The following is a 287,972-nucleotide window of genomic DNA, read 5'->3' as shown; positions in this document are numbered from 1 at the left end:
GGGAGAAATGGGAATAACAAGCCTTACTCTCAGCTCCTATAGTCCCTGAGCAGCATTTCCCTGAAGTTCTCCAGGAGAGGGTTACATTCTGGATGCCTCGCCTTTGTCTTACAGCACCTGCTGGCTATTATCAGAGATGGAATAACAAGGTTTCTTAGGGTTTAGCTTCACACACTTTGCTTGTTCTCACCTGACAGCACTGCCATGGCAATGTGCACTGAGAGCCCGAGATGGAGGAGGAGGCAGGGCCAGGAGATATTTCATCTTTTACTCTGCAATGAAAAGAGAAATCCAATTCATGGACCTGGTCTGTTATCTCTTCCCAAAATAATGATGAAGTGCAGCGAGGCACTCCACGTGGCTCTGCCTGCTGATGGCTGCACTCACTGGGAAGTTGTCCAATACCAAGCAAAAGGCCTTAAATCAGCACCTGTGGCTGAGTTCTGGAGCAGAACTATGTAATTTGTTTGCCTGGAGGCCCGTGGGGTGAGCTGGGCACGCTGCTGTATCAGCCTGGCTTCTCCAGCATGAAGACCTGAGGAGTCACACATTTTCTTCGGTATTCCAGGAGACCCCTCGCCCTGGGCATTCCCACTGCAGTCATGTGCCAGGAGGGTGGGCTGCCCATACAAAAGGGAATCAAGTGGGAAACATGGCATCAGAAAAAAAGGATGTTGAAAACCCTGTGTTGGCAGCATTTCACCAGTTTAGTGCAGACAAGCTCTTTGGTTTGATGCTGCCCACTGCTCTTGATACCAACTGGGGGGACCATGCCTGAGTTTGGCTGGCTGAGCCCATTTTTCTTCAGAGCTTGCTGGGCCTTGTAGTATGGCACTTAGCACTTTTTCTCTGTCTCACTGAGAGTGCTTGGATTGTGTGGTCACTTTTAGCACACATTCAGGCTCTTAGCAGCTGTAGGACACAAGCTGTAGCACATGTAAGGAGATTGGGTAATGTGACCTTTTGTTTGTGCCAGGGTATGGGCATGAGTTCAGAGATACAGAAATTACCTTGGACCTTTCTTCCCTCCCTTGTTCTATTTACAACCTGAGTGTATTTAGGGTATAGGCAAATGAATCAAAACTGACTTAGACTTTATTTAGCACTGTAGTTGCAGTTCTTACTTTAACCCTGTTAAATATTTTCTTGAAAGATTGATTTCCTTTGGCTCATTTGTTGATCATTTCACATGAGAAGTATCCAGGAATTTTATTGATTTTTTTTTTTACTGATTTGCCTCTAGAGTTAATTTTATGAACTGGTTCTTCAAAGTAGTAGGTGGACAGTCAGTATTGCAACGCAGCTGATACATAAAGGTGCATCCCTGGTGTTATAAAATGCTGTGAGGAATCAATCAACCAGTACCTGCCATGTGTGAGCTCAACATGCTCATTAAACAGCCTTTTCATGCCTTTTCTTTCATAGGAAATGATGGAATATGAAAGTAAACAAAGCAGTAATATATTTAGGAAGTGTATATCACCTTTCACCTCAAGATTTACAGGTGTTTTATAAACTACTAAGACTCAAACCTAGCAGGGTGTTATTGTAGTGAGTGTTGAGACATCCTACTTCACCCTGAGCTGAAAATAGTCTTGAGCATGCTAATAAGTTTCTATTATACATTTCCCTATGGTCAGTGTTAACAGGGCTTGAGATATTATGACTAGGATGGGCAGTCCAATATTAAAGTCAAAGTAAAAATTGTTGTGGTTTACAAAGACAACAAAAGTAGTTTCTTTTTCAAATGCCTCTAAGGAAAATAAGGGTTTCGGGGGTTTTTTATTAATACAAATGTTTATTTACCTAGCAAAGGAAAGAATCCCCTTCCTAAAATCCCAATTTTAAATCAAGCTCCAAAGCTCATCATTTGAATGTTTTCATTGTTTAATTTGCTTAAATTTATGGGGGAGAAGCTTTTTTTTTTCTTTTTTTTTTTTAAGCAAAAGTGTTCACATCATTGTGTGATTTCACAAGGTCTAGTTTTAAATAAAATATCAGATATTAAGAGTTTTATGAAAAAATTATAAGATGTAGCAAAAATTACAAGAGAAATATTTATTGAACCTAAACCAAATCTTCTTCATTGTTTTCTTCATGGATCAATAGGAGTTTTAAAGCAATATGAAGTGTTATAAAACAACATTAGTGGAGGGGTAGGGAAGGTAATACAAAATTCTTGCATAGAAAAGAACAAAACCAGGAGCATTTTAAATTTCTGGATGGGATGTGACACTAACTATGTTGTCAAGAGCAAAGGTGTTGTGAATAAGTTTTAAGGAAAGTTTGCATTTCTAGTCTTACTGTAAGCAAGGCTTTAGTATGTCTAACCTTGCTATAGATATCTCATCCCAATGGCACTGAACTCCAACACCTGAAAATATGAATAAGGTCATAGAATGATGGTTTTTTTCAGTATCTGTTGGTAAACACAGAAGGAGCATGCAACTCTGTCAGAAAAGGTTTTTGAAGTGCCTTTAATAATCACATGGCATCCTTTAGGATTTTATCCAGGCCCAGGTCATTACAGCCCAGTACTTGCTGGATTCATCACAAACTATGATAACCCAGCAAACATACTAATGGGTTTTATTAATGGATTTAGTACAGAATTATTAGACACTGTTCTCATATACATGATGGGCTTTTCACCCACTTAGACAAGGATATATGCTTTTTATTAATTTGCTGCATGAAAACCATAGCTCTTCTACCCTTATAAGCCCTTGAGGTTTTTAGGTAGCCAAGGACTTTTTGTATTCTAGTTTGATGTGTTTTTCTGGCTTGGTCTATCTAATCATGCTACTATTCTTCCTTTCCTGTTACACAGCAGAAAGATCAAGGAATGAGTTTCAAAACAATAAAAGGTCCCTTCTCTCTCTTGATTCAGCAACAGAAGTGGACAGCTTGAAAAACCTGGAGGCTGATGCCTGTTATTTTATTTTCTGCTTTTTGTTCAGCTGGGAATATTTTTCTTATGCTACTTGGCCAAACAAGGATGGTCCCCCAGTATTCAATACTTGCCTACTTTATCTGCAGGCATAAAGGCAGCTTCAAGGTTGTGGTTTTGAAGCCCACACTTTATTGCCCATGACGTGACTCATCCTCAAAGATTACAAAAGCCACACTCACTGAAATTATTTGTGCCACCTTTCCTCTTTCTGTAGCATTGCTGGGACAAGTCTTGTGCACACAACCATGGCCAGCACCACAGGCTGGTGCCCAGGGCAGTTGGGTGTGCAGCACTGACCATAACTCTAATGGAATGAACTGTTTAAACCTGCACTGAGGCTTTCAAGTTTGTTAGGAATCTTTAATATGTGTGTGAGGTGACACAGACAGAAATATCTTTTATTTTATTAGAGGCCTCCATTCAATAGTTCCTCTTCCATCTGACTTGGTGGCAGATCTTCATGGTGCTGGGTGACAGAGACGTGGTGCAACCTTCTCCCTGTCATAGACAGGTGATAGAACTCTTGATTCAGCTCTGAAATGCCTGTATTTTTCATATGGAAATGAATGAACCCAGCCACCGCATTCCTGTTGGTAAAGGTTGGCTGAACCTTTTACCTCTAAAGAAGAATCCTGGTAGCCAATGATACAAGGAACAGCTGAAGAGATCCAGTGGTTGAACACTGCAAGGGGCAGTCCCAGTGCACTGCCCTACAAGCAAACTCTGTCTTTATAATTATAGCAGAATCATATTCATTTCTTAAAATGCTTCTCTTGGCACATGCTTGTGTTCCAGCCTGGGAATCCACCAGCTGTATGGTAACGTCCTGATGGATTTAGCTCTGTCTGTACCTTGAGGAAGGTTCACCATGAGTAGCACAAGGAGCTTGAAGGAGCACACCAGGAATAACCCTCCTTAGTCACAGCCACCCAGCTTGAAGGAGAGTGGGAGTCTGTCCTGAGAGGGATGGAGGACAGAGGGGCTTCAGGCAGCCTCCCATTATGAGCTGTGGGTTTAGCATTATTTCTAGAGCAGATGCAATTTATTCTTTCAGTTGGTACGTGGACATTTGCTTTCTGCTTAAGTCAGGTATATTCCTCAAGCAGATATGTAGAGCTATTGTTCTAAAGCTACTTCGTCACTTTTCCTTGCACAGACAAAACAGACAGGAACAAAATATGCCTGGATGTTTTGGTAGATACATTTTTGAGGAATGCTGTGGAAACTTAAGGTAGCTGTCAGGAAAACACACCAGCTATGGGCTGCCTACAAAATCTCTGCATTTTTGACTCTTTTATTGATATATTTGGTTTTTTACCACAGATATTGATTCTGTCAAAGTTCTGATTTCAACCAGGCTGCATGTGGGAGAAAGGTGAGGTCTGAGCAGATGGCTGACATGAAATGAACAGCAAAGAACTGCACAGCTGTAGGAAGTCCAGCACATTCTGCAATGCTGCAAGTCTACATGTAATACAGATGCCAAAGCAATCAGTCTTGAGGGACACACAAACATTTAGGAATAGATGTCGAGTATACAGCCTAAAGACTGAAATCCTTGATCCTATGAATAGAAATGCTTTATCAAAATTTCCATAGATTGGACTTCTTGTTCCCCTCATAATACAGCAATATTGACAGCATATGTTGGGGGAATATGTAGAAATCCAAATTTTACTTGTTTCTGTAGAGAAGCTTTCTGCAGATAAATAGACCAGATCTCCCAAGGCATGGGGCTTGATTATTTAAAATTACTGAACAGGAGCTAGGAAAAGATGAGACAATTGTCTTGATAACAGCAGTACCTGCAAGCAGAATAGAGTGAAAGCAGTTGTGCAATCAACAGATTTCTAGTTTATAGTTTCAGGTCACAGGTTAATCAATACCTAAAAGGACATTGAAGGAAACCATTTTTCAGGGCAAATAATTCATGAAAACCCTGGGGATGGCTCTTCAACTTCTGGATCCTCCAGAGATGGCTTTTCAGAGATGGAGGACCAGCCTTCATGCACTGAATGGGGTGAAGCTGACCTGATAGTTCCTTGCTTGCTGTATATCCTACCTAAATGCCTGATGAAAAAAAGGATTAAAAATGGTGTGTGCTCACCATGAGAATGTGTTGTGGCTGGCATCTAGCTTGAGTGGCTCCATCCCAGCAATGTAGTACCCCTCTGTGCTTCTGGGCAGGAGGAGAGAGAGCACAGCTTATGGTATCCTGCTTTTATGTCTCTATACAGCACACCACCTGATTTCAATCATGAGTGAAATATTCCCTTCACTGAACCAAAGTTATCCCAGCAGTTGTCGACTTTGAAAAATATTTTGAAACCAAAAAGATGAAATGTACCAAATGAGTGCAGAATTTTCTTATTAAGTTGAAAATAAAGTTGTTCTTGGATTATCTGGCAGTGTTAAATCCTAACAGTAATTTTCCTGGCCTGAAATGTTTCTTCCCAGTTTATCTAGGTCACAGAAAAAGCTAATCCAATATTGCAGCCATGAGTACTCTGCCTGGGTGGATTAATGGACTGAACTGAGCTTCCAACTCTTCCCCCATATTTTGCGTCAAAGACCTTAGTCAGTAATTATTAATATTATTGGCCTACATTCTTGTCACATACATGCTTGTGTCTGTATGCATGTATATATTTATATATATGTATGTATGTATGTATAATTTTTTTCCAGTAAAATTAGCTTCTTTTTAGCCTGGTGAAAAGCTTTTTTTTTGATGTTTTCATTCACAGGCAGACAGCTGGATCACAGGCCATCACAGAGAACTAAGGCTCCTGGGCTGAGCACAGCACTCTCTGTCTCTACATTTCAGCCTGATAGGCAGCAAAGCACTTCCTCCATGCCAAGCTTTTAAAAGTCAGGCAGAGAGATTTGGGGCTGAAAATCTGGATGGCAGCTTTAACACCCTTTAGGTTCTGCAGTCTTAGGGGCTGGCACAACGTTAAGCCTGTTGGCCTAGGGAGAGCTGGGGAACTGGAAATGTTTCAGTGCTGACCACAAGTATAATAAGTGAGGCCTTCTCTGTCCTTTCCTTCTGCTGTTTCCCACCACTATTCTTGCTTTTTTTCCGACAGAAAAATGGGCTGATCTGCTTTGCTTGCCAAAGCAGTGGTCAGAGTGTTCCAGGACGTGAGCATATGCCATATGAGCATTTCAAACAGCTGCTCTGGATGGAATAGAGGATTCCTTAGGATGGAACCAGCCACACAGCTAATATTAAGCTTTCATTTTCATTAGTGCTGTAAGGGAAAGGCTACAGTGCTCTGTAGGGACACAGTGGCCAAACTTTACAGATGCCATTTAGTAACAATGAAGAAGGAGGTCAATTACCAAGTGCTGATCTTTGTGAGAGTTCACCTTCTCACATACTGAAGCTTCAACAGTGGAGGAGGCACGGGAACAATTTCCATGTCTCCTTGACTCTGACAATTATTTTCCTTCTGGAGAGCCTACATATACCATGAAGTTTTCAATAGGGACTGGGGAGAAGCTAAACAGAGGAATTTGGATAATACTGGATGTTTTAGCAGGGTGTCAAATTGCTTGATTTTTGGGTCATTCACTTTGGAAGGTATTTACACTAGTTGTTTATGTATTTTAAAGGACTGAACAATTAAGTGCAGTCTTTGTGACACAGAAATAATATCAGGTTTAATTTGATAAGGAAACTGGTGTTTTCTAGCACTTTTATGCACCAGGGACATTGTGTAGGTACATTGAAAGTATGTTGAAATATAATATTAATGACTGTTGTGGCTCACAATTAATAAATAAACAAACACTCAAATGTCTGTAAATAGGAAGATGATTTATTGTGAGATCAAAAGGCCTATGAAGAGCTTTGATATAGTTCTTGTATGAAAGAATCACCATTATCAAATGCATGTTTGGCTGCTGCTGTTTAGGGCAGCTAAGTTTTCACAATCTGGATGGAGAATTAATGCATTTTTCAATGTTACTCATAGTTTTCATCACCAGACAGAACCATGCTTTGTCTGCTCTTGGGAGTGCAGCCTAAACGTCCTAATAAATACACTTTCTTGTAAACTGGACAGATTTTGGTCACTTGAAATACAGAGGGAAACACCTAACAACTTCTTCAGACTCCTTTGCTTTATCTTTATTTTTTGATCTTGTTTTGGAGTGACCTTGGTAATAACAAGTAAGTTAGGAGACAGAATTTTTTAAGCCTTATGTCAAATATGGCAAAGTTTATGGAACTGCATTTCTGTCTGTTTGTCAGTGAGTTACTTCCTCCAAATACTTATGAAATCCACCTTTTTCATCATGTTTGACAAAGATAAGGAGCCTGAAATTTAGTAAGTGCCAGTAAGTTTTAGAGAGGTAGAGAAGAGAGAAATCAGTCAGTCTCACCTCGGCAATAAAGTTGTCTGTGAGAGCTCCTTGGTTATGTGCTTGGTTTGACTCACCAGCTTTCTGCAAGAGCAAGGGCATGGGGCAGCAGGAGTGTGCTGCCTAGGGCTTCTCTTCTGGTAGTTTTGGTTTTCTTCACCCCTGGAACAAATTGAAAAATTATGTTTCTGTCTTGTATTCTGGATGAGCACGGCCAGCTCCAAAGAAGTTCCTTGTGCATGGAAGGTTCTGTTGAGGTGGGATACATCAATCCTCTACAGGACCCAGCTAAGGGGTAACCTGTCCAACAAGCAAGTGATGTTCCAGAATAATTCCCTGGTGACACAGGTTGGTTTTGTTGGCTATCCCAAGCTTCTGTTGGCATCATTCTGCTCACAGGTTGACAATTTAGTATGACTTGAACAGTAACACAAGTGAGCTGGACTCATGGACACATCTGTGACAGCCCTGCCTCCCTGATAACAAATGTGGTCATCACCCTTAGTCTGTGAGACACTGGGCTACACTGAGCACCTGCTTTCTCTCCATTCACCTTTCTAGGCCTTTCTTCCATAAGCACAAGGGCCCCCCTTTACCCCAGGATGCTGTAAGCCCCAAAAAGGTCACAAAAAAAGGGAAAGTATCAAAAAGGACCAAGAAATGGTGTTTAAGTATCTCCAAAGCAGTTTAATATCTCTTTTGTCCATATTTTTCTCTCTAAAGTTTGCAGGCTGTCAGGTTTCCAAAATGTGTCCATGCAAAGGAGTTTGGGTGCCACAGCTGCAGTTGTCATCCTGTAATTCAACTGAGTCTGGTCTGGTTTAGGGTACCGGAGGTCACCTCCCAGGGTGACTTGTAGAAAAGGAGCTGTGTGTTCCCTTGCTCCTTTGATCATCCTCCAGGCCCAGAAGTTTTTCTTCAAGAACTAAGGGAAGTCAGAAAAAAGTCCTCTGTTTCCCAGATCTTCACTGGAAAAGGGCAGCCTTCTCCTCCCTGTTTATTCTCAGCCTTACATGTTCAAAGACACAGCCTAAGTTCACATAAAAAGCTCATGCTTTTTCCCTGGGAGAATGGGGAGGAAGGATCAAACAGAGCTCTTCCGTGACACTGGGCTCTCTCTCTCCTTCACTGTAGTCTGAGTCAACTTCTATTCCAAATTTTCTGTCCCAGTATCATGGCACAGTGATATTAAAATAGTTGTGTTAGAACTTTACAGGGCAGACAGCTCAGGTCGGGAGATTTGCAGCAGTGTTATGAAGCTGAAGCATTTTGATTTCACTTATAATGCCTTTCCAAGGGTGAGTTTAGCAAAGCTATATTCCTTCCCTACCTTCATATTTCCTAATGGAATGTGCAACCTGCAATTAGGACCCACCATAATTGTGGCCCATATCCATCAGGTCCATGGATGTGCTGCAAATAACACCACCAGCATGGGGAAGTTGCAAGTCAGCAAAGCTATTTCCAGGAAAAGAAATTTCCCCTTGCTCTTCTGCCCTCTCAAACTATCCTCCCCAGAGCTCCTTTGAGTGGGGTGGCAGAGCACTGGGGCAGCCAGCCAGAAATGCTGTCAGCTCTGCAGCTCTGCCCTCTGCCAAAAACAAATCAGGAAACCTGCAGTGAGTTCAGGAGCTCAGAGCTGACATGGAGGGCTGAAAGGACTTTGCAAAGCAGAGATTAATTTCTGGCAAAGGATGTCTGACATTCATGAGCTATTAAAGCTTTTGGATATAAAAAGCACTGGCCTGTTTTATTAAGGATGAGCCCAGCTAGATGGCTTGCTTTGCTGTGGGAACTGAAATGCTGCTGCTTGCTGAAGCCATGAGTCAGTTTTATAACTCTGCTTAATTGCCATTTCTTTGCTTGCACTCTTCACTGCATGTGCTTGGGTCAGAGCTGAGTGACATGAACTGGCATTTGTTCCACATCTGGATCCTGTCACTAGAAATGAAGATATTTTTAGCCTGAGTTGAACCATTGCTATTCTTAGATTTTTGGCTGGAGCTTCTGCTGTATTCTCCCTTCTTCTCCATCTTATATCTCCTGAAGGTTTTTTTGCTTTCTTTCTCCCAAAGCTCACTAATGAGGATAGTGGGAATATATCACTGCTAATAGAGGAGGATGTCTTGGGACTGCTCTGAATTTTAAAAGACAAGAAGAATAATGTGCAAGCCTTTCTGTAAGAAACCATCATCACTGAATTACTGGGGGGATGTGTTACTCTTAAAATCTGTCCCCAGATTTTTATCTTACAGGTAGGGTCTAGTCTTGACTTGCTTGGAGTAGGAAAAACATAAAGGTAAGCTAGATATAGATCCTAACTTAAATGATGAAAAATGAAACACAGGAGAAGATAAATTATCAGAGATCCCTGAATGCATCTGCACCACCACCAAACCCAGCTCTTCTCAGCTGGGAGTGACGTCTTTGCCCTGTGCCTACAATTATTCTTGCTCCCATTTTGCCCACCATTGTGCAGCCTTCTGAGAGAGCTGGTAGTTTGAGATTGTGCTGTAGGGGAAAACAAATAAACTGATAACACCTTTTATTTCCCATTTTTTTTAGAAGCAGATATATTAAATTCATGCCAAAGTTGTTATTTAAGTCTTTTTTTTAGTGATAAGGTGTTAGGCATCCTCTAAATTGTCTGATTTAAATTAGTTGGGGGGGGAGATAATTTTACTGTAACTGGTTATAATAATATGTACTAATAAAGTTGATAATAATAAAAATAATATACACTACTCAGGCATTAATAGAACAGGATTTTTCTTGAGATATTGCCATGCCATGAAGCTGCCAGCTGGGGTCCATCCCCTGTGTGTTATGGAAGCCAAACACTAAAAAGGAAGCACGTGGGTGCTGTGCTGAGTTTTCAATGCAGAGGCACAACAGCTCCTTCCTTGTAGCAGCTCAGCTCAGTGGCTGTCTCTGAGCTGGTGGTCACTCAGGCTGGAAGGCAAGGAGAGAGTTCAGCCAACCCAGCTTGCCACTCCCTCCTCCCACAGGGCATTTGGAGCCTGGTGGATAATGATGCAGATCCTCATAAGGAAGGAATTGAGCAGCACGGTGACCCTTAGAGCTGCCTGTTTCCTACACTCTGTCCATCCATCAGGAGATACACCTGCCCTTACCAGGAGCTCTGAGCAGCTTGTATTGGCAGCTACAGCTGCAGGAATAGCAACATACCCAGATAAACATCTCCTTTCTCTAGCTTCCCCAGTTTATGTTCAGCTGAAATGCAGTGGAGTTCAGTCCTTCCCTGTGCCTAGGATAGGATTTTCCACAAAATCCTCAGAAGAGAAATGGGGAAATTATCCTAAATTAATTTTCCTTCAGAAATTAGGAACCAAAGAGTTTGCTGAAGACACAGGTGTGTGTGAGTATTTTGGTCTATGTAGAAGAGTTTTCAGAGCATGATAAAGAATCAGAAGACTGAATATGAGAGATGGTCTCTCTTGGGCTCACAGGAGGCTGTCTGGGAGCCCCTTATGGCTTCTTCAGCCTCTGCATCTGCAGGCCCATGTCTGTCAAGGCTGCAGATTGCACAGGCCAGCAGAGGTGCTTTGCTGTGCACAGGCTGTAACAGTCTGTAGGGCTTTATCCTGATCCTCACAAGCAGCTCTGGGGCAGCTGTCTCCAACCCAATGAACCTCCATGCAAGGGCTCCAGAGTGTGCTGGGTGTGGGTCACTCCAGCTCCAGCAGCACCCCATACATCACCCATCCTCTCAGAGCATCCTCTCCTCTGAGCACAGGTCTTCCCTTGACTTGTTTCAATCTGACAGTCAGATTGAAATTGTTCTTCATAGGGAAATGATGAAAAATAACGCCCCAAAAGCAGTCCAAGATACCAGTCTTGCTTTCCAAAAGGCTGTTACAAGCAGAAAAAATGAGAACAGACCTGTTACTGACAGTCATGTGCTTTTGAATGTCTACGTTTGCAAAATTCAAGAGTCAGAATAACTAGATTAACAAGGACATAGTTTTAAGCAGTATGCCTGCCTGTGTGTATATGTAGCTGTATGCATGCTTGTCTTCAGGTTTCTAAAATGGAAAAGTAGCAGAAAATAAGAAAAATCTTACAAGGTTTTGGGTTTACAACCTGGCAAATGCAGATACTTTTCTTCACATTTCTGCTTCTTTTATCCTAAATAGACTTTTATTCCTTTATACTGTAATGGAAGTCTATAATCTTACCAGCTACCTGGACCAGAGAGGAAAGCACATTTGCTGCCATTCCTTATCAAATCCCAGTGGCAGAGTATGGAAGTAGACTGCTTCTTGTGCCACAGCAGTCCTTTCAAACAAACTCTTTCAGGAGGAGACCACAACAGTGCATTACATGAAATTGCTTTCAAGGTAGGAAGAACAAGATGTGCAGCCAAACCAGTGTGCTGCTAAACATAACAATGGATTTGATGCTGTGGGGTCACCTGACATACAATTACAATAACATAACAGTGCATCACTGCTTCATTAACTGGCCAGCCTGAAAGACAAATGTAGCTGTAAGACAGCTGAAGACAGCTAGCTGCTCTGTAAGACGGCTACACAAAAATAGATCACTTAATTTCTTTTTAATGCGTCTAAAATTATAAAGAGCTGAGCTTCAGGAGGGAGTTTCAGTTCCATTTCTCACACCCTACCCCAATCAGCTGTAGTACTTCTGTGTGTAAAGATTAATGCAAGTTTGGGATTTTCAGCTGGTGTTTGATTATTCAGCCACTTACTCAAGAAAGCAGCTGGGGAGTTGAGAGAAGCCTGAGGGCATTTGGGACTGAGCTGTGACCTGACAGATTTCAGATGCTTACACACAAATGCATCATCTTAATGTGGGCCTTGGTTTGATAGGGCAGGGAGAGCAGGCTTCTCCCAGAGCTGCAGCATGGGAATAACAGGAGAGGCAGTTTCCATGCTGAGTCGGTGCTGAGCTAACCCTGCACACAGCTGGAGAAAGCAGGTTTCATGAGTTCTCTCACAAACTTTGTTTCCACATAGAAAAACAACAGAAAAAATTCAGCCAGTGTTGAAGAGAAAATAAATCTTTATACTGCTATTGTCTATGCTCCGTCCTTCCACAGAACCCACTGGGAAAGCAACAGCCTTCTGTAAGTGTCACACGTCTCGGTATGAGGAGCCTTGGGTGGCCCTGGGTGGCCCTGTCTTGGATCTCTGACCTCCCCAGTGATCTGATGACCACATTAAACACCAGCAGGGACACACCAGCTCCTGGTCCTTCTCTAGTCACACAGCAAGCCCTGGCTGGTGACCTTGAAAGGTCACCAGGTCCAACCAGGTAGCCTTGTCTATGCTCCGTCCTTCCACAGAACCCACTGGGAAAGCAACAGCCTTCTGTAAGTGTCACACGTCTCGGTATGAGGAGCCTTGGGTGGCCCTGGGTGGCCCTGTCTTGGATCTCTGACCTCCCCAGTGATCTGATGACCACATTAAACACCAGCAGGGACACACCAGCTCCTGGTCCTTGAAAGGTCACCAGGTCCAATCAGGTAGCTTTGATGAATTATGCAGCCCCTGGCCTCAGCACAGCTTGAAACCCCTCAGTGCTGGGGCTCCACCACACCCCTGCAGAGGCTGTGATCATTCTCACTGTAAAAAATGTCTTTGTTACATGGAGATGAAACTTATTCTTGTGCAACTTGTACCTGCTGACCTCCTCTCCTTGGGGTGCCTTTGTTGAAGACACTCCCATCCTTTCTGTAGCTTTCCTTTAACTATTCAAACAGTCTGATGAGTCTCTCTGAAGACTGAGCTATCTCTTCTTCAGAATGAAAAGAGCTATCTCCTTCCATATTCCTCCACAGGGCAGGTTCTCCAGCCCTTTGAACAGCTCTGTGGCCCTCCTTTGGACCCTATCCAGATTGTTCATGTCTTTTTTGAATTATAGGAACCAGAACTGGACATGATAGATGATCTCCAAGCACAGATTCATCTTTAACTATTGTCCTTGCTTTTGTTGTTATCCCTTTTATGACATTATCACCCATGTACAGCTTTTCATACGCATGAACTGCAAATGAAGATGAGAATTTGAAAAACAGTCAACTTGAAGGAGTTTTGAAAGTTTGCAGAATCTGGGAAGTATTCAGTACATAAGAAAGTTTAGGTGAAAGGTTATTGTTCTCAGCTGTGAAATGACACTTCAGAATTAGAGCTGTAATGGCTGCAATTTTCATCTTAATGTGTAGCTTTAAAAGATGCACATAAACATTTGCTTATAGTCAGCGTTAAGTAGAAACTTCTGAAGCAGCTTCAGGGTGGTCTTAATAGTGCTTAAAAATACACTCATCTCCATTGCAGCACAAGAAGGGTGAGTTACTTGTGACAAAGCTAGAGAAAGCACAGAAATCCATTTTGAACTTGTCAAATAGCTGAATTATAACCATCTTTTTCATAAGAAGTTAGGATTTGAAAATGTTCCTGAGAAAATATTTTTAGCTGGTGTGTCTTGAATGTATTGACAAAGATCCTGTTTACGATAAAAGGGCAGAATCATGCACTTAATGAAAATACATGAATTTGGAAAAGATAATTTCTGTCCTCCAGTCAGTTCCACAATATTTTTGGTGCTGCAGTATCTTGTTGTAAAGCATTTCAGTAAGGTTGAATGTCAGGTTCAGTGCTTGTCTCTTTCTTTAATACATAATTTGGTGTTTCAGTGCTGAGACTTTCTCTAATTAAAAGTTATTTATGTGGCATAGAAAGCTTGTTCACCAGATTTTTTAAAAATAGATAAATTATTTCAATCACTTGCAACTTTGGCAATTAGTTAGCATGCAAATTGAGATGATCCTCGGACTACAAATTCCCTGCTTTTCCTTCCAACTCTTCTCTGGCTTTCCCTAGATCTTTTAATCATCAGATTGTGCAGACAACCCTCTTGTGCTTGTACCTCTGCCTCTTTCTTATTTCAGGCTTTGAGGTTTTTTTTCCTGGTATTCTCCTGAAATCTGATGTCACAGTGCTGTGGTGGTGCTGGAGGTACCAGTGCAGCAAATAAACACCAAGTGAGGTTTTCTCCAGCAATACAGACTGATTAAACATGTTTGCCTCTAATACTGTGGAATGTGGAATACTGTGTGTGGATCAGGTCACCCTGTCTACCAAAAATAGAGAACAACTTGAAACAGAACTGAGAAAGGCAACAAGGATGATCACACTGCTTTAGGAGGAAAGGCTTTAAAAGGGACTTCTAAAAGGGACTTTAAAAGGGACTTTCTGGAATGGAAACAAGAGTGGATGTGACAAAAGAGGAAAGGCTTCATTCCTTCTTACAATCTGTGCCACAGGTAGAACCCAGCTAAATTTCTAGGTCATAGGTTTATAACAAACAAGAGAACACACTGGTTAATAGGAAGTGCAACTTCACAGTTGGACCTCTTAAAGGAGGTCAAAAGTAAAAACAGGCTCTGAAAGGGAACAGATAAACTAACACAGTAATGAACTGTGAGCAGGTATTAGAAATGGTTATCTGGGTGAAGCTTCTGTCTAAGACATCATCAAAGCACCATTTAAAAACATTTACATTATTTCAGGATGGTTAATTTGGACTCGTCTCACTCTGGCTCTGAAGACTGAACACCCACCAGCAGTGGGAGTGCTTGGGGTGCTCCAGGAGCACAACTCAGATTTTATTACAGCTGAAAAGCTCAGATCCTCTCCAGTATCACTTGGGGACACAGACTGAAGCACAATAAGACAATCAAGAAATTTTTTTCTGAAGTGCTTAAATGTGAACTGCAACACAAGTGAAAGCTCACCACTCTAGAGTCATGGACAAAGCACCATGACTTCAGTGGATTCATTTTCTTTAGAAGGGAAGGATGGAAGAAAAATTATCTCCCCACATTAGTATTCAGATGGCATAAATGCATAAAATGCACTAAGTGCACCTAAATATAGGAAGTGGCCTAAACATACAGTAACACTGTGGAGCACCCACAGAGGTGCTCATAATGACCATGTGGAAAATGGCCTTTGAGTGAAAAATTATTTTCACCCTTACGGGTGAAAAATGGGTTTGGCTTTTAAGGCTGTCACCAAAGTTTCAAATTTTGTACCTGCAGGACCTGCTTTCATGGTATATGTCTCTCTCTCTTCCTTATCCAACAGCAGAAATTTGAAGGGTCACATGCAAACATTCACTGATTAACAATTGACTGAAGATTAGTTCCAGGCTTAGAAATCCCCTTCTTTTAAAACAACACAGCACATAAAAGCTTCCTTGCTTTGATACACTGAAAAGGAGAAAGAAAACAAAGGAATTTTGAGATTCTGAAATTTGATCCTCTTTGATATGAAGATATTGCTGCTGTTCACAGGTAGTTTACCCAACACATTCTTGGAGCATTTAAAAAAAGTGTTTGTATTTTAAATGCAGAATATATGTAGGAAAACATGTTTTCCTCAGCTGACTGGCTCCTAATGCCATAGTGACAATGTAGGAAAAAGCTAGACATTTTTCCTGCTTTGTGAATTCTGTTTTTCTGGGTTTTTAGTGGGTTGCGGCGACATTACTTGATGAACAGTTATTTCTGTCTGAGCATCACTCTTTTTCTACTGAGGGTAAATTGCAGTTTGAGATATCAAGAATCTGTTGATTCTTCTGATGTTGAACCTTATAGTGTTGATCCTGGTTTCCAATTGATGTTATTTAGGAAATTTTATTTATTGTGTATTTATAATAATATCACCCCTTTTTCTGTTTTTAAAAGTCTCTCCTCCATGATAGAAGAAATTGAAAATACAGCCAGAACACAACGTACAGGCTTAAGCAGCAGAAAGCAAGGAAAGAGATGTTAAAATATTTATATAAAGTCTTGGAAGAGTTATACCAGGGACTGATTTTTTTTTTTTTTGGCCAGAACAAAGATTTTTTAAAATGCATCCATTCACTTCCACCTCACTTGGGAATGTTCTTGGCAATATGCATTTCTAGGAAACATGAACCCTTACAGGAGTCTCACTGGATTTGCTCCTAATTTGCTGAGCAGTTAACATGAGAATGATATGCAAGTAGCAAGCTAGCACTATTCAGTTGATTACTATACATAATTTTAAAATTAAATTGATAGTGTTTCTATAGAAATGTTAGAAAGTGGGAGCAACATATGAACAGCTAGATTAAAAATAATCAAAGAAAAACATCTTAAGCTTCAGAATAATAATTTAAGCACCCAGCTTCTTGTAATAAAATGGTAAATAAAAGTAAATGAGAACAGACCACAAGGCAGACTTGCAAGATTCCAGTCTGCTTCTTAGTGAGCAATCAGTCAAAAAAGCATATTAAAGATTGCTGATGAGAAGCAGTATTCAGAATAACTGGTTTGCCAAAATTATTTCTGTTCTGTACTCTTGTGAAAACTAATAACAAATGTTATTGTAGCCAGGAAGGAGGGAGAGAATCAGCATTAATTCCATGGGGAAAAAGCTGTTTAGAACCACAGGTCGTGTCAGTTCACTTCAGCCTCTGAGGGTGAGTAAATCTATTTCGTTTTTTCAGCTTTTTCACAGAGACAGATCAATTCAAAGCTTAGCACATATCCCAGATGATTTCTGTAACAGCTCCTTCAAAGCACCAAGTACTTCTGGAGGTTCTTATTAATTTCTTTTATGAGCACTACCAGGGAAACAACTCACTCACAACATTCTCACTGCTATTTTTCAGGTGGGTGGCAGTGCCAAAGGCAGGGGAAGGACTCAGACACACAATCCACTCACTGTTTCAGCAGATCCATGGTCCTTTTTCTCACTTTGGAGACTCTGGCAAATGTGATTCAATTGGATTTTCTTTGATCCTGACTCAGACACCAACTCTTTGGGGACTGTTTCAGCAGAATAGCTATGTTGAAAAGACGTATCGTTACACATAATGAACCAAAGGCAAAATTGTTCAGCAGCCTATTAATGCTGGAAATAATTCTTCAGGTAAATTCATCAACTGGTCACAACAGTAATGCTCTTTTCAGTCTGCCTGGTGGGTCACTGATGGAACAACAGCCAATATTTTTGCAAGCCTTTTCTGCACCTTTTGGTAGTACTGCTGGGTGGGAAGGGCCAGAGGCAGCAGCCCAGCCTTGCAGGAGTTTCACTGCTCTTGGTGGTCTTGTAGACATCAGTGAAAGCTGCATGCCTTAGATCCTTGAAAATGTGTGTCCTGGCTTTTTGCAGCAAGAATCTATATAGTTTCAGTTGAATTAAATTAAAAATACATGTCTAATTATATCCCTTCCTTTCTGTTTTCCCATCTGTGCAAGTCACATGCACACCCTTTAATGCCTTTTTGGTTGTGAAGTCCCATGGTAAAAGTCAAGTAGATTGATTCCACCACTGGAGAGATGGAGGGAGGAATCCAGCCTGACCTATCTGGCCTCTGTGCTGCCCCTTAGCTGCTCATCCATCCTCCATTCTCATCCTGTAAACATGTTCAGAAGTCCAAATGAGAAATATGGTTGGGAAAACCAGGATATGTTTTCATGAGTGATTGATGGAAATGCTTTGCCTAAACAATCCATTCAGAAGAGCTGGTTGTTTTCTGAGTCATGCTGGCTGCTGAGATGTATAAAGAACTTCAAACTATTAATTACTGAAGAATCAGTCAAACTGAGAATTGAAGTTCCCGCAAGAGAGACAGCAAAGAGAAAATGATAAAGGAACTGCATGTCCCCTGTTGGTACATGTGTTTGAAAGGAAGATGTAAAAGGGTTTTATATTAAGAATAACACAAAATTTTCATCATTTCATGTCTGATCAGAGAGACTGCTCCAGCTCTTGGCAATTTGATTCTTTTGTCATCTGAGTACATTCAGCCCTACAAATACAAAAAATTGGCCCAAACAGAGGCAACATGCAGAGTGACCCTGTCTTTCTACCATTTTGGCTTTATGTAGGAGAAAGGGCCTTTTTCTAAACTGTCAGCATGATATTGTAATTAATTGTCTGAATGACTGTATCCTCTGCTGGACATTCAACATTTCTAAGAAGGAACTGAGAGAAATAATTTTACCGTGATTAAAGGATTCTGAGATGTTGTTGAACATCCACTCCCACAGTTACTACAGTAACTTGTCAGGCAGACCCTAAACAAAGACTTAATTGTTGTTGACTAACTCAAAGGTTTTTGAACATCCATATGGGATGAACTTTTTCCATGCTGAAAAAGTGACTGCAAAAAGGAGGCAACTCATCATTCAAAATGCAGTGTATGTAATTCATCCATGTGAAACCATGTGCCTCTGCCAATGAATCCAGCATCCTGCACCTCTAACCTGAAGCACAGGCATACTTTTGAGCTCTGTGAAACATTTCTATGTATCTGTTTCTAAAATACCACAAGGATTGACCATGAAGGTTCATGAGACAGTTTTATCTGTCTCAGTAAGAGTTTTTTTGGAAACCTCATTGCCTATAAGTCTCTTGTTTTGCTAGTACAGGATAGCTGGGAATGTAGTGTACCCACCACAGGCCATTAATTTAATAAGTTTCTCCCGAACAAAACCCAATAGAATTTTTTTAAATAAAGCAATAATATTGTTAAAATCATCATTCCATGTGATTTCATAGCAGCCATAAAACATAGTGCTAAAGTTTAAAACTCTGGTTATAGTTTCACATTTCTTGGGAAATGTATATCATCACATCCTAGGTTGATAAAACTCTAATCCTTGTTGTTGATGAGTTTTGGAGTGCTATAAACATTTCATTTCCTGATAGTCTACAATTGGTTGTTGTCATGGTTTATGTAATGTGGGTGAAATGCAGGAAGAAAGGAATGTAACATTAGCATATTTAAATTAATTTACCTTTTGTTTCCACTCATATTTTTATCACTGGTGAATCATATCTAATAGTCCAAAACAATACTCTCACTGTGTTGATCTGAGTCCTGAACAGAAAAGTGATAACAAAGTGGCTGAAGACATTAGAAAAAGCCAAAGGGGAATGATATACCAAAAGCAAGTAAAATTTTCAGTTTGTTTTCAGTTATTATCCAGAAAGATATCTGAAATGACTGACTAGTTCTACATCCCATCTTCTGGTGGCTGTTTTCATATATCCCTAGTTCCTGACTTGGATGGTTGTATTTGACACAGAGCAAGCTCTTGGCCTTTTGTGCTTGCAGTAAAACTTAAAAATTAATGTCATGACTCAAATATCAGACAGAATGTAAATTAAAAAGATATTTTTTCCCTAGAAGTCATAACTTAAAGACGTCGTTTCTGGATATGGTTCTTTGTTTTTGGTTTTGTTTGGTTCTTTTTTTTAACTTTTGTGACTAGCATTCAGAAAGATGGTCCCAAAGTGTTAATATGGAAATGGTTTGGATGAGAGCTCTTTATCCAGAGACCAGTGTATGCAGTGGTTATAAGCTCTGATCAATTTTTCATTCTGTGAAAAATTAATCTTGCTGCCTAGAAAGGACCACAGAGTGCACTGCTGGTGGTGCCAAATCCTCTCCTCCCAGTCTTGGGGCAGCGCTGGAGTGCTGCTGCAGACAGCCCATGGGGTGAGACTGTCACTGAAGCTGTTCTGCATCCTGTCTGTGATCACACGTCCTGCTGCATCCCAGCTGAGGAGGACTCATAAACAGGCAGACAGTAGGGATACATCAGGGCCTGGGAAGACACTTGTTCCTTTTTTCTTACCTAATATTTTGGCAGAAGAAGAGCTCTGTGTCAGTTTACAGCCTCGTTTGTTTCCAAAGTGAAATCTAACCCCTTCAAAATTATGAAACCACCTGTTTGTCCAAAGGCTGCCTGGGACATTTTTGTATAAATGGCAGCCTCTTAGTGAAATAAGGCAGGGCACAGCAACGTGAGGGGCTGCAAAGCCCCCCATGAATGATGACAAGAAGGAGATGATTTGCTCCTGACACTGGCATGGCACACATGAGCTCAGTGCAGCTCTTTTTAGAGCCTGTGGAAGGACAAGTGTTTGTGGAAGTGATCTACTCGGGGAGCCTGGGGTAACACAACCAATAGAGATGGGGGAAACAGGGGACCAGGTGGAAATTCATCAGAAGTTCACCCCTTCTGCTGCCACCACACAGCACAGAGGGAAAATCCTCAGCACCAAAAAATCTGATCTTCCAAATTGCTTGCTCCTGCAGTTGTTGGTAATATGGGCCATTAAATGGCCTCAAATGTCTTTCTTTTTAAAACCACATCAGCTCCCAGCTGTATGTAAGACCCAATGACCATAAAGATTTTAGTACCTTCTTAGCACCTTTTTTCCCCATCTGTAAACCAAAATTAGTAACACTAAGCCTAACAGAAGATGTTGTGGGGCTAAATGAACTTCTGGCTCCCATCAAAGGATACAGTTTAGGGCCACTGCCTTTGATAATGCTATGCTTATACTCTTCACTAGATTTATCCCACTGGCTGTTTTATCTGATCTCTTTGTATTGTAGATGTTAGATAGAAAATAAATGGAAAAATATTTGCAGGCTGAAGAGTAAAGCCATTATCAATTTTGCCAACTACTGAACAAACAAGAAAGTGATAAACCCCCAAAAGATTATTTAGAAAACAATAACAAAAGCTAATGGGATTATTTTCACTTGCCATCTAGTTTTTATTCTTTAAATGCACAGATATTAAATCCAGCAAAGACTGTTAAATAATTCATTATGACAGTCTGATTGGAAGGAGCTTAGACTTCCTCCTTTGGACTCTTGGATGAGACCTAAGAGCATGTGTTTGAGGAAAACAAGCCTTCCAGAAACACAGCTTGTCCTGTGGAGATTTCCAGAGAGGCAGAAGAGTTTCAGGTCCACACTAAGGTTTGGAAGAGCTTACAGGTAAATATGAGATTTTTTCATTGCTAAATATGATCCACCTCAGCATCAGGGACTTTCAGAAAAATATGCTGCAAAGACATGAGAGTTGTCAGCCAGAGGAATTTTAAACAACTGATGCTCACTTCTGTGTTGCTTGTGAAGTATTAAGCAGGTGTTTGCACCTCTAGTCTCATGAAAACTTTCCAATTTTTGCTCCTGACCATTCACACAAATGCTCTCTCTGACAGGGAGTGTACAACTCAGACATTTTTCTTGGAGTAATACCAAGAATTCATTCCCTGCCAATGTCAAGCCCTGTGTCAAAGCAAATTGGTTTTATTTTTTCCTTTTTAATGAAAATAATTGTTTTCAACAAGAGATGTGTATGACAGATGAATAAAACAGGTTTTGAGACCACATAAAAGATATATCCTAACAGAAATGAAAAATGCACCTATAAATTATATAACTTGGGACATTTTGGTACAGGTGGAAAAGATAATGGGCCATGACTCTTCTGCCCCATTCCCACCTCTGGTACACCTGCAGCATAAAGGCAGTGGGGCCATCCAGCTTGCAAGTGCTTTGCCACAGAAAGGCTCCCTTCAAATCAGAGGTCTGATTTGGAGGCAATGTCATGACTCCTCTTTCTGATTCTCAACTCTGATCTGTTTTTGAGAGCTAACCAAGTATCACTTCATGGTTTACTGTGGCTGGTTGAAGACAGCTGTGTGAGCAGAACAACTTTTTCCAGCACTTGGGAGCAGAGAAGTACCTGCAGAGTTTCTCCCTCTGGATTGGATGACTGCATGATTTTGGTGTCAGATTTTGGGCAGGGACCAGAATGGCACATAACAGATATTAGGTCCCATGCAAACAGAACAAAAAGACAGCATTGGATGGAGAGGTCATTGTTAATACTGTCTTGTTTTGCTCTTTGTGGTCAGTGCTGCAGACTGCAAACACATCTGTGTGAGGAACTCGCTTCAGCTGCTGCTGAAACTACATTTTCTGTTATTTTCATATTTAGTTGTCTGGCTTAGACCACACACAAAGTGTGCTATGACATGACATATAGCTGTTGCTGCTGATTGATCTTTGGTTTACCAATACCACAGAATTTCTCCCCAACTTCCTTCAGCTGATTTATAGTGTGAAAGAACAGCTGAAGGACTATTCTCATTGGGAAATGAATTCTCATCTCATTGTTCAAGTAGATTTTCAAGATGATAGTCCTGTGTTTCCTCCACATCCTGCAAGGACAGGAATGGCTCTTTTTTTTCAAATATGTGTATTTGTCTCTGGCCAAGCCATCCATTAAGGATCCACATGGCCCTGCAACCAATCCGCACCTGTGCTAGATGTAGATTTTTAAATGGGTCTTCTATGTTAAGCTGTATAATTGATAATGTGGTGATGAGACAGAAAAACAATGAAAATAAATGTAAGCCTTTTTAGGAATCTATGTTCCTTAGAGACTTAGCCTAGTTTTCTGAATGCAGAGTAAACTGTTTCTGTCTGTAGATACAGAAAAGAATTGCCACATACACAGATGATTGTTGTAGGTGAAGGCTGGATTTTTCAGAATGACTGGCTCAAATAGCAGCCAAAGAGTGGAGATGGAGGAACAAATCACCTCTGGTCTGTTGAACTGTCTGAGTTACTACACTGCAAAGTAAAGGGGAGATAGTAGGTCAAAATTCAGTGGAAGACAATACCAACTTCAGGGACCAGGTAGAAAAGCTTGTCCCATTACTTTCTGACTGATAACACACAGTTATTAATAGCCAAGTTTACTAAGGTTTGTCAAAATCACTTTGGATGTCCACAGAACATGCTTGAATTTTGATCTGGTAGTCAATGAAGACAGACCTGTGGGGAGTAATTCTGCTTATTTAAACACCATTGTGAACAGAAAAAACCTGAATATTAAGTATTTCTAGGCTACTTTTCAGACATCTGTGGGTGTCTATATGATGCAGTCCCTGTGGAGATATGGATACATAGAGGCCAGTATTTGGTCAGAAGAGTCCTGGCTGTTGATCCTCCCAGTTAAAACTCCTTAACACATTATGTATCTGGACCACTGCTTAGGACCATTTCAGATAATCTGATCCCCATAAAATAAGAAATGATTGAGTGATTTTTCAAACACCTTTCCAAAGACTGGAGATATGAACACAAGTGTGCACCAGAAATCCCACAACCTCAAAATTCCAGATTTAAGTCTATAAACTATTACCACAAATTCATGCTGATTTTCATCACTATCCTTTATTATGTTGGAAAGTACTTAGACAAAAAAAGTAATTTAGCTCTGAAATTTAGTAATCATGCTCTGAAATTGAATTAAATTACTTGAGAACTTTAAAGCTTTTCTTTAAGTTGAACTCTTCTTCCAGATTATGCACATTAGTTTGCCGTTTGGAAACATGCACAACATAGCCCTAACTTCAATGCACAACCAATCCAGTCAGGTGCATGGGCTGTATATTTTCTTGTGCAAGTGGGATGTGATCTTGTAACCACTGAATGTAAACAAAAATATTTATTAACTCTGATATGGAGGACCATGATCATGGGTACCTGTGAGCGTGACTTTAGGTTTTTCCCTACCACTATCGCTCAGCTTCTAATAATTGCAGGACATAACCACACCAATTTCCCACTCTAGAAGTTCCAGTCAATTGGTGTGAAAGATATTCCTTTCATCAATGGAATAAGGTGGCAAGAAAACAGACTACACATTGAAGTTTAGGTTTTTGAATCATGTCAGGAGAATTCATACAGTTTGGACACACTGTTGTAGATCACTGTTGCCTTCCCCTCCCAACCTGTGTACAGAAGGGACAGGTATTTAAAAGATTTCAGGAAACTGTTATAATTAAATGACTGAATTGAGAGGATTTCCCCATCCTCTTTGCCCCCATGCTGCTCCTCCTGTCTCGGGGACTGTGAGAGCTAGCAAACACCAGCCCCTTCCTCGCCCAGGCAGCATGTTTCAGAGGTTCCTGGTATTTGCAGGCTTCAGGCAGTTCCATCTGACATGGGAAAAAAGGACTTAAGCACTGACATCAGTGGAGGATGGAGTCCCACAGAGCTAGCCTGACTCTCTTTGTTCCCCTCCTGCTGCTCCCGTTGGATTTGATCTGTGCACTCCTCTCTGTGCAAGCAGAAAGCAGTGAATGCCCAAGTGTCCTTGAGCATTTCCCAACACATTGCACAGCCTTGTGTCCGTGCAAGCTGGGAGCTACGTGACCTCCACACGCTTTGGGAGAACATTTGATACTGCCCACTGGCCTCAGTGGCATAGCAAGTGCTGCCAATTTGTGATCAAAGAGTATGCTGAGCTTCCTGGGAGCAGTGGGGTGAGGTGGAGTGCCAAGGGGGTTGTTCTTCTCCACCCACCTTGGTGCAGGTAATGTGGTGATGGGAACCACCAAGGGAACCACACAGCTGATGTGTGACAGTCTCCAGAAAATCCTTTGAGGATGGGGAACTCCAGTCACAGAGGCTGGGCTATTGTTCACTGGCCTCTAAGAAAACCCAAATCAAACAATTATACAGTAAATACATGTCATCTTCTAGATGGATATGTCATCTTCCTGTGGGCTCTGGGGCTGGGTTTGGCTTGCCATGAAGACAAGGATGCCCAATGCTTTTGGGAAGCCAAGACCCTTGTACACAAATTGGAGCTTTAGAGCTTTTTCCAAGATATATTAGGTCTTTAATATGCAAAACATAACCCATGTCTCGGATGATGAAATGGGTTGAGCAGCTGGCAAGAAAGTCTTCTCTTAAGGACTATTAGAGCAGGAACATTTAGATACATAAAGGCCATTGAGTAAAGGCCAAAAAAAGCTCATCCCCTGACAAGTTGCTGCCTAATTCTGCTACAATTTTTGTCTCTCTGAGCCATGCTTCTAGACTCTGAGCATTGCTCATGCACTGAACACTAGAGACTTGGTGTCTTATTTTACTGCTGCAAAATTGGATTGATTTGGTACTAAAATTACTGGGGTGGTTGTGGACCTGCACAGCAACTGGACCCTGCAGGAGTGTGGGACCAGGCTATGTGTATTCTGGGGACACTGGCAGCCAGGTTGTGCCCAGGTGGCCAAGAGGGCCGATGGCACCTGGCCTTTGTCTGCAATAGTGTGGCCAGCAGGAGCAGGGCAGTCCCCTGTCCTTGGCACTGGTGAGGTGACACCTCAAGTTCTGTGTTCAGTTCTGGACACCTCGCTATAAGGAGGACACTGAGGTACTGGAGCATGTCCAAAAAGGGCAACAAACCTGGGGAAGGATCAAGGGGAAGTCTAACGAGGAACAGCTGAGGGATCTGGGGTTTTTTGCCTGGATAAAAGGAGGGTCAGGGAGACCTTATCAATCTCTTCAACTACCTGAAAGGAGGCTGTATGGAAGTGGAAGTTGGCCTCTCCTCCCAGGAAAGAGGTGACAAGACTAGAGGAAATGGCCAAAAGTTGTGCCAGGGGAGTTTTAGGTTGGATATTTTAAAATTTCCTTCACTGAAAAGGTTGTCAAGTATTATACAGGGTGCCCAGGGAGGTGGCTGGGTCACCATCCCTTGAATTGTTAAAAAAACCACGTGGATGTAGCACTTGGGGATGTGGTTTAGTGGTGAGCAAGACACTATTAGGCTAATGTTTGGCTTTGATGAGCTTAAAGTTATTTTCCAACATAAATATTCTATGGTCTTGGTGTTGAAACAGGTCAGAAAATACTATTATCAATCCAATTCCTATCTTTAGGTGTATTCTTGCTTTTTCACAGAGTGACATGCTTCTGTATCTAATGTTATAGAATTGTGCAGGACACATTTTATGATAATTTTTTTACCCTTATAATTGCCTAAAAGACTAAACTATCAGTAGGGTTAAGCAAATTTTCCTTTAAGCAGAGACTGAGCTGAAATGAGAGACTGAAAAGGATTTGAATGCTGTCGTGAACATTAAGTTCCTTCTTCTGTTCTTTATTTAGATTATAGGTAAGCATGTAGCCAGATAGATGATTAAAGATACAGAAATCATAGACTTTGGGGAAATGAAGGATTAGGGCTTGGTTTGACCTGAACTCATGCGACAAATTCCCTTTCAACGTTTATTATTGTCTTGCACACTGGGATTAGGCTGTGCTGAACACTGAGGAAAAAAAAACCCAAACCCAACAACACAAAACTAAACAAAATCCCTGCTGGTATGACTTTACCATCTACATGCAAATGATGCTGTGCACAGACCACATGCAGGCTCTGTCCTGCCTGTGTTTAGAGTTGAGGTTTTGGTCGTGACCCTTTTACCCTCAGATTTTCAGCTGGATTCCCACAGTTATTGTTTCTCACCACATTTGTAGAATCATAGGGAAATTCAGTGGCAGAGGTTCTTGATTCTGAAAAGTGGGCCCCAAATGTGTGATTATATGGGATGCATCAGAAAGGAATTATATTAAAACCAGGTTTAAAATGTCTTAAACAAAAAGGAGGTAGTTTCAAAAGAGATATGTACACTGCAATTATACATAGCCCTTGAAATCTCATTACACTCCACTTTTTGTGTGCTGTGTGAGGAAATCTGCAGCAGAGCACAGTGTCCTGTCCTGGCTGAATGCTCAGTCTGATCCTGGCTGACTGAACCCTCACTCACTCAGAGGAAACATGCATAATAATTAAGAAAAATCAAATTACTAAAACATTTCAGATGTGAAACAAATCAGTTGTTGACTTGTGCTAAAAATACTTTCCTGGTTAACCCAGACATAGGACCACGAGATCCTGGATCATGCATGTGCCCCACAGGGCCTAGGGTCATGGGAATGAATGAGCAGTAATGCTCAAATGCCCTTTTCCCAGTGTATTAGGGAGCATGGCTGGAGGTATAAATCACTGTGAAAGCCACCTGCATTTGCAAGGTGACTAGCACAATGAACAGCTGTGCTTTTTTCCACTATTAAGTCAAACACAATTACAAACTACAGTAATCAAATATGAAGATAATGTTTAAAATAAGAACAATGGTAGGAAGAGGAAAGAAAATAGGAAGCAGAAAAATCCTGTGTGCTCTGTAGCCTGAAGGAAGGGAAAAGGAACTGGGACATATTTCTGGATTTTGTTCCTTCATGTCAGTTCCACACAGCATGTGCTGTGGAGGAACCAGAGAAAGACATAAAATAGCAACAAGACCACAACGTATGAGGAAACGTAATCCACAGTCCAGAGCAGGCTAGAACTGGAAAGTGTGACTGGGAGGGGTGTCAGTGGCTGTGGCAATTCCTTACAGAGAGGAATTCAGCCAGTTTAAAAATAGAAGTTGTCAGGCAAAACAGAAAGTCCTGGAGACAAGCAGGTGGCTGCAGCAGATTTTTGTTTGAAATGATAAGGTGGAGGAAAATCACCATCCTCATCCAACCTTTCTGTTTCCTGAGATTGAGAAGAAGCCAGGAAAGCTCACGGAAATCTCTTGCCTTCCCACTGAACACCCCTTTTAATGGAAAAATTAAGATAATGTGCAATATGAAGTATTGCTTCTTCTCCAGTTCATGTATTGAGGTTCTCTTGGCTCCCACAGTTTGCAAGGTCACTTAGAGGCCAGATACTCTTCCAAATGTAAAATGTAATTTACTGCCTGTGTCAAAGGTTTTTTTTAGTTTCTCCAGGGCTCTGAAACACTCATCCTCATCCCTGCTGGCACTTGGAGACAGCTGCCTCTGGCAAGGAAGGAAGGGATCTATTCCTAAAGTAACCAGATTATGTCAGAAATGGGCGCAGGCAGAAGCAGACATAGAACAGCCAGAGCAATCTATCAGTGATTCCCAGGGGCTCTTGGCACACAGCCTTGACACACTCTGTGCAGGAATTTATCATCAGTGTAACCAAATAAAGCTCCATGCACTGCAAGAAGAACAAAGCATTTTCATTGATTAGATGCTACATGCAAACCAATAAACATACTGTCAAAGTACATTCTTTAGCAGATAATTAATTTTTAAAAGAGTGGACATTGGTTTTTGTGTCAAAAGTACCTCTGCTGTACAGGGAAGGATACATCATCCTACGTTTGGATGACAATAGTGCTTGTTTCCCTATCTGAGCTCCTGACCTGCCAATGGAAAGAAAAAGTAGGCAGTTTTAAATATGATTTATATAGTGTGTTTTAGACTTTAGAGTGCCATAATGGACAGTTATAACCACTGTTAGGAAAAGCCAGGTGAATGTCTGACATACTGTTCTCCACATCTGGTCCCATGGAAAGGAGTAGTTTAACCCAAGAGACCTTGCACTGCCCAGTAACTATAACCCCCTGCCCCATGCTGGTTTATTTCACCTGCAATGTTCTACAGTCACCTGGGGCAACATCCCTGATCTGACTGAGCTAGCAATGGGAGGATTATGACCCCTGCCTTTCGGGCAGCAGTGCCTGAACCAGGTCTCTTTTCTGGACTGTTGTTGCATCTTTGTATTTTCAGGCATGCCTGAACACTCCACATTTCACTCCCCAAACAGCAACAGGGGCTGCCAGAGCTGTACTTTGCAGAGTATCACCAGGAGGACAGGCAGTCTAGTCTTCTCCTGTTCCTTTTTCTGTTCCACTGAAAAAGGTATTGACAGCAGTATATGAGCCTACAATGTTCTGAGGCATAGATAAGTTCCCCCCAAATCTTTTGGTTTTCAGCTGCATACCCTAATATACTCTGATATGTAGGTGACTCTAATTTCCACTTGGTTTCTTCTGTAGATCTACCCTGCTCTCTTTGTCTTTCTCCTGAAGCTTCTTGCCATTCTGTTATTTATTTTTCCACAAAATGTGTTCATTTTGCAAATTTATAACTGTTCAAGGACGGTATGAAAGGCATGCAGTAGGCCTGAAATCAGTCTGGGTAGGACATTTCCAATTAATTTCTATCCTTTGAGTTCCTCAGAAATGGTAGTTTCCACCATTGGGAAACTCTAGCATTTCTGACCTGTATTCCAAACTGAAAAAACCCAAACCAAGGAAATCTGAAATCTTATACTAGTACAGGCATTTTCACCTGTGTCTGTGTGATAAGAAATTAAGAGAGAAGTTTGAATTCTGCAAAACAAATAATTTTCAAAGGAAAAATGTTAGTCATGATATTTTCAGCTACAGCTAAATGAAGTCTATCTTTTATTCAGATCTAAATTTCTTCCCTAAATTCCCTTGGCAGGATACTGGCTTAAGAGAGATTATTTTGCCAGCATGCTGTTCTGCAGCATTTTCCAATTTTGCTCAAATAGCTTTTCCCCAGATAGCCCATGGGTAGGTGGTCTAAACAGGAGCATATATATTGTGACTGCCTTGCCAATTTCAAATAAAGTTCAAGTTAATTTGCTATTGCAGTGTCTATCTGGCAAATGACTTCTAGTCATAATCTATGATGCTGCCTTCTGTGTTTGTGCAATTAAAAGGAGATGATCAATCTTAAAAATGTCACACTGTAATGCCAGTAATGACCTTGTGTGCACATTCAGGGGGGATGAACACTCTCCCTGTGTTTCCTCTTAGGGTAAAGGTGTCTTTGCTCTTGTTACTGACTTTTCTGTGGCAAAGGCAGGAAATGTTAGATATATCTCTGGTGTAAACCAATGCACCTCATAAAGAGACAGATTTGATTAAGGGATTTTGAAGAGGTTTTCTCCAACTGATAGCAAATATGGATATGAAGTCTCAAAAGTGCAAGACAGGATACAAAGGGATTTTTCTCAGTGCATCTGTTAGAGAAGGTAATATATGTGCACACATTTCCATACTCAGGATGCAGAAGGGAGGGGGGGTGTAAAGATCCGGTTATTAAAATTGTCACTGATATGCTTCTGCCCTGATCAAGGTGCAAATGAGACCATATGCCCAATTCAATAGTATGGATTGTATTTAACAGTAAATGTGCGTGTGTGAGAGAGAGAGAGAGAGGAACAAATAGAAAAAGGGAGTGAGGAAAAGAGAAAGAGAGTGAAGGAGAGACAGATTAAGTAGAAAATATCACCACTCCCTGGATCATGACAGTGCCCTGTTGATCCTCTTCTGGTCTTCTTGGTGCTGGGTGTCCTGCTAAACACAGAGTTCAGTGGATTAATCTGTGTTCAGACTGGGTGGGAATACCCAGGTACCTCACCTTGTTAGGGGGAAATTTGGAACTGTCTCTTGCAAGAGACTCTGGATCTGTTGCATCATTTGGCATCGCATGTAGCCCTCTGGATTGAGTCTGAGAGCTCTTTGGGGGTCTGTGATGGTTTATGACACTTTCTCAGCTGCCTCTCATATAAATGTCCTGTGTCTATGGGGCCTTCCCATGGTGGGGGGTTTTACAATGGAGACAGTTTGTGTAAGGCACAATGGGTGTTCATGCCCTCTGATCAGAGGTTACACCACACACCAAAACACTTTCCTTCTCCCTCCCTGCTTGGGGGGCAGTGTCTGCAAACCTGGCACCAGCAAATGAGTCTATGAGCTGTGGCCCCTCCCAGACAGAACCCAGCAGGGCTGATTGTCAGGACAGCTGCTGGGTTTGGCTTTCCTTGTGGATAAATCCTTTCCTTAGACCTGGGGTGGTTTGACTCACACTCCAGGTCCTATCAGGAGGTGTTTCTGAGTGGGGAGGGGGCTTTGGTGGTCACAGCTTCTTTACCAATGTTTAAGCTGATTACCATAACATTTCAGTCTCCCACAGGGGGTTTTATATTGTGGGCACTAGAACAAGAACTTCTTCAGTATCTTCTGTGTCCTACCAGAGGCAGAGCACTGCCAAGCAAGCCAGTCCCATGGGGACTGTTCAGCCATCACCTCACTTCACCTCTGTCCTGGCCTTCTAATATTTCCTCTATGAGCAGCAGCTGCATGTCAGGGTAAGCTCTGTTCAGGACAAGGCTTGACTGGCACCTTCCTCCCACACCATCCTGCAGAGGGATTTCACTGGCAAAAGATCTTTGACCTTTTCTCCTTTTCCCTTACTTTCTTTCTCAGTCTGCTTACTGTAAGTTCAGTCCTAAGGAAAGAAAAATGTCATTGTGACACCTGTAAGTGAAATGAATAATGGTAACTCCTTTTGTGTGAGATTTTTGTGCTTCTCAAAACACGCCAGCAAAGTCTGTAAGTTGGCATCTCATTTTTCTTTGGCAAGGGTCTCTGAGGCAGAAGGGCAAAACAAGGACTGTAGGGCAGTATCTGTGCCAGTCTTTAGACACTGGCTAGGAAAGGAATAGAATTGCATAGAACAGAACAGAATGGAGCATATTTTGGTTGGAAGGGACCTACAAGAATCATCTAGCCCAACTGCCTAACCAATCCAAGGGCTGACCAAGTTAAACCTTTTGTTAAGGGCATTATCCAAATGCCTGACAGGTTTGGGGCATTTACCACTCCTCCAGGAAGCCTGTTCCAGTGTTTGGTCACTCTATTGGTACAGAAATGCAGAGTCTAAACCTCTCCTGGTGCCCCCTTGAGCTATTCCCACTTGCTATCACTGGATCTCAGGGTGAGGAGTCCAGCCCTCTCACCCTGCCCTCCTCAGGAAGCTCTAGCAATGATGGTGCTCAGCTGCCTCTTCTCCAAACTAGACAAGCCCAGAGTCCATTGCCACTCCTGACAGGACATGTCACAGGATGTGCCTTCCAGCCTTGTTACCAGCTTTGTTGTCCTTCTCTGAACACTCTGAAAGACTTTGACTTCCTTCTTAATTGTTGGGGCCAAGAGCTGCACAGCGTGCTCAGGGTGAGGCCACACTAAGAGCATCAACAGAGGGATAATCATCACTTTAGATGTCTCCATTTGAACTTGACACCTTAGCTTCCCTTTCCAGGTAGCAGGCAGAAGCAGACTGATTCACTGTTCCTGTGGTAGATGAGATGAACAGCACCCATTCCTCCTTATTGATCACAAAGGTAATGCAGTGATGACAAGCCTGGCAGCAGATGTCAATGCTTTAGAAACTGATGTGCAGTGAGCTGCATTTTCTTCATTGTGATAAATGTCACATTATCTGGCATTACTTTTGATACACCATCAAGACTACCTGCTGCCCTGTGATTAATGTCGTGTTCAGACTCAGCTCCAAGGTACAGATGAGACTGATGTTCTTTGGTCTGGGGTGTAACTTCTCGGTCTTATCTAATGTCTTTGGCAAACTTTGTGATTGAGAAGTTACCCAAGGAAGGGTCCTGCAAAGGACATTTGCCAACCAAACTTGTGTAAAAGAGTGAGAAAACAAGATGAAAGGAATACTTTTTGGTTTTGATATCACTCAGAATTAGAGCTTCCGAACCAGTTAGCCTTGATTAAGGCAGATAAACAGAAAAACAGAACAAGCGAACTTTGTAGTGTTGTAACTTCTGACAGCTCAGTCCTTCCTACCCATCACATTCCAGTGTACATCTCTAAAGAGACACAGTTTTTCCAAGTGTGGGCCATTGCCAATCCCAGGTAAAAATTGCCCTGATCTGAATTACCACAGATTATCAAATTTACTCAGTGTTAGCTGCTTCACCAGAATGTTTTGGAAAACAGCATTTGTAGGACTGGAATTTTGCAGAGCCAAGATCTCTAGGTAGTAAGGAAATGTCATATTTCTTTTCACTGTATTTTCAGTTTTACAGTCTTGCATGATAAACATAAAACAAATCATTTCTCGCTCGTTAATCTTCCAGTAGAGAAGACCCAAGCCATATCTCCAGAGTAAACAGTGTAAAAAGAGTTGCATAAGATTGTGAGACACCTTGTCTCATCACAGCCAGCTGCCTTTGGCTGGGAGAAATTACAGTCATTCTGCCTTTGCCTGGTCAGCCATGGGATATACATCTTCTTGAAGCAGTTACTCTCAAATCCCATTTGAGTCCCTTGTGATAGTCACAGTACCACAGAAACCATTTATCAACGCCTTAAAGGGCCATGTTGATTTAATTATGAGAAACGGGAAGATAAAATATTATCTTTTTCTTCCTATTAAAGAAATCCCAAATCTCAGATTTAATTTTAATGGAGGGGGAGGGAGGGGTGTGTTTAAAGAATCATATCCATTTGGCTAAATTCATTATTGAGATTAAAAGCTCTGACATAATCAAGCAGGAAAGATGAAATCGTACTGGGAAGCAAATACTGTATTTGGAAATCAAGACACTTATTTGCATATAAGCCACTAGAGAAAGATTAAGGACAGATGACTTCTTGATCATCAGTTCAGTTTTTCTCTTGTCAAGTCTTACAGAGATGCCAGCTTTGCAGGCCAGGTCAAAAAATCCCTGAAACAATGAACTGAAGTGTAAAGAAGGATTATGTTTGGTTTTTGTATCAATCTTGTGATTCTCTGTGCAGGACAGAATCAGCTCTCCCTGAGCCGTGCTGGGCTTGAAATCAGTTAAGTGTGTAAGCACAATTTCTGGGTATTCCAATGTCAACTTTAGATGAGCTCATACTTAAATTCATATCTGAATGTGAAAACAAACAAATATACAAGCAAAAATACAACAACAAAAAATATTGAGAGGAAGTACAAAGCCCAGAGGAAAATAATTTTTATGTCTTTGTCTGAAAGTCCATGTGCTGAGTGTTCCCATGGACCAACATTAACTTACAAGGCACATAAGCCTCTCTTAGCAGGAGTAGCTCAGATCTGACAGAGCTGCTCTCTCATCTCACAGTGCTCATGAACTGACTCAGCTGTATTACAGGATCATGCTTGCTCTTCATAAAAACACAAGCAGAACAAGCAGTTTTACAGTTCAGGCTTTGCTTCTTGTCTAAAGGTCTAGCTGATTGATTGAATGGATTCCTTTGTTATCCAGAGAGGTGACTTTGCTAGACTTTAACTGCTGGCCAAATGTGGAAGGAAAGACCAAGCATGGACCTGGAAAAAACTGAGATAACTGTACTGGCTATTTTCAGAAACAGGTTTCTGGAAAGATGGACATGCCTTAAAGTTCTGGGTCCTGAGTTGAATCCTCCAGAGGAGTCTTTGGGGAGACATGTGCTGACTTCAGCAGCAGCTGAACTGTGCCTAATTTCCCCAATGAATTCTGATGGAGTATCTAACTTAACTGGCGCCTCATTTTATATATATTAGCCTGTAATAATTTAAAAATGGATATGATGAGAATATGAAGGAAAACAGAGATATTCTATGCTGTTACATTCACTTCCTGTGTCCCTGTACAGAGGGGAGATTGCCTAGACAAACCAGTGTGTGTGGGCATGTTGGTCAGTCAGCACAGGAATAGGTGCCCACAAAGATGGAAAATCTCTGTCCTTGGAGATTTCCAAAACTCAGCTATGCAAGGTGCTGAGAATCCTTATCTAATTTTGAATATATCCATGCTTAGAGCAGGAAGCTGGACTAGATCACTTCCAGAGGACCCTTCCAAGATAAAAGTGCCCAAATCAGGAGACTGTATAAAACTGCTGAGAAGTTTGAAAATGCAGTAGGAATAGAAGAAGCCTACCTGATGTTCTGAAAAGAAACAAAGAGGGGAAAGTTAAAACCCCAAAACTTACAAACCTACCATCCTTCTTTTGAATTGTTCAATTGCCCATAGTAATAATTGAAATCAGTAATCTTTTCCTCTCATTGTGTGCCTTACTGCTACAGTACAGAACAGATTTTCCTTTTTGCAGCCCTACAGTTTCCTGGTTTGCTCTTGTGTCCCACTCTTATACATCCTTGTGGTATCTGTTCACTACCACAAGAAAACACGTTGCAAGAAGTCACATCTATTGCCACTTTCTGCAGTCCCTGAGTTTCATGAATTTGAATTCTTAGTGCAACGTTTTCACAGAGTGACACCTTCCTGTGTACTCCAACCCAAATTCTTGAGTCTATTTTGTGCCTTCCTACTCCTTTAGGAGGCTCAAGGTAGGCTGCCATGTAGATGTCAGATCTTCCACAGCTCAGCCCATCACCCAGCCTCTCAGATGTTACATTTCCCTGCCTCTGAGGTTTTACAAATCTACTCACAGGGCCCTGCAGTGCCTGCTTTGGGTTAGAGGTCCACAAAGCTGCGGGTAAGAGACTCACACTGTGTTTGCCTTGAACAGGCTTTATAAAAACCTACTGGCACCTTCTGCTTGCTATTGGACCACGAGACAAAAACCATAAATGTTCTCTCTCCAAAAAGTATTGTAAATGTAGGGAATATCACCAGAAAGGGGCAGTGGGACACAAGAGTGCTGCCCAGAAAGGAGGCAGGATACCTAAGTAGGTGACCTGGAGGGAAATAGAGGATAAAGTCCTGTCTGTGCCTCCTGACCCACCATCATTCATAAACCCCCATCTTTTTTAGGAAATATGTAGATTCAAGGCTGAAACTTCCTAAAAGATGCTCAGAAGGGCAAAGCTGAGCATGATCACATTTGAATCTTTAAAGATTTGGTGGTATTTACACCCTTCAGCTGGACAGCCTCTGTTCTGGAGTGGCCAGGCTCCCTGTGGCTGCAGCATGTCCCCGGGGGCAGCAGGGTGCCCAGAGATGAGGAGCAGTGCCTGATCTCTGTGCACCAGATCCCCACGGTTCAGGGACCAGCACAAGGCACTCAGGTGTGCACAGAGCAGACCCAGGGTGGCCAAGAAGTCTGTGCCCTGCCAATGGCTCCTTCTGTACAGCACTTCTCATGAGCTGCTCTCCAAACACAGCCAGAGAACAGGAAAGCACATTTCGTTTCACAGTGGGTTTGTTGTTTTTTTTTTTTAATGGAGATTTATAAATATATTTAATTTTGTGACTGTGAAATAAAGACGTTATTTCAGCCAGGATACTGGAGGAGGAAAAAAAGAAAACCAAATTCAGGTGGGAGCATGAATCATATTATTTTCATAAAATTCCAATACCTGTGTGGAGAGGAGATAGCTGGAAACTCTATTAAGTACAAATTTTCTACCCTAAGGTTCAAATCTGTCTAGAGAGAACAGAAAAAAAATAGGAATTGTGTTGGATTTGCAAGTGGAAAAATTGTTGTGTAGTTTTATTTTTCACATAGAAAAATTAAAAGCAAGGAAGAACAAGTCAGAAACCCCCAAGTGAACTAACTTTGGCTTGGGTAGAGGGAGGCAGCTGACCAAAATCACCAGAAAACCAGTGACAGAGCTGGGACTGGACAGTGGACCTCCCACATGCACCTATTCTGCCTCCCATATGACTCTCCTTCATCAGTCCTCTTCCTTGTATACAAAACATTTTATCTGGTTATTCATTTCTAGAGCACTTTTTGTCTTCCATAACACTTGTTCTAAATTAGGTGTGAGCTCTAGATGAGATAATATGTGTATTGTGCCCCTGCACAAGGAAGGAAAGCTGCTTATGCAGTCTTGCTTTCACAATCCACGTTTTCCAGACATACAACTTTCTCTTTTTCCTAGGATAGTCCGCCTTTTTTCTCTGCTCCCTTTTTGAACAGTTCATTGCCTTTCACCTGAACTTTTGAACTTTTGCTGATTTCCTTCCTTCCATCTTCAAAAGCAGAGGAAAAGAAGAAAAAAAAAAAAAGAAGAGGTAGACATTTTTAATAATTGAATTTTCTGGCCGAAGACTGCGATGCTGCAAACTCAGAGTAAAAAGTAAATTTCCCAAATTTCAGCATCTGAAGGAATGACAGATGTTGCTCACTGAAAGAAATTGTATATAAGAACCTTTGTGCTGTGAAGGAGGATTTATTGCCATTCTGTCCCTGCTGAATCTTCATTGCTGGAAAATTGGGAGCTCCTTAGTCCATGGTGATACATGAGGGATTCATTTGGCCTTTCCTGCTCCTTTCTGGTGCTGTGGGCAGTGGGTGTTGTGTGACTCAGCCTGGAGCCCACGGTGGGGCTGGGCTGGGGCTTGCTCCCTGTCCTGCAGGGTGGCCCCTCCTGCCCACCTGCAGGGAAGGACCAAACCTCCTCTTCCCACGAGCTCACATGACAAGGGCACAAAGATATCAGCATTGAAACCCCATGAAATGGGCTGGAAGAGGAGCAAGGAGGAAGATGAAGGAGGGAAAAGTTTAGCTCTAGAGTTGAGCATTTCTCCAAGTAGTGCCTGAGAAAACACAAGGGCACCATTCTTATTTACATTTGTGGGATATGATTCATGGATCACAATGAGAGTTGAGGGTTGAGCTCAGGACTAAGGCTGGAGAGACTGAGCCAGTGCTGGAGTCCTGGTTCTGGGATAGTGTGTGCCACCAGTTCCCTTCATGGACTTCACTGAGTCATCTATTAACTCTTCTGTGCTGGGTCACTCCCAGGGCTTGCTTAATGCAATATCATACTTTTTTTCTTAAAAATCCTTTGTGCCTAACCCTTTAAATGTGAATTAATATGTAGCTATATCCATTTAATATCCACTTACAATTTTCCTCTAGAAAACATAATATCAATTTCAAAACTAGTATATTAATTAATATAATTAATTTCTTCCACTAATAGAAACCAGTTTCTCTTACACATGTCTTCTGTTCCAGCCTTGGAATATTTTCATGCTGCATTGACATGGATAAAAAGCCTGTAGCACTCTGTAGAAAAGGTGGGAAAATATTAATCTTATTAAATCAAAGAATACATTAAAACAGAAACTGTTCAAAAAAGCTTCACTGCCTATGGTAGGTCAAGGTACAGCCTCTCACAGTGGAATGCTGGTGTCATTTTACTGACTTTATTAGAAATAAAAAGAACTGAGTGAAATTTTAAATGGATTCAAAAATCTTTCACCAATGAATTCCAACTCCAGAATTGCACTTAATTAAGTCCTTAATTTTTTTTCATTTGCCACTCTCTAGATAGCTGAATCACTGCCCTTTTTTGCACCAGAAGAGGGATCATGGAGTAATTTATAACAATAATCAATCTTCTGCCCAGCCTGTCACAAGTAATCCACCACCAGCAGAAGTGGGAGGTTGAGTTTGCACTGGAGACAGTCTTTGGGGGATGCTGTAATGTGGTACATTTTTTGTCTGATCTACAAAGTTCACTCAATAATTGCTATCTGACCTGAGGTCAGGATAAGACATAGAATTTAGATGACATGCCAATAAGTCATGTCTGCCCTTTTCTTGATCTTTGAAGCTCTCTCTGAGTGAAGGTTTTTTCCTTATTATCTCCTCTGCTCAGATTCTGCATATAATAGTCCGTAATGTCACTCTGCATATAATGATGTGTTGGAGTAAAAAAGACGTAGAAGTTTCCTGATACAATCAGACATGTTCCACTCTCCAGTGTATTGTGCACTCCCAAAGTACCTTTCAACTGCAAAGCTTCAAGAACAGCCTTATAGATCCACTGGGATTAACAGTGGAGAAAATAAATTTATTTCTTTGACCATTTTGTTCCTTCTCCACGGCTGGCTGCAGTGCATGGCTAAGAAACAGGGACAACAGAGCAAGTGACTGGATCTGCCTGACTCCCCCACCTTTCCCCAAGCAATTCAGCCCAGCAGGTCACACCAGAATAATTATTAAAATTATTAAGGTGACTTTTGCAGTTAGACTACGTGGCCCCTGAGGTTACCCTGCTGCTGTGTTCAGCGGGAATGAGATCTCAGCTGATGCATTTGGATACATTCAGAATCAATGAGTCAGAAACAATAAAAAAGTCTTGAAATATGTCAGGTTTCTATGAGGGAGAAAGGAGTAATACCCACTTTCCTCCCAGGATGGGTAGGATAAGAACCAATCAAGGAAAGTGAAAGAAATCACATCTTGGAAAGCAGAAAACACTTTCTGTGAGAACAATAGATGTTCTACTACCTACTCACCTGCTCTGAAGACGGGATCCTTCTAATCCCAAAATTTAAAATTTGCTTTATAGGCACTTGTAAGTTTGCTTAATTGTAACTGTTCAAGATAAAACTTCCCAGCCTGGGAAATCTCCCTTGGCCTGCTTGAGCTTTAACGAAACTTTCAGCCCAAGTTGCAACAAGATTTTTTGTTCTACCACTTCTCTTGGCTCCATTGCTAAGTTGGACTGGAAGGATTTGGTTTGGGAAAACTGCAGTCTTTGCTCTTCCCAGTAATCCAATCCAACTTTAAAAAAGCTACTTTAAAAAAACCACAAACCTCAGTACATACCCAACAGAATTTGTATTTTTGGTTATCAAATAAAAAACATTGCATTCAGTGGGGCTGAGCTGAGGCTAGGGGGCTAGGGAAATCAAGATCAGCCCCTAAGAGCTCTTCAAATAAGTGATGTTTCAGCAGGTGCTGAAGGAGTTCCTTCTATCGGTACTTTAAACAGAATGTGAAAGGCTCACAAGGTCTTTAATGACTTACATGTGGCTTTTTTGCCCTTGTAAACGAAGTGAAAAAGTGATGCAAGTGCAGCTACATCTCCAATAATTGGTATAGAACTTTTCTCAGGCCCTTATCTCTGCTTACTTCAAACAATCTTCTTGAATTTGGAAACTGAGATGAAGCACAAACCTTTGCCATTGATTTGATGTCAGTCTGCCAGGATCACTTTTCCAGCTGCTCCTATTGCCAGAGTGCTGTAGAAAGCTTCTGCACCTTGCCCTGTCTGAGGGGAGAGGGGCATTCAGATCCTGTCAGCCTTTCTGAACAGAATCTGCTCCCTGCTGCCATTCATGGAGCCAGCATCCAGCTTCTGAGCTGGATTCATGATGAAATGGGCATTTTTTCAATCAAACAGCTATTTGCAACACAGTTTAATTATTCAGTTATTAGCTTTAATAATAGTAATTCGCAGATTGTAACTCAGCCTCTGAAGTCTCTGCAATGAAATTCCTGTTATTGAAGAATAGCAATGCCCTGAACTCCTGGTAGGAATGAAGGGAATATCTGCAACAGAACAGGTGTGAAAATGTGACAATGATATCACCATTTGAAGAGAAATAAAGAGATACCTGATACTATCCAAAAGAGATTGCTGGAAAAGTGCTGTGATGATAACAGGATAATGGTATTTTTCCTTGGGGAAATAGACAGGTGAGACAATTCCTACTTTCTTTGTGTTATCTCAGATGGGTCATGCCCAAACATTGGCTGAGATGAAGCAGCACAGCCCATGTGGGGAGAGAGAGATACCTGCTGGGGCACTTGTGCTGGGCCTGGGGAATGATCTCACAGGATCAAAACACAGAAAATAAATTCTGTAGGAGGAAAACCACAAGTGTTTTGAGGAGTGCCTTGCATAAAACTTTTCATTCCCTCAGGCAAGAGAGGCATGTGCCAAGAGCAGACAATAAGAGAAGGGTGCTGGAGCTGTAAGCTGTCCCTCAGCTGCTGGAGAGGAGCTTCTCTCTGGGAGCTGGCCCTGAGGAAAACTGCCCAGTGAGCTGCCTTTGAAGCTCTGCAGGAGGCACAGCCTCGCTTGTCCTGGCTGGCAGGTCCCAGTGGTACTGCCTGTGCACATCCCCAGGTCCCCTGATGCACAGGCTTCTCACTTTCCCAAGACTTCTCACAAGGCAAGGCAGGGATGGGAGCATGACAGGTTTAGTTCAGCCAAACCACATTAAGGTAGCTGCACTTCCAGTAGGGGAAAAGATTACAGAAGAGAAAGGCAGAAGAAATGAACCCAAACTCAGTCAAATGAACCCAACCTCAGATCCTATCTGTGCAGAAACCTTCCTCCCTGGTGGTTGCTGAGATGCCTGAGGCTCAGAGCAGAAAAGAGTTCAGGCATTGACACTCTTCCTGAGTGCTGCTATTCAGTGTGGAACCCTAAAGGGGTTTGAACTCCGAGGTCTTAGCCCTGACCAAACACCTTCTGTCCCTGCTGTGGTGGCTGTGGCTGAACTCCTCTTGCTGTTTTTTTGTGTGACGGGCCCCCTTTCCAGCTGCATTTGAATTCTGCTTTCTGGTTCTTGCCTGTGGCTGGAAGGCAGCATTGGTGGCTCAGACTGTTGTTATATTGGACCATCTGCTCTAACAAAAGACAGGCTCCAAAATACATTATTGGAGAGATAATGTGCAAATGTATCAGGAGCTCTCTTGTCCTCCTAGGCAGCCCTGCAGTTCTAGAGCCTTCTTAGGCTGAGGCTTTCCTTTTGAATTCCTGACTCACACTTTGTAAGATGAATTTATTGTACTGACTCCATGGGAAACCCCTGGCCCTGCTGAGCTTTATCTCTCTGCAGGGACTGAGAGCTACATCACTAGTGCAGAGGATGGAGTTGTCCAAAGTGCTCATTTCCACACCTGCCCACACACCTCTCACAGAGGGCCTGCTGGGAAGTCAATATCTATTTATTTATTGTGTTGTGGAGTACAGAGCAAGCAGCTGAAAGGTTTTTCATTACCTTGCTCATTACAAGAGACCAAGCTTTTTCCTTGATTTAAATAACTATGAGGGCACACTTTCTGAGTGCCTCAAACTCTTTGAAGGGTTTTACCACTTCCCTGACTGTGACAGTGTGCTTCCCTCTCCTCCTTTTCCTTCTTATGCAATAGCCACTGGTGGTTGTTATGAAGGCCACGTCTGGCTTAGAGAGAACAACAAACTAATTAAGGGCCATAAATCTTGTTCAACAGCCAAGGACTAGTTGAGCATGTGCCAACCTAAAATAGAGCAGGTGTGTACATATGACTAAGTCAATCACCCTAGCCCATAAACAGCAGGCAGCCCAGGGTCCATTGGATTCTCCTGCAGGGCAGCAGCTGCATGAGACCATCTCCCCTTGTGCAGGGATGCCTCTCAAGGTTACACCTCGAGGCTGACAGATGCCTGCATGCTAAACTTTGAAATTGCACCTAAGGGACATAAAGCATTTATTATGCCATATAACCCTGTAGATATAAATGGTTGACTGAGTCTGGGACTCAGCTTGGATCTGCACCTACACCCCTATCTCACAACCACAGAGGTTTGATTGGTAGGGGTATTGAAACAGCTTGTTCTGGGTCAGTGCTGCTGCACAATCTGAATTCAGGAGCTCTCTCTCCACTGGCACTCTGAATTACTCTGCTGTGTACTGTTTGTTCCTTCTTCCAGCACTGAAGTGGTCGTGACTAGTAGAGTTCAATTCTGCAGCCAATGACTGCTAAAATGCTTTGTGACATCTCCTGCCCCATCTCAGTATGTCCCAGAAGGTGTTGTTGGCAGCCAGAGCTCACATCCAGGCTTGGATAAGCATCTGCAGATCTCCTGGTGAGGATGGGCTGGTGATGTCCTTGCATCAGGTGCTGCAGGAGGGGTGGTGGGGTGAGCACAGGCAGCTGACTGTGCTGCTCTGCTCTGCTCCAGTGCTGCCCCACCTTACCTGTGCTAAAGGGACATCTCATGGGAGCCCTGCCCTCATGTCCCCAGGGTGATGCCTCTCCATGCCACCCACTGCTTCGGATCTGCACCCTGAGAACCTGATGGGAGAAACTGATCTCCAGGGCTGCAGTCACTCTGCAGGAGTTTAGAGAAGGTTTGTTTTTTCCAGAGAGGTTTCTTGAGGGCTTTTTTTTTTTTCCCAGCCCTCATGTTGAGTCCTGCACTACAAAAGTCTGGAAATGTGGAATACTGGAGCTACTTACAGCTTTTTTATAGCAGAGCATTTGATCACAGTGGCTCTCTCTTTTCTGTGTGTTCTGTTTCCTCCAACATATAAAACTGTGAGAAGCACATATATTTGATGAGAACCAGCAGAGGATTTCTTCCAAAGCCTTCAGCAGCAAAGTCACTTTCAGTCTGCTGACTGTTTGAAATCTAGCAGTCTCAAGCCTCACACACACCAGGAACATACCAGGATCACTCCCTTTCTGTTCAGCAAGAGCAGTACTGCTTTCCTGTGTGATGCTTTGGCACAAAGTCATTTCAGTTTAATGTTTAAGCTGTGCCAGGGATGATTGACCCCACAAACCACATTGTCTGTTAATTAGTTAATTGAGCATGAATGCTGTGGCATTCCAATGTTTCAGGGGCTCTTTTCTGATGGTGGGTCTCATTATCAGGGCTTTGCAAGGCGTGAGCAGGATGCATTGCAGCTGCACACAGTTCAGCAGATGCCTTGCAAATGCACACATGCCCCACTTGGTTTGCTTCCTTTTCAGTGAAGTATGCTAAGTAAAACCATCTCACAAGGGTTCTTGAATAAAAGACCTTATTGCCCTGTGATAAAAGGTATTTTGATGGATTAAAAACAAGCACATCACAGTCATGCACATTCATATATCAAGAGCCTGGTAAAAGCTCTGAGTTTTTGTAATTATAAGCAGTGCAATCACAGAGCTGTCCCATATGAAGTACTTGCCAGCTGCCCCAGGTTAAAAGAACATTTTTTGTTGACAAATTTGCCTTGATCTCTCAAAAGCACTGACCCCCCCACCCCATACTGCCTGCTTTTCTAATACTGGGATCATAACTTATCTTATTCAGTTACAAGGGAATGCCAGTGCCAGTGGTTTTGGATCAACCATAGCCTTTGAAAATCTTGTAAAATATAGTGAACTGCCTACAGACCCATAGAGCTGAGACAAGACCAGGTCCTGTGGGATTGAGCTGTTGCTGTCAGATACTGACCCTGATGGCTGAGGAGCCCTGGCATCATCAGAGCCTGTCCTCAAACACATCCCACAGGGCAGCCTGCTCCAGATGATCAGCCTGCTCCTGTTGGGATCAAGCTGCTCTGAAACTGAAGGTAGCAGGATCAGCTGTGAAATTTGGAGCTGGATCCTCCTTTGCACTTCTGCTGCAGGTTGGAGCTGGGTTCCAGGTCTGGGTCTGATTTGTGCTGCCAAACCTGCTCATAAAATGCATTTTCTGAAACGAAACTTCACTTTTCCCCAAGCAGGCAAGTGTCCCAGTCCCAAGGACTGCAGAGATGTGAACCACCTGATTTTATATTTTAATTTACAGCCAATACTTGAAGAAAGTCAATAACAGGCTCAGTAATTAACATGCTGTGGGTACTTGACCTCACAGGAAGCAATGATGAGCACAGATAAACCAAGTGTGTGTCTGCTTTTCATTGCTTGTGGAAGAAGAGCTTGTTCCATCTGTATTTAAAATGAAAGAAGAATGCAAGAGGTTGCTTTCTTCCAAAGAGGGAATGACTTATCTGCTCCTGCAGGAGTGGGAACAGGTGGCACAAGGGAGAAGAAACAGGAGTTTTAGAAGGCCACTTGGCAATGGTGAGTGTTTAATTTTAGTAGTGAGTGAGAGCTGATTTGGAAACCTTGTCTTGTGATCAGGGACTGCAGGAAAAACTTTGTGCCCTTGAAGGATGTAGAGGAGAGGTCTGAAGGCCAGGAGTTAATTACCCAAAGGTAATTAACAGGTAGGATTCACATCACAGCCCCATTGGATGGGTTCAATTAGCAAAGCAAGGTGTGATCAGCAGGGCTTGTTAAATATTGCAGCCATTACAAGACCAGACTCAGACAGAGAGCTGATATTTCTCTCACAAGGTGTCAGTTCCCCAACCTGCCTGAGAGTCCTCAGGATGCTCATGGGGACTCATGAGGAACTTCCTTGCAGGGTAACAAAATGAATGGGAGTAAATTCAAAGGCAAACCTATCATTTTATTGCGAAGCTAATGAAATGTAAGTGATTGCAGGAACCAGGGTTTAGTTTTGTGTGCAGCAAGATCATTTTCTTCCCATGAATAAATTAGCATATTTGAATAATAAACAAGTGGAACAACCTTTCAAGCATTTATCAGACCTCTTTTATTCTGTATCTAAAAAAGGTTTTGTGTGTGGCATAAGCAATGGACTGCCTGGGGTCTGACACAGACTGAGATGCCACAGGGAATTAAATCAGCACCCCAGTGACCACAGGGGCAGGAGATCTATAGGTGCAACTTTCCTCTTTGGCTCCAATGGGAAGGCCACCTTGGAAAACCTAGCACCTGCTAGGAAATAATTTGCCCTACATAGTCATGAAAGGCTTTGGCAAGGGGGAGTTCAGCTACACAAGATCTCACACTCTGGAGTGTGTTTATGGTACAGGCCCCCAAAGACTGATGGAAGAACTCAGCTGCTGCTGGGTGGGCAGATGAGTCTGATGGCTTATAGTCCAGACAGAGACACTAAAACCAAGTTCTCATCAGTCTCTGCTTCCCTTTCCATCAATCCAGCTGACTTCGCAAACCACTAAATGGAAATGGAACCACTAAAGCTGATCTATAAAATTTCAGCTGCCAAACTAAATATATTGTGTGGGAGAGTGAGGATTTTGGAGAAAATGATGCTTTGGCTCTTGACCTGAGGGTCTGTAGGGTCTCTACAGTCACTTAATTTTAGAGAACTGTAATAGGATTTGAACTACAAATATAGTTCTTTCCAAACTTTCACTTTTTATCAGCCTGCACAGTCTTTGGTTTTACAAACTAAAAAGGCCCTGGCCAGAACCTGTGGAGACAGTAGAAAACATTAAGCCTTTCCATCTTTCCCCATCACAGATGTTATTAAAAAAAAAACAAATATACTGATAAAGCATCCCAGCTTCACTTTCCAGGTGGAAAGGTCTTCCCTGTCCAAAACTCCAACAACAATTTTTACAGCACATGTGTTGGTTCCACACTGCAAAGGTCTGTGGTGGGCATGTCTTTCAAGGGCACATCTGTCACCAGTGGTAGATGTTGAGCCAGGATCACACAGACAGCACTGGTTATTCAATTCTCTTAAGGTTCTGTCAAGGCACTGGGAGGGAGAATCAGAATGCCTAGCTTTGAAACCCATCCTCCATACTGTCACATTTTAAATCCCCAGTCCATGAGTGCTCCTCACAAATAGCTACTGCAGCTCCTTGTGCCAAGAACAGGAAGACCTGGCCATGGTACATCAAAATCCAGTTTCCAGAGCCATGTGCAAATCCACTTTATGGTCATAGATGCTGATGGAATATCTTTGTGAGCTGCATACCATCAGCATTCAGTCAAAGCAGAGCTTGGGACATGCAAACTATTTCCAAATAAAGACAACAAAGGGGAAGAAATGCACTGAGCAGAACAAATCCTCCTAAAGTGTTGCTCTTATTATCACTCTTTTCTTAATATATTGACTTTTCTGTACTGTCTTCACCCCAGTTGTGTTCCACACACTAAAACAGCCTTTGAAGCTGCTCTGCTGTAGCAGTTTTGCACAAGTTGTGTGCATCCATCTGCATGGTGGGTCCCAGCCCCAGAGAGCCGTCGGTGAAAGGCAAAGCTGCTCTCCTGGGTGAAACTATTCACACACCAAGAGCCAAGAGCATATTGACAGTGTTAAGAGGCTTTTGGAAAGTGTTTTGTTAAGTGCTTTGTGGAGGTTTTATTGCTATGGCTAATTAAAAGTTCATCACAAGCACTAAATGCAGCCAATGTTTATTTGCTGTACGGTCATATTGACAGGCCAGTGCTTTGTCAGTATATTAGAGCTGTGTGCTGGTTTCTGGAGAGGATTAACTATTGCTTATCTGTCAGGGAAAAGAAACATCACTAACAAATAAGTAAACAAATAAATCCTTGCTTTGGCTCTTATGTTGTATGAACCTTTGCATTTGGCTCTTTTCCTAATATTTTTCTAAAATCTGGCATTAACCTGCAGTGCAAAGCTAAACAGCATGTGCCAGCATGCTTTGGGCACAACAAACCTATCTGGATTTTCTTGTGCCTGAAGTATGTCCCTCGGCCCAGCAGGAGCTTGCAGCTGTAAGCACTGCTCATGGGTGCAAGATGCCTTGATCCAGGATGAAGGGTGGAGAGGCAGCTTCGAAAGGAGGCTGCAGGACCAGCTGTACCCACTCAGGCTGGAGGTAGAAAAGTGGGTGAAGGATGCCTCTGAGGTGTGGTGTCACAGAGTAGCTAACTGCTCTGGTTCAGGGATTGAGGATACAGAGACCCTCAATGGATGAGAACTTCAGAGAATGACAAAGAACTAAAGGAAAAGGAATGCACTGGAAGGGGGTGATGGCAGTACAACTATACTGTTTGAACATCCCACTTAGTAGTGTGGATATCTGACAGGTTTCTGGTCTGTATTTTTTACATCATTTTGTATATATCTTACTGTATTTCCCAATCTGCAGCGATTGTCTATTTTGCCCACTAGTGGGCATATTTCTGTTTGTGCCTATCTTAAAAGACAATTGGGAAAGAAATCTTACAGTCCCTGTTGAAATCACCTCCAGGTCTGCTGTGTTTTCAGTATCTGAATGGTGAGGGAAAAGCAGGCTGCACATGACATGTAAATGGGAGGTGATTTCCCTCCCCTGTGTCAGTCTCCCCTCCACTCCAGCTTCTGGGGCAGCAGCTGCTTGCAGTGCACTTGCAGCTTTCCAGCTGCTCTCTGACAGGAGCCAGCTGCTTGGAAAAGAGCTCCAGCCACCCCTGCAGCAAAGGAGGAGGCACTGCTGGGAGCAGTGCTCTCTTGTGCTGGTGGGTCAAGCACAGCCCTCCTGAGGAGCTGCTGTATGAAAAAGGTGTGAGCCGTGATGGGCAGGTGGCTCTGGAAGGACAGGGTGTTGGAATTAGCCAGGTAATGAACTGTCAGTGTCACCACAGAGAGTTCAGCCAGGGCCACTCTCCAGTCAGAGGGAGGGAAGGAACATCCCTAAACCTTTCTGGCTTGTTCCTAATGAAGGAGGCCTCTGTTTCTGATGCGGAGTTCTGGAGCCACGGCAGAGACATCCAGGAAGCAGACACAGATTTCTGCTAATCGACGTAGCTCTGATTAGTCTTCATAGCTGCTTGCAGAAGTGCTTGAAACTCTTCCAGAGGCTGTCTGGAGGAGTTTTATAAATTATCCTTTCTCCATAGAAAATACATGAACATTTATTTGTTTGCTATTGAGACAGATTAATTAGAAAATGGAAAGAAGAGGTGACTGTCATATTCCAAATGTCTGGGAGGCTGGAACCAGGTCTTGGGTTAAGCTCTTCCCCAGTCACAAATAACTGATAAAAAAAGTATAAATTAGTCTGGAAGTAGACAGTGCTCTGCACTTTGGAGCTGATGGCAAGCAGGATATTCAGCCAAGATGATAAAAATCCCTTTGGAGCTGGCAGCTGGGACACAGAGCAATGAGGAGCTCTGCCTGGCAACCAAAAACCCTTCTGTGACTAAAATATGAAGGAAGCAAATTCTTATATCACCTTGTCTAGGGCTTTCTTTCTTCCAAATATAAAAGTAATTTTAACATAGTCATTAGTCACTATGAGACCAATCTGCGGGGTCCAGTGCAGTCTGCAGACTGGGAGCAAGGCACAGAACATTCTGCAAAAATCAGGACAGAGCAGACCACAGTCCATGGCAGCAAGAACAAACAAGCAGAGTAAGGACAGATGAATGCAACAGCTGCCATGCAGCATCAGGACCTCTGACCTGACACAATGGAAAAAAATTCAGATTCATTGCCTTTTTGGCTATCACAACATACTCCAGTCATTAATAATTGTCTCTCATCTTTTGCACCAGAATAAAACTCTTATTGGAGCTTTTAAATTGCATTTCAAAAATTCATGGTATGATGAAATATATCAGGATAAACAACATTTTGTTTTTTGTTTAATTCAGGTTCAGTTTCAAAATAGCACAAAATTGAAAAACGTGGTTTCACAGGAATATGTCATATATGGTGTGTGAGCGGAGACTGCACCAGACAATGGCCTGGTGCAGAGGGATATGAGATGAAGAGGGACTCAAGGGTGATCAACACCTTTTCACATCATTGTCTTGCTACATTCAGCTGGGGCAGATTTAACCATCTAATTGTGTTTTAATTTCTTGGTGAAAATAATAGCTTCTAAAGGAAAATATAACAGAAAAACTCACCCACTGCAGTCTAGCCACATGTCTAGTTGCAATATACTCACTCACATTGAGTGAGTAACTAAATCATCTGGATAATTTAGTTATATTTATTATATATTTAGAAGTTGAAATTTAGAAGGAAAGTGGAGTCACAATCTGCTGGACGGAGTAGGGATGAGACGCTTTCAGCTTGCCTTTTGCCATCTGCCTCTGTCATCAATGGGATAGGGAAGAGGCACTTCCAGAGCAAATTGTCCCATCCAAAATCCTCTGAAATGCTTTTCAAAGGTGAGATATCTTGTCTGTGGAAGTTTTACTCATATTCATTTTCCAGACTAATGCAATTACCAGTGTTTTAGGCCAGAGAACAGAGGCTCCTTGCACAGCCTTAGCAGGCCAGGTACAAGCAGTACCAAACAAGCTTCCCTTATAAGTGGCTTCTGAGAATGATCAAGCTGCCTGCTTTTCTATTCCTGCACCCTGAGCTTGGCAGAATTATCAGCATTTAAAGGATCTCTTTGTGTTGCCTTTTGATACTTTGAAATGTGCAAAGGGTGCTCACACTTTGTGTGAGGGGTGCGTGACGGAAAGCATTTTCACAAAGGTTGTCTTTAGGACACATCCAACTAAGGCTGACACTGGAGGAGATTTGGATAGCTATTTCAAATTCACAACCACTCATCTGAGGGCCAAGTGGAATCACTGAGTTATCAAGCCTTGCCTTGTGCATGACACAGGTGGCAAAAATTTATGTATTCTTAAGCAGGATGAGGATTTTCACACTGACAACAGTGTAAGGTTTTATTCCTTGTTTTCTTTAATACTCCATGGTTTGTTCTGTTCTGCAGTCCATCTCTTTTCCATTGCTCTTTGCCTTAGCTTTTCAAGCAGCAGGATTTTCCCTGTCCCCTGTCCTCTACAAGGATCATTTGTTACCACAGTGCCCATAGACAAGTCTTCATCTTCCTGATCCCTCTTCTCCAGAGATCACTAGCACATTCAATTTGCAGCTGGAAAAAGTTCTTTCAGTCTCTGCTACTACATCCCTGTCATTGGCACTTAGCTCATTTATGAGTGTGTGAGATGTTTTTGTAGAGCACAGCATTTTTACTGAGAGGTGCAGGATAAATTCTACATGACACCAAATGAGACAATTTAAACTCAGAGTTCTTTTAATAATACCTTTAATCTAAAAATAATCATGCCATTATAAGGTTATTGAAAAAAAAAGTTAAAAGAATTAATTACAAAACTATGCAAAGACTCTATTATACATATATCTTTATGTAAAGATTTTGACCTTCACATTTAATCATACATCTGTAATAATAACATTCGACTGAGAAATTAATTTCTGCATAGCATTGAAGAATTTACTCTTAAATTCAGTTTTAGGTGCATAACAACACTTTCAATAATAATGTCAATAAAGCTGCAGTAGTAATGATGTACATCATTAATGTACATTAACGTACATGAATGATAAAGTACCTTGAGGATGGGTCTGAATGAGCATTCAAAGAAGACATTCCAATATTCTGAGAGCTCCACTTTCTGATGAAAATAGTTACTTTTATTTTTACAAGGAATGAGATGTGTTTAAAGTTAATTAATACTTTTTGCCTGACTTATTTTTAGCTTTTAGTTTCCTTATTTGATTGGCTACAATGAGAGCCATGATCTACCCTTTTCCTATAACTATCCTTTCACTAATTGCACCTGGCAGTGTGTAGATAAAGAGAACCAGGAAGATAACGAGAATGAGCAGAATTATACCAATGATGATGTACTTCTTGTAATTCCTCCAGATCAGGTGATACAAACATTTGAAAGGGTTTACAAACCAAGAGAAGGAGGTGTCTGGTCGGCTAAAGGGGAAGAAAGAAAAAGAAAATCTTTTTTTAAGGCAGATCCATCTCTTTCCAAAGTTATCCCACAGCAAAATATATATTTGAGACTAAAAAGGACCTTTATCTCCTTGGAACCCACTACAGGGATTAGAGGGAATGTCCACCCATGCTCACAAGCTGTTGGGTCACTTTTCCTCCACCCATTCCTGAACCAAGCTCCACACACAACTTGTAATGAAATTCCAGCTCACACATCATAAATACTTCAACTTATGTCATGATATAGGGTTCAAAATTGAAAACAAGATTATGATAAACCCTAAAGAAGAAATGCAGGCATCATAAACTTTAGTACAAAAGTTTTCTAGTAATTTCAAGGAATTTAGCACCACAAAAGTGGTAATGAGCCATGCAAAAAGCACAGTGATAGTCATAATGCCATAATAATCAGAGCCAGCTCAGGCAGGGTATGTGGCCCAAAATGGTGTTTTTTTCAGAAGGAAATTTAACACAGGCCTTGTGAAAACAGGAAATGATGAAATGAAGCCCAGATGGTTTGCCTGTGTACATGAAGAGCCACCTTCTTCCAGTGGAGAATATCTGCATCCCACAATCCAAGCTTTTTCCAAATGTTGCCCCATGTTTTGTTCTCCTCCATACCCAGAAATTTCTTCCCACTGTACAACAAAGCTGACTGCACACAGAGAGGAAAGCAATGTTCTATTTAGGGAAAAACTTGGCCTGGTCTCTCCTCTGCCATGATACCTTGACTGGGAGGGCACTGTGCTGCTGCTCCAGCAGCCCTACCCAGGCAGCATCTCCCAGCTTTTTCAGTGGGATGACCTGATGAATGCAGTGGTGTTGGGCAACACTAACACCTGCAAAACCTGGGCAGGTTGTCTTTCTCATCCAATGTCACTGTAATGGTGCAGATGGGGCAGAAATAAGGAGAATGAAATGAACTGAGGGTCACAAAAAGCTGTGGCCATGTCTCACTCCAGAAAGATGTTCCAGGAATTTAAGCAATGTCTTAATTATCTAGTAAAACTCAGCATTAAGCCAGTGGAAGTGAATGCCAATGTGACAGAAAGTCTTTTTATGAAAGACTGGGCTTTTTATTGAGGTGGAAATTATTCAGAAATAAATCATCAGATTAGCCCTCCAGGATAAAAAGAATTATAAAAAAACTGGGCACCCTGAAGATTAAAACTACTTGAGTAACAATACCCTTAGTCTGCATGAGTACTTTTCCAACTGCTTGAGTACTTTTCATAACCTTTAAAGGCTGGGGAAAAAAAAAAAAAAGAAAAAAAAAAGGAAGCCAGAGTCTTGCTTATTTAATTTGTTACCTTTGCAATGTAGTCAGTAGAACTCATTACCAGTTATAGAAGTGTATTTATGATAATAGACTGCATCTGGAAAGGCATCATGCCTTGATCAGCAGAACTGAAGAGATGAATAACCTCATAGGGCTTTGGCCAGCAGGAAATTACACTCATTGAATCTTATTCTTTGTTTGCATGTTTCTCTCTCTAGTTCACAGACATTTAATCTTTGTACACCTTTCTCTGGCACATCATAGAGTCGGCTACTATCTATAGCTCCTAGAAAATAATTTTTTCTTTTGAAATTATTTTTCTTATTAATTAAAAAGAATAATTTCCAAAAAAAATCTGAAAATTTCTCTGCTTCTCTGGGTGTTCTTACATGATGAGCAAAAAAAAAATAGAGTGAATGTACAGTACTGGCATAGAGATCTGGAGGTCCTGAGAAAAGAGGTCCTTGAGATCCACTCCTTCCTGAAGAGAACCTATTTGAAGGGTAGAATCAATTATTTTTTATGGCCCAGCTGACTGTGGCTACTCTGCATGTATGAACCACATATTGCATGATCTGGGGGCACTGAGCTGGTAAACTTTAATTTAAACTTTAATAAAATGAGGTATGCTATGCCTTCAACTTTCAACTAGTTTATTTTCTTTCCAGTGAGTGAGTGTCTAGCTAAAATAATTTTTACTATTCAGATGCTGATATTGCTTTAGTAATTTTAGGATTTATTCTGCTGAACTTTAAAGCTTAGGTGCTCAGTCTGATCCTTCATGGGCTGTCTGCATGGGGAGAGGAAGGATCTTCAGGAGGCCAGGTCATCTCTTTCCCCAGCTCGTATCTCAGGATATGTGTGCTAAGGAAATGGGACAAGTCCTCCACCTTACCATGAGCAGCTACAAAAGGAGCCTGAATGTTTTGCTTCTGAGACGGGTATGGCAAATGACACCATCCCCACCCTAGCTTGGATTTAATTGAGGCATACATCTCAGTTGAGAGTAGAATTATGTTGAGGTATATGTTGGCTGTGTATTCACACCACAAAAACCACTGATCACTCAGTGCAAGATCTGGAGGGAGACTCTGGTTTTGTGGCTTCTGGGTCAAAACACTCCCAGGCTGTGCAGCAGAGAAGAGGCCACCAGGCTGGTGACAACTTTTTGGCCCAGCAGCGCATCTGCAGATAAAATGCCCTTGAGCTGAAAACACAGGGAGCCCTAAGCAGCCATGGGTGCATGGGCTGGGTCTCAAAAAGTGAGAGGAAAATAAGACAGTGCCTTGTGCATCCTGTTGACAACCTTTTGGACATGTAATCCTTCTATTCCACTTAAAACTCCCTCTTAAAACTTCCTATGCTGATTGATTTCCACCACATGTATTTCAGAGCTATCCCAGCCCTCTCTCCTCTGAAAGAGGTTTCCACTACTGGGAATCTTTCAAGCAAACACCTGTCAGGCAAAGCTCATCCTGCCTTTGGGTGAAGGTGTTGGGTGAAGTGATGGATTAAAGTCTTTCCAAGGCTAGTTTTAAACTATGCTCTGATACCTCTGATCTGACAATTCCTTTATGCTGCTTTCTCCTTTCTCATGTTTATCCTGAGATGTATCTCAGACCAACAAAATTTAACAGAATGTGTAATCATCACCATTATGAATAGCAATTGAATTTTAGAAGCTTTGGTAGCAGGAAATATAACATCAATTTCTCACACTCATTTTTTATCCAGCTCATAAAAAAACCTGCTCAAGTGTTTTAGTAGAACAAAGCACTTGAGCCAAAATAGATTAAAAGTACTTTTTTCCTGAATGCAAAAAACTCAGCTGATACTTTTTAAATGTGACAAATACTGAAAGATAAATTGCTCCTTCTAGATCATTTGCCTTTTTTTAAACACTCCCAATGTCCTCATTAAAAAATCTTATGATGAAAAATAAGCATCTTCATTCTCTGAGTACGAAGAACAATAAAATTAGAGATGGAAGTTACATCCTTCACGTGTCTAAAGAAGGGAAATGATGCTGGTGAAAGGTCTGAGCACAAGTCTTGTGAGAAGCAGCTGAGGGAACTAGAGTTGTTCATCCTGGAGAAAAAGAAGGCTTCAGAGGAGACCTTACTGCTCTTTACACCACCTGAAAGGAGGCTGTAGCCAGGTGGGAATTGGTCTCTTCTTCCAAGTAACAAATGACAGGATGAGAGGAAATAAACTCAAGTTGCTTCAAGGAGGGTTTAGATTGTGTATTGGTGAAAAATTTACTGACCAAAAGGGCTGTCAAGCATTGGAACAGGCTTCCCAGGGCAGTGGGGGAGTCACCACTCCTGGAGATACTTAAAAGGTGTGGAGATGTCATGCTTAGAAACATGAGTTAACAATGGACTTGGAAGTGCTGGATTAATGATTGGACTCAATGATTTTAAAGCTAATTTCTAGCATAAACGATTCTATTATTACTATAATAAATATAATCCATCTGATCTTTATAGCTAACCAAACTGAGATGTTGACTCTATGTGTAAGCTATGATGATTTAAGATGTTGTCATGTACCAGGTCAGCTATGGAATGAGCTCATGTGTGAATTGCAGCTGAGGACAAATGCACAGCAATGCAATTTATTTGGGCTTCCAGAGGAAGCCATTTCAGCAAACCTGAAGGTGCTGCCAGCAGCAGTGCCAACCATCAGGCATTGCACAAGCTGCACAATTTCTTGCTGAAGGCTGCAGCAGGAAAGAGAAGGAAATCCAGGAGACCGGAGAGGAGGTGTTCCACAAGGAGGTCAGGTGGTTGCCCTTCCCCATCTCCTGCTGAATGCCCCTGCCCCAGCATGTTTAATGAGTATGCTCCCACTTACTTGGGCTTTTCCAAGGGCTCAGGCTCCTTTCGAGCTTTGCCCACTGGATTCTTCTCAGCTTCTTCTGCTGTGACCAAATGAAACTCAGCTTCCACCTTGCCCTGGATCAGAGAGAGAATATGTAAGCATCCAGTCCTGGTTATTATCACTAACTCACAGCAGGATTTGTCTTGTGGAGAAATTACGGAACCAGTTGAGGGCAAAAGAAATTGATTAAGGAAAATAAGAGAGTCTTTTCAGCTGAAGAGAAAGCACATAGGAAAACCCAGGCACAAATTGCTGACTTATGCTCAAGGACTGTAGGAAAGAGAGGTCATTTTCTTCCAGACTCACAAATACATTTTCTGCTTCTTAAATTATCATGCAATTCATCTGAAAAAACAGATGAATTTCTATCTGTCACACAATCCTGGCAGAGCTGAATTTCTGAGCTGGAAGCTGTGCTGCTGACATGGACCAGATGTAACCCATCAGCAGGGGGACATTCAGCCACTCACAAGTGCTGGAGCCATTGAGCTGTGGGGTCTCAGCTCACAAAAGGAAGATGGAATTTAAAGAGTCCCGTTACAATTCCGAGTGGATAAATCAAATCAGCTTTATAGAATCTGTGATGGATGAAAGACAGACAAATGACTTTACATATATTTGTGATTTTCCTACCCTATACCTTTGTGGATGGTGTTAATCTGAAGTGTTGATCTATGCCCACTGGCTGTGACTCAGCACAGAACAGGGCTGAAAGAAGGATGCCAATAAAGTTATAAATGTGGAAGAGATCAAAGTGGACTGGGAGAAAGGGAATTAATTGTACTAGAGTTGAGAATAGGGAAGTAAATCTGACGCTGTGACTCAGCACAGAACAGGGCTGAAAGAAGGATGCCAATAAAGTTATAAATGTGGAAGAGGGAGAGATCAAAGTGGACTGGCAGAAAGGGAATTAATTGTACTAGACTTGAAAATAGGGAAGTAAATCTGATATTTGGAAGTGGAGTTCATTCACTAAATCCATGGAAAGTCCACAGTCAGTTTCAAGCTGAATAAGGCAATGAACTTGAGGATGGCACTTTTCATTAAAACATTCTTTTTGCTGGAATATACAGAAATGTGAAGGAATGGTGAGCTTTAGGAAAACCCTTGGAGAATCAATGAAAGTCTAGAGACAGGGGCAGAGACCCCTAAAAAAGGACCAAAGCAGGTGAATTTATAGAGGGCTATACTACTGGAAATGAGTAGCTGGTAGCTCTTGGTCCATGTCCCACTAGAGAACTGAAGGCACCTGAAAAGGCACTTTAGTACTCAGTTACCTGGGTTCTTCTGAACCAAATATCTGGAGAACCATTAAAGCATTTGGAGGAATCTTGTGGGTTGTCAGTGGTGGTTGTTCAAAATCCAAAATTAGCACATTAGTCACAGAGAAAAGCTGTTCATCTGTAGTGAGCTGCTTACCGTGAGCTCCCCAGCCTTGATGAAAGGCCACCAGCCTCTGACGCGCTTCTGCTGAAATATGGAGATCTTGTTTTCCTCACTTGCAGCCACAACTGTGCCTAAGTCACAGCTCTTGGCTGTCTTTGCTGCCCGAGGGAACCCATTCAGGTCCAACTCAAGAGTGCCTGGAGAAAGAAATAATTTGACAACACTCAGCGACCAGACAGACACAAAGACTTAAATAGCAGCTTCCAGATGAGACCCATGGAGGAATTTAGCAGCTGAGGATCTCTCTGTACTGCCAGTCATTCATTTGTATTGCCCTGGCATTCTCATCTGGTTCCTAATTTTTGGCTTTACAAGAAATGTGTAAGTTTTCAGTGTGGTGTTTCAGAAAGAAAAAAGCAAAAGCTGGAGCTCAGACACTACTTTGTGCATACCTCTGCAAAACATGGGTCTGGTGAGACCTCAGATGGAGTTCAGGCACATCCATTGCATACTTACCCAAGAAATCATCTGAAGAGAGTCTTTCAAAATCCCACACCTGAAGCACCAGCTCAGCAGGTATTTTGCGTTCTGTCTTTTCTAAGGAAAATATGTTTTCTCTTTTAGTAACCACCATTTGTTTCTCTGCTGGGAGGTAGTGGAACGGGAACACAAAGCGCCAGTTGAAGTTGCCCTCTCCTGTCAAGGAATTGTAATGGACATCTGTCTCCTGTTTGTCCTCTTCCAGGCCCTTTATCCACCTACAGCAAGCACACAGTGGAAAGCATTGCTGTCACCAGGGGATCTTGAAATGTAATTGTTATTTGGTTTCAGGCCTGACCATTTACTAATTCCTCCCTAACCAGTAAGAGACAGCACAGTGTTCAGCATGGTGGCAGGCAACAACAGCCATGGCTTGGGATATCTTGGGACACAGGCTGCTGTAATGACCAGTGGTGATCAAAAGCTGAGAATGAGAACATGGATTTTATTTCAATCAGATCCCAAAGTACCACTTGGCCAGTACCAGTTTGCTATTGGCCAGGACACCTCTCTTCTTTGGGACAGGCAGTGGTGACAGCATCACTCGTTTATCCAGCACTAATCACCCTGTATTGATATTTTGTCACATTAATAAATTCTGTGTCACTGTCTCAAGACTGTGATCAGTGCTCAGTATTAGAGCCAAAATTTTTTGCAGTTCCTGTTTGCAGCCATAACCATGGTGTTTATATAGCTGGAGAAGTCTCTCTTTGGTTTTTTGTGCATTCCTCTTACTTTCTGCTACAGTGTGCACAGTATCAGATGTGCTGTGGTACAAAGGACAACACTTTCTTAAACATAATTTTCTCATCTGAAGAGAGGTAATGACCCAGCTAGGTGTGTTTTAGTTCTGTAGATGATTTATCACACCTTGAATAAAGATTAGCACTTTGTGCTGTATCCAAAGAGCAGCTTTTCCCCTGCAACCCCAATATTTCAAAAAGGAATTGTGAAAAATGGTAACAACCTGAAACGTGGCACTGCCTCAAGTACAAATCCATGCCTGGTGACAAATACAGTGCCACATGCACTGTTTGAACATAATGAGATTTGTGTCTTCATCATTAAGGCACAGAAGGAAAAAGTTTCCCACTCCTGGCTTCTCTGTCAGACCACTCTGGCACTGATGGCGATGTTCTCATCACACAGCTCAGCACAAAGGCTGGCCTCCTATTTAATTCCTCAAATTTGTGTTCTCAAAGCTACTCTGCTACTGCTCTGAACACACAATTCATATTGGCATATTAAGCTTACTCTCTAGGAGTGCAAAAATGGCAAGAAATCTAAGATCAGTCTGGCACCTGAGATTTTCAGTACTTTGTACTACCACTTATGCCCATAATTTCCTCCCAGACCTCCCTGGTACTCTTTTCTCTGATTATCTGCATCCATGTAAGCTCTAACAGTTCAAGATCTGTAAGTGTTTGATCCCTCTGTGCTAAACAGTGAGCTTGGTGCTTGTTGTGTGCCATCTCTGCCTGAGTAGGAATTAATGATTAGTGTAATTTTAGTTACTTGATGTTCAGAGGAAATAAAACAGGGCAAAAAGGGAGCAGTATCCCATATGGGTGAGTAATTTTGGCAGGCATTTAGTGCAAAGCGCAAAGGTCACTGAGTAGCTCATCAAATATTCTCACAACATAATTTTTTCCTCTGATTTTTTGAATGAAATATTGCATGTTATTTTGAAGTGTGAAGAACTTACCCTTTTACATAGATATCACTTGATTTTTGCCCCGTAAAGATATTTTCATCTTCTAGAATTACATCCTCTGTATTCCAGATTATTACCCTCAATTCATATCTGAAAAAGAAAAAAAGGATTGTGTGTAAAGCCCTGGTCAGGCACTAATGCCAGCCTCTATAGAATCATGTTTTTTATAAAGTGAGAATATTGTGTTTGTGCATCAGTCTCAGGCCTCTTCTGTTTACAAGAGTCTGGTGATAGAGTGGGGATGCAGGTTCCCCTCAGCTCATGGACTATAATGGACAACAACAGGGTCACTGCCAGCTTTGGAGGGATGGAAAATTCCTTGCTTTTTTTATGTCTGTTCATTTTCAACTTTTTTTTCACAAAAATACTGCAGTGGAACAAGGCAAAGTTGATCTGATCCAGCTTTGGAGGGATGGAAAATTCCTTGCTTTTTATATGTCTGTTCATTTTCAACTTTTTTTCACAAAAATACTGCAGGGGAACAAGGCAAAGTTGATTTGAAAAACTTCATCAGAGCTGTGTCCAAAACAGTGATCAGCTTGCTAATAAAGAACAGCTCCCTCAGAGGTGCTTTTTAGAAGAAATGCCTAAAAACATTGCATTTTGTGCAATCTAAGGCATTAAAGGGGAAGAGGACTGCTTGGAGAGATTTGCATTTAAGCATGTACAATCATCTTTAGAAATAACAGTAAAAGGAATTAGAATTTCTCCATCCTTTCCATTTCCTATATGCAAACATTTATGGTGGTCATCCAAATCTCTTGAAACTTGAGCTGATATACAGATATTGCAGGTGACATAAAAATTTAATACTGAAAAATTTAGGTTTTCCTTAAGTCATTGTATGAACTGCAAAATACATTAAAAAGACAAACTATGTTTGATAACACCAACATAAAATTTCCCTGATATGACATATTTTGTCTTGGAAATAGCCTCAATGTCAGGGTGTGGAACAATTTTCTTCAGAAGTTACCAGATACTCTACATCATGGAGCTCCATGAGAACAAAGCCTCTGCAATAACCAAAGAAATTTGAATCTGCAATGCCCCACATGAGTCTTGTTCAATCAAAGATCATCAATAAGAGGTGTTTTCACAAAGTGTTTGAAATTTTCCAGAGGCTGGAGCCTGTTTTGCTGCAGCAAAAATGCATTCATCACCAAGATGTGTAATTTGTGTCTACATGTACTGGGTTTTTTCCTCGTAATTAATGTTCAACAGTATTTTTCCCTGCTACAGTATACTACAAAAATGGCAACAACAATTTGGTTTTGTGGACTTGATTAGTTTTAAATCTTTTTGGATTGGAAAATGCTTGTTGTTGAGGAGTTTTATAGAAGGTTCTAGTTGGAAAGAAGTAATTGCTATACAGATTTTCTGTTTGTCAAATCAAATAATGTAGGAATAGTACCTGATGATGTTTCAGATGTGAAATTCTTAGGAAAGGCCTTGATAAAATACAGGATGGGCTCCTCAGAGAATTCTGTTTCTCATTTTAGTGTTTTCTTTACAACACTCAATTAGCTTGAACAACTATGTGCAGTATTGCATGTAAAGAACCATAAGGAAATGGGAGAAGGCTATTCCAAAGAGATCTCTTCTATCTGTTGCTGCTTTATGTGTTTCTTGATCTTATCCTTGGACAAATTTCTGGAAATCCGATACTGTAGTGCTATTGCAGCAGATTAAAGCGCTCAACCAGGGTCAAGGAAGTTATCTCAGTGAAAAAGCTAGTGAAACCAGAATTAATCCTTGCAGCCCAACAAGCAGATGATAACATCAGAATTACTTGCTCTAGCACCTGGAATCTCTTTATTATAAAGGATAAAGGGATAAAGGATAAAAAAGGATATCTTTGTAAGAAGCGTGTGATAGCTCTTGCTGAAAAATCACCAACAGTTCTTAGGGTTGTTTAATGGAGGAAACCAAACTAGATGCTCCCCTTTGACTTGAAGTCTTGTGAACCTAAGAAAACTTTCCTCAGGACTGGAGAGGTTTGTTTTAGTAGTTCATTTTCTATTTATTTCCAGACACTTAAGAAAGACTCAGTCTTTGAAGAGTTGTTGCCACTGTGGTGGGAGGAAAGCACAGAGTATTACCCTTTGGGTTTTCTTGGTGAAATGTCCACGGGGGGTCCTGGCAGAGGCATATCATTAGGAAACATGTCAACCCACATCTGTACACGACCCTTGAAAACAAAGAGATAAACATCCCTGTCAACCTATTTCACAGAGGATTTAAAAGGCTTTCAATGTAGTTCTGACATCCAAAAACACCTCTTCCTCTACAAGTACCAACCAGGTCAATATCCTGTAACTATGGTTAATTGAGGAATTTTGTATACAATATCTTTGTGCACATATTCTTTCAATCTTTCAGGTATTTGGTGGTGTTGAAATAGAGCTCAAACACTGTCAGCTTCAAGGTAAAATCCATGCAAAACCAGTGTGTGATGAACGGAAAAAAAGGTGAACAAAGGTTTAGATACAAGCAGAGGTTTTTTTAACTTAATAAAGTGTCCTGGCTTTAATAAAGTAAAGCATTTAAAAGAATAAAAATTTGCAGTTACACCTGGTGTGATTACTGTGTATTTGGGTAAGTGGCTCTGTACACACATGGGAGTCAATTTCCAGGTTAACACTGTGCAAGTCTCATGTTTGGTGCAGCACTGGAGTGCTGGCTCCATGTTTGCAGTTACAAATAAAAACCATAATAACTGGAGGGAATAAAAACTGCTCCTGGGTCTACCATCACCAGCACCTCTGAGCTGCTCTACCTGTTCCATGCCTGGCTTATCCTTATGGTAGAGAGGCCGAGTCTCAATGTGCTCTGGGACCAGTTTGTAGCCAGCTCCAGGGATTTCTTCCCAGGCACGTAAAACCTTTAAGGAGAGATGTTCGTATGATTCAACTGGCTCCTCTACAGGAAAGAGTAAAACAAAAAGAACAATGAGAGCTGAATTATAATATTGAACCCCTTGGTAACATGTTTCATTAGTTATTAGAGGTACTCATTAAAAATTTGCTTGAGTTAAGAGGAAGGTTTTATGCATTCCAGCTAAATAAAGAAGGGCCTTAAAATACTTCTAATTTGCATAAGTAAGGGAACCCATTGGGTTAATTAGAAGATTAGCACTCAGGCACCAGTTTTCCTGTAAAGTACAGCAAATCATTCCACTGTTACAGAATCTGTTGTTAACAGGAAGATGGAAGAAACTGTCAGTTATTCTTTTGGCAGAAAATTGCAAATTTTTAAAGCCTGTGAAAGACAAGGAGACTTGGATCTGACAAAGCTGACAGTAAATAGGCACTAGAAGTTAGCTATGCCTCCTTTTACTTTGTAATGGCAACAGCAAAGACCTTAGAGAATTTAATCACACCTCAGAGGAAGAGCGTTGAAGTCCATGGGCAAGAACATTTCCCCTCCTCACCCTTTCACCTTGGCCACTGGAAAGGAAAACCAGAGAATGCCAGAGAATGGCACCTCAAGGAAGAACCAGTGCTAATACTGAAAGTAGTGTGGATGTTAGAAAGCAGAGAAAGCCCTTTGAGGTCTTTCCTCCCTTTTTGTGTGGGCTCCACACAAAAGGAGCCCAGACTTTTGACAAGTGATATCTTCTAGATTAGAAGTCCCTAAGTGAGAAGAAGGTTAAGATTTATTTGTGTCAACAAATTGTTATCGTTTTTCCTACGCATGTTGCTATGTCTGAATTACTGATTGTTGGCAAAAGACTCATTTGGAATTTAAACAGTAGGTATTAAACCCTCCCTAACAGCTCAGAGAGTGAGGAAGGATGATCTTGTGATTATGAATCTTGGTTCCCTCTTGTGCACCAACATCTAATTTTAGCCAGGTTTAGCAAGATCTCTGGCTTCTATTCAGTCAGGCAGCCTCAGTAACAATGACTCAGATTATCCTACAGTATCCAAAATCTTGTATCCTCTCAAAGAAACCTTTCTAAAGGTTTTTTTTAATGTTTTTAATTTTATTTTATTTTTTTTTTTACCCCTGAAGATACATATTTCTTCCCATTGGCTACAGGTGATCCTAGACTACCTGGGAGTAGTGGACAGGTAGTTGGAGTAGGTGATTATTGTAGGTCTGTTCCAACCAGACTATTCTTATCCCATCCTATCCTATCCTATCCTATCCAACTTCTTTGTTCCTAGAGCAAAGTTAAATTTTTCCTTCCCTTGCAAGTTAAAGCTGGATGGATAATTATATTTTTTTCCACCTGTACAGTGGAAATGGGACCACTTCCCCTTTTCAGTATGCCTCTAGAGCTCAAATCTGTGGCCTTTGCTAGTTTTACAGATCCAAATTATGGCCACCACAGAAATCTATCAGGAAATAAGGACCCAGATGTACTTGTCAGAACAGCAATCTGGATAGAAATTATGTAAAGCCCACATGCAATAAACTAATTCTGTACAATATGAAAAACTTGTGTACATGAGTCTTTTGGTCTTTGCCATCTGGTTCTATATTTCCTTGCTTCTGATTTCCATCATCTCATCTGACACTGGTTTGTCTGAAGCTCACTTTAGTGAACCAGAATTTTGATTGAGACATCCTGTTGCTGGTAATCACACTCAGTCATCTGCTAGTGAGGAAAACAAACAGCAATATTGGAGTAAAAAATCTTTCAGGCCAAGAAACCAAAAATGGATCAACTCTTCTCCCTTCAACAGTGCTTCTTTGGCAGCCTCCCACTCAAGGTGTGAGCTGTATTTTGTAGTTGCTAAGAAGAATGTGTCAAAGACAAACCAACACTGATAAGGGACTGGAGGTTTTCTTACACTGCCACAGTGTCCACCACTGTCTCTGAGACCAGCTCCTTTCACTCCCCATGAAAGGCTCCATCCTCACATCTATTTTCCTTATTCTAAATACAAGACTGAGTCATAGAATGGTTTGGGTTCGAAGGAGTGTTCAAAGAAAATTTTGTTCATGCCCCCTGCCATGGCCAGGGCACCTTTCACTGATGGCTCTGTCCCACTCCACCCCAATGTGATATGGACACTGGAGGTCCCAGTTGCTTTGACTCTTTTTAACCTGGGAACTCTGACAGTAAGTTACACCCTGCCATCTGGATTCATGGACCCCACAGATACCTGGATTTACAGAGTGCTATGTCAGTGCTTCGGAAGGGGAATCAGAGTGGCAGTAACCAAGAGGAGGAAAAAAACAACACACAGGAAGGACAAGTAGGTAAGATAGTATGGGCTAATAAGTGGCCTGGAATACAACTATGGTCAGAAATTGACCTTGAGTAACTCCCTTCAAAACAGTATTTCTCTTCCCTCTACTTCTCACTTCTTGAGTCTGTCTATTGCAGTGTTTTAATTTAAACAGAGAATACATTCTTTGAAAGGCACTTCCTGACTTCCCATGCTTTGATATTTTGTGGGGAAGGATTTCAGAGCATGCACAGACCAACACTAAGGCAGAAGACATGTTCCAAGAGGGTCCCCCACACTCCAAACAATCTTGGACATCCCATCCTTGGGATCGGGTAGGAGCTAGTCCAAGGTGTTTCCCAACAGCCATCACGAGGATGTCAAGTCATCAGCAGCAACTGTTTCACTCTACAGATTCTTTGCAATTAAGCTACAGCAAAGACACAGCTTCCTTGCCAGAGTTACATGAGTGTTTAAGAGCAGACACAGGTTCCAGTAATCCGTCTTGGGAGTTCACAGCACAACAGGGCTCCAGCCACACCTTGGCAGGCTCCTGGTACTGCTACAATGCAAAGGAAGGATGCTGAACTACTTTGTTACCATTCTCATCTTCCGTGAAGACTGTCTGTCCCTTGAAGATTTTGGTTCCTACTTGTATCTCTCCTGGCCTCATGAAGGGTCCACTTAATCTGTAGTCCTTGCACAGCTTAGTGAGGATCTCGCTCGGCTTGGTTGCATCTCGCCATGCATTGTATCCTTCTCTGCAAGGAGGGGACAGAGTGAAGAAAATGGGTGAGGTTTTCCTTCAGAATAGTGCACTGACAGATCAAGAATTTCAAAGCAGAGATTCGCTTTGTGGTCAGTCACCCTGACGCCATCTCAAACTTTTCCTTTGTCCAGCACGGCTTCTTACTTAAAACACTGCCTCTTTCTGCTCAGGTCCTTGGAGATCAATCACTCCTTTCTCTTAAAACACAGGAGAAGCTGAGGCAGGCTTAGATAAAGTCATAGCATGGGCGTAGCATGGGCATGCCTCCCAGGAGGAAAAGGAGCAGAGCTTGTTCCCTGCTGTACCTAAAGATTTGAGTTTACATGTTCTGCCTCCATTCAAGGAAATAATTCTGCAGCTCCCAGATGCAAAGGACAAGTTCAGGTTATCTGACATGTAATAAGTACATGAAGAAATATCTCACACTGGAGATTGAGCTGGCAAGGGAAGCTTTGGGGTTTGGTCAGTGTTCCTGATTGCTTTTTGACATTGTACACCCTTGGTGTGTAGAAAAAATGACAAAAGATCATGGAAGAGCCCCAGGCACACATCTCCCAGGTTAGTGCCCGACTCCAGGGCAGCTGAGTCATTTTAGGTTGATTTTCTCTGCATTAATTATTTTTTATGTGCAACATCCTTGTGAGTGCAGCTGTCTGGCAGGGACCAGAAGCTCAGCCTCACTGCTCCACCCCATCACAGAGGTCATGTCAGGAGCCTCTGCTCCTGCTGCCCCCAGTCCCACCAGCCTTGCTGCAATCACTCCAGCTGCAGCTGAATAGTAGAGAGCAAAGTAGAGCCTTGGCATAATTTCTCTGAGATATTTTTCCTATTTGCCCTTTATGCCTGTTCAAAGGCAGTTTTTCAAGCAGGTATGTTGTAAACATCAGCTGTTTACTATCTAAAATACTTCTTGAACCAACAGTGGTGTTAATTTAAAAATATCCATTCCCCACTGAGGCTGGCAGCGACCCAAAGCCACCACTAAGCTCTTTGGTGAGTTTTAATTAAAATACACTCTGTGACACTTCTATACTGGAGAAAGCACAATATCTGGAACACATCTGTAATTTCTCCTTCAAGTCAAATCACTCACTGTGAGCTCTGCTGCTGCCTGAAGAAGTACTTACATTTCATATTGACTCTGTAAACCACAGGTGGCTCGGTGTCTGCTGTAGAAGCGATTTTCCAAATCAATTTTAGTCTCTCCAATAAGATCATCTGTCCCAATGAAGTCATGGTCATAGATCAAGACTGTGAGCAAGGAATCCTTGGGGAATGTAGCTTGGATTTCAAATGATCTACAGGAAAAATTGAGACCTACATGAAGTCAAATCACTTTTGAAACCTCAAAGGAGAGGCTAATTAATGCCGTGCAAACTGTGTGAGTGGTGCCTCTTCTAATAAACAGTGGGCTTTTTTAGTAGTGCTTTTCCCTTCAATTAAATACATGAACATGCTGGAAACACAAAGTGCAAAAGTATATTCTTTCCCTGCTTTCCTAGCACCCTGTGAACAGTCCTAAGATTGTTCCTACAATCCTGAATCCAGTAATACTAATACAGCTGTACGTAAGGGTTCTCACACATTTTTCAGAACCCCCAAAAGGGACATCTAAGTATTTTCTGTTTTCTTGCAAAAGATGCAGGTTAAATATTGAATATAGGAATCTGGGGGCACCCAACAAAATGATCAGGCAAAAGTTTTAAATAAATCTCAAAAAAGCAAAGAACTCCCTTTTCACTCAGTGCATTTTTCAGGAGTCAGTTGAGATGTGATGGGAAGTCGAAAATATAAACGTGATTGTAAAAGGGATTTTACAAATTAGTGAAGGACAGGACATCCTGATCACAACACTGGCTCCAGATTTCTCCAAAGCACAGAAAAAACTGAGCTTTGTCTCCTGAAGGATGAGTTTTCTACTCTTCCTTCTGTTCTAGGGTTCTTCTGGTCCAAAATAGGATCATTTTTCTGTCTTAATGTTCTTCCACCCTGATTTAAAATATTTTCAACCTTCTGAAAATAGAGAAATTTACGGGAAAAAAAAATCACAGCTATTAGCATTGAGACTATACATAACTCTAAAGCACTGATAACACAAACTGGATCTTTATTGACAGCTTGCCCCTGGCTCCCCCATTCAGAAGGCTGTCTGAATTAAAAAAACTCCTATGTCCTAGAATTATGATATTTATTTAGTACTCTATTCAATCTGAAACAGCAACAAAGATTGTGTAATCACACTTTACTGTTCTGATATTTATTTTGCTTTAAACTTAATGGAGAAATTTACGGGAAAAAAAAAATCACAGCTATTAGCATTGAGACTATACATAACTCTAAAGCACTGATAACACAAACTGGATCTTTATTGACAGCTTGCCCCTGGCTCCCCCATTCAGAAGGCTGTCTGAATTCAAAAAACTCCTATGTCCTAGAATTATGATATTTATTTAGTACTCTATTCAATCTGAAACAGCAACAAAGATTGTGTAATCACATTTTACTGTGATTAATTATTGTATTAATTTTTACAGACAATTATCATTTGTTGCCTCATTTCCTCTCACACATCATTTTGCAAAACCTCTCACAGATTGCATTACTTGATCTGTTTTGGTGGGTATGAAAACAAAATATTTTATTATCATACAGTGTGACACCAATTCCCAACATTTTAACCATCAGAATTACAAAACATCCAAACAGGCAGAAATCAGCATATAGCAAACACTTAATAACAGCAACAGTGGTAGCAAGAGATAAAGCACAAATTACACTGAATACAAAAATAAGTCATCACTGACCTTCCAAATATCGGGTTTAGCTGCTTGGGGATGTAGTTTTCCCTGTCTTTAATTTCTGTGTTGCCCAGCCTCAGCACAATGTAGGGATCTGACTTTCCATCTGGATCAGCTGGGCTGAGGTTAAACGCCTTTTAAGAAGAAAAAAAGTGTCCTCAAGAAGTTTGCTTAAATACAGCAGGGTCCCTACACATGCCTATGGTTTTCCTGTCCAGTCCTGGGTGTTCTGGAAGTTCAGGGGCTTTGCCTGACTCATGCAATGTAAAATTTGGCCTGTGGTTTTGTAGGCTACAACAAAAAGATGATCTGGAGAGTTTGCCAAGCTGGAAATGTTGTTCCATCACTAACATAGAAAAAGCTGAGCAGGAGAGGCAATGCTAAGGAAGAAGCTGGGTGCACAAGTGCAGGTAGGATTCAGGAAAGATTTACCCACAAATATTGTTCCAGATCATTGAACAGTGCAAACCATCTCTTTATAGAATCACAGAATTGTTAAGGTTGGAAAAGACCTCTACGTCTTTATATTCATTCAGGAAGTAAAATTATCTCTTTATGTCTTATTGCCACAGTCCCTCTGCATGCCATCTTTCTGTCTTCGATTATTTGCAACTTTCTTGTTTCTCTGAAACACCAGTTTCTTCTACCCATTTTACCTCTCACACCATTGTCTCTCATCTTGTGCTCTGTATTTCTACCTTAATCTACCCCAAATTTATTCACATGTGGGCTGAAAGTTCTGCTATTCACAGGCCCTCAAAAATGCACTACCATTTCCCTCTTACTGAGGTTTTGTTTAAATGTGTGTAATTTTTAACAGCTCTATTCATTAAAACTGGCTGCATTTGCATATTGTGGCTGAAATGGGTTATCTGTACTATGTTAGGATCCAGAGCTTTTAATTTCAACAAGTAGAGTGATTCTCCAGTGTTGCAGAAATCTCCAGATTTCTTGTGAGGAATACATATAAAACATTTTCAACTCTGAGCACACATTTTTACAGTATGAAATGCGGTCTGAAACATGACCAGAAAAAAGCCCAAATCCCATGGATGACGATTTTCAGAAGCTTCACTGCAAAGACACTTTAAACTGAGTTGAAAAGAAAAATCCAAATTACTTCAAGGTTAAAAGAGCATCTGTCTACTTACTGCCACGATATAAACCCTGATGAGCACTTTGACAGGGTGGTTTGGGGGGATCCCTTGCAGGATGTGGGGCTGCCCTCCATCCAGCAAGCTGCCATCCTCAGGACTTGGGTAAATGCAGAAGGAGCCCTGGAAATACATTGACTTTTATCTCCCTTGAAAACAGATCAAGTGCAATAAAAAAACAACCCTTTGAATGAAAAAACCATTACTCATGTAACTTATTTTGTGGTAGCCCTCAAAGGGAACCCAAACTGCATTGAAATAAACATCACCTTATGTCTTTTCTCTACAATGTGGTACTATTATATCTAGATATTTACAAGGAGTACCTCTGTGCCTATAGACCATTTTAAACTAATACCTGTAGGTGTTCCAAATCCAGTTTTCTTATCATTAACATTTTAAAAATAATATTTTGACCATAACTGTATATTGGCAAATTAATAATTCCATTAAGTTTCATAAGAGTGTGAGAGGAATCCAACTGTGTTTTTGCAGCTCAAATGGATCAATATTGACTCATGTTGCTGAGTAGCTCACACTGCCTGAAAGCAACTAACAACAGTTCTGTCATTTGGACAGAAATCTGCATTGCAAGCTAATTAAGATATCAATGAGTTTAATCAGTTCCTTTAAACTACAAACAAATCCTAATAACATTGCTCAGGCTTTGAACTTTTCAGATTGCCTGATGGAGCCCTGGATGAGGCTGCAGCTGTGAGGGCCTACACCTAAATTACACAAAATTACATGTAAGGTTCTGTAACTGATAGTGTAGAAACCAAGCTGCATTAGTGAAATTTGGACTACATAATATCTCTTCTTCCATTTCTCTAATTTCAAACTCCTTGCAATTCCTTATTTCAAAACAGGAGTGAACACCTGGTGCTGGATGATGCTTTTTTCTATCAGATAATGGGAAAGGAAAAAACTTGACTCTAGAAATAATAAAACTAATTCTATTTACAACAGACTAGCAATATTTATTTCTTTCATCCCTGGCATACCTGATATATGTATTAAAACCTAAAATCTCTAAATTATTGCCCATTTAATTAACATTAAGGCTTACCTTAAATTTTCCTATTATTCTGTCTTCAGCGTCAGCATGAACTTCATCATTAGATTTTCCTCTTAAGAGCTGGAAAGTTTTCACCCAGTCCTCAAAGTTATTAAATTCACTCTCCAAGTCTCCTTCATAAATCTTTGAAAATAAAAGAATGCTAACATTTTGTGGTGCAGTGAGTATATTTATAGCAACTTTTTTATTAAAGAATGAATAGAAATGAATTTTGACCCAAAATTCAGACTTTAATAAAAACCAAGGTTTTGCAAAATCCTTGAGGAAAAGAGTTAATTCCCTGTTTAAAACAGGACCAATTTTGTCCTCAACCAAAGGCTTTCCCCAGCTACTAAAATGACACATTAATGTAGCAGCTGAAAGTGAATCTGGAGGGGCCAAAATGAACATTTTTAGCCACTGCTGTGAGTGAAAAATTGTGTATGTGCTGCTCTTTGCTTCTGTTTCCTTGCTGCATTGTGCCTTTGTTGACTTGACCTATTCTATCGTGTTAATGTGATAAAATTTGAGTGCAAAGCACACAATAATAAAGTGCTGTGGGGACAGAGCTTTAGGGTAGCTCAAAAGACCAAATAATTTTTCAAAGAACATGTTTTTTCAATACTCTCCCCCAGTAATTTATCAAGCATGAAATAGAAGGGCCTATACTACTGCAATCTCTTAAAAATGGAAACAGCAGTTTCAAATTCCCATTTATTCAGCCACAATCTAATCTAAACTGTCTTAATCTTTTCAAACCTCTCATCTCTCCAGACATTTTGCACAGCCCATATAGCTTTCTTTAAATTCCCTCTATCATTAAACAACCAAATCTAATGTGAGCTGAGTATTATTTCCCAACAGGAAGGATGCACTAGCCATCACAGTAATGCTTTCCACCTCTTTTTTCAGACATTCCTAATAGGCTGCAATATTTTTAACATGAAGTTTGGGATTTCCAACTGCAGTATTTTACATGCAAACAACAAAACTGAATTTCACTGAAGTTTCTCTGGGTTTGTCTACACCAATAAATTCTATGTCTAAGACCAAGTGGGCCACACTGTGGTCTCCTCTGTGTCCCTTGTGCTGAAGGGCATTATCACTATAATTTAGTGTCTTTTATTCATTTTAAAGTGTCTGAAATATATGTAAGGAGGGTTTGCCAAACTCAGCTGTGATGTCAAACTTTGGAGACACAGTGAACAACAGCCTTAACTCAGCCTTATTTTTCTCTTACCTGCAGTGTTGCTAGGTTTGGAGTTTCCTTCTGTATCCTTTTCAGTGTCTTATCCTTCTTCTTTTTGTCTGGCTCATCCTCTATGATCAGTGCTATGTGGTCAGAAGTCTGCTTATCTGCAGAAATTTAATGACATCATGTATGTTTCAATAAGCAAAGCACATAAAAGCTTCAGAAAAGGATGCAAAATACATTTTATAAAGAGTTCTTCTTGCTCTTTCTCTGTTTATTCCTCTACTGCCAGCCATAGGGATCCTCTCTTTTACCACTGGTCCTCCCAGGCAGAGAGGTGGCAATGTATGCTTTCTGTGGCTGCCAGTCTTCATAAAGAACTTTCTGGACCAAGTGTGAAGGTGTCCTGCATGGCCCCCTCCCTGATGGCCACCTCCCAGACCACCCTTTTCCTCCCTCTCTGACTCCTCCCCAATGCAAATAAACAGGGTTTATCAGCTTTCACATAAAAATTAAGATTTATTTAAAACTGAAAGCTGTTGTTTAGGCTGACAACTACTTCAGATATCAGGATGACCCAAGTTCTTCTCTGCTTAAAGATGTCACAAAATAGGGTGTATTTCACCTGATGAAAACTTGGAAGTATGAGAAATGGGAAGAGTACGCCAGACTAAAGTCAGATCCCAAACACTGAGGGGATTTCCCAACAAAAAGAGGGTGAGCCCCCAAAAGTTACACTGAGATGGTTCAGTTCTTTGGCTGAAATCTGGATTTTGAGTTCACTTTACTTTCATTTTTTTTAGTAGTTCGTGTGTGTTTAACAGCACTAAATATTTAGAGATACACATTTTATGTCAGAGATGTCTTATATGTATAATGCTTATCATCACAGGTGAAAATTTGCAACAAAAATGATCAGAAGAGAATTTATAATTTATTTGAATGACAGGAAATTCATGTTAAGCCAACCCTGACTGTGAAGTTTTAACATATCCATCATCTGATCAGCTGTAGAGGAAAGAGCCCAGTACACCAACAGTATTCTGTTACCAGACATTAATTGTTGCCAGCAAAATAGTAGAGAAGTGACACTAGAGACAGTATTGGAGCAAAACATTAGAAAAATGCAAATAATTTACTTACTGTCTTCAGGTTTTCCTTCACTGGGAAAAATTCCTTTTGCCTTTCAAAAGAAAAACATGATCATGATGGACAAACTCCTCATTATGAGTGTAATACCGAAAAGGAATCATTCAGCAGTATATCTACTTTTACAACACTGCTCATCTGTGAGAATTTTGGGCATGCTGGGTGACTCACCTTTTGCATTTTGAGCACAGAAGCATAGTATTTTGACCACCAGTCAATAACATTTTCAGCTGATTCATCTGCAATGGCTCTTTTTCTCCTCTTTGTTGACCGTCGAATGGATTTTTTAATGTCCTACCAAATGATGACAAAAGCACTAGAACTGGTTAAAACTAATCACCTGACTCATGACATTAAGCATTAACAGCTGTATACACAGAAAATTTCAGCTTCTAAGAGTGTAAATAAAATGCAATATGAATTCCCATCTCTGTCCTTTATTCCAAGACACTTCATTGTGATCATCATATTTTAAAGCCATCTCTGTATTTTCTACTGACTATGCCATGACTTTAAACATTGGAGACATTGCCACAGGAGCAACCCAGACAACAGGCAAATAATGATAATAAATAGATAATAAATAAACAGACAATAAATAGATAATAAATAAACAGATAATGAATGATGATATTTCAAGGGATGCAAACATCCAGATACAAATTGGCTTTTCCCACTTGAATTTGCAAGAATTTAAAGAATTTATCAGTGGAAGTAATGAAATTCTGTGGGGTCAAAGCTGCATTGTTATTTACTTCTGAGGGTCAGTAAGATAGTGTGGGTGTAAACATCAATACCCAAAATCTCTAAACCTGGGACCAACAGGTTACCACTTCTTAAGGAAGGGCTGAAGTCTGCAAGACTGCAGGAGGGAGTTAGCTGGTAGTTTCAGCTGTACCCACCTTCTGTTTCTTCTGTTTCCCTGGCTCAGGGGCAGAGTGCTCTGGCTCAGTGGCAGGAAGTGCTGTGAGGGATGGCTCTGGCTCTACCACTGTCCATTTACCCTGCTCCACCTCAGCATAGATGTCATCAGCTAAAAATGCTTCTTCTTGGGATAGCTCAGCAGGCTGGGATGATTCAGGGGAAGCTGAAATTGAAACTTTGCAAGTTAGGTAAGATTTTGCAGAAATACTGTCCTTGCATTTGATGATCATCAAATAATAATGCGATTAAGGGTTTGATCCTATGCTCAACACAATAAAGCACACTTCTAAGTGTAAACCTCTAAGAAGGTCCTTTATCCTTTTATTTGGGGTCAGAATTGAACACTTACCTTCCTCAGTTTCTGCAATGTATACTCTGTTAGGTGCAGCTTGAAGACCTAATGGGGTTTTACATAGGAATTGCTTAAGACAGTTGATGGTATGTGTTCCAACAAGAGTACTCCTCCCAAAGGCTCTCCAGTCAACCACACAGATGCTTAATGGTGGATGCAAGAGTTCATTTTCAGGCAGCTCCTGGTGCAGGGGACAGACAGCAGCATTGCTGAGAGAATTGCTAGAGCATGTAGGACACGTATAGAATATTTCTCATGCACAGAAATAGGGCTTCTGCTCTTCCCTCCTTCCCTCCCTCCTTTCTCCTCCTTAGCAATTAATATATTCATAATGCAAAATGCATTCAGCATAGGCAATAAGATTTTGGGTTTCTGCAAAATCTAGAGAAAGCTCTGTTCTTTAAAGTACAGAGTAGACTGTACAGACCATGCTGCTGGGATGAATCCCATGCTCTCATATTGAAGCATCTCTTTTTAGAACAAAGTAGGAGAATCAGGAGTGTTCAGGGGGATAAAATGCAGTGTTGGAAGTTGTGAGTCCTAATTCCACTGCTGCTTTGTTTAAGGCTATATGCCCTATCTGCCTCAGTTTGCCCAACAACAAGATGTGGACCCTGTGTGGTTACATGCTTATAGAAGGAACTACCAAGAGGAAAACAGCTCTTAGGACAGTACAATAGGAGCTAAAAATACTGTAGGAACTGTACTTCAGTACCCATGTTATAGTTTTGATATGCTTTTCTCAATAGCAGATTGAACAGACAGTTTAATTCTGCTGGTGACTGATTCTGAAAGTGCAGCTCTCATAACCCAACCAACAGGTGGTACAATACTTTGCAGTTCATAAAAGCAGGTGTGACAATGTAAGAAGGTCCTGAGCTCGAAAGAAATGATCAGTCCCCTTAATAGCCCAGTAACACACAAACGAAAGTTGTAAGAATGGAAAGAAACAAAGGAAATTGAACACTACCCAGCAAAACTGGAAAGGAGGAGGAAAAATACTAAATATATTTCTGTTAGCTACCCACATGTTCCAACCTATCAGTGAAAATCTGATTACAACACATTTTCTTATCTACTTGGGACTTAACATGAAAAACATAATCTTCTTTTATCATATGATTGTAGCAGAAGTCTTTTAAAGCTTTTCAAAACAGTAGCTTTTGCACAAGAACTGACATCCCTTACTATTTAATCAAGACAGAACAAATTATTTGACAAGAAAGGAAGATAATGGGTAATTAACACCTTGTCTGACTAGAGAAGAGACAGGCAAGGAGCAGCATGCTGTACACACCACTTCAAACCAGTCTGCAAGGCCAGTGAAATTGGGATTTTTCTTGTAGCTCTGTATGACAGAGGATTTGACTCCTTTCCCTGCACACTCGATGAGAACCTGAGGCCGATCTACGGAGAGGAGCTGGACCTTCTTCAGCTCTCGAACCCCCCAGAACAGGACCTGTGGTGTGTGGAGAGAAACAGAGAGAAACTGTGAGCCTGCAAAAACCCTGGCCTGGCATGGGCAAATGGGCTGATGAGGTGTGTGAAGGCTGCAGAATGAACAACCCTGGCCTGGCATGGGCAAATGGGCTGATGAGGAGGTGTGTGAAGGCTGCAGAATGAACGGCAGGGAACAGTGAGGCTGGGCAGCATCAGGCACTGCAATGATAGGAAAAGCTGCCACTTTTCCCAGCTTTCTAATATAAGGCTACTTTGGACAAATTTTACAAGAGAGAAGGACAGGGAAGGTGTAGACATTTGTCAGGCAGAAGGCACCATTTGGCTGAGGTCAGGGACCCATAAAAACCTGTGAGACAAATAGCTGGTGCCAAACTTGAGCTCAGTGATGCCATTTGCAAGGGGAAGCTCTCCGTCTCCTGTGGACACTTCCTTGGCTGCACAGAGTGTGGATCCACCAGCAATGCTCTGCCACAGGAGAAGTACCAGCAGGTCAGGATTGAAACACAGCTCCACTGTTCCCTCAGTGGAAGCACAGCCTTGCATGACCTCATATGCTATTTCCATGTGAATCATATTGATCAAGATTGTCAAATCATCAGTTACTGGTGCAGCTCAGCAAGAGAATAAAAGGAGATGAGGTTAGGAAAGGGAAATAGTCAAAGTATCTCACCTCCACTCTGTATTTGCTTAAAACAGGCCGTATGTTAGCTGGGACTGGGTAAATCTGGCCAATATCTGGTGGATCCAGTGGGGGAAGTCTGTCTGGATCTGACTCAGGAATCTGAAAAATGAAGCAGTTTTAACTCAGGCTGGTTTTTGGATGAATAAAACCAATATTGGAAATATCTGTTGATAATGGCACATAGAACACTCCAATTCAATCAATTTTATAAGACAAGCTGCAGAGCAGAACAGTTGTGCTGTGAAAGGAATGTGGCTTGAAATGCCCTCTCAAGTTGTGATGCTAAAACACATGGCAGAAAAAGTATTCAAGGGATTTGGTTTATGTGTCTTTCTGAAAAAAAAAAAAGGTCCTTTTTCCTAGTAGGACATAGTTTGCCCTAAAGACATGCACGTAGTGAAGCATGGTAATTCTACTTACTAAAAAAGGAAAGAATGGCAATTCTATTTAACAAAAATCCTGAGCAAAACTGCTTAGAAGACTTCCACAGGAAGATTCTAGATGTGATTCTAGTTAAAAAGAGCTAGAACAGACAGTGCCCATCAGCAAAAACACACATTTGCTGGAGAGACAATATTCTCCACCTGCTATGGAATAGTGTTTCTGCATTACTGCATGCTCTCATCACCTGAGAACTTCCAAACCACCTCTCCAACATTAGGGCTGAGTCTTCTCTGTGCAGCCAATAAACTCTTGTGGCACTTCTGTTCTTTGTGTGTGATTGCACATGAACCTGCCCCATGTTCAGGAGCATATTTGATGTACATGACTGCCGTGTTCCTGCTGGGTGGGAGGAGAGCACACTCCAGTGCAGCTCTGAGGCGTGACCATCTCTGCCTCTTGCTGTGCTCCAAGCTTTGGAGCACCTTCTGTGACAAAGCTCATTGGCTTCATATCCCAACACCTTCCTTATTTTTAAGTGTGTATTTATGACCTTCTGATTCCATAACAGGACAGATCTGAAGCCTGGCCTGATTTAGAAAATTCCTACATAAAACAATGGAAGCCAGCACATGATGATGATGATGATGATTCCTGTCAGAAGCTCAGGCTGTGGCAGAAGGGAACAACCTAGAGGCAGAGCTCTTCTCACCTTTCACTTGAAGCATGGTACCTAAGGAGTACTGAGTAGGCAGCTTCTGGAAAAAGAAGCACAACTTCTGGAGTGCAGCAGTGTTCCTAAGCTAACTTGTCACTACTGAGAGGTGAAGCAGGTGAGATACAGCTCTCAAAGGGTCTGTGAAGTTGAACTCTTCTGCTTCATTTAACCAGGCCATCTGTCTGTGTACAGCTGTGTGGGAGTCTAATTACTATAAGGGAGAAAGGATGTGTTCCTTGGTACCTTGTAAGTGGAGGAAGAGATGGGTGGAACACGTAATATCTAGAACAGCACCTGCAGCAGAGGTAAGTATTCACATAATTACCAGCAATAACTCACATAATTAGCAGCAATAATTCACGTGCACATGTCATCTACATTTTATCAGTAAAAATCCAAAGCAATTAATTTAATAATTGCACAGAAGAAGAGGTGAAAAATTATCTACTGCTCAAATAACAGTAGAGTGAAATACCTGCATGAAGGTTTACAAAGAGACTTTGCTTTTTTGATTAAAAAAATGAATAAACCCTGAGCTCATTCTGAGCAAAACCAGGACTCTCAGTATCCATTAGTCTGTATTTTTTCAGTGTACTCTTTCTCTGAATGCCAGGATGCTTAATTGTAAGATTAATTTTTATCCCTTCAGCAAGACACAACATTCATTTTGAAAGGAGAAAGGAGCATTAACTTCTTCACAACACTCTTCAGCTGAACCAAGCAGTACCTGCAGATCAGAGTTATGGAGAATGGTATGTCATAGGAAAAGTTATGGGGTCAGAATGAGAATGAATCAGGGATGAGAGAGTTTTTTCTTTCCTTCCTCAACCAGAGCACCATCAGGCATCTCCTGATGTTGGAAAAAACCAGCAGCGTATCAGCTCTTGGAATGCTTTGAGGCCAGGCAGTTTCATTTCAAGAAAAGAAATGAGATCTTGAAATCAGAGAACAAAGTATAACAAACGCTATGGAAAGGAGATTGAATAAAATAAAATGCAATTAAAATAAATAAAGGAAATTTGGAAAAGTAGTGAACACAACAAAAGAATTGGGATAAAAGGAGGTGCACTGAAAAGAACCAAAAGAGGCCAAATCATACTCACTGGAATCCTGAAATGAGGGAACAAAGTGAAACAAAGAGAGAAGAGAAGAAATTGGTAAAATGAAATGCTTGGGGGGAAAAAAAAAACCACAAAAAAGAAGAAAAAAAAAAAGAGAGAGAGAAAATTATGAAACAAAGTGCAAAGTGCAGGAAAATGGACCAAACCTTGCCAAATGGGTACTCACTGAAATGGCAAGATTTCATTTTCTTTCATGAAATGAAGTTGCCAACTTTCTAGAGAAATCTTAGGAATATATTTGAATATATCCCCTAAATGGTGTTGCTTCTTTATCCCAAAAGATAGTAAAAGAAAATATAATATATAACTTTTTTGTTCACCACGAAGTGGAATCTCAGAAAGGTTCTCTTGCACCTCTATAATTCCTTAGACTTAAATCACTGAAAATGTGGGACTAAGACTGGACCCAGCCACACTCAAGCTCCTCTCTGAGAAGGAATTTTAAAAGCAAGAGGATCTTTGTGCACCTTGTTCTTTATCCCAAAAGATAGTAAAAGAAAATATAATATATAACTTTTTTGTTCACCACAAAGTGGAATCTCAGAAAGGTTCTCTCACACCTCTATACTTCCTTAGACTTAAATCACTGAAAATGTGGGACTAAGACTGGACCCAGCCACGCTCAAGCTCCTCTCTGATAAGGAGTTTTAAAAGCAAGAGGATCTTTCTGCACCTTGTGACTCAACAGGAGGGCTTCTGTAATGAACTTTGTCTGAAGCTCTCACTCTCCCCTGTGATGCCACCATAAGGAGGAAAGATTCCATGTGGTGTTATATTTCTGGCTTACACCAAAGACATAAATAGCTATCATGATTAGAAGCTTGTTTTATCCATAAAACATGTTATGACATTCCAAATTTTTTCCCATTTCAAATTTCAGAATAAATTTTCGTAGGTTTTCAGCAGATGGAAGTTACCCATAACTGGTGGCTCTACAAATTTCAGTAAAATTGCCTAGAATGCCAGCATGATAGATCCCAGTACTGCATCTGCCAGGATGAAATTTTCCTTTTGTCTTGCAGCTGGAAACCCTGTAATGTTTCTTTTGATGTAGCCTCCCTTATCCAATCCTTATTATTCACCATTTCATTTTCCTAAGAGTGAAAGCAGTATTGGGAGCTTCAAGGCTGGTAGTCAGCGCCATGTGCTACTCCAAACAGCAGGTCATTGCAATTGCAGTGGGATCTTCACAGTTTCTCAGAGTTTAGGGCAGAGCAAGTGACAGGCAAAGGAGGCTTACAGCCTGTGAAGGGCTGGCAGTCGTGTGTGTGGGCAGTGGCCCCTGACAAGATGGAAGGGGTAACAGGATTTGCGTGGGGACTACGAGGCCCAATGGCTCATAGTTCCTATTAATTCAAGATGGTCATGGATCTTGATGCCATGACAGCTTTTGTGAGCCCCAAGGTGTAAAACTGTAATTGTTCTTTTGTCTTGCAGCTGGAAACCATGTAATGTTTCTTTTGATGTAGTAGGGGTATCTAAAAACTCAGCCTCCCTTATCCAATCCTTATTATTCACCATTTCATTTTCCTAAGAATGAAAGCAGTATTAGGAGCTTCAAGGCTGGTAGTCAGGGCCATGTGCTACTGCAAACAGCAGGTCATTGCAATGGCAGTGGGATTTTCACAGTTTCACAGAATTTAGGGCAGAGCAAGTGACAGGCAAACTATTTACAGCAGTGTTCAAGGGACCTGGGGGCAAGATGCTTCTGATTTCTGTAACCTGGTCTTGGGAGCGAGATTCACTCGGGGAAAATAAAAGGCCACATCTTTGCAAGGCCATGTAGTGAATCTCAGGGCTGTTCACAGATGTTAAACTGCAAACCACAGAATCACTGAGCTCTATTCAGCAAGGTGAACCATTTAAAGCCTATCCAGTGACTCAGCTTTGCTTTCATGCTTGCAGTAGGATGTAAAAGCCCAGGTTTTTAGTGAGAAGAGTTCTGAGTTTACCACTGCATCATCATCATAGAGCTCGATGACAACCTCCGGTGGAAACTGGGCAATCTCCTCTTTGTCACCATGGAGCACAACGTTGTTGAAAAGCAGTGTCTGGTTCCAGGTGGGGGACAGTGTCTGAGGAATGATCTAATGGAAGAGAGGAATTGTTTAATGAGCTGTTTGGTTGAGTACCCTTCATAGGACATGCTCCTCTGCTGGTGACCTCCTTTTCCACAGCCTGAGCAATGCCATGTCTGGGACACCACGTTTTTCAGCAGCTCCTCCCAGCCAGGAGAATATAAATCTTTTGCTGTGAGGCTCGTACGTTCACACTCTCCATTTGCCTCACAAATCCCTAAAAGCATATCAATACTTGACAACCAGTCTGTGTAGACAAACTTCAGTATTAAAGTTAGAGGAAAGCTGGTTGGTTTAGGAAAGCAGGCACGTGCCAAGTGTTATTAAAATAAAGCTTTTGCCCTAACTGAGGCCAGTTTTCACTTCTTCAGGGCACATTTTTTAAATCTTATTTTTCGTTCTGTGTAATGACACTTAACACTTTATGAAAAAGAAAGAAGATATTTTGATTAATCACTCTTAGGAAATCAGAAGTTTTTAATTTGTTGTAATTTGAATTAGGCAGATGCTTATAGCATTTCATCAGAGAGAATGTTTCAACTGTCTAGGCAGAAAATGTATTTAACAAAGATAACAGTTAAAGAAGAAAATCGTGCCAACTGCAAAATTACTCATAACCTGCTATCGTTCTTTTGAATGGAAATAAGGTTCTTTACCATTTATTGGCTCTTAGCTGAAACTCTTATGAAAACACGCAAGTTATCAGCTGCAATATTTTATTCAGGCAGTGAATAAACTTCTGTGCTCTGTGCCTATAAACACCTATTTTTCTGGACCAAATTATACTTTCCAGAATCTGGTGGATGTAGACACTAATTTAATTGGATTCATTCACCATCTTCTATTAGAAGTTAAAATCACATTACAGGAAAAAAAACAATTAATAACCCTGAGGCAAAAGTAGCCCAAGCAGACATTTACTATTTAGAGAAAGGTCTTTATTTTTGCTCCCTTTGGCACATGCAACAGAACTTGCTTTGTAACAGAATAAAATGTCAGAGGAATATTAGAATTAATTAAATTAAAACGGTCTGCTGTGAAGTTTAAGGGGCGGATTGGATGGGAGGGTTAAATATTTTTTCTGAAGCAAGACTGTATTTGGTGTGAAGCAAGACCGCATTTGGCTCAGCAAATTCTGTTTGTGGCATGACTGTCATAATTCCTGATCAATTTAAACTCCAGGGTAGTTGTAAAGGGCTCAGGACCTTTGAAAGTAAGTCTCCATGTTCTGTGAGGAACCATCCTCCTGCTCACTTGCCCAGGCTGTAGTTCAATCCTTCCTGCTGAAACTCTGTAGAAGTTTCCACATCTCTCTAGAGGCCCCACAGGAGCCCATTTGATCCCTGGAGTTTCCTGAGGGAGATGGGAAACCATTCCCTGCTGGGCATATTTTAGCAGCCTTTAAGTCTCCCACCTCTCTGTTTTCAGCTCATTTCCATTTTAAGGCTCTACCAGTGTGCTTTTGCCACATTCCATGGCAAAGGGTTGTCCTGGCTCACGGAAAGGTCCTCACTCTGCTCAGTGACTGAATGCACAGGTTAGAGGAAAAGAGAATGAGGGTTCATCCTTATACCCACATTTATACCTAGCAATGACAACAGTCCAAATTCAAAACACAGAAATAAAGATGTGAAGAAAGGTACACTTGCTAAAATTCCCAGTGGTCCCAGAGAATCTGATATCTGAGCTAAAATAAACTAGTACTGCTGCACCTCTTATTAGAGTAGTGGGTAACATGCAAACTTTTGCCTGCTTACAGTGAACTTTCAGGGTCTGCTCTTTTAACAGCAAGCATCTAACTTTTCCTGCTAGGTACCTCCTTGCAAAACCAAGATTTTCTCTGTTTCATACCTTATTTGTTACAGAAGACAAAAAAAAAGCCAACAAAACAAAACGAAAATAAAAAAAAAATACCCAAAAAACCTCCAACAACAACAACAAAAAAAGAGTTTTCAGTCACCAAAAGAGGCTCGGGGATTTACCTTTGTGGTCTGGCAGCGTGATGTGAAAGTAACCTTTGCAAAAGGATCAGAAAGTCCAGTGCTGTCAGCGGCAATGAGCCCCCTGGCCTGATACATGTGGGCCCTCAGCTGGAAGAGGTGCAGGGCTGCATCAGGGCAGAGAAAACAGCAACATCAGCTCCGTGGAAACAGAGCAGCACTTGTGCAGGAGGGGAAGAGTCATCAGCTGCTCTCCAAGCAGGATCTGACAAGGGGAGCTGTTGCTAGTGCTGTCTCACTAAAGAAGCACCTGAGACACTCAGAAGTTGTGCAGCACATCTGAATTCATTTAAAATCAGTTATGTAGGTCTCTACTGCAGGGCTATTAAGTGCCAATTTTTATTGGCCAATTTTTAATGTCTGCCATCACTCTTATCTACTAGGTGTTCTATGCATCATCAGGAGAGCTGAGGGATGCTCCCTCTACAAGGAGACAGATTCATGGGATGGGGAGCATAAATTGCAATACAAGTTCCTTCTTTCCCTGACATCTACAAAGTGTCAGTGGCAGAATGACGACTTGGCAATGAAGCCAGCCTTTTCTGATGAAGAAACAAATCCATTATAATCTTAATACTGTTACTTTATACAAGGGTTGTGCCACACTGAACTAGATCTTTTGGGGCCATTTCCCTTAATTGTTAATAGGGAGAAGAAAGAGTGCCTTACTTTTATACAGCAGGCAAGCAGATGAGGGCAGTGCACTGTGCCCTGAGTTGGTGTTAGATGGTAGTTCAATCTCATATCCTACAGGCAAATTCTCCATGGCACTGTGGGCATAGCTGCTAGGTCCAAGCCATAGGTAGATGTCCACCTTTGCTTGCACAGTCCAGCCCAGAGGGCGCTTGCCTGGGAGCTGAAGAAAAAATCCAATGTAACCAACAAGCTCAAGAGAGCCTTGAGGGCTCAGGAGGGCTGGGTGTTGAGTCTTACCAAGCCAGAGTCAAATAAAGCATTCTCTGAGCTGATATACTGATAAATGGCATTTCTTCACAGTGAGTGGCCTCAAAACTCATTTATCACAAGAAACTTCTGGATTCTTAGGGAAGGAATCAGTAGTTTGCCCAACTAACAGTCTATGTAAATTGCATACTGCCTAACATGCACAGGTTTGTACAGATTATCTTACAGCTGCACACATATAAGTGCTATTTTATCCCCTTCTTTGTCCAGACTTCAGCCCACTTTCCATTCCATGCAGTTTTGCTGGTATCCAGTAGTTAGTTCCATGTATTACTAAAAATATTATGCTATTGGACAGGTCAGAAAACAAAATGTTACTAGTCTTGACCTTTTTCTTACTTCCCACTTCATTTATATCTGCTAAGTTCAGAGTTTAGGTATTGTCTGTCCCTAAGGTAATTCTTGATACTGAAGGGCCTGGATAGTTAATTGCAGAATATTTTATTTCATGCAGGCAAATAGTACTTTGCTTAGCAAGTACCTTGGCAAGTATCTCTGGGTCTTAGATGTTTTTATCTGCTCTTTAGCTCTGTTTTATGGGAGCATTCTCAGAAGTCCAAGGTGAAAACCCACTAAAAACTCGTTATGTTGTCTGGAGTATTTGGGTTTTTCGTGATGGACACAGAAACAATTACATTGCACAATATTCCACTCTAGGTACTACTGGTCACACTGCCTCTGTAGGCTTATACCCACTAGGGCTTTCCTTTATCACGAATATTCCCATAACAGTATTTTGGACATATAATCTGCAAACTTCAGCATGTTTTAAATAGAAAGTATAAATAATTCCTGTATTACGCTGAATACCTAGGTTTCCTCACTGAGTTGCTGAGTGCTGCTCTCTCACCAGTCTCCTCACAGGCTTTCATGTGCTCCATTTGGATATTTTTGTCAGCAAAGAGGCTGTACCTTTTCTATATGTTTATGTATACAGCCATTGATGAACAATGTTCTATACTTGCCATAACAAGTAGTGAGGAAATTAATTACTCATACATCAAAAGCCTGGCAATGATAGAGTGATTAAAAAATTACAAGCATAAATGTAGGAAGCAAATATTAATAAATGGTGGATACAAATATTTTTACATTACAAAGATTAATCTGTAAAATACTATCACTGGAAGAAATCTGAATACCAAATGCTCCGCAGGCATTACTTGTGTTTGCAGTGTGCCACAGACTTACTTTCAGGAAATGAGTTTTAATCTTCCCACAGTCCTTGCCTCTCTGCTCTTTTGCTGGGGAGTAGAGTATGGTTTTTGCTGGGACTCTTGCATATGCAACTCTTTTGTTGTTGCTGATCATCCAGATGAACACGTCAGGCACTGTATTCTGTGGCTGTTAAATGAGGCATATTGAACTAAAACTGAATTCTTTCTATGAGCCACCACCATCATATTTTTGTTGAAACACTATTACTAAGAGTAAGAGCTGATGCCCTCATGGCTCCTGTGGAATGGCAGATATGCCTCTGAATTAAATGAGGCTGTCACTTCATGCTCTGCAGTCCATACCTCAATTTCTAATTACAGCTGAAGGTAAAGAGCTTTATAGAGTGATTCAGGATTACTTCATAAGTAATTTAAGGAGAAACTAAAATTAAGAATCTGAGTATGGCTCTGTCCCAGCAAATAACTTAACCACAGACCATGGAAGGAACTACCATGGAAATACCACCAATTTCATCTATACCAGCAAACTAAAAAGGATCCGGACCAAGCTCAAACACTGGCATATAATCATCTTTTCTGCTTATGACAATGCTCAGTGAGACTGCCTTGCCCTCTCCCAGATAATGTTCCCCAAACAAACCTCCAGTGTGGTTTGAAAAAGACCAGCCAAGGGGCTGTTCCCTGAAGGAACTGTAAGCAGGGTCACTCTGTTTTAGGAAGGAAGAGAATTTTTTTGTAGGATGCAAACCATGCCACTGTGCCACTTGCTCTCTGTGCCAGGGAATAGCCATGGCCCTCTTTGGTTTGCTAGCACAGGCAGCTCTCAGAGGCACAGCTTTCCAGTGGCTGGACTTTTGCCCAAACAAATATATAAAATTTTCTGTTATTCTCAGGCTAAATGATATAGGCATCCCAAGCTCATATCAGTACAAATCCATTCAGGTGTCCATACAAGTGGTGACACTTCATATCAGAAAGCTGGCTGCTTCAAGCCACCAGGTATGGGATGACCTTATTAAAAATATATGTATCTGTGGTGCATCTTCTCCATACCACACAGCCCAATATTTTCTACCCTGGTTTGATAACAGCTGAATTTAATTTAATGCTAAAGAGAATAAGGTCCAGATATCTGAAGGAGAACTCTTTGGATAACCAAGTCAGAAGTTATAATTCACATGAGATTATGAAAATCAATTTTTTCTGAATTCTCTGTGGCTTACCTCATCAACCAAGAATCGGATTTTATCTATAAAGCTCTGAGTCTCACGAATCATTTCATCCACTGACATCTTCTTTTTCTGCTGCTGAATGATTCCCTTAGCATCACTGGACATTGCTTCCTGCAGTGAGGAAAGACAATATATACTTTTCATCTGTTATCAAGTAGTCTGAAGTGGAAGAGAAACAGTCTTTGATTCAAGTTGAAAAGAGAAGATGGGAGACACTTTGTTCAATGTTTCTTTGTCACAACAGAAACAAATCAACTTTTTGGAACTGGACAATATAAAAACTGAATGTCCCCCATTTTGTCTTTGTATGCTGCATGTATGGAAGTCCCAAAAAACATGTGATTGTCACCTGGAATTACTGGACCTTGATCCAGACAAAAGGCTCAATCTTTTGTGCTACAAAAGTAACACTACAAGTAACAAACAGTAAAAAAAGGTAATAAATATTCCGATGACCTCCGCCCAGTTTGGTTTCTTCTCACTGGTTCCCTGGAGGAGATTACTAGGTCCAGTAAGGTCCTCCTCCTAAGGTCCTTACAAAGGCTAGACTTCACTAGTCTTGAAATTCAGCACCACCACAGTAGTGAGACACCTGACAGCAGTGTAAATTTGGTGCTTTTCCCCTCAACTCAGCATCATTCCATTTAAGATGCATGGACAGGAAAAATAATCTCATTATTATAATGCCTTATTGGTATTTAAAAACAACATCTTCATTTTAGTGTATCTGACGACTTTATTAAGCACAGTGGGATTTATTGAAATAAATGCTCATGGATACTATATTCATATGTATTACAAAGTATTCCCATATGATGCAATCAAATAGAAAATAAAATAGGAAAAACAACCCCAAAAAACAGTGTGCATTTAGGAATCATCATTGCATCAATGCTTACAGGAAAAGAACAGCACGTACCAGCTCTTGCTTGAACAGCATGAGCCTCTTTTTGTCCAAAGCAGTGCAGTTCAACCCTTTGGGCTTCTTTTCAGCAATGACCATGAATGCCCTAGGACACAGGAATAACAGGGGTTTTAAATCTGTTGGTTTTTTTAATGTGAGAATACTAATGTGCTAAAATACATTGGAATGTTCTGTGTCTGCTGCAGCACATGAACCAGAAGACAAAGGTGCTGAAAATCTCTAAAACATTATGTACCTATAAGATTAAAGGCAAAAAGTCCAAAACCTCTGCACCACACTTCCCAGAAATGGATTAATAGTATCTAGAAATAAGGGTTTATATCTCTTTTGAGCCCAGTTGTGTAATTTGATACAGAGTCCACTGGATCTATACCAATATGTGGCATCCTTTTTTTTATATTAACTGTGGTTGGTTTTTTTTACAGTGTATCTATCACACACTTTATTAAATCCTACTTATCACCTATACAATGTATTCTTAGGGTTCTGAAAGCCAAAACAATATGACAATGATTGGCAGTCATCTATTGTCAATACTGAATATGGAAAATAGCAATAAATATTTTCTCTGTCTAAATAGAAACTGCAATTTGGGAAGGTCTTTGCTTTTACAGCAAAATAAATAAAATATATAGCTCAGTAAGTTTACTGTATTTTTTTAAAATTATCATCACTTTAGTTGTCTAGCCTTTAATTTGTAGCCAATATTAAATTTAATTTTCTGCATGCATCTAGTAAAGGTTATTACCTGCTTTGATTGATAAAACCATTTAGGGTCTTCTTCATTTTCTCCTCAGCTGCAGTCTCTGAAACCTTGATCAAGTCCTTTACTTGCTCTAATGATTCTTCCTATGAAAAACGCATGAGAAAGCCATTATGCACAGGAGGGCACTTTGTCATTCTGTTGGTGTTACAGTGCCATTTATGACTAGCAAGAATGAGGGAGGTGATTTTGTGGCCTGACAGAAAGAACCTTTGATATATCACTATACTTGAAGTGCACTATACTTGAAGAGAAAAGACTCCAGCAGCATGATATATTTTGACCTTTTCCCAGTCTTCCCAATTACTTGTCCAAGCTATTACTGCTTGGAGCAACTTTGTGTTCTTAGTTCTTTGAGGAAGATCAATAATTTGGAAACATTATCCACTAGGTAGGAGAAAAAAAATAGTTCTTTCTTCTTGGTTATGTTTCTAATCCTGCTGCTTAACTTTAGCAAGTTGCTGGACTTAGCATCTTAAAATTCAGTGGTCACTTGAATCCATATGTGAGGTCCATCACAAAACCTACTGTTATCCATGGGGAATGGAGTCTGTTGTTGAAAGCTAAAATAAATATCTGGATTTTCAGTAAGGCCTGTGGGTGTTGGGGTGCACTGACAAACATTATCTCTCCACATTCGTATATTCAGATGTTTAATATTCAGATACCTGAGTTTAAAATGTTTGGTTGTAAGTAATTTTCTTCTCCTGATACAACCTTGCATAAGTATGACTTCGGTGCTGTTCCTCGTGAGATATATATAGATAAATGAGGGATGAACCAGACTCTTAATCCGAGAGCCCCACATTAAAATATTCAACATTAGGAGTCACTTAAAAAAACCCCAACAAACAACAAAACCTACTTTCTTGAGACTGTTGATAGTCAACTTTAAACAAAGGTAGAATGAAACCATCATTATGGGAAAACACAGTGACTGGGACATCAGAGTGACTGCCCATGAGATGACATGCCATTCTGTCTCTGTCAATGTTTTAGGAAAACTAAGAGCAAATATTGTCCTTTTAGGAGTGCCCAGTATAAGGAGTGCCTTATATAAATATAAGGCAAGAAGACATTAGAGGATGAGCCATAGGAGACAAAATTACTCTGAATCTCATAATTTAATTATTTGAATATTTTTCAAAGAATAAAACATTGTTGAGGAAAGAAAGCAGACCTAAGGCCAAAAATAATTGTTGTGGTCAGGAATACTTGAGCAGCTCTAATAGTTCAAAGCAATTTGGGGGAAATAAAAAGGAAAGGGTTTATATCAACTGCTTTCTCACAAAATGAACAACATGAAATGCAGCTGGGGGAAATTTTGAAGGTCTGATTTGGGAAGTGTGGCCTCTCACTGCTATAGTTGGCTGAATACACGAGTCTGGGAGGATGGTTGTCACCTACCAGGTGATCTGCCATTTTCTCAAGAGTGTTGGAAGAGTACAGCCGAAATGTCTGGTTGCCCCAGTAGCTCTTTATGCAGATACATGGCTTCCTCTCATCATATGGCAGGTACTGGTAGTTCCTGTGGAAACAAGGTAGGGAGCAGATCATGAAGGTGACAGAGCAGGTCAAAGGGACACAGAGCAAAGAAAAGTTGTTTGGTGCTCTCACATCATAGAAACTGTAGGCACAATAGGATGTGTTCTCATGTGCTAGCAAGTAAACCCTGGGAAGGGCAAACGCAAACATCAATTATGCTACTAGTTAGATCCTTGAAGAGAAACAATTTGATGTCAGTGGATCTCATTTCAGTGCTTTCCAGGGTGGGAGAAAAGCCAAACAAAAAGGCATGCAGGGAAGCTCTGAAATACTATTAATGGTGAAAAAAGGAACAAAGATTAATATCTGATCACATCTTCAAAAGCAATGGTTCCACGCATTGCACAGTGGGAGAGCCATGGCAGTCTCAACACCACACTCCTTTAACAAGATGATCTTTTTCAGAGTTTGTGGAGACTGACATTCCCTGTCAGAAACTGATCTGCAAGGCCTGCTTAGTAAAAGCAATACCAAGCTCATAATAACTCAGTGATAAAATGCATCCACTGCTCTCTCTTCTCACACTTTTGATCTTAAGTCCAAGGTGTCATATTGACTCTTGTATCTCTGCTTTCTTTGTGTGTTCAGCTGCATGAGTGATTTGCACTGAAAAAAATGAGCAGGAGGCCAGCATACCCAGAGTCTCTGAGACCTCCACAAAGCTGATGTTTTGATTAGATCTGCAGTAGGTACCATGCCAAGTCCATGTACCTGATAAGCGCATTGTCCTTCTTTATATAAATACTAGAGCCTTATGAAACTTCATTGCTCAGCCACACTGGATTTAGAGGTCTCCTCATTTTCCATACCAATGGTGGGACAGTGGAGAACTTTTTAATGTGTATGAACATTTGCAAACCACTTCATGTTCCTCTGGCCATGGTTCTAATGGCCTCAGATCGTCTCTGTGATTTCAGATAGAACTGGCCACGTGTTAGATCACCAATCCAAGACCATGGAAACCAAATCACTTTTTGCTCTTGAGTGTCATATCAATGACTCCAAACTTCCACACATCCCAAAGAGGTTTATGTGTGATTTTTTTTCCATTTAAAAAGATAAGTGTCTTCCCTATAAGGTCATTTTACTGCGCTATGTGATATCAATATTGAATTTTCCACTTACTTTCTCCTCAATAACCTACAACAAGGTGAGGATTACCCATTGAATTTTGTGCACAGCAGAACTACACAGGCCTTGGGTGTCATTAATTCTGGTGCTTTCAGAGAAGAGAAAATCAATTCAACCATCTCTCAGGGCCTGAACTTCTTAACCTGAAATTCATAGAGCTTATGAATTTTCATTGGATTTACTAAGAAGAGTATATATAGCTGTGAAAAAATTCACATGTAAAACTGAAAATTCATGTATATTATTCTCATTATTACAATTTTGAGGAATTGCTTTTTCAGGTTTAGCTTATCCTTAGTTTAAGTTTTGACATAAGTGTGGAAAACTCCTGGGAGTTTCATGGTGTCTGCTTTAGAAGTCTTATTGCTCTGTCTGTTCCTTTAGTTAGTTAGTGGTTTTAATCTCCAAAATATACTCTTCTTTTTGTTTTCCATTGTTCATTTATGAATCTGAAATGCAGTTTATCTAAAGTACTGGATATCCCATTAAGTGCTTATTAATACTAAAAATATCCAGTGGTGAGACCACCAAGACATCATTATGAGAAGACTGAAAAACTCATTAATTGATATCTGTGGCTGACCAAACTGTTTTAAATACCACAGGAGGAAATAAAAGATGCAGCATTCTACATAAATTTGAGGAAATGGGATCTTTAATGAGAGAAAACTTTATTAATACTGGAGCAAGTCAAGAAGCAAATAGCTGATTTGAAGAGTGATTCATTCTGTTACAATGGTTCTTTAAATCTAAATTCTTGTTAAGGGAAAATGAAAAAATCCCAGCTTCTCTCAGGGAAGATAATAACCCTCTGCATGCACCCAAATTTGCAGTTCTATCACGCACTGATAGAAAGTGCTTTTCTCCTCTCTTTTTTTACTTGTTGCAAAACCAGAATTTTTTACCATGATATTTTTATTCTCGTTTTCTTTCACTAACTCCTATTTTATCTAAGTGAGCCATTGGTTGCAGAAAAGAATGAAAGTGCTTTTTAAATTTAGACACATCCAGAAACCAAACAGATCCAGGTCAATATTTTCCTCCCGTCCTTATATCTGTAGGCTGCTTGGCCTTCTAAAGGAAGAAGTGCCATCTAGTCTTGGCAGTCACCAGTATTGGGGATTGTTCTACCTACCAAAGCAACAAAGAAAGTATTTCTTTTTATTATTTTATTTCTTTTATTCACTTTTCAAATGAATTAAACCTTTACAATTCTGTTTATAAACAAGGTTATTTAGAAGAACTGTTCTGCATGTTTTCATCCATTGCTTTAGAAGTCTTATTTTCTTTTCTCAAAGCCTATTTCCTCCTACCTCAGTTATTACATGCTATTTAAGTCTGTATCTGTAATTATTAGCTCTAGAAAGTGTTCTGGGAAGGTGACTTTGCCTTGACCAGATTTCAATGTTTCACATGTGACATTGTGCTTCTGGAGCTGGACACTGGCTGGGTGTTACTTGTGATCACGGTGTGGGACCCTAAACCAGGGATGGCACTGAAGAAGTTGCATTTTGCTGTAGCTTTCCAATGTACAGCTGATGTAACACACAACACTTTCAGAAAGGATTCAAGAGCCCATGAGGCCAGGATTAGATGCATATAAAATAGCTCAGAGCCTGTTCACTTCAGTGAAGACAAAAAAATTTACTGTTGTGAAAGATGCAGTTGAGGACCTGAAAGCCTCCATTTCACACAAATTTTTTAATGCTGCCTGGGTTCATCCATGAGTCCCACAGGATAATAAAATAAGAACCAGAGTCCTACATGATGAGGTTTTGAAACACAGATCCTCACCTGTTCCCCCCTGTGATCAGGGGTTTCTCAGGGGGTGTGGTAGATACCAGGGGTATTCCAAGGTCCTGAGAAATGTCATCTTCACCCTCATGCAGAAGGCTTTCTTCTGCTTCTCCATTATGGGTCTTCTTTTTCCCTCCAGCTCCTGCTGACACTCCATCAGTACTACTTCCAAAGTTACCTAGAGACCCAGGGTTACAGAAGTTGGTAAACATGAATGAGATTTTAAAAAGAGAAAATGGCCAGTCATAGCTGTGGAAAATCTTTGTCCCCTCTGGTTCATTCTGTTTTGACCACACCACAGTTTATAAAGGTTGTGACAGGTTATGTTTGTCTCTGGAATGTCAGGCTCTAGAACAGTGCTTCCTTGCCTGTCCCATGTGACATATACCTAGCATATCACATTGCTTGTGATGTGAGTCTCTGATTGCTGGCACCCAGGACCTTCAGCTTGTGGTAAAGAAATATAGAAACCAAAACAATACTGCTGTTGATATTTCTATACTCAGGAGCCCTGATATGGGATTAATTCACACAGAAAATATCTTCTTCATAACATATGGAGGATCATTTCAAAGTTTGATCTCAAAAGTGATAAACTCTTTTTCAGACAAGTAAATTTTGCACATTAGGGTTGCAGAGTTAGTAATAACAATGCTTTGAGACCTCAGCTTCAAGCCTAATGCCAGACAGCTCTGCTAATGATACAATCATCTTCCCTAAAAGGATTTTGCCTTAAAGGGCAATTATCAGCTCTGGGAAAGAGGTACATCCATCAAACTGATAATTACAGATTTTAAAAGAGACAGACAGAAAACATTCCCTGCAGGAAAAGAATGTGCTGAATCACCCCATATGACATCCTGATCTGGTTTTTGGTTCAGCCTTTCGTGTAAATAATGACAATTGGCCAAGTTTGGGTCCAAATTTCAGCTACACAGATGGCTAAGAGATGTTCAGGTCCAGAATTCAGGGCCAGATTCATCTTTAGTATTAATTCTGACAAGAATCACTATAATTCCTTGCCCAATGATTTAAATGAGTTTCTTGTCATTCTCAGCTCAGCTTCTTGCTAAGCTTCAGCAGGAGTCAGCATCACTCATTGATTCCCCTGTTTTTCACAGCATCTCTCCCTGCACACATAGCCCCCCTTTAGCTGAGCACAATCATGGACATGAGCACAACGCCTGGAAGTGCCACTGTGCACGAGGACCCTTGGTGGGTCTGGTGTGGAGAGAATCAAATCCCTGCAAGGGAAATGAGACCAATTCAAGCTTCACTCTTAAGAGAAAGTTCTTCTGCTTTGAAAATGTTCATGAAAATATCTTCATTTCCCCTTTGTCTGCTTCAAGGGATAATTTTGCTCCACAATGAGGAGCTCATGGAGTATGGTCCTGCTTTCCCCTGAAAGAGGAAAGGACTTACCAGGAGGATGTTAGAACAAGGTGGTGCCTACAACTTGAGTCTTGGCAGTAGCTCACCCCCTGCCACACTCACGGACCCACAGGTAACTCACTGGGGTTGGCCAAGACAATGGATGGGGATCATCCCCCACAAAGGGCTCCCTCACAGCCAGGAACTTATCAAAATGGACATCACAGAATGAACTGTGCCTGAAGTCAATTATCTGAGTTTGATATCCCAAGTGATTAAAAGGGTTAATGCTGGTAAGTTGCTGTATATATTGGGGGAGAGGATTTGCATTAAGACAGGGCATTTGAGGAGTGAGACAGATAGGCATCAGTATGTTCAGCTTGACTTTCATCCAGAGAAATTATAATCAGGGTTAACTCAAATAGAAGCTCTACTCTGAAGCTGATTCCTGAGCCCTGAGACACATCAGTCAGTAACACCTATCATTCCCTTGCTCCTGAGGCTGCCTCTCTCCTTTGGATAAGACTTGTAACACACTCACCAACAGAAACTTCAAAGGTTATTGGCCTGTCCCCAAACTTCCTATCAATCATTGTGGTTTCAAAAAATGTCCCAAAGAGAAGGAATTCTTCAATTTTTTCTTCATAGATCTGTTGGAAGAAGGAGGAAAATGTTGGCATTTATTTTATCTTCTACTATTTTTACAGCATAAAGAAGTGCAGCGGTCTTTTGTTGAGTTTTAAGGCTCTGTTGGGCTCTGTTTACACCTATTGGAGACTCAGCATCTGCTTGTCCCTGGCACAGACTCTCAGTCAAGGAGGGCCAGCTAACATTTCTGATGCTCTTGGATCATTAACAAAAAAAGGTTTTAACCCCAAGCCAAGACTAAGTTCAAAGGAGATATATTTCATGGTTTGAGTTCTCCCGAAACCCCAACTGTTGTGCTTTTCCTGTCCAAATCTTTCTCATTTCACAACACCTGCAAACTGAGGCCCATTAGGCAAGGTCAGCCCTAATTCTTCTGCAATGTGAGGGAGGCAATGAATAAAACATCAGCTCTACATGAATATTTGTTTCCCTGACTTCTGCAAAGTAGGAACAGTTTTTGACACAGCCCATGATCTTTTCATTTTGAAAAACCTGTGTTATACACAGCAAAATATCATAGGTCTTCAGTGAAAGGATTAGCAACATCATATATCAAAGTCAGCAGCTCAGATTGCAGCTCCAGAGTAACTTTAGCTTTTTATACTTGTCCAGATGAAACCCTAATAAAGCCAAGGCTCAGAGACTATGACACATGCATCTATCTCCCATTATAAAGAAAACAAATTTTAATATCTTCTTGCTGTCAGAATAGGTCAATAAAGTTGTGCTGTGGGTATGGAGAATTTGCCGCTGTTGTCTCAGAGGCTCTATGAGACATTTTTTGCATTATTGGTAATGTCTCCAGTTCCTTCTTTTCCTTTCAAAGAGTGGTAATACAATTACTGTCTACTGGAGCACAAACTATTGCTGAATGTCAAAACTAAAAGAATATCAAGCATTACTGTATCATGCTATTCCTTTTATGTATTCTTTATTTGAAACTGAGAAACAGCAGCTGGAAATGAATTCTTATTATTACTATTAATTTTTATTGGTGGGTGTTACAGCAGGGTTTATTTCCCTGCTGTATTTTTATTTAGCCAGGCCTAAGAATAGTGTCTGAGCTACTCATAATAATGGATTTCTTGCATATAAAGGAAAATTTATATGAAAATAAGTGTCTTTAATGTCATCTCTATTAGTCTTCAGAGAAGAACTGAGACACAGAGGTAATTTACAACTATGTGAGTAAATAAAACAACAGCAGAGCACAAGTTCACCCAACTGGCTAGCAATTACCAATGCTCACACACTCATTGACCCACCCCAGCCAGCCCTCAGGCCAGAAATGCCAAGGTCAAGGAAGGGCACTTCTCAAGGCTAGGCCTCAAAAGCAAAGAACAATTGCTCCTCTTCTAGTTACTTGTAGAGATGGAGTGGAAAGACCAAGAATCAGAGCTAATAAAGGACAAAAATATCTTAAGAAGTGAGCTGGAACTCCCACTACAAAAGACAGAATTTTGATCAATGACATAGAATCACAGAATCATCAAGACTGAAAAAGACCTCCGAGATCATTAAGTCCAAATTTGACTGAATGTGCCCATTAAACTATGTCACAAAACACCACATCTATTCATTTTTTGAACATTTCCTGTAATGGTGACTCCACCACTTCCCTGGGAAACCTGTTCCAAAGCTTAACCACTTTCTCAGTGAACACATTTTTCCTGATATTCAACCTGAACCTCCCCTGGTACAACTCATGGCCATTTCTCCTTGTCCTATTTCTAGTTGACTGGGAGAGGAGGCCAACCCCCCACCCCTCTCACCACAATCTTCTGTCAGGTAGTTGTAGTAGATATAGTGAATTAGGAGGAAAATTGGTTATGAGAATATTTTTTCCTATTTATTGTGTAAAAATAAATAAGCTTGCATACACAGTAATTGCTGCTGCTCCCAGAGAGTGATGTGGTGGAGCTGAGAATTAAAGCTCAAACATTGGCTCAGCTCCAAAGCTCACACACCCTGCCACAACTGCCCAACCTTCTCAAAGCACCACAGTGCAGATTTTCCCATGATGTAATCCTATACAACAGCTGGAATTAGGCAAACAACATCAGTTAACACTGGTTGAAACTGAGCACATGATTTTCAGCTCTTCATCTAAAGGGATTATCAACCTAACACTAGCACCACACTGGCAATGCAGTAGTAAAGGAAGAGACTAAATCAGGCTAGAATGTATCTGTCTCTCTGCATTTGCACAGATTTTATGTCAAAGATTCTCTATTGACTTTGATTACAACTCCAGATTTTCTTGAATGAATGCAGGAATCAGGCTTTGTAATTCCCAGCTGTCCACACAGGTTCTCTGTCCATTAGCAGATACTATGGCAGATAAGTTTCTAGTAGGAACTTGTGGATGCAGCTAGTGCAAAAAGATTTATATGACAGGAGACTAAATTTTATGAACACCAAATCCTACTTGAGAGGTTTTTGAGTTACAGGTACATATTAATATTCCATTTGTGATATATTATTGTGGGGAGGTCCCAGGACTGTGAAAGCATGGAGAAAATGTAGGGAGCACAAACAGCAGTATTATATGGCCTGACCCCAAATACACACACCAGTGCCATGCTTGGAGGTTGAGAGATACATGACAACCAATCTCTTCATAGCATACTGACCTCTAAAGGTACATCAAATGGCTCAACTTCCACTTCAGTTGAGTTCATCTTGTCTGAAGGAGAAGCTGACTTTCGGTCCTCTCCTGCTTTGTCAGTTTTGTCTTTTCCTTTGAGTGCTTTATCTTTAGATGACAATTTTATATCCTTGATAATGCTTGAAAACTTCGACTCACGAGCTCCTCCTGAAAGTATCTCCACAGCAATCTCAAGGAAGAGACGTCCTCTGAAGGAGACCCCTTCTCCAAAACCTTCATTAAGCTCCTGGTGGTCATCAATGAGGCTGTGGTTCCTGGGTGAGCCATAGAGATTGATCCAGGCAGGCCCAAAGGTAGGCAAAAACCCTGGAGATAAAGTACCTTTTGTGGCTTTTCTGTTGGGTATTCGTGTGTTCTCCTCATTGTCTGCTCCAAGAAATCTTGCCTCTAATGCCCCAAAAGCCAAACCTGGACCCATTTCTGGGCAGTGGGGAATTACTTCACAGAGAGCACTGCTTTGCAGGGCAATTCTTAGACACCAAGGGACCTCTGCCAATACCCAAACAACTCTGCTGGGTTGGAACTCTTTCTCAGAAGACGATGGGCAGGAGGACTATTGCATCTCTTGAAAAAAGAGCTTGCTGCTGCAGACTAAAGACTGGGACATGATGGGAGAGGATAGAGGCTTTCTCCTGTAAGTCAAACTGTTTCAACTCTGTGTCACTCAATTTATATAAATTTTTCTTTTATTTTCTGATTAAGGACTGAGATACACATTTGAATTGGCAGGTTTAAGGAGTTACTGTGCCTTCACTGAGCTGTGATAACTGACCATGTTCCACATACAGGTCACACAAGATAAATAAGACTATACAGGTAGCTCAAACATCAGTGAAAAGACTACAGATAGAGAGTCTCCCCTCAAACAGAGCATAACACACTAGTCCATGGTGCCTCCCTGGGCTGTGATAGCACCCATCTGAGCCTTACCTAAACACTTTGCTTCCAGTGGGTAGATCCAAAACACAAGCCTGCCCTGCCTTTGATTTTTAGTGATTTTCAGTTTGTGGCTTTATTGCTTAATAGAAACTCACATGAACTATAAACTTACATCTGTCATTCCCAGTGGATTAGACTATTGCCACAGCCACACAGATGGTAACAAATTATGCAGTAGCCCTTTAACGAGAACAACAATGTCAGACCCTCCATGCATGAACACAATGAAATATAATGTGAAATTAAGCAACAGAAGGTGTCTCAGAACCAACTCTTGAACTCTTGACAACCCTAAATTAGGATTAGCCAGAGAAATAAATGTGAAATTAAGCAACAGAAGGTGTCTCAGAACGAACTCTTGAACTCTTGACAAGATTAGCCAGTGGCAAGATCCCATGCAAGTAGGTTTTACCTTAAGGTTATATCCTGGAACAGACATTTTCCCCTTTACCTTTGTCACCATCTTGTTCATTTGATATTTTCTTCAAATCAATGAAGTGGGTGGCTAAGGCCACATCGTTCATGCTGCCTTCATCCCAGACCTGGATTTTGACTCTTCGACAGAGCGGAGGGAACATTTCTTTGAAGATAATCTGCTCATGCCACACAGGATCTGCACAGTTCTTTTGCACTGTTGTCCGGCCCTGAAATTAAAGTCCAGTGAATTTAATTCCAGAGGGACTGAACTCTGGAGAGTGGCAATGAGTACAGCAGAAATTGCACTTAGCAGCACCTCTCTGGCCATTTTTAAAGCACAAATATGCTATCTTGAAAGTACTTTGGCCTTTCTATTAGCTTCTTCATTTTGCACTCCATATCTAATAAAAGACCACAGTATGGCTAAAGAATTCACACATGCACATAGCAGAGCCTGGAATAAAATCTAATACTTCAGGGCCCTTGTCCACAAAATGCATCTGTAAAGCCAGACTTTGGCATTTCTGCTACAAACTGCACACCTTCAAATGTGTTTTGAAATATCTGAGTAGTGGTGATGCAGCATAGTTTTTCTCATAAAAGACTGAATTCATTACAGATTCCAGGCTGTGTGTACCAATGGGATTACCTTAAATGAGGCAATTTATCTAGCATCAAATATGATTATTGTGGTTCATGTTCTGGGCAAATGCCTGTGTGGAAGAGGGGTAGGTCCTGGAGCTATTCCTCCAAACAAGAGATGGCAGGACTGTGTCACAGTCTGTACAGTCACTGGCTGTGGCTGTTTTCACATTAAGTAAAAGAACTGAGTCAGAAAACCCACCAAACCTCTCTACAAAACCATATTTTGCACACCAGTGTGCAAACTCACATCAGTGACCCATTTTTGTCTTCTTCAGCCCTCTATTGAACCTGAAGGTGTTCCATGCATTTGCCTGTTTTAAACCACAGTAGTACTTTGCAATTTGCATTCATGGCTGAACATGCAATCAGCACCAAGAGCCTCATTCCCATGCCTGAAACATCTAAAAAGGACTATCTGGAGCTGTCCATAAGGCTTCCTTGCATACAGAAAGCATTGCTGGCTTAAAATAGTTTCCATTTTGATCCTTTCTTTATTTACGCTGATAATCAAGACAGGCTCTCTGACACAGGGTTTCATGGTGTGCCCCAGGAGAAGCAGGCCTTGCACCTCCTCTGCATTCCTCTTCCACCAGAGTCAGAAGCTTCTCTAAGCAGTAATCTGTCACAGCATGTTTGATGCTGAAGTTGCCCTAGGAGCAATGAAGCCAGGCAACACTGCCAGCCTGCTAAAATGCTTACTCTACACAGGAAAGCTGAGAGGGTCCTGAATTTCAGCTGAGTAATTCAGAAATCAATACATAGCCCTAAAACCCTGATTGAACCACACTCACTGATTTCAGCCCTGCTCCCTTATTTCACTCAAGGGAGACCAGAACATAGCTCTTACCTAATACCATGCTGAGTAAATCACTGTCTTGTAACTCAGTGTTTTAGTAACAGTGCTACAGAATTCTCTTTTCCTTCCTGCTGCCTGCCTCTAACCTACTGCTGTGAGCCTGATATTAGATCTGCTGGCATTAAGTGTGTCCATGACTTTATTTCTGCATAATTTAAGAACGGAACATTTTCTGATGACCAAGATACATGTTTTACCTAATTTATGTAACTGTAAGGTAAGGACATCAGCATAATCACCTGCCTGTAGCACAGGTAATAGGAAATAAGGCCTACTTTTGTGATCAAGAGGATCCCAATTACCATTTGACCTGCAAACATGACCACCACATAGGGATCCACAAGGTCCTTACTGTCGCCTACGAATGCTTTGGTGACATTGGCCATGATGCTAGAGTTCATCTTTGGAAGTCCTTCTGCTTTGTAAATTCTCACATAAAATCTGGCCCATGGTCTTTCAGACGGAAAGCCTTTGGGGATCAAGAGATTCCTGAAAGGAAAAGAGAAGCTGTGTTCTTAAAAATGAAAACTTGGGACAATGAAGTGATATTTTTCCAACAGCACTGTGATCTTCGGTTAGCATGCACCTGAGAAGACACAAAAAGGTATATGAATTTGCTTTTTCATCTGATCCAAAAAAAAAATCTTTTCACCACAAAAAGATGGACAATGAAGTGATATTTTTCCAACAGCACTGTGATCTTCGGTTAGCATGCACCTGAGAAGACACAAAAAGGTATATGAATTTGCTTTTTCATCTGATCAAAAAAAAAAAAAAATCTTTTCACCACAAAAAAATAATATGGCATTACTCAGCAAACTTTTCTATGTGATATAGAATCTGGTCCAGTCAGATATCGTTCTCCGAACCTTGTTCAGTAAATTCTGAATATTTTCAAGGACAGAGATTTCCCACTATCTTTGGGCCCCTGTTTCGTTTGACCATGTCCATGGTAAAAAACAATCTGTTCTGAAATGTCATTGCTCTTACCTGCCTCTAAAGCCTCTCATCCTTCTACTGAAAAGAGCCACTCATCTGAAAAGAGCCTGTCTCTTCCCTCCTCATGTATAATGCCCCTTTGAGTGCTCTCCTTTAGGCTCAGAAAACCAACAGCCACCACTTTTCCCCATAGACCATGTGCTTTATCAGCTTGGTGACTTTCCACAGACTTGATCCAGGATCTCAGTACTGGCCAGAAACATTGCTTCAGTAAAATTTAAAGTATGCTGGTAGCATATTTACCACCTTGAACTTCTGTATTTTATAAGGAGAATGATAACACGCTTGAGTTTATCTAAGGCTGTGGAAATATCCATACACTCATGTTTGAGAGTGGAGAAGGAAAGACTTTCCTCAATTTTTTTCTTCTTGCTTCACTGCTTTAGGAAATCATTCATTGGTTTCAGATCAATGAATCTTCTGTCAGGGGTAATTTGGAACTTAGCCAACAGGACTTGGTCAATTCTATCAGCTGCAGAAAAGCAACCCTAATGTGCCCTTCAATTTAGATGAGAGGATTGTAAAAACTCTCTTTGAGCATGTGAGAACAACCAGGTGTACAGTGTCATCCTGCTATTAACCCTGAGTTAACAAGGAAAGGACTGAAATGAGGGCAGAGACTTATTGAGGCACCTAGTAAGGAAGAAATCAGCTAAAAAAATAACAAACCAAACAAATTATTGCAGTACTTTTCAATCTGTTCCTCAGCATCAGCTGTTTTCTGTGTAGCTTGTATTGCATCACCTTTCCCCATCACAGTGAGGTCACACTTCAGGTACCCTTTGGCTCCTGTCCTAATGTCAGCAGGGTCTGTGAGAAGTGCCCACTTGTCACAAAACTGATGACCTGTAAGAAGGACAAGCTTAAACACTCAAATAGAGGATATAAAAACATCCAAGTATTTTTCTCTTCATTCACAGAAAAGGTACATCAAACAAAGTTTGTGCTGCCAGGAGGATTGTGCTGAAATTTACTTGTTTACCAGATACTTCTAAAGGGTCCAAAATATTTTGTGATCAAGAAGGCAAGCAAAGGATTGATGCAGAGCTTGTCAGAAACAAGCTCATTTTCATCATTGTTTACTGAGATCAATGACTAAAGACCAGTGGAAGCCTGGGTGAGATTTTAGCAGTTGAACTAAGGCTGAGTCTTTTTGAGGAAAGGCCACCTCTTTGATGAACTGTCTGAAGATCTCAGAACTCCAGCAGCAAAACCCTTGCTGGGTGCTGTGGCCACTGTAACGTTGGCAGACAGCTGAGAAAGGGAAGGAGAGTGGACAGCCATCAGAGGAAAAAGGATGAGCCAGAAGCACGTTCAGCTCCATCTTTCAAGGAGAAAAATATTCAAGACTATTCACCCACAACAGTCCTTGTTGTAACCGTGTTTCAACAACCCCACCAAGAAAGGTCCTAAGATCTCATATTAAGTCATTGGACATCACCTTGGGTGGGTAAAGGAGTGGGAAGGACAGACCACAGATTACCAGGGATATGAGCTCAAGAACAGCCCTCAGACAGCACCCTCCTGTTAAAGTGTGAACAGGAGATACAGGACAGAATTCACACAGCCTGAGCATGGACATAGACTGCTCATTTCAGATAGGCCATTCCTCTCTGACTCTTACAGGAACCCTGCAGAGAGGGTGGCCCAAATGACTCTACACTTTTGCTATAACTGTGTGACATCTACAGCAAGTGGTCTAAATATGTTCTTTCCCAAAGAGGAAGAAGAGACCATGTCCTTGAGTATATGGAAGAGAAAAAATTACGTTTCATGGATGGTTGTAAAAACACCAAAAGAGAGGTAGGTCATCTTCTCTTAGGTTCAAATGTCAGAAAGCATTGAACAGCTCTGAAGATGACAAGTCAAGTGGATCCATGGCCACCTCTTTGTCATCTTCTCTCTCCTGTTATGGCCTGCTTCTCCTCTTGTCTTGTGCTGTCCTCACCATTCCTTCCACTCTTCATCCTGGTCTCCCTCCCTCCATTCTTTCTACCCCAACACACTTGAAAGAGCTTTGGATGCTCTGTAACAAATGAGTGCAGCTGGGTTTTGCGGAATATTCAGCTGCCCACTCTGACCACTTAAAGAAATGCCATCCTTGAAAAGTGCTACCCACCAATGGGCAGATTGCCAAGGTGTTTTCAGTGTAGAACTTCTTTCCAACAGTTTGGATGTTACTCTGCTATCCAAATAGGAAAACAACTCTTCCAAAAGCTTTAAGTTGGTGTAAACCACAATCACCTGAGTAGAACAGCACATCTCCCTCCCCTCTCCTTCCCTGCCTGAAAAGCAGACAAAAAGGGCAGAAAATTACTCACCTGGCTGAATGTACACCGTCCCCAGATCCACTTTAAAGGAGCCTATCAGCACACTCCCAATCAGTTTATTGTGCATAACCTGTTAGAAAAAGCTGATTAAAGAATGTCACTCTCTCTCTTCACAGCCTAGGAAAGAGCATCCCAAGATCACATTTGGTTTTGAGGCAATAAGCAGCCACATCCAGCACCACCCAAAACTGGGGGCACATAGCCACAACAGACACAGCCAGCATTTCAAATATGTTTTTTACCCAACATTGTGCCAATTTAGAAAACAATATAATTGCATCTGAGTGGAATCACACAGGTTCATCCCAGGTCCCTGGGATAAAGTGCAGGAATTAGACCAAGATTAGAGCACCTGCTCCTTCAGAGCAGGTGCAGTTATATTACTTATCCTGGCAGGTTTAGCTAAATCATAATGAATATAAACACACGGGACCTAACTGGTTTCACTTTATGCTGCAGAAATCCTATCACTGTGCAATAGCTGAATTACCATAAAAACAGAGTATGCTCAGAGGAGAAAGAATGTGTTTCTTGGCAACATTTAATGTACACACAAACCAAGAGACTCAATTCTAAACTAACCCCCCACGATATTAATGAAATCAGACAAGTGATATAGATGTAAATTAGATGGCAAGCAGGCCCCAGTGAGTCTGTCTCTGTATTCTTCCTGCTAAGTAATGAATTTAATTTAATTTAATTCAAATTTAATTAATAATTTTCAATTGCCATGATTCCCAGACCTATGTATTTCTATGTCATTTTCAAATACTTGCATGTTGTTCACTTTATAGATAAGACAGAGGCTTCATCTAAAGGAAGATTTGTTCTAGAGCTGTATTTCTCAAAAAATGTGTCTCACTTGGTTTCAGAATAGCTTAAAAAGTTGAAACCTATCCCTTGGTTGTGGAAAAGCCTCTGAAAGAGGCCAAATTTTTCTGGAACACCTTGCCCAAATTGCAAAGAGAAACTAAGCTCTTTCAAGTCTACAGAAGTTAAATCTAAATATTGGAAATAAACAATCAGGTCTGCAACAGCATTTCAGGAGTCTGGAACCCATCATATTCTCTCTTTGGACCTACATATTGTAGATAAGAATATTTCAGGATAGGAAGACTTCTTTTGTCTTAGAAGCAATTTTGCACTGGATTGGTCGTGTGACTTTATTTTCTGCACTTTTCAAGGACAGTAGACATACATTTCCAAGATAACTGACACCTTCATCAAGATTCACCAGAAAATTCAAGAAGTTTCTAATTGCAATATAATGTTCTTCCCTGTTAAGGGCCTCTCGTCTCCCCCGGGAGATAGAGAGAGAGAGAGAGCCAGTGCCTGTTCTGCCTTGAGATTCGATATCATGGACTGGCAGCATGGCCAGAAGGAGAAATGGGGGATGTGGCAAGAGAAGGTGCCCGGCTGCTGTGGAAGTTCTGGGCAGACAGAGGCGAAGATTTTAACCCCTTTCTAGAATAATGAGAACCTTACAAATACTGATCCTCCTGAATCTGAATGAAGAGAGATGAAGCAGTGGGCAAGTGTCATGAAAGTGAGTACAAGTGAGAGATGTTAAAAGAGGTGAGAAGAATCCTAGGTGGGAGGAGATGATGGAGTGACCTTGAGCTGGATTCTTTCTTGTATGGCCATGGACAGACCCATGTTTTTCCTGTGACACAGAGACTGCATTTAGGGGGAGGCAATGCCTTGGAGCCAAAGAGAGTGCAGTGAAGCAGTGGCAAGAACAGAGACACCTGAGGAGGGTGTGGGATGTCCTCTGTCTCCTTGGAGAGGAAGATCTCTGATCACGAGGCCCCTCGGCCCCAGGGGGTGAAATCTGGAGGGGACTGGTGTCCCGAAGTTGAGAGACTGCTGCTTTTGTTGGAACTGGGCGGGGCATCCTTAAAAAGGGAACCCTAAAAGCAGTTCCGGTCCATGTGCAGTGGTGAGAGCACTGGACATGGGGGGGAGGAAGTCACGAGGGCCGATAAAAAGCAGTCCTGGTCCATGTGCAGTGGTGAGAGCACTGGACATGGAAGGAAGAAGTGCTTCCATGAGGGCAAATGTTCTCCAGGCGGTGCCACGAGTGACGTGGAAAACCAAGAGGTTTCAACTGTGTTTCTGGGGGAAGCCTATGGTGCAAGGGGGGACTCCTCTCCTCCTGATGGACTTGAGAGTTGATTATTTGAGGGGTGATGATGGACTCAAAAGTGGATTATCTGAGAGATGGTGACAGTGTGGAAATCTGTGGTGTTATTTCATGCTGTGGAGGAAAAGGGGGAGGAGGAAGAATGTATTTGGAGGGTTTTCGTTCTTAGTTTTGTGTCTGTTCCTTTTACATGTTATAGTTAATAAAGTTTGTTTCCTTTATTCCTAAGTTGGAGCCTGCTTTGCTCTGTTCCTGATCACATCTCACAGAACCCACTAGGGAAAGCGTATTTTCAGGGGGGAACTGGCATTGTGCCAGGGTCAATCCATGACAGGGCCTATGGCCACTGTGACCTAGGGAACACACTCAGCTGTCCTTGATGATTCCTCACTTCAACATGGAAGTGGTTTCTAGAGCTGAAAAAATCAAGCATGGTCAAAGGAGCGGTTTTACTTTACTATTAAGACCACTGTGACCTAGGGAACACACTCAGCTGTCCTTGATGATTCCTCACTTCAACATGGAAGTGGTTTCTAGAGCTGAAAAATCAAGCGTGGCCAAAGGAGCAGTTTTACTTTACTATTAAGCTGAAAAATTAAATAACCTTCATGTGGAAAATGAGTTAGTGTGAAGTTAGTGCTGCGTGCACAAGTGCTGCTTTTCCTCAATCCCTGGTGCTGTCAGGTCCCATCATAGCACTGGACCTTCCCCCCTATGAGGCTGGACTAGAGCACACACAGGGCTGGGAAGTAGCCTTGAAATCTGTAGGGTTTCTCCCTGAAGCCAGGCAATATTACAGCTTTGGAAGAAGTACGTGGGAATGCCCAAATCAGCAGATCCTGCTAGGAGAGATTAAAGGGGGAAGAAGGATGCAGCCTTTCTGTAAGGAAAAAAAAACCCACAAGCTTCTTTAAGACTCAAAAACAAGGTGAGAGTACGAGGTGAGTCCAAAGTGATGCCCTCTCACTGCTCTTTGCTCATTTCCTCTCCATGACAGCTGTTCAGAGAGTGTTAGATGTTAAACGTGTAAAACTCACTTCTCTGTCCCTGAGATTTGCTTTGTGAAATGTAAATGCTCCTGTTCCACTGAAACGATGCAGGTTTCCACTCCCTGCAGTGCATGTTGCTTTTAATGCTGAGGCAGTAACTCACTGCTTCTATCAAACACTCTACATCTTTTCTCATCTTATTTTTTTTTTCCAAGTGTATTTTTCTTCTAATGCAACAAAGCAAGTGAGCGTGAACTTTATAGCAAACACCTCTTGTCTTCTCTGAGGGGGAGCATCACATCCACATCATATCTAATTAAAGATTTGTGTCTTTTCACACTTGACTGTAGAGGACTGTAGAGTTTTTCTGAATGAGAACAAACACGCATAGTGTTACACTGAGGAATATTTCAGTAAGGGAGATACAGGTTTAGCACACAAGGGTCACCTTAGTTTTACTATGGTATTACTACCAGTTTGCTGAAATGTACAGGAAGACAATAATGAAGAAAAAATCTAGTAATTAACAGGTACTTTGAAACTGAATGTCTCATTTTTCTCTCAAATGCAGGGTTTGAATACAGCTACACTAACTACTAAACTGATAGACAAGGACACTAACCTATTTTGTTTTCCTTGAGTTTCCATATGCAGATAAGTTCATAATAGAGGCTGCCAATCTTTGTTTCTTCTTAAGATTCCTGCTAAGCAAGTGCTGTGAAACTTTCCATCCCTCAGGGTTTCCTTCACTCCCAGCACACATATTTCCTCTCTTTGTTTCTATTTCCCTGAGAGATTGCCTTCTCCAAAACTGTGTTGCAAGGTAATGAATCTCTGTTTTCAGTAGCATACATGAACACTGCCCAAGGTTAGTTTATTGTTGTTGCTGAGCTTTTCCCTAAAGTCATTTTTACTTAGAAGATCTTTAATTTCTTAGTGTAGCACCTTCATCAGCTATAAATAAAATGTTTGCTGAGCCAGATGAAACTGGGCAGATATACAGCAGATAATGGTGACGTTTTCCCACACCCCTATTGCAGTCAGAAGAAAGCCGGCACTTTCCCCTCCACCACTGGATATATGGAATCTTTATCAAAGGAATGTGATATTGGAAAGATTTGCCATATCTCAGAGAAAAACAGCTGTACATCCCCAACAGCATCAGCAGCACACAGGAGCTGGTGCCTTGGCAGTGTGCTGGTACACGAACCATGTCTGAAACACCTGTGGGGCCTCAGGCTGTGATATGTCACAGCTGTGAGGTAATATCTACTCCCATGCCATTGTCAGCCTGTAGTAAATTCTGTCCTCACAGATGGGAATAGATCTACAGATACCTTATGTAGTTATGAACTTCATGTGTGTGAGCTCTGAGTGTGATACAGTGGATGTTAATGGAACTTTAGGATTCCAACTGTCAGTTTACTCCCAGCACTGAAAACCTAGTTGTCCAGTTGTTCAGGTGTAAATGAACACATTTTATTCTGGAGCTGGGAAAAGTCACTCTATTAGCAGCTCAGAAAAGGAAGTAGACAGTGATGTGTCCTATAGCTCCTGAGCACTGCTTGTTTCTGTCAAGCTCAACCAGCACAGATTTTTCCCGGTGTACATTACTGAAATGGACAAAACACTTCAGAGAAAAATAACTTTTCCTGGAGCAACAACACACTGTTTATTTGCCAGAGAAATCTCTGACAAAATGGATGAACTTTTAACAAATCAGGAGTTCATGAATGGCACAGCTGTTGAAGTTTCCAAATAATACAAATACAGCACTGTCCAGAGTTTCATGAGATCTCTAACTCCTTAGAAGATTTGCTATATGTGGTGATGAGTTTTGGACAAGATAATTAACATGGCTCCATAGACTTGGCCTTCCAAGTTGCACATCATTATTTAATGTCCAAGCCCAAGAGCATATGTGTCTTCCATCAGGACTGTTCTGAGGTGTCACAGAAACTAGATCATTTAGGTTGGAAAAGATCTTTAAGATAGAGCCCAATCATTAACCCAGCATTGCCAAATCCACCACTAAACCATGTCCCCAGCTGCTACATCCACATGCTTTTTAAATCCCTCTGGGGATGGTGATTCCACCACTTTGCTGGGCAGTCTATTCCAATGCCTCTCTACCCCTTCAGTGAAGAAATTTTCCTAATATCCAGTCTGAATTTCTCCTGGTCCAACTTGAGGCCATTTCCTCTTGGAATGTCCTGTCACTTGTTACGCGGGAGAAGAGACCAAGCCACACCTGTCTCTAACCTTCTTTCAGGTATTTGTAGAGAGCAATAAGGCCCCCCTGTAGTTTTACTGGGACTTGAGTTGCAGTGAGTAGTGGAAGCAGCACTGAACTCTTGGAGAGCACTCCCAAGCTAATAGCAACCAACCAGTGACACTCAGGCAGCCTGAGAGCCCTTGCTGAGGAAAAGTGCCTGCATCAGTTTAGCTTCATTTAGTTAGAAACAGTTATATCTGATGTAAATAAGAAGTTTCAACTTAGTCATTTGAATCCAGTGGCAGGTTGAAAATTAGATGCATGAAGACAGTGAGAAGAGAGACCTAAGCTGAATTTTCTCATTCTTCCTTGCAGCTTGCTGCACCAGCACTGAGTGTCCCTGAAAATGCAGACTAAATCTTCCCTTTGGATACATTCCTTCAAATTTCTGCCAGCTGACTCCTTCTCTATCCTCTTTCCTATATTTCATGGTGACTTTCTACCACTCTTGGTATTAAATTTTTTTCTTTTAAACTACATTAAGAATCATTTAGAGTTGAAGTGACACAAAAACAATGGCCTTTACTCACTGTGCTAAGCTTTCCTAGGTACTTACAGAGATGTTGATTATTTTGTCAAACAGCAGCACCTGTGGTCCAACGAAATCGAACACGAAGTACTGTGGGAAGAGGGGACAGCAGATGAGAACCATCCCTGGGCAGGCAGACAGTGCTGTCAGCTGCATGGCTCAGCATTTTTTGTTAGTGCACAGAACCCTGGTGAGATGCTGGGGGTGCAGGGGGACAGTGGTGGACAAAGCAAAATTCTTTCCTTGCCTCTGATATATTTCTGCCATGGCCCAGACTTGTTTTCTACTTTATTCCTTGCATGGCTGCACAAGACTTGCTTCACAAATGCCCATGGGCCTCAGTCTGCATCAAAAAGTATTGTCAAAAGAGACAGGAGGGACAAGGAAACCCAAAGGACCTGTTGGTTTTGGGGATTGTTTTGGTGCCATTTGTCACCAATTGGAACAAACATATGTCAAGGGAAGACTGGAACCATGAAATAGTAGAAAAGGGAGTGGAAGTGTGTGGGGTGGTGCAGTATAGACAATGCTCCTGAATGGATGATTTTAAAAACTGCAGCAGCAGTGGCAGTAAAGCAGAATATGCAGGAGAGGGTGGGGAACAGGTTGGACAGACCTTGAGAAGAGAAAGAGCAAACAGATCTAAAACCCAAGGGAGCTATTGCTGGTGCTTTGTCTCCTGGAGACATCCCTGCTCAGACGTGGAAGTGCTGTAAATTTAATTCATCCCCTTATAAGCTACCAAATGGCGGAGTCCACCCAGAACCATTGAAGAAAATGTCTTTTTTAAGAGAAAGCACCTACTTCATTGTAGAAAGGGGCATTTGTGCCTTCCTTTACTGTTGTTTGCTTCTTCTCATCACCTATCTCGATGATCACCACAGGGTCGATGTTCTCACCCACCAGCTGCCTGGCCTCGATGATGGTGATGGCAATCTGTGGGCCACAAGGACACCATGGATCCTGAGCTCAGGTCCAGAATGCCTGAGAAATTCACAGTCACATAGGGGCTGTCACCCCCTGCTCACCTGGTAGTTCTGGGATTTCATCTCCTCTTCATGAATTCTGGTCACCAGCTTTGCCCTGTTTAAATGTCAGAAGAAGTCATTAGACATCTCTAGGCAAGAGCTGGTACTTGTACACACATTAGAAAGACTTCTCAACAGTAAACAAGTATTATTTATGGCAGACAGCTTTGTTGTGAACTGTTAGGCTTGATTTCATCAACAGAGACCATCTCTGTCTTTCTCATATACTTTTTGATAGGAAAATGTTTTGCATCCACACAAAGCAGCGCAGCTACCTATCATGGCAGTGATTTCACTTGTTGATCCCATCAAGCTTGACTCCATTCGTCTCCTGACTGCATTCCTCTCCTGTATGAAAAGCACAACTACGCAAGCTCTGTGGTATAGACATTGCTGTTCCCTTTGGCTTGTTTTTGTTTAGAACTCCTTAGCACAGTTGAGGCACACCCAGTATCCATTTCAACCTCTCCCTGCACTGGATAGCATCTGCGATATCACTGAGCTGACAAGTGCATTCCACTCTGTCATGTGGGAGAGCAGGAGTAAAGGGATCACTGCTGTCAGCAAAGGGATTTTCTGTCAGATGTTTTGTTCAAGGATAATGCCCTTCCTGGGAAACAGGGATCTGGAAAAGATGTTTAGGGGGATGTTTGGTAAGATACATGAAGGAGCACCTTTTCCTATTTGTGCTTAAGGATCCAAAAGCACTGGATAGAGCATCACTGTTCATTAGGTCTTCCTCTACCTCTTCCTGTCTTCCAAGAGTGTCGTGGAGAAAATTTGCAATCTCATCATGACCACCTGATGAAGAAAACAGACAATGTCTAATTTCCAGTAACAAAAAGCTCACTTGGAGAAGAGCAGTGAATTTATCATCATGAACTGAATATTTTATTTATTTGGGTGTCCCAGTTAGAGATACTCTCGTGGTCTGTATCTGTATCTACACCAGCAGCTCCCCTCCTGTGCAAAATCATTTCCCATATCCATGTGGCTGTAGCCACTCTCCTCACCCTGTGTGCACTCACAAGAGGCACACACACACTAGTGAGTAAATCTGCCACCTTTATTGAGCCAGCCCATCCAGCCATCACAGCCTATGCAGCCTGTGTATTTATGGTTTCTAAAAGAAGCAGAACTTCCAGAGGAATTACACACTTGTAGTAAATTATCTATCTGTAAAGTAGAAAAAAAAAACCCTCAAAAATATGCCATCTCTCTATGTTAAGGGGCAGGCTGCCATTTTTAGTTTATTGTACCAGATAGACCAGTATGAACTCACAGAATCTGAACATGACCTTCATGAAACAGTTAATGCAAAAAGATGTTTCATCTCTGTTTATTTTGGAGTGGTAAGGAGTTTACTGCCTGGTTTATCAATGCTAAGCCTTGAGACACAATTCAAATGAGTTCACATGAAATCAGATCTAATATAATCCCCCACCACCTGCTCATCCTTGTTGAAATATTGATTTATGAGGCTTACCCAATGCGTCTTTGTTTGCAATAGTCAGCCCTTTCTCGCCTTTTTTCTTCTTCTTCAGCTTCATGCCAGCAAACAGCCCCTTTCTGAAAAAGTAGAGAAAATTGATCAGTACAGTATTTTCAAACCTTTCTCTGTACTGGATTCTAATTTAACTCGAGGAGCTGTTAATAGGGAGTTTTAATTTCCAAGACAGATCATTATATTCTGAATTTCCTTTTATCGACAGCAAACGAGAGAAAACTCTGACTTTTTGCTTCATCTAATGTAGTTTCTTTTTAAAATTTGGCCATGTACAGGCAAACATAATGTGACAAGAACCAAAACTTCTGTTCAAACCAAGATGGCAAGATGCAAAGAAAGAAAATCAAAGATAAGTTTCCAATCTACTGACTTCTCACACATGTAGCTCATTCTTTATGCCTGTGACAAGACCAGAGATAAAAGGCAGATTAGAGGATCCAGAACAAAAGCAGTTTTCCACTGAATTGAGATAAAGTTATTTGTGTAAATACCTTGGTCAGAACACCCACTACACACACCCATGGTATCAGTGGCACATACAGCACATAATTTAGGTAGTTCTCACTCCCCTTCAGCAGCAAAGTAATGAACAAGCCTGAACAAGGGCTGCTCCTCTAGCTGTGTTAGAGAGGTGTTTCTGCCTAGCATCAGCTTTCCAAGAAAATAAATATGCCACATGTTTCAGAGAGAGAAACAATCTATGCTGCTTGAGAACTTTGTGCTATTAACAGTACTGACAAACCAAGTGGTGAGAGGCAAACACAAAGGATTTTATATAACAGCAGCGTTTTTCAGGTTCTTTGTTGGCCACAAGCATGCAGTGACAAACATTCAGCAAATTTTCTTCCCCCTGTCATCAGAGGATTTATTTGCCTAAATTATTGTAGGTATAAAAATTTACCTGCAGAAGCACATAGTCCAAAGAGCCAAAACAAGCAGGTATCTACAAGCTGAGTAAATCTGATAGTGACCAGTGCTCAAACATCTGAAATCATCTGCAAATTCAAGCTGTGGAGGAAAAGATACTGCAAACTGGAAAGGGAAGTTGGTAATGTTTAAAGGTTGTATTCAGAGCAAGCAAATTAAGTTTACTGGCCAGCCCAAGAGGAATGTCAGCAATGTAGGGATACAATAGCAGAAAATGCATGACTTTATGCCAAAGAATCCTAAAATCTGATCAGTATGAGTGGAAATGTAGCACTGAGACACAAACAGGCCTCAAGCAAAGCAAGAGTCAGAGGGTGACTGCAGGAAATGGCCATTAATAAAGCCTGATGTGTTAACTGGGCTGTATTCTATGATTCTTATATTTACATAACACTTGAAATTGCTTAAAGACAGACCTGCAGAAGGTGCCACAGGGTAACAGAAAGAGAACTAGCCAGGCTTGGTGCCAAGAGCAAAATCCATCTTTGAAGTAAACCAGATTTCAGTCTCAGGTTTTTATTCTATCAGAGGTTTGGGGACAAATGGCATCAGGCTGCATCTGAGCTCTCCTGCACCCCTGACCCCAGAGGTTACCTTAGCCAAGATAACCATGCAGAGATATGTCCCTGACCCCTGTCCCCTGACTCCAGAGGAAGATAACCATGCAGAGATGTGTCCCTTGACAGCACAAACAGGCAGCAAGCACAGGTCACTTGCAGGGCTCAGCTATGGGGACAAAGTGGTTTGTTCAGCTGGAGGGCAGGGTGACTTTCTCTGTACATGGGATTTGCCAAAGAGAATCTTCTCTGTAAGGGTCTAAAATAAGTAAATAAAATCTTCAGGGAACTGAATGACTCAATCTTTCACAACAGGCTCCTTCACTTTGATATATAAACCACTAGTCAGCCAGTGCCAGTGTGCACACCTGTAGGAATGGGCCCCTTGTTGACAAAGTAACCAAATTATCCTTTGTCTCCTTAAAAAGGAAAAAAGCCCAGAAGTTTCTTTCCTCAATTTGGTAAAAAGACACCTCACTGGACCTTTAGGACTTCACCTCAAACCTAGGGCTGCCAATTCGACAGAAGCCAAAAAGTCCTGCCTAGGTAATTCACTAAAAAAAGAAGAGAACAAAGGAAATCATTGCTTTTGTGAAGTAAAAGAGCAAAAATCTCTCGCCCCTAGCTTGAGTTTTCTCTGTAAGAGCTTTGTTATTTTGCCTTTTATTAAAACTCTTCTGTTTCCAACACTACCTCAGATGCCATAGTGCTGATTTTATGCCATTCCAGGTAGCAGAGCTGTCTCAGGTGTGATAGGTTTCTCTGAGAGCTCATAAGGCCTGGCTCTCAGAGAAAACCCATCACACACCCTAATCCTGTGCACACGGGTAGCATCCACACTGCTTAATTTAACCAGCTAGGCTTCCTGAAAGTGTTCTGTGGATATGATTTTTGTGGTAGACAGTTTGTTCTCACAGAGGGAATAAAAAAATTAACCTTTCTTCAGATTTCCACAAACTATTTTCCCCTACAGTTTTGACATAAATTTAATCAACTGTTGAAAACTTGAAAATTATTCCATCCCTTCTTCCCCAAGATAGTGTAAATTTTAACAAGAGAAAGTTCAGACCTTCTACTCAGTTATACCAGATTTGAGAATGACACCAAAGTTATCCATACCAATCTGTATCCCTAAGCCAGGCATAAAACTTTGTGCCACCTCTAGGTAAACCCCAAAGATATAGTGAGGAAAGGTCTCCCATATTCCCCCAGGACCTCCTGGCTATCAGTGAGGCACAAACATGGGAAATCAGGAGCGACTTGGGGTGCAGAAAAACTCATTCACCTGTCATGGACATGTGGGAAGGTTGGGGATTGTTAGTGTTGAGGTATTACTCACAAACTTCAGTGAAGATTTAACCCCCACATGCTACATAATGCACAAATAGAGGTTTTGCTCCTCACTGAATCCTACAAGCTAATTTGAGATAGAATAAAGCAATTCCATGCCCAAAGAGAAGGCAGATGAAAGAATTCTTATAGGCTACAAAGAGGTTTCCTGTCTTAAGTGCTTTGATTAGAAGCAATTAAAAATCAGCCATCTCAGCTAATCAAGAACATTTCTTAGTTCAAAGAGGACTGAATGTCCCAGCTCCTTTCACATGGGGATTGTAAAAAAATCTGAAGTTAGGGGAACTTTTTCTTTTCTGCATATGCACAGTACAATATAGACCTTATTTATGACTGTGATTCATTAAGGCTTTCCTGATATAAATAGTAAATAAGAGTGGGACATCAACCATACCACAGCATTTGCCTGTACTCAGACCATGTTGAATTTGCACCTCTGTAAACACAAGAGTTCATTTCCTGTTACTGGTGTCACAGGTCCACTGGGTCTCTGAATTAATTTTCATACCTTGAAAAAAAGACTCACAAATTTCATTCTCCTCTTGTCAAGGTTCATTCATGGCAGCGTCCAGCTTTCTAAAAATTGCTTTCATGTTCTTTCTTTTCATCTAAGCTGTCCCATCATCACAGAGGCTCTGTGATCACTTCTTGCACACCATAATGTTCTCTTAGATCCAATAATTGCAATTTGCAGTCTAATTTAAAGGAAAGTTGGCAAAAAAAATCCACTTCAGAGCTGTCAGCATGAGAGTTCAAATGACCTCACTAATACTGAACCTCAGAGTTCCTCCACATTGTTTAAATGCATCTTTTCAGAAGTCTGTGTGCTTGAGGAGTTGTTTCAAGAGGAGACTGGCTTCCTGCTTTGGGAATGGTTACAAGCCATCCAGAGACACGCAGGCACTTGCAGGGTGCAGGTTATCTACCTCACTCTAGGCTCTCACTGTGGGGTGGCAGAAAACACTCCTCCATCACTTATGAAGTTGAAAGAATAAACTGGGCCATTTAAACACAGGCATGTGCAGCTTGGGGAGGCACCTTCTGTCCCTTCCTCAGAGCCCCCGCTCCGTGCAGTTTTCCAGAACTTGGTCAGACAAAACCCAGACTTGGGCTTGGCTACATTAAGACCAAGATATTTGTCAAGTTTCATTTTTGTAGCCTTGAGATGCCCTTCCCTTGTGCTGGTGTGTGAGCTGTGCTCCTGGAGGGCAGAGAGGAAAGAAACCAGGGGGTGAGAGCTGGACACACAGAGGACAGACAGAGATACAAAGCCTGTTTTATCCAGCACATCCCCCAAGACCATCCAGTTCTCACATGGACAGGCTGAATCCTTATTGGAGCAGCTGCCCTGTTTTTTCCCTCAAGTCCCTTCCTCCCTGGAAGCAGCAGTCTTAGCAAACCTTTTGGAACCATCAAAATTATTTAGTTCAGTGATGACCAAAGGTTTGTGCACCTCAGCTTTGAGCCAGCTCCAGTGCCTCAAGACTCTAAGCCAGTGGTTGCCTTGGCTCAGGGAGCAGAAACTGAAGCAAGAAGAAAAAAAACCTTGTGCCTTTCTACACATGAACATAAAATTTGGTAGGTGAGGTTTTATCTTTGGATTTTGTTATTTGCATTTTCTAAGATGTCTTGGTGGGCTTTTACTCAGCTCCTTCAAATTTCACTTCTTTCAGTGTAAGTTCATTTTCAAGAGAGTCTTTCAGTATATCAAACAACACAGCACTAGGTGAATAATTATCTGCACGTGAGTAGTTCTAATTTACATGAAATAAACACAAGTTCTCTAAGTTATAAACATGTTACTTCTTTTCATTTCTAATGAAAAAGAAAAGAAATAACAAACCTGAAATGTAGGAATGACTCTTGGCTCATTTTAACACTCCCACAATATATACTAGTCAAGGAAATTATCTCATAACTTCAATCCCTTTTTCCAAAGAATAAAATATAATTACAATACAAAGATATGGCTTCAAAATGAAAAGTCTAATAAATCTTAAACAGTCACATAACCACAGCTGGTTAATTCACAATCATTTTTTATTAAAATATTATATCACTTGTGATAATAAATTTATTGCACTATATTTAATTATCAAGGAAGGCCAAATAAAATAAATTCTGTGATCTTGGACATATGTCAAGCAAACAAATCTTAATGAGTGGCTAAAATGTATTCATTTCATGCCTTCTTTTCTCAGGATTATAGAAGTTAAAGGAAAACTTGACAATTAATTCATTTAATTCACTGTTTCCCAGTGCAGGGTTGCTTTGTTCAATATACTGTCAGATCTTTCATCCTGCTTCAGCAAAGAACCTCCCTTTATCCCCAAATTCATTTTTTCTGGTGTGGTTCTTTCAAAGCTTGGAGCTTTTACAAGCTGCCTTAACTTGTTTACACTTTTCCTGATTTCCCCCTGGTTCTGCTTTTTTGACAGGTCCAAGGATTTGCAATAGGTAAACTTCAGCTCTTCAAGAAGGTGAATACAGAATTCTGTATGACAAGCTGCAATTTAAAAACCAGCTGTGGCAGCTACAGGTAACAGTTTTGCATCTTGGGGTTTTTCATATCTATGTGACACCGTGACTTTATGTGTCCAGACTATTAATATCTCCTCTGTAAGAAAAGAAAATTGTAAGTTAATAATACAGTGGTGAAGATTAGCTACACATTGGGTCTGTGCTTTCAAGAACAGGCTCTAAAATAGCTATTCAGGAGAAATTCTGATGTCTTTGTGGATATTTCTGTGTAAAACTCCTGTTTCTTGCACTGCAGCAGTCAAAACCTGAAATCAGCCATTAGAAAGGATAAGAAATTAAATAAAAATGTGACAGGGAACCTCTTATGCCACTAAATTACTGCATTTTGGCTACAGCTTCCTGCTTTGTCTTCCCATCTCAAAAGGAACCTAAAACTGAGCAATGCAGAGAAAACAATGTGAAGTGTGATCAAAAGAGGGTCCTGGCAGAGTCTATTTAGCCTGAGAAAGAGATGATAGCTTGAGCTTTTCTGGTGGAGCAGTGAGGTAAAAATAATGAAGCATGCCTGAGAATGCTGAACTGGCTACCAAACAATAGAAGATGGTCCTAGAGTCACCCTGGTGGTCTCTGGATTAGCAGCTCAGTGTGCAGCATCAGTTAAAAGCGTCCACACTGTGCAGGGTGTTGTCAGAAAGAAAGGAGTGAGTGTCAGCTTGCCTTTAAAGCACTGGTGAACCTGCACAAGGTCATTGCACAGGATCACAGAATAAATCAGTTTAACATCTCACATTCTGTGTGCAGCTTTGGTCTCCATATCTCAAATAAGGCAACAGGGTTAGAGTAGGCACAGAAAAAAAGGTGGGAAAAGTCATTTTATAACAGGCTGAAACAGCTGTAACTCTTCATTTGGAGAGGAGATGACTGAGTGGCACTAGGATGAAATTTTATAAATTTAAACTGGCAAATAGGATGAAAGCAGAGCTGCTTCTTTCACAGCATAACACACAACACTTGATGAAATAAGACTGAAAATACTAAAAGGACTGGATGGGGATATACCCATTAACACTCATGATAAAAATGTTCTGAATGCTAAGGAGAATGGAACACAGAAAGTGCCCAGGCTCATGTGCTCTCCCTGAATATCCCATCCTTTTCTCACTGCTGGAGAAGAACACATTGCCAGATGGATATGGGCTCTGACCTCATAGAATGTTTCTCCTGTTCTGGTCATTCCCTGATCATAAATACCAAATCCATGCATGGCTGGGTCACCTGGCATGGATTTGAGTCAGGTATGGGTTCATTATCATGTTTTTGTCTGAATGATCAAAGCATTCATACATAAGCTTTTGCCAAAATTGTACCTAATCCAGCATAAAGCCAGATAGTGAAAAAACAAATCCATTCTTGGAGCACACTTGAGCAGGAAGATGAATTCATTCCCAGTTATCAGTCTCATGTGATCCCCATGTCTTTGAGAGGCATCTGGGTTTACTATATTGTTTAACCACACCTGAAGTGTTCTTTGGAAGTGAGCTATAAAATAATGAGTGACATGGAAAAATGGATAGAGAAGGAGAGTCTCAGTTTCACTCCCCAGATCACAAAACCACAGTGCTCGATGACATTATCAGGCAACAATTTTAAAACAAATGAGGGTGCGAACAAATGAGGTATTCTTCAGTGAGACACATAAATCACACATTTCAAAGAAGGTTGTTGAGTTAGAGAATTCAAGGACATTCAGGCACATTTATGGAGTTTGTGGGCAGAGGGTCTGATATCCATCCAGCTCATAAACTAAGTGTATGAAACTGCTGAGAGCCTTGCTCATACCAATTTCACAAACTGTACTTCCAGTTATCTACCTTTGGCCCTTCTTGGCAGGCAGAAACTATATTGACACAGTTGCTTCTATGTTTTTTCAGTAATTTCATTTAAAAAAAAATATTTTCCTAGATGCAGAAGAAGAAACACCAGGTCTACTGATATGCACTCTGAGCAATCTATAATTTGAACTTTTGAATTGTCACAATTCTGCCACAAATGATCTAAAACTCCAAACTCTGAGGCTTCAGGAAGAGCAGTACCAGAGCACAGTATCTCTGCAAACACTGGCCATCTACCCTGGCACATAAAGCCTCCATTCTTCCAAACGCTGTCCCTCCTGCAGAAAACCAATGAGTTTTTATTGACACATTCAGCATCCTTATGCACTATGAGTCATGACAACAAGGAAGCCACATCCTGAACAGATGCAAATTAATGGTTATATTCAACAACTTTTCACATGTCAATACACAAGAGCTGGGTAACAGATCTACTAAACACTAACACAGACCTACAAAATAAAGAATGCAGTTGTTACATGCAGAGAGGTCCTTTATTTTGTTCCCGCACCTCTTAGAGTTCTTTATTCCCTCTACAGGGATCTTGACCCCTCACCTGCTGAATTGTGAAAGACTTCCCATGACTTTGTGCTGTCAGAAATTATTAAAGACAGCACAAGGCATTATGGACTAGATTTTGCCAGGAATAATAATCACACCCCCCAGGAGCAGCTAAAACAAGCATTAAAGGACTTGTTGATTTTCTTTTCCTTCAAGAAAAAGTCTTCAGTTACAATTAACTGAATTTAATTTAAACCTTGGAAGAATTTCCTGAGGGTATTAGACATACCTGTGGGACCGAGGTACCACTGTTGAGGGCTCCATCCTGCTGTTTTTCTTTCAGTCTCTACCTTTTACATTGTGAACAGGCATTCTGAGCTTATAGAACCAATTAGGCTGGAAAAGACCTCTAAGACCATCAAGTTCAACTATTAACCTGAGACTTCGAAATTCACCACTAAACCCTGAGTGCCACATATGCAAATCTTTTAAATACTCCAGGGATGATGACTCAGCCACTTTCCTGGGCAGCCTCTTTCATTGCTTGATAACCCTTTCAGTGAAGAAATTTTTTAAAATATCCAATCTAAAACCTCCCCGGTCACATTTGAGGCTGTGTCCTCTTGCTCTATTTGCATTTAAGTTTGCTTCTTGCTGGTAGCAAATGTGGTGCCTGGTTAGTCAATCTGGTAAACACTGAACAAGAACAAAGATTTATCTCAGTGCAAACATTAACTCCTCTTGCTCTGCAGAGATCTGCAGGAGCCAGTCTGTTGTGGAAGCCATGTACTGCTCTTGAACAACAGCTGTGACCTAAAAGGCCAGCAGGTTTACCACACCCACCAAGACACCTTGAAAAGTTTAGATTTCAGACAGTCTTAACAACCACTCTCTGAAAAACAGGCCTATCTAAAGTATTCTTGTATTTGCACTTGTTGGTTTTTTAATAAGGACATAATTTCTTTTTCTCTGTTTTCTTTTTCCACCTATACTTGCCTAACTTCTCTCTATAGCAGCTCAATGTACAAGGCTCTGGATTGGGGTTCCTCCTTCTAGTCCTCTAACGTCCCCAACTCAAAGGCTTAAAATCTGTTATTCTTAGTTAATAAACCATTATATTAGTCACAGCTCCTGTCTCCAGCCTTGTAAGTACATCTGCTTTCTTGACATTTCCTCTTGGACATCAGTCCTTGCTGAGAACAAATTCCAGAGGCACAAGACCACTTTTGTTCTGCACTTCCCAAAGACAGTTTTCACATTGTTCTTAACCTTTTCTGATGGGATCTGACCTTTAAAGAGGACACTCTGTTACTGTGAGGAGAACATCTTGTTAAGGACACCTTTGGAATTAAACATTTGAACCCCAACAGAAGGATTCATTATTCCCAAAATACATCATTAAGGTCCCTGCAGTGATGAAGTACCCATAGCACATGAGGTATCAGTAATTCTGCTGACACAAAAAATGCAAAGAAATTAAACTACAATAGGCAGCTTAACCCAAGCCATCAACCAGGGTCAAAATTCTCTAACCTTTTGTTTCTTTCAGTGGAATTTGGGGAGATGGCTGCCTCTGAAAGTCAGGCTTATTTGCTCTTCTGTTGAAGAAGATTCCAGTCTAGCTGTCCAGAAGCTGCCCTGCCTTTCACCAGCATGCATCACACTCTTGTTTAAGTGACTGCTCTACTCAAAGGAGAAATAGTAATTAAATCAGATATCTCATATGCTCCTGTATCTTTAAAAAGCATGTGCAAAATTCCCTTTTCTCCACTGGAGCAGAAAATTAATGCTTTTTTTTTTTTTCATTAATCCTTCTGAATTTTGCAATTAGCCCTGAGTTCTTGTGCTGGCTTTTACTGAGGACACTCTTCTTCAGTTCCTTTTCTTACTTTTTCTCATCTATCTTGTCTTTCCCACATTTGGGCAATGATGTGCCTATGCCACAGACAGACACTGTTGCTTTACCTATCTACTTCCCTTAACAGGCTCATTAACTTTCCCTTTAGAAAGCATGAGCTACAGGAAGGAAGGAATTGGAACAGGGATAAGAGCAGATAACAGCACACCCAGTCCAGGCAGACTGGGCTGACAGCATGGTGTGCTCCTCTGGGACACCCCACACAGCACAGCCATTCCAAAGCACTTCACCAAAGTATGGTTTTAATGCACCTAGTTTTTAATGCACCTAGATGAAATCCTAAACACCAGGAGAGGTCAGGGAGCCCTTTCAGTGGAGGGGTTGCTCACAGGCTGCCAAAATTAAAAAAAAAAAAATTCTCTCTCTCTTGGATTGAGAAATGATTAATGAGCTGCACAGAATGGTTTCACTGCCCTGTCCTAGAAATTGCAACCAAGTATGCAGAACTGGCAGCTCTGCAGGAGAAAACTGTCAGGGAGAGAGTCCTGGGCACCCAAGCACACTCAGTGGATGATCAGTTTTGTTCACCAACATCTTGTCAGGCAACCAAACTCTGCTTACCTCTCCAGAGAGCTTCTCTGGCAGGCTGTAAGCCCCCTTACACCATCCAGGTCTCAAACATTTTGTTTTCTGAATGGGGAAATCTTCCCATAAGACCTGAAATAATCCAATATCATCCCCTTTGGTCAGCTGGACATGGTGGCTCTGCATTGAGGACTCAATTAGCATTGAGTGGCAAAAGCTGAGGTGATCATTCAGCTTCTGTTCTTTTCTTTTCTTTTTTCTTTAAAGGAGAGAGTAGAGAGTAAGATTGTCTTGGCTGCTTCATTTTCTATAGGAAATGTTTTCAGACTTATGAAGTTTGACAGTTAAGATTCAGTGTGTAAAGAGGTGTAAATCAGCCTTCAGGCCATATGGGATGCCTGCCTTGAGCTGCCAACAGGGTTTTTTTAAGTGGATGTAAACATGTACACTGCTCCTCAGTCTATGTGCCTCCAGACTGGCAAGGCTGGCAAGAAATCTCACAGATTGTTTTATAACTGAGCACTGTAACACCAAGGAAAGGCTGTGAGGGTGGCATCTCCTGTTCTTGTTGCTGTAAGGACCACATTCCAGGTGCCACTTCAGCCCATGTTTTCTGAAGTTTATGTTTCCAGATCTGCTATGCAGCAAGTAGGGCAGAAGCAGTCTCCATGTGTGTATCTATACATACTCTGAAATCAAGCCATGTTTGCAGAGCACATGGGGCAATGAAGAGCCTTCTTCCAGGAACTACCCTTTCCATTTATTACTACTCACCAGAAAAGCCATGGGTGCCATGTAGAAGCTAGACATTAAATTAGTGAAATCAGACCATGAGATCCTTCCTATCTGTATGACCACAGTACTGACAATTCCATTCCTCTCACCCTTTGCTAGTGAAACTAAAAACTCCTCAAGGAGTTTTCATCAGAGACTTTCAGAGACTCTGTGAGACTCTCTGAGACTTTCTGTGACCATACCCTGACCCAAACACATTGGGGTGCTGGTCTTCACCTGCTATTGTATCAAAGACAGTGAAACACATCACCATAATAACCCTGGTGATTGCTGTGGCACACAGTAAATGCTGAGTGAGGGGCACTGTCCCTATGGCTGGGAGAGCAGGCTTCAGGGTGGTGGTAGCCAAAAGTGAAACTTTCATCACCAGATGGTTAACAGCATCCTATTAAAATTTGTGGAAGACAAAGGGGGCAGTTTCCAGCTGTGGTGTTCATACAGGAAAGCAGCAGCAAAGAGCCCTGCAGGAACTCTGCCTTCACCAGCTGCCCATCCCAGATCACAAAACACATCACAAATCACTGCCTGAGGGGGAACACTTTCCTGAGCCTTGCCCCTTTTCTCCCCTCCCTTAGTAAATCCAACCTCAGCAGTACTTGTTAAAATAATAGTTTTCCCACCATGCTCAAAGTTCAGATTTGCATCTCCCCCTCTCACCCAGCAGGAACAGCCCTGCACCAGCTGTGAGCCTCAACTCACCAGCCAGGCAGCACAGGACAGTAGTCCCTCTGCCTGATGGATTGCTCTGTGCCACAGGAACAGAAGGACCGAAAGTTCTGGCATGCTCATTTTATGAATCTGAGGTTGAACAGAAACTCCCTTGTATTTACAGAGTAGGTGTTTCTCTGAGCTGCCTGATAAAGCAAGGTGGGGGCTGTGCCCAGCACCAAGTTGTAGGATACTTGGCAACTCAGGAGTGTCAATAAATAGAAAGTTTACATAAGGGGAGGTTTTCAATAAGTCAGTGTGTTGAAAAAGTGACTCAGGCCCTCTCATGTCATAAAAAAAGTAGACCAGACCTGGGCTAAGTCCAGCCTCTAGTGGAAGACCAGGGATGAGAAGAAAGTCAAGATACACAGTCTGTTTCCAGCCTCATTCTTGCCATATCAATAAAGCTGTGTAGCTTTTAGTGGTCTCTTCAGTTGATGGATTTAAAAGGTTTACCTGTCCTGTGGGAAGAGCATCAGACTTCAGTGGTGTGAAAAGTGCTCTGATCAAACCATGGCGTTTATAGAGATGGCTGGTACATCTGAGGACAAAATGGTTCCTCCCAACTACCCCGGGCTCTTAGTGATCCACATGTTTACATGTTTTGTGTTTGGTTTCTTTAATGGGTGCAGAATATTGCTCTCAATCACCTTTGCGACCCTGAGAGACCTGGTGCCCTTTGTTCCCCTGAGACAGGTAGTAGATGCCCCATCTCTACATTCAAGGACAGGCTGGAAAGGTGCCTGAGCAGCCAGATTTAGTTCAAGGTGTCCCTGCCTATGGGAGGGCATTGGGAGCAGGTGACCATTAAAGATTTCCAAACCGTTCTGTGGTTCCAGATGGGACCAAACTGGGAGTGTTGCTGCCAAATGCAAGCAGCTATAAACAGTGACTTCATTTTGTGGCAAGTCAGAGAACAGGAAGCATAAATTGTCTTCTGACAATTGTATGCTTTGAGGGAGTCCTCAAAGCATAGGAACAACCTCTTTTGGAGGAAGTGATACTTGCTTAGAAAAAGACATTAAACAGGCTGTCCACTCAGCAAGTGTATATTGGTCTGTTCTCTCAGTGACAGGGTAGCCCTATAAATGGGATTTCTCTAATTTTTCAGGGAAGAATACAGATGTCAAAAACAATACAGAATCATCTAACTAATGATCCAGCTGAAAAGAAATGAAAAGGTTTAATAGAGCCAAGTATAAAGAGCAGAATTTGGCTTTTATAAGTGATGCTGCAAAGCTGGCCAAGGGCCAAGAGTAGTGCAGATGTGGAAGTGGCTGTACAGGGCCACAGCAAGAGCATTTCCCCAGTGCTTCCTACAGCTTTGGGGAGCAGGTTTCAAAGTGGTCTCTCAGGGATGGAGAGTCAGAACCAGCTGACCACTGCAAGACCTGGCTGGTGTGGGACAATGCTGTTGGATTACCCTCAGTGAGTGGATTTCTTCCTGAATATTGGACAGATTGATGCTTTGATGTAAAGGAAAACATCTCACACTTGAAAAATATAATATGTGCTTGTGGAAGTGAAGTATTACATTCAGTGCCCTGCCCAGGGGAACCTCAGTGTTCTGATACCATCCCTAACTCAATCTTTTAGCACTTGCTTTACTAAAAATTTTTATTTCAGGGAGATAAAGGCATACAAAAGGGTGGAGGGAGTACTACTCAAGAGCCCTGAATTGTAATCCCAGCTTTGCTCAAGGCAAGTGAGCAGCTGCTAGAAGGTCTCTGTGCCCCTGCTTCTCCTTCCACCTCCCTGCTTGTACAGCAGGTGTTGCAGCATGGCTCAGGCAGCACAAAGTGACTCAGACCCCACTAATGCCTTTGGTTCTACTCCTGCAGGCATAAAAACTACTGTATCTGCAGAAGTAATGAAGCATCAGTGACAGACTTAGGCTGTGTTGATCTGCAAAAGAAACCTGCTCAGCAGCCAAGTCACAGAGCAGTCTCAGTGCCAGGTCAGCCAGGAGGGGTCTGTAGTCTGCCTACAGCCAGTGATGATGCCTGATTTAATGCCCTGGGAGGGTTAAAACAAGCCTGGGGCAGGAGCTGTTCCTGAGCAAGCCTTGTTCTGTGAAGCCAGGCAGACAAGCATCCCTTGCTGAGCCATTTCTCACAGGCAGTGGCTCAACCCTTCCCAGGCCATGCCAGATCTCAGTATTCAGCCCAGACTTTGCAGCTCAGCTGTGCAACCTACCTCTCCCCAGGGGGCTTTTTATTCTACAAAGCTCACAATATGCCTACTCTTTGACTTTCCAAAGTCCATTAGGAAGATTTGTCAGCAAATTATTGTGGAGCTAGAAAAGGAGAGGAATCACAAATCCCACCTGGGTGCACTTGGCCCACAATATGCTTTGGATGTTGTCAATCCCAAGCCAGAGGTTAGTCTCTTGTGTGAGTTAAATCACAGTGGTTTAATTCCTCTCCCTCCCTTACATTCCTGGTTATAGAAGGCTGCCTGGGCCATGGATATGAAAACACACTTCTGGCTGCCCTATTTTGTACCAAACACTGTCAGTGCCAACAGCAGCACTGTGAGCTCTCACATGCTCTGATGGGCAAACAAGGCTCTGCCCTCTGCCCAGTACAGCTATCAGAACTCATGAGCAAAAAACACAGCCCACCAATGTAGCTCCAAGACTTCTGTCTGGGTCATCACCCTCCAGTGATGACACAAGATATACTGTGAATGTCAATTAAACAGTAACATCTGCAAAGATGCTTCTGCTTTATCAGATTTTCTGCACTGGAATGTAACCATCGTCTGGTGAGCAGGGAAGTGTTAATCCCAAATAAATCCTTTCTGACACAGGAACAAAACCAGATGGTTTGCTGAGGGAAGTGGTCAGGATCTCAGTTTATTCCACACACACAGTGGGATTCTCTTCCAAGCAGACATGAAGTTCAAACACTGCTCAGGAGGACAAGAAGGTTGGTTTCTATAAACAAAAAGCTGTGAGCACAAAGCAGCTCTGAAGTCGCTACACCTGGCACAGAGCTGCTTTTTCATTCCAGCCTCAGAAAGGAATGTCACCTTACCAAGACAAGTACAGACACCCAGTAGCAGGGGTCCTGGTGGGCAAATGTGGAGGGTAAGGGATGTACATTGCCCTCCCAGAGTTTTACCAAAAGCTACTGACAATTCTTGAGCGCATAATACAGTTCTCTATTTACGAATGCCTATGTGTGAGATTAAAGTTATGATTTTTACATTGTCCACAGACTGACAATACTTTTTCACTTCCTGTGTCCCTGTGATCCCCCACTGCCACCATTAGATCTCTTTTCTTTTTAGATTTCTTCCTAAAATATAAATCTGTTTTTGTTGTCCCTACTTCAGTTCCAGTCCAAAAAAATGAAAAGACCATCACTGACTAATGTAAAAGATGCTCCTAGATGAAGAGGTAAGCAGCTTGTTAATCTGACATTTCTTGAAACAGGATGAGTATGTCACTTATCTTAAAGTGCAAAGGGCTATTCTTTCTGGCTCAGTGGAGCTATAAAATGCTAGAGTTTACCAGTCACATGTTCCAGAATAACCTCCTGTTCTGCAAAACTTTCAAATTAATCTTCAGTATGAATTTAAGAGAATTATCTTCATAACAGACATATCTTTTGAAAACCAGAAGGGTGAATGCTGCCTTCAGCATTTCTATAGATATCAAGTTTAAAGGGAGTATTTTATGGAATAGCTGCTGCAGTAATTGTGCTCTGGTCCAGACAGCAAGGTGATTTTCACTATGGATAGCCTGTGCCCTGCCAGGCCAAATAAACTCCTTTATTCTCCAGTCCTGAACAAGTCATGAGAGAGAAAAACAACAACACCTTGAACAATTACTTATGGAGCATGAGGATAATTTTAGAAGGGTGAATGCTGCCTTCAGCATTTCTATAGATATCAAGTTTAAAGGGAGTATTTTATGGAATAGCTGCTGCAGTAATTGTGCTCTGGTCCAGACAGCAAGGTGATTTTCACTATGGATAGCCTGTGCCCTGCCAGGCCAAATAAACTGCTTTATTCTCCAGTCCTGAACAAGTCAGGAGAGAGACAGAAAAACAACCACACCTTGAACAATTACTTATGGAACATGAGGATAATTGCCTGTGGAAATCCCAGGGAGCCTTCAAAGGCTATGAGTGGGACACAGGACTGCCACCACCCAGCACCAAGTGACCCTCTGGAAGTGCTGATCAGTGCCACACTACACGTATGTTCTGGGTTACCCTGGCAGGCAGCTAAACCCCACACAGCCATTCACTCACTGCCCCTCAGTGGAGTGGGGGAGAGAACAGGAAAAAAAAGGGAATACTCTTTCGTTGAGATAAAGAAGTTTAATAGGACAAGAAGAGGAAGAAATAAACAATAATGATGATAATGATAATGTCAATGATAATGTGATTGTGATTGTTATTGTTATATACAGAACAAATGATGCACAATGCAGTTTGCTCACCACTCACTGACTGCTGCCCAGCCAGTCCCTGAGCAGCAGGTCAATTCCCCCTGCAGGTCAATTCCTGACCTGCAGTCAATTCCCCCAGTATATTGTTCAGCATGATGCCATATGGTTTGGAATATCCCTTGGATCAGCTGGGGTCAGCTGTCCCATATGTGTCCACTCACAACTTTTTGTGCACCGCCAGACTCCTCACTGGCAGGGCAGTGTGAGAAGCTGAAAAGTCCTTGACAGAGTGTAAGTACTTCTCAAGAACAACTAAATCAGTGTGTTACCAACATTATTCTCAATCCTAAATCCTAATCTTGCAACATTGTACCAGCTACTAACTGTATCCCAGCTGAAACCAATACTATGTGCTTCACGCTGATGCTGTAAAATGCCTTTAAACTGGACTAGAAATGGGTCTTGTCTGATGCTGCAGCAACTCACTTTCCATTTGCTACCAGAAAATCCAAACTTGTAAAAAGAAAGTGTGTAACCAGTCCAGACTTTCCACAAAATCACCCTTTAAATCAAAGACAGTTTTATATTTTAAAGGACAGGGCCTGAAAGGTCTGGACAAATATCTTCTCTCTCACCTTTTACCATAGCCATCAATATAACATTGTTTATCAATTTTACTCCTTTGTTTCACTGTTGCTAGAGAGAAGCTGCTCAAATAAAGGCTGTATAAAATGTCTAGAACATTACTAATGCCTACAGTAATATCTTTATGTCAATATTCCTGTCTCATCAATGTCCTTGAGAGCATCCACCCTTCACAGGGTGGAGCTCAAAGGGGTTTGCTGTTTGGGGTATGAATCACACTTTATCAAAAATAAGCACATTTGGTTGAACCAAGTTCTTTTGGTTATTGCAGTATTTACCAAGATGTTTGGAAGCAGCCAATTTACTGCAATTGTCACAAGTCTTGTTAGTGTCCGAGACGGAAATGGCTGGCAAAAATATCTGTCCATGTTGTCTATCAAGGAGCCTGTCTCCACATAAAAATTGATCCCCTTGTGAGGAATCAGGTCTGCATCAAATTTCATTCATATTTTACCAGGACGATTGAATAAAGAAGAAAGGCAAACAAACATGAAAGAAGATACAGATTATTATATGAAGAAAGATTGCTGGAGGAATTACTAATATGGCCCTTTGTATATAAACATACAGAGGAATAATTAATCTTCTATTCACAGAATCACAGAGTAGTAGATCAGTTTGGGTTGAAAGGGAACTTTGAAAATTATTCAGCCCAACCCCTCCACTACAGACAGGGACATTTTTCACCAGATCAGGTTTCTCCAAGCCCTGTCCAACCTGGTCTTGAGCACTTCCCAGGCTGGAGTATCTACAGCTCCTCTGGACAACCTGCTCCACTGTCTCACTGCCCTCATCTAAAGGATTCTTACTTATGTCCAACTTAAATCTACTGACTTTCAGTTTAAAACCATGGCCTCTTGTCCACTCTTGTCCAGCCACTACAGGCCCTGGTAAAAAGTCTTTCTCTGTTTTTCTGTAAGTGCCCTCTGTACATTGAGAGGCTGCAATAAGGTCTCCCTTGACCTTTCTCTTCTCCAGGCTGAATAATCTCAACTCTCTCAGCTTTTCATCACAGGAATGGTGCCCCAGCCCCCCATCATTGTCATGGCCTCCTCTGGACCCTCTCCAAGAGTATTTTTTATGGTGAAGACTTCAGAGCTGGACACGGTGGGGGCAGGGGACTCCAGGAGGGCTCTCACAAAAGCACAGGGGAAAAATCAGCTGCTGGCCATGTTTCTTTTGATGCAGCCCAGGGCATGCTTGGCTTTCTGGACTGCAAGTGCACATTGCCAGCTCATGTCCAATATTTCACCAACCAGGATCCCTAAGTCTTTCTCCTCTGGGCTGCTCTCAACCAACTCATTCTGCAGTTCTGATATTGGGGATTACTCCAGTCCATGCACAGGACCTTGCACTTGGCCTTGCTGAACTTCATGAAGTTCACACAGCCCCACTCCCCAAGCCTGCCCCTCTGGATTACATCCCTTCCCTCAAGTGACTCACCTGCATCTAGGTGCTGTCTGCAAACTTTCTGAGGGTATTTGTATGACTCAAAGAGGAAAGCATTATATCACTGAAGTAATTTTCCATATCCACTATTTCAAAACCTTTTCATCTCTAGCACAACTGCTTTGCTTTTCCTTGTGCTGAAGTCCTTAACAGAGCTGCTGAGCTGTAGTGAACAGGAATAAAGCTCAAAACTAAAAATAAAGACCCCCACTATGTTCACCATTGCTGGGGTTGAGGGAGGGAACCAGGGTTTGATCCCAGTGCATCTTAGCAGGCAGGATCCTCCCAGCATACCAGTGGAGACAGACAGGCTTTTCCAGAGAGCATTTAGCCACAAAGGTTTATGTGGTGCTGTGTGAATTGTTTCAAGGAGAAACAATTCCCTCAAGGACATCAAGCAGCCTGGATAAAACATAATACCTAAAATTAATCCAAATAATCCCACCCAGCCTCCTCTTGTCTTTATTCTGTGACAAGCCATTTTGTTAACTTTAAAGGTATTCCAACTGCTTTCTTCTCTGATGGAGATATCCCTTGTATGCAGGATCAGTTCCATAGATTATTAAATTAATTGGACTCCAAAATCACACACACACACACACACACATATATATATATATCAGCAGAAAAAATACATTTCAGCAGAAGAAATTGAAAAATTGATATCAATCTTACCAGAGCTAATGTTAGTTTAGTTTTAGGTAGATATTCTTAGAGTGTTTCAATGAAGCAAACCATTACAGCAAAACATGACTTTCTCTTTACACACAAAAAAACCTTGTATAGTTGTCCTAGAATTTAGGGTGAGGCACAAATTAAAATTTGTCACTATGTTAAATTTATTTAATCACTGCCATTTATTTGCTAGCTATACAAACTATATAAAATTCTAAGGCAAATTCTCTAGGAACTTTGGCCAAGCTTTGGTCTCAGTTCCACATCTCTGAGTCTGTAGAGATGCGATTAAATCCATTAAAAAGATTTGGGTTTGTTTTCATAGAGCCAAGGCAAAATTTGTTTTCTAGATCCACATTCAGCTCTACTGCAAAAGAAGGTAGAAACAAGAATATACACTACAAGCAGGATATCCTATTTAAATAATCTTACTGTTAACAGAAATACAAAAACATATTAATAAACATGGATATATGTATATATATATATTTGCATATGCTTCAAGACATAAACATCCACTGTGTTTGTGGGTGTTATTCCTCTGTTCTCTTTCAGCAAAAAGCCAGTAACCTTTCCTTATGAAAAACAAGCACTTAAAAACTAGAGCTAATACCCAGCTCATGAATTAGATCAATTTCATGAAAGTAAGATTATTTCCAGCTGCTGCAACTGAGCATTAAAAGATTTAAGTGCCATATTTTGCCTTTAGATGCATCCTATTGCAATGAAAAGACATTCTCAATGGATAAACTGATGCATATATGTATCTACCTACATATCTACCTACGAAACACAGCAATGCTGTTTCTGAGTATTTCTGAAGAAAATCACAGAATCACAGAATTACAGGCAGAGATACCAGTTATGTTAAGCCAAGTGATGCAGACACAGAAACTCTTCTACGTTCAAGCCCCACAGCCCTGGACCAAGGTGCTCCAAGGGATTTCTGTTTTCTTAACTTGCACTGCTGGTCAATGCACAGCAAGTGTGAACCAGAGTGATCCCGAGAACACTAAAATTCTAGAAAACAGTGGACAAGAAAGACCTAGGGATGCGAGAAAATACGCTTGCCAGAGACATTCATGTCCTCTCATCTACAGCTCAGTAGAATACATGATCTTCCCTTGAAGACTTTCAAGAAAAAAAAATAATAGTATGAAACTTTCTGACTTAAATAAAATCCTCATGCAAACACCTTAATATTGAAATTCTAGGTCTCTATGTATTCCTACACCTTATTTTTTCTAACTGCAGATGTCTTACATTTTCAAGAAGAGACATTACCTGGGCTTTTTTCCTTCCATCTCCTACACCTTCCTGTTGTCTGATGTCAAAGCTGGCCTTCAGCAGCTCATCCCACACATGCCAGACACTCTGGTCTTCTTCCTTTGGCTGCCATAGGGATTCTGCCTGTGTTATGATTAACCCACTGAGAGATCTGCCACAGCAGGGTGAGGCTGTTTAAACACTGAATTATGATGGTTATTGTAGATAAGGTTTCCCAAAGCACTGAAGTGTACAAGTGTTGTTAGCTGCTTACTGAAGCCTAGCAAAAGTCTGTGGTTTTGTCTCATAGTGCTCCTTTACAGAGACACTTTTTCCTCCTCCTGCCATGCAACTGCAGTTGGGTAGGATAAGCTCCTGGCTCAGCCAGTGTTCTGGCTCATAAAACAGCTCCAGGGGCACAACAGTCTGATGTTCTGGGGTGCAATGATGTAAAAATGGAGTATACTGGGGGTTATTTTGGGTTATGAGGTATATATCTTTTCACAGGGCTTCACGTGGTCCAGGTATTTGCTGCACTAACATAACTTCTGCTCCTTCTCTGCATGCATAGAGCCTCTCTCCAGATTTACCAGCCCAGACTTTTCTCTCTAGTGTACAAATATTCCAACAAAATCAACAGAATCTTGGGAGTTTTAACTCCAAGATATCAGAGACTGGTAAAGTGGATAGGCACAAGAGCTATTTTGTTTAGTTTAGGTTTTCCCAGGGTTCAGACTTACTGCTCCCTGTATGTCCCAGATATAATAAAACAAACAAACATACATCTCAATTATGAGGACAGCCCAGCATTAGAACAACCTGCTCAGAGAGTCTGTGTGATCTCTGTCCTGGCAGATTTTCACATCCTGCCTGGACCAAGCCCTGAGCACCTGGTCACTCTTCTCTGAGCAGGAGGTTGAACTGGAGCCCGCCCACAGGCCCCTGCTCAGTTCTCCTGTGATCCCACCCTATGATCCTATATTCTGGGGATGGTATGTGCAGGCATATCAGGATTTACAACATGGGTTGAGGACAAAATCTACCCCCTGAAGAGATATTGGTCATATACCTTCTCTGGATTTCAGCTTATGCAGCTGCTGTATGGGAATCATTCTAGTTTCTTATTTCCCTGGGGCATTTGCAGGCATACTATAACATTTTAAAATTATTCATATGGCAAAGGATGTTCTACAGTCTCACAGCAATACAACCAATGCAATATTTCCATTAGTCCTTGAAGAGATACAAGTGTAGACTTTGGGACAAAGCACAGCCACAGTTTAGGCAATGTCTTTCTTAACCTAATTAAACTAACAACATCAACCTGCTGCCCAAATACACAGGGTGTTAACTAGCTCATCATTTCATGTCTCATATAAAACACATATGAACATACTGCGTTCCATGGTTCTGCAAAAGTAAACATCTCCCATGTATTAAAACATGCACGAAAGGAATAAAGAAACTTCTGTAATTAATAAAATTAGCAGAAAAAGAGAGGACCTGTCTCACTGAGCAGTCACTGCATGTGTAGTCATTTTGCTGCTCAGTGCAGTAGTTTGGCAATTCATGTCTAAGTGTTGCCAAAGACTGGTATTAAGGAGTAAATGAGGAAGAAAAGACTGATTATTTGGCAAGAGGAATGTCTTACACCATGAAGGTTAATTCATGTCTCTCCAAACAGGAACTTCTCTCTATCTTAGTTAAAAATAGATTATGATAGAGGAAAACACTAAAGGTTTCAACCTTTGTTAGTATTTTCTTAATTGACTTTTTAGGGCTTATGTCTGTTTTAGCACTTTTCTATCATACATTTGCTCTGAGTGCTAAGGACAACTCACAGGGACACATTCATACCCTGTAGTGTAACATTTACCTTTGATGGATTTTCATATAGCAATCTGAGTCAATTTAACAGCTCTTTGTGCTGGGAAGGGATGAGGGCATTATTCCCATTTACCAGTCCCCTTTTTGCTGTCAACCATCTTTCTGATGCATATGTTACACCAGCTATAGCAACACTCCTCTGAGACTGTTTATCCACCAGAAAGAAGTGGACAATTTGGAACTGTTTTCCAGGAGGAACCAGAGAGTCTGGAGCCAGGAGGAAAGGAGGGAGAGCCATCATGCAGTTGGGAACAGGAGAAAGGACAGCAGGGAAGACAGAGCCATCAGGGTGGCTCAGAACCAGATGAAATCACAATCTTAAACATTTTTTTCTCCACTCACATGTTCCCTTGTGCAGCCTATGAAAGTGTCAGGTAAGCAGTTTCTTAATTTCTTTACCCAATTTTTTGTTTATCCTGACAAAGTAGTTCTAGCAGCTTTCTGAGGAAGGCTGTAGGTATGTTTAGGTGAATGCTCATCAGAACAGCAACTGGAAAGAGGAGAGGACCCAGACTCTGAAATAAGGAAGCAAAGAAAGCAGTGCAGCTCAACAGGGGCAGCCAGTGCCATCTGTGGTGCTTCAGGACATCCTGTTTGGTCTCCCTTCCCTGCTCCAGACACAGGTAGGTGTCATGGATCCTGTGTTATACTTACCAGCCCTTGTGGGTGACTGGCCTCCATGGCCTCTCTAATGGCACAAGATGCCTGTGTCCCTACAGTTCCAATTTGGCTGTGATACAGCACTTTAGGAGGACCTAGTGTGACCCACGAGTTTTTGGTAGGTAATGCTACAGGGCTCAGTTTTGAAAATTGAGTGAAATGAAACAAAAGATGGAAACTCCATTTTTTGGAAAGTCATTCCAAGCTATTCTGGGTGATCTCATCAGTCAGCTCCCACATTCAAGAAAATTCTTCTTTTATGGTGCAGAGCTCTTTCACTTCATAACTGGGCATTTTTCTGGGGCACTGTTAGTTCAGTGGATATTATAGCTGCCACTGGTCATTACCTTACAGAATTGATGTAGTTTCCTTCACATTTAGGATACTGACCTGTTATAAGATGGGAGAATCATCTCTCATGTTGACAGACATCCATTCACTGTCCTCAATTCAGCACTCCAGCCTATTTCTAATGTGCCTGTGCAGAGAAGGCCAGCAGAGCTGTGCCTCACTGCTCAGCATGAACTGGAGAGGGCCTTTTTGAGGTCAAATAACATTAATCTCACCTTAGGTATTGTTATTTCTCTAATTTCCTGAAAGATGCCAGTCTCTTGGCTCTGTGGGAGACCAATGATGGCTCTGCTGCACAGGGGACACAGGGGGAGTTACTCTGAATTAATATTTAAAGTGGACAAATTCAACTGCATTCTTCTCTGTGTAGAGACACATGCTCAGAACTACCATGACAGCAATTGAATTTGGTTTCCTTAAGTTTGGAAATTAAATGAATGAATGTGAAATGAGGCACGCTTCAGTGCCCTGGAGGGGTCACACAGGAGCCCAGTGAGGTCTGTCTGATCTGCTCAAACACCATGGGGGCAGAGGAGGCTGAAGAACATAACTGTGACCTGAAAAGCAGTGACTGTTGTCTGCAGGAAGGAAGAGAAAAATTGTGTCAATACTGGGCTTTTAGTCTGCTGCTATCTTAGGGATAACACACCCTCACAGAAATAACAGGGTATCTTGTAGCACAGTCTTTGCAATGAGAAATAATGATTGACACCATTGGAAATCCACAATGGGGCTCCTGCTGTCCTCAGACAGTGGGATTTGGGTTGGTGTTAATTGACACTAATAACTCAATAATAACATATTAACCTTTTTCCCCCCAACATCTAGCCAATGATTAAACATGGAAAAATGTGCTGTGTTTCAGTAGTGGGGGGAAAGATGAAAGCAGGTCTGTCTGAACTCACCTCCAGCAATGTACAGCTATTTGGAGGGACTCCATGGCTGAGGGATTACATAAACCTGGGCACCTTCCTGCTTCCCAGGCAGCTGTCTTCCAGAAACACTGTGACTCAGAAATGTTTACCCACCGATATCCCAAACCCCTGACAAGGCAATTTGGTTGAGAGTTTAGCTGAGAGCAGCCACAAGGTGTGGCTTGTTCCCATTATATGGTATCATTATTAGTTTGAACAGTGCCATTATACCTGCTAGGGAGGGTTTGGGTAATGCAATGTAGGGCATTAAAATGCTGAGGAGAATAAGTCTGGGTAAAGCACATTTCTAGACAGAAATGGGAAAACAGGCAATGAGGAAAAGGGCTCCACCCAGGCAGATGCAAAGCTGGCAGAGTTTCTTCTACACTTCAGAAAGAAAGGGGAAAGAAGAAAGAAAGGGGAAAGAAAGGGGGGAGCAAGGGAGAAAGAGAAGAGAGAAAGAAAAGAGAGAAAGAAAGAAAGAAAGAAAGAAAGAAAGAAAGAAAGAAAGAAAGAAAGAAAGAAAGAAAGAAAGAAAGAAAGAAAGAAAGAAAGAGTCCCTTTTGTGGATGAAGCATCCATCATTTCTTCACTTTGTGACAAAAATGATTATGCCACTCTAAACACCTGGTTTTACATTCTGAGTCTAACATTCTATGCAGTTTTCCCAAAAGAAGACAATAGAAGTTGTCAGGAAACGGAGGAGAGTGACTGAGGTCACCAAGGGCATGGAGTGCCTTCCAAATTACAGCTTGGACACTGATGTTTGAAAAAGACAAATGAGTGGGATACATTAGGGCTTCTAAAATCATTAGTGGAATGGCAAGATGAGCAGGAAACACTTGCTACAGTTTATCACTGAAGAAGTGTTTTGCATAAGACACATAGCTACAGTGTGGAACAGATGAAGCCATTCAGCTGCTGCTTAGCACATGACCATGTAACATTGAGATACCAGAAGAAATTAAGGGTAAAGCATTCAGAGAACAGAGCACAACGTTCTCAAATAGAGTCAGTTTTTAAAGAATGGGGTTTTTTTTAAATTCACAATTAATAGATCATCATCTTTGGCTTCTCTAGAAGTTCATGCTTCTTGGAAAAATTTGCTGAGTTTTCATAAATAAATTCAGTCCTGAAAAGATGGTTATTGATATAGAAGAATTGGAATAGACATCATGCACAGCTACTACAAAAACATTTTCCATGCTCTGAAATGGAAGAAGAGTTCTCATGTGAATTAACTACACCTGCCATAAAAGTTTGATGGCCCCTTTCTCTCTGCTTTCAGAACAGGAGCCCCCTGAGGCACACAGATAAAATTTTATGCTGCCTAACTAAAGCTGGTGTGAAGTCTGGAGCAGCCCATCCCTGGCCAACCACAGCCTGGGCAAAGCATCAGCCTGTGACATCCTCTTCTGAAGCAGATTGTGCTAGAAGTTGCTCAGGCATGGAGATCCAAGCCTTCCCTGCTTTTCTCTGAATTAGTAGAGACAGCAGCAAGAGGAATATCTGCTGGAAAATGGAGGCAGGACACACTCCTGAGAAACCATGATAAGGGGGGCCAAACCCCCCAGAGATGGATTTTCTTAGTCTGTAGCAGCTGAACTGGGAGGAGGCTCTCTTTCATTTCACTTCATTTATCAGCTTATCCCATCTTAAAACAATCCATTTCCCCTCTTACCCACTAATCTAATAAAAAAGCTGCAAAGCTAAGACAGTCAGGCACAAGCCAACTCTAACATAAAAGGAGGAACTTGAACCTGCTGTCAGATTTCTTACTTTTCTTCTGCTGTTTCCTCTCCTTGTTCCTCTGAGAAAGGAGTTGTGCTGGAAGTCTCACAGTTTTCTAAGTCATAATCCACCTGATGTGGATGATAGAGAAAAGATTCATCTCTCCTAACTCCACATGTCTGCAGACTAAATGTTGATGTGTGAAATAATCACCTAGAACCTCTTGGTCAGTGGAAATAAAGAAACATTTTGAGACTTAGCTGACCTAACACATTCTAGGGAGCTCATGCAGGTGTGGACATCCTGCAAGGGAACCCCCTGAGTTCTTCTGTCAAGTTCAGACTTAACATTCAGCCTTGGCTGGAATAAAAGGGTGGAATAAAAGCCTCAAAGTCCTTCCCAGTCATGTGGTACTGAGATTACATTCAAAGGCATAGAAGACATAGCTAATAATTGACATGAAGGGAGTAGCTCCTGCTCCCCCTCAAGCTCAAAACATCAGGCCACCCTGGTCTGACTGCCAGCAAGGTTCCCACACCATATTATCTGGCACTTCCCAGGAACTCTGCAATGTTTGATTCTGGTGTCAAGTAGAAAGGACATGACACAAATACACACCAGACTGACCTGTCCTGCAGTGTGACCATTGACACCTTATCCTCCTGCTCCACAGGCAAAGCTTCAGCCATGTCCTTAATTTAGTCTTACATAAGAAAATCCAAAGCAACTGAAAAAGGCTTGTACCTGGATTCCCCAATGCTTTAAATGAGCACTTCCTACTGAAGGTAACGTACAAAGAGACATCTCTGCTTCATATGCATCCATTTCTCACTTTTATATATAGTATGAAGAGACTGGAACTTATTTTGCCCATGTGAATAAAATAAAATTCTCCTCATTTATATACTTACAACTTCCCCTGCAGCTCAGTTATAGATGTTTTAGGTTTCCTCTGTGAAACAATCTATATAAAGCATTCAAATTGTTGTGTGTTCACAACTGTAATTAAAAACATGGTAAAGTTGGTTTGCTTCCTTCCTCAGATATGTTGCTCTAGAAAAGGGAAAGAAAAATTTTTAATATATGCACTTCTTAGTATTTCATACAGATATGTTCTGTCGGTTTATTTAATCCACAACAAGCTTATTAATTTAAATTGAATCTGAAATCCTGCGGGTGACTATTTCATGCCCATATGTCAGCAGATGTCTGTTTTGGGGTTGTTTTTTTTCACTTCAACAGAAACAACTTTATACAGAATTTTTTAACCAGTGTCCATAATTCAAATCCCACCTCTAGGCAAGCTTCCAAGCCTCAATGGCTTGGTCATATGTATGAGGATTTGTTCTGTGCTTTAAAACCTCACACAGCACTACCTACAGCAATCTTCCATTCCCCTTTCCAAAATGTATCATGTTACTGTCCTCTGCTGATCCTAAACTTAATTTTCTACAAGTTACTTTAAAGCCAACGTTGTCCATGTAATTATCTGTACTTTCCCCCCTTCTGCAAGACAAGGTAGTTACTGCATCTGTAACATCACATGCTTCTTTATTTGTTTAGCCCTTGTTGTATGGCACAGGCTTGATAAGGCAAAGAGAGCCATACCTTTGAAATGCTTTTCACTTGGGTGTGATTCAAACCAAGCCTCTAATTCTATCCCATGATTTTTTTTATTTCCCAATATATGCATTAAACAGATTTAATTTCTTCTATAGGCACTTGTGAGACATTCACTTCTCCTTGTAAAGTCAGATTGACATTAATTCTGATTTTACCAGCTTTGTATTTTTTTTCTCTTTGTGCTTAGCTATGGAGAATAGTTATTGCCAATGCTTTGCACAGCTTCCCCCTTACTCTTCTAACCTCAGCTTTGTGAGCATTGCATAGAGAATGCATTTTTATCAATTTATGGACACCTGCCCACAAATTTCCATAATAGGGCTGGGGTTTCTAAGCACATCCACTGCTAATGGATTTGGAATTGCTTCGTGTATTTTATCTGCATTGCTTTGCCTTCAAAATACTAGTGTATAATTTGTAAAGCAGTTTTCATATCATCTCCTTATTTAATTTTCTTCTGTGATGGCTCAAACCAGGATGAGACCAGAATGGTGATGTCTTCATAGGGCTCTGCTTCAAAGCTGCATGCAGGTCCTAAACAAGAGTTCACAGCAGCAGTAAGTCTCAGTCTCTCTTCCTGAATCCTTGCAGACCAGCTCCAGAAACCAAACCTCCAGAGGGCCAGCTGCAGAGAGGGACTCTCTGAAGAGCAGCCTCTACTACAAGCACTGCAGTCCCTAAAATGCCCAGTCATCCAAACACTGTAATTTAGAGCCCCAAAAATATTTCCCAATACTGTTGATAAAGACTTTTCATGTGTGGCCCCACTTACCAATATAATGTGCCACTGTCCCCCTCATTTGATTTTATAAGGAAAAGACCTCACCATGAAGAGCTCTGCCCAGGTACTGGCTGTCCTGGGCCAGGAAATACCGACTTTGCCTCTTGCGCATCTCTCCAAACAAGCTTTCCAAAAGTTAACACAACTTTTGGGCATGGCACACACCCTCACAAATAGCCACACTGGCACTTCTGAATATCTAATAACCTGGCCATGATTTAGGCATCCCAGATGGTGTTCAGCTCTCATTAGGTCTTGCAAACCAATTGGCCAATACTAGCTTGAGTTAAAGAGAATGATGAACAAATGCCACATTTTCTGATACCAAAGGAACAAGTTGGAAACATTTTTTTACCTAGTGGGTAGGACACAAGGTCATTACATGGACAGGATCAATGCCACACATTTTTCATAACTATTTCCATGACTGGGTTTATCTTAACTTTGTAATTATTTCTCATTTTAGTCTCCTTTTGCATTTTCTTTTGGGTTTGGGTTTGGATTTGGGCTTTTTTTAAATAGCCTGAGCTGTTGGAATAATAACACCCCAAAATCTCAGCCTTTTCTTAAATACTTCTCTCCACCTCCAGTATGATTTCGCTGCAAAACAAAACCCATCCACATGTCCAAACCACCAAAACCACTTACAGATTGAGAAATCAAGGAATAACTCCAAATCTTATCTGTTGTGGGAGTCCATTCCAGGTGATCTGCAGTTTTTAATGTTCCCACATGTCAAACAAATCAGTCCTAAGACTGATCAGAGACTATGACATAATTATCGTAAAATTTTCAGACATAGTAGGTATCAAAAGGTAGGCCAGGTAGAAATATAAAATGGGGCTATAACATGGAATTCTGCCAAGTTGTTTGGTGTGTCAACACCCCTGTACACTGTGTGTTGTGACACGGGTGAGTCAATATTGAACAGGGAGCCAAATTTGAGGAAGTATCTTGTTATTTCAGTGCCACTGATATGACAATTTTCCTCGTGCTTTTGTCAAATGTATATTTACACAGTCAGGATTTCAGGCGCAAATTGAGAATGGAATATGCAAAACCAGGATGGGGGTTTCTGTGACTCTGAGAACTCACTTTCCTTATCAGGGCACAGAGGAGATGGCAGGGTTGGCAAACATCAGAGTCGCCCTTGTGGATCTCACAAGCCTTGCCCCTGGTGGGTACCTCCTGGCTCCATGTTTGCCCTCATACCTTTTTCCTTGGTCACACAAACCTCTTTCTCAGAAAGATGCTGCTGTTGGCCAAATACAAGCATTTTACATCTCCCTGAACAGCCTCAGCAACTGCTAAGTGCTTGAGAGTGTCTGAGTTTTAGCAAGAGTGGCAACTCCTTAAAGACCCTGCTCAAAATTTGGGTGCCACCATCTTAACATCCATTCAGACCTATAGGGAGGAATAGTTCCTGCCCCCCAAAAATTAAAAACCTGAGCAAACAGGGGCCACTTCAGTAAGTGTACTGCCATATAAACAGACTCTAAGGATGGCCTTCTCTTTATTGACTTTGTTTTTCATATCACTTTCATATCACTCAAGTATAAAACTGATTGACAAAATGACAATCTGGGAAATAAATGAGCTCAAGAGAACAGGAGGTGGGTACGGTCACACAGATTGAGCTCTGAGCACCCAGCTCCCACTTTAGAGAAAGAATCAGGCAGCCCAGAGCTCTGTAGTGAGATGCTGAAGAAATCAGCATCATTAGAAATGCCAGAGCATCAGTGTGCCCCCAAGGCAGGAACTTCAGCAGGGCCCTGCTGAAGCCCTTGGAGGTGCCAGCAAGGGACAATGAACCCAGGCTGTGATCCATGGATGGTGGGACCAACAGGGCAGAGACGGCCCCTTTGCTTTGCACTACCCAAAACCTGCCCCAGGGGACCCTGAGGCTTAACAGGGATAATTGTAATAACCAGAGTGTTCATTCACACCCTGCATGATTTTGTTCTCTCAGCTGGTGATGGTGATCTTTAATCACCTCAACAGAGCTGGCTGAAATGTGGGCCCAAGTTCTTTTTGTGGCAGTATCTTCTCCCTTCTGAGAGTTCAAAGAATGGACAAAAGCATTTTGGTCCTAGGACCTTAACTAAAGTCCCAGGGCTTTAATTAAGAGTTTTAAACCCAAACCAAAGGTTAAAAGGAACTTGAATATGGATACACATCCCTCTCCAAACACCAAGTACACAGTTGGATTGTAGGATGAAGTGATTTCACAGTGCAAGTTTGGCATCTTCATTAAGATCACTGCCTCATTTTACTGTAAAAATACAGTAAAAATGAAAAGTAAAAGGTAAAAGCAGATTATGGTTTTTATACAAACCACTTCTATGCTCATTTTATATCACTCTATGAGATGTTCAAGCCAAAGTTCCAGTGATCTCCACCTGACAGAGACAGGAAAAGGTGATTGCTGCCTCAAATCATCCATGACCCAGCAAAGAACAAACTGTATGAGAGATGAGGCATCTCCCTAAGCTCCCTGTGATTTGACTCATTGTTTATTGGGAGGGTTTGATCTGTAAATGGGAGGAAATATGTCTCCATTAAATTGTCTTCCCACACCAAACACATGCTGCAAAAATTATAGCCCTGGTTAAACAAGGAGGCACACAAAAAGCTGCATTGCTTCGTGACAGTTATTCTGCAGAAAATGTAGTGAGGGATAATATTTGATATTCTGAACTGCCATAAGTCATATCAGAAATGCCCAGTTACTGAACACAGTAAAACTGCCAGGATCAACACAAAAACAGCCCAACCTCCTCACAACACCAGCTCTGGTGAGTAAGGCACAAAAGACAAATACTTACCTTCCTCATTTGGAAAAACATTTCTTTGTCTGTAAAAGGATAGCTTTATTTTAAACAGGAAAAATCCACCACACTGGGGACCTGAATGCCAGATAAAATAAGCATCTAGGAATATAAATAAGAAAATGCAGAGAGAGAGGAGATAAGCTCTTTTGTCATTCATCTCAATAAATGTGAATTAAAATTTTTTTTCAAGACATTTAATTCCGTTTTGTGAAAGGTACTGTGTTGGCTGATAAGCCACACTTTTCAATATGAATTTAGATATTATTATAATTTAAAGATAACATAAATTTCAGATGTAATAAAATTTAATTACTACAAAACAAATCCAAGTAACACTGTGAAACTGTGAAAATTGGAAAAGCAACTCTGTCACCTGCAATATAAATTACACCAGATTTGAGCACATGCATCTTTTGCTTTTTTTGCAAAATCTCTGTAAAACACAGGCCTGGATTGCTCTCATACTACAGGGGTAGTTTATCAAACCACTTATACCAGGAAATGGGAATATTTAAGAAATTTATAGCTGCACCCAAAAGCCTGGTTCTTCTCTATGTGGTTCTTTTTAAAATAACTAGATGAGCCTTCATGAAAAGAACTGTGCACCTAGAAACACTTATATTTACACACATAAAAAATCTGCAATTTTTTAAAGATGGAGAAAATTTAACAAAATGAACTTCAGATGGAACTGGTTTGGGTGAAAATGACTGCAGATGGAATAGAGGAAAATTCAGGATCTGTGAGATTCCTCTGAAAAGAGCCACTTGCAGGAATTTCTGAGTGCAAAAATGAACAACTGCATTTAGGAGTCGTAGACCTGCAGACCTCTGTATCTGTAGGAGTCTCAGCAAGAAAGTCTGCAGGGAAAACACTAGAGTTTATTTTAACTCCTCTGCTTTCTCCACAACTAGCCTGGTTTATGAAAGATTTAGCAAAGCTCATTTAACTGCCATTACGTTTTCACCAAAACACAGAAGTGAAGAGAAGAAAGCTTAATGCTTTTTTGCAAAGGATAACCAAAATCCTTTGTCACTTAATTTCTTTCTTTCCTGGAAAAGAATGACCCCTTGGCAAGCAGAGCCTGAAGCCCTCCTGCTCTCTCCCTTTCCCCACAAAAGCTGCAGCAGTAAAACTCTTGGAGATTTGGATCTTGGAACTCGGATTTCTTGGAGATCCATTTCCACCACAGCTACGGAAACTCAGCTGCAGCATCAGCAACACACAGAGCTCTGACCTCAAGCTGCAAATCATGTCATATCTGTGTCTGTTCATTATATAGATATTGATATAGAAGATACAGCTATAGATATAGATAGATATAGTCAGGAGCCAAATATCCACTTCTCAGAGGCTGGGTAAAGCCATTTACCAGTCATAGAATTGTTTGGGTTGGAAGGGAACTTATAGATCATTTAATTTCAGCTCCCTGCCATTGGCAGTGGTATCTTCCACTAGAAGAGGTTGCTCAAAGCCCCATCCAGTCTGGCCTTGAACACTTCCAGGGATGGGGCAGCCGTAACTTCCTCTGGACAATCTTTTCCAGTGTCTCACAGTAAACACAAAACATGAGTCTTGGTCTCTCCTGACCTCGTTCTTCTGCATTACATAAAGAATCTCCTGTACTGATGTGCCACAGGGAGGGGCTGTGTGAGCCAGGGCACCCATGGCACAGCCTGCAGCTGCTCCCTGCCCTCAGCTGTGCTGGGTCTGGGTGGGGGCTCGGGGCCAGCAGACAAACACCTTCTCCAAATAGACTAAAATATAAAATACAAAATAAAATATAAAATATATATAAAATATAAAATATATAAAATATAAACCAGAACTCAGATCTCTGCCAAACCCATGCCTCAGGCTCTGGGCTGCTGCAGGATCACCCACCCTGGGGCAGCCCAGGGAGGCAGCAGAGCACACGATGGCAGCCAGGGGCTGAGAGCAGAGCAAATGCAAGACTTTGAGGGACGGTGTCAATGTTTTCTATTTTATTTTCATGTTAGCTATCCTCAAAACCAGTTTGCCTGTAAGAACAATAAACCCATCTTTATTTTTTTCTGATAGCAGTTCCCATGTTGCTGGAGCTTTCCCACTGCACAATTCTAGTTCTCCATTAGCACAATTCTGCAGATATATTTAACTTCAGGCTGTTCCCATAAAGCAAACCCCTGGCTTGGAAAGCCTTGAGCCATTGCCTGCCCACTTCTCTTTCCACACTTACTTCAGCCTCTGTTACCTGGTCTCTTGTGGTTTTAAAAGCTGCAGCAGATTTATAAGACAAATTCAGGCTTGAATCTTGGCGGTAGATGCCTGAATAACTCAGGACTGCAAAGGTCCCTATAGATACAGGTCAGAGGAGCTGAAGCCAGACCTTGTACTTCTGTTATCTGTCTGCTTATACTGCATTGACTGCAGCAACAAATTCGACAATATTTGTGGGGGGAGGGGGTTTATCCTAATTCAAGAATACAGTGGTAATAAAATTCCCATTTTGGCTGACAGCGGGATAAAACTACTTCAGCCGGCACTAGGGACCAGTATGTGGATCTTGGTAGTGTCCCTGCCAGTGGCAGAGGTCTGGAACTAGATGATCTTTAAGATCCTTTCCAACCCAAACCACTCTGTGATCTGACAATTTCAAACCATCCCATCATTTTGTCCTCTAACTTGCAATGACAAATCCTTAATGTCAACAACAGCAGTACAAGGCACATTCCCAAAAACATCTAATTTAACCAAATATTTGCCAGAAAGGCAGGACATGATGCATTTTGTGAGTCTGTTTAGAAATACTCTCTGCCAAAGAGCCATGCCAAGGTACACAAAGTCAGCTGTATTGAAACTACCCAGTGTAGGAATTTGTGTGGCATTTTCAGAACTAATCTGGTCCATTGAAAGCCAAGACACTTTGGACACTTCACCTCTTTTACTGTCACAGATCAGATTAGGTGGGTTGCTCCTGGTGAACTATTGTGGCTTTGGAGGGTTTCAGCAATCTTGCATTTGGCACAAGTAGGAGATAAACAAGTTTTTCACTTCACTCCATTTTAATGATATACATCTCTGGTCTGTTCCTCTGAACAAAAGGAACTTTTGACCACCACAATGTCATCCATAACAGTGATATGATGTTGAAGCTGATGAGTCAATCCTGAGAGGCTCGTGGGGACCACGGTAATTAGGACATCCCTTCACTTCTGTCCTTCTATTTTTATCCAGCTCTTCACTTCTTCTTCTGAAATACTATTGTTTCAGGTATTAGCCACACAGACACAGCACTGCTGCTCAGCAAACCAAGAAAAGTGAGGATTAAACAGAGTTAAAATCTCTTTGTCCTTTACAGCTCTCCAATTGTTTCAGGTATTAGCCACACAGACACAGCACTGCTGCTCAGCAAGCTAAGTGAGGCATTAAACAGAGTTAAAACCTCTTTGTCCTTTACAGCTCTCCAGCAGATAAACCTATTAACTTAGTTACAGCCTCGCTGCAGCACTTTGCCAACCACAGGGTACACACAGCAGCCTCCCAGCTGTCTCCTGTTGTGCTGTTGACCAAAAGGAGAGGAGCAGTTTGGTTCTGCTGGTGAAGTGAAGAATATTACCTTGGTCAGTTTGGAATTTAATCAAACACCTGTTTTACCATGGTTTTGTTGGTATGGATTTTTTTTCCCAAAAATTAAACATAGGCAAAATATCTCACAATGGCATACATTTAGATTAAATCTGTAAATAGTTCAACAAAAGAAGCCTGTTCTATTTGAATTTTTTCAACAGGCAAACTATTTGTCAAGTAAATTCATTTAAATAGAGTGTCTCAGCTCTAGTCTGCAGTTTTAACTTGTTTGTTTGCATCAGGAAATAAATGGGGTGACCCTTCAGCCTGAAGTTTTAAAAACTACAATGGTTCTTTCAGGGATGATCATAAACCATCATAAACCATAACATCCCTCTGTAAATACATACTTTGATATTAGTGTAAGCATTTTTCCCTTTCTTACATAAAAATTCTTCATAAATTTTCTGTTTATTTGTGATTTATACCTGATGCATGCAAAGATCAAATCCATTTCTCTAGAAAATACCACTTATCTCTATTCTTTGAAGCGAGTGATAGAAACAAATTAGAGCTTGGTGCAGGCATGAATCTTTCTGCCATCCTATTCCTTGCACAGAACTGCAGATTGGTTTGCAAATTTTTTAATCAAGTGAGTGTGAAATCTCAAGATAAATTTGAGCAGCAGAACGTAGACAATTAATTTTTTTGTCCTACAGTCTGTGTTCATCCCAAGGAAGAGCTGCCAAAAGCCAGGCCTGTGGAGGACACCTGGGAGAGGTGTGCAGCACAGCAGAAGATATGTAGGGCATGGCTGCTGGATCTCTTCCTCAATATCTGGCCAAGACACTGCAAAAACTGTTCCAGTCTTCAGAATTTGAGATGACAGACTGCAGAAGTGGAATTCCAGCTATTTCAGAATAAATAAAATATGATCAAAGGAAGACCTTCAAGTGAGTTTTGTTTCCCAGGGCTCACAGCACACTGAAATGAAACTTCTGATACTCCTAAGCACAAACTGTCCACTGAATTTGTCCTAATTTTTTTTCAGCCATAAATCCCAAGGTATGGATTTTTACAGAGAGGAATCACAGTTAAAACATAAACCAAATAATGCATGTTTGTGATGCTGTCCCATCCACTGCTCTTTCTCACCCAAGGATGCTAAAAAAACCCCAAAGGGCATCAAAGACAACACTAGCAAGAGGCCACAAACATCTTGGCCAATAAAATATTTCTGTGTTTTGCTCCAAAACCCACCAGGGAAGTTGGTTCTCCCTTGGCTTTGCCCAAGGCAGGCAGCAGCCCAGGCTCACTGCAGATTTGTTGCTGTTTGTGGCAAGTGGGGGCTGAACAGAGCTCAAAGCAAGAGCAAAAAAATAGCTCACAGCATCCTCCTTAGAGGAATACCCAAAACAGGACATTTTATCTTACAGAGGAGAGTCTCAGTTCCTGCCTGTACAGGAGAAGAGAAAGAACAGCCCTATCCCAGCAGGAAATCCTCCTTACTGCCTCCTCTGTTCCCTGCCAGACACCCACCCTGCCATGCCCTACACATCACTGCTGATTGTGGTAATTTCTGGGGTCCCCAGGATGAAGGAGGAATGATTGAATCTGACTCCATATTCTTAGAAGGCTGATTTATTATTATTCTATTCTATTCTATTCTATTCTATTCTATTCTATTCTATTCTATTCTATTCATTATTTTATGCTATACTAAACTATACTAGAGAATAGAGAAAGTGTACAGACAGAAGGCTTTACAAGAATGATAATGAAAACTCATGACTGCTTCCAGAGTCCTGACACAGCTGGACTGTCATTGGTCACTAAATTAAAACAATTCACATGAAACCAATCAAACAATGACCAGTTGGTAAACAATCTCCAGACCACATTCCAAAGCATCAAAACGGGAGAAGCAATCAGATAATTATTGTTTTCATTCTTCTCGGAGGCTTCTCAACTTCCCAGGAGAAGAAATCCTGGTGAAGGGATTTTTCAGAAAATATGACAGTGACAGCTGATGGCACTGGGAAGATGCATGCCTTCCTCTCTGGCCATGGCATGAAACACCCTCCACCAGCCTGGCAGCCCAGGGTGGGGATGTTTTACTTACAGTTTCCCACGCTGAGCTCTCAGTGGCAGCACAGCACAGCCACAGCTCAGCTCTCATGGCGAGTGGGCTTTAGCAGAGCCATCGTGGTAGATTTCCTTCCAACATCACCACTCAAGACACAACGTGCACATAGTTAAATACACTCAGAAAACCTGAAAATGGCCTTTCTCACCTCAACACTCGGTGGCAGCAAATATAAAAGTATCACTGTTGCCAACAGACCATCGACTGCAACTCAGGTTCACAAACATATTTCTGGGTTTTCAGCACCGAGTATCTGCTTCAAACACATAAGAAAGCACAGTTTGCAATCGCAAATCAATAAATTTCTAAAGATTGAAAAGTTTGTGTCTAACTTAAAAATATTATTTGGATTTTTTACATTTAAAATTTTCTTTGTTCAAAATACAAAAACTGCATTATTCTATTAATATTCGTCTCAGGTACTTTCCTTTTTGGAAAAATTGAGTGTCACGCTCAAATGATCTATAAAACTAAGAACAGCTCTTCCAGAGTCTAATTCAGTGTCTTTTCAACCTTTTCAGAACAGATAACTAAAATCCATTTACAGAAATCCCAGCACCCTCTACAAATCTTGAATACTTTGTAGAGAGCTACAACACCAGCATCAGGGCAGCAGTTGTTAGGCAGGGATTAAATGCCAGGGAAGACAGTCACTGAAATAAAACTCTTTTAGCAGGCAAATACTAAACCTGCAATCCTTTCTGCATTACATTCTCAGAGGTGTAACTCCATCCAGAGCTGCTAAAACAACTAATACCAGTTAATGTTCCTGTGCATAAAATAGACATACAAGCCACACTAAGTCCCTGTCTGCAACAGTCTAATAGGTTTTAAAGATATAAATTGTTATAGTATGATCATGCTTCATACATATTTGGGTTGAGTTTTATTCCCCATTAGTCTTCCACCAGGATGGTCTGATAAAAATATCAAGTTGAATGCTGGGCACCTGGTTCACAAAATCACACTAGGAAGTTAAAAAAATTATGGTGAAAATTAAATATTAAATATGACAGTAAAATGCCATGAAGCTCAGCTGACATCTGCAGACACTATGGCAAACTTTCAAAATACTGTTCATCAATGCAGCCTCAGTCCCATATTCAGACAAGAGTTTCAGATCTGCTTTGTGCTTTGAGCATTCACACAGCTCTTCATCCTGGACAGCCTCAGGTCAGTTTTGTAATCTCCTTGCTACCTTCCTGAGTGCTTCCAACCAAATCAATACAAAAGCTCAAAGGGTTGACCTGCCATTTTAGGAATATCACACAGAAATATTTGCAAATTTTCACTTGTTTCTTGCAAGCATAATGACACATTTCATGCCATTACAGTCCCACTTGGTCAAATGCCCACTTGTGTATTTTGCTGCTGAACTGTAATAAATTGTTATAATAATAATTTTAATTGACTGTGCAAAGTATTTAAAGAATTTGTGAGATAAAGTTCTGGGGAATGTGGGGAAGAAAAGGCTACCTTCAAAAGTTAGTTCTCCTTTTCTTAAAATAATTTGTATTCTTTGAAGTTAGAAAAGAAGGATCTGGACTGTGAATTGATGTTTTATAGTCTTTGCTGTTTGCAATATAATTAACTGCTTTTTATTGTTGAAAATTTCAGAAAGTTGTCTTGCAGCATAATTGGAGCCACGGATAAAAAGGACTTTACTGTTTCTTCCTGGAGCCACATAACTGTGCTTGATTCTCATCTTTGTCTTTTAGAAAACCTACTTTTTGCCCATGATGTGAGCATATAGTGCTGATTTTACAGTCAAAGACAAAAATCCCTTAGCATAAAGGGTTTGGTTTTTTTTTAATATTTTAAACTTTTCTTCAGGTTGGGAAGATTGATGTTGGCTGGACATGTAAATGCTGCATGTGTGATAATGTGTGGAACAACGACAATTTTAGACAATTTTAGTCACTTCATGAGAATCATCTGCCTTGAAATGAGGCAGAACCTAGAACAGAAAGTTGTGCTTTTTCCACTGTGTTACCAGATTTAACTTCATGAGAATCATCTGCCTTGAAATGATTTTGATTTTAATCAGGTCCAATCTATTCATTAACACCTCTTTTTTCTTTGCTCTTCAGTATTTCAATAGAGGAGTTTAAATCAGTTTATCAAGTGGGACAAAGATGATTTTTTGCTGCGAGTTCATAGACTTGAGATCTCTCCCTTACCAGCATCAGATGGAATCAGACAACGTGGATCCCTTGCGGGGGTCTCTGGCGGGGTGATAAGGTAGGAGGCTTTTCTGCATTTTCACACACAGACCCACCTGAGAGAATTTCCTCCTGAAGCACTTGGCAGGGCGACACATCAGAGAAGGAAAGAAGGCACAGAAGAAAGGAGCACATGGGTGGCACTGTATACTCACACTGCACAGATACACACACAGCTTCCCTAGCAGCTTTCCAGGGCTATCCATTATTAGACTGCCAGGTTTCAGTAGCAGCAGGCAACATTACATGGGAGCTCTTCACACTGAAGACAAGGCTGTGTCTGCCATGCAGAGTGCAGAACAATCTTCCAGCAGCTTTCTGGGCAAGTAAAGTTAAAAGTTCAGCCAAGTCTGCAAACCTACAGCAAATTCATTCCTTTGAGGCTTGGTGCTTTTTAGACACAGCCCAGCACAGAGGCAGAGCAAAGCTTGAACCCCTCCTGACTCCTCTCCCTCCGTTCACCCACAGCTGAGCTCCTGCTGACTCAAGCCCTGGCAAGAGCTCTGGCAGCAGTCCAGGGAGGGGGTAAGTTGAGGGGAAAAGGTCTCCATCAATTCTAGAACAGCAACTCTGTTCTGCAGGTACCATGCAAACATCACAACATCAGCTGGAAGATCTCTCTGACCTTGTTATAACTCCTTAAAAATGCCACCTTTGTGGGTGAAGCATTTTTTTAAACTATTAATAAGAAGGTATATATTGCTTATAGCAAAGTCACTGGTGGCCTCACTATTTTTATTTAAAAATAGAAAGGCACAATGCAGTAATCATCTTCTGTTCTACTTAGAGCAAAGATAAGCCTGCAGCAAAATTACTTGGTACACAGCATTCTTCTGTAACTTTTGGAGCTGGGAATCTATTTCTAAATATTAATAAGATATCCTAAACCACAGAAGACCTTCACCCATTTTCATTTGGTTTAAGTATCCTTTCCTTCCCTCAAAACTGTAATCCCTGTCCTGAGCCTGCTCCCCATTCACAGACAGCCTCACAGAGCCCTGAGACCCCAAGCACACGTGCAACACACACCAGCACAATGAGTTAACTGAGGGTGTCTGTGCTGCTGCAATAATAAAGCCCAGAACTGCTAATGTGACTAAATACACTGAAATTAATCCTTCCCCAGCCTGACTTGTGCCTCAGCAATACAGAGGAACTGTTGGCAGATAGGGACAACCTTTTCCCACAACTGTAATTAGCATGATGGCTTCATAATTACATGGGAATTTAGATGTGTTTGGAGAAGGAGATAAAAAGCCTGCTGGGATCCTGGTGATGGTACTTGTTACCTGCAGAAATGTTAGCACGTGGATCAGAGCTGGGCACAGACAGCTACAGGCAGGGCTATGAAATTCCAGAGCATGCTTCCTGTTCTGTACCTGTGAGACTGGGGACAACCCAAGGACAGACATTAACAAGCTCCTCCAATTTCTAAATATCCAAAGCCAACGATTTGGTTCTTTTCTTTCATGCCAATGTAGCTCACCATTAACATGACAGAGATGCAGAAAAATGGGGGTGATGAATGGTATCTAGAGCACCAAGATTTCTGCATTCCCTTCCACAATCATAACTGGGGTGTACAGGGACCCATTACAGAGCATTGCAGCTCAGGGTGGCAAAATGAGGAAGCACTGGCAAAGGGCTGTGCTTGCTGGTTGCATCCAGAGAGTTGGGATGGTTTATCAGTCAGGCAGCACAAAAGCAGCTGAACAACAGGATGCCAGATCACTGCAGGCACAGGCTGGCTGTCCCTCACAGAATCAGTGGGTTGGAAGAAACCTTCAAGATCATCTAGTCCGACCCATGCTCAAACACCTCAACTAAACCATGGCACCAAGTGCCACATCCAATCTCTTTAAACACATCCAGGGATGGTGACACCACCAACTCCCTGGGCAGACCATTTTAGTACTTTATCACGCTTTCCATAAAAAACTTTCTCCTAATATCCAACCTATATTTCCCTTGACACAGCTTGAGACTGTGTCCTCTCATTCTCTCAGTTGCTGTCTGGAGAAAGAGACCAAATCCCACCTCACTACATCCACATTTCATGAAATTGTAGAGAATGAAAATGTCACATCTGAGTCTCCTTTTCTCCAGGCTAATGTTTCCAAAGGCAGCACCACAACTTCCCCCTATCCACTGCATGAAAAAGTAAATCCACACTGGGGACAACATTTTCATTTTTCCGCAGAGCAACAAAGGAATCTAATTCACCCTCAGTATAAAACACAAGAGACAGTCATCCACATCTCGGCAGGCTAAAATTGCACAATGTTCACCAAATGCACATTTTAAACATTCTGTCAAGGTAAAATGTCTCAAAACTACAATTGCATTAAAGTGCTGGTATAATTCAAGAAAGCATTGTCCTGGGGCTGACTTTTGAAGCCAGAAGACCATTAGACATCTGGTTACAGGACCATAGCAAGGAGATGACAGACATAAATCCAAACAGTGAAACATTTAAATATAAATCACAACTATTCTCAGAAACACGGTTCCAAAAGAAAAAGAAAAAAATTAGCAACTTGAGTGACTACCAGAAAATGGACAAGGATTATATGATGTGCAGTGCAACGAAACAAAACATGCCAAATATAAGTGCTCAGATGCTCCAAAGGCAAGGCAAAAGTCGAGGAGGAAGACACAACATGGAGGGGAAGATATGACAGCCATGGCATGGATACTGGAAAAAAAAAATCTTCGCCAAACTCAAAGCCATCGAAAGGCGTGGGACGCTGTCAAGTGCTGGGACTTGGTCCAAAGATTGCCCAGTTGATTCCCATAGAAATCGCAAGATTTCGTTTCCATTCCTTTGAAATTTCATTTTGGGAAGCATCCCGTATTTCCTTACGACAGTGTCTCATGCCTTTTGAGGGGATTGAGCTTGACAAAGATTTTTTTTTCCCAGTATCTATGCCATGGCTCTCATATCTTCCCCTGCAAGATGTGTACTCCTCGTTGACTTTTTGCCCTGCCTTTGCAGCATCTGTGAGCTTAATTTTGGCATCTTTTGGTCCTTTGCACTGCACATCATATAATGCTGGTCCATTTTCTAGTAGTCACTACATTTTCAAAAAAAATTTTTTTTTTCTTTCAGCAACCATGCCATGGCTCTCATATCTTCCCCTCCAAGTTGCATCTTCCTCCTCCACTTTGTGCCATCATTTTGCAGCATCTGTGAACTTAGATTTGGTACCTTTTGGTACCTTGCACTGCATCACATTTCCACCCACACCATTTTCTTGTAGTCACTCAATATCCTAAATTTCTGGTTTTGGGGATTTTTTTTCAGGGGCATTTCATTTGATCATGTCTCCTTTCCAGAGCCTTTGTAAGCATTTCTTTTCAGGGGCGCAAGATTTCAACGGGAATCCATTGGGCAATCTTTGGACCAAGTCCCAGCACTTAACAGCATCCCATGCCTTTTGAAGGGATTGAGCTTGGTGAAGATTTTTTTTTTTTCTTCAGTAACCATGGAATGGCTCTCATGTCTTCCCCTCCAAGATGTGTATTCGTCCTCAACTTAGAGAAAGATGAGAGATGAAATAAGCAAGCGTGAAGAAAGTTGGAAGAAGCAAGAAAAATCTTAAGTAGAAGAGATGATAGAGTGGCCTTGGGCTAGACTCTTTCTTGTACAGCCATGGACAGACCCGTGTTTTTTCTCCTGTAACTCAGAGACTGCATTTAGGGGGAAGCAACACCTGGGAGTCAAGAGTGAAGCAACGGCATGAAGAGAAATGGTTGAGGAGGGTGTGAGATGCCCTCTCTTTCTGTAGAGAAGAAGATCTCTGTTCATGAAGCCACAGCATCTGTGACCTTACACTTGGCATTTTTTCTTTGCATCTCATGTAATCGTACCCAATTTCCTTCAAGTCGCTTAATTTGTAAAATTATTTTTTCGGCGGGAGAAGTCACGAGGGCCGATGTTCTCTGGGTGGGGCCATGAGTGACATGGAAGCACAGGAGGTTTTAATTGTGCTTCTGGGGGAAGCCTATGAGGCAAGGGAGGACTCCTCTCTCTCCCTAATAGATCTGAGAGTTGATTATTTGAGGGGTGGTGAATCTGCAGAGAAAAGGGAAGGGGGAGGAAGAATGTATTTAGAAGGTTTTCATTCTTAGCTTTATATGTGTTCCTTTCTAGATCTGTAATGAATAAACTGTTGTGTTTTTCCCTCCATCCCCGAATGGGAACCTACTTTGTTCTATTCCCAAGTCACATCTCACAGCAACCATTTTAAAAATATACCCTTCATAGGAGCCCTGGCATTGTGCCAGAGTCAAACCATGACAGAGGAGAAGATATGAGAGCCACGGCATGGTTGCTGAAGAAAAAAAAATTGCAAATTTAGTGACATCAAGAAAATGGACAAGAATTACATGAGTTACAGTGCAAAGATCCAAAAGATGACAGAACAAAGCTCACAGGCCAGAAGCGGGGGATGTGGCGAGAGAAGGTGCCCGGCAGCTGTGGGAGTCCTGGGCAGACAGAAGGGAAGATTTTAACCCCTTTGTAGTGTAGAATAATAAAAACCTTACAAATACTGAATCCTCCTGAATCAGAATGAGGAGAGAAAGATGAGAGATGAAATAAGCAAGCGTGAAGAAAGTTGGAAGAAGCAAGAAAAATCTTAAGTAGAAGAGATGATAGAGTGGCCTTGGGCAAAAAGTGCCAATTTAGTGACTATAATTAAATAGTCCAGTATTTTGTGCCATGCAGTGCAAAGGACCAAATGATTCTAAAACTAAGCTCCCAGAGTGTGCAAAGGCAGGGCAAAAAATCGAGGCAAGAGACACAACTTGGAGGGGAAGATATGGGATCCTTGTGGGGATATATATTAATTCCTCTGGGAGATCAATGAAACTCAAGAGGAAACCTTTCCATCTCCCTGCTATGTGCACATGTCAGGTGTTAGAGAAGTGAAGACATTAAACTGGCTCAGTGGAGCTGGCAGAAAAATCCAAAACCCCCTGGAAATATTCCCAAGTGGGTCATTATCTCCAATTTTACTTCTGTGTCGTACACCATTCGCTCCTTCCTCTTTTAAAAATTTTTTTAATAAAAGGTAATAAAAACTGAAGGAACAGGAGCACAAACATTCTACTTCTCTACCCTTGCCCTTCTCAAGCTCAAAGGTCACCTGTGACCATGCTATCCATGAAGCCATTGCCTTCAGACTCTGGATGCTTTCCGTTTCAGGCTCTCCATTGCTTTGACTCACAACAAGGTGAGTCCAGAAGCTGAAATCTCATTCTTAATGATCCCTTAAATCAGGCTGAAATCAGCTGAACTGGGCCAGTCTCATAGAGCTGGGTCTCCACTGAGCAGCTTTGTAGAGTGAGCAAATTTCAGGGTGTCCAACCTCTGCAGAGCTCCCTAGGGCAGACATTTACTGAGGAACACAGGATGGGAGGCAGGAAGAGGTGGTTGCATCCCATATCTCAATACACTTCAATAAGTTTATCTGCAAAAGTCCAAACTAGTTTGGAGGTAGGAGCCTGGTTTTGCAAAATCTTTTTCTCTTTTTTTCCTAAGCCAAGCCTGACCCTGAAGGATAGCTACAGTCTTTACCATACATGTATGAGATTAAAAACATCCTTGAGAGGTAAGCTCATCTGATAACTTCTTTGAAGAACTTGAACACTTTCTGTCATTTTTCCCTTCATTTGCAGGTAAAGTTGGATAGGCAGTTTGACAAAGGAAAATTTAAGCATTTGAAACCTGTAAGAAGACATGAGGTCAGAGGAAGGGGCAGGCAATGCTCCAGTAGAGCAACCAGTGGCTCAGGTATGGCAGTGTAACACCCCATGGGGATGCTTAATCCCAGGTTAAAAATTACCTTATTTCATAATAATGTCTCCTCTTTCAAGAATAATTACCCTTTTCCTGAGATGCCACTCAATTCCCTGCTCCAGAAAAATTAAAGCTTTGTAGTGATTATGATTGGAAAGGCTTATTTCAGAGATGCAAATCCAACAATTAAAAAGGGTCCACAGAATTAAAAATAAGCTCGCTGCATTTTCCCATGCTTATAACCCCCTTCTAATACTTTGCAAGGCTTCTAACATCAATGTTTTGATTTTTTGTAGTGCACAGAGCAATCTTTTCAAATGTAATGGCTACATAATCTCTGCAGCTCTTAAAGCTTCTGTTCTCAGTGCACACCACTTCTTACAGAGACGCTACACTTCTTCGAGTTCTCTCTGCTGGTTATTGAACACTCCAGCAGCCACATCTGCCCAGTGACCAGCTGTCCCTTCCAGCCAAGGTCCTGCAAAGACCTTTCTGAGGCCACAGTACCCCAAGGTGCTCAGGAGCAGTTTGGGACACATTTGCTCTCCTTCTCTTTTTGTCAAGCATGGCAAAGGCCCTGTGCACAGCCAAGGTCCTGCAAAGACCTTTCTGAGGCCACAGTACCCCAAGGTGCTCAGGACACATTTGCTCTCCTTCTCTTCTTGTCAAGCATGGCAAAGGCCCTGTGAGTGGGACGGGGAGGGGAGAAGGGAGGCACAGGCAGGAGCCTCATCTGACAGACACAGCACAGCTCTGCTGTGGGGAAAAGCCCTTCCCAAAGGGCTGTTACGTGCTGGAATACCAGCACAGAGCAAGTAATGGGTTTGACAGCAGGGACACATGAAATGGAGTGGAAACATCTGCAAAAGCAGTGTTGGTCCTACAGTCCCAGCACAGAATGCAGCAGCAGCAGCAGCAGCAGCAATACAATTGCTGTGGGTCTCCTCAGTTGCATTGTACCATCTATTTCTATGTTTCCTTTCCTGCAAGCCTGCTAAGAGCCCACAGGTACCCCAGTGCTAGGCTCCTTTTCTTGAATCATCTCACCAGTGCTGCTAATTGATCTCAGTACAGACTAATTGATCTCAGAAGGGGAGATTTTTTTTCCATCATGGCAGAGCTTCAGCAGACCACATAGCATTTAATCAAACTACACTTACCATCTAAATATTTTAAGATATATGAACTGTTCTCTACTGAACCAAATGGAAATCTATTAGGAACATCAAAAATTCTTGGATTTTTTTCCTAATAAGATCCTTGCACTAAGAATCATTTCTTCCCATCTCTCTCCTTCCCTCCTCCCACAAAATACTACCTGTTAGCCCACAAAAAAGCAAAGCATAACCAGGAGACACCTGTCCACAAATTACTTAAGGTAATCCATCAGGCTATGGCCCCAGCTTGGGTTTGTGAGCCAGCCAACCCCCCACCCACTGCCACAGGCAGCAGGGAATCCAGCCCTGTGAATCCTGTTGTGGCATGGTCCAAAGGGCTTGGACACTGCTGACGTGGTCCAGGGGTCCCTTTTAAGCACCAAGGCAGCGATGGTGCTCCCCCCATGGGTACAGGCACATGCAGCTGTTGGCAGCTGGACTCTGAACACTATGGACTTGTCATTCCTGAGAGTGGCATTTGGCTGTGGGGACACAGCTCAGGCTGCCAGGCACAGCCCAGCAGCACCTGCCAGGGTCCTTGGGGACAGTGAGGGACCAATGCTGCAGCGCACACAGCAGGGGCCTCCTCAGTCCTGGGGCACTTGTAAATATGAAGGAAATGCAAGACAAAGAAAAGCCAAGCCAGGAGCTGCAGTCAGAAGTTTAAACTTCCATGTCAAGCTCATCCACTCTCTGCTGATGGAGATTCAGACATGAGCAGAGAGATAGGAAGGCAGAAGGTGTGTTTAGAGAAAAAAAAAAGTATTTTGCTAGAAATTAGGAGCTCCTGGATAGCTGCTCTTGACTTTTACCCTAGGAGAATCAAACACAACAACACTTCTCTAACAGATTAGTCTTATTTTTTAAATGCAAGGCTGCTCTCTGTAGGACTGGAGAAGTCCTGCCTGCTGTTTGCAAACTTTTAAAGCCCTATCAAGCAGCAATTGGTGCTCTTCCAGTATCAGCAGCACTCTGGGCCCACTAGTTGGGAGCTAAAAATCCATTTATGAAAAAAGTAACAGTTAGTTCTGCATCCTAAGAAGGCAATAGCTAGATTTTCCCCTTGATAAACAAAGCAGCTGCCCTGCCCAACTCAGAGCCAGGACTATAAACAATTCTCCCATGTGGCATGCTGATTTTTTTTCCTAATTTCTGGCTTCAGAGTTTATTCCATAATATGCAGCTATTTATATAAATTATAGTAGCTGCAGCAAAGAAGATGATATTCAGAATAATGGCACACCTGATTCACAGCAGGGACTAAGTCTGATCATCAGTGGAAGACCATCAATCAAATGATCCATTGCACACATCCAGGCATCTCAGGCCCATACAGTTTTTCCTTTTCAGCAAATCAGCATTTTCTGTGCAGCACTGCTTGTAAAAGTTGGCTTGGGCACTTCATGTATTTATGCAGCCTCCTGGGTCGATTTTGTAGCCAAGACCAAGCTCTTTGTTGCTGCTGGCTTTGCACAGGGCTGGTTGCCTTTGCCTGGTTTAGTGACCTCAGGAGCTGCTGCCTTCACCAACTCAATCTGCAGGCTTGACACAGTTAAATTAATTATTTCAATGCATAAACTCAAGTAAAAAAATAATCTCCCGACCATCTTGTCCAGAGGAATGGCTCTATTTTATCTGGCTTCACTCACACCTCACGGCACCTTCACCTCCTGTACAGGCATCCTGAAGACAAATGCACTGAATGCTTGAACTATAGATTCTGCCATCTGTTCAATGATGGATCTAAGATGCATCTGTCCTGAAGATTAGAGATGAAAATGTAGGACAATTCCCCCTTCTGAAATATTATCACATGTTAATGTGATACTATGGATAAACCTTCAGTTTTGTCACTGACATCCCCTCAGCCCTCTCAGAACATATTCTGGATAGTTGTGACATCAGCTCTCTAGGAAGAGGGCAAGAAGTGTTGGTCTAATGAAGAATATGAGCCAACAAAATCACACTCCTTAGCCAAAGAAACCAATACTTTAGAAACAGCCGTATGGAAATTCAGCTATTAATACTTTCTTGGACTGCCTTGGAAACAAGTGTCAGGAGAACGAGCTCTTTAGTAATTCATGAAGCCAGAAATATAGAGACAAACGAGACAAATTCCTAACCAGCCTCAATGCAGAGCAAGAAAAGCGTGGAATACTACAAAACTGAACTTCAGCAGTCTTCTAAACACAAATGCCAAATCTCTTTCTGAATCAAATGGTTGTGCTAGTATCATCAGACTTGCCAGGCTGCTGAGAGTACCAAGCCCAAGAGAGAGGGTGTTCCATGCCTATTTTCCTCCTATGCATTAAAAGGTGGTTTAAATTAACTCTTCCATCCTCCAAACCATGATTATAAAATAAATCTTCTGTAAACAGCACTGGGCTAAGCCATGTTTCTCCTCCTGCTTCCAAGGTGTCTCAGACCCCAGCTCCCCATGCTGCTCAGACACTTGAGTCACACATAGTTACTCACTGCTGAGTCACCCTTCAGAGCTGGACTCCAGTGCTCCAGGAAGGCTGGGCTGGTGTAAGCCTGCCCTTGTTGGCTTTACAGATGAACAAACATAAATGTGAACCAGTTGCATGTAAATCCTATGTCTCATTCCATGTTCATGGCTGCTCCATAAGTCAGAACTCTGCCAGCCTGGAGCTAATTCTTAACCTCAGAGGTGCTGTCGCATACAACAGAGCACATTACAACTGGTAAGTGTCATTTGTTTCAATATTTACCAAAGGCTTAGTCCTGTAGCTATGATATTTTATGAAAAATCTTTTCCTAGGATTTTTCCCTCCTGAGAGCTGAGGGCCTCAGGAAAGAAATGTAAACAATAACTATCTGCTGCTGTGGAATGCAACAGGTACATCTTCCATTGGTCCATGTGGATTGTTTTCAATTGATGACCAATCACAGCCACCTGTGCCAAGGCTGTGAGCAGTCACAGGATTTTTTTTATGCATTCTATTCTATTCTATTCTATTCTATTCTATTCTATTCTTTGTAGCCTTCTGATCATCTTTTCTCTCTGTTCTTTTAGTATAGTTTTACTGTAGCATTTTAATATAATATATATCACAATAAATCACGCTTCAGAGAAAATGGAGTCAAGCCTCATGTCTCCACACATGGGGTGTTTGCCACAACATAATCCTATTATTTAGACAATTTTATAAACAGGTATATGATATTCTGCAAGTAGCATTTTAACCAAGTCAATTTTCTGAAACCTCTTTATCCAGTAAGGAGAGCTCTGCCTGTTAGCTCCTGTTAATTACATAAAACTTTGCTTCAATAGAATTCACTAGCAAAGAATATCCACTTTAATACCTTTAATTAAAAAAAACCCCAACCAACCAAAAAAAAAAATTCCATTTTTTCCTGCTACTCCTGTTTCTGCAAATCAGGAAAATAGCAAGAGAAGTGCTGACACCTACAGGACATTTGTATGTCTAGAAACCCGTTCTGGTTGTCCTACATCACTCATGCTGTGGTACAGTTAAATAAGCAGATGGCTTCAGAGTACAACAGCTACTCGATCAGAATTAATTTACAAATGACTGGAGTAATACTTCATTCACTTTTTCAACACTTTTTTTTTTTTTAAAATACATCTCGTGAACATACAATCCAGGCCAATTAATGCTGATTGTTTGAAGCTCAGAAAGCTGAAAAGATAAGCTATCAAGAGTACTTTCCAGTTCCATTTTTATTCCCTACTTCCCCCTCTGCTCACAACCTTGGCACTTCTCATTTCTGCCTCTAGCTTCTTTCTCTTCTTTTTTAGGCAGAGAGGAGTACCTGAACACTGCTAATTAAGAGACGCATTTCCACTTCTTTATTCTGTTAAGAGCAAGCTCTAGAACATAAGTCAGAAAGATGTCTCCCCCTTTTCCCAACACTTTTTCTAGACTATTCTTCTTTCCTCCTCATTACCATTAGTTTCTTCTCATTTCCATTTTTTCACAGTTGAATATAATAATATATTAAAGCTGTCACAAACTAATGCCACCATCACCCTGCTCAGGGTGCTAGTTTTGACTCTGCAGGATCAAGGACAAAGGAGTGTGCACAGGAGGAGGAGGAGTGTGCAGCCCCAAAGCCCTGATGCCTTTGTAGCTCAGGGCAGAGATGGCAAAGCCCTGATGCCTGTGTAGCTGGCACAGCCCAAGGCCATTGTGCCACCTCACTCAGCTCCACGTGTACCTGGAAGAACCATGTGTACCGAGCTCAGCACCTCACTGCAGATCCTCAAGGACTTCATGTTTCCAGGCCCAGCTCCATTCCTACACCCTGCCCAGCTCCTAAAAAAGCAATCTTGATTATCAAAGTCCCCCAAAGCTATTTCCAAGGAGCATTAAGAAGCTTGGCTTCATTCCAGGGGATTGGGGGAAGGAGTAACATTAGCTTCAAGTGCTGCACAATAAAACCAGACGCATTTCTTTGTGGTCCAAAAGGAGCCTTGAGGTTTCTCACAAAGACAAGCTAGAGACATGCTTTGGGAGTGATCAAGTGGAACAAATGGTAAAGAGGAAAAACATATAAAAAGGTAGTTACGTACACATTCTCAAGAAAACCCAGGCTAGAATAAAGGAAGGTTTAAACACAGGAGAATATTATTTGATTTCTTTCACCATCTCGGTCTCTATTTTTCATTCTGACATCAGATTCATTGCAGTTACACTGCTAAAATTAATCCCTGGCCTGCATTACCTTACATAAACAATTTTCATCTCATTTCTTTCAAGTTCCTAATCAAAAACGTCATTAGCCAAAGCAAACAGTTAAGGCAACTCATGCACAAATGCCTTCAAATACCCAGCATCCAAAACTACAGGTTTAGGTGTGGCTGGAGGAGATGCAGCATGCACAATGCTCTCAACCTCTGAGGAGAAGGGGAAGGACAAGTACACGGCCTGGGAAAGACAAACCACACAGAGGCATTGCACTGGGGAAATTGCATCTCTGCAGAACTGCAGATGCACCGGGGAAAGATGCTTAATGACATCAGGTGGGCTTGAGCACTATGGTGACAGAGGGACATGATTCTGTGCCCAAAAACAAAGCTGCTGCATGAGAAGGATTCTGCACATGGTTTGACCTACACCACAGTTTATTTGTAAACATTTGTTACATGTGTCAATAATTTAATTGAACACAGACTTTATACAATTCAATGTATAATATTAACAATGTCACACTAGAAGAGCACAACTGTATTCAGTCAGTTGTACTTAAAACTTCCAAAATACAAACCATTTGAAACACTGAACAAGAAAGTAAGGGAAAATTTGAGAACAATGAAGGGAAAAAGTGCAATAAATCATGATCAAAAAAACCTGAAAACAAACATAACACACTTCTTAGCTGGCTCCTGAACATCTTCAGATATATCCATCTAGCCTCAATACTACTTGGGTTGTGCCAGAGCACAAAGCCAAACTGTCTTCTTCAAGCTAAAAATCTTGCTGAAACAGAAACTTAAAACAGCTTTGCAATGTGCAACACATGTGATTTTTCCCCCAGTCAATAAAACTACCTGAAGAAAAGAAATTTATTTAATTTGTCTTTATTTGCAATACAATATAAAATAGATTATTTTGGTATGAAGATCTTTGAGACCTGTTGGGTTTTTACACCATATTTAAAACAAAAGTCACATAGTTTGAAGCCTCTTGACCATCCCAATCACTGTTGCTGTAATAGAGTTTCAGGAATTTCAACAGACTTCTTTGGTTACAATTTATTCAGTAAACTTTGAATATGCAGATTTGAATATTTAAACTCCTAAACTAGTGTTGAAGCCCCTAAGTAAGAGTGGCTTGAGTTTTAACAAACTGCAACACATTTGAAATTCTCACCATTAACTGTAAGATTTATGGGTATTAACCAACTCTGAGGAGCAGACTACTTTTCTTGAGAAACTTTACTTTAGATAACCTAGTAACAAAGGATAATATCCTTCACTTAGCAACACTGAAGAATATGCAGTGGGAACAGTAAGTTTTCATCTATTTTCAAACTTTCATACAATTGCACTATAGTATGAATAGTGCATGACAAAATTTAATACAATACAGCAAACTAGCTCACCTATTGCAGCTCACAGTAGCACTTAAAGTAACATCTATAGCCCTGGAAGTGCAAGCCATCACTACTGCTTAATTCCTCTACAGTGCCAGGTATTGTCTTCATCTCTATGTAACAGTTCTCACAGGAAAGGTTTTCTCAGCCATTTACAGCAGATTGGCATCCAATTCCTCTTCAATTTACTTTGGAGGAAATAAGGCAACTTAAAAACTGCTATAGAGAGTATGTATGTCCACTACAAAAAGTCACAGGAGTGTAAATTATCAACTTTATATGGGTGATGTAACTGTGATATATGCAGAATGCTAAGTTCAGCTGTTGCTGGTAAAATTCCAGAACAAAACTGATGTAAGGAAGCAGCACTGAGCAAACTGAAGTACTACAGATTTCCAGTTTCCTAGAGCACAAGTCCTATGCTTACACTTCAGGAAGGTACATAAAGACAGTGAAAAAGAATGGGATCTTCACAGCTGTAAATTAAGTCACTGCATTATCCTATACATTTGTCCTCTTCAAGCTTTTGACATGCTTTTTTTAATGCAGAACAGGATACAAACTCAAATGTTGCCATTTTTCTCCTCACTGCCGTTCGGCACCATGTGTGCCACAGATCCTTGACCCACTGTGTATTGCAGGATAATGTAATGACAGGATAATTAAGACTCATTTTTAGTTATGACTATTTAAAACAAGGCAGTTCTAGTAAAGAAGGGAGCCAGCAGAGAAGTTAACAAACTACATTGCTTGTCCTCCTTGTGTGCTTAACGGAACAGACTTTTTTAAGCTGGCAAAAAGTTTTAATACCTAATATAAAGAAAGTAAAGTCATGCTACATAAAGTCATCCCCTACAAATAGAGCCAGAACATGATTTTAGATGAAAAAGCTTACTGTTAATTTCTTTCATGATCAACAGCTAATAGTTCAAGGAACACAGATTCACTGAATTTTCTGTCTTCACATCCTCTGCTGTTATCTTCCTTTGCTAACAACTGATGTGAAAAATCAAGAGCTCTGTTCTTTCAAACATTAATCAACAGGACAGAACTAGTTATCTACTTTAAACTCACTTCATGACAACAGGTATTTCCCACAGGAATCATCACCAGCTTCAAATTACAGCTGAAGTCTCCAAGTGGGATCAAATTTCAGACACTCCCGGTTTCATACCAAGAGGGATAAATCCATTATGATTATGAACTCTGCAAACAGAGATAACCATCTCAGATCTTCCACAATTCCATACCTCCAACAAATACTGGCAGAGATGGAAGTGCACCACTCATCTTCAAAGTGGCTTTAGGTCATCAGCAGGACATTGATTCTGCACTAACTCAGCCTCCTCCTTCCATTGTACTGATTTGTCAAGGCCCCACCGTTAAGCTGAACAACAGAATTCAACAATCCTTAATGCCCCATATCATCATGATATTTTTATTTAATCAGTTGGTATCACTGAGCTTTCAGAGGAAGAGCCAAATCTCTTACCTTTATACAGAAAAAATTTCAGTAATACAGTACAAAACTAAACAGAATTTATGTCTGAGTAACGAACATAGAAAACTACTATTGCAATTTTGTGGTGACAGCATAGAAATTTAACAATCATCAGAAAGCCTAGAAAGGGCATGTCTAGTTATAAAAGAAAGATTGTCTCAAGATAAAAATAGTGCTGACAGCTAAAAAGCTCTCTGTTGCAGCAAGATATGCAGTAATGAGTAACAAGTTCTAGACAGTTTAAGTACTTCCCCAGTACTGCAACACAACACATTTTGTAACACTATTTTTACATGGGTTATGCTGCAGCAGCAGCATACACTTCTTAGTGGTTGGCACTAGGAATTAACCATAATAGAAGAAAGGCATTTAGTGATCAATACACAAGAACCTCTATTTGACCTTTTCCCTAGGTGTGGTTGAAAAAAACTGAGGAAGGAGCCCATCCATTCCATTCAGATAATACACCTTCCTTGAACATGAGATTCTTGGCAGGAAGAGGAACACCCATGTCTGCAGAAATTGGCTGCAGAAGTGAACTTGAAGAGCCAGCATCATGGAGCTGATCCAGCGTTGAAATACCTTCCTAAAAGCAAAACAAACAAAACCCTGTCTTAAAAACAAAGAATATGACAGGTTAATCTAATCTGCAAATACATTTTTGAGTTTCTGAAGTGTGTTACTATAGTCCAGTGAATACCAAATATTTATGGAAATAAAACCAGAATTAATAAAATTAAGTAAGTATACAGATGCCTCGGCTGCATTTTGCATACAAGATCTGGTTTCCAAGAAACCTTCAGGGAAGCTTGAGACTTAAAACTGAAGACCTAGAAAAAATTAATGGAAAGCTCTAAAATTTCAGGACATCTATCTATTTATCCTGTACCATGCTAAGATGGATACATGTATTTGGAAGAAATTACTTGACCATATGCTGAGGGGTATTATTTCCCAGAAGTTTGGTTTTCTCATCTTAAAACTCACAGCAGCACCTTTTTTTTCCCTTTCTATAGACATCATCTAGAGAAGTGTATCTCAGAGACAACATCTAACACATTAGGACAGGAGCCACTTGAGACTGACAGTTGGTTTCAGGGCTTCAAACCTACTGGGAATCTCTAACATTCTCATGAGGAAACAGTTTCAGGATGACACCATCCATAACACTACCTGGTTAAGTAACCTGCAAATTCATTATCTTACTGAAAACAGAGTTTTACAGAAAAGTATCATAAGACAGAGCACCTAAGCAGATTCCATGTTACACATGGCTTGCTTCCATGCAGAATTAGAGCAGGCTTCAGACCTGACATTCCTCTTTGCCTACTACACAAGATCCTTATTTCCTACTTACACTCCTAAAAAATCCTTCCAGACTCTGTAGTTTTACATATTTACACCCATTGAACACTAAGGTCTAGAGGATCTTAGGACAAGTACAAAAGTAACTGGCATGAAATCCATGGTATATATATATATATATTTTTTTTTTTCTAAGGATTTGAGAAGCAGATAAATTTAGCATCTCCCTGGTTTGCAGTAAATCTCTCCAACACACCCAAGCAGCCACCACACAACCAGCAGAGCAGGCTGTGTTAAAACAGGAGGAGTGAAGGACAACTTTGCTCAGCAAGTGCCATAAAAACAATGAAAATAATTACGCAGTGGAAGCAACCACAGAGTTGAGTCAAGTATTAAATAAGGCTAAAAACAGGACAGGGAAGTACTTCCTTTGTCCTTCAAATAGTTCTTGAGTGCTTAACACAGTTAGCATTTAAAGAAAAGGCAAATGAACCAAACCATGTTTTCATGCACCCAAGAAAGGCAAGTAAGAGGGCAGAAAAGGATGATAGGTCATACAGAACAATTAACATCTGGATTATTGCTCCTTACCTGGAATGAATGAACAAAATTAAGGACCTGAAGAGACAGCTTTCTACTGGAATGTAGGAGTTTTTGAAGGCTGTAAAAAGCAAAACGAAAAGCAATGGTCATGGTACACAATTTTTTACCAGTAAAGTAACCCTGTACTAACTTGCTCACAAATAATTCCAGTAGTATCTAACATCAAGTGACAAAAACTTTCACACATGAAGCCTGATAATACTGTCATCACTGAAGAGGTGCTTGACTCATCTGCTGTTGAGTCTAGTCAGGTAAAGGCTATTTTCCACACCATTTACACTGAATAAAATGAAAATACTGCAATTGAAAAATATTATTTTATGTAAAATAAGTAATACACCAGACTCATTCTTATCTAGGACAGTCTGGTAACATGACTTTTAAGAAGTTTATATTAGTGACACACTGTTAAAAGCAGGTCAACTACTACAATAAGAGACTTAAGTCTTATTTTCAAGCAGCCTTACTTTTGATTTCCAGAACCATGCCTTAGGGAAAAAAAAATCCACAAAAAATAATCCACAAAAAGCCCCAACAACCCCCCTCCACACAAAACAAAAGAAACAAACCCCAAAATTCCATTGTTGAAAGAATAATCTCTCATAAAGAAAAGCTGCAGTAAAAAGCATTAGACAGCTGGATCCTAAGCCATGACTAAACTCATCAAGTATGATACCAACAGTAAAGAAAATTTCCATAAGAACTAAATGCATTTTACATCAAAGCATTGCCACCAAGCTCTCCTCCCCCACTCTAGAACAGCTAGGAGGAGGAAAAAAAGCCTGTGCTAGGCTAGGAAAGGCAAATGAGTAGGAAGACACCCAAATTCACTTTTTCCTGATCTGCTTATAGACAGTTTGCAACAAAGAATTAATTTTTGCTTTACAAAACTATAAAAAAAGCCTAATCTTAGCACAGCTGAGGACTAGTGTTACACATCTATGAGTCAAAAAACAACTCCCTCTCACATCAGAATTAGCTACTCTATAAACATAGCTGAGTTTTGGTTTATAGTCATTGAGTTGTAGGTGTCTCTTTTTGCAGAAGCTCCAGACACATCATCTGTTAAACCTGCAACCAGTAAATTAGAGCTCACCTTTCTTTTCTACATAATCCGTGAGTGGCAATTTTTCTGCAGACCTTCTGATTCAATTCAGAACTGAAAAGTGGAATGCCAAAGCATAATTCCAGGGGAACCCATTCCAGTTCAGTTGTGGGTACTACAGAAAGAACAAGAGATAACCAATGTGTAAGAAAAAGAAAGCAAGAAAGCTCATTCTGGGGTCAAAAATCTTAGATTTGGATCTACTAGACAGCTCATGCTTTTTAAAGACAACTCATTTACTAAACTGCTCAAATATTTAAGGGAATCTGAAGAGGAATTTCGTGTGGGACTTGTCCCAGAGAATAATCAAACAATGAATTCAGATCCTTAAAAACAAGGTAATGTTTACTACAAGCCATTTGTCATGTTTTTACCTTCAAGGCTTTGCTTGACTGCAGAATCTATTGAAGGCTCTTCTATTACCATCTCAAATGATTCTGTGCTCCCATTTACATCAGATCCTGATGCCAGTTCAGTCTCTCCTAAAGGCAAAGTAATTCTTACATAAATATGCACATGAATAGAAGTGCATATACCTTTATCCAAGGACTATAAAGCCATAAAACTGAAAGAAGGAATAGGGATAAACATAGGGATGGACTCATTTTGTGACTGAAGAGTTATTTAGGGATCCTCAGCACTTATGAAAGATTAAGCTCTGGCACATAAAAATGTTACAATTTATTCTTTTATATTTAAAAGAGTATTTGTTCCATTTATTGACTGTTATAGTTCAGTCATTTATCAATCTGTATTTGGTATTTCTGAGCCAGTCTCAGCAAGAAGTAGGAAGTAAGCCTACTACTAAAGGATTTACACTCAAAATTAGTTCCTATCTGTGTTGGATAATATTTTGTACAATATTACAAATCAAAGAATTTAATCCTTCTCTCAAGTGACTGTATGTGAAATTAAGGGGACATAGATAAAAAAGAATTATTGGTAACCAACCTCTTCCATCAGAAGCATCACTCAGCTTTCTGTTAGCATGTTGACTTGAAGGATTCAACATTGTGACATAGCCACAAAAATGCTGCAAGTCCACTTTGTTTCTCAGTATTTTTAAAGCTGTATGAATGCCCATGTTCACACGAGAGAAGTCTAAGGAGAAAACAAAACATATTCCAGTGTACTTTAAAGAGGCCTCCCCATAACCATGTGGTTCCTCTCTAAGCCAGGGTAAGCTTTTTATTTGGATTTTTCCTGCTTGTAATGCTCCATCTTAGTGATCACATTGTTAGATATGGGATAACACCAAGCATTAAGTGGTATTTTATAGTACAGTAATAGAGCCAAGGAGAAAGAAAAATACAAACAAAATATAATGTCTCTCCTACACAGACACATTCAGACAGCAGAAATGGCAAGGTTCAGCTAGGAATCAGGTGTCCAGCTCTTTCAGTGCCAGTCTTTTATGACAGATGCAAAGCAAGATACATGACTCACATAGCTGAAATTCTGAAGAATTGGAATACAGCATTAGAGCTTAACAAGAAATTTCAACATCAAGTTGTTCATGTCAGAATTCAGATTCTAACTTCAGGGTTTCTTCCAACTTTATATTAGATGAAGAACCAGACATATCAGAAAGACCAAATATAACAGTAACAAATTTGGAACCTAGTAAAAACTAAATTAGGAAGTTAGCTTTATTTCTACTTGGCCCAGACTTTTCTAAGTGGTAGCCTAAATAATATTTTAGATTTTGTACCTGGAAACTCATATGACAGCTTTTATGACAGCTCTCACTTGAAAAGATTATAGCCTCAACTATGCAAAGCTTCTGTCCTACTCATCAAGGAGTACTGAGAAGTTGTTAATTTCTGCCTTTGAAAATCAGCTGAGCTAGGCAGACTTTGAAGGAATAGATTTTGCTAGTAAAGCTTTTCCTGAGGAAAAAACGTCGATGGTAGGTTTCTGGTGCTAATAATCAAGGTAAGCTTGTTCAGTTTTGGCCTCAACTGTCTTACAGTTTAAAAATGCTCAATATAATATATGGAAGAATTATTTATGCAGTTAATAAATATGCTAGTTAATAATTCTTTACATCTATGTTAGGAGATAAGAGGCCAGAAAACATTCTAATTAGGTCAGAGAAGACAGAAAGGGGAAGGCAGTATCTTTAAACTCACAACAGACTTGCTTTCCATTTTCTCATATGACTCATAAGATCAATAAAATTTGTTTGAAAAGGATTACTGCAACCTTATTGCACAAGGTGATGTGCAACAGATGTGTAATGTAATGTAGAAATTACATGGAAGACGATCCATTACCTCCCTGTTGCTCAGCTTCATCAAAAGGGAAAGGTATGTGTATTGTTTCTCCCATTCCATGCATGCCATGACCCTGAACACCAAGAAATTAAATTAGGAACAGAAAAAAATACTCATCAGCTTAGCTCAATCCTACTTGTATTCCCTTTTAAGGAGTAGCACCCAAGCTGATGAAACAAACCAACGGAGGCATTTACACATTAAACATCTTGCTCAGCTGAAATAATTGAAGTACCCCACCTTTGCCCTTAAAATGCATGTGGTAAACACAGTGGCATTAAGTTTCACTGAAGAGGAATAATTTTTCTCTCCAATTACTGGCTATAAAAACATTTTCTAAAGGCTGAGCACTTCTGGAACAAAAGGGACTTCCCACTCCTGCATACAGAACATTTTTCAGCAGTCACAGGCCGCTTACAAGCTGGCCTGTGAGAATGTGTGATTTTATGTTTGTTACAGTATTAAACATCTATTTATTTAAATGATTAATTCTGAGAGTTCAGCTGAACCAAATAAACTGATAAGAAAACTATTTTAATTCTTCCAAATAGAAAAGCCCAACTTACTCTGCTGTGATAAACAGCATGCTTTATTCATACTTTAATGTAAAAGCTGAATACCAAGCAGTCTGAAAAGCTGATTTCTGAAATATCAGCTCATAATACCAGTCACTGCTGTCTAAAATCCTTGTGGACCCTTCACTTTCATCCTAGTTTACTATCTCCCCTACTTTAGCTACCAAACTCATTATGCTTGCCCATAACAACCCCTACATAGTGTGAATTCAGTTCGAAACCTGTGTCTTAACCACCACTGAATCACAGCAGCACTGCCTACAGAAGTTAAATGTATTTTTCAGCTCTTGGCAAAAATGTACCTCTTCTACATTTTTTAATATCCTCTACCACAGAACAGGTTAACCCAAAAAATTATGCAGGTTTTCATCATTTATACAGAGCACTCTGTACCTGAATTAGAACAGCAGAATGAGTTAAAGCATCATTCAACATTGTGAGCACATTTGAAGTAGGAACTACTCCTGGGTCGTGACCCCAAGACGTAATTAGTAAGCGATCGTAACCCTGGAAGAGAGAAATTAAGAGTGTGTGTAGTAGTAACCAATTATCCAAGCACATAAAGTGAAATATTAGAGCTAGGCATTAGCATATACAACTAGGAAGTTATTATAGGTAACTACAGCTCTACAGTGCTATACTTGTAACCAAGGATCACTCATGTTCGTATTCTTGGTAAAGACCTTTGACATCTTGAGGTTTGCCAACCTCAAAGTTAAGATGCTATTTTGGACAGGAGGTATCTGTCACCAAATCCTATAATGATATGTGGCCATTGCAGCACCCTTCCAGCAAATAGGAGATGAATATAATCCCACATAAATTTAAAAGCAAAATATAAGCTGGATAAACTAACACTATCAGGAAAGAACAAAGATAAATCAACCCCCAAAATATCTGTCAAGGGCAGGGTGGGGAACAGGAAGACGAAACCACAAATAACTTCCTAGTTTCTCAGTTTTCAAGATTGAATTCCACTGCAACTCCATAAGATTTCTAGAAATATCTTGACAGTTCCCTAAGAAAATGACGTTGCAGAACAGCAGCAGGAGAGAAGCACTCATATTCCCATAGAGGAAAAATCCAGACTGGGAGATCATTTATTTCAAGAAAATCTGTCTTGTCAGCACACTGAGATTAATGCAGTACTTTGAAGTTTTCCAAGGCTACCACACTGAATGTTCCTTTACTAACAAAAGTGCACAGTTCATACATGTACAGGTCGTTTAAACTAATGACAAACTAGGGTCTGAATCAAGGTCATCACCAATGTCCTTAAAAAATGCTTTCTGCTCTAGAAGACTTGATTCACTTAATCCTATGTGATCTTACAGTAAATCTTACAGGTAATCTACAAATTTTTTTAAATCATAAAGGGAAGGGAAACATTAAAGGTTTGAGGAATCCTAGTGCTAGAGAGGATTGCTGATATAGGTACACCAAAGAATGCATTCTCTCTCTGAATGTCTCCAAACCTTTCTAAAGTATTTAGTTCCTCATGTATCAACAGGATTAAAAAAATGAGACAAAAACTTTAAAGACCTCTCTGCAATTATAAAATTGAACAATACTACTTTACAAATTCTACTGTGAGCAGCAAGACCCAAACACAGCATTTCAAATCAAAGTCAATAGATGCAAGGATTTTTTGGTTCAGGCAAGTTTAGAATGTGTCATGTCAATCTTCCACCTACATTTGTCTAGTACACAGAATACCCAGCAGTGCTCCTTTGTGGTACATTTGTCCTTACTAGTATCTCAAAGAAAGAATAGGAGAAGGCAGCATCTGAGATCTTTCAGGCAGAAGCTGATCATCTGTGCTGTTTTGTGAGACTCCTTGCCAAAGCACTGTATGGATAATTAAAAGTTAGGTGGATTCCAGGCTGGTAGGAATTGAGGAAATCAACTCATCAGTGCAGAGCCAACAATTCAAGTCACAATCTCTGTGTACAGAGAATCACATGCAGCCAGGGAGTTCAAGACCAGAACATGCAGGAGAGTGGAAAGGTCTTAAAAGGAAGTATTGCATAACGTGCTGCTTCTCCCTGCTTCCAGACACTGCTACAAGTCAGGCTATGGGGCTAGGAAGATCTTTTTTCCAATCTAATGCAACCTTTCTTAAAGTATTTTGTCTTTAAAATTGTAGGGAGAATTACAGCCAATAACTCCAAAGTCTCCAGCACAGATTTGGACAAACTGGAAGTGATCATGTTAGCCGTCTTCTAAACCAGGCAGAATTATGTGCAGAAATGATGTTTCTTGCACAACACTACAAAAAAAGCACAATATACTAGGTCTTCATCTTTTCACACAGCTCTTCTACACTTTTCTAATACTCTCTGTGAATGGGCTTTTAACAAACCTCAATTATTAAGACTGCAGTGCCACATGTTACACTTAAAAGGGGTGGCATAAAATATACTGGTCACATTCTGACAAAGGGAGATATATAAGTAGCATTCCTTTATCAGAACTTTAAAAGAAAACAAATCAAGATGCTGCATAAAACTTGCTTCTAGAAAAGGAACATCATCTACAATGAATTGCATCTCTGACTTCAACTGTTATCTCTAAACACCATACAGAGTATCTTTGAAACACTTGGAGAAGGAAGGGAGAATAAATCCATTCACAGACTACCTGAAAAACGTCTGGGAGTTTTCGAAGACGTGTTCCTTTAGAGAGCAACAGGGAGGGTGGTCCTTGTCCAGTTATATGGTATATATACAGTTTGAACCAAACTGAACTGACTTCTGGTATTGCAGGCCCAATATGCTGAAGAGAGATAATTCAAGAAATTATAAATAACTTCAGATTGCAACCATCATTCATACAGATTTAAGAAGAAACAGTTTAAAAGAAATAAATCCAGTTTTTGAGCACTGAAATACAAATGTATTACTCTCCACTAACTATATTCTAGGTACTTAGTCCAGGGACATGAGTCTTCACAGAAAGCTGACAGTAATGTATTTTCTGTGAATCTAAATTCAAGAACAAAGTATCTGTCACTGACTCTAACTTGAACAGAAAAACTGTTAACAAGTTAAATAGAGTTCATTTACTAAATATTCACATTTTTCCTCAACCTAACATTTTTTTTATTAGATTAATTACAGTGATATTCTACAGGTTAATAATTTTGTCACTTTAAAAGGAACATCTGACAGATTTTTTCACCTGGGGTGTACAGCTGCTAATAGGTCGAATTTCATTGGTGAGTGGTGCCATGGAAACCAGCAGAGTGTAATTTTTGTTGAGAACTCTGCTGCAGGTAGCTGGATCCAAACCAAGCAAACTCTCACATCGTAACAGGTCCAAGGGAAATCCTATGTTCAAAACACAAGATTCTTAAATTATCACTTAAAAGGAACATACAAACACAAACTATGACTTCAGATTTTCCATTCTCTGCTAAGCCATGAATACAGTATTTTCCACAATGAAGTTTTAAACAATTGGGCTTATTTTAATAAATCTGTACAAAATTTTAGCAATTCTAAGTATACACGACTGTCTGACATGGAACTAGCTCCTCACCAACTAAGTGAACACAGGAAATAAATCACAGAGATACTGAGAAAACTAAGTAAGATTTAAAAGGAAAACCTAAAAAACTGTCCCCATTAGAAGAATACATTCCTATTCATAGCTTGAAAAATGTTGCTTTGGCAGAACAGCTGACTCTTCTATATGGCTTTCAGAAGCATGTGATTTGAAACAATCTCAAGTTCAGCTTTTCTTGCCTTTATTACGCTTTAATCTGTTGCTCTGGGTCTTCAGTGCATGCCTTGGCAACCAAATCTGTCATTCAACAAGCAAACCCAGTAACACAGGCTCGAAGGATGATGAAAAATATTTCAAAGTATTTTTAAACAAGTAGGATACTGACTGCTACAAGAGCAGCAAGGGCAGAAAGCTGAGTCCATGGCAGATAAATAAACCAACTCAGAAGGCTTTCCAGAGGTGCTCACAGTACCGTTATTTGGCTGGTCAGGCTGCACAGCCTGCGCGCCCAGGTCTTTATTGTGCCGCAGGAACAGGATGGTGTTTCTCAGTGTAAGGGCATGGTCAAAGTATCGCTGTGCTTCCCCCTCCCCTGTGCTCTGAACCTAAACAAGAAACAGACAAATGCATGCTACTGGCAGGTTGTTCAACTGCACCAAAGGAAAGATGAACACATTAGCATTCTAAAGCTTTCTAGCTGAGTAATAACCCTGCAGTTATATGCAAAGGTGATCTACTGCAACTATTAAATGAAAAGCAGGTCTTGGCCATTCTAGTAGTAGTCAAAAAGTACACAAAGACAATATCTATAGATCAGAACCATGACTCACTCTTTAGGTAAAAGGATAGAAGTGTCCAGTCATCCTGACTGGTATGAAATGATACAGAAATTAATAGCTGTATCATTTCTTCATCATCATCATAACTTCTACATGATTCTACAGTTGTTTTTCTAGAATTATCTTTAGAAAGTGAAGTTGGCCCCTTTAACACTTCAAGTGCTGAAAAAGCATTTTGTCAAACATGTAACAATTTACCTTTTCTAGTTCCACCAAGAAGCTGTCAAGACTCTCATCTGATAGTTTCCCAACTTCAAACATAGTGACCGCGTGACTTTTTAAGTTCTGAAACAACAAAACAAAACTGTCTTATTTGAGAACAGAATGGGCAAGTAGAAGTTGTATTAAGCAAATTACTACTTCGCAAACAATACAGAAGAAATTTTTAGTAATTATTTTTTAAATAAAGCTGTATTATATTGATGCCAAAGTAATTTAAAGCTTTACATATTTATTCCTGCCATAATACATCAAACAATTTGGACATACTGGTGAGAGATTTCCCATCATTAAAAAGGCAGTGAGAGTGGAATCAAACAGGAAGGCAATGCGCTTTGTGTGTCCACTGGACAGGTTCAGGCTGCTCACACTGGCTGTTTCAGCTAATAGAAAACAAAAAGGAAGTAGATGATCACATCTGTTTTATTTAAAAATAGTACCATTAAGTTTAATCAAATCTAATAAAGGGAAAGAAAAGGAAAAATTTAGTTATTGCTACAACAAGTAAAACAAAATTCCCTTATTACTACTAAACTACTGATTAGTTTAATTCAGAAGTTGGTATCTTTGTGTCAAGTTTATATCCACAATACAGATCAGTATCATCTTCAGAAAAAAGTTATTTAGCTGGAGACTTAAACCAAGAAGTAGACACCACCTCCCCCACTGAGTAGTCCATGTGACAAAAGGATCTACATAATCTGTGTTTCACTTGTTTCTAGACCTCTTTACAGCCTAGGCCACTCTATAAATATAAAAATAATTGATCCTAATGCATTAAAATTTACTGTTAGTGCTAACCTGGATCATCTTGACTGTTGGTATCTGTATCTGTGGCTGATGACCCAGCTTCCTGTATAGGACTTCTGTTTTCCCCACTGTCCCATGAAAGCAGCATCTTTTGAGGATCCAAAGTACTCCTATTAATGTGAATTAAAATCCACATCTATCGGTCACTGTAGCACCAGAGAAGTATCTCTGCCTTCCAGTGCTAGTAGTCCATGCACAGGCATACACAACACATGCCTTTCAATATGTCCAAGCCCTAAATCAGTGAAGTTCAGTATCCCTCAGGGTCCTGCTTAGCTTCAGCAGAAAGGCTTATTTGGGGGGCTGGAAATATCAGACTGTGAAAAGATCTTAAAAATCAAACCACCAACACTGAAGAATCCAATGGAAAAAAATCTAATCCACTTTGTTCTCACAGTCTGAAAAAGCATTAAAGAAAACAGGCATAGCAGTAATTTTAAATAGCTTAGCAGATATTGAACTAAAAGCACCTAACAATTCTTAACTAATGCAACTTGGCAATTCAACTTGGAGCACTCTGTTGACTGGTATTAACAGCACTTTCCTCAGAAGTGACATAGATACACACTAACGTGAGAGTGTCACTGACAGAACTGCAATGGCTCCTGACAGTAAACAAGCAAACTCTATGCACATATTCATTGCCAGCAGTGCCAAGAGCCACAGGCTCTGTAATAGCACACTGACAGCTGTTATTTCTGGTCCCAGGAGTCTAAAACAAATACACATTCATCTGCTGGAAAAGTGAGCAACTAGGTACCTAAAGGTCAAAAACCCAGCACTAAGCAACAGCACCAAATGGAGCACTCTGAACTTACAGGCTGAATTACCATTCCTCATCCTCAGATTAACATGAAGATCACCTGTTCTTGTCATTAGACACATGAGAAAGCCAAGTGAGATTTGTTATTTCAGAAGTCTTAGAAAGCAACGAATAGCTTGAAAAACAGATGTTCTAAGTTTTCCCTTCAATGAGAAAAATAAGCCTAAGAAAGAGTAAAGACACTTACTTCAGTCTGTTTACAGAAGGAACATTCTTCCATGATGGATGAAGATTATCCAGGTTTATTACTTGGCCTTTTTTATGAGCAAAGCCTAACCGACAATACATGGATACAGCATTCTGCAGAACACATACACACAGAATAAGGAACTGCTCTATGAAACCAAGGTTGTAAGACAGTGAACTTTCTGCATCCAGTTAAACAAATGCATTGTACATACATACCTTTACTAAAGATAAGTCAATCTCTAACACGTTTGCCAGCTTAAAAATAAAAAAAGACAAGAAGACCAGTCAGCAATACCATATTAACAGGGCAGGTAATCACTGTTTGTGGGATTTGGCATCTTTTTATTGGTCTTATTTCTAAACCCAGCCTGTACTGGTAGAAACAATTTTGTCTGCATCAAAGATGATGAAAAAAGAGCATGAAGCCTCATAACTGTCCCACTTGAAAGCATGTAGAAGAAATATGAGGCTATCTTCCACTTTGTAATTTCCAGGCTAACCTTGTATATATAATTTTAGGTTAGTCATGTATGTCAGAAGACACGCAATGAGCATAACAAATCCTGGATATATTTAATGGGCATTTTTCAGACATGTATTCAGCAAGTTTTGAGAAGCTCTTATGAAAACATATTTCTCATACTCAAACTATGCTTATGCAAAAGCTACATTCCTATTTTAAGCCAACACCCTGTGTGCTTTCACTGCCAAAGAAAAAATTACTTGAACTTTTCTCACATTAGCAAAACAGACTTTGTTCCAGTTCTAACTTACATAAAAGCCTACTTTAGTCAACTCTATAAATTCATTCCAGCTAATGCAATTGTTTCACTGAACTGAAGGTACTCCTTCAAGAATGAAGCACTATAGAAGCTACAGGCTGCATCTTAAGCCTGGCAGTATGGGTAAACAAAATCACTGTATATCAGGCAGCTATCTCTAAGTATTTTTAGCAGTGTGCTTTGGGCCATTTTCAAGTATTCCTATCTCCCAGACAGGTCAAGTTTTACTTACCTCTGCCACATTAGTATGTTCATCTATTGAAACAAATATCTTGTACAGTAGTGTTTCAAAGTAATCACCTTGCACTCTGTTCATCACAAAACCTTCAAGTGGTGGCACTGAAATAAGATTTACTTTCATAATTACAATTTGGTCACTTAGTTTATTGAACTGAAACTGTACTAAAACAGAAAAATTAATCCCTACTTTAGTTTTCACGGCACCTGCAATTTTGTGAATTTCCCAGACACAAAGAATAAAAATCTGAACATAGCATATGAGGTATTTAAAATTGCCCCACTCCTTAAGAAAGCAATGCTTGTCAACATGTTTTCTTACCGAAACTAAAGCCATGCTAACTTCCATCACAGCCTTGCACTTTCCAGCTCATCAACTACAGATAATTTCCAGTGTCCAGGCCATAAAATTATTTTTAATGTAGATGGAGATTAAATCACAACTGGAGTAGGACAAAAAGTAGGAGTGGGGTTTTTTCTGGAGAAAGTCCACACCACCCACGTACTCCAGAACTGAGACTTCCAAAGCAATTATCCAAGCAGTAAGTCTCTTGTATTTAGAGAACTTTCACTTAAATTATCTATACAGCAATGCCAGGTACTTTTGCATGACCAATTTCCAAACAACCTATGCCTTTGCAGATTATAGTGAATTCAGAAACCCCTGAGACCTCTCACAGCAAAACAAGCTGCTCAAAGGGCAGCCCACATGGTGTGCTAGTCTAAGCTCCTACACAGTCCCCAGGCACAGTCTGTGACTAACTGAGGTGACAATACCCATGAATAACAGAACTGGTATCTATTAAAACCTTACATCTGTCTGGAAAGAAGTCAAAATCCTATGTATGTTTGGTAAGATAACTACAATTCTCTATGCAATTCTTCCTTTTCATTACAAACTTATAGGAAGGTACTTATTAATTCATGCAATGACTCCCATAAAAGAATCTCATCTTCCCTAAATATGCATTCAATACAACCTAAAAATACAAGTTGAAATAAATCCTCTATACAAAAAAAAAACCAATGTATTATTAGGATTGAAAACATCCTATGTATGTTTGGTAAGATAACTACAATTCTCTATGCAATTCTTCCTTTTCATTACAAACTTATAGGAAGGTACTTATTAATTCATGCAATGACTCCCATAAAAGAATCTCATCTTCCCTAAATATGCATTCAATACAACCTAAAAATACAAGTTGAAAGAAATAAATCCTCTATACAAAAGAAACAATGTATTATTAGGACTGAAAATATTTAGTCAGTGAAGAGTTTCATAGCTCAAATGTTTTGTTTGGACACAAACATGTATACAGACAAGCAGTTTCCAAGACAGAGAACTACAGAACAATTGAAAGGAAACTGAGAAAACATAGGTAAAATAACAGGAAATATTTACTTACCTGCAATACAGCTGTCATCAGATATTGGTACATCAAGGTAAATAAATCCTTTGTTATACAAACCTTTTTAAATAAAAGGAAAACATTTTAGAAAAAAAGAAAAAAGCATTTTTCAAAATACTGAAGCTATAAAGCAGACTTCCCCACCAGCAAATTCCAATGTTAAAGTTATTTTTCCTAATAGCCTCCCCAGCAGAATATTTATCTGCAATGCACACACAGCTCAATAAACCACACCTAATACTAACCAGGCATCACGCTAAACCAGAGTTCCTCACTTGCAGCCTGATGCAGCACACTTGGAACTCTGCAAGTACTTCCAGGACAGCACAGCAAAATGACCACAGATTAAAGAAGTTCCATTTAAAAAAAATATGAGCAAATCTCTGCCTAAATGTCAACTTAGTTTTCACCATTATCGCTGCACTGTCAAGAAGTGGGGTTTTTATCTTCAGTTGGTTTTGCCAGCTGAGGATGTTGGCTTTGTTTGGCTACTCAGGCCAGAAGTCACACACCTGGTAGCAAGGATACAAACTAAAACACATCAATTCTGGTGGTCCTCACAAGTCCTTGCCACACATTGTGTTGTTTACACAACTGCAAAAGGAAGTTCTGGTGCATTTCAGCACAAAGAATCAGCAAAGCTGCAGCAGATATAGACAGACACTGCATACAACAAGGACAACAATACAGTAAACATTTAAAAATTGCACTTTCCCAGCTTGAAACTTTTTTGAGCACTAAGCATCTCAACTGAGGTCTGCAGAGAAGCCAGCAAGAAGTCATTAAGAAAGGGAAAAAATTACAGTACAGTTATCTTTAAAGTCTAAGTTTTGAAACAGCTATCATAGAATTACAGAATGTGCTGAGTTGGAAAGGACTCATAACAATCATGGAGCCCAACTCCTGGCCCTGCACAGCACACCCCAAGAATCACACCATCTGCCTGAAAGCATGATTTAAATACTTATTGAACATTAACTATGGTAAGGCTTAAAGCTGAACTGCACAGCATAAATAAACCAAATTTATTGTGAGTGGTTTCTTTGGTGTCACCCAAGATCAGTGCATCTACACTGTACTCATTACAGTGGCAGTGAAGTGACTCAGAGCCCTCAGGTGAAGTGCTCTGAACAGCTAAAATGGAACTGTCAGGATGTCTTATACACACAGAGAACTCAGCTATGGTGTGTGCCATTAGAGCTATAGTGTACCTAGTTAAATTACCATCCTCAATCAAATCTTAAATAAAATGCCTGCATTAACCAACCAACTCACTTGGATTCACATTGATTCACTGTCCAGCTCCAGCAGTAACACACTCAGCTTTAGAAAATTAAGAGTATCAACAAACCAGCTTTAATGGATCAGGATGACATTACAAGTCACCAAGCTGACTGAGAGTGGTTTACACTACCTCTCCTTCAGATTCAGCTCTTATGATTGATACATCCTTATCTATATACCTGAAATGTATTGGTAGCATCGTAGTTTGGACTCAGCAGTACTCTTTGCTGAGAAAATATGATCTTTCTCACAGACCCATTACATTAATTGCATGTCCAATTTTTCTCCATACATTAGATCCTTCTAAACCTACTAAATCTGAGCTATAACACTCTCCAAAAGCAATGGGCCATTTATAAAGAAAGATTATGAAGTGGTTTTGGAATCAAAATTTTATTAAGCCTTATATTATTTCAGATCCCCTCAAGAGCATGAATTTTACCTACCTCACTTTTGTAATTGTTTTGTTCTGCTCAGTAACAGGCAATGGAATTCTGCCTCAATTTCTCATTAAAAACTGCAGTGCCCAGGTTTCAGGGCTTGTAGTAAGCTAAGCCATTGTAGACAAGACTTTTCATAGAAGATTTTGACAGTGAATTTTTACTCCCTAATATGATTTGTCTCTACCTATTACTTGTTAGACTGAAATGGGAAGCCAATAACAGCAGCAGACTTCCACCAAACAAGACAGATCCATTTTAAGGTATTAAAGTAGTAGAAAAAACTAAAAAAACTTTCCCTTGAAAAGCAAGGAGTGCACTTTAATTATCGAGATTACCAATTCTGACATTTTTAATTTTACTTTCTCTTGCTCTCATCTACATTCTCGTCCCCCACAATCTTTACTGACAACTTCTAATCAAATAATTTGTTGACTCAAACAATAACAGAGCTGCTAATTGTTCACCATTAAACCATTTACAAGATCTAGACTGTAGTCTGTACAAGCTTTTGAATATTTTCCTCCAACTCTCCTTTATGCCTTTATTCCTGTTTCCAGACACTACTAGAATTTACTAAGCAAGATCTAAAATCAGAAATGTTCATTAAAACTTACTGTGAACTACATTGAAGTCTAAGGAACCAGCAAGCTGAGGACCTGAATCAATTATCTTATCAATAGCAGACTTCTCTGATGTAGTACAAATCTAGGTTAAAAAACATCATATTAGTTTCTTGGAGCAATGAGTCTAAGCAACTTAATGCCAGTCAAAAACCTCCCAAACACTTAAGCCTCAAATCAGTCATAAGTAATATAGAGTATAGGGAGTAACCCATGATCCTAGCCAAAATATTTGCACTGAAGAATTTACTGCAATTCCTGTTAAAAGTCTCTCCATTTTTTTGCTTGTTCCCACACAAAATTATGTATGCTCTAGTAAAGGAAATTAATTGCACAAGAATTTGGCAAGTGAACTCCACAGTATAAAAGATTTGCTCTTTAAAACTTCCAAACAGTGTTCAGCCACACAACTGGAATCATTCTAGAAAGAGGCCCATTACAATATCAAAGTAATTGGCTTCAAAAACTGCCCTGGGCTGCTGTGATGTCCAAATATGAGTAGCCTGAGATATTTCAAAAAATACATTCCATCACTGTGTTAAATATGTTCTAATCTAAACAAAAAACTTCTAGAAAAAAAAAAATCCAGATCAAATGACTGTAAAAAAAACACCTGTAAGAAATGAAAGCAGAATGAGGATGAAACAGTAAGTCATTTCACAAGCTTTTTATGTGCAAACAATGAAAAACTAAGCAGACACAAAGAACAGAAACAAAGAAAATATGTATCAAATCCACTGCCATTCTGATACCAATTACAGTGAAGGTGAAGATTCAGTCAAAGCTGACCTGTCAGGGCTCCAATATGAAATCTAAGAAAACATACTTTGTTGCTTGTTCCCTACAAATCATATGATCATGCAAGTAAGTTACCATAGACTGGTTGATACAAAACCACCTCTACACTGTACATAGTACAGAAAGCACAAAGGGGAGAGAGGGCAGAACATGTCAAAGAAAACATCACCATTTCCATTAGTTACAACCTCTAAGATACTCATAAGCGAGCTGCTGCAAATTTGTAACATAATCTTAGTGTATTTCATATGAAAGAAAGCCCCTGCTTTCAGGATCTATCAGCATTCACCCGGATTTAGAGATGAAATCCATACTACACTACCTTGATGTCGTCCTCAGTGATGTAACCAGCCTGCACGACCCACCACGCCTCTATAGCAATCTCCACGGGCTTCACAGGCAACAGATCATGGGCAGTTTTCCTTCTGAAAAATTTCTGCAGTGGTACAGTCCATTTGAGATAGTAATAAAGAGCACTTCACATGCACAGACATTCATTTACCTTTATAAAAACTGATCTGGATAAACATCCATTTTTAAATACAACATATTTACAGACTGGAGACACACATGCTATTATTAGCACCGTCATTTAGCAGAAGTTTCTCTCTTCTCTCAGATCACATGGAAATAGAAAGCAAAAAAATATTTCCATCTGATATTGTTAAATCTTCCCAAAGCTCATCCATATTGTAGGTGTTGCTAATTAAAATCCACATTATTCCATCATAGTAGGATCAAGTCCAAACTTAAACTATATGTGACATTTCTAATTTGAACAGGTAAGAGAGCACAAGTATAGAAACAGGGTATTTTAAAGAAGTTCACCGATTTCAAAAAACACATTTTAGGAAGACATTTCATTTACTTTAAGGAACAAAGTGCAACATTCTCAATAAGAACAGGGCTAAAAAAATACAGTGAATCTCAATCTATGAAAGAAAAAAATGGAGGATAGTGTTTATTTACAGAGCTAAATAGCTTCTCTTTCATTGCACAGTCATTACTTTTTAATTCACTATCAGCTGCATATTTTGGTAAGCTCACTTTCAGTTAAAGGACTATGAAGCTACTGCAAGAGCACTTCTGAGCTCCCTGAAGAAAGCAAGGAAGTGTTGCAAACTAAAGACCCTACTTCTATCAACCATCACCCTGCTTTCCATGTGTGCTGTTCACATCCAAGGATGTCTGTGCACTCATTACATTGTCTGAGAGAAAAACACACTGCAAGAATTCACACCTAGATGGATCACTGTTCCAGAATAAACTGTGATCTCAATGGTACACATAAAAACATGGATTAATTCTTTTGGAACCAATGGCATTGTTCCCTGCTTATAGTGGCCAGGAGACATTAGTTATCTGGTACCATAAAGTACAGCTCCAAAACTATAAGATTAACAAAAATTAAAAACTAGTAATTAATACCTTTTCCTTTATTATAATTTTAAACAAAAAAGCTCTTTATTAACTTGAGTAAACGTAATAAAATTAATAATACACTACATAACATTAAATTAGCCACACTAAAACTGACCAGGGCCAGAAAATTATTCCATTCTTTATTTCCTATGAAATAATTTGGGGTAGAGGGACAGACAGGTAAAGGAAAGGGAGGGAAAACTAAAGACAAACTTACTTTTGAAGACCTGCATTGGTTCATTAGATCAATATACTGATTTCTTCCTATGCCAAGAAGTCTTAGACCTGAAAAATAAGTAAGGTTTTATATATCTTAAGACAGGTTATTTAAGAAGAAGGTCTGATTCTTTGAAGAATGTTTAATATATCTTCAGCTTAAACCTTTCTATTTAGACCTGAAAAATAAGTAAGGTTTTATGTATCTTAGGACAGGTTTAAGCTGAAGATATATTAAACATTCTTCAAAGAATCAGACCTTCTTCTTAAATAACCTTTCCATTTTTTCTTATCCAAAATTAAAGGACAGTTATAGGAGCTAAATTCATTCCATAGTCCATCCCCATTCTTTCACTCTGCACAGGTTACGGGGGAAAAAAAATAATTACCCAATCACTCAAGTCACAGGGTAGCAGGTAATAACACAACTCCTTTCCTCCTATACTCCCATCAGCAACTTCAGATTAATAGTGATAGTTTTTCTTTCCTTTAACAAAGCCCATGCCATGCACTGGACTAGAATTCTAAGAATTAGAGACACAAAAGGCCACTTAATCTTCTAGGGAATATGGTCAAGATATAGTTGAATTAAACTGAATCAAAATTAAATTCCATAATCTCTAGCCTTCAACCATTAAGGAACCACAAACAGATAGTAAAAAACTATTCATTAGTTTTAGGCCATATTCTGTCTCAGCTTCAATTCCATCTTCTAGTTCAATGCTAGCGTTTATGAAAAAAATGGAATTAAGGAAGTTTAAGTCAATTACACTGCAGTCACTATTCTGCAGCTGTGTAAAGATAACAGAATTGTTGGAGGGGCAGTAGAAATCAAAAAAAGGAAAACCTTCTCTTTCTTCAGACTCCTGACTAACATTAGATTTCCAACACGCAAAATGGTACTGAGGAAAGTTCATCCATTTCCCTGCTGTCAACATTACACAAAGGCTAACTAGTAGTTAACTGAGAATATCCTTCCAAAACTAAAACCAACTCTTTCCAAAAGCTGCAGGCTACTCCTCACCTGACTACACACTGTGCTTAAAAATTACTTTATGAATGCATACCAAAGGCAAGGAATTATGTGTTAACTATAGAAAACATTTCAGTGTCAGGTTAATAACATCCCTGTGCCATCAGTTTACATTTTGCTCTAGAAGACTTCTGAGTAGGCTAGTGATCTTACTCTGCTCTCCTCCACCACGTTCATCACAGTTTTTGCTTTCCTAAGCTACTTATCCCATAACCAGGTGTAACAGATAAAGTCTGGCACATCCAAAGCGTCATAAAACACCAGATCCTCTTGCCTCTCTTTTCTGGTACATCATCCCTCAATCCACACTGATGCCAATTCATGGGAGTGTAAGCAGCCTCTCAGTGTCCTGCTAAAGCCTTCTGCCCAACACATGGCAAAAAAAGCACACTAGGAAAGGACCAGCAGCTCAGTTTGCTGATGTACACCAACAGGAAATGCAGGCAAGTAGGAATGGACAAGCAAGGACACAGGCAAGGTTTTGTATCATGCCTACCTGCATTCAAACCTGCCCAATTCCAGTCCTGCCTGTACTGACAGAACTCTGTATGAAGGGCACACACTTAATATCACTATTTAAAAGTTTTTACACCTTCATTCACAAGTTCATATTTAAGCAAACAGATGCCTGCAAATCCATTTTCAGAAGCTCTTTATTTCTAACTCACTGAAAGCAGTAATTCATCTGGATAATACTTACAGTCAGCAGCAGTGAAGTTGGGTAAAGAATCATAGCTTTTTTCACTGTTCATTATATCCTTAAAAAGAAAATAAAACTTCTAAGTTGCAAGAAGAAAGTCATAGTTTCAGAGAAGCAGGTCCAAAATTCTGCCTGTCATTTTTACTTTTAAGAATGAAATAAAATTTAAACAGATCTGTTAAAGTCAGTTACCTTACTAAACTTGACAATTATTTGATTAATCATTACACAGTAAGTTGAATACATAAAATGTGAGACTTCTGTTTAATGTAAGCTTTGCAAAGAAAAATGTTGGCTGAAAAACTAACAAACAAAATCCTCTATCTCTCTTCACAAAAACAAACCAGCAGACAGAATTGCCAACAGTACTAACAGAATAAACAAACAACTAATCCATTATGTCTGCAATCACTATATACAAAATAAAATAAAAACACTTCAAATATCCAATGAAAACAGAAGATTGCCAGAGTGCTGACAGAAAACAGAACCATCGTTGTTCTTAAAAAAACAGATCTGCTTCAGGCTTCTCAAAAAGTTTCCAACACGGTTGAAATGAGGGATTTCTTTTACAGTTTTAAGTGAGTTTTAAGTTAAGACTCACAAATCACAAACATCAAAAGAGAAAGTCTGGTCTCAGAATGAGTCCCACCCCAGCTCCATATGACAAAATCCAGCTCTTGAAAGGCTAATAGGGCAGAAGTGAAAACACTGCAGACAAAAGCAGCTCTCTATAAACTTTTCTTACTGTTTCTTTATTTCTTAGCAGGCCTATACAAACCCAAAAAAAAATACCTGACACTGCCTTGTGATGCATTACTGGGCCATTACCAACACCTTCAGAGGGAGAACAACACCACCCCACCACAGTTGTGCACTCACCTCCATTATCCCAGTGTAATAGGAAAATGGTGTTACCCTCAGACCTTTCACCATGATGTCAGACAAATGATAGGGGTACAGCATGAGATGATCTCGACTGTATTTTAACAGATCTTCATAATATTTACGTTCATCTTTCTTGACATGTTTAACTGCAAGGGGAGAAAAAGTTACAATGTTCTATGGTGGTCAACTTTTTTAAAAAGTGTAACAACAAAGGGTTAAAAATAGTCTAATGGCAATTGACAGAAAACTACTAGCAAAATAAAGTAGTGGTGCAAGGACTTCAGCATCCAAGGATTTCTACACATGATACAAGTAGCCTCAGAGACTTTAAGGAGCAGACTTCTCTAAAAGGTCACGAGGAAATGGCCCATTGAGGCAGAACTCATGCAGCCTATAGAAAATTATCTTTTAATTAGTGAAATTATTATCTGCTTTGGGAAGAAAAATTATTTCAGTCAATGTAAACTCAATTGAAAGGCTGCAAGCAAGCCACTGCCAAAAGCTCCTGTCAATTAGGATAACTGTCTGCATCTAACCTAATGACAGGCTTAACTAGCCAAACCCTCTCTTAACATCTCTTAATTTCTTAGCAAATATCAGCAGAACTACAGTAGGAATTCAGTTCCACCTACCAACTCAGTAACCTTCAAGACGCTTTGCTAGAGAAGTTGCCAAACGGACTCAAAAGTCAGGATTTTTCATGCTTTTATTATTTAGGAGCATTTATTTTCAAGGAAGGAAGGACCTTTGAACTGGACTTGTTCTTGCAGTTTTACAACAGAGACAAGCTTCCACACAGAAGAATGGGGCAGGACTCGGAAGTTACTTTGCTTTTTTACTCACCTAAGTTATTCCTGTACCGCAGCTGATTGCGGATGCTGTAGAGCACCACTTGCCTCTCATATTCCCTCTGGGAGTTTCCAAGACCCTTGAAAACATAAAGACCTTTTAACTGACTTGCACAACCCCCTACCTTTTAGTTAAACTGCTGCAAAGTGTCTTATGAGGAAACATGCAGGCAGCTGTCATTGCTCCAGTTCAACATGACAGTATCTTTAGCCTATGAGTTCAAAAACACCTTTAAATAAGTCTCTACACAGGATGCATATTTAAGTAATCATTTTTAGATTATTTTTTCCCAGTACCACTCTGATAAAAAGGGAGCATCTGATTTTCAAATCAGACAAGTGCCATCAAACATTTACCAAGCATTTAGTGTCATTCAGCCTTGAGAAATTACCTACAATTAGTGTAGCACAAACAAGCATGGTGAATGATGTGAAGCTTTACTTGCTGCACCTAAGAAACTTTTAACACACACACAAAAAAAAAAAAAATGTGAAACAGCTCAAGTTGCAGCTTTGCGGAAGTTAAACTATCAAGTGATCCTAGGTCACAAGATTAAGGAACAAGCACAGCACATTACTTGACTACCATGAAAGAAGATAAAAAGAGAACTTTGGTTCATGCTTCAGATGCTTCATTTCAAGAACTATTCCCTCAATATGCCCCATATTACTTTTCTACTCTGCATCTGCAACAAGTGATCTGGGTTGTTTGGTTTTTCTCTTCCCTCTCCTGGTTCCTTCATTGATGCATATATTAAAGGAGAACCTTTGACAAAAAGGTACTTTACTGCACATATGGGATAAGCAAGAAAGCTGCACACAAACTGCAGAATCAGGTATTAGAAAAGCAACACTTGATATCAGAGACAGGGTCTGGAACTGATTAAATAGCCAAAGAGGGACCCAAGTGTTTGCTCAAAGAACAAAAGTATTAATGACTATACTAACATTAAAGTAGACAAAACAGTATTCCAGACGTTACATTAAAGTAAATAATGCAATAAATAGTGGCATATTTTCTATCCTGGATCACAAAGCCAACAATACCGCACTCAGCTGAACAGGTAAAGAAAAATCATCATTTATTCTCCTCTTACTGCTCCTGGAACCTCAAACTCAAGAAACTGCATTACTCGTGGCCTGCAGCAACTACTCATCCTCTCCACCCTTCCTCTGAGCAATTGTTTAACAGCATCTGCTCTACAGCAGTGTAAGACTTTGGAACAAGAATCTCCTCTCAACTCGAAACAATACCTCCTCTTTGCTATCAGAGGCCCATTAAATCCAGGCAATCAAAATTTCATGAGGTTTTCTTTTCCATAAGCCACTTGCAGCAAACAATTCTCTGCCTACTGCAACACGGGGCTGCACAAGCCTCCAAAGGCACCTGTCCTGGTGCGGCTCCCGCCACTCGGGGGTGGCACAAGGGACACCCGACTCAGCTGTGTGACACCTGCACAAGCTGAGCGGGGACCCCACACCTCCCTCTGGACCCCCAAGGCACCCGATTTACCCCTCTCCTCACGGAGGCCACACACACACGTACGCTCCCCGCCTCTCACACAGAGCACACACCGCTGTCTCATCCCCCCACAGACACTCGCACACACTCAGAGCTCCCTTTCCCCACAGAGGGACCGTACACACACCCCGCGGCTCCCGCCACTCGGGGGTGGCACAAGGGACACCCGACTCAGCTGTGTGACACCTGCACAAGCTGAGCGGGGACCCCACACCTCCCTCTGGACCCCCAAGGCACCCGATTTACCCCTCTCCTCACGGAGGCCACACACACACGTACGCTCCCCGCCTCTCACACAGAGCACACACCGCTGTCTCATCCCCCCACAGACACTCGCACACACTCAGAGCCCCCTTTCCCCACAGAGGGACCGTGCACACCCCATACCCCTGTCCCCACAGAGAGCCCCACACACCCCGCGGACCCGCCCGCCTCGCCCCGGGGCAGGCAGGGCCGAGTGCCCCGTGTGCCCCCGTGTGCCCCCGCCGCTTCCCCGCGCCGGCAGCCGGGCAGCCCGCACCTGCCTGACGCTGGCGGGCAGCCGGGCCCAGGGGTAGTTGTGGCGGATGTGGAACTCCACGTCGATGTTCATGGCGAGCAGGCCGGGCCGCGGGCCCCGCCGCCGGGAGGCGCTCCGGCCCGGCAAGGAGCCGCTCCAGCCCCGGCAAGGAGCCGCTGCGGCCCGGGGCCGCCCTGCGCTGCCCTGCCCTGCCCTGCCCTCCGCCCGGCGCCTCCCGCCCGCCGCCGCTGCCCCGAACCGCCCCGGAAGCGCCGCGCACGCAGTTCCGCGGGCGGGGCGGGCGCTCGGCGCGGCCGGCACGGGCCGGGACGGGAGCCTTGGGGCGACTCGAGAAGGCGATCGCTCACCTTCTTGCGACCCCCGGCCGCGGGCTGGCACTGACCGGGAACAGAGCCAAGCCTGAAATGCCTCTGCCGCCTGCCTGGTTCGGTTTAATAACAGTGTCCTCCTAGTGCCGCTCGGGATGCGCCCGGGCGGACGCGAGGGGCCGCGCAGAGCGGGGGCGGCACAAAGGAGCGTTCCCCGGCAGGGAATCATCGCAGGATCTCCTCGGTTGGAAAAGACCGCCGGCATCATCGAGTCCAACCTGTGGCCGAACGCCACGGTGTCAAATAGATCACGGCACTGAGTGCCACGTCCAGTAAACACCTCCAGGGACGCTGACTCCACCACCTACCTCCCTGGGCAGACTGCCCCAGCGTTCCCCGGCAGGGAATCATCGCAGGATCTCCTCGGTTGGAAAAGACCGCCGGCATCATCGAGTCCAACCTGTGGCCGAACGCCACGGTGTCAAATAGATCACGGCACTGAGTGCCACGTCCAGTCTTTTTTTAAACACCTCCAGGGACGCTGACTCCACCACCTACCTCCCTGGGCAGACTGTCCCGGGATGTCTGATGGGATGGGATGGGATGACTGAATAAATGAAGGAGATCACTGCGCTGAGCCATGTCCCTGGGCTCCCGCAGCTGCTGTGCGCAGCGGGGATGGAGCGTGCAGCCCTGAGCGCCAGGAGCATCCATCCCATCCTGTGTGTACCCCCTGTGCGGGGTCCCGACCAGGTGGAGTGTCACCAAAGACACTGCTTCAAATAAAACAGCGGCAGGTGCCCCTCCTGACCTTAGGATATAGGTGCTCCTGAGTCGTTTAAAATTTTACCTGTGTCAAAATCAGTGCCAAGCAATTTTCTTACTGCTGGAGAATTACTGATGTGGGAAGGACTCTCTGTTTTTAACACTAGGCAACATTTTAGTGAATAATTTTTTGTATAAGAAAAAAAAGCATGTGAGGCCCTTTTGCCATTTATTTTTCAAGGCTGTTTGCTGCATTCTCAGTAATGACCTTGAAGCAGTGGTGACAGCTGAAAGGGGACCAGTAGCAGCAGAAGGAAACTCTGTGCTCTGTTATGTTTGAGTAAATCCCTGGAGAACTACAGACCTCCTTCTTCAGCATCACTCACATCTTCAGGATCCCACTGGCATGTAAGTGCAGAGACACAAAGCCTCAGCCCGTGGATGTGCCCCACGGTGCCAGCACAGGGTTCCCTGCAGTGAGCAGCAGCTCACACGGCCTCCAGAATCTACAATAAGGCACCCCTGCTCATGTCAGGATTCAGTCCAGAAACAGTCACAGCCTGCAAATCTGACCTCATCCCTCAATTCTTTTTAATGCCAGTTGGGTTTCTTAAGAGCCCTTCTCTGTCACACCCCACAATGGTTTATAAATAAGCTGTGAAAAGACATTAATAAAAAACGTGGTTTACCTTGCCCATTGCCACATAAACCAGATGGTACGAGTCCTTGGCTGGTACTGTCTGTTTGCTTTTGATACCAGCAGTTAAGATACACCTCTAAGTGGGGCAGGGCAATTTTTTCTTGGATGGCTTTCAGATAAATTTTCTGGTTAGAGGCACCTGAATAATATGTTCAGTAAGACACAGATATGAGAATCCACAAGCTAAAAATTCTGGTGCTCAGAATAACAGTAATTTAGGAAGTATTCTATTAGTATAATTTATATTATAAAATAATATTGCTATCATCTTCCTCAGACTTTTCAGTTATAGGACTGGCAAAAGAGAAGAAAAAGCAAGACAATTACAAAGAAACTACTGACACAGAGTAGATCTTCAAAAAGGCAGCATAACTGAGCAGACCTGTGATTAGACATTAACAAAGTACTTTACTTTTAACAGGATTTTAATTTAGTACCAGAAAGGATACCCTACAAGCAAAATTGTTCTGTGTTTATTAATGAGTTTGAGAATTTGCAGACCATTGATTCTAATTCACTTTCTGAATGAAGGTCATAGATAAAAGTCTGAACTCCTGCAACTTCAGTTGAGGTCTTCGAAGTTATAATCAAATTGGTTTAAATCACGTATGTAAAATAAAGTGAGCATTGAGGATCACACTGCTGATCGTTTTTTTCAAACCCTAGCCTATCGTTGCAACCACATGCACTCCCTCCCAGCTCTGCTCCTCAGGATGGAGATGATAGATAGATAGATAGATAGATAGATAGATAGATAGATAGATAGATAGATAGATAATGTTATGTGTAGGATGTTATGTGTAGCTGACCCTTCAGGCAGTTGCAACAATGAGCAGATTTGTCCTGGGACATGGGCACTATGTGTAGCCTTCTCCAGTTGTTTATGACCTATGTTTCCTTGACCTGAATTAGTGCTCATATGAAATCAACCCTGGTTCAGAAATTTCTGCCCCTAATTTGATCTTAATAGACCTCTGTCAGTGACTGTATATAATAACTATTCTCTTTTTGGTTTTTTTTAATCCTAGTCAGGTTGGTGCACACAACTGCTTACTTAAAGGCATTAATTTCTGGCAGGAATAATCTTATTGGTAAGCATTTTTCATATCATACTTCTTTATCTTTTCTTCCTATAGAAAAAATTTGCTTCTTGAGATTCAACACATTTGCTTCCAGTTATTCTCAGCAGCCTTCATTCTTGGGATTACCATCTCAAAAGACATTACCTTTTTGTTCACTGACTTTTCTAAAGTCTGCTGTTTTTCCTTATTGCAAGTCTTTTGTTCTTTTTTCTTGCAACAAGATAACTCCATTATACTTTCAAACAAAGTACCTTCACTTTCTGGTTTTTCAACCAGTTCCTCTTTGTTCAAAAACAGAAGCAGCATTTTGGCACCCTCTAGTCACTTCCTCTATTTCCTGAGACTGAAATTGATTTCCAGTGTTCTCACCAAACTTGATGGGCTGGTGGGGACCTGCCAGTAAAATGCAGTGCTGTGAAAGGGGGAGCTGAGCTGCATCAGTGCGGCTCTCTGAACTGAGCAGCTGCTCTGAGATCTCCTACTCACATTCCTTCTGGTCCTGGCTGGCCTGAGCAGCTCATGGTCAACATGTGAACCTTCACCAACATGTGAAGGACATTTGCTCTCCAAGATGATTTTTGTCTCTTTCTCATGAGTGATTTGTGCAGTACCCCTGAGCCACTTACTGAAACTGGCAACTGTTGATCAGATCTTAAGATTAAATACTTCCCATGGAATTTTTCCTTGGAAATGGTCTCTCCAGTGACTTCCTTCAAGGACACTGGAGACAATTTCAATTGGGATGCCTTTATTCCCAAAATTTGGCCTGGTTTTAGCCAAATTTGTTGATAGGCTGAATTTTTTATTTAGGACATCCACTGCAGTTTTCAAGCCCTTAAATACCTTTTCAGAGGGAACATATGAAAGCATCTGTTCTCCCAGCAGCTTTTCCCTTTTACTGAATGTCTTGGTAAACCTTTGGGAATCTCTTGGTCTCTGATAGTGCATGATCAGTTTCTGGTCAAACCAGACTGTGCCCATTTGGACTTACCTGAATAAATCTCTAGATACTGTTCAGAATTTTTGTGCTTGTCTTTCTTTCTGAAAATCGTCAGTCTCATACAGGTTCCCCAGAGATCTGCAGAGTTGAACAGGAGTGCCAGGCACCAGTACCACTGTAAACCCATTTCACAGCTCATACCAATGCTGTGGTCAGGGCTGGTGAAGGTATTCCTTCTGTTGACTCTGATGTAATCCACAGGCTGTGTTTCTCTGTCACATAGAAATCCAAGTACCTTCTCCAGGAAAAGTTCTACATCTTCTTGCAGACAGACAAAGCACCCACTGCTCATCCACGAGGGCACAATGCTACCACAAATCCTCTACAAAAAGCTCAGCTTCACTTTGTTCTTACCTGTTACCACTTCAGAGCTTTGCTATTTCATTTGCTTCAGTAGACTGAAGACTTTCATTGCCTCTTCCATTTAGCCTCAATTAAGACCCATCAGCTGTAAGCAGTTCTGTGGTTACCTTTAGAACAAAACTAGCTTGGGGGTCACCAGCAGTGATCTCCAGAGTAGCAGTGTTACCAGTCCAGTTCCACACTGCAGTGTGGTGTTTCCTACCTGGGATAATATTTCATCTCCTTTTCACCTTTCTGAATTCTCAGTGCCCCTGTGTCTTTGCCTGGGGTGTGTCACCCACAGGAGTATGGTCCTCAGGTCTTCTGCAGGGAGTCAGTCCTCTTACTTAAAAAGCTAAAAAGTACCATACAATCCTTAATTCTTGTTAACTGCACAAACTTTTAAACCCCCAGAACATAAGTTAAGCCAACCAAATTGATCAGTGAGAGTAACACATAGTTTTGCTACTGATAGCCTATTTACATGTTCAGACAGAGCATTTGCCAGCACAGCATGGTACAGTAGGGCTCAATCAGCTGCTTGTTCTAAATCCTTCATTAGTTTCACCTTCTGGACTGCTGTATTTTACTCACAATCAGTGAAAGCAGTAGGAATGCTAGTCTGTGTCTGAGCTTATGAGTATTCCCTGACCTCATGTTTAGTTTCCAGACAAACCCTGCAGGTGCTTTCTCTCTAACTATAGTATTTTCTTTCATCTCTGTTGGGATGCCTTTATTCCCAAAAATATTCTGAAAGAAGTGGGTATTTCCCAAATCATTAAAGGCACTGATGATGCATTTGAGATAGTATGTTACCACAAATCATTGAATTCTGGATAAATTTTTTCATACTCACCTTTGATTTTTGTGTTACTTGTGTTTGAACACCATGATCAAAGCTGATTTTTTTTCAGTGTGTTTGAATGGTAGTAAGGTCTTCACATTTATCAATCTACTTAAAATCTGGAATCATTACTTCATTTTCAGTGCAGTGATTTTCTTTTGCTTTTTACAGAATCACATAGATTTTTTTTTTCTCTCCCTGAACTGCTATAAATCCAAAGGTATTTGGTTTGGTTTCTTATTTTTCTCTGGATATCTTGCCTAAGGTCTAAAGGAGGACCTTGGCTAGCTGTCAGAAGTCCACCAAGCTACCCTCCCACTCCCCATCTCAAAAGAGCAAGGGGAAAGAATAGGGGGAAAATAGCTCATGGGCTGAGATAAAGACAGTGACATATTCACCAATTCCTGTCATGGGCAAAACAGGCTTGACTTTGGGAAATTAATTTACTTTATTGCAAATTGAAAATACAATAGGATAGTGAGAAGCAAAGACAAAACTAAAAACATCTTCTTGATCCCACCCTTCCTCTTAGGGTCAACCTTACTCTTCACTCCCAGCTGGTCAAGTCCTTTCCCTGAGAGGTGCAGGGAATGGGCACTGATGGTTTCAGTCAGTCCATAATACTTTGTCTCTGCTGCTCCTTCCTCCTCAGGATCTCAGGTCCTGCAGAAAGCCTGTGTCTGAATGGGCTCCACTCCACAGGCTATCATTCCTGCTAGGAGCCTGCTCCAGCTCCATGACTGCAGCTTCCCCCAAGGCACATCCACCTGCTCCCATGTGGGGTCCCCCACGGGCTGCAGGTGAATCTCTGCTGCCCCATGGACCTCCATGGGCTGCAGGAGCATCTGTGCTCCCCCATGGTCCTCCATGGGCTGCAGGAGCATCTCTGCTGCCCCATGGACCTCCACAGCTGCCTCACCATGGACTGCACCAGGGGCTGCAGGGGAATCTCTGCAAGAGCACCTGGAGCACCTCCTGCCCCCCCTTCTCCAGGAGGGGCACACCTGCAGGGCTGTTTCCCTCTCAGGTTTCTCATTCCTTTCTCACACCTTCTGCCCAGTAATTTTTGCAATTTGTTAAATATATTATCACAGAGGCACCACCAGCATCGTTGGTGAGGCTCAACTGTCCCATGGTCCTCCATGGGCTGCAGGAGCATCTCTGCTGCCCCATGGACCTCCACAGCTGCCTCACCATGGACTGCACCAGGGGCTGCAGGGGAATCTCTGCAAGAGCACCTGGAGCACCTCCTGCCCCTCCTTCTCCAGGAGGGGCACACCTGCAGGGCTGTTTCCTTCTCAGTTTTCTCATTCCTTTCTCACACCTTCTGCCCAGTAATTTTTGCAATTTGTTAAATATATTATCACAGAGGCACCACCAGCATTGTTGGTGAGGCTCAACTGTGGTCTGGGTCTGGGTTCATTTTAGAGTCATCTGGCCCTGGCTCTGTCCAGCATGGGGGCAACCCCTGGTCTCTTTTCACAAAGGACACCCCTGAAATCCCCTGACTACCAAAACCTGATCATATAAACCAAGTTAAAGCAGTGAGATTCTGTTCAAAATATTTTGTAGGAGCTGAGGGTCCTCAGTGGCATATTAAATACTATTCCTTCTCCAGGAGGGGCACACCTGCAGGGCTGTTTCCTTCTCAGTTTTCTCATTCCTTTCTCACAGCTTCTGCCCAGTAATTTTTGCAATTTGTTAAATATATTATCACAGAGGCACCACCAGCATCGTTGGTGAGGCTCAACTGTGGTCTGGGTTCATTTTAGAGTCATCTGGCCCTGGCTCTGTCCAGCATGGGGGCAACCCCTGGTCTCTTTTCACAAAGGACACCCCTGAAATCCCCTGACTACCAAAACCTGATCACATAAACCAAGTTAAAGCAGTGCAAAATATTTTGTAGGAGCTGAGGGTCCTCAGTGGCATATTAAATACTATTAAATTCCATAAGATCTGATATAGACCCTTCAAAGGAGGCATCTTTCTCCCTGTTTAGAAAGCTCATGTTGGGTGCTACAATATTTTTGTGTTTTAAATCATTGCAATAACAATTAGATAAATCAGTATGTATCATATTGAGGCTTACATTGTGAAATCCTGATTTTCCTTAGAGAAACCAGTCAGCCCCATGACACAACAGGATGTGATATTAGATAGTAGGGATAATAAAGCCACCATGTAATAATGAATACACCCCACCTTGCAATGACTAGAATTTAAATAATGTCAGAAGTTATTGATTAACCCAGGTTTAGATAGTATTTAGCTATTCCAACTGCATGCTTGTTTTATTGAAGAGCAGAAGAGTTGCACCTTCCACATCCAGGCTAAGCAAAAATGGGCAGTTCACATGTAAGTAGTTACTTAATTTGGATTGTCAGAAATGCAATGATTTCTTGGTTTTATTTTTGTCAATTTTCACTTTATATGGCATTAATGCAGCTGCAGTTGAGATTTAAACTCAAAATCTGATTTGTGGGGGAAGTTTGTATGCAGCTGGTAACATTGCTTCATTAGTGTACATGAATAATTTAATTATTACTGCAACACACAAGTCCTGAGTGCTTTAAAGCTCCTTTTGGCTTAAGCAGGGCAGCACTTTCATTTTGAGAAAAAGAAATTATGCACAGAATGTCCTGGAAAAAATAATAGCAAATTTGTGTTGGAACATTCTGAACACTAAAATAATTCCCTAAAGATATATGAAAAACTCACCATCTCAAACGTCAATACTTTCAAAAATTTGTATGTTTCTCACAGAACAATAGGGACAGGAGTAATCTCAAATTGTAGTATTTACAGAAGGCCCCGATTAAAATCCAGATGTTGGGATTTACTGCATCAAATTACTGTATGAGGTTTGACTGAGACAATTTTTGGTAGCATTTGTCTGCTTGAAGACATTTAACATCAAAATGACCTGATTGTCAAAAACTTTTATGTAACAGCTCTGAATAATTAGTTCCTCTGCAAGTTAAGTAACTTGTGCTGAGGAAGATGGGGGTCTTACCTCCAATTTTGAAACTAATGGATAAAAGCAATATTTATTCAGCAGTGCATTTTCTCCTTGAATGCAGAATCCATGCAGTTTTGCAGTACGTATCTGTAGAAGATAGCCTGCTTGGTGATACAGGCTAAAGTGAGTTTCTGTAAGGTTTATATTATCATGTAACTATTTTTTAAATCCAAATTCAGCAAGGCCTGGAGACATGCCAAGGTTCTGATGCTTTTGGACCAGCTCCCCAGGACATTTTCTTGGGCAGAGTGAGCAAAACACCCCTTACCATTTGCATAAAGCTCCAGCTACAAATCCAAGGAGCTTTTTGTCTCCCTGTGAATGGGATGATGGTCCCATCTCCATCTTTTTGCAGACTGGCTGTTTGCCTAAGGGGAGAGCAGTGAGCAGATCAGCAGCACTGCCTGTGTGCTGCAGTTCCACCTGTGTGCAGGAGACACGGCCAAAAGGCTCCTGCTGCACAGGACACACACACCTCACAGGGCTGTCAGCAGGCAATTCCTGGAGGTCCTGGCCCTGGGGAGCCTTTCAGTGGACAGCAGATGGAATGCAGTGCAGGGCAAACATACTCCATTCACATTTAAACTGTCCAGAGGGGGTGTATCCATGGCAGGAGTGATCACAGCACTGCAGCTCAGGCAGCTTTAGCAGGTGTTTGAGCTCCTTGCTGGACTGGGTAGTTTGGATGTGGGTGCAGTACACCACAGCTGTGCTGCAGGCTACACTGGGAACAGGGGCGATCCCGTGTTGGAAGAGAACCCCATCATTCAGTCCAGACCCATCTGGGAATTGCATCTCTCTGTTGTTCCTAGAAAGTTACAGGTAATCTTGGAGAAATGTCTGCATCTGTGTCAGGGAAGTGCTTCTGGAAGAGCAGAAGATAAAATAGAAGTTCTCGCCAGAGCTTTCCAGCTGCAGTTTGCTGTTTCTCCTGATCTCGTGTTTTGTGACCACAGGCTCATGAGTGTCTCATGCATTGTGTTTTTTAAACCTCCAGAGCCAGACTTACACACTCGCAGAGGATATTCGGAAACCAGCCGTAGGGGCTACCAGTTTGGCAGCAGAGGAGCCAGTAAGAACTTCTTTTGTGGAGGATGAAAGGGGCACTGTGGTGCTGCAGCACCTGTTGCTGTGGTTTATGGTGGCTTTGGGAGGCTCTGCAATGCACAGAGGCAGCTTCTCTTTTGTGGTCAATGCTGGTGATAGAAAGCTGGGTAAAAATGGCTTGTTTCATTCCGTTGAATAATACAACAACAGAATTTATCCACTTTCAAATTTCAGAAGTTAAATTTTTATTTAATAGCTTCTGCTGGGAGAAATATAAAATGAATCATCTGTGTCAAATGAGGTATTTTATTTGGCTAAATGAGTTTAGGTTTTAAAACTTTTTTTAACTATAATTTTTAAATGGAGTTCTCATTGAAAGCCAACCATTCTTCAGTGAAAAGCTTCCATTATGTGGATGTTAAAATGGAACTTTTCAGCTCTATCAGAATGTCTCATTTTAAAATGGAGCTTTCATCAAAAGTCATATCTTCCTGAACATGTTACTTTAAACAAAAGTATCAAATGCTACTGAAAAAAATGCTTTCATAAAAATTTTCCAACTAACCCTAAAGTGTACCTTTCTCTCAGAAACTGAGTTCCCAATTAAGAGCTGCACCTGATGCAACATTACAATTCCAAATCTGCATATTTTCATCTGCTTGTTGCTCTCTGAACTCAGTCCAGAACTTTTTTCCTTCAATCAAACAATGTTTTTGGCCGCACATCCTTCGCAATTTAAAGTCTCTTAATTATTTTCTGTGTTTGCAATCTTGTATCAAGCTTATCTATGCATCTGATGTCCTTAATATTAACACAAATAGAGTCAATCTACCTGGAAATCTAGATAGCTGCTCTGCTATAAGGAAGATGCTTTGGGGACAATTTGGAAATAGCAGCAATGGTTTGCATTGTATGATTTGAAAAGCTTGATTGATTTTTACTTATGTGAAATTGTGTCATTTTTTTTAAATCTTCTGTCTCTCAAAAATCCATGAAGACTGGTTATGCATGATTCTGTGGCGTTTGTGAGTTTAACCTTGGGGTTGGGCAAGTTCTTTGGTTTTAATTCAAATTTGTTGAGGTTCTCTGCAACACCCTTGACTTTCATCTTGTCATTGCAAAGCAGACTAAACCTTCTTCCAGGGAGAACTCTATAGGCTAAGGGGATGCAGGTTGTTGTGGGCCATATGGTTTCACAACTTCAAGGTCAAAAAGTAAGTATTACCTGGAGAACATATCTGCCCAAGGAGCCCTCTTGGGCTTAAGCTCACTAAACTCACAAGGACTTCTCTGTTGCCTATAAACATTACTGTCCTTGTAGAAATGTTTCCCTAGTACAAGTATTACCACAGCATGATTTTATTATCTCATCATGACGCTCCACAATTGCTCTTTGTTGCTTTCCCCTGGCAGAGCATTGCTCAGGGACAGGCAATTCTTGTTCAGTCCCTGGCCATAAGCCCACAGTCAGCAGAAGACAGAAATAACTTCTTGTTTAGCTACCCCCCACTGGGGAAGATCTGTGGCAGATTCTTTTAATTTCCATGGTCTCTTATTATCCAGGATATTTGCTGTTCCTTTTAGATCTGAGACTGTCCTGTGAGTGCTGCAGTAGTAGGCATTAACAGGCATCTACTCATAAAAAAATTATGATGCATTTGTGGCAAAAAAAACCAAACAAATAGAAGCCATCTGAAATATTAGAGTTGCTACATTTATGTTTTACATGATGTACATAGGTCAAGCAGTTATGTTTTACAAAAACATTAAAAAATCCAAAGTATCTGGACTTTAATTTTAGAGTTTAGAGTTTTGGAGTTTAATTTTAACTCTCTAGCTTTTATATACTCTACCAAGTTCTGTTGTTACTATTAAATAAGCTTTTTTCACTAGTATCTCATCTCCATTCGGTGAGGTATTGGCACAAATCAGTTATGATATCTGGTAGTTCAAGCTTAGGTGCCTCAAAAGAGGGATCCTGAACAAAGAAACTCCCTGGCAGCTAAACCTTCACAATCTAAACTCCCCATTCCTCATGCAACACTCCAGACCAAAGGTAATATTAGGGGTCTTCTCCCTCTGTATTGGCTCACTGTCTTGTTACCAGATGGTTCCTATGTGGTCACCTTCACATGCCCTGAGGTTGGTTTTGGTGGGGGTTTTGGTCAGTTCTGTGTCCCACGTTGGAATATGGTTGTTACAGTTCATTACCACAATCAATGGGCTGTCCACTCTAGCCACTAATTTTTGAGTAATATTTAAGCTGCTAGCTTTGTCTATTCTAACTATTACTAGTGTTCTGGTTGTTCACATTTCACTACAATTTATCTCTATGGTTCTTAATTACCAGATTATTAGCTCTGAATTTCTCTGTAATCCATCTTTGATTTACACAACATAGCCATATGGTTCAGATAAAGTTCAATTTGTAGCCCCACAGCTCTAACAACTTATGTCAAGCAAGAACTAGCTACTTTGAAATAATATAAATTTTTCAACAGTTGCTATCCAGAAAATGAGACTGCCTTTATTGTTAACTATGACTAGTGTCTGAAGCAGTGGATGGATTACTGCTGCTTTAGGTGACTCAGCTGATCTGGGAGTATCTTGAAACTTCCTCCACCTTCTTCCTGTGAGGTAGAAAGGTGCTAGATACACAAACCTCCAAGTCCTGTAGGCTCAGTTGGTTTGTTGGACACTAAGCATGCACGTATAGTAACAGCACTTCTGTGTGTCTGTCAATGTATAGATGGTGTTTAGATAGAGTGTCTAGCAGAGATGTATTTTAGAAGCAATGATGGGGCCAAGGGGTGAAGCGTGTCATCTTGGGGCTTCCCTGCTGGGGTGCAACATCCTTCAAGTTCTTGTCCCTTTCAATAACTGAGATTTAAAATACATACAAGGATTGTGCTCCTGGATTTCAGCCCTGTGTAGGTGTTTTAAGTCATGTTAGCTTTCATGCTGGCATACCCAAGAATTTACTTCAGTTCCATCAAGGTTAGCTCATCATAAGTCTTAGCAGAGTGTCAAATTTTTAATAAGATATAAGAACACTTGAGTTAAAAATCTGGTATCTCAGCTGAAAAAAGAGGCAAAATATGTTGTTATCCAAGTGGCTTCCAACCAGATATGGTCAGTCAAATAAAAGGAGTCTGCCCCCATCATAACAAAGCATTCTTCAAAAACCAGATTTGTCTGTGGTGAATAAAGCCATTTGTTTGCATTCTGTATGGCTTCCATTTGCAAGATAAGTAATCAAAGGAAGTAATGTGAGGCGTGACTCATGTCTGACCACAGGCATGCTGTCTTTGAAGATTTTGTGCATCCTTTCCTGCCTTGGCTTCAGCAGCCCCACCAGGTGAGTCAGGTCCTTGTCAGTCCCATGTCCCCTCTGCCAGCCCCATGCAGGTGCTGGGTGCCCTCACACATCTCAGAGGTGTCTCTATTTAAGCATCTGGATTGAACCCTCTAGAAATAAAAGCTGCAGTTTTGAAGCTTTGGCATTCCTACTGCATGATTTGGCTTTCCCACTGCATGCTGCTCTGGTAGCTAACAGATTTTAAAAGTGCTCTGTGTTAAGGTGTTCCATCAGCCACGAAAATTTTGAAAACATTAAAACATTAAAACTGTACAGTATAAAACTCAGCCATGAGAGAACCACCCCAAACTTATGTTTTTCTCTTAATTGTGGGTTTCTCTGTCATGGTGATGAGCATGAATAAATTGGATATAAAAGCAATCATAGATGATATATTAACAGCTACTAGAAACAGGAGGGACTTTGTAGGAGAAAAGGGGGTTTAATTTTGCAGTTTAAGTAACTGTCAGAGCAATTATCTTCAATATTGCCACTTGTTTGTAACAGGCAAAAGTAACTGTGACTGATTCTATTAGGATCTTCTTGTCACTGCAGGTTTAGTCTCAGATGTAGAAAATAAGGTTTGCACCTCTCAGTTTGGAAAGAGTAACAGAATCATTGCAAAGGCTGTTGACTAAGCCATAAAACTTACACATATTGTATTATCCAGTGTAGAATTCATATAGAAATTGTTTTGATCCTGATAGCACCAAACCATCAGGAACAAGCAAGCTGGCAGTGTGTGTTGCTGTCATGCAGCTGTTAGACACAGAACAGCCACAAGGATTTGGGAGAATGACAGCCTGGCTGGCAGATGGCAGATGGCATTTGGAGACACTGATACCATTCTCTGAGCACACAAGGAGGCAGTTGGCAATTTTTCAGCTGTATATTGTGGTTGACAGAGAAAAATGCTCAAACAAACAGAAACGAGAGGCACGTTTTACAAAACAGGTGAAGAAGGAACCTTGCAGACAAAAGGACATGTCTTAAGGTTGAACTTTGCCAATTCATTTGTCAAAAACGTATTTGTCAGCCCCACCTTTTTATTACCCCAGCGCAATCCCCAGTGCTTGCTGATACAGCCCTGCTGCCAACATGCCATAGCTGTTTGGTTTAGATGTGCCCATCTACTCTGACCCGTGTGTAAAAGCCTTTACATTTCAGAGAAATTTCTACCTGAATGACTGAGCCCCATTACTTTAACTTTACTGAAGAAGAGCCTGCAGAAGAGTCCCTTACTTTGGTGGAAGGATGATAGGAGATAATGAACACATCATCTGCTAATGATGAGATATCCTTGCCCTGAGTGGCCTTTCCCAGTTAGACGAGACCTGACCTTGCCTACCAGGAACTGCTCTTTGTTTCTTTTGCTTAGCCATTATATTAAAGAGCTGTAATATTTGGAGGTTTTTCTCATGGGAGTACCCCCACACTGGAATGAAATGGGCTTTTTCTGCTTTTTTGCCCTTTCTGATTGATGGTCGTGAGCTTCCTCAGCAGGTCAACCTTTTGTGACTAAGAATATTTGTTTTAATAAATCAGACTAGGGGTGAAGTACGAATGCAGCATCATGTTTTCAGTCTGTCTTTGGAAGTAGATCAGGATGAAAATGCAGCAGCCTACTCTTATGTTTGTTCTTGTGTTTTATTATTCTCCACGGCTTAAAATGAGTGAGTGGAAATGCTTGAAAATGCTTGAGATTGGAAATGAATGATTGGAAATGCTTGAGATGAGTGATGAGGTTTGGGCTGTCTTAAAGACTACTTTGGGTGGGAGTTCAGAGTTTCTTCTGATAACAGGATGTTATCCTGACAACATGTGATGCACTAGAAGGTTTTAACCACAAGATTTCAGAACACATCCTTTTTTTTTTTTTCCCCTAGTCATTACTGTTAGTCTAGTTAACCCTGGATTCCAGTTGCATTATAGCTCATTAAAGACTTCTGCCAAGATAAATAATTAATCTTGAGTATATGTGTGTTTATAAAAAATTAATCATGTAGGTGCTGATTTGCCAAAAGCTGTCTTCTGTGACCCAAGTGTATCAGATACAGTTTAACCAAGGAGATGCACACCCTCATTCTGTTGTTTGTTACGCTAACAAGGTGACTAGATGGTTTGGAGTATTTCCTGGTACATGGGGAAAATAAATTTCCTTCTCCACACAAAAGATAAAGAGAGGAATCACAGAACTGGAAGGCACCTTGAGATGTCAGCACTCTTAACCACTGCCTAGAGCAATAATTAAATATCTGTCAAGAATAAGAAGCTCTGCCCAAACCAGTCCTGACAGCTCTCACAGTGCTGAGCTGGAGAAATGGTTCCTTAGCTGGAGACAAGGCTCCCCAAAGCTCTTGGAACTGGTGGCTCAGTGACTATGCATGATGAGAACTGAGAAACCTCAATAGTTTCTATAGCTTCCTATCTAGGGTGGGTTTTCAGTTGTTTTGGCTTGTTTGTTTTTCTGGTATTCCTGTCCTCATCTTTAGGACATTATGGATTGTTTGGGACTTGACTTCCCAAACAAACAGGATGGAAGAGGATCTAAGATGCTGCAATATGGATATATGTATTATCCTAGCTAAAAACATTGGAACCCACCAGACAACCTTAGATTAATTTACTAGCAAGGTGCTAATCTCAAAATTAGTAGTGCCTGTTATGTTTCTTGTAAATATTAAGAACAGAGTGACTGTATTATAAATCCTCTGAACAAAAGACTGAGGCATGAACTCAACCCTTCTAAGACACCAGTGTTGGGCCATTGTGCTTGTGCCCATCACAGGAATTGATGGGCAAAATCAGGCAGACAGGAGCTGTAAATCTCTGGGAAATCAGGCAGAGAGGTTGCTGGTGCTCACCTAGTTGATAGAAAGGAAAGGTCAGGTTGATGGACATGCAACTAGTTTATGTCATTCTTTTGAAAACCTCATTTTTCTCCAACACATTTTTTGGACATAATTAAATATATGTGAAGAAGAAGAAAATGGGTGGAAAAACTGGCATGTTTGTGTAGCCCACACCCAGTGTCCCCTGGTGATGCTCTCAGCTATGTGAGATATTCACACCAGGTTGATGGGTGCAGGCCCACAGGAGACCACTGATGTCTGACAGGCATCAGGCAGCTTACCCTGGGACATCTCTAACAGCATCAGAGACCTATGTATAAACAACTAAATACTGCCCTAAATTTTATACCTGATCCCACTCAAGTGTAGGAGTTAATGCTGTAAAGAGCATGGCTGGGTCAGTCTGCTCTTTCTGTCTGCTGCCACTTTTAGATTTAATTTTTATTTCTGTTGAATGGCAGCCAAAGAGAAGCTTGAAGTTAGACATTCACTAAATAAAGCACATAAATTGTACCTGGTAAAAATTAAGACTGGGCACTCAGCATACCTGCATCAATCCAGCTCTTTTTAGAGCTTTGCCTACAGCTACTAGAGCTGCATCTCATCTGCCCTGGTCAGCAGCCACACTCCTCCTGGCTCTTCCCAGTGATCTTCTTTAAGGGTCTGTGCCTGCATTTGTCCATGTACATCATCAGCATCAATCTCTGCTAGAGCTGCAGCAGGTGACCAGCACCCTGAGCAGCTGCTCTTTTTTTGTTGTTTTTGTTCTGACTGCTCCTCCCTAAACCTGTTCTTGAGCAGGCTTGTGGCATCTGCATGAGATCATGGAAATATAGCTGAGATTGCTCAAGCTGTATTATGAGCTGTTTTCAGAGAGGGCTCTCTTTTGCAATACAGGAAACTACCTGACATGTTCATGGCAGCACTTTTGTTGTTGTCTACTGACAGATGAGCACCTTGTATCTACTGCAAGCTTAATTGTCCTTATCCTGAGGAAAATACTAGATTTTTAGGAATGTCTGCAATGTACTGCAGCAACCTACCAATGCCTCTACTGATGCCTTGAACCCATCAGAGCTCTTGTTCCCCCATCCCCACCACGTCCTTTTGGGTTTGCTGACCTTTGCTAAATTGTTTATTTGTGCTCCATAAGGGCTCCACATGCTGAAACATCAAAGAAAAATCTACAAAGCTTCTCTAAGCATTGAAGATCATCTTCAACTATAAACTCATCTTACAGCTCCCTAAAGTCACACATAAATTATAGTAGCAAAAACTACTTGGTGTGCTTTAAAACAAGTTAGAACAAAGCAAGTTAGTTTTAGATCTTTTATAAACTGTCCAGTTTAATATAAATAAATCTGTGGCAATTTTAGCCAAAGAAAGGGAAACAGATTATTGTCTAAAACATGCTTGAGTGAGACAAAAAACTATTCAGGATAAGAGAAAACAAGTCGACACAGGCCATAAATACAACTGTGTTGGAAGTGAAAAGAATATTTTTACCATCAGAACTCTGGTCACATTAATTAATATGGAACTATAGGAGAGAAATTAGAAGAAAATTAAATCAATGAGTGGATGGAGCTGGACCAATTTGTGCAAGCAAGTTCCCTTACACCCTGTGTCCAGCTTCAAAGTTGTTTGCAGTCTATCCACCTGATATTTCAGACTCCACATCATGCTCTCACCAAATTTGCTAAAATACTTCTAAGTCAGTAACTAATCTAATGTAATCTAAGTCCTAACTCTAAAAAAAGAACTATATTAAAGTGGTCCTGCCCATATTTTTAGAAGAAAAATCACTACAGGTTACAAATGGTATTAAACATCGATTGATTTTGCCATGTATCCCTTACAGTAAAATCCACCTGTCAAAATCCACAGGGTAAGGAGTACAGCTCTGAAACAGCTCTCCCTCTCCTGCATCGGGAAGCTGTGTCAGTGGGGAGGTCAAGGAAGAGACTCAGCAAGTAGTGAATTTTAGCCAGTGCTTCTCAGATGACCCAGGAGCTGCTTTGACAGTCGCTTACCACAGTGTCAGATTTCCCTCTATAAAGATGATGCTGGTATTTCACACAGTACTAACAGAATGGTATCCCCCAGGTGCATCATTTCATGTTTTGCAGTGATTTTTTTGAAGACAGAGCCTTTAGCAGAGCTGACTCAATAGATTCCTCTGGTGCTTTAAAACAAACATGTCCTGAACATTGAAACAGGCCTTCCTTCCAGCATGATTTTTGCCTTGAAAATAAATGTTTCTGCCGTGACCAGTGCACCTGCAGTAGGGTTGGGGCAGTGGCAGCTGCAGTGGCAGCAGCACCAGCATGATGAGGGCAATTCCCACAGCCCAGCACTTGTGGTGGGCAAGGCAAGGCAAAGGACAAACCAGCTCCTGCCTTTGTGTGTTTGTGCAGGTGTTTCTGTCCAGGCTGAAGGTCTGAGAAGTGGGAGACAATCCCAGATGAAGCCTTTTTCTTCTCACCACTGCACCTTCTGTCCCAGGTCAGGAGGCAGTGGATGTGAAGCAACAGTTCTCAACTCTTATTGTTGCAGAGAGTCTATAAATTAAAATAGCACTTGGATAACTACAAAGTAGTAAAATATCTACATTTTATATGTTAGCACTTTCCTCTGTATTTTGTGCTATAGGATTTTCCTTTTTTCTGTTTTTTTCAGCTGCTTCTTTGGTCCTTTTGGTTTGCTTTGCAAACAACTCTAGAACAACTTCAGTACTGGCTGCCTAACACAGAGAGCAAGATTTACCATAAGCATACTAACAGTACAGAGCCAAAGTAATGGTATTTCCCTGGAGCCTTCTCTTCTCCATGCTGAACAACCCCAGCTCTCTCAGCCTGTCAGTCCATTTCCTTTGTACATTATGCCATTAAAGGAGAAGAACCTACACTCTTCCATAATAAAAAACTGTGAATGGAATTCTTTTTGAATAGTTATCAGTGCATCTGCTTTCTAACTTGATTTTTTTCCCTTTCCATTTTGATCCAAACTGTTGGGAAATTTGGAGACTGTTAAATAAAATCTCCACTAGAAAATATTAGTTATGTATATGCAACTATTTCCATCTTGTTTGAAAAGTTTTGGAAAATTTGTGTAAGCATACAGTAGGATACATCTTTAAAAGACATGTTTGTCATAATGATGGGGCAATCAAAGTGTTACCTTGTGCTGTAGAGATGAAGAGAAATTATTACATTGTTATTGTACCTTACTAATTGTTATAGTTGTAAAAATAACTCTGTGTTTTAGCTACCTAGGTTTTATGCTAGCTGGTAACAGCAGTAGAAAAGCCAGGTAGCTAAATGGCTTCAGTCAGTCACAAAGGCACATTGTCAAAGCAGTGTAGGGACTGGATTTGAGCTTTCCTCCTTGAGAACTGACCCCTTGCCTTTTGACAGAGGACCCCTTTAGCCAGAGTTGTAGCTCTTTCACCAGAACTAGTAGATGACAGCCTGAAACTTTTGAAGCATATCAACAAGTAGACTTTCAGACTGTATCTATACTTGTAAATAAAACTTGTTGTTCTCTGGCCTGATGGGCATGTGGCACAGCATGGCCCACAGCCATGTGCCTAAATTATCTTTATTCCACAAGCAGAATGATGTTGTGCCAAATGTCTTTCAGGAATGGTCTCTGCCCTGTGCTACCCCCAGAGACAAGGAGGTTAATCAGCCATTTAACCTCTTCTGCTCCTCAGCAGGCTGGTGGCATTTTCAGAAGGGCTTAAAAGCAGACTGCCATGCCTTGCAGTATCATAACTCTTAATTAACAGTGGTGGTGCCAGTGCCTGGCAGCCCTGCAAAGCAAGCAGCCTGATTCACATCTTGCTGTTTAAATGGAAATGCCAAAGCACTGCCAGTGCCCACTCAGACCCCGAGTCTGTGGTGTGCATACTGGCTTGTGCTGCTTGACTTAGGAGCCCAGAATTTATTTTCTACTACTGTTTTAGAGTTTGGGCATTTAAAATATTTGAGTAATCATATTAGAGGAGCTGAACTTGCTGCTGTCATTGTGGTCTCAGACAATTCTACCCTTTTCTGAGAAACAGCAGAGTGAAGGGTGTACCAGCATTGCAGCCCCTGTGACTCAGAGCCTGGGAGATTAACAGCTAACTCAGATCAGAAGGGGCAGGCATGGTTTTCTGTTTACATTGATATGTCAGGCTGTAAACTGCTGCAGTGGCTGTGGACTTTGAGTTATTATCCTGTCCCTGTAAATTTAGCTCAAGGTAGCCACATGTATTATTTTGCCAAAATAAAAAAAATAAGCAAAATAACCTCCTCAGCAACAACAAAACCCCTCAGCTTTATCACATTATGTATCTCCAATTGTCTTGTTAGCACAAAAGAATCAATACAAGAAAGGTTTTCAGGAGCAGTTTTTATCCAGATGATTGGGAGTGTTCACAGTACTTAGAAATGTACTACAGAGATAGGTCCTGCTTCTGCTAATGAGTTTGTATTGGCCTGTTGTTAAAGTGGTAAAAACCAATAATATTTGATCTGGCATGAAGATGTCTAGTATGAAATTATCCTTAAATTCTTTGAATAAGCCAGAACTGGCAGAACAAAGTTCTATAGGTCATGTATGTCATAGGGTGACATGTTATGTAGGGTGACATACACATACATATACATACATATATATATATATATATATATATATATATATATATACATATGGTGACAAAGTTGTATAGACCACTGTGGTTTTTATGTGGATCCATTCCAGGAACCCTAGGGATAGATACAGTATTTCAGCAAAGCCCACCCTGAACTTCAAGGTTTAGATGGTGTGAACAAAGATGAAGCAAGGACCTGGCCCAAACTGCTGTCTTTCTAATTGTTTCCGTGTGTCTGCTGTGTCTCTGTCTTCCCAGTCAGCCCACAAGCGCCACCATCACGGCTCTGACGCAGAGCAAGATGCCAAGAAAATTCACAGTGCCTGCAAAGGAGCAGGTAAGAAACACTTTGTAGATGTTTGGACTTTGTGCAAAGGGCAGATCAATAGTATAAAAAGCATACACATGAACTTAGGCAAACCAACTGTTCCAGCCAGTTTTAAGTAATCTTTATGCTTTCTGTCAAATACTGACTCAAAGAACATTCACACCCATGAAGATAAATGGGAAGGGAAGCCAGCTTGCTCCTCAAAGACTGCTAAGATCTAGCTTGATAATTGCATGCCTCCAGAGCATTAGGATAAACATGGTATTTGTTCCCTGTGACAGGAACATCAAGCTGCCAAGACTAATTGGACAGTCATGGGGTCCAGCTAGTCAGGTTAGATTAAAGTCATGGTTGGATATCCTTTCTCAGGCCTCCAGTAAAGAACATCATCGCCTCCATATTTCATCAGAGCCCACTGCAGCTCCGTCAGCTGAAAGGAATTTCCAGTGATTTCAACCTTCACCAGTGATTTTTAATGGAAAAAAACTGTCCCTCACCATCTTCTGAGGTAGTTTGAAGTAAGCTGCTTGACTGCACTGATGTGAGTGAGGAATGCAGAGTGTTTCATGGGACCCTAAGGTCCATGGAGGTGACAATGTTCAGTAAAGGAAGAACATCCAGACAGCACACAAGATCAATAAGTTATTAATTCACTCCAGTTATTTGCACAGTTAATATGTATTTAAGCATCTCTTCCTGGTATAGCAGTGACATTCAGAATCAGCTAGTTAAGTGCTGAGTTTTAGGAACTGTTCCTGTCCTACAGCTGAGCCCTCTCAAGACAGTTGCCAGAGGACTCTCTTCACTGAGAGTTTAACCCAATGTTATCAAACAGGAGCATAATTCCTTCTAAAATTGGACTGTGCCTTCTGCCTTGGATCTAAGCAGGAAGAATTGGGCAAGATACCCTAAAGTTGTCCTCCATGTACCTGGTGGTAATAGAGGGATGAAAACATATCAGCTGTTGCTGAATACCAGTATAAATTGTATCCTTTGTGCTGGTTGCTACTCAGAAGCAGAAACCCTTGTTGGTTCCTGCTCCTAAAAGCCTGAGATGAGGCAGAGCACAAAGCCCAGAGATGGCCACACAAAGGCATCAGATGGCAGAGCTCAAGGACAGCGTGGGGCAGTGACCACCAGCAGGATGTGTGGGCATCAGCAGACCTGGCAAGTGTCCTGATGCCTTTGGTCTGCCACCCTATGGGCATTTGGGCAGTGCCCACTACAAGCCGGGTCATGTGTCTGTCCTGGCTCACATTCTCAATTTCAACTCTTGTCATGAAGAAATAATGCCCGAGTCCATCTTCTGGCCCTCAGATGGAAGTGCACCAGGACACCTGTGCTAGTGCCACAGCTGCCCTGTTGTGTCCTTTGTTCATCCCGGGAACGTCACTGTGGTCCTGTCTCTTTTTAGCTATAACAAATGCCTCCCAGCAGCTCTGTTTATGTGCAAACATGTGTCTATATGGCAGAGGGCAACAGAAGTGCAAGAGCGAGGTCACTGCCTTTAGGAAGCTTCTTCAATCCTTTGCATAAGTTAGAGCTCAAAGCAGATTGAGGGCTTTTCCCCTGGAGAGGCTGCCCTCAAAGCAGATTGAGGGCTGCGTGTTCAGCTCCCCTCTGTGATGGGCAGCACAGTAACTGCATCTCTTTGGGCATCCCACACTCCCACTTCACTCTGATTTTTGCCCAGCAAAACAGCATTGGCAGAGACAGACCGTCCAGGCTGGTTCCAGATCCTTTTTCCTGACTCCATTTAGCAAAATTAAAACCAGATTTTTACAGGCTGTACATCCAGGCTTGTGGTTAATGAGCTATTCAAACAGAATCTTGCCTGCCCCAGCTCTTGCCCCACTGCCCTCACCCTGTTGTGCCAGCACAGAATTCATGGTGGCTGATCACTTGGGACTACTCAAACAAGCATTGTCACCAGAAACGTGTATGCCAGCCTATGCCTGGCTCCTGATTTTAGGAGCAGTGTCTGCCCTTCTCAAACAGAAGACTCAATTTCTTTAACAGCATGAGATGATGAAATTTAATTTTATTGAACATTGTAGCTGACTACAATTAAAATTATCCTCAAAAGAATCTTAGATGCTACAAATCATAAAGGTGGAACCACTGGGGATATAGGTACAGGAATTTTTTTCTCTTTAGAGGTCACATTTTCTTTCCTCTGCATTAGATTCCTGATTATAAAATCCCTATGTACAACTTCTTTTTCAGGAACCAATGAAAAAAAAATTATTGAAGTTTTATCAAGTCGAACATCGGAGCAGAGACAACAAATAAAACGGAAGTACAAAGATTTGTATAGCAAGGTATTTTGAAATAAGTGGGCTCCCTGTTTGAAACCACTGCCTCTGAAAATACAGCCTACAGGCCTCTGCTTTTGGAAATATCAAGGGCATAGTGCATTTAAGGAGGACACCAGTTACTTTCTGATTCAGCAATTTATTTTATCTCCTAAAATACTGATTATATTTCTAACTTTAGGCCTCAGAATCTTCTTGAAGTCAGCCTTAACCAGATCCAAGAATTTTAATCAAAGCTGGGAGAGCTAGAAAATAATTCATAACTGAAATAGAAAATATTTCAGCTTGTGTTCATCTTCAGCATATTGAGAAAAAGAAGTTAATGTAAAAGGGAAATTATAAGTCAGAGTCCCACTTAGACCAGATGCAAATTCAGACAAACTATTTGATCTCACACAACTTTATTTTTATTGAGTTTAATAGAAGTAATAATGATTTCTTCCAGTGATGAAGTAGAACATGTTGCAAAACTAAGAAGTTACATTGGGCACTTAATTTCTGCAGGAGGCATAAATTGCCCTAATGATTTTGTGTGTAAGAAAAATAAAGCTTCTAAAATATTGTTTCAGTAAACAGCTGAATCCTGCAGACCTTATTATTAAACTGGTATTTTCTTGGTGTCTGCTTGCTCATTAATCAGTGTCAATAAGACAGCACTAAAGACAAATGAAAGCCTTCTATAAGTAAAATTTACAGCAAGCATGACACAGAATTTGGTTACTATAAATACTATAGATTTTGTTCTATAATGAGAGTTAATACATATAGGCATTAGAAATTATCAAATGCCATGAAACATCACAGTGGTGTCAGCTCACCTGCTGCTTTCCTGGGCAGGCTGAATCTCCTGGGCAGGAGGCACAAGTGGTACCACCTCCCTCCTGCTGCTCCAGGAACTTGCAGCATTTGTGGGGTGTGTGTTGAAACTGCTCCAGCACAGATGGCAGCTTCTGACTGGAGCACTTGAGTGTTCACGTGCAGTTGTGCAAGCAGGAACTTGAGAATAATAGAGCTGGACTTCTCCTTCAGGGTTCTGACCTTGTCAAGTGCTTCCCATGCTGCAGGAAATGTTCACTGCAGACAGTTCAAACGCACCCTCAGCTGGCATCCTCGGCATGCACCAGCCAGCTCTCCTCCAGGGTCTTACTGAATTTTGATTTAACGTTGATGTGGGGGTGTGTGTGTAAAAATGCTGTTTGCTTGGCATGAAAGCACCTTGCAGAAAGCTGCTGCTTTTTCCAGGAAGTCAGGTTTAACCAAAACTGGCAGAGAAGATCCTTAGTTTGATCCCCTGTGCGGCAGCTCTTTCGAATGAGGAAGCTTCCGCATTTTGTTTCAGATTAAACTCCTGTTAAGCTTTTCAAAACACTAGTTGGCATTTGTTTACACAAGTAAGAGTCATAACTAGACTGATATTGGCTGGTATTTGAAGATGGGACAATCATTTCAGTCAATCTGAAACCAACATTTTTAGGGAACTTATTCTGTAAAAAAAAAAGTCTGTGTATTTTAAGGCCTTTTAAAAATTGTTTTGTCACTTTTTGGTAGAGAAGGAGCTTTTAAATAGTTAGATTTCCTGAAACAAATTAAGAAATCCTCTAATCTCACCTCAGCTTTTGCACTAACCCTCCTGACTGTCCCCACAGGAGATGGAAGAGGACCTGAAGGGAGACCTGAGTGGGAATTTTGAAAAGGCTGTGCTGGCTTTGCTGGACTTGCCCTGCGAGTACGAGGCCCGAGAGCTCCGGAAGGCAATGAAGGGAGCTGGGACAGATGAGTCACTGCTGATTGAGATTCTCTGCACACGGAACAATAAGGTTGGGGCACCACGTGTGACCTTCCTGGGGCAGCAGGGCAAAGAGCTCACCAAGAGGATCCCTGCGAGGAGGAGGAGGGATCAGTCCAGCTTCTGTGGCTGAAATGCCTCTTGCCAGTGTTTGCCATACTAGAGCTGAAACTCTAACAGGAGCTAAGAGCAATAAAATTTACATTCCTTCCTTTATCCTACTCCTACCTGCCTTGGATGGCACGGAGGCAACACTGGTGAGAAGAATCCCCAGATACATGCTAAAGGGCAGCTTTGGCATTGCTCTGATGGTTCAGAGGTACAGGAACACGATCCTAGTGAAAAAAAATTAGTTAACTCTTGCCTAAATGCAGGGAAAACGAGAGGGAGACCTGCATGAGTCAGGCACCCCTCAAAGTGCTGTCCTCAATGGGAACTGGGAATTCATGGTTTCTCCCACCCCCATGGTTGCTGCACCTCACACACCACAGGCATGCTGCTGAATTACTACTGTGTTTTTTGCTCATTTATTTATAAGACATCTTTTATTTATTTATTTGATTATTACTTGATTTTTTTTTGTTTTCCTAGGAAATTGTAAACATAAAGGAGGCCTACAAACGTCGTAAGTAGTTTTATCTTTCAAACACCTTCATTTAAATCCTTTCTCACTGGTTGAACTCTCACAGACTTTTTTTCTTCACAGTGTTTGACAGGGATCTAGAGTCTGATGTTAAAAGTGACACCAGTGGCTCCCTACGGAAGATATTGGTCATGGTGCTAGAGGTGAGGCTGGGGACTTTCCTCTTATGCAGATGCCTGGCAAAGATATTTCCTTTTTTCCCTGAGTAACCATAATATATTGTCTGGTATTTATAATAATGCAGTTATGATATGTAATATAACAATGAGGCAATTCCAGTAAACAAAAGGCATTCTTCCATATAACAGCCTTTCATGTCTATGGCTTTTTAATATGTACAGTTTTTGTTTAGGTACAATTTTTTTTTATGAAACCACAGATAGTTTTATAAATATTGATACTTTGAAAATAACAGAATTGTTTTACTGTTATTTATACCATGGTAAAAGCTAGGCTACCCATTTGAGGACATGGTCTCATTATTCTGAATTTTGCCCCAAACCACTAAATCTTATTTGCATTTCAGCTAAGGATTTTAGAATTCAGATACAGAAAAACTAATAGAGAGATTGTTGTTATGTTAGTTTTTCATTCATCAAAAACAGCTTATTTTCCATTAGAATACATTTTATTTTAAACCCCCTTCATGAAATAAAGCAAAAAATCAATACCTTCATAATGACACATTATAACTAAGAAAAATAGAAGCACATCGAGAAATGCAATGTGGTGGTCAGTCTGATCTGACAGCCCTGAGAAATGAAAAGACTGAATAAATAAAAGAAGCTTTAATGACATAACAGTCACAACACTAAATACATCACAGTATAGATTCTCATTCTGGGAAGCACTGGTACAGCTCTTCCCAACCTCTTGTATACTTTCAGGAGTAGTAAATACATTTATTATTAATTTGGTTTTTTTCATCGATAATTTCTCCCAAGGGATGGCAGTGTTGGTGAATGCTCAGAGGACATAAGCTAGTCAGGAAAACATTTCACGGTTACCAGGGCACATCCAGCCCTGTGAAGAACATCACTGCGGGTACTGGGCACCTTCCTGCTCCAGGGGCATCAGCGTCGCAATCCCCTGAGGGCCCCAGCACACAGCACATGAAGCTAGGGACAAGCCCTACAGGAAGGGTCCAGCGAGCCCAGGGAGCCCCACCGTGCCCGTCCCCGGGCTCGTGTCAGCAGATGGCAGCAAAACCCCAGCCCAAACACCTGTGAGGGCCACCAGCTGAAAGGAAACCAGCGCTCGGCTGGGTGTTTGTTTTTTACAGTTATCTCCTTTTCTGCAGGCAGCCCGAGATGAGACCCAGCAGGTCAATGCAGAGCTGGCTGAGCAAGATGCCTCAGATCTGTATAAAGTAAGTGCAGTTGTGCAAAAATCTCTTTTTCCCCCATGCTGCACGCCAAGGGCTACCTCAGGGGGACTAACAAACCAAGCACAGGGGCAATAGCAACACAAGGAGAGGAGCAAGGGGGGCATGGGCTGGAGCTGGATGGATCAAGGGCTCTGGCTGACTTCATGTCTCTACTGTGTATGAACAAGTGCTTCCAAAAAATAACATTTGCTTGTGAAGGCAGGAGAAGGCCGTTGGGGAACAGAGGAGCTGGCTTTCAATGTGGTCCTAGCAAAGAGAAGCTATAGCCAGCTGAGAGCTACTTTTCAAGCCTATGAAAAGGTGAGTTTATCTTCTGCAATGTGGATTGCATAGGCTCTGACCTATAGATGCAGACCTTACAATGACATGTAACAATCTGAAGAGCCTTTTCCAACCTAAATGATTCTATGTAGAGTGGAGAATCCTTTATCTGCCATTTTATAACTTCTTGAATGCTTTAAGAATCTTGGAAAACATATTTATACAACTGTATCCTGACCATACAGAAATAGGGGATTTACAGGAGAAGCTGTATCTTCTGCCAGTGAAGAACCCATTCCCCTTCATAACCTACACAATACTCAGCCAAATAAATGTCACAATGTCTGTTCCTTCCCATAGCTGCAAGGCTGTACCCCTGCTTGTGCAGCAAAGGGACAGGTTCACAAACTCCTGCCCTGAAGCAAGGCTTTGCTTTTCTGGTCTTTTCTTCTCCTTCTCCTAAACAGAGCCTGCCATGGTGTCTCCTCTTCCCACCACTTCACACACTCATATCAGCTGAGGAGAAGTTCATCTCCAGCCTTTTCCTCTCTGCCCACACTGGGCAGGTGGCCTGTGCAGGTGCTTTGCTGTGCTTTCCCCTGTCTAAAGCATAAGGCAAAGTAGGCAGCAGGATCCTGGCTATTAGTACTTTTCCCTGTGTCACCCAGCAGGGACATTTTACTCATGCCTGGGCCTGAACCTGACCTGATATGGAGATATCTTGTTTGAAAATTACCTCTAAAAGTCAAAGCAATGGGAGATCCAAGGTCCTTCTCCTAGCAGCAAGGTGGAAGCTCAGCAGTGACATCTCAGGAAAGAGTCTCCCTCAGCCTCTGGCTCACAGCCCTGAACTTCCCTGGGAAGACTCTGAGTTCATCAGAAAACTGTAGCCTTAGGCACAGAAGATTAAAAGAGCTCAAGTCAAAGCCATGTTTCAGTGTCAGCATAATAAGGAACCAATAGCTTCAAAAACATTTGCAGCTTAATCCAAGTTCTGGGCTGCTGCTGGTAGGAGAATAAACCCAGTCACAAACTGATATTCTCTCCCTTGGAGTGGCCCAAACCCTGGGGGTTCAGCTAAATGCTCCAAGCCAAGCTACCTTGGCTTTTGACTCCTAAAAAATCAAAGCTAAAGCAAGCAGATCAGGTTGCCCAAACCAACCCACCACATCCTGCCTGGCTGCACTCAAAGTAGAAGTAGGCCAAGATTAGAGCCCAAATCTTGCAAACACACCCTAAACAAGTAATGCAAACATTCTCTTCAGCTGGAGAGATACATAGGGCGTGATCTAAACCAGGCTGGTGCTTTGCAGAACTTAAGCCCTAAAGCCTCACGTGGTGCCCTTGCTGCCTTGTACACACAATCTCCCAGCTCTGACCTAAAAGTCAGTCTTGAATCGTGCAGGGACATCCTGATATGCCAAGCAGAGCAAAGTAGAAGACTTTGAGGTTCCCGAAGTTCACAAAAGTCAGGATAAACTCTGTTTTGAAGAGACAGTCTGCTTCTCTAATTCCCTACAGAGTAATACAAAAACTTTGGGACAACCACGGTGCTTGTAAACTTTGCCTGGGAAGCCAAAGACAATAAGTAACAGAACTTCACAGAGTTGGTAAAGCGCCAAAAATTATCTTATTTATGTGGGAGCCATCCAGAGCCTTTGATAGAGGGGCTAGAGAAAGCTTGAACAGTTTCTGCTGACCAGGGGTCACTCAGGAAGAAGCTGCAGCTTCTTTGTCCCAGAAGCTGTCAGATACCTGGGACTGCATGATGGAGATTGTCCATCACTTAACCATTGTGCCTTACCTGGCTGCACAGACCTTCTCTTGGTGCCAGCGGATCTGTGAGCACTTACACCAGAGGAGAACTACATTTTCCCTCTAATTACTGCTTTGGAAAAGCCCTAAAGGATCTGGATTGTCCTTTTGCCATTGGATGCTGAATCTGATGCTGGTTTGGACAGTGGAAAGACATGTACAGACAGAAGCTCATATGGCTCCTTTTTGTTCTCATAGGTGTGTGGGAAGGACATAGAAGAATCCATTAAAAGTGAAACATCTGGAGATCTGGAGAAGGCTTATCTGACTCTAGGTAAAAAGTAATAGTTTCAAGACCTTTCTTTTCTAGTTCTTGCTGTCACTTGACATTGATCATTGGGGGTTTGCATACAGCCTGGCAACAGCCATTGAGTTACCCCTAAACTGAGCTAACATATCTGCCAGGGAAAAAAGAGACAGCTCTCAGTAGTGATTTGGAATCCTTGTTTTTTAAACTATAACTTGCCACACACAGCTCCTTTCCACAGGAAAAGCTGAATGTTTTGCCCTCTAACACAGAGTAGCCATCTCCAAGATGCCTCTGGGACAATGGCTGGTGATAACTTCCAGCAGATGCTTGGGCACCATGAGAAGTGTGCTAGCCAGCCACCACAAAAATATACAGGGTCCTTGGCAGCAATTTAGTACTAGGGCTGGCTTTCACCAGTGTTTAAACCTGCGCCCTGTGTCACTGGTATTGCTGTTATCCATCTGGATTTAGGCTCTCACAGATCTTCCTCCTGTGATCTGCAGAGTGAGCAGCTACCCCAAGAATGGATGGGCAAGAGGAACCCCATGGGGGTAAATGTTCATTCTCATTCATGTAATTTTCACTGTGGAAAGGCTGAGTGCTCAGTGCTGGTAATCTCTTGTGGAAAAAATGGGCATCCCCATTCAGACTCCAAGACTTCTCCTTGCACACTTATAGGGGATCAGTCTCAGAATAAAAGTCCTGCCAGCTCATATGTCTAAACATAAACATAAACATTAGAGTTTCCTTTTCTTTCTTACTTATTTAATTCTGCTTGAAGTTGTATCACAAACTGGAAATGTACAAGTATAACGAGGCCTCTTACTGTTTTCTTTAGTCAGCTGTGCCAAAGACTGCCCAGGCTACTTTGCCACACTTTTGCACAAGTCGATGAAAGGAGCTGGGACTGATGAAGAGACCTTGATTCGCATCCTTGTGACTAGGGCTGAGGTAGGGTACCCTGTGTCCTGTAACGCCTCACATCAGCTCTGGGAGAAATACAAATGCCGAGGGTATGGAGTGAGTCCTGACAGATCATGTGCTCAGCAAACCCTTTTCAGCCCAGTGACATCAGTGGTCACACTCTGCTTCTGTACCCAGGCACCTCTAATTTTGATATTGCATCTATTTCTGTTTTCAAAGGAACTAAACCAGGAAGCATGTAGGCAATTTCAAGTGCAGCCAACTGTACCTGGTTAAAACCAATCCATGGGGAGGTCTGGCCCCAGTAGGATGTGTAGAAGTAATTCCTAGTTAATTAATGATAAAGCAGCAGTTTCCAATTTGAGAATTGCTTATAAACATATGTTGCAAATTTTCTCTGATTCCAGGGAAAAACAGATGGGGAGGAGGGAAGAGAAATACAAAACCAAAGGAGTTAAGTGTCATTTTAAGAAGCACCAAACTTCACAAGATATTTGTATCTTTAAGTATTCCTTGTAAGCTGTGTAGGTTGTAAACCCAGGGCGGTTTCAATTGCCACAGAAGAGGAGCCTTTCACAAGAGGAAAGCATATTTCTCAATGATCCACAGTGAGAAAAATTAGGCTCCAGGGTATTGTCACTAAAAAGACACAGTCCAGTCATTATAACATTTAAAACCCACAGTGATAAAGATCAGACCTGTGCTGTAGGTACCTTTTTACAGGACAGCTCCAGATAAGGAGTTTGTTTCTCCCCCACCAGTAACCAGAAAAGTACTGCTATGGGTGGAACAACTCTTTTTTAGCCATACTCCTGGGACATGCCTCTTTCTCTGTTTGCCACCAGGGGATGACCTCAGAGTTCACAGTGACCTGTGTGTTTTTCCAGTACCAAGGCTGTGCTGGCACAGCACCACTGGGCAGAGGTCCTCCCAGCCATGGCATAACTTTCCATGCAGGCCCTCTTCACTGTTAGCATCCCCTCACCACCATCTGACATGGGCTTACTTCGAATTCAAATGTTAAGCTAAAAGTCTTCCAAGAATTGTAGCCCTCCTGCGTTCTCCTCTCCTACTCCCACTCGGTGTGGTGGGCCTTGAATCAGACCCCAGGGGGGCTGGCAGGGGCAGGGCATGTTACTCAAAGCATTCACCACTCTTCTAAAGAGGCTCTTGATGTCTCCTCAGAGCGACCTGCCAGCAATAAAGGAGAAGTTCCAGCAAATGTACAAGAAGCCGTTAGCTGAAGCTGTCCGATCTGACACCTCTGGGGACTTCAGAAAGTTGCTGCTGGCAATTTTGCACTAAAAGCCCATCAAGAACGAAGAGGCATGCTGAGCAGCCATCTCTTGATTAGTTTCCAAAAAAACCATCCAAAAAATGTGGCATTAGCACAAAGAAAAAAATCCAATTTATTTTCTTTCCAGCTGGGAAATATGTTGCCAAGTAATGTTGGATGTGAGGTTTATGTTATGGCTGTCTTGCCAAATGCCCTTAAGCAATAAAGACATGTTGAAAAAACTAGATATAAATTGACCTCTTTGTGTTTGCATATGTGGAGGAATCTTCTGTCATTGTTTCTTCTGGGTAGATTTTCTGTCTTTCTCTCATTCTGAAGATTATCCCTGCTCTTTTCTAAATTCAATGAATGTCATGTCATGCCATTACAGTCCTGCCAAGAGAAAATGGATAGTAATTTCTTCTCAGCTCATTATCACAGCTCTTTAAACAACCTGAAGGCTATGAACTAATGATTTAAGTCAGGCCCTGATTAAAGTCCTGCTGTCAACAGGGAAGGCCAGAGTGATTTCCCTATCTGTGAGTTGCCCTCTCAGCAGTCACCTCCTAAATTATCTCACGACGGAGAGAAAGACTTGCAGTCCCCACCAGCACCACGTCCTGGGATGTGGTGCAGGAGCATCACAGGGGAAGAGGAGGGTCTTTAATGAGGTAGATGTCAGGCAGGAAATGCTGTTCCCAAATAGGAAGACATGGGCCTCTGGACATCTGCATGGTCCTCATCCTGGGATATTTCCTGGTCTGATCTCATGGCTCACCCTGCTTTGAGCAGGAGCTTCAATTAGAGACCACTGGAGTTCCTTTCCTCCTTGAATTACCCTAAGAACTTATAAACATATGAGAGAAGATGTACATGAAAAAAAATATAACAGAACCTGACGACCAAGAAGAAGAGAGTGAAGAGTTTAGATCAAGGAGATGGGTTAATGAGTGTTTCTCTTTGTCTGGTCCCTTCTGCCTCTGAACTGCACCAACACTCTGCATGATGACAGGTCTTTCAGCCCCTCTGAGGTGTGATGACTGATGCCATCATATTCCCATTGAAAATAGTATTTCTGAAGCCCTGGACCTGCTTCTCCCCTCTTGAATCAATGTCACAGCAGTAGCTCCTGGCCATCTAGTTATAAGATGGGACAGTATAAATGAGACATGGTAAAGATGTGTGGCTTTTAAGGACAATGATTGGTGTCTCACACAGGTGTAATAGGAAGTTGTGGCATTTTAAAGGCCTGATCCTTCTTTAGGAACACTTCTAGCTAGCTAAAAATATCAGGGGCAGATCCTGAATACCTAAATGACTTTGTGTGGGCATTTTAATGTTCAGACCCAGCAAGAACAGAGCAATGTAGGCTCTAAGTATCTTCTTGTTGCTGTTGCCATGGGTCTGTAACCAGAGACTATAGAAAAGATAGATGAAGATACTTTGGTGTCCAATGATAGGGTGATATTTTATCCTCCAGCACACTGTATGCTCACACCAAGATAAGGTACCCATTCTCAAATGATGTAGTTTGAAGAAAAAGCCAGTGGGTGTCTGAAATACACATGAAGCAGCTGGTTTAGGCAAAAGATTTGTTTTGAAATATTCCAACAAAAGTGCCCAAAGCTATGTGAGTGGTTTCTGTGAAACCTCTAGAAGCTCAGCACTCTTTAAACCAGCTATGTCCTTATTTAATGTGAAGCACATAACTTTGGCAGCCAAGTTTATTTTTGCCTGAAGACTGTTTTAATTAACACTAGTAGGTCATTCTGACTAAAGAAGAGTGCAATTGCTTTCATCTTAATCTTTCACTCTTTAATTAGAGATTGTCCTGAAACCAAGCCAGGAGCCCACACATCTTCACACCCACGTATACTGGGCCAAAGTCATTATTGAATTACATGCTGTATCTCTCTATCTGTACACAATGCAAACAGTGACTCTTGGGAAGTTGCTCTGTGACTCCAATGCTGTAAAACTTGTCCCCATGCCTTTATAAGTTTAGGTCAGGGGTTCAAGACCAGTATCTATAGATGTACCCTGTTGCCCTTGCCTATGAAATCAGAATCAAACCCAGATTCTTAAAATAAGCCTTAGTTCAGCATTAAGTATCATATCAGTGTGAATGGCAGGGAATAGGACTCAGGGAAAATGTGTTTGTTGAGCAGCTAAATAGCAAATTAATAACATAATAGTTACAGAAGAATAAGAGAGAAAGACCATAAGGATATCTGGACTTAATAGGAAGAAGATCAGATATCTGGCAAATAGCAGCAGCAGCAGAAGAAAATTAGCAGATTTTTCTGTGGGCAAGAGACAGCATTCACAAATTGCAGCAAAAGAAATTCCTATCAGACATATGAAAGCAGGTTGTCCAGAGAGGTTGTGAAATATGCATCCTTCAAGGTTTCAAAAGTTCATTTGAACAAGTCCCTGAGCAAGCTAATGCTCCCAGCCTAGGCTGAGCTGTCATCCCAACCAGCCACCACTGCTGCTTGAGGCATCTTCCCATCCTCTCCATGGCATCTGATTAATTATGATCCCTGGAATTGTCTCTTCATACAATGAGAAATGTTAATACTGTGTTTTCTTCCCTCTCCCAATTTTATTAAGACCATAATAAGGAATATTTTTTCTTGTCCCCTGTCAGTTTAGACTGAAAATTTGGCTAAAGGGATGATCTGTCTCTTGATTGCTGTGGGGGCTGGTGGTCACTGAGACAGTGCACATAACACCAAATAATGTCAGTGAAGTCTCTGTCTTGAACAGTCCTTTTTCTTTATCCATATTTGTTCATTTTCACCTGAATTGTAATAGGATCAGTATATGAGTTTTAGAAATTGTCTGACATCACCAGTCTCTGTGCACCTGTCTGCTGGCTGGTCAGATTACAGCTTTTTTTTCTGCTCTGTTGCTCAGTGCATGACATTTCATCATCCCCTTGCATTAAAATATAAGAAGTGCTGCTCTGGGTCAGATCAAAGGTTCAATCACCACAATTCCAAAACTGAATGATGCCAAACACTTAAGGAGAAAGAGCAGAAGGAGCAGGATGAGTGTACAGCATTACAACAAACATGCTTGTTCTTTGGTAGATGCTTCTATTTTCTAGAAATTGGCCACAGATGGAGTTTGTACAGCAGCAATTATAGAGGGTCACAGTTTTTAATAGCTCAAATAGCTCCAAGAGCCCAAATAGCTCCAGCCCATCAAGGGCTATGGGGCACCTGCAGCATCCCATCTCAAGGTGCTGCTGGGTCACATACCCTGTGAATGAGGCCACTTTCCCCTCTGTGTTCAGACAAGACCATTATCTGTGCAAGATCTCACTCTCATGGTAATACACTAATTTTGTCTTCCCAAAAGAAAGACCACTCAGGTCTGGTTCAGTCAATAGCATACTCCCCTAGAAAACTTGCCTCAAGAGCTCATTTAGAAACTGATTTTATCTGACAATTTAGACTGTCCCACAGCAGAAACAGCTCTACCCTCTCAACAGGGCTCATAACCCACCTTCCCTCCCCCCCCACCGTAGAGTGGGGGGCATACAGGACTTATTGTCTTTGGCATGAAAAGTGATTTCTAGTCTATTTATAAAGAAAATCCTAACTAAGCAGTGCTGATGTGCCCACTTGGTTGTAGATATGTCTGAAGCCATAATCTCTGGGAAAAAATATGAAGAGAGTTGTGAGGCAGGCAGCAGGAGCTTTATTTGTCAGAAGCCCTGGCTCTAAATTGGCAGAGACCTGTGTGGGGATTCAGCAAGAAGCATCACCACCCTCCCCAAAGCAATAAGCTATTTAAATAGCACACTCTGTACTCTGGGCTAGCAGGAATTTGCGTAACTGTGCAAAGCCATGGAGCCTGGGATCTTCTAAATAAATGCCACATTTATCAGTGTCTGAAGCACAAGAACATCCCACCTAGCCTTCCCCAACCCCATAAGCCGGTGTCATTAATGAAGTCAGATGGCATTATTTTTTTCTTAAAGGGTTAAGAGAGTAATCCACAGCCACTGCCAGGAAGAGGCAGAACTAAACAGGCAACAAGGAATTAGAGCCAGAAGAGAGATATAAAGCTACAATCAATCATCAGAATGGACTGCAATGAGAGCATATGCATGCAGAGCAAGAAAGAAAGCAAGAGGGCGTTTTGTTTGGGTAGCTAATGTTCCCTGGACAAGGAAAAAAAAAAAGTCTCCTTTGGGTTTTTAATGCCACTCTAAATATTTATAGCAAGATCATGTCCAGCTGGTGAGTTAGCAGCGGCAAGGAGTAGGGAAGGATGGTACATTTTCCCCAGCACCCCAACATCATTCTTGGGTCATTTCTTTACTTGAGAAGAGGGGAAATGCTGCAGATTGCCATGTTTACCCTCAAAGTGACTCATCTGCAAGAGTCAAGTCCAGTGGCTCCTGCTCTTGCCCTCCCTCAGCTCGCCTCACACACGTGTGTGCACACACACAGATTGTGTGGGCAGCCTCCAAAAAGCTACACCAGCCTGACTCCACCCTGTCTTTAACATGGGGCTGGGCCTTCTGGGGTTTGATTGCCTTCAGGCATTTCACCATGTCAGAAAGGCCGTGTACAGCATGGCCATGATGCAAAGCTGCCATTTTTAGAGGAACATGTTGCCCACATGCCTGTGATCTGCTGCACCATGGACACAGGGGCAGGAACACATGGAGGACTGCAAACACCAGCATGGCACAGGAGTTGACACGAGGGCACTGTGGCTCCCAAGGATTTTTGCTCGTCTGCCTCGCTGTGACTAAATGCAGACATGACTCACCCGTAAGCTTGAAAATATGAGAAGAACTTTTCTTTTAACCTTGTGTTTCCCTGTTGTAGGGATGCTTAGAAACTACATTTTGGATTCAACCCCTTCCTAGAACACAGGAAGAAATCTCAGCAGAGATGAGGAGCCCAATTCAGTTACCCAGGCAAGGACAGCCAGTTCTATTTCTCTTGAAGCAGGCAGGAACTTGGTATAGAGCTGGGACACATCACACTTGACCTGCTGAAGACCCTGACAGGGCACCAGCTGGAGTTCTGGAGGATCCTCCCTTGGCACAAGGCGTTTGAATGGTCCCAGCTCTGAGGATTGATTTAGGCTCATCATCATAGATGCCATGGATGGGAGTGTTAAATATGGGCAGCTACTTGTGATTGAGGCAGCTGAGCACCTGTGGACACCCAGCAGTGCCTGGAGGACTGTTCACCTGCCCAAATACAGGTTGCACATACTGGTGACCTGAATTACTTGGTAGACTCAGTTGTATTGACCAGACCTCTCTGCCTGCAAAAGGAGCTTAGCTTGTTCATGTGCAGCCATCTGCAGTGAGGGTCCCCACCAAGGTGTGTGCCCTGAGGAGCTCTGTGCCACCCTGGGAATTGCCACTCTGGAATCTTGGTTTCCAGCTTGCTACTCACTGCAGCAACCTGCTCCAGTAACACCTGTACCACTGAGCTTCCTCAGGCCATCTGATTCAGAAGTTCTTTGGTAGGGGTTTCAGAGAGCTGAGGTCCTTAGACAAAAGGCCACAACCTGGTTTTCTATATGAAACATCAAGCAGCATCATAAACTGCTCCAAGAGTGTACTTCACTTTCTGCTTGGTGAAGGTCGCTGGGCTTTCCCTGCCCACCTTGGAGCAGCGCTGGCTGCAGGGGTCCCGGTGCATCTCCCACCACACTGCAGCAGGCTGATGCTCCCCAGATCTCTCCATAGGGTGGAGACACGGTCCATCCCAGGAGTCCCTCGAAGCCCTTCTCTCTCCGCCTTTCCCCATGAAACGCCGGTGACAGCGCAGAGCGAGGCACTGCAGACTGTTTACAGGCTTCTAGAGTTCCCAGGCACTTCAGGACAGCGTCCTGCCACTGTTTCCAAACGGACAGCCAGGACTTTTATAAGTGAACTTTCCTCTCCGTGTCTATTTATTATATGTAAACATTTGCCAGAAAAACACCACTCGGGCATGCTCAGAACCAGCCAGGTCATTGCAAAAGGCAGCGGCGGCGTCACATGCGATAAGAGCGCGGAGCGCTGCCGCCTATTCTTAGCGTGGAATGTACACAATGCCCCGCGCTCACTGCGGCACAAACACGGCCAGAGCCACCCTCTGTGAATCACCTACCTACTGAGAGAAACCTCCCGTGGGTCTGTAGGTTTTTGTCCAGGCTCTAGCTGTGGAAAAACTCAGCAGAGAATAAACGGCAGAGAGTAAGTGCATGCAGTGAAGGACAGCAGAAGGTAAACGTTTCTACCCTTCGGTTCCACTGCAGGCTGAGCAGTTAAGCCACGGCCGTAGATACTCATCATATTGTTCTGCCTGGCATTTAATTTAGTCATTGTGTGTCTGATTAACATAAAAAAAACCACAGCTAAGCAGAGTTAATAAATAACTTTTAATGCAGATTCCCAGCCTCTAGGGTTCCGTTCGTCCTGCTGCAGAGTTCAGCTCTGCCAGATTTGCATTCTTTGGGAGTGACTAACTCTAGAGGAAAGAGGCACAAGCTACTAAACTGCTAATACTTTAAAATAGAGAATAAATGTCTAAGGGCGTTTATTCAACATGATGGAAATGGACAAACCAATTGCTTCAGCCCTCCAGCTTTAATCCAAAATCAGTGAGATAACTTCAGTGCTTTTGCTTCTTGCCAACGACACAGGCAGTGCTGACCTCAGACTTGCAACCTATCTGATAACTTTATTTTAAAGGGTCTTAACGACCTTTTGGCTTTTTTATTATTTTCCCACTGTGCTTAAACCATGTTCCATTTTTTATGTGTAATAGTGAACGGATATTTACAGCAACATCAAAGTCCTGATTTGTTCCCTTGGAGCTGGATTTTTCAATAAAAGCTGCTAAGAATTTGGGGGTTTTTTTCTGACAAGTCCAGAATTAATCTCTCTCGTATTTTGCTATGGAAGAGGGATGCACTGAAGAGTTTCTCTTCAAAGACCAGGACTTCTCCTCTGAACTGCTGAGGCAGCTGAATGCTCTGCGACAGAGCAGGATGCTGACCGATGTTACCCTCTGCTCCGGGGGCTTTGAAATCCCCTGTCACCGAAATGTGCTGGCTTCCAGCAGCCCATACTTCAAGGCAATGTTCTGTAACAACTTCAGGGAGAGTCACCAGCCTAAAGTCATTCTAAAGGGCATCGACGCTGATATTTTGGATCAGATTATCCTTTATGTTTACACTGGAGAGATTCTAATATCCACTGAGAATGTCTTGTGCCTCTTTGAGACTGCGTCCATGCTGCAGTACACTAAGCTGTTTGAGGCCTGCTCTACCTACCTCCAAGACAAGCTGACCCCTGACAATTGTCTGAGCATGATCAGACTGGCAAAAATCTTGAACTGCCAAAGCTTGAATAAGAAAGCCAAGGCTATGGCTTTGAAATATTTTCCTGTGGTGGCCTCTTCTGAGGACCTGAAGGACCTCTGTCCCATGGAGCTCATAGATTACCTGGGGGATGATGAACTCTGTGGGGAGGAGGAGCAGGTCTTTGAAGCACTAATGGTCTGGATCCGGCACGACCTCCAGGCACGACAAGGCTACATGCAAGAGTTGTTCAAGAAGGTCCGGCTTCAGTACGTCCATCCAACTTTCCTGTTCCATTTCATTGCTAATGACTCACTCGTTCAGGCCTCACCCACTTGCAGGAGCATCCTGGAGTCAGCCCGGAGACACATGTTTTCCTTGTACAGCACCAACACGCCTGACATCAAACCCATGATGCATGTTCCTCGCAGGTACTCCAACCAGGAGTTCCTCATCATCATTGGTGGCAGGAAGGACAGCCAGCAGACAACGAGGGATGTCCTGCTTTATGATGACAAGACGAACCAATGGCTGAGCCTTGCCAAACTTCCCATGCGCCTCTACAAAGCCTCTGCAGTGAGTTTACACAGCAATATTTTTGTGCTCGGAGGGATGCCTGTTAGCAATAAGAAAAGTCTGGTCAGTGGTAATATTTACATTTACTCCCTCAAACTCAATCAGTGGAGGTTGATTGAGCACATGCTAGTTCCACGTTACTCCCACAGAAGCCTGGCATACAAAAATTATATTTTATCATTTGGTGGAATTGGCGAAAACCAGGAAATCCTGAATTCTGTGGAAAGATATGATAGTGTCTACAACACCTGTGAGATCATGGCAAACATGCCTGTTGCCGTCCTTCACCCTGCTGTTGCTGCCAAAGATCAGAGGGTTTACCTCTTTGGGGGAGAAGATATAATGCAAAACCCTGTTCGGCTCATCCAGGTAATGGTCAGCACTGCTTGTCATAGGCAATTTCTCCTAAGGTATTCAGCAGTCCATCACCTTCATGAGGAAATCAAACCACTCAAAAAGCGTCACTGTGTGTTGCAGCAAGAGGCAGAATGAGTTGATCCATGGCCTCAAGGAGCACTGCAGCTCTTCCATTTTCCCCTTCTGAATGTTTTTTGCAGCAGCCCCAGAGGCACTGCTTTGGGTGTCAGGCAGCCCTGCCACTGGTGGGCCCTAGGGCCAGGGCTGCCACAGGTGATGCTAGGGCAGGCAGCAGCATCTCCCCCTGACTGTCTCCATGCCTGTAGCCAATCTCACCAAAATCAGTGCTTTCCACTGGGCGCTGAGCTGGGTCTCAGCCGCGCACCTGCTCGCTCACGGCAAACGCAAACACTCGCCATCGTTAGAGCGATTAGATACTCACTCATCAAAGGGCCAGAACTGAAACTGACTGTCATTTTGGATAAACAGTTGTGTTAAAAATGTGGCTCCTGCCACATGTTGCTGGCTCTCTGCCTGCTTTCAGCCATTACACTCTATCAGGAGGAAAAAAACATTACGTTTTTTCTTATCTGATTTGAAGCTTTAGCAGCATTGAAATGTTTCTTTCCCATGACTGTTTTTCACTGTTCAAGGTGCTTTAACTAAGAAGGATCATTATCTAAGATGGCAAGCAGGGCATGAGCAATGCTTTATAACGGTACTTCATTATCAGGGGGAAGGAAATGTATTTATCAGTTAGTGGGGAGATGCCCTGGTGATATTTGCTATATTAAGAAGCAGATAACATGACATAAAAGTTTGTGTCACCCCGATGCAGATGATTGAATGATCATCATCTGGCAACAGCTCTTTTTCTCACATAAATCGATAGATACCACTCTAAGTCCCTTTGCCAGTCTGAGTGCATACCAGTCACTAGCATATAGATAGCAGCTGGGCAAACAGGGTGGCTGCCAGCAGAGCTAGCTGAAGCTGAAGTTTGTTTGCCCAAGAAATTGCTAAGGCTAATAAGGAATACACAGGATAACTTGAAAATGAAATGAATCAGCTTGCCCTTTGGGAGAACTAGTTACAGTGATCTAATGGCCGTGCAAGAAGCCTTCATATGGCAGATACACTGCTTCAGTGCATGTGCTAGCATCTCCTGAGCAGAAAATCTTGAGGATCCAAAATGCTTTCCAAGGGGAAATATTAGGGGAAAAAAAGTGGGTACATTCTCAGATTTCCAGCAGTTTGAGCCAGAGAATTGTATTTATTAGGGCAAAATAAAACCCAGAAGTTCCTCTGTAATTACAGATGTCAGTTAAAATGAAACATAAACAGCTGTGTGAATATCTTTATTTTTATTTTTTTTGTCAGGTTTACCATGTCTCCAGGAATACGTGGTTTCGTATGGAGACTAGGGTAGTGAAGAATGTCTGTGCACCAGCTGTTGTGATTGGAGACCAGATTATCATCGTAGGTGGTAAGGGCTCTGTTTCACCTTCCCTGTCCCTCCCCTGCCCAGATTCTGTGGGTTTTTGCAGCCTTCCTGTTTGGGGTGCTCTCTCAAAAAACACCTGGATCTTGGGAAGGAAAGGAGGAGTGTGCCCACCCTCCATACACTTATTTTCTGGAGCCTCATGGCAATTGAAGTGGAGATAAGTTCTCCATGAGGCACTTTCTTACCCCAGGGAGCAGTACCCAGATGGAGAAAACTGAGGAAAAGCCAATGCAAGTTACTGCTCTTGGGAGGAAGCCAGGAGCATGGCGGTCCTGACCCTCCCCTCCTGACTCACAGCCTGGTCCTCCCTGTCTGCTCCACTTGGAAGAATGGAAAGCAGGGTTACCACAAGGCATGGATGGCTTGTCAGGATGGATGGGCTGTAGGTCTGTGAGGTATTGGTTGGTCTTTTAGCTGCCTCCTGGGGGTAATTATGAAATATCCCAAAAGCAGTGTGAAACACTTGGAAAGAGGAAACTTCTCTGTGTCTTTTTCAACCTGAGAACCAGCCTCTGCCTGTGGCAGTCGGGTGTATCATGTCATTGATAATTTGGCCCTCTGCAGTCCTTAATGCCTCTTCCCTGACTGCAGGCTGCCAGGACAAAGCATGTGTTGAATTATTTAAGGGAAAATGAGGCACAGAGTATCTTTAGCAAAGCAGAGGTTTGAACCCAAACTGCACAGGACTTCAAGGTGGTGTCACCCCTCAGGGAGAGGCCGCTGCTATCCTTTGCAGTGGGGAGGGCTGAGTCCAAAGGTCCAAGACTATTAGGCTCCTAGAAAGCAGATTGCCCTCACCTCAGACCACACTCATGTTTGTCCACACGGGCGAGGTACTGCTGGGTACCAAGCTTCCACACCCCCACTGCTCCAGGGCAGTGGCCCTCTCGCCAGCGCTTGCCTCTCAGCTGGTACAAGTTATATCATCCCTGAGAGGAAGAGCTGTCCACTGGGTCACTGGCATGGCGGCCAGCACAGATGTGGTGCTGAGGGCTTCAGGAGTGGAGTGAGCACTGGTGGCACCATGCTGTTGCATACCCAGCTCCAGTCAGCAGACAGCTACAGCTCCAACCCAGCAAGGCCATCACATGTGCCACTGGTTTCTGTATTTCCTAGTGAAGCTCTAGGACTCTGTTTTCAGATGTTTGAAGGCATGTGCAGGTAACTGCAAGCTGTGTTTGACAGATTGGTTGCCTGATGCATGGGCTTTGTGGTGCTCATCAAGCCTTGGCTGCCAAGGTGCTACAAGAGAGGATGAGTACAGACAGGAAAGGAAGATAGGCAGCCAGGCATTCCTCTGACACATCATCACTTATTAGTTTGTAAATCTTAATTCTGCCAAATTATGTACTACTATAATATGTTTTATTGAAGACCAGCATGAAATACATCATTATTATTCCTTCTTCTGACCATAAGAGCTTAATTCCCATCTGTCTCTTCCACCTCTGGCTTTGTATTCAGGGTACACCCGGAGAATAATTGCTTATGATACAAAAGGCAACAAGTTTGTTAAATGTGCAGACATGAAGGACAGACGAATGCACCATGGGGCCACTGTCATCAAGAACAAGCTGTATGTCACAGGAGGACGATGTCTCACCTCAGACAATGTCATCAAGGACCTGGATTCCTTGGACTGCTATGATCCAGAGACTGACACATGGACACCAAAGGGAAAACTGCCGCACAAACTCTTTGACCATGGGTGCCTGACACTCCAGTGTGTCCCCTGTTCTAACCTTCTCTAACCGACTCTTGGTACTTCTTGACTTTTTGTGCTTTTCTTCCCAGAAAGAACCCACCTCACTCTTCAGAGAGCACGTGGGGAATCTTCATGGGGTCACACAAAGTCCTGACCTTGAAGGCACCAGCAACATTAGTCCTTCCAGACCCTGTGCCAGAAAGGCCATGGGCTTTGCTCACATTCTATTCACCTGGCTGATATTGCATGTGGTGCTGCTGAGTCCTGTCTGGAGGCCTTACCCAGCATCTCAAGAGGAAACAGGGAAAAGAACCCAGTGTTGGATTTGTCCTTGTACAGACTTTAAAAGTGAAGGGGGATGCTGCTATCTCCAGGGAAAGTAAGATCTTTGCTGTCATGCAGACTCAGCTGTGTGCCACAGCCCTGTGCTGCTCATTGCTGACCAAGCTTTCCATTTCCAGTGGTGGCAGTGTTTAGAATAGGAAGCCCCAAGCTCCAGTCTTGTAGCTAGCCCAGGAGCAGCTGCCTGAGTTCACTGTGGTATTCAGATCATAAAAAATAAAATTTTCATGTTCCTATCAGCTAATTAGAAATTGGCAAAAGACTGATGCTTTGATCTGAACTCTCATATTGCAACAAGAAGCAGATTTGACTTTTCTGAGCTAACACTCTTCCACAGTGCAAGGAAGATTTTTGTTCCATCTGCCTGCCCTCTGAAGAATCAGGAGAAGACACGATGGAAATTAAGATTGTCTGCACCTTCTTTTTCAAGGGATCTTATTTTGCAGGGATCTTCCTTCTTTGGCATGAGGAATAGCAGTGGACTTAGTCAGGATGACTTTGGCTGATGGAGTTCCTGAAATGTAGAATAGCAGAGAGGACACATTGAGGAAAGGGATGTAAAAGAGAAGAGGTATTTTGGAGGAACAATTTCTTTTTCCCTTTCTCCTCTCTCCAAACCACTGGAAAAAAGCCCATGAGACAAAGCCAGTGACAGGAAGCCAGCTTTCCAAGAAGAACAACTCTAAATCTGCCACTTGGCAAAACAGCTCTGCTCCACCAATATTTTCGTGGGGTTCTGCTACTAAGTGCATACTTTTAAAGGGAGGGGATTAATCATCAGACACTGAACAGGCTGTGAACTGCTGTTAGGTCACCAGGCTTGGTAAGACTGCTGAGATAGCAAGGAGCTTTACAGATGACCACTATCCAGAAAGGCTGGCAGAAACAACACCCCATCTTCTTCATATTTGAAAAAAAGTGGAACTTTTCAAAAGGTACAGGATGGCACAAGGAAACCGTGCTCAACCTTCCTCTTCACAAAAGACTGCACAGCCATGTGGTCACCAGCACATTGCAGAAAACCAGCTCCAGACACTAAGATCCCCTCCCATAAATTGAGCAGAAGAGTGACAGAAATAGTTAACAAAGTGGAGGGCTGGAAGGAAGTATTTAGCATCAACTGCTGGTTTAACAATGGAAAATAAAAGGGCTATTATTGTTTGCATGAGCTTTGTGTTCAGGAGTCCCCATTTTTCCCTCCCTTTGTTGATAAAGGGAATTGTTTTTGCATCAGTGGGTATTGCCAAGGTTTCCTTCTAAGGACCTGAGTAAACCTGTGAAAAATGAGTGGGAACTCAAACTTCTCTCCCAGCTCAGAAGCCTTTGGCTAGATTTCTGTTCTGTCTTTCAGTCTATATCATCATCTGCTCCCTGTGCAGAGCAGAACGAAATCATGGCATTTGCCAAATTGAGCTGGAGCAGTGATTCATCCTGTTTCCTCACAGACCAGCTCCAGCTCTCTGGAGAAAGAAGCCTTGTCATGGCCAATTATGGAAAGTCTGCCCCAGGGAGATGTTTATTCCTAACCCTGCAGTGCTGCCTTCCCAAACTCCATCCTGTTGTGACCCCACTCAGCTCCAAACTCCAGGAGACGCCAGTTGCTGCCATGCATTTTAGCTGACACATATTCCTGCCAGGCTCGTGACTGTACCCAAAACTGAGGGGAAAAAAAAGTTGACTTGGGGCCATAATCCCATGTTTGCAAACCATTGCCTCAGTCATAGGTTTATGCTTAGAAGCAAACAGACTTTTTTAATTCCCGTATCATATAACTAGTGATTTTTCTCTGTGTTCATGTGAGACCAAGCAGTACCTTGCATAGCTGGGCAGGAAATGGGGAGTGCAAAAAGGAGCAGGGTTGTGGCAGGATTGAACACAGCATCTTTCCACCATCTCTTGGGGAGCCCTCACTTGACCCCCAGGTCCTTGGAAATGCCAAGGGCTACGGGAAGCTCTGCTCTGGCTGCAACCTTGTGCTCCTTTCCTTCACAAACCTCTCACCTCATGCCCATAATTCAGGGAATTTGGGATTGCTGGGCAGTAAATTCAAAGCCTGTTTTCTAATAGGCTTTTGTCTTGTGGTGAATTTGGATGCAAACTCTGACAAAACTTTTGGGACCCTTTGAAGAATAGGAGTTGAAATCAGAAAACAGTGTTGAGCTTTCCAAGACAGATGAGGGATAGCAAAGTTGCTCAGTCATTTGTAGGGAGCAGCACACACAGCTCCAGGATGGGATACTCAGCTCTGAGTGGGCGTGATGAGGAGAAGGGATGTTGCCTTTCTGATCAGGTGCTGAGCACCACCTGGCCCTCCTAGACCAGTACCTAATACCATCCCCACTGCTCTGCAGTTGTAAAAGCACTCCTAGCAAGGGTTGGCCAAGGTGCCTCTTTCTCCATTGCCAGGAGATTATTTTTTGGAGCAGGATCTGCAAGGTTGTTACTACCTGATTCACTTTTACATGCTTTTTCAGAGGTCTGATCATCTAAATATTTGAGTACTCACCTAGATAGGAATCCCCCATGGGAGAGCAGCAAGGTTCTTCACAATGCAGTGATGGCCCCATGAAAAGGTGGGAATTTGTTGCTCTTCATTTCATAACCATGGAAGCCATGGAAAAGAGGCTTTTTAAAAAGATTTCTTCTTGCAACTTCTAGAAGGGTTAAGCACCTGCCACATTTTTTTCAAATTAGGGAGTGTTCTAAAACTTCATCATCTCCAAGGCCTTGTCCTCAGGTGCCCTGACACAGTCACTAGGCCAAGGAAACCATAGGACCACGTGGCTGAAACCAGTCTCTTCCGTGGTTCAGTGAGTTACCCAGTCCCTCATGGTACTTGTCCAAAACACTGAAAATCTGCCATGAGCTGCTGTGATCCCTCCCCAAGTAACAAACTTGAGGTGTTATTGGCCTCAGAGCTTTTAATACTGTCTTCTTTGTGCTGTACCTTCTGCCACAGAGATAAAGGGCAATCGATTGACCCTTTTAGATTCCATATATTTTTTACATCTTTAGAGTTTATTAGGATGTTTCAAAGTCTGTAGACTAAACAAACCCAGCCCTTTCAATCTTTCCTCATAAGTCATGTTTTCTAGACCTCTGATCATTTTTGTTGCTCTCCTCTGGACAATTTTCAGTTTGTCTGTTGGTGGTTTTTTTATTTATTTAAGTGCAAGGCCATGGTTCAGCCTTGCAGTGCTGAGAAGGGCAATAAACCCTTTCAGCATCTTACCTACAGCATTCCTGGTCTCAGAGCCCAGAAGGATTTTGCTTTTCACAGCAGCAGCACTGACTGGGGTTCAGCTGTCGTCGCAGTTAAGGAATGTTTGCAAGTTTGGGCAAGGTCACATGGAAAGACTGCAGGATATCCAGAATCTCCCGGGTTTATTCTCTAACTCCATCTTTGCTTTGGCTCATCAGGATCCCAAGTCTGAACCTGTCGAAAACAATGTCCCTCAATGGCTTCAACAAGGGACATGACCCTAGTTATTGTGTTCACAGCTGGGTTTTTCACTAATTCTCTTAATTTTAACAGCAAATATTTAATGGTTGAGTCATCTTTTTATTTTTTTTTTTAGTACTAGGGGAAAAGTTTTAGGGAAAAAAATAAAAGGAAGGGAGGAGATTGCATTTTCTTTTCAACTTTCTTCCCCTTGCCTTGCTGCAAACCCAGAGCTGAGTTCTGCTACACAGGGAGCCTGTGGCAGCAACTTTGCTTTGATCTCAGCAAAGAGTCGTAGGTTAAGCCTGTGTTTTTTCACTGTAACCATTTATCAAACAATGCAGTCCTTTCCATGGGCAGCCTTTTTCTTCTGCAATAATATGTTTATAATTATAATGCATTTCCTGCTTCTTTCTGATTAAACACACCTGACAAAGTAGGAAAGATGTCAATGCATAAATAAATGGGCACACCAAGTTCATTGCTTTGTCAGTCCTTTTTTTCCAAATGCCAAGGAGTTCATTGCGAGGTGAATCCTCTAGTTGAGAAGGAAACAACTGGGTAGAGCATATATGAATAGCATACAGGGTAATTTATCCCTGGCATTGTTCCTTAGCCTGACCTGAGAGCCATTAATAATTGACAGCAGCAAAAACAATCCCTTTTTAAAAATATAAACATCCATACTTTTTTCCAGCTGCTTGAAAGCTCCTCCCGCAGAAGTTGAAGTCATATTCTCCATGGCACAATGAGCATGAATTCCTCAGTGCAAGGTTGCACCTGCAAAGGAGCTGAGATCTGGTAATTAGTGATCTGCTAATGATGTTTTCAGTGTCTAAATTCAATGAGTTTGAATCCAAATGAAGCACAGCAGAGTTCTTATGGACAAACTGATGTCTCAGGCTGCTGGTGCCACCAATGTCCACAGGGCTCCTCCGGGTTTGCGTCGGAGCCCTGAGACATTGATCTGGCCTCTTCTGTTTATTGATGTTTCCAAAATAGTAGCAGAGTAGCGAGGAGCCCGACTGCTCTGTCACTCGGCAAGTCACCCACTGGCTCCAGCTGCTGCCTGTCACTTCTCTCCCCAGAGCTCTTTGTTTGCCTGCACTTCTTTCATGCTGCAAGAACCCTTTCCCAGAAAAGCAAGCAGCAGCACATCTCGAGCAGCCCTGGGCCAACAGGCACATGTCTCGTGGCTGCTTTAAAGACAAGGCATCCCCACAGCTGCTGGAGACTTTTGCCTTAAGAGTCAGGGGTGAGCCATGAGGTAAAACCCTGCTGAAGGTGTGAAAAGGCAGAAGAATCCGGTCCACTTCTCAGGAGATGCTTGTAACCATCCTCCTGTACCTAAACTTCCCATGTCTAGTTCTCTGAAGTTTGTTTCTTGATCAGGTTGTGCCTTCTGATGAATAAGCCATGTCCCACCACCCCTCCCTAAAGCAGGCATGCTGGGACAAGGACAAAGGCATGTCTGCTTCCCCAGGTCCCCCATTGCCACATCTGTAATGACATCCCCTGAGTTTTGCCCTGGTGTTGGCACATCGTTGAGTTTTCTCTTTGCTCTTGGATGCCTTCCTAGGCTCTGCAGTTGCCCTGAACCAATGTTTGGATGTGGCAATGACTGCCCAGAGCACCAGGAAGTGACACCAAGGACTCTCAAGTCCAAATTTTCGAATTGATGGGATGCTTCTGGTCTGGAAAATCAGCCCAAAGGAATCTGAGCCTTAGAGCTGAACCCTGGCACCTCTCTGTAAGACCTGGGAGACTCTAGGGGAATGTGTTCAGCCCCGGGGAGCAGAGAACAAACTTAATGGAGAGTGCTGCAATGTGAAACTTGGCTACAAAGCTGCAGTGCTGGGAAAGGGCAGTGTTTTATCCAGATCAGCAGCAAGCCCTGGAATTAATAGGCTTGATTAAACTATTTTGATGTGCATGGTATGTGAAGATAAGGGCCCAATTCCCTAGGGTTTCCAGTGAAAATCAGATGTTAAGATAACAGTACGTGACATTCTCTGACAGGACTAAGGAACACTGCTGGAAGACAAGTACAGACCAAGGGGCAAAAGAGGCACTTCTTCAGAGAGCAAAGTTACCATGAACTTGCTGGATCTGTTTCAATGCTGAAATGACGTGGACCCTGGCACCAGGCAGATCGAAAGCAAGGGAACTGTGCCTGCTTTGTGTTGTTATGACACATATATTTCCCTGAAAATGACATTAAAATTTACCAGAGGCTCAAACATTGTTCTGTTTATCTATTCCCTGGGTAGGATCTTAGAGGCAGCCCGAGCACTGCAGAATGTAGCCTCTGTGAAGTAAACTTGGCCTCTGGCATGAGGACCATCAGCAAATGTGAAATGGGAAGCCAGCACGTCAGGGCATACATGACTGTGTCCCACAGCCTCCTGTCAGGGCTACATCCCTTGGAGACACACAGAGGGGTGAGCCACGGGAGGAACTCCCTGCCGTGCCCTGAGGTTTGCCAGAGAGGGAGCAGATGGCACAGAATGATTCCTCCCCATCGCATTGACCCTGGCTTCGTCCTGTGCAGAAACATGGAAAGGCTCCTCGTCACCCAGGCTGTGTCAACAATGCCTCAGGGTGCTTCGGGCCACATTTCAGCCCTGGCACTCCCTTGCAGTGGAACTTGCAGCTGAATTAATTAATTAATTAATTCACAGTGTGGACTAATCCATGTGTGTGCACGTAGAGCCATGGCATCCAACAGAGAAGACTCCCAGAAACTTAACTGAGTGCCACTCAAGCCTTGACCAAGGAGGAAAGCAGGGCGATCCTATGGATGTTCTTCAAGATGCTGTGATATTTAATGGCTAATTCAGACCTTTTTAAATTAAGGAGGTCTTTGGGCTTGGCAGGTTCTGACTGAAGGCTTCTGGCTGAGAGATCCTGTTTACAGCCTACAAGAGCTGTCTGCTCATAATAACTTGAAAGAAATGTCAGTAAATAGAGCTTGTTTCTTCTTCCAGGGGGCTCTGAAAATTTTTTCAGGGGAAAAGTAGCAATACACAATGAAAGAAGGGTTGCAGGCAAACTGAACTACAAATGGCAGGGAAGCCAAAAGCATGTTTGCCCTTCCAACCTTGCGCATATGTTTTTTATGGCATGAAATGTGACAGGCACAGTTGATCACAGATATCAAGCTGAGAGTCTGTTATTTGTGATGGCAGCATAAAATACACAGGCCCTCACTCCAAAGAGCTTGAGAAGAGAAATTGGGAGCTGAGGACACAGATGGCCCTCAGAGCACCATCAGCTGGACTTTCAAAGCAGCCAGCTTGTTTATTAGGCAAGAGCAACACCTTATGCCATAACCTGGGTAACTGAAGTAGAAGTGAAATAAAATAAAATAAAATAAAATAAAATAAAATAAAATAAAATAAAATAAAATAAAATAAAATAAAATAAAATAAAATAAAATAAGATATAAAATAAAATTCAGCTCTTCCATGTGTCTTTCTGGTCCACAGATCAGCACACAAATAAGATCAAATAAATACCAAGGCCCAGGACTTTCTGGAAACTTGGGCAAAGCTGGCTGCACCAACCTTTCTATCCCCAGGTGCCTCATAGCCAGAAGGGAACCATTACCCTTCACCTAGAAGAATTCCCTTCACTTAAGAAGAGTTTTTTCCTCTGATTTTCCCTTCTAAGATTTTTCCCTTCCCAGGAAAAGTAGCAGAAGGGGTGGGACAACTCCAGGAATGGGCACACACCTGGGAAATTGGATCCCTTCTGCTTTTAAAAACAAGTGATTTATAGAGTAAGGACTGAACATTCAGACAGCTCAGGAAACTCTGATTTCCAGGAACAAGCTATAAAAGCCATTTAGATTGTCTGAAAATACTTTGACATTTCCCTTTCACATTTCCAAAGTAATTTCAAAGGTAATAGGTAGTGCAGTCCAATCTTCCTAGGACTGCCACCAGTGAAGGGAAATGCAGCTGGGAAAATGGATCAATAGGAATTTGCCTTTATCATATTTGTTTTCTAGAACACATTTTCCTCTACAGATTTGGTGCTGGACTATTGCTAATGCATGGATTTTCATGTAAGTACAACATACCAATTTGTTTCTGCAGTATGTTGGTGAGCTCAGCTTGATGAGGAGAAAATCCCTGCCCAGGTTTTAGTAGAAACCTTCAGCCACACTGATACTGCCAGGCTCAGTGGGATAGGCACTTGCAAACAGCATGAGTCATTTGCCCTGGAGCTGTAGGAGCAGAAAAGATCTGGAGATCTAGATCAAATTGGTGAATCTGCAGCAGCTGACACAATTTAAGAAGTTAAGCCTATTTATAGACAAATGAGGGTAATTTTCATAGCTGAAGGGATTGTATTTTTTTTTTCAATAAACTAATAATAAATTCTAGGGAGGAGAATACTGAGATCTTTACTCAGATAACACTTTAGAGATGAGAGGAAGCTTGTCCAAGACGAGGATGAAGGAGCCAGTAACTCAAGAGAGCATTGTCCTCTCCATGGATTAAGTTTTGCTTTCAGGACAGTACAAAGCATCCCTGTGGAGCCAGATCTTGAGCTCCCTGCCTGGTGCATAGGTGGGACCCACACAAGTGCATTTGAAGAGGGAAACAGGGAGACACAGAATAGATTTGCATCTGCCAGGAAACAAATAGCTTATTTTCAGAGGCATTTTTGTTATCACTTCTTGTCTTACTTCTTCTTTAGTGAAATATAATGTTTATTATTAAAAGGGAACAGCATTTTGCTCTTTTAGTGACATGAAATTAAGTAAACATTTTTGAACAGACAAATTGTGAACATTTAGCCTTACAGTCCTGTGGTAGATCATCCCCCTTCTCATTCTGGTCATGTCATTTGCCTGTAGATGATGTCTCACGGCAGAATCAGTTCAAAGCTACTTCAAATTTTGCCTAAAGTCTGACTTGAGGAAACCCTCTTGGTTACCACTAATGGTGAAATGAGATTAGTTTGCTACTGGGTATCTGCTGTGCAGTTATGTGGCATCACCAGTAAGTGAGAAAGGATCTGACTTGCTGAGTGATTGTGAGTAAAACATTCTTTCTTTCATGTCTCCAATGTCACGTCATTAAAATAACAATGATACCAACCCCATAAGGGCATTTCAAACCTGCTAAAGCCTAAAAAACTCTGCCAAAGATTGCTTTTGTCCAATCCTACTGCAGCTATTTGCTCTTTAGGAACTAGCCACACCTGTAGAAACAGTGCTCTTAATTAATATAATTATGATCTTAAATGAATTCATCTTGATAAGCACAAAAACTTATGAAAAGAATATGGGACTGATTTTGATTGAGGCTACCCACCCCCCACCTCCACCCAGGGGAAAAAAAAAAAAAAAAAAAAGTAGGGGTTTTAACATTGCTTTCCATAGAAGTCAAGAATGTATTGACTATGGACTTACCGACCCATGGGAAAAACAGGACCTTATCAAAAGGACACAAACACCAGCAGGATTTGCAGGTGGATTGGGCTTATGGGCTACTGATGCTTTCACTTAAGCCAAGGCTCTCTTGCTTGGAGGCAATCTCCAAGTAAGCTTGAAGATTTGAAAATCATCCCTTTAAGGTCATCTGAAACTTTTTTCCAAATTCAGCAAAATGATGTTTGGATGTATGGAGCACTCCACACACTCAATTCCCAAGTCTGCAATTTCAGATCATGCCAAAACATAGCATTTCCATAACATGCATTTCTATATCCCAGCTCTGCAGAACCAGGTCCCTGCTTGTCTTCCTGCAAAAAATCAAGTTTCTCTGTTCTTTTAATGTTTTTACACCAGCCTTTCTGAGACGCCTTCTTATAACATCCTCTCAGCATCTGTTTTATTTTAAAAGGATAAAAATGCATTGAAGTCTCACACATTCTTGCTGCTTTCAAGCTTCTCTAATTACGTTATTTATGTGAATTCATTCCCTTTTTCTGTTAGGTTTTTTTTTTTTTAGTTTAAATTTCATATACTCAGTGGCAAAGACAGAGACCTGCAGGGTGTGTTGTTTTAAAAACCATTTTATTTTGTCTGCTCTGTGATGAAAACATCTCTGCAAATGTAGGATTGCAAAGATGTTTGGGCACCTGCCATCACTCTATTAACTTTAAGCTGATCCTAGGAACTGGCAGTACTTGACTATCCGGTTCCCAAGTAGCATTTCTGAACTGCAGGAGTCCTTCAATCTTGTCTTCCAAGTATGATTCCTTGGGTGCCTGCACTCACCACCTGTCTTGGTAAGCTCAAGTCAGCCTGAAATCTTACAGTTAACATGAGACATCTTCATTCTTTGGCCTCTGCATGTGTGTCTCAGTACAAAAGGGGACACAGTGTGAAGATGCCCAAGCTGGCAACCCAGGAGGCTCAACAGCATAAACTTTATCAGCACTTGTGCAAGTCAGAATTCCTGCTTTATGCCCCAGAGCTTGACCTGACAGGAGATTGGTCAAAGGCTTCAAAGCAGCCTTGTGGCATTGGCTGAGCCTACCAAGACTAGCATGGGGGTCCCTGGATCTCCCCGTTTTTCACGACTTCCCAAAAGCAGCTCCAGTCAGTGTGCTTCAAACAGGGCTAGCAAATCAAACAACTGCTTTTGAAAACTCTGGCCTTGGTCTTTGTGACCAGATCCTCTTGGTAACAGCACTGCCTGGAGCAAGCAAAGAGCTTTTCTTGTTTTCCTCACTCAGAATTCAAGCAAACTTTTGCTGACCTTTTCATTTTGGCCATTTGATTTCAATGGGAAATGGACTGCACAGGGAACTTGGACCTCACGCCTTGTATATTTTCTCTAATATTCTTTTATCTTCACTAAAAAACATTTACTAATATATTAAGCTAATGTTTCTCTACAGAGGGTCACACACAGTTCAGCATGCATCTTGCATCCAAAGATTTCTCCAGGTCTCTAGTGTTAAGTTTTTCTAAACAGGTCGGCTATTTACTTGCTGTTACTAAAGGGAACAAGCAGAGCCCTTCTAGTTGACATCTAAAATAATGAAAGGAAAACCATATGTAAACCATACTTTCTGGAAATAAACTAACCCTTCTACATTTACAGGGTCAGGGGAGTACGAGTGACCCCACATATCCCCATGTGACTGTCCAAGTTTCTACATAGCAGGAGAAAACAGGTCACACAGATGTAGTTACAGAAGTTGAAATGGGGATGCAGGGAAGATGAGGAAAGACTGCCAGATTTAGAGTAACAGGTGGTTCCTCTGTGGCATCCACAAGGAACGAGTGGTGCAGGGTGCTGAGAGCAACCTCTGCCGAGGCGCCTGCACAACACGGGGTGGAAAAGTGTCTGCAGGGATGGGGCACCATGGAAAATAAACAGAGGAACCTGCACATGTAGCATCAGCCCTTTCCTATAATTGGTCCTGCAAGGAACTTCAGAGAAACCCAACCCAGTGATAAAGACTGTACCGTAGGACTTTGGAAAAATGTGATTTGGGCACCTGCTGCCCAGACTATGTCTTACTACCAACAAACAGCTTGGCCACGATGCATGGATCCCAGCAAGTGCTTAAATACCTTCACAGACGTGGGTGTTGTGGTCTCAGTTCTCCTGTTTCCTTTCCATGCTGAGCAGAAAATAGCTGGTCTCTAGTTTGCACGTTGGAGAAGACAAATGCACTCAGCCGTGTCAAATGCTATTTGAAATGAGGTTTGTATTTTAGGGGCCCACTCAACTCAGAAGAAATAACCCATTCCCATTTCCAGCCCAGCAGAGGCACCTCATGTGACCCTGCAAGTTTCTGCCCAGGAGAGGACAGGTCACACAGAGACTGTGACAGAAATCCAAGCAGAGAACTGTGATTCAGAGATTATCAAACCCTGGCAGCTATGGGAGTGAACTCAGAGCAGTCAAGAAGAAAACAATTAGCACAAGGTTTGAAATAGTCTCTGGGGAAGCTCAGAAAGACTTCCCATAGGCATTTCAGTGTCTCATATGGACACTGAGCTGGGTTCTCCACCATTCCACCCCCCATGTGAGCACTGGCACGTAAAGTAACCACAAAATACTACAGTCATCATTTACCTCCAATTCATGTTATGAAGGCTGCCCAAGAGAAGGAACAGCTGTATTTTAACATACTAAGCTTACAAGATCACACTGCTGCCATGTGCCCAGGGCTTTCAAAAGGTGCAGCCAGACCCTCCCTAGTCCCACTGACCTTTTCCCATTGATGTCTAACATCAGGCCTGCCTGTAGGAGCAGAGACCAAACCAGTCCAGAGTGGCAGTTCCTTGGCAGGAACTTTGGTCACCCTTCAGTGCCACATTTAATAACTCTGGGTGGTACTTATTGGAATACATTTTCCAGCAAGTGGCATGCCAAAGCCTTGATGAAATCAGACCTTCTGTCTGATGTCAATCACCTACCCTTTGCCAGTTCAAAGTGCTATCTGTGCTGGAAAGGCAAGTCCCAAGAAGTGCTTCAGCCCTGAGCACTCAGATAAACCTGGCCTAGCAATATGCTGTAGTAGAAAGAAGTGATAATCCACAGCCTTCAACCTGTACTTCTACACTTTGTGTTGAACTACAGACTCACCAAACTACTGGAGGTACTTGCAAGTGTCTTCCTATCTGTTTTATGGGAAATCTTTCAAGGACACTGAAGCTGGAACGTGCACAGGCATGGGTATATACTGCAGGCATAGGTATCTACTAAGGGCCATCAAACTGGAAGGGCATCCACCACCTTATTTTGCAGACATTACATGGTCTTTACAGCAGATTGACCCAAACTGCTGATTACAAAAATATGAAAAATAAATTATGGTGTAGGCAAAGTTAAGCCTCAGCTCATGGCCCAAGGCTATCCCTGCTAAATATGCAAAAGTAGACATTGTTCTCAGCCTAGATTAGGTTATACTTTCAGTTCTTGTTGTTCCCTGGTGTCAATAGGAAGTATGTTCTCTGGCATCTGCATCAGGCCCATTTGCACCAGTCCCCGATGGCTGCAGAACTGCAAATTCTGCTTGTGGGTGGTGACTTTGCCTCCTGATCTTTTGTTTTCAAAATGCAGCTGCAGAGGAGAGGAACATGGCATCATTATTGCTATGAAAGGTCTTTTCATCCCCTGTGGTTTCCGGGTTAGAGCTGTGTTGGCTGAGGATTCCTCCCCCAGGGTGGAGGAGTAATGGAAACGCAGCCTAAAACAGGATCAGGAGGAAGATGTGAAAATGAGCACAAATTTACAGTGTATGAGTCAGTGCCACAAGGAATCTCTATCCCATAAGATCACACCTCCTTTTGGTACAGCAGAGCTGTTCCCACACAGGGAGAGGGCATCCTGTGGTGTTCAGCATCTTAAAAAGGGCTTATGTCCTGACTGAAAGTTTAATAGTGGGAAAATACTTTCAGGTCAGTAAAACTGCAATTTCCGAGAAGGGTAAGAAAAGCAAGCATGGCATGCTGCATTCATTATCTACTGTAAAATAATATAGACCAGGCACTGAGGCCAAATCCTCTGCATCTGCAAATCAACAAAGCCTCACTGATGCTGCACTGATTAATTCTGCTGATGAGCTGGCCTTTGTCATCACAAGCAGTTCTTGTACCGTAAGGAGTCCCTCATGGCATATTATATTTTCAATTTATCATTAACAGCCTCACTTTAGATTGTTCAGAGGAATCAAACTGTAGCTCTAGCACAAGGAGTAGACAACATGGCCTAGGAAATACCCAAGACAACAGGTCCACTGCTGAGTGTCTCCAGACTTCCTGGCCCTGTAAATCTGCAGCCCTTGGCAGACTGGGGCTGCCAGTGACTGGAGCTCCAACCTGAGCCTGTGGGTTCTCCAAGGCAGATACCAAGTCCCCAGAGTGGGAAGAATTTGTCCTCCAAGGAAAGAGCCAAGGCCCAACAGAGAAAGACCTTCTCTTTTTAGGTCTTTTTAAAGCAGAGTGAAGCCCAAAGAGCAGGGCCAAGATTGAGCCATGCAAGATTAGTAGGTTGAAACTGAAGGCAGCCACGAGACTGACCAGACAAGCTGCAGTCTGCTCTGAACGAAAGGTCCAAGTGATTGGCACAATTGTGGTAAAGAAGCAATGTAAAAAGAGTTATTTTTATTCCTGTATTTGTATTGAGGACCAAACACTTAACTAAAGCAGAAATGTGATGTAAGAGGGCAGGCCAGAGCAGAGCAACAGGGGTGGGACAGTGGTGGGACTGCTGCAAAGACCTGACCACTGGGCTGTCCATCCAGACATCCCGCCTGGCACCAGCCCATCGCTGCTCCTGGGCCACACCAGTGGCAGAGAGCAGCCTCATGCCACACTGCCTGCTCACCTGTCACATGCAGGCAGAGCAATGCAGGGCAGGCTGTGCAGCAGCAGCCTCGCAGCCCAGGGAGGTGCCGCGCATTCCTCTGCCGTGAGCGCGGCTCGTCCGGCCGCACCCAGCTGCCTGCCAAGCCACCTCGTGTCCCAGTGCCAGCAGCAGCTCTCCTGGGGAATGCAAGAGGAGCTCTTCCAGGAGAGAAGGTGCTCACAGAGATGGTGGACAGGTGGTGTCACTCCCCATCTGTGGGCAGGTGGTTTTGGGACAACTGCTCCAAGGAATTGCAAGATGAGGTGACTCATGCTCGAGCATCTACCAGCCTGGGAGACACCCCAAAAAACCCAGGACAGGGGAGTCCCAGGACTCAGCCCAAGGCAGCAGCCCTGGGCACCCACTTCCCAACCAGGTCCTCAAAGGTGTCCATGCAGATGTGCACCTGCACAGGCAGAAGGGACACTTGTCACCCCCTAGGTCACTAGGACAAAGACAGGCCCTGAGCCACAGAGGGTCCATTCTCCACATCTCCTGTTTTGGGGGTGTTGTGGCACTGTATTATGAAAGCCTGTGTGTAATTTCTCAAGTAGCTCAAGGTCTCTGCTGCTCTCAGTTTATAGGTGCAATGCCTTTTTCCCTAATTGCTAGACTGAAAAAGTGCTGCTGGCATCCAAGGTTCAAGATGTTCCCAAATAAAAATCATGTTTCCAAGGGCACATGAACATCTTCCATGAATTTGCATGGCTAGAGCCTGGTAAGCTGCTGAGAATGCACTAGGAAGAGCAGGATCAGGTCATCCTTTGGAATCCATCCGGCTTATTTGGAAGCAGACATTGTTTCAAATACAAAAAGCTGAATAGAAAATGCCATTTGTCACTCCTGGGAGCAGAATTTCATTGTAGAGGCCTCAGTCTTATTTACACTAGATTGCCTCATAATGTGCAGGTGATTTATGCCATTCTTCAACTATAAATTATATTTACATCCACTCCATGGTCTCTTTATATTGCTAAAGTGTAGTAATGTGACTGTAGGGCAAGTGAAAGGGATAATTTTCTGCAACAAGAAATTAATCAGAATAAATGTGTGGATGAAGAAGAATCTTTTTCATCTTGGAAAATATTCTGCCTGGTTTCCTCATGTGAAAAAAACCATTCACAACACAGATTTGATCTGCAGGCGCTGTTTCCCGTGACCCGAACACCACAGATATGTGCTACATCTTCCTCTGAAATGGGGTCAGAAAATTATGAATCTCTTCTGTAACTAATGCAATTTTTATTCACAGTATTTATCCAAAGATACCAAGCAGAGAGTAAAAAGCAATCTAAATTGTGAACGAGGATAAATTTGTCATGTGTGCTTTTTTTTTAATTCACTTTTCCAGCATCCGGAAAACATATCTCTTCCTATTCTAAGCTGTTTTTCCAGGGTGATTTTACTTACAGTCAAAAATGAGCATTGTGAAACCAAATGTTAAATTTAGATCTTCAGGCTGTTTTCATCAGAACAAAAACACAGGGATTTGTAGCTGTCAGCTTCCCTAGAACTGATTCACACAGAAAGACCAAATCCTGAGCTCAATTAACTTAAGGTGGTTTCCAGTGATACCGGAGACACAGGCATGAAACCAAGGTGCATTTGGACCTTAGGATGAGGGATTTTTTGAGTGTTTCAAGCAATGACCAGACTGGGAGAGGTAGCTGGGAGAGAGCCATTTTAGTGGTTTCTCACTGCTAGCTTCCTGCTGAAACTTTTGAAAGAGGAAAATAACATTTCTGCTTTCTCATTTTTCTTTCTATTTTAGGATATTATTTTGGCTACAGTTGGAGCTTTCTAGCTTTGAGAGCCAAATTCTACCATTAGATCAGCAGGGCATTTTATCTGGGAGGGAATGAAAAATGTCTGGAACATATAATGGAGGACCAGCACGATTCTTCTCCAAATACTGGTCTCAGTAGATTGATGCCAAATTTGTATTGGGCATAATGTTATCTCTTCTTTGAGAGGGGACAGTTCTAGTGCTACCTGCACCACTAAAACACACACCATGTTTGCCTGTAATAGAGGCTAAGTTCTCCCAAGGACTGTCTGATGGCTTTTAAGACCAGATTGCTTAATATGCTAAATTGCAGACAATTCCCTTATTATTCTGGATAGAGTATTTTTGTCCAGCATGTCAGAGGGATGAGCACTGAATATAACACAATGTCTCTGAAGTTCACAGCATTGTTTTCTGAGAAAAGATGTCCTTCTGGTTCACTGGTAACAGCAATGTCTTTCCAGAACAACAAATCAGCCTGTTACTGGATAAGCTCCTGCCTTTGACACTGTACTTTAGTCTTCAAATTTAGTCTGAAATTTTGAAATTTGAAAAAAAAACTTCAAAAAAAATCAAGAAGTACATTCTAGGCCAAAAATGTGGCATCTGCCATTTGAGTTTTTATCTCACACTGTTAGTCCAGCAAACCAGAACAATGGTCTGACTGATACAGTTTATTTGCAGGAATCAGTTGCACCCTTTACAACTTTTATGTGCAGGCTCATTTTTTTGTTGTTTTGAATGTCCTTTGCGTCCAGTTAGTTTGTCCCAGTCCTGTGTGTAATCTCTGTGTGGCATTTTTTAGGGAAAAAACCTATAGCTTGCTACCAGACTGACTGCTGCTGATAGCATGTACAGGATGAAGTAAATTAAAACCATGAAGGTGGTTGGTCAGAAAATTAGATTTACATGTAAAGAGGCATAACTCTGGGGCTACCTTTTAGTATGCCTATTAAACATTATGGAACCTGTTGTTAATGCATTTTATGCTGCCAGTTGTATGGGCCATTTCACTGGTTAGGAACAAAATCCCCAGGAAGCACTGGAGTTGTCCTCCCAGAGAAGAAAAATGGTATGTTATGAGTCATTGATGCTGGTGCACCACAGAAGACTTTAAGTGGCTCATAAGGACAGCCCACAGAAAAGGATAGAAAGGCAGAGAAACAAAGAACCTGCCTCCTGGGGCACACTGAGGTGACATTACAATTGTAGCAACTTCTTAATGTTTGTAACCCCAGAGTTCCTCTGGAAAGCAGGAACTTCATGAAAAATGTCATACAGTTGAATTCAACCTTTTTCTGGTGGAAATATTGCAGCCAGACATTTTGCCTGCTGAGAGAATGCCCCTTTTTCCTTTCTGTTGTTAATGATATAAATATTTAGGCACATTGTATAGACAACACATAGGCTACAGATGGAGGAAAGAGAAAATCTGGGAGACGATGTCCTCTTCTGCCCTTTGTGATATCCGTGCCTGGGAAACAGGGGGATATTTTTGGAATATTATTTTAAAAAGCAGGGAGGGGCTATCAGGTTTCATTTCATCTGTTGGTTCTGATCTGTGGTGCCAATCACAATTGCTACAATTCTAAATTATAAAATGAAGTCTTATGTGGTGAGGAGCAATAAAAAGAGACAATGCCCTTCTCCACAGCTGGGGTGTACCTGTGGTGACCCATGCTTTCACCACTAAGCCCGTGTTACTGCAATTACTGTCTGTCTCAGATTTACTGATGTGAAGCCTATTATGTGGGCTTAGTCAGACACATCAGTGCAGGATCCTCTGCTCTCTATACCTTGGCCCCTGCCAGGACAGAAAATGGGTTCCCCTTTCTAGAGGGACTGTGGTTTTCCTAACAGTGTGCAGTGACTCACAAATTCACAGCACAACTGACATCATCTAAATCTTCAAGTCTTTACCCAAGGCTCCCTCAGGAAGGTCCATCCAGACCCCATCCACCTCAGTAAAAAAGGATCACCACGGAGCACAGATTGCCCCTCCATGCACTCCCCTCCCTTCTGGGAATAGCATCCATCTGTGCTTTGCATTTTGTCCCTTTTTTACAGCCCACAAATCTTTCAGCCATTTTGGTTTTACACTGACTTCTGCTGAAGCAGCTGATGATGGTACAGTGTGACCATGTGGGGAAGATGGCCCAGAGATGCACTGAGCATATCTGTTTATATCCAGATAAGGCTGAGTATTGGGATGGAGAATGGCTTTGAAGGTCCATCAAGATAAGGGAGTTGAGTGGTATCCCAGTTGACTTTTCTTGAGAAATACATTTGACTGTAATCTTGCACAAACCCCAGCACTGGAGAAGGGTGAAAGGGGATCAAATGTTCTCATGGTATCGGTCATTCTTTAAGCTTTCAGCTACAGTGAAACCACAGCAGAAGATAAGGTGGCTTCCTACCCTGATGACATGAATACTTTGGGGCCAATCTTGGGTCTGAAGATTTTAAGTTGAATTTACCTTCCCCTTCTTTCTTCAGCTTAAATGCTCTGCATCAAAGACAGCAAGGACACTTGCTCCAAAGACATTGTGAAATTAGTTTTGTGTGAAAATTAATAAATTTATGTTCTGGCTTGCAGGGTTGTATATTGTCTACAGTGCTACAATGATCTCATTTAGCTGGAGGATATGATGACAAAGGCTGTTTCTGCACAGACTAAACAGTAACAGCTTTGTACAAGGTAAACGGCAGTGCCTGGAACAGGGGGGAAAAAACTGGTATCAGGCAGCTTAAGGTAGCTGTCTTATGATGTATCTTTGCATATCAAATAGCTCCGAGAGATCTAAAACTTCAGCTGTTTAATCAGCTGTCACCTCTTCAAGGTTTCCTAATTCTCCTACGCTACACGCTGCCTTGGGTGATACGTATTTTCCACAGACACATGACAGGACCTCCGTCAGGGCCCGTGTGTCTGTCATTACCCTCCCACACCAGAGCTAATGTCCTTCCCATAATGGATACAGATATATAGACACATGCAACACATCCCCTACCAGAAAAGTTTTCCAGGCTTTTTCTCCGTTAAGTTTGCCTCAGTTGTATTATCTGAAATTAATTTTGCTGCAATTTTTGCCAGATATTCAACCAAAAGATGAATGCTATAAGCACTCACAGGAGTTTCATCTTCAGTGGAATAGCTGATCACTAAACCTGGATCCAGAAGCATTTCCCTTCTCTGTGCTCCAGCTGGTGAACTTACAGTGGTCATGCTTTAAAAGTCAGCATAACTACACCGTGCTCAGCACCCTAAAATATATAGCACAGTTATCTTTTGGGAAATCTTTTTTTCTTGACCACCAGCTCTGCCTCCAGGCAGCAGGGTTGGAGGAAGGGGACTGTAGCCATCAGCAAAAAGCCTCATTTGAACCACCACAGAGTTTCAAGCTAGAGTACTCTTTAGGGACGCACAGAGCAAATTTAAGATCAAAACCTGCTGCACTGATATCAGTGGGAAAGTTGCCAACAGCAGCTGCAGATGCCACATTAGCTGTTCTGGCAGCTGAAGAGAGTGTTTTGAACTATCAGATGGATACAGATACTGTGTCCCACCTAGCCTGGGCAAATGCCTCGTGAGTTAGAGCAGGAGAACCATAAAATTAAATGCAAACTTATGAGAACTCACCTTTTTTTGATACGAGTGGGAAATCCAATTAGAGAATATAGCTCTGAAAAAAATCAACTCCTGCTCCCAGGAACCTGCAACCTAAAGAGCAGGCTGGGACAGACTCAGCTGATAAATTTGTTCTTGAAGTTAGTTACTGAAATGTAAGAATTTCCATCCTGTGAGCTGATTCAGGATAAATGTCCTAAGAGCAAACTTCTGACTCCAGCAGAACCAAAGTACTCTGAGTGGGAGGCCAATTCCATCACTCTGCAGCTGGTGCACACAAGAAGTATGGAGCCACAGCATTCCTCCAGCTCTCCTTGTGCCCAGGGACTGGTTAAACCCAGGCCATTTTGTATCCTGGCTATCATAGAACAGAAGAAAAGTCCTCTCCTGGGCCAGGTGATGCATTTTGGGTCAGAGGAAGAAAATTTTCTCCTCAACTGGCCTTTAATTGTAATGTGGCAGCTCACATATCTTACCATGAGCCAACAAAGAATGACAGGTAACTTTTTTCCCTTTTAGGATTGGTTTGCAATGGCTGGGTAAAACACCTAACTGCTTCTGCAGGGCTCAAAGGCTCCAAGTGTGCAGCAACTCTTGCCAAAAAAAAAAAAAAAAAAAATCCAAAATCGATGTTCCAGCTATGCAGGTAGCCTGTTTGGACATCTGAGTTATGAACCCACTGAGTTTGCTGAGTTATTCATAGTCCTGCAGCCCTGTATCACAATTTTCTTGTGGCCCAGATTAATAACTTTTTCCATAAACCTCAACCACCTGAACTCCTGCAGAAGATAAAGTGGCCTTTTTGTGACCTTGAGGTATTATCATGGCTTGTTCCTCAGCCTTTATGAAAGGAACCTGTGATACTCTCTAAAAAAGTTTCTGTCCATCACTCAAGTGTTGAGATGAGCAACTCTGCAAAAGACTGGATAATTCTAGTAAGAGACAGAACTTGTCTTCTGAATGGGAAGACCCTCAAAGCAGCAGTTTTCTTTATTTCCTGCAGTTTTAGTGATATTTTCAAATTTTAAAACAAGCCACTAGATATGTATTTATAAAGATAGATCTGGTACTACTTAGATCTTCCTTCTGTTTTAGAAGGAGAAGACTGCCTCTTTCTCAGCTAAGTCTTGGAAAAGATTTTGCAGCCAAAGAAATACTTACTCTGAATTCATTCCTCCTTTGGCAGGTATCAGTATTGTGCCCTTTCTTTGCAGCTACCAGCTGTGGACTAATGAAAAACATCTTGCAGAGTATCTCTCTTGGGTTATCTCTGGACTGCATCCCCCTCTCCAGTGTCTTCTAGGAGCTGAGTTCCCATTGCATGCAGAAAATCAAAGAGCTCTCAAAAATGCAGTAGCCACCCATCATCATTTCAGCACAGTGTGTGCTGAAAAATCATCCTTGTAATAACAGTGATGCTGCTGTGACTACTTGGCACTTTTCTCTGCAAATCCACTTGCTTCGTGGAAAATCAGGCATGCTCAACTCCATGCCTGGCCAAGAAAGTCCAGATGCTTTATTGCTTCATTCTCATGCTGTGTTTAGAGTTTTAATGCTTTCATATGAAAGCACATGGGAACTCTTAAGTTGATACTCTATTTATTTCTTCTGTAAAGCCCCTTCATGTTGTGAGAGTTAAAGGTTACAAGGAGTGAATGGCTGTTGACTCCAGGGGTTACTCCTAAAAAGCAAACCAACACTGATTTTTATTTCTGTTTGTCTGATGATTGCAGAACACTGCACACCATGTAAACATCACAAGGCACCAAAGGGGAAGTTGAAAGTAGGGGTTGACCACTGTGGTTATGTCTGCACACAGCACAGAGAAGCACAAAATAAGTCTTTAAAACTGAAAATTGCTGCTGCTGAGCCCTAAAGTCTTTGCCTCTACTGGAGCAATACCAAGTCTGAGAGAGATGAAGCCAAAGCCCATAAGTTATGTCATCAGTACCTACTGGAAGGGGAAAACTCAGATGTGCAGTGGCCTTCAGCAGGAGATCTGGTAAGAAAAAGCTCAGTTTTCATGCAATTGTTCATAAAAAAAGAAAAGTATTACAAAAATGTCTTACTTGTATATATTCAGATTAAGAGTGCTGGCATTAAGGTTGCTGGTGGGCAGTGATAAGCAGAGCAAGGGAAAGGACCCAGCCTAGTATGAGGCCTTCTGCTGGCTCCTCTGAAAGGTCCTGGGCATGAGAGGTGGCCCACAGAGCAGCCGTGCCCTTCTAAGCATGGCCTGGTAGTGAAAGGAAGAGTTTGTCACCTGTTCCAGGACACCTAAATCCTGGTTCTCAAAATTATGCCAGAACTTCTCCATAACAAAAAGTCCTGATAGACTGGCATCTTTTCCTGAGATTGCCAGTGCCAAATACTCTAGGATCACCGTGCAGCCTTAAAAAACATAATATTCCTTCTTCATTGTCTTCTTAATCAAAATACGGGGTAATTTGCATTTTCTGAGTCATGGGGGCATGCTTGGAAGTTACTTTGTATCTTCTCTGCAATTGTCAGAGTTCCAAATGTGCATTCTGGACTTAAACTGAAAGCTGAGCTTCTCACCCCAAAACTATGCTCCAGATATTGGTGCTGTCAAGAAAAAGCCAGCTATCACAAGGCTTACGATAAAAATCAGAAAGCCAGCAACTCTCCTTCCAGCAAAGCATTCTTTGTGGCTACGAACAGCCAGCTGAATCTCAGCTATGTGGCTTCAGAGACAGAAATTAGTACCTCTGGCTGCACAACAACAGTCCTTAACTGTACTAACTCAAGAAGGTGACTCCACCAGTGTCCCTGGCCACTGGCACCCATGCTGCCCCAAGGGGCAGCCCAAAAGAGGGCAGTGATACAGAAAACAAAGCTGAAATAGTGGTGCTTATAAGTCATAGATGTGAGAGATAAAGAATAGATGGCCTTGGGTAGGAAATGGCAAGAAGACCAGTAATTACAATACTGGTCCTGGTCTGAGTTCAAGCACGTGGGCCAAATGGCCCCATTCAATTAAAGATGTATTTGGGAGAGGTCCCACATGAAGCTGCAGTGCTATTCCTGGACACACTCTGGGTGAGCTTCACTGGCAAGGAATGTGTGCTTCAGGAATGCGGCTGGACAGGCTGTGTTTAGGAAAAGTTGTGTATCCTACCAACAGGGTGGAGGATCGGAACTCTCTAATAACCACGCTCCTCTCTCCACAGGGGTTTTTACACAGCAAATCACCCTGCTGCCCCTTGCAACCAGCTCCTGAGGCTGCACTGGGCACTGGCCACCCATGAGATGCAGCTACCCCAGAGCAGCTTTACACAGAGCTCCTCTCTCAGGCAGGGATGCTCACTGTGTCCCACTGACACTGCCTGGGTGGTGTTGAGGCAAGCAAACTGTAGAGCAACCCAGACTGGAACTGTCTGCAAAAATGGAGGTGAGCATCCAGAGAAACTCCTGTGGGGTCTTCATTGAGACTGAGCAGTTAAGCTCTGGCTTTCATGGAAAAGCTTCTCACACATGGAAAATGAGCTGTTCTGTAAAACAGGTAGTTCTGGGTCAGAAACATCTAAGGGACAAGAGGGTCAGCTAAGGGGCACCTTCAAAGCCAGACAGGAACAGCTTCTTAGGCTGCTTCGCCCACACCATTTTCTGTAGCATGACCATGAAATGTGCACTTGCACAGTGAGAGAAACAGCTCTTTTCAGAGCCTGTGAGGGAGGGTAAATGTGCTGTGTGGTCTAACAGCAAGGGGTTACCTTTGGATTTTGTCCCTCATCATGTTGAATGGAGGCCTGGAGCAGGCAGCGTGCCTGATGGGCAGGGCTGTAATGCCCTGGCACCTTCCCAGGCCTCGCCTGGGGCCCCCTCTCACCTTCAGAAACTGCCCTGCCCAGGGATGCCTCTTCACACGATGGAAACAGCTGCTTCTGCAAGCTGCTGGAGGGACAGAAGGGTGGAAATTTCACACTCCATTCCCTCCATCTGTGTTCCTACCTTCCCTTCCAGGGACATCTGTCCTCTGTAGCAGACTTGCCCTTGGTTTGCACCATCTTTCCACCTCAGAAGGCTCCGAATCACTTTAAGAGACAGAAAAATGAAGACGCAACAAGGCTGCAAAAGGGAGTACTTGACATTAACCACATCCCTGCAACAGGCATCCAGAGAATAGCCCAGCGGTTGGGGTAAAAAATTGAGAATTTGGGTCACCAAATGGGGTGCACTGAGGCTGTGGGCAACCAGGCAGCAATGCCTGTTACACAGGGGCCACAAAAGCCACAGAAAGCACTGCAGCACCAAGAACAAACTTCAGACTTATTGTAAGAGCCACAGCCCTGATCTGCCACAGAGAGGACAGAAGAGATGGCATGGCCACTGCTTGATGTCCCCAGGATAATTACTTTGTGTATTCTAGGAGATCAACCCTCACCTGCACTACAAAGCCAGGCCAAGCCAACCCCACTGCTGACTTGTTCTTTGCAGGTGTGATACCCTCAAGTTTAGTGCCTTTCAGTGCCTTCTGCTTTCCCCAGCACTGGCAGCGCAGCACACACTGCTGTGGACCTTGGGGAGGCCCTGATGCTGATCCAGCTCTTGGCTTGGTTTGTTGCTGTCCCACAGGGAAACCTGCATCCTGCAGCACTGTTGCCACAGCCGGTTCAGACGCCGCTGGCCTCTTGCCCACTGGAGCTCTGTACTCCATATCCCCTGCATTGTAGAACTGAATGTCCAGTACTAACAGCTCCTGACTGCAAAATTCTGGGCTTAATGCAGTGAGCAGGGGGTGGAGACACTCTTTCACATGGAAAAATATATATTTTCTATGAAGTCATATCCCAAAGCCTGTTGTCAGCTACATCATGCACAGTTTACTATAAGAAAGGAATAATGCCCAGATATACTTCCAATTTGACAAGATACAAGTGCCTCGGGCTGCTCCTCTTCTCAGTTGGTTTGCTGACATTAATTTGCTGCCAGCCTCCTGCCTCCTTCAGATCTACCTACAGCACGAGGAAGAGGGAGGATGGGCTGGCCCGTTGCATCCAACAAACAGAGAAGTTGGCTCTCAGACAACACCCCACTGTTTGTCTTTTGTGCATGGGGAGCTGCCAGTACTATTGTGGCTTTCTCCTCTCTATTGTCTGTCCTAAGCACATCACCTTGTGTTTAGGGGTACATTTCTGTGAACTGAGATTCAGAGAAGCATTTGCTTCATTTTACTTCTCCTAAATGTTTTTTATTTTCACACCAAAACCTCTTACAGGTATTTGCCCAGGAAACTGTATTCTTCTCCTTCTGGTTCCCAAGGAGCTGCTGCTCAGCACTGCTCCCATTTCAGTGTGGAGCAGGCTTCTCCCCCTGAGATCAGGTAACCCACTCAAGGTACAGCAGCAGCGGGCTGTCCTTGGGGCCAGTGTCCTGGCTTAAGTTCCCAGTAGTGACTAACACAAATGGCCCTCTCACCCCAATATCAGCAGCCTAGATCTCACCCCGAGAGTTAAAATTTTAAGCTCAGACTTTCAAAGGCAACAAAGAAAAAGTTTGGCATTCTGACCTTGCCCAGAGCTGTCTCCCTCAGCCCTTCAGCATCCTTGACTGGGTGCCCTTGTACTGCCAGACCCTTGCAGTGAGTCACTGGAGGATGCACCCAGCGACTCCTCGACCTCATCTAACACTGGAACCTGCTTTCCAAGGTGAGTCATGGCCCAGCACCTCCCTGCAGGCTGTGCAACTTGCCTGGAGAGGAGAAGCTGGCTTCTGCACATCCTTGCATGCCAGCTACCTCCTGGATGAGTACATAAGGTCTAATGGTCACGGGATGGGCAGGCAGGAACTGCTGTGATTTCATCGCAGCTGTGACCTGATTCACCCTTCATCACATCATTTACTCTGCCTCTCTGTGGAGCGAGAGTCATGAGACTTGCCTGCCTGGTATGAGGATTAATTCCCAGCAGCTAATGCTTTGAAGATGAGAAGAAGAGCAGACATCACCGGGTGCCGCTGTTGCTGTTAGACCTGTGCTCAGCCCAGGCCTGGGTAATGCTCAGATCAGGATTCCATGGTGAGAGGCATTTGTGCCATTGGGTGTCTGTGTGACATCCCTCTCCCAAAAGGATCCCAAAGGAATTCACTGTTGGGTGCCTCAAAGGACTCCCATCTACCAGGAAGTCTCCAGGAGGCTACTAGGCAGGGGCATGAGGGTTCCCTCCCATGCCTAAGGACAATGGAAGGCCTGATCCAGGGTAGAGCTACTGAATTTTTTGAAAGATAAGGCTCCACAGGACACCTCCAAGCATCTAGAGAGTCCCAGGATAAAACCAGCTCCCCTAAACCATCCCTGGAGCACACAGGCCAGTAAGCCAAGCTTATTTCTGGCATTTGCTCTCAGTCAGTAAGTTGCTACTTTCAGGGACAAGAGGTGTAGCAAAATAAACCCTGGGCCCTGCCATGATTCACTCACCTCAAGGTGAGATGCCATTCATCATCACTGCATGGCATTCCCAGATGGCAAAACCTCCTGCAGCAGCTTGAGCCACAGCACACTAACTCAGCTGCCAGCATGCCTAGCTGGGAATGACAGGGGCATGGGGGCTACCAGGTCTGCCTCTTTAGGGAAGTATCTGTCAGCTACATCACTTTTTCAGTAAGAGGAACACATATGTTTCTGAGGTTTGAGAGCACAGGCTGCCACAGCCAAACATGGGTTCCCTACCTCTCTGCATCACGTGGTGGGAGCACACCTGGGATGGCTGGAGTCCTGCATGGGCAGGATCCTATAAAGTGTGGAAAATGAGGGTTTGCTGCCCAGAGTTTGCTCTGAAAGAATGCTTCTGTCTTTATTCTCATATGGGAAATGCATCCTTTAATGCATACACTGATAATGATGACCACATCATTAACTCTCCCGATGTCCACTTACCTGTGGGATCCCACATGGGACACAACATCAGCCATGGCCCTTCTGCAAACCAATGCTGCCAGGCTTTGTACTGCACTGCCCAGTGCAGCACCCTTCACCCCCCAGCCTCAGTGCCCATTTTTTGCAACCAGAGCTGATTTGCACTGTTAGCTTTTACCTGTGGAATCTGTATGTGCTGACCATGAGTCTGTAAAGGTTCATGTTGAGATACTGCTGGAACAAAGCCCTCACCACCTTCCCATGCAGAGTGGCAGCACCAGGAATGTGTGCACCACCACAGCTGCAACCTGTGGCTACTTTGCAATGCCACCCTGCACCAGCTTATCCCAAAAACCACAGGTTTGGGGTTTTTTGGTTTTTTTTAACTGTGGTGTGGTGAATTCCCCCTGGTTCCAACCAGCACTGGGCAATGGCAGAGCCACCCTGAGCTGTTCCATGTGTCCTGAGATAAAATTAATTCCTTGGCAAAAGGAGCCCAGCCTTAAAGGGGTTCAAGGTGGGGGAGTTGGGTTGTGTGCTGGACTCCAGGAGTGCATGTAAGGGGCTGCTTTGATGTCTGTGCAACCCTTGATGTCTGCACACACACATGCACAGCAGGCAGCTCATGCAGCTGGCTTCCACAGTTGCCAGCTGTGATGGGACATGCTGCAGCCACCACACTGGTGTAGGGTGAGGATGTTCTTTCACAGCTAAACATGCTGCTTTTAATCCCTCTGCTGCCGATTCCCAGGTCTGGAAACACGGAGCCATGACTGAATACAGGTGTACCAGCTTTGGGCAAAAACTGAGGGGGATGCCTCCACCAGGTCCTTTACAAATCCCTGCACCTTCCCAGGCAAGCACGTGGGTTTGGCCCTGCTCACTAATCCCTGCATACCAGTGGTCTGTGGAGGACTGAGGACTGTGTTCAAGCACCTGTGGTAGCTGCTAAGTAAAGGCTGAAGTAAACAAAGGAAGCTGCTGCCCTGCAACACACCAGTGTGGAAGCACGCTGTCAGAGATGCCCTCAAGAAAGCCACCCCTCCATGACCTGCTCCTTGCAGACCATTGCTACTGTGCCCAGCAGGAGGAGGAGGAGCAGAGCAGCTCAGCCATGACAGGATCTATTTTGGACTTGCAGGAAAAGGGTCTGTGCTCTGGAGCAGTATCTCCAATTTCTTCCTGTGACACCATTTCTACAACATCAGTACCTGCAGTGGGTCCAGCCTGGCCACCCTGGCTCTGCACCTGTATGTCTGCACAGTGACCTTCACTCTGGGCTTTTTTGTTGGGTTTTTTCAATCATAAAATTTTCTACCACTGTCAGGCTGCACTGCAGTGCCAGTGGTGGCAGTTCTCCTGCCACAGCATGTTAAAATCTCTAAAGGTTTTAATGCACCACCTGCTCTGTTGAACCTGTGGCTCTCACTGGATCATGGTCTGACACAGTGCTTTCAGTCAGCAGCTGACCTCCTCTTGCAGCCCACTGGCAGCTCCCTGGCTGCTCACAAGGGCTGATGGTGTTTGTGGGTTATTGTGACAGATCACAATGGCTTTTTAAAAAAACAGGAGAAATTAAACCTTGTATCTGCCTTCCCTATCACTCATTTCTCTCTTCATCCCTTTCTGCAGACCAGTCACAACTGCACTTCAGAGTTGCCAAGTGATCCACATTTTTTATGATATGTACTTTCAGTGACAGTGACATGTGACAATATTTTCAGTGACATGGATCTGCCTGGCTGAACCCACTGTCAGCAACCAAGCCCCAGGCAGCTGCTCACTACTCCCCCACCAGCAGCATCAGGGAGAGGATTAGAACTGTAAAAGCCAGAAAACTTGTGGATTGAGACAGAGACAATTTAATGAGGAAAGCAAAAGCCAATTACACAAGCAAAGTAAAACCAAGAATTAATTCACTGTTTCCAATAGGCATCCAGGTGTTCAGCCATCTCCAGGAGAGCAGGAACGTGGTTCCATCACACAAAACAGTTACTTGGGAAAACAAACACCATCTCCCCCTTCCTCCTTCTTCCCTCAACTTTATTTATTGAGCATGAGCATATGGTTTGGAATATCCCTTTGGTCAGTTTGGGTCACCTGTCCCGGCTGTGTTTCCCCCCAGCCTCCCCTGTACACCCAGCTTCCTCACCAGCGTGGCTGTAGGAAAAGCAGGAACAACCTCAGCTCTGTGTAAGTCCTGCTCAGCAATGACAAAAACATCACTACATTATCAACCCTGTGTTCAGCACAAATCCAGAACACAGCCCCAGACCAGCTACTGGGAAGCAAATTAACCCTAGCCCAGCCAAAACCAGCACACCCACTCTGCAGGGCAGGATGTGGTGGCAGGTGACCATGGACATTCAGGGACACAAGAGGTGGTCTCACCCCAGGTATCTTCACTGTTGCAGATCTGGTCTCCTCTGCAGTCTCCTGATGTGTGGAGGGTGGTGTGACCTGCAGTGATGCTGTTTGAAAGATGCTTAGGGCTTTAAAATTGCAGAAGAAAAAAGCCAGAGATTATTTTGCAGCTCAAACAATATCTCCTGAGACTCAAGAAATAGCTGGCACTGCCTGAAAGAGAAGGTGAGACCACTTCTCTGTAGGAGTGGATTAGCTGGGCAGAAGGAAGAGACCTCAGCCCCAGGGCTCTCATATCTGGATTCTAACATCCACATGCACTGTGCCTCACCACTGCTCCCAAACACCCTCTGTACCACGGGGCTGAAAGAATCTTCAGACGTGGCTGCTTCGAGCGGCTGGGTTCTCACTCGTCCTCCCGCTGAGCCCCTTTAACACCCGCACAGGTGGGCAGGGTCCCCAGGTGTCCCCAGGGCAGCACGGGGACATGGGGTGGCCGGGGCAGCCAACACCCCGGGCTGAAGCCCCCAGCATCAGTAGATGCAGCCCTCCCCACACCCCCGGGGCTTGTTTTTTTAGTGGTTTTCTGGTTTTTCGATGGTAAACACGTAACGCTGTCCCTTGCGAGCAGCAGATGTTGCCGAAGGCCCCGCGGCGGCACAGACGGAGCGGCGGCAGCAGGACGGGATTAGCGGAGCTTATCCCCCGGGCCCGCTCCCTGCGGCCCGGCCCGGCCGGACAGACACCGGGACAGACACCGGGACAGACACCGGGACAAACCCGGGACAGACACCGGGACAGGCACCCGGGACAAACCCGGGACAGACACCGGGGACAGACACCGGGGACAGACACCGGGACAGACACCGGGGAGAGACACCCGGGACAGACACCGGGACAGGCACCCGGGACAAACCCGGGACAGACACCGGGGACAGACACTGGGGACAGACACCGGGAGAGACACCCGGGACAAACCCGGGACAGACACCGGGACAGACACCGGGGACAGACACCGGGACAGACACCGGGACAAACCCGGGACAGACACCGGGACAGACACCGGGACAGACACCGGGACAGCCACCCGGGAGAGACACCGGGGACAGACACCGGGAGAGACACCGGGACAAACCCGGGACAGACACCGGGACAGACACCCGGGACAGGCACCCAGCCCTTCCCGGGGGACCCAGAACACCCCACACACAGTGTCCCGAGTGACACTGGGCCGGCAGAACCCAAATGTATGTATGGGACAGACACCGGGACAGACACCGGGACAGCCACCCGGGAGAGACACCGGGGACAGACACCGGGAGAGACACCGGGACAAACCCGGGACAGGCACCCGGGACAGGCACGCAGCCCTTCCCGGCGGACCCAGAACACCCCACACACAGTGTCCCGAGTGACACTGGGCCGGCAGAACCCAAATGTATGTATTGAGATACATGTACCACGGCACAGGGCAAACAGGTCACAATCCTAATGCAAAATGTCCTGTATTTACGGACTGTGCCATAGCACATTCCTAGCTGGGAGGGTATTCCCTCAGCCTGGGCTTGGATGCAAAAAAACCTGTGTTTTTAACATTCAATAAATAACAGTTTTACTAAAAAGTGCTGGTAAGTGCACCAAATAAACGATGTGTAAACAGCATGTACATTTCATATATAATAGTGTCATATATATTTATATAGCTTTCAGTCATATATATTTATCTATTTAAAATATGAAAATAAATAGCACTGAATGTAAAACCATAGTACATATAAGCTCACACAAATATATAAAAGATATATAAAATGTTATATATACATGAACCATTACAAGTATAATATAAATACATATAAGGCATACATTTAGAAATATTCCCTAATATATTTTTATATAGAGTTCTCCATATAGGACCAATATGTAACATTATATTTATTCTGTTTGTTTTCACAAGGTTTTAAATTGATTTATTTTAAAACAGACAAGAAATTCTGTCTGTCTTCCCTAGCACTTTTTTCTCTCTTTATGTGCTTCTGCAGATCGAACCCAACTGCGCTGCAAAGCTGCCAAGTGATCCTCATTAAAAGGATGACGGTATTTTCAGTGGCATGGATCTGCCCAGCTTAACCCCCTTTGCAGCGCAGGATTTCGATTCCGTGTGCTTCTATAAAGATAACTTTGCAATACATATTGCGCTAATATATACTATTATACGGTGCAATATAAACACGTAAATGCCTACAGCATATTTATAAGCCTATGAAAACATGCCTGCATAAATATTTATATATTTTGTATATAAATAACTCGAATATGGGAGCCATGTATGGCATTCGGATACGCATAAAACATTGTTTTTACGTTTGTTTGTGTTCCGCACTCAGAGCTCCCCACACGCAGCGCAGACAGCGCCAAGCCATCGCGCATGCGCGCGGGGCTCGGGGGCGCGCTCAGCCGGGCACGCGCAGCGCCGCTGGCCCCGCCCCCACCCGCCCCGCCCCCAACCCCGCGGGCGGGGCCTGCCCGATAAACACGGCCACGTGCGGGGGGGCGGGGCCTGCCCGCGCTTCCGGCAACACGCGCCCGCCGCCGCCACATAAATAGCGCGGAGCGCGCCCGCAGCCACCGCACCGCTGCAGCCGCCGCTCCGGGTACTGCCCTGCGCTGCCCCGCGCCCTTCCGCCTACTGCCCTGTTCTCCTCTGCCCCGCAGCGTTCCGGGTACTGCCTTGTTCTCCTCTGCCCCGCACCGCGTTCTGCCCCGCACCGCTCCAGTTGCTGTCTCCGCTCCCAGTCCCGGTGTTGGTCCTGCTCCGTGCCGTCGCCATGCCATTCCTGGGGCAGGACTGGCGCTCCCCCGGGCAGAGCTGGGTGAAGACGGCCGACGGCTGGACGCGCTTCCTGGACGAGAAGAGCGGCGGCTTCGTGGGCGACATCAGCAGGTAGCGGCGGCGGCGCCGCCAGGGGGCGCGGTGCCGGGCCGGGGGGAGCCGTGAGGGGCGGACGGGGCCGTGAGGGGCGGACGGGGCCGTGAGGGGCGGACGGGGCCCCGCGCCCCGGGCCGGCCCAGGGGACGCCCCGGTGTCGCGGAGCGGGGTCGTTTTGTGGGTGGCCCCGGCCCTGTCGGCTGAAGGACTCGGCGGCCCCTCCGGGCCTAGAGGGCGCTCCGAACGGGGGTCACTCGCCCCCGATGGGGTCCCCACGTCCCTATGGAGGCTGTTCCTCCCCAGGCGGCCGGGCTGTCCTTATGGCTGTGGAGTGTGGCGAAAAATGGAGCAGATGAAACATTCACCTGCCCCGCGGCCGGGGCTGTGCCCCCGGGCAGCATCGCCGGGCGTCTCCTGGGCGCCCTGGAGGTGGCTGCCCACCCTCCCCCCTCAAAAACAACCTTGCTCGGGGCTTCCCGGTCTCGGGCTCCGAAGGATGATGTGTCTGAGGCCATAAATCCTCCCCAGGCCATGAGTAATGTACCTTACGTGCTGCTTGACTAATCTGGCTGCAAAACATCAACAAACCCCCAGGATGGTGCGGGCAGGAAGCTTTGCAGTGCGTGGGAGTCGTGGGCTCCAGCAAGATCGCTCCTGTCAAAACCAAACTTTCCTCACAGAGCTCCATCTTCTCCTCAGCTGTGTGCTGCCAGAGTTGGGGTTGCTGCCACCGGGCCTAGGGATGGGTCAGGAATGCCCATAACAAAGGGACTTGAAGTAAGAAGGGATTTGCTGTGAGCCACTCCTGAGACCTTACTGTGCAAGGAGGTTTATGTAGCAGGTATCTCCTGCTCTCTTTCATGTAAGCTGTAGGTAACAATCAAGTTTAGGTTTGTAATTTGTAAATAGGTAGAAAAATAGCTGGCTGATGGTAATATATTGGGAATACTGAGTTTAACATGGGTTTACACATCCCTTTTTCCATTTAAAAACAAGGAGGTGACATATTGACCCCAGGCTGAGGTCTTTGCAGTGCCAGGTCCAGGTGCCCAACTGCTCAACCTGTCAGGATGCCCTGGAGGATTGTGTGGAAACCTGGCAGTACATAAACAGGGTAATAATCTGCCTCCCATGCTGGAGTTCGTCCACTGCTGCTGTCATGGTGGTTTCAGATTACAGAGTCATTCAGTAGGAAGTCAACAGGCAAGCGTGTGCTGTTGACATGTGAGATTTAAAGCAGATCCATCTTGTGCTCTTGGGCTCAGATTCTGCCACTGCATGGAGCGTGTTAACCTGACCCCCTGCTGGCTTTGTGTAACCATGATAAAACATGAGCTTGGATATTCCAAAACAGCTTCATCCTTGCTACCATATTCTGTTCTGAAGTTTTGGTCCCCCCAGCAGGATGGGGTACGTGAGCAGCTGAGATGTTCTGCTCTGAGGTTTAGGTGGTTCTGAGTAAGCTGCAGCTGGCAGAAGTGTCTGATTCCCCAAACTGTTGTTTCTGTGACTATTTTTCACCTTCCATGCTGCTGCTCTTCCCCTTCTGCAGTGCTGTGGTGGAGCCCATGGCAGTGGTGCCTCCTCCACAGCTTGGTTGCCCTGCAAGGGGGATACAGAGTAGGAAGGGGGAGCTGAGGGTTGTGGTGCTCTGAAACTGAGAGAGGTTTCTACTTCCTCTGGGGCCATGTGCAGGTGCCAAACCAGAACATCCATCTGGATCATGCCATAGGGGATCTGGGTCCCTCCTGGTGCTGAAACTTTGACTTGGTCACTTGACTTTTGCATATGCTGGTGGTGTGGCCCTGCAGACAGCCAGTGAACAGGGGAAACAAGAAGTCTTGTGCCACAGGTTTCACTCCTTTGCAGGAGACTGTGCTGAATAGCTGTCAGAGGTGTTTGGTATGGTGCTTGTGTTTGGGTTTTGTTTGAGGCTAAGCAGTGTAAACACATGGCCTGTACAGGAAGCTTCCCGGCTGTGTAAGGGTCCTCCTGGCTGTCTCAGAGGAAGCTTGCCCAGGGCTGCAAGCAGCAGCAGCGTGTTTTGGCACCTGTCAGAGCTCCAGGGCTGTCTGAGCCACAGCAGCTGAGAGGTGCAGTGAGGTGTCTGGGACCCTTCTTTGAGTTTAGGCCTGCAGGCAGCCATGCTTCATCCCTTGCAAGCTGCTAGAGTAATGGGGATGGCTCTGTTTTGTTCCCCTGGATGCATGGCCTGTCTTCTTGGCTCCTGTGAGGCACTCTGCAGCTCTGGGCAGCAGGCTGTGTGCTGGGCCTCTGCTGAGAGCGCCTGGTGGTGCTGCCCTCCCCTGCCACCCCCAGGGATCTCTGCAGCAGTGCTGTGGCTGCCCAGGGGCTTCTTAGTTTCGAGTTGTGGCTTGGATCTGCTGATTTGCAGGTCTGCAGTGTGTGGGGATGTTGGTGCACAGCCTCTTTATAGCTAGTCTTTCATTGCCCTTGAAGGAAATAAGGGGTTATAGCTCCCTTCACTAATAATACGGTTACAGCAGAGCTGCTGCAGAAGCAGGCAATGAGCAGTCTTGGACAAGAGATCCTAGCTGTTAACTTGTGTAGTCACTACTGTGCAGGGTCTGGAAAACCATCAGATAATTGAACCTCAGCTAAGCTTTTCCTGTAAGCTTGAAGTAGTATTTTGTGGGAACTCTTTTGTTAATAAATATTTTGAGTACTTATATATGTCTTCAGGGATGTCTAAATATGTCCTTCTGTAGCAGCCTGGCTCAGAGCAATCTGCTACCTACACGAGGAGGATATGGTGTTACTTAAGGATAGAAATAGGTTAAAGAGTGGAAAAGAGCATTGCTCAGAAGTGTCCCAGCATGAACTGTGTAATCTGTTACCTGCTCCTGTCGTGGGTGTCTTGGCTAGCCCAGAATTGAGGCACCAGAGGTTTCTTTTAAAATACCAATACTGGATGCTAAAACTTCTACTTCTCAGGGGCAGCCTACAAGAAGGCAGCTTTGGAGGCCACAATAAAAACCTGTCTGTTTTTTTCTCCATGCAGGAAATATAGTGTTCAACAGAATGTAGAAATAAACAGAATCCTTGCTTTGTCTCATTCACAGCTTTTGTAAAAAAGATGATCACAACAAAGAGAATCTCTTCAACAGCATAAACTATGATGTTGCTGCCAAGAAGAGAAAAAAAGATCTGCTGAATAACAAAGCCAAGACTCAATGTAAGACATCTTTTTGGACTTCCTTTTAAACAACAGTTTCTGCAGAAGAATGGAAAATGCTTCATATCTATGGTTTTTGCACAGTGCATAAAGAACCTTCTAAAGGCTTGAAGGGCTTTGTGCCCATGTTTGACCGAAGTAGAGAACTTGGATATAGTTTAATGTGAAGATTTATGCCCCGTTAGTAATCCCTGTTCTGAGGAGTTGTGCTTGTTGTGTTCAGATTTTTTGTCATTTGTTTGTCAGGAGGGTAATTTTTTCCTATGGTACATTCAGATGAACCAGTTCCAGTATTTTCCCCCATAGACTTCCTTGTGCACAACAGGCTAAATTTATTCTTCCTTCCATATGCATGTTGAGCACTAGTCTACATTACTGGAGGCTACAAGCCTGAATGTAAGCTTTGATCCTATCTCTGTGTGCGGAGTGCATGAAAAATGAAATAAGATTTCAGCTCACTCAAAACAATAGAAGGCTTGAAATCTTTCTGTGTGCACAGCAAGCAGCCAGGGTCTCAGATGGGGCCCTGGGGGAGCTCCCAGGGGAGCCTGCAGGGACAGCAGGGCCTGGTTGGGCTGACTGCAAGATAGGTACTGGAGTTACATGTGAAGGCTACAAATGTAAACATACCCAGAGGAAATGAGTTACAATTCCCACACTGCTATTAACAAATTGTGCATCCCCCAGGATTTTGGAAACTCTTGCCAGAAGTTGGCCCCTCAGTGTATTCAGTTCTCTGAACAAACAAATGTTACCATGACAGTTTTTGGCTGGGTTCTGCTGTGACCTACCACTGAAAAGGGCTTGATGCAAGGTCAGCATGCCTGTAACTGAGACTGGGTCTGTCCTTGGACTTACAGTACCAGGCAGGAGTACATTTCATAGCTTCAAGTTCATTAATTTACAGGTTGCTTTAGGAGCTCAATATTTTCTTTATGGAAAGGAGTCCAGCAGGGTGGGGACGAGAATTTTTTTTTATACTAGCAGTTAAATTGCCAGTGTGTGGTGAAAGTAGGGTCAAAAGCCCATGTGAAAATGGAGTGGGAGAAGGACTGAGCAGCATAACTGCTTATAGTACAGGCTCTTCTGCAAACAGAGTTAGCAGTGTGTGCTGGGTATTGGGAAGTTATTTTGGGGAATGGATGGATCAACTCCCATTCTGAGGGAAGGGAGGGGCAATTAGAAATAGGAAAATTTTGGTCCCACATAGTTTTTTCTTTTTTAGCAAGTTAGCTGCAAGCATAAGCATGCTCCTCTGAGCCTGACCTCACTGCTAAAAGCTCTCTTACATGCCTGGTGTCTCATGACATTTTTGCTCAACTTCAAATTTGACATACAATCCCAAGCCTGTAACCAAGGTAATAAATAGTTAATAAAATCAATAACAACAAAACCTGGCTGTCAGCCACACTTACTGTCTGGGACCAAAGAGGAGGTGCTATGGTATATCTGTGGCTGGCAGATTAAACATTTACAGTCTTGAGCTGTGTCAATGAAACAGAAGCCTTTTCTGAGGCTTAGGGCTACAGTCTCAAATGAAGCTGTGCAGAAACAAAGCAGCTCTGCAAGTTGATAGATTTGGTTTCAAATGTAGTGGTGTAAACAAAATAAGTTAATTTATAGTAAAAGGCAGTGAATGTTAAGAGCAGAACAGAGATACAGCTCTCTGAGGTGGAAGATTAACTGAGTGAAATGTCTTTGTCCAAACAGACTTCCACCAGGAAAAGTGGATCTATGTTCACAAAGGAAGCACAAAAGAGGTGAGTGCCTCTACAGGTTCTTTGTTCTCTTTTCTACTGATTTTTACAAGCAGTGGAAGATCCTGTGCTGATATAAATCAGCAGAATCTCTTAAGAGATAAATGGAAGATCTGGCTTGTGGCTGGAATTTCAGTAATGATTTTAAGCCCCTATCAGAGATCCAGGGCTTGATGTACAAGGCTTTGTACGTGTGTTTAAAATATGACTTGTTTGCTTCCCTCATTTAAAAAAAACCAGCCATTTGCAGGCCAAGCCATAATACTGTTCTTGGCTTTCACCCAGTAGAGTCCTAACATGGAAAATCATTGGAATTTATCACAACGGCTCGCTTGCACTCATGGAGAGAAGCGGCTGTAGGAGACTGCTCTGAACTCGCACTGTATATTGAACCCCAGGAATGTGTGGCTCATTCTCACACGTAAATTCATGGGTCACGAGCAGAGCATGGGTCTGTCTTGGGAAACTACCATAATGTACATTGGGCCATGCCCACTCTTGATGTCAGTAAGTGCAGCTCAGCAGGAGCCAGGCCTGCCTCCTCTGGCTGTGAGCTGCTCCCATGGTTTGTGGGGACAGCTTGCTAAATTGAGTTGCTCTGGGTCAGATCTGTCTGATGCTGTCTGGACTCAAGTCTGCCAAAACATGACCCAGAGTGTTTTTTTCTTCTCAGCGCCATGGTTACTGCACCTTGGGAGAAGCCTTCAACCGGCTTGACTTCTCCAGTGCTATCCTGGATTCCAGGCGATTCAACTACGTCGTGAGGGTGAGTCGAAATCCAGGTTTATTTTGATGTGATGGTGGTGGAGGCTCTGAACTGAGCACCAGTTGGGTAATGGGCAGCACTGGCAAAAAAGAGATGTCTGAGCATGCAAGTGGGTGTGTTAGGCTTTTCTGCATGAAGTAATTCATGGAAGTTTTGTGTGTGGATAGATGCCCAAATCTTGTCTTTAGTTTACTAAAGTGGAAAGAGAGCAAAGTGGTGATCATGTGGAAGATGAGCTGTCCTTAGCCTAGAATTCCTACAACTTTTCAATTGTGTCATTCACTTTTGAAACCCAGAAAGCTTGGCTTCTAATTCCTGAGTTTTCAGTTCAGCTTCTGAAGAACATGGGCTGTCTGCAGATGCCACAGGGCACTGGAGACTTCTTTGCTCCAGAAACTCCAGTCTGAGGTTTGTGGAGCTTTGTCTACACTGATGTAATACAGGAGAGACTCAGGAGAGCTGAGCATTTTGGGAATGAGGAGATGGGCTGAACCTCTTGGTGGCACTGATCTTAACTTCAGCATCATGGTTGCTCTTAGTCCTTTGTGACTGGCAGTGGTTTCAGTGGGTGAAACATCTGTTTAGTCCTGACAACATTAGTTAAGAAAGGAGTCATCAGCTTCAAGTTTCCCATTCTCTGGCTTTGTATAATAGGCCAGGGCTTGGCGTGGCCAAGGAGGTGGTAGTGGTTAGGGGATCTACTGTCCTGAGAGCTGTGGATACTTGTATGTTTATCTGCATGTGATCTGCAAATTGATCTTGGATTTCAGAATGCTTAGCAAGATTTGGAATTCAATATGGTTTAAAAAAAAGTTATTAACTTGAGGCTGTTTATGAACAGCTCATTTTCATGCCTTGTGAGCAGCTGATCACTGGTGAGGCAACAGCTGTTCAGGTGTTAGGTTCTGGAGCAAGCAGCAGTGGTATTGCTTTCCCTTTGAGTCAAGTGTCATGGAAAGTGTCTAAGGAAGAAATTATCTGGGCATGCTCACCTTGATTTGTTCACCTAGGTTTTCAAGGTGACAAGTCACCTGTGGAAACTTCTGTCACCCTGGGAAGGGTACAGGCATCGGGGGTGATGATCCACTGGCTGTATAGGAAGGGTAATCACTTGGATGTCCCACAACAGGAGTGTTGGCAGGGAGTGGGGACTCTGGGGGAGGCAAAGCAGGATGCAAGTCGTGTAAACTCCAGCTGTCCTAGCTCTGCTGATCTTGGGACAACTTGTTTTCCTGCCTGTGCAGAAGCGATCACCAGGGTTGAGGTAGTCGGCGTTTCCTGATATTGGAGAGATATATATACACACTCAGCCATGTCATCTTCAGGGGGATTACTGGAGAAGGAACAGTTCATGCCAAGGCCATAACCCTTTAGTCAAATATAAAGAAGGAATGTAAAATAAAACTTGTTTAGTGCTGCAGATATCCCTTTGGCAGACTATGACAGTGAAGAACTCCAAAGACCTCTGCTAAGCATGGCCTCAGGTCATGCTGTGCCACATGATGGGCCTCTGCTGCTTGGCCCAATGTGATAGATGTCTCATATGGGACTGCAAAGGTTGAGCAGAAGTCCCACTAAATTTTTTGAAGAGCAAACTTAAATTTTGGTGAAGTCAGTGGGGTCTGATGGGGGAGTTCAGGCTGACCTTCTCTCTTTTTCTCATGAGGACATCATACACAGAACATTTGGGATGCTTTTATCAAAACCAACAGTTTTGAAAGCTGTGAAAGCTGACATGTGTTCTTGTTTCTACAAATTACCTCTCTTCTGAGCTTTTAAGAGTAGCTTTCCCCCAGCAGTTTTACAGATCTAGTACTACTGAGAAGTATGAAGATTTCTAATTGAGGTTGACTTGTGGTTTGGCAGTTTAAAGAAGATATTAAACCTGGTACCATGGATCAAACTGTAAAATTGACTTCTTAAAATGAAAGGTTTGTATCAGCCAAGTCTCCAGTGGATAGTAGTTCATAAAATGCCTTATATGCCAGATGTAGTGATGAAAAGGTCTGCCTAGATGTGGATCATGTTTATGGTCCTTTGCAAGTCACAGGCCTCCTAAAGCATTGGATGGGCAATCTGTCACATGGAAAATGCCTTGAACATTGGCAGGCAAAACATTTTTCCCTTCCTTCCCTCTCCTTGTTCTCTCTCGTTCCACTCCTTGCTCAGGGTACCTGATACTAATGTCATGCTACTTAATTCATCAAGCAAATGCTTTTCAAGGAGGGGAGTTTGGAATTGGAGGCTGGGAAAGAATGTGACAATGTCTGTAGGGGAAGAAAGGAGAGAAAAAGCTGCATGTTTGAGGTTCTGCTGGCTACACCCAAGCTTGCCCTATTGAGACATAAGCTGCATCACTTGCTGGTAGCAAAATGGGCTCTCAGGCTTAACATGAGCTTACCTTTCTGAATTTCTCTGAACTTAAGTGAACAGTCCTTAAGTGTCTTCAGTGCTTGCTTTCTTGTCACAGAAGTTTCTGCTTTAGATACACCCAAACTAAGTTCTTGGAGTTTCTAATGGTGCACAGATGAAATTGGTACCTCCTTCAAGTGGGGTGGAGGTATGAGCTGCAGGAAGCTTGGCAGGTGTTTTTCATGGGCAAATACCATCAGCTGGAGCCAGTAAGTCCATGTAAGTGAAGCAGAAGAAATTTTCCTCTAACATAAATTTTCACTTGATGGTCTGCTGGTACAGCTCTGGAAGTGCCAAGTTATAGGTATTGGTGTCATTACTTGGTCCTTTCTGATCCTTCAAATTAGTGCATCTGCTTACATCTGTTACAGAACAGTCAGTGTTCCCTTTTTAGGGCGAATAAGCAAGTCTGTGATTGACCCAGAGGACCCAAACTGTTGTTGGTCTGAAGCAGCCCTGGTTTCTCTTGTCTTAGAGAATTTAATGAAAAGACTGGAAGCATTCTGTAGACATAATTAATGGGAGCAAAGATAAAGGTGCCTGCAGCCCAGAAGTTGGTTTTCCTTCAGGAACACTGTGTTCAAATGACAGGCTTTGCAGGCTGCTTCTTCAGCAAAGGATTTCTCCTACAATGGTTGTGTAGTCTCAAGGGAAGGTGCTGTTTCTGGTCATAAATGCTTAGGTCATGTTAAGCAACACTTCTAAAATAACATGATCTAGATTGTGTGCAGCCTTCTAAAGTAATTTCTTAAATTTGCTTCTTAAGTTTTAATAGAGGTTGGCTCCAGGAGTCCTGGATTTATGCTGTCCTGAAAGAATATCAGCTGGATGCTGTCTCATGGAGATCTGTCAGCACCTGTGCTGTAAATCATTATAACTCACCTTGCCCTGGCTCCACCTGTCAGCTGACAGCCAATGTGACATTTCAGCCACCAAAAGTGAAGGGCTGTGAGAGCAAGGTGGGGCTAGAGGAGGATTTTTTTAATTTTTCATTTTTTCAAAGCAGTCCAGATGCGAGGAGTCCCATCCCCAACCATCAGGAACTTGGGGATCCCCACATAGTGCAGTACAGCTTTCATACAGCTGCCTTGAGGTATTCAGTGGGGAATTTACATTTCAGTAGTTTGAGACTTGTGATTTTAATCACCACAGAGCCTTTCCCTTTTCAAGTCAAGGTTGTACTCTCCTGCTCAGCACAGCAGGACTGCTGAGGATTTTTTGGCTCTTTGTGCAGTAAGCCCCAGCAGTGGTGATTTGGGGTGTGGATTGCTTGCACACCCCTGGGCTGAACCAAGACTGTGGCCATAGTACCATCTGGCTGGAGCAGGTCTAAGCAATGCTGCACGCAGTAGTCGTGGGTGCACAGCAGTGTTTTCCTGGCCCTGAACAGGGGCCCTAGTTCCCTGCCACATGGCACTGTTCTGTTTGCTATTTTTTATCTTGTGCTTATGGGAGGAGAGGGATCTGCTCTGCTGCTGAAGCTGAGAGACTTTGTTGTGCTGCTGCTCCAGGTGGGTTTGAGCAGGAGCCCCTCTGCACTTGGGGGAAGTGAGCAGGTTACTGCTATGCTGGGTAGGCTCTGGGATAGCCTACTGCATCTCTTGCCTTTTCTCTACAGTTCTGGCAAACCTCTGATAGCAAATAAAACAGGGAAGGATTTTTTAGTAGACCTACCAGGTCAACTTTCTCGAAGTCTGAGGAGCTGGAAGAGTGAATTTGGATTTAATACCCTGTTTTCCAGAGGTGTTGCAGACTTCCCAGCTCCAGTTAAAACTGGCTGGAATGCAATTACTTAGTGTATTTGAAAAGCAGACCTTTTAAAATTGCTCTTAACCTTTCCCTGTGCACTCTCTCCTACCATCTGTCCCTCTCAGCTGAGCGTGGGCTGGACTTAATGCAGCCACATCATAACACAGGCTTGCAGCTCTCTGGTCTTTTTACCCGACTCAGCATTAATCTGAATTCATCTTCCTGCTTTAGTCTGTATTATGCAAGTGGCAACTTTTTTTTTTTTAATACTGCTGTAGACCCCAATTTGTCAATCCATTAACTGTGACCATACTTGGGGCCTGTGCAAACACTAAATGACCCCCAATGCACTGAAGCATGTGGGGCACAGATGAACTGTACAGCTTACCTGGTTTTTGTGTATTAGTGCAAACACTAAATGACCCCCAATGCACTGAAGCATGTGGGGCACAGATGAACTGTACAGCTTACCTGGTTTGTTTTTTTTTATTCTATGAGCACAGAAGAATAAAATATCTTTTGATTGGAGGACTAGCTAGTTGCTTCAGTGGTCCCTGGGGAGTGGAGTAGCCCTAGAAGTATTCACAACATAGTTTTCATATGGAATTTCATCCTGTGTTTATTGCTGTAGGAGAAGGGAGGTGACACATGATATCGGAGCTGGTTCACTGAACATAAATTGAACCTTGGTAAACATAAACACAGGGCAAATTTGAATCTGTTCCTTTGGTTAAATTAATTTTGTACCAATTTAGTGTTCTGCAAGGAACTGAGATTTTTATCCTCATTCTTCTAAAAGAAGGGCCCTCATGTCCAACTCCTCTGGTATTACATTACATGATGCTTATTGTTGCATGCACTTTGGTGTTTTTAGTAATGGGCATGATATTGCTAACACCCAGCCTGGAGGAAACAGTCTCTGTGCCAGCTCCAGAGCAGTGCAATCTGGAGACAGCAGTTGTTTGTGCACAGACAAGCTGATCTGGGTGCATGTGTGGCCAGTGTACAGATGGAGTCTGGCAAATTGATCACTATAATCAAAGGTCTGAAGGCTAAACAGTTTAGGGTAACAGAGTATTACAGACAACTGTGGGACATTGGTTGGGTTTTTTCCTACTTATTTGTCCAGTATTTCAAAAAATAAAGACTTTCTATAAGCTCTTCAAATGTCTTGCAAGCTACCTTGCATTTAGTTATTGTGGTCTCATTTAGCTGAAATAGCCAGAAAATCCACTGATGCTTGTGCACCAAATATTACCCAACTCTCCCACGTCTCCCGTTTCCTCCAAACAAGCCAAGGAAACAAGCAGCCTGCCCTTGACAGGAGTTAGTGCAGGTCTTTTTTCATCTTGGGTTGTTGTGATTTTTTTGGTCATGTGAAGTGCAAGATATTAATAGAATGTAAACTCAAAGCCATCTGATGGTGGTGTTGGCCTGGATATTAAACAGAAGAAGAGATTGGTCACTCGAGGCGACTTCACTGCTCCTAAGTGGCAGTCACATGCCATGCCCCAGATGAGAGAGCAGGCTGCAGTAATACCTCTCCCTCAGCTCCCGCTTCATGGCAAGCTGCCGGTGACTTTTTGGATACATTCCTGTCATTCTTATAGCAGGGCAAACAGTTCAGCTACTACTTATCAAGTCTAGTCAAAAGCCGTCTTAGTTACTTGACACAAGTAGTTGCACCTTCTCTGGTCTCTCTGTGGTGCCAGCAATGGGATACCAGAGCTGCAGATGATAAAGGATTAATAAGCTGGTCATGTGGCAATGTGTTGATTGATTTGTAGCATAAAAGGTTTTTCCTTTCCTTTCTAAATTAAAACAGAAGTCTGTGTACATCCAAAACAAATGGACTGACACGTGGGCAGTCTGTGCATTTATATAATGTTGGGGGAAGGGAGAAAGGCTGGTAAGATCACAGGCCACATGTTCTGCAGAGCATGTTCCATAGGAAATTTCCCCAGCTGTTCTTATGGCACAGAGAAGAGGAAGAGAGAGCGTTCTTCCCTGCGGGAAATGCTTCCATTAACAACTGCAGCCCAGACTCACTGCTCGGCTTGCTCAAGAGTCAGGAGGTCAATGATGGGAAGTAATTTCGAATTGAAAGTGAAAGCAAGATTTTCATTAGGGGACGTTAACAAGTAAACAGGGCAGACAGGGAAAGGTGGTTTGTTATTGTAGTTGTTAGAGCTAAACAGGGAAGGAAACTTTGGGAGGGAAGGGGTTTGTTGTGGGGAGGATTTTTGTTCTTCCCCAGTACTTAACCTTTCTGTCGTGGCGACAGCGCTCTGACAAAACCCATGCAACCCAGGAGTTGACGTAAATTGTGGAGTCTGATTCTCATTAATGGTCTGTCAATAATATCCCCACCACACAGGCATTTGCTCGTGTTCCCTTATGACACTGCTTGTTTGTGTCCCAGTGCGGGACGGTGACGCCGGGCGTTCGCTGTTCCCTGGTGCGAATAGCGGCTGTCAGTCCAAGCACCACTGTGGTTTCTCTGCATCTCTGAACCATGAAATCAAGTTCCCTCTCCCCCCCACAGTAAAGATAATTAAAATGCCTTTTTTCCCCCGCCTCTTTTGATGTGAGTTTAATTATTTGGCCTATGCTCTCCTTCTCTTTTGCATTACTTTGCTCTGTTGTTCTGTCTCCTTTTTATTTTCAAGCAGCAAACAAGTCTCTGGACTGTTTTGCTGTGTCATGTGACTAGGAGTCAAGATTAGAAAGGTATCTCTGTGCTCTAAGGCTTGCAACTTCTATTTTTATCCACAGCTGTTGGAGCTGATAGCAAAGTCTCAGCTGACGTCACTGAGTGGCATTGCCCAGAAAAACTACATGAACATTTTGGAAAAAGTGGTTCAGAAAGGTAAGAAACGGAAATGGTGAGGGCGAGTCTGATTTAATCTGATGTACTTTGGTGAACCACATCCTTAACAATAGTCGGGCAATGCAAAATGGGTGAAGAGGGGCTCCGCTGTTTATTTCTGTAGTGCAGTTCTGCTTTCTTTTCCCTCAGTGAAGGACTTGGGTGGGAGGGGGAGAAATTTCTCTAGTCTGGTAGGTATCTGAGAGGTGACTCCTCCTTTCCCAGCTTTGCTCACAACCACCCCTTCTGCATCCTACTGAGTGCTGTTTCTGATTGCAGAAGATCTGACTGCTCATGCCCTCGGCCAGGCATATCTGCAGTCCCTGCTGCTGCCTTGTTGGCATTGTGCTGTACCTACTGCTCCCACTGCTTTGGAGGGGTGTCTTCACCTGTTCAGGGGAATGAATTGTGGTTGCGATGTGGCACTTCCCTCGTGGATGTTTAGCTGTCCCTGAAGCCTGGGCATCGACAGCAGCCTGTTATTATACATAATGAGAAATGTGTGTTTGCTGGGGAAGAGGTGCACGTAGATAACTTCTTGCACAGTATCAGAGGGGAAAACTGGCTGGTTGCCAGTGGCTGGAAATGGGAAGTGCAGCAGATCTCATCTGCTTATCCTGGGAGGCTCTTTCCATCTGCTGTCTAACCTGCTGTGACTGGCTAACATTTAAGTGCTTTCATCTAAAAAGAAAAGCACAGGCTGGCTCTCTTGGCCTGTGAAATTACAGCAAATGACTTGCCTGAGAAACATGTATATTCAGAGAAGGATTTTGATGATTCCCACTTTTAACGTTTCCTGTTCTTCCAAAGTCCTTGAAGATCAGCAGAACATCAGGCTAATAAGGGAGTTGCTGCAGACCCTCTACACATCCCTCTGCACATTAGTTCAACGGGTCGGCAAGTCTGTCCTGGTTGGAAACATCAACATGTGGGTGCACAGGATGGAGAGCATTCTTCACTGGCAGCAGCAACTGAACAACATTCAGATCACCAGGGTAAGCACAAATCCTGAAAGCTAAAAATATTGTCTCCATCATGAAACCTTTTTTTGTCAACAGCTCTCATTTGGGTGACTGCTTCCCACTCTACTCCCAGTGCAAGCATGGACTTGGAAGGACCTGGAGTTGCCAGAATAACTGAATGTTTTCCTAGCATCACTTGACTCCCTTAATTCAAACTCACTGTACACAACCCAGGATCATGCTTGAGGTTACTGGTCACAGACTGTGGCTTGACTCCATAATGGCTGTGAAGTGCTGTGTGAACAGAGCTGGACAAAAAACCATCTCCCCCTCTTCAGTCCTCAGAGGCCATGCCTCAGTGTGAAAAGTCAACTCAGACTTTCTCAAATTGAGCAATTGCCTTCAAAACTTGTTTGTCAGACAGCTCAGGTTTTTAGATTTGTTTAATCTGTAAATTAAATGCAAATTTTCAAATAGCTGCATAACTTCATGCTTCCTGGCTGAAAATACCAATGATTCTTCCAGTAGTCTGGAGTTACCTGTTCCAGCTGGATGAGTCCTGCTTTTACAACATCTGTTTTTTCAACAGCATCTGTGGGGATGGGAAGGATGTGTTAGATGATAAATTTCTAGATTGGCTTTACATGGGAATCAAATCTGATCTTGTTTCATGTCACACAATCACAGCAGGTTTGATGTTGGACTAGTCTGGAGGAAGCCATCTGGTCAAACCCCTCTGCTCAAGCAGGGATACAAACAATAAGTTGCCCAGGACTGTATATACTTTTTTTTTCTGTCTCAAGTGGATACTTACTCCACTGAAATGCTAAAGCTTTCCCCCTATGCTGATATCTGTGTTGGTGTTCTCCTTGTAGTCTTGAAGAACTCTGTCTATTCAGACAAAAGTACATCAAAATACTGCTTGTGAAAGGAACTGCCTTTTACACATACTTGTGTTAGGTTTGCAGACTTTTTCTAAAGTAAATAAAATACATGTAGAGCATGCGAAAAAAATTCATACCACTGAAGATAACTTCAGTTCAAGCTGGAACAAAACCAGATGAATTCAGAGAAAGGAAGAAGCTCAGCTCTGTGCAGACAGTTACTTATGGTGCAGTGAACTTGTGGTGTTTCTAAAGGGGAAGATGTCTTGCAACAAGACTAAATCATTAAAAGAAAAACCAGAAAACCGAATACCAACCTTGAAAAGTGTTGTATGTGCTATAGCTGCTTTATAAAAAAGACAAACTTCTGCCCAGAAAACGACAGTTTACTGATCTGTTGTGGTCTAATCTGTGTTCTTTCTGCAAAAAAGTAATGCTTGTAAAGAGTACTGAGGGAAAGCTAGAAGCAGATAAGCTTTTGGCCTGATTCAGAAACCTGTAAGGATTTGCTTGAGTTACACAAGTGTTTTTTCTTTTTGTTTGTGGTTTTTGTTTTGTTTTTTTTCTGAAAAAGATATGCAAGTATAAGCTTTGTTTGGGATTTTTTTCTTTTTTTGACCCAAGAGTCTCTGAGCTTACTCTTGCCTGTTTTACTCTAGCAAAGCTTATATGTAGACATAGCTCAGAAGAATGCAAAATACAGCCTGGCAAGGAAGAGCAGTGGGAGGTGATCCAGGGATCCAGTACATTCATCCTCCCCCAAAAAATGCACCAGGCTGTCATGGAAAGGAATGTCCTCCAGACACTGTAAAGACAGTTCACTCCTCCTGGAGTGATTGTGTCAGGTCTGCCTGGCAGGTGGTGATGCAGAAATGGATATTTTGGTTGAGAAGCTCAGGTCCTTGCAGGTTCTGGGCAGTGTTGCTGCTCTGGGCAGGCCGGCGCTGAGGGAAGGCAGGAGCTGCTGCTGTGCAGATGTACTTATTGTTCCTTGGAGTCTCCCATGCCGTGGGATGGCTGGGGATGGGACTGCATGATTAAAAGCAGCCTCATGCAGCATTTCCCTGCTGCTGGTGGGCTGTGTGCTGCTTGTTTGAAACAGTTAATAGCTCTGCCAAAGATGAGGCGGGTGCTGTGACTCTGCAACTTAAAATAGCAGCATCTCTGTGCAGGGTAGAGGATGAACTTGGCACATCTGTCTAACATTGTTTCTTAGTTGGAGCCCAATCCTAGAAGCTGCTGTTTGCCTTAATAAGGCTGGGGCTGGTTTTGAAGCTGCAGCTGGTGCCCAGGTTGTGGTCCTTGCTGATGCCTTGCTCCTGTGTATAGCTTGGATTTCCCCTGAGTGTAGGACATGCAGCTCTCCTGTGGTAAATTTGTCCTGGAGCTGTAGCCCAGGTGGACTTGCAAAATAATCCTGGACCCTGCGGAGACTAAGCAAAGGTGGATGGGGGTGCTTTTTGTCTCTTTAGGTGGCTAGGATCTGCTTTTGTGTGGCTGAACAACCTGGAAAACCAGGGCGGTGGCCTGTAGGAAAGGGGCAGGTCCTTCAGGTGTTCCTAGAGGAAAAGCTAGCCCTGCCAGCAGTGACCTGGGAACCCATGCTGTGAATGCTCACCAGCCACTGCTGTGGTTGCAGCAAGATCCTGTGATGCTATAAGCTAAAACACGTCAGGAGAGCATGAGATTCCCAGAACTGAACTTGAGAAGTAATGCCCATGTGCCTTGTGCTGGGGAGACCTGGATGGACAGTAGCTGATAGCACGATACAGCCAATGTCCTGCTGTAGTGAAAGCTGATGGTGATACTTCAGGGAGCAGAGCCTCACAAGTGGGGATGTGGAGTGGACAAAAAGGAGAGAAGGAGGCTTGAACTGCAACTCTAATTATTGTACTACAGATACATGTCCTCTCCCTTGAGGTTATCTCAAATAGTTATGGGGCAGAAGGTTCAACATTTCCATGTAAAATGTCTCCTTTACTTGGAAGAGGGAACTGCTGCTTTGTTCTGTGTGAAGAGGTTTTAAAAAAGCAGTAGCTAAGCTGCAAGCTAGGATTTCTTTGGTTTTCAGCTTCGTTGGGAGCTCAGTTCTGTCTGTCTCTTCCAGCCTGCCTTTAAAGGAACCACTCTGACCGACCTGCCGTTGTGTTTACAATTGAACATCATGCAGCGACTGAGCGATGGGAGGGACCTGGTTAGCCTGGGTCAGGTGGCTCCTGACCTCCAAGTGCTCAGTGAAGACAGGCTGCTGTGGAAGAAACTGTGTCAGTACCACTTCACGGACAGACAGGTATGAGGAGAGGTGCAAACTGACATCAGTTTTTGGTGTACCCCCGCCCAGAAAGAGTGTCTGCCCTGCATGTTCTCTTACTTGGCTGCCTCATGGATATGAGGACTGTGCAGCAAGTTGATAATATAAGCTGGCATGAGAATGGCTGTGAAGATGATTTATATAGAGGGTTTTACATGCCACAGCAATGATTCCTGAAATAGGAGCTTGAAGAATTAATCATACACTGAATTTCAATCCTAATCCAGGTGGGAACAACTGCATGACTTGCAGTTGCTCCTTGCCCCACGTGTGTAGGGAAAACGTGCAGGCAAGCTCCTGCAATCACCCTGATGTCCCAGGGACTGACACCCTTGCCCAGAATCTTTGTGGGTATGGTCCATGAGCTGTACTCCCTTGCCCTTTAGAGCAAGAAATCCCCTCTGAGCTGTTCTGTGAGTGATGGGATGATATGCGGAAAACAGCCCTGCTGCTGCCCACTTCGTACCTGTGTAAACATTTCTGGCAGGCTGGGAATCATCTGGGATCATCTAAACTTAAAAGCAAACAAACAAAAATCACTCTCTGTTTATGGGTGAATGTCTGGGGTGTTTATACTAGACCTCTGCACTTCAGGAACCCTGTGCCAGATTTCTGTGCTGACCTGGCTTTATTTACTCACTCTGAATCTGACTTTGGAAGTGACTCTGGAGGAGTTATTTCTTTTATTAAGTAAATTCAAATCCAGTCTCTGCAACTAATGAACCCAAAAAGAGAAATGGGTGATTCCTGTACAATAAATCACTGTCTCCAGAGAAAAATACCTCAACTTTTACAGCTGTTAAATGCAACTCTACTTGCTGTGCTGCCCACCAGAAACAGTGGTCAAAGTAGTATGAGATAGGCTTCCTACAGTGAGGTTGATGAAGGCAGAACAGACCCTCATAATGGTATTGAGTGAGGCTGTTCCCATCAGGAAAATGCTTATAGCTTTTTCAGCTATAAGTAGAAAATAAGAGCTTCTTAGCTCAAAGAAGCTGAGAAGTCTTCCAAGTAAGAGCTTTCTCAGTGTTGCAAGGGAGCTGTTATGGTACTGGCAAGGTTGATGTGTGAGGGAGAGAACAACATGAGCTGAACAGAACAAACCAGTTTTTTGACCTGCTATAATTGTGTGTATCTTTTCTTTAAGATTCGCAAACGTCTGATCTTATCTGACAAAGGACAGCTGGATTGGAAAAAAATGTACTTCAAGCTCATAAGGTGTTACCCACGGAAGGAGCAGTATGGTGACACACTGCAACTGTGCAGGCACTGCCACATCCTTTCCTGGAAGGTATGAGGTGCTGGTGGGACAGACTTGATGGGGGCAGGAGCCATGGGGCATCTAGTGCTTCCTCTGATTGCAGCTGGCTTAGGGTGTTGCAGTTCATTTGCGTGCACAGCCTAGTGAATTCCTACATCTTAATTCTCCCTCAGCTATTAAGACCCTTTCTTCTCTGTGCTTCAGAGATCCCAGCTTCATTTTGAACATGAGTAGTGTCCATTGGGGCCAGAGGGTTGGAAAATGGGCATGTTTTAGGGCTACCTGCAAGAAATCATTTTAGCACTGCCAGCAGCTTCCTCAACCCATTATATGCAAGTAGAGGTCTTGGCAACAGGATCAGCTGGAATGAAAGCTGATGGCTGCAGGACAAAGCAGGACAAAAATCTGCTGACCACTGCGGTGATATGCAAGACATGGCCCTGGAGTTAAACTCCAGTAGCTGATGGTAGGCTCTAGCCTCTCTTCCCTCAGAAGAGGGGAACAGAATTAATTGGATCCTTGCTGCTTTTTTTCAATGACTTGCCTCTAAGATATTAAGCCTAGTTCTGAACTGTCTATTATTCTGGGCTCTGCTCTACCTACTTGCCCGTGGGATGTCTGGCAGAGGGGCAGTGCTAAACTGGCTGATTGCTTTGGCAGCCTTTCTGCAGCCTCTCTAAATAGAATTGTTTTCTCCTTTCCCAGGGTACTGATCACCCCTGCACAGCCAACAACCCAGAGACTTGCTCCACCTCTCTTTCACCACAAGAGTTTATCAACTTGTTCAGGTTCTGAACTTGGGTCAGCGCAGCTTATGCAATTCCTACAGGACACTGTCACAGAGCTTGGACACTCCATTTGTAAATAGTGTAAATATTCATGTTTGCTTGAAGCTCCTGAGTCAAGGAACAAGAGGATCTCGGAGAAGAAAGGTGAAGTTGCTCACTGACAAGCAGCACTTAAGGAATACAGACTTCCATAAGAATGGTGTATAAATACAGCATGTTGTACAGAGTCCCTTTTTTATCATCAGAGTACAAGATACAGGGCAAAAAGACCTTCATTTTTTGTTTTTAGAAGTTAAAAATGAATTTGCCCCGCATCCATTTGAGAACTCTTGGTTTGTTTCTAATAGAGAGAAAGCAATATGAGGCTAGGACTGTTGAACTGTTCCTCCATCTGGTTTTATTTAGCATACATATTTATAAGTATGACATTTCAGAAATATTTATGAAAAATATCCCTGTGACAAGTTTAATAATACTTTCGTGTTTTTAAAAGGACACATTCTGAAGTACTTAGGATAGAAATCTAGCCTACTTGCGAGACAGAATCGCAGCATACCACTTTCTACCTCCAATAGATTGAGTACCTTTCAAACAAAAATCCAGTGTACAATGTGAACTTTTGTATTTTGTACAATGATTTAAAGGGAAATGTTTGTGATAGTCAGCATCTTTTCTTGTATTAATGCTTACCTCTTTACATTAGTTTTCTTGCTCTACTCAGTGCTTGAATGCCTAGATGATAGGCACTATATGAATACCTAAGAATTTACTCCATCCTCTTTTAATTTGTTGGTTTTATGGAAGATCATGTAAATGTGAAAAGAGAAGACAAAAGCATGAGCATTATCTATAAGGGAGGAAGTTCTATGATAGGGAAACAAAGGACTGGATTTAATCTCACAAGGTAAATTCTTATCTGCTTCATTAGGTTAATTGCACTAGCTGAAATCCTAAGTGAGGTTAGAATCTGTTTTTTCAAGCCCATGTTTTCCAACATATACACTGCTCTGTATTCCCACTGCTGTCAAGTGAGTTCAGTCATCTTGGAGCTGGTAAAATATATGGGGAACTGGGCCACTGAATCTCATTAAATGATGCGGTTTTTATTCACTGGAAGACTGGCAGCAAATGTTTTGTTTCAGAGCCCTGGAGCTTAGGGAATGATCAGTATTTAGCAGTCAGGGCTTGGGTAAGCAAGGGATTTCCAACATACTGATATCTTTGGTTCTTTCTCCATGCCAGGGGCAAAGACCCAAAGACCCTAGTTCCTTCTGCTTCCAGTGCTGAGCTGCTTTATGGGATCTTCTGACCCTAACCCAGAGCTAAATTTTCAGTGCTACAGAGTAAGTGGCCATTTCACCATGGCTGTGATCTGGCTCACTGTCTCCTCTGTTGCATGCAATGCTTCACTTTTCTCTGCAGTGGAGCTTGAAGAATCCAGCTCATACACAGCAGTCTGAAAACCTGCAGTGGAAAGTTTTTGCTGTTTGCTAGTAGATTTCCTGTATAGCACTTTCTCTGTGTATGATGTAAGCAGGATACCTCGTAAGGGTAAATATTTAGTGGGTTGTGTGTGACTATGTACAAAAATTTTGAGGAAAAGGAGTACTCAGGACAATTCAGGAAGAACTACTTGAGTTAATTATTGTTAAATATGCTGTTCCTTTTTTTACATTTTTATAACTGACTTCAAACACTTTTCTGCAGCTGTTTGTATTTTAAAATGACAGTATTTGCATTTTTGCAAACTAAATCACTTTGCATATTCTTGGAAGAGATGTGAAAAGGGAGAAAAGCTGCCTCTAGATGGAGCAGTGGGAAGAGGGGAAGAAAACGTGGAAAATGCTGTCAAGAACTGCCCTTCTCCAGCCACCTAACAGCAAATCCTGAGTTTTTGCTCTTCCAGAGAGTTCTGTGAGCCTGCACCACCCTTAGCCATGGCCTAGAGCTTGTCACTCTCCAGAGATGAGGGGAAATCACATGCAGGATAACAAGCTTTATCTTGGTGTTGATGCCCCATTCATCAGTTTGACTGCTGGTGGAAAGCATAAGCCTCCTGATCATACTCATGTCACCTGAAAGTGATTTAAAAACTGCTACCTTGGAAAAACACACTTCTTGTGCTTGTTTGGGGGATGTTTGTGAGTAAAGGAGGCCAGTTTCTGTTTTCCTTCCTGCGTTGATGGCAGCAGGTAGACAAGGCTGAAATCTGGCTTCATGAGTGAGGACATTAAAGAGTGAAACTTGCAAGTGAAGTGAATGAAGCATTGCCTCTGAATTTGGAAAGTCCTATAGCTCCTTTTTCCAGCAGTGAGAAGACCTATCCCCTTGGCATCTTTTGTTCCTGGCTCTGACCTGGGGTTGCTTTGTTTTGTAGTTTTGCCTCTGCCACCCATGATGAGCCAACCTGTTGTGATGGGGAGGCAACAGTGTTCTGGTATGAAATGCTGCAGCATTCTGCCTGCTCTGCATCTGTACTTAGCACTTACTCTCTGTGAGATTGTGACACTGAGTGAATTTTAAGCTCAGATTTGAATCTGGCCTGCTGCATTCCCTGTGTAAGAAGATGGAAATTCTCAACACTGAGCTCTGATTTGAGAATGTCTTGGCTCCAGCCATTGCCTCTATCAACCCACTGGCCTCCTCTACCCAGAGACCATGGATCATACTGGCAACAGATTTAATGTGCAACTGAGGCTTCTATTTATAAAATATACTTCAATTACTGTGTATTTTATTTCTTAGCACTGCAAGGGTCAAAGTGCTGAAGATTACTTGTTATATGTAGACACTTGTCTGTTGCTTCTGTGAGGTCTTGGGAAATTGCTGTCAGTGTTCAAACTAGCAGCAAACCAAGCAACTACTGTACAGAACAAAACAGACTAAACAAAAAGGAACAGAATAAGCCTTATTCAGTTACTGCCTCAGACAACTGCTGAAGCAATTGTCAAAGATGGCCTTGGTCTCTTTGGGGACCTATTGTTTCTTGAGTGGCTGGTACAAGGAGATGTTGCAGTGAATTCAATACTCTTGGTTTGTATTTAAAACAAAATGCTGTTGCATCTGAATACCTTACTCATTTACAAACAAAGCAATCGGTATTTCAGGGGTGCAAAGGCATCTGCTTGGCTGAGGGTGGCAGAGTAACAAAACTGACAGTGATACCAGGAGCTTCCAGGTGGGATGCTTTAAGGCTGTTCTCAGGCAAAAAGGACTTCTTTATTTTAAGACAATTGTGGCAAAGCTGTTGTGAAGGGAAAAACAGACTTCTGCTTGTATTTTGTAAATGGAGTGTTTGTTTCAAATGACATTTCACTTTCCAGTTAGTTGATGCATTTCCATTAGATGTGCATCAATTATTATACTAGGAGAGTTTCTCCTCTCTTTGGGGTTTTCTCTTGCCAACATATCCAGGGAAATCTCCTTGTCGTTAGAGGATGTATTTAACTAGTGCAACAGCACAGAACATGGTACTGTGAAGAGGAAAAATAGATCCATGCAGGCGAGGAGGCTTAGGAAGGGAGAGATCCTGGAGATCTGTTTCAGCTTTCTAGAAGAAGCCAGTTTTTGATGTGGTGGCCATTTCAAGAGGCACAATTTCAGCTGTACATACCTTAAGCCATTTATACTAACTATGGAATGCTGAAGTTTGATCATAAAGCGTGTGTACCTCCTCTTACGTTATTTGGGTTTCTTTTTTTTAACTGTGGGAGTTGCTAGATCCTTAATTATGTAAAGTGATTAGGAAAATGTGTATTGCTCTGAAGACATTGCTTTGTATGTAAACATTTAATTGCACCCTGCCACTTTCTGTATATGGGAATATATTTTATATTGTTTTTCTTTGCCCCAGGTTTTAAACTGTTTGTATTCCCATTTCTGTTTGACTTCAGTTACTTTTGGGAAGCTGTCACCTTCTAGAATGTACACAGGTACTAAACCAGCTTTTCTTGCCCAGAAAATTCCTTGGCTCTTAGTTGCTAGAATTTCATTTAGAGCAGGAACATTTCAAATCCTATTGTGTGGCAAACAAATCAGATGTGCTTTTACACTGATTTCCTGCTTGGTACAGCAAACCAGCGTTGTCCTCTGCGGTTGTCCTTACAAACGTGTTGCACATCTTCTGTGTAGATCAGCACCTTGCCAAAAAGACATAGCTTTAAGTTAAGATGCCCCTCTTTGTAGCTGGCCTGTTTGCACAAGCACAGGCCCTGTGGAGCTGATGGCTGATCAGGCTGGTATAGAGTCACTCCCTTCTTCAAGGTTTGGGACTCTGTTCTGCTTGTGCTGCTTTCTCAGCTCTTTGCTTGCAGTGATGCTGGTTCCAGGCTCCGAAGCTGTGGTCAGCCATTCCACACAGCTGTCAGTCTGTGGCTGCTGGGCTCTGAGTCTGTACCAGCACCTAACTTCTACCCAGTGTCTTCCTCCAGTGATTTTGTTGGTAGCAAATCAGCTTTGCAGGATCTGGCCCTAGGAGAACAAATCCATCTTGTTCTTGACACGTGCTGTCTCAAGTATACAGATTCTCTTGACACCAGAGAAATTCCCTCTCTATTGACCAAGTGTTGCTGCTTCTCCTCCTGGGAGGGCACCTGAGGGTGGAATTTGCCTTTCTTTAGCCATCCTGTGCTGCACAGAATGCTAACATGTCAGCTACCAAGAGAACGTTTTAATTTGAAATAGAAAATGTGCTCATCTTTAGGAACTAATCTACAGTTATTATAAATACTTATATATGGAGGAGAGTGTGTGTTCTGTTTTATTTTTCCTTGAAGTTTTAACTAGAGATGATATGAAGTGAAAGGCGTCCCTTACATAAGATTTCTGTTTAATATTATTGTGTGGTTAAAATCCTTCCATTATAAATTTGCACACTTTTTTCCTCTTTCCTTGCATGTTCAACTGATTTTTATAGCTGTTCTGTGCAGACAGTATTTTTGTAAAACATTTTTGACACTGAATTGCAATAAATGTTCAAACAATGTGAACCACAGAGCTGGTTGTCTTGTTGTTTCCAAGGTGGTGACCTTATCAGCCTTGAGCTCCTGATGACTGTAAGCAAAGACTGTTCTGCAGGAACATCCAGAACTTGGCTCGTTGTCACAGTAGAACATCCCAGATAGAGCTATTGCTTCATCATAGCTCCAAGGGAAATGAGCCCTGGCTTCCAACAGAACCCGTGCTCACAGGGAGCCTTGTGCTCATGAATCTGTACTTGCCCACAGCACAGGAGTGATTGCTGCCCCAAAAGAGATCACCAACACTCACACTGATCTGAGACCTTCAGCTCCAACTTACGGCTTAGAAAATACTGGGGTTTTTTTCTAGTCATATTGCCTGAGGGATTATTTTTAATATTTCTTGGGGGTGGGGAAAAATTGCAGCTTGTTAGTGTTAGGACTGCAAACAGTCTGACCCAGGCTCTTGCTCAGAGGGAATGTGAGCAGGAGCCCGCTCACATTCACCCTAATAAATTGGGGAAAAGCAGTTGAGAAGGCAAATGAAATGTGCCTCTGGTTGGAACAGAAGTTATCATGATAAAACAGGATTACTTGCCTCATGAAAGCTATGCCAGCTATGGAAATAAGCACAAAATGCAGATGTTTTTTCAGTCTCATTTGCACTGTCATATAAGGTATGTTTGAGTGGTTTCCCAAGTCTCTGTAGTTATGCTGTGACTCGCATCTGCAGTTAGAGGTTTGCACACCCCAGACACAGGTCTCTGGAAACGCACTATGGGACAAGATCACAAAGCCTTTTAAACAAGAGAAAGCTGTTGTTAAGACATATTTCTTATTCAAAAATTTTTTCAATAGCAAGCTCTACTTATTTTAATAGACTAAATGTGCAAAGACTAAATCCTTTAAAGGGAATACTGGTCCTTTTTAGGAGTATGTTGGGCCCCATTTTTGAAGGCAAGTTGGCTACACATTTTCATGTTATTGCTGCTACCACCTCCACCCTTTTAAGTGCAGGCAGGGATAGAGGGAGAGGCATCCTGAAACATGGATAAGAGTCTGCCTTGACCAATGGTAACAAGTCACCCTGTGCACTTCCTTGGAATGCCCTCACTGTCTGTCTTAGAGCCTAATAAAAAAAGTACAGTTCATCCAAAAAACATTTTGAAAACCTCTTACACGATGAATATTAAAATTATGACTCTGCTTTGCCCCACCTTTCCCTAATGCTAATTTCTGCTTCTTTACTTTACAGGGGTGAACCCCAGTGAACCATGTAAGAGAT

General features: G+C 42.2%; 5 protein-coding genes and 1 long non-coding RNA gene across 13 annotated transcripts; 3 read left to right on the top strand and 3 right to left on the bottom strand.

Moving 5' to 3' along the window:
* Positions 1 to 50,281: 50,281 nt before the first annotated feature.
* FER1L6 (fer-1 like family member 6) lies at positions 50,282 to 118,461 on the bottom strand. Its single transcript, XM_039715407.1, has 40 exons — positions 118,366 to 118,461; positions 110,348 to 110,430; positions 109,536 to 109,662; positions 108,862 to 108,916; positions 108,638 to 108,769; positions 107,861 to 107,923; positions 101,889 to 101,967; positions 100,257 to 100,413; positions 98,871 to 99,057; positions 97,102 to 97,294; positions 95,677 to 96,017; positions 92,937 to 93,045; positions 91,022 to 91,202; positions 87,959 to 88,079; positions 86,537 to 86,637; positions 85,783 to 85,873; positions 84,855 to 84,974; positions 83,645 to 83,797; positions 82,160 to 82,346; positions 81,473 to 81,597; positions 79,365 to 79,499; positions 75,181 to 75,291; positions 74,347 to 74,508; positions 73,047 to 73,230; positions 72,676 to 72,860; positions 71,945 to 72,067; positions 71,768 to 71,807; positions 70,673 to 70,788; positions 69,445 to 69,576; positions 68,373 to 68,498; positions 67,228 to 67,355; positions 65,551 to 65,721; positions 64,255 to 64,415; positions 61,251 to 61,393; positions 60,574 to 60,662; positions 58,463 to 58,561; positions 56,734 to 56,975; positions 56,251 to 56,414; positions 54,805 to 54,905; positions 50,282 to 50,648 (listed from the first exon to the last, which is right to left on the bottom strand). The coding sequence occupies exons 1-40, from the start codon at positions 118,398 to 118,400 to the stop codon at positions 50,462 to 50,464; spliced, it is 5,439 nt and encodes a 1,812-aa protein (XP_039571341.1). The 5' UTR covers positions 118,401 to 118,461; the 3' UTR covers positions 50,282 to 50,461.
* Positions 118,462 to 161,206: 42,745 nt separating this feature from the next.
* Positions 161,207 to 188,909, bottom strand: FAM91A1 (family with sequence similarity 91 member A1). Its single transcript, XM_039715444.1, has 24 exons — positions 188,673 to 188,909; positions 186,626 to 186,710; positions 185,777 to 185,928; positions 184,895 to 184,952; positions 183,163 to 183,230; positions 181,846 to 181,959; positions 180,720 to 180,810; positions 178,376 to 178,438; positions 176,962 to 177,068; positions 176,164 to 176,202; positions 175,946 to 176,058; positions 174,927 to 175,045; positions 174,396 to 174,508; positions 174,105 to 174,191; positions 173,540 to 173,672; positions 172,741 to 172,889; positions 172,201 to 172,335; positions 169,954 to 170,067; positions 168,986 to 169,058; positions 167,661 to 167,810; positions 167,084 to 167,191; positions 166,701 to 166,824; positions 165,593 to 165,662; positions 161,207 to 164,282 (listed from the first exon to the last, which is right to left on the bottom strand). The coding sequence occupies exons 1-24, from the start codon at positions 188,742 to 188,744 to the stop codon at positions 164,106 to 164,108; spliced, it is 2,514 nt and encodes an 837-aa protein (XP_039571378.1). The 5' UTR covers positions 188,745 to 188,909; the 3' UTR covers positions 161,207 to 164,105.
* Positions 188,910 to 196,009: 7,100 nt separating this feature from the next.
* On the top strand, positions 196,010 to 219,848 carry ANXA13 (annexin A13). Its single transcript, XM_039715477.1, has 11 exons — positions 196,010 to 196,068; positions 208,887 to 208,965; positions 211,183 to 211,277; positions 212,918 to 213,088; positions 213,649 to 213,682; positions 213,764 to 213,843; positions 215,001 to 215,069; positions 215,286 to 215,387; positions 217,362 to 217,437; positions 218,252 to 218,364; positions 219,523 to 219,848. Exons 1-11 carry the CDS (start codon positions 196,054 to 196,056, stop codon positions 219,640 to 219,642), a joined length of 954 nt encoding a protein of 317 aa, XP_039571411.1. The 5' UTR covers positions 196,010 to 196,053; the 3' UTR covers positions 219,643 to 219,848.
* A 5,851-nt stretch (positions 219,849 to 225,699) lies between these two features.
* Positions 225,700 to 254,702, top strand: KLHL38 (kelch like family member 38). 7 transcript variants are annotated; one of them, XR_005628183.1, is made up of 8 exons: positions 225,700 to 225,863; positions 226,408 to 227,887; positions 229,256 to 229,361; positions 236,888 to 238,937; positions 249,579 to 249,680; positions 252,344 to 252,612; positions 253,802 to 254,022; positions 254,595 to 254,702. XR_005628183.1 is itself a non-coding variant. In XM_039715476.1 (4 exons), the coding sequence occupies exons 2-4, from the start codon at positions 226,538 to 226,540 to the stop codon at positions 229,653 to 229,655; spliced, it is 1,542 nt and encodes a 513-aa protein (XP_039571410.1). In that variant the 5' UTR covers positions 225,700 to 225,863; positions 226,408 to 226,537; the 3' UTR covers positions 229,656 to 230,837. The 7 variants fall into 7 exon arrangements, 4 of the variants coding, with proteins under 4 accessions (XP_039571410.1, XP_039571408.1, XP_039571406.1 ...); XR_005628184.1 differs by lacking the exon at positions 249,579 to 249,680 and adding an exon at positions 235,566 to 235,669 and having other exon boundaries at positions 225,701 to 225,863; XR_005628182.1 differs by lacking the exon at positions 249,579 to 249,680.
* Positions 232,745 to 243,365, bottom strand: LOC120505191. The gene is made up of 4 exons (XR_005628185.1): positions 243,056 to 243,365; positions 242,412 to 242,530; positions 235,556 to 235,659; positions 232,745 to 234,862 (listed from the first exon to the last, which is right to left on the bottom strand). It is a non-coding gene; the product is annotated as an uncharacterized LOC120505191 (long non-coding RNA).
* A 7,716-nt stretch (positions 254,703 to 262,418) lies between the features above and the next one.
* FBXO32 (F-box protein 32) lies at positions 262,419 to 286,722 on the top strand. Of its 2 annotated transcripts, XM_039715483.1 has the most exons (9): positions 262,419 to 262,789; positions 265,858 to 265,970; positions 267,681 to 267,730; positions 268,401 to 268,493; positions 275,430 to 275,523; positions 276,334 to 276,518; positions 279,477 to 279,659; positions 280,828 to 280,971; positions 281,647 to 286,722. In XM_039715483.1, the coding sequence occupies exons 1-9, from the start codon at positions 262,674 to 262,676 to the stop codon at positions 281,734 to 281,736; spliced, it is 1,068 nt and encodes a 355-aa protein (XP_039571417.1). In that variant the 5' UTR covers positions 262,419 to 262,673; the 3' UTR covers positions 281,737 to 286,722. The 2 variants fall into 2 exon arrangements, with proteins under 2 accessions (XP_039571417.1, XP_039571418.1); XM_039715484.1 differs by lacking the exons at positions 262,419 to 262,789; positions 265,858 to 265,970; positions 267,681 to 267,730; positions 268,401 to 268,493 and adding an exon at positions 274,708 to 274,729.
* Positions 286,723 to 287,972: the final 1,250 nt, after the last annotated feature.

The sequence above is a fragment of the Passer montanus genome, unplaced genomic scaffold, assembly GCF_014805655.1.
Source record: "Passer montanus isolate IOZ18808 unplaced genomic scaffold, ASM1480565v1 scaffold33, whole genome shotgun sequence".
Classification (NCBI taxonomy): domain Eukaryota; kingdom Metazoa; phylum Chordata; class Aves; order Passeriformes; family Passeridae; genus Passer; species Passer montanus.
This window is presented reverse-complemented; position numbering and strand designations above follow the sequence as displayed.

Excerpts from the sequence above, each read along its gene's own strand:
- FER1L6 (XM_039715407.1), bottom strand. The coding sequence starts at position 118,400 with ATGGAGCCCTCAACAGTGGTACCTCGGTCCCACAG. Across the intron at positions 108,770-108,861 it reads TGAAATCCCAGAACTACCAG|ATTGCCATCACCATCATCGA; the intron begins GTGAGCAGGGGG and ends TGTGGCCCACAG. Across the intron at positions 61,394-64,254 it reads CTTCACGGAAGATGAGAATG|AGGAGCCAGTTGAATCATAC; the intron begins GTAACAAAGTAG and ends TCTTTCCTGTAG.
- FAM91A1 (XM_039715444.1), bottom strand. The coding sequence starts at position 188,744 with ATGAACATCGACGTGGAGTTCCACATCCGCCACAACTACCCCTGGGCC. Across the intron at positions 176,203-176,961 it reads AACATACTAATGTGGCAGAG|CTGGCAAACGTGTTAGAGAT; the intron begins GTAAGTAAAACT and ends TTTATTTTTAAG. Across the intron at positions 172,336-172,740 it reads TTAGCAGCTGTACACCCCAG|CATATTGGGCCTGCAATACC; the intron begins GTGAAAAAATCT and ends ATCTCTCTTCAG.
- ANXA13 (XM_039715477.1), top strand. Across the intron at positions 211,278-212,917 it reads ACAAAGATTTGTATAGCAAG|GAGATGGAAGAGGACCTGAA; the intron begins GTATTTTGAAAT and ends CTGTCCCCACAG. Across the intron at positions 213,089-213,648 it reads TCTGCACACGGAACAATAAG|GAAATTGTAAACATAAAGGA; the intron begins GTTGGGGCACCA and ends TTGTTTTCCTAG.
- KLHL38 (XM_039715472.1), top strand. The coding sequence starts at position 226,538 with ATGGAAGAGGGATGCACTGAAGAGTTTCTCTTCAAAGACCAGGACTTC. Across the intron at positions 227,888-229,255 it reads ACCCTGTTCGGCTCATCCAG|GTTTACCATGTCTCCAGGAA; the intron begins GTAATGGTCAGC and ends TTTTTTTGTCAG. Across the intron at positions 229,362-230,843 it reads CCAGATTATCATCGTAGGTG|GGTACACCCGGAGAATAATT; the intron begins GTAAGGGCTCTG and ends CTTTGTATTCAG.
- FBXO32 (XM_039715483.1), top strand. The coding sequence starts at position 262,674 with ATGCCATTCCTGGGGCAGGACTGGCGCTCCCCCGGGCAGAGCTGGGTG. Across the intron at positions 268,494-275,429 it reads GATTCAACTACGTCGTGAGG|CTGTTGGAGCTGATAGCAAA; the intron begins GTGAGTCGAAAT and ends TTTTATCCACAG. Across the intron at positions 276,519-279,476 it reads ACAACATTCAGATCACCAGG|CCTGCCTTTAAAGGAACCAC; the intron begins GTAAGCACAAAT and ends TGTCTCTTCCAG.